Genomic DNA, 251254 nt, shown 5'->3' with positions numbered 1-251254 from the left:
TGACATTACAGAGGGCGCAATGAAAACCACGCGGCGTCGTTTTAATGTCACTTTCAGATTCCATTACGGCATAAAAACGCGTTTAAAAAAAACTAAAGAAACCCTAAATTAAAAAAAAAAAACACTTTCCTCCATGTGCATCTCAAATTTCCCTCCAACGTCAAACAAATGTTGCTTCCGGGTCCGCTTGAAAATGCTTCTGGGTGATAACAGTTACGATTTAGAGGTTCCGTTTGATAAATAAACGGCTTTGGAAGATATTTTTAAAACTATTCTATTTTTATCGTTAAAACCAAGTTTATTAAAATAATTCCTCAACTATGTTTTGTACAAAATTCCTCGATATTTCACATCAACTTCTAGAACAACCTTGAACCTTATTTCGGCAGGTCAATGAATGAGTGGATAACATGATTGCGGGTCGCTACAGTTCCGCTTTAAAGGTTCTGTTGAGTTTTAATATAGAACGTGGATTTTTAAATTACGGTACTTTACTTATTGTACCATGTTAAAATAATCATGGAATTAATATTCAAGGTAAAGACCTCCACTTTATAATGACACCTGAACGAAAACAAGGTAAGTCATACAATCTTAAATTAGCAGCCTGTTAAAAAAAAAAAAAAAAAAAAAAAAAACAAGAGACCCAAAATTCAACAATTCAAAAAGGTTTATTTTTTTACCCAAACCAGGTTTAGAACAATGCTAGCTTTAAGACAAATCATACAAAACGCCCTGTTGTAAAAATGATATTTTTGTTTATTAAAAAAAAAAAAAAAAGACCAGACAGTGCTTATTTTCATAAACATAGAGTAAAAGTGTTCATCAGACAATTAAAACAATTACGAACGAAATATGAACGTGGGAATAAAAATCAATGGTTCTCTACAGAAATGTTCAATTTTTAGCTGATCTTCCTCTTCTGGTTTTGGGCCGAGTCTCCTCAGCATCTTCAGCAACTTTGGAGCTAACCTTGCCTGTGGACTCCGCTTCCTTGTCCATTTTCGTCCCTCGCCTGGTTCTCTTAGCGAGCTGAGGTTCTGATGTTTTTTCTGAGAAGTTCACCTCAGTTTCATGTGCATTTTTTGACAGGTTTTGTTCGAGGGTCTCCATGTGATCACTGGGCTTGGATCTCTTGCAACGGACAGTTCTAATGGCGCTCTCCTGGATCTCGTGGACTTGTACCTCTGGATCCCACTTCACCATTCTTTGGGGGTTTTTGGATTTGGGGTCAGTGGTATTCTGATGATTTTTGCTCAATTCAGACAAATCTTTGGAGGATTTAACGAGTGGCGGTCTTCCCCTTCGCTTTTTCACTGGCTCTGCTAAAACTGAGACTGGTTCTGAATCTTGAAGTTCTTGGACCTCCTCACAGGCAGAGTCTGGCTGGTGTCGCGCTTTCTTGGCTGGGAGATTTAGTTGTATGTCCTCTTTCAAACTACTTTTCATGCCTTTTCCTGTTGTTCGCTTCTTATCAAGGTCTAATTTTTCCTCAGTGGTAATGACATCTTTTGACTGTTTTAACCTACTGCTTCGCTTGGGTTTTGTTTGTGACTCAACCAGGCTTTCACAGCTCTCAGAGGAGACTGCTGTTTGCTTGGTTTTCCGTCCCATTTTTGGAACCCCGGAAGACAGTTCTCGTTCAGAAACCTGCGTGAGTTCTTCTACATCAACATTTTTCCTAAGACGCGTAGATTTTTTGATTGGCTCCAGGAGTTCGGACTGAGATACAATGGCAGTCTTGTTTTGTCTTCTGTTAAGAACCTTTGATGGATATGTTGGCTCATTAGAAAGGACCTGGTCTCCCTCAGGTTTCTTCTGATCTTTGTCAGGTTCCTCATTATCAACTGGCTCACAGATAGCTCTTCTGCCTTTTCTTTTGGGCTCCTGGAATTCGGACTGAGCTACGACCGAAGTCTTATTTTGTCTTCTGTTTAAAGCCTTGGATTGATAGCTTGTCTTATCAGAAGTGACCTGGTCTCTCTCAGGTTCCTCGAGAGCCTTCTCATGTTCCTCTTCGTCAACCGGCTCACGGATAGCTCTTCTACCTTTTCTTTTGGGCTCCTGGAGTTCAGTTTGAGCAACGAGTGAAGTCTTGGTTTGTCTCTTGTTAAGAGCCTTGGATGGATATCTTGTTTTATTAGAAAGGGGCACATGTTCCTCCTCAACTGTTTCAGGTTCCTTTTGATCTTTCCCAGGTTCCTCGAGATCCAGTTCCTCTTGCTCAACTGCGTCACAGACAACATTTTTACCTTTACCCTTTTTATCGTTGGTTGCCGGTAATTGAGGTGTTTCCACATCAAGCATTCTTTCCGGCTCAGGTATCTCAACAGGGATGCAGCACTTGGTTTTGCTGATGACTGGGTCCTTTTGGTTGGTTTCTGGAATGGTTTTCCTGCTTTTTGTGGCCAGTCTGCCTTCAAGTTGTGTACATGTTTCAGTTTTATTTCTTCTGGTGGTCCTGACTGGAGAAGAGACCACGTCTTCAGCTTCCTTGGTCAATTGTCCTCTTCTCCCTCGAGTTGGCTTGCCTGTAACGATGGGGACTTCTTCCACACTTTCAGTGGATTCATTTTCTGGCACCAGCTCCATCTCGACACCTAAAATAAGAAAATTTAGATGAAATATCGAAGGATAACAAAGGTGAAGACAAATTTCAATACCTTGAGACATATCAGAAGCTTCTTGTTTGGCTTTTCTTCCTCGCTTTGGCTTTACGGCCGCCACATCCAACGATGGGACACTGTGAGGTTTGGTCTCAGGCAGTATTTCAGCAGAAAAAACAGATACCTTTTGTGTTTCTTGTGAGGAGCTTTTGGCAAATCTGCCTCGTTTGGGCTTCACTGACGCTTCTTCTGATGTTACGAGATCAGGGTTATTTTCAATTGAAGCTTCTGGGACCGTTGCAGTTGGCTCCAAAGCTTTTGGTGTGCACCGTCCTCTTTTAGGCTTCACAGGCTCGTTTTGTGAAGTTGCAGGCTTAACTGGGAGACTTTCAACAAAAACGTCTCTGATCTTCTCAATTTCTTCGAAGTTCTTTTTAGCATACCGCCCCCTTTTGGTGGTCGCTTTTACCAAAGGAGCAATGGTTTCTGGGGGACTCTGCCTAACCTCAGGCTCTGGTTCTTGAACTGGATTTTTTTGGGCATATCTTCCCCTTCTAGGCATTACACCTTTAATATCTTCTGCAGACGCCGGTTCTGCTGCTTTGTCTCTTCTGCCCTGTGCTGGTTCCTTGGTACTGGCGTTAAGTATTTTTGTCACATTTGATTCATCAGTTGGAACCTGGAGCAAAACTTCAGTTGGCTCTGTGAAAAAAAAATGTCATCAGTTTGATAAAACAATCGACTCATCGACTACGCTTAAAAACAGGCAATAGTCGGATTAGACAGACCAGTATTGAAATGATGTAAATACGCACAATAATCCAATAAAGGTCTTAGTCTGCAAATATTTTAATTGCTAGTCCTTTAACTTTCTGATTGCGCAATTCAAATAATCTGATTACTCATGAATCCTTCATCTGGAATATTTTGATGCCGCAAAGCACTGTAGGACTTTTAGGAGAGACAAATGATCCATGCAAACTCGCTGAAAAAACGCTCATGTGTATTATTTGATTGTTCCGGGAAAATTCTGTTTTGTTTCCTGCCCTCACGGCAAAAATGCCAGTTAAATCCACCCATATATAGTGCAATTCCATGCTTTTGGCAAGCAACGCGCGATTCCAATTTGTAAACAGACGAGACGCAGCAATTGAGTTCACTTTTGGAGCAGATAAGCACAATACTTGGGTGAATTTGTTGAGTGAAATGAAAGAATCCTTTGAAACACAAAGAACTCCATTTCTGGCATGACGTCTATCCTGCATCGCCCCTTGGAATCGGATTACTTGCAAATACCATTTATACGTTTTTTTTTCTTAGTTTATCAGCATTACAACAATTCTTTCGGATAGCTCCAGACATACAATAATCCCTTTACGATTGGATTATTGCCTGCATGTAAACATAGTCACTGTTCTGTCCAACAGAAAAGAATTTGCTGTTAACATGGTAACACAGCTCAGCCAGTAGAAGGAAAAGTACATCAAAAGTAGTAGCATACCTTCGGCCAATTTACTTCTTGGAGGTTGCTCACAAAACTGTAGGAGATTCATAAAATGGAGGTTAGCATGGGGCAAGGAATGAAAATGAAGAGCAACTTGAGTTTCTGGCATCCTCACCTCAGCCGGCTCCTCCAGGAGCTCTTGAAGACCATCAAAGTCCTCAACAGGAGCACATCCCCTCAGTCTAGGTGACTTCATGAGCTTCTTGATTCCAAAGTTGTCCTCCACTGGTTTGCTTTTCTCTTTAGGTGTCCTTCCCTTCCGGACTCTCGTGACCTCTTGAGGAGACTTCACAGTTACTGAGTTAGACTGTTCTGGAATGTATCCAGTTCCCTCAACTTGAGGATCTTTCTTTGAAGTCCGCAGATGGTCTCCAGCAACGGCAAAGGATTCATCTGCAACTTCCTCCGTCGGTTCACTCCTTATTGGAGTGCTAAAAATTCTCTTGATCCCACTTAGGCATTCCTTTTGCTCAGACCTCTGATTAGGAGTTTTAAAAATATTACCTCTGAGGTCCTCAATGGGTTCCGTCTTCTCCTTGGGGGTCTTCATGATCCTCTTGACTCCAGTGAGGCATTCTTGTAGCTCAAGTTTCTGTTTGGGGGTTTTCAGAAGTTTCCCTCTGAGGTCCTCGAGTGGTTCCATCTTCTCTCTGGGGGACTTCATGATCCTCTTGACTCCAGTGAGGCATTCTTTTTGCTCGGACTTGTGCTTAGGAGTTTTAAGAACTTTCGTTCTGAGATCCTCAAGATGTTCCGGATTCTGTTTTGGGGTTGGTGAGAGTTTCTTCTGCTTTTTCTTTATTTCCGTGTTTTGCTGTTCCACACAATGGCTCAAATCTTCCACAGTGGAGGAATCCTTGATATAATAATCTTCCTGATCGCTGTTAAGGAGCCGTTTGACAGCTTCTTTGTTGTATTGGCCAGTTTTCACCGCAGACGCGAGAGTGAGGGGCGATATGACCATTTCACCTGGAAAGGAGTAGACTCCAGATTTTATTCGGGTGGATCACTTTAAATTCAGTGGGGGCGTAGATCTTACCTGGCTCCTCTGGGGTGTTCAACACGGAAGAAGACGCATCGTTAGCTAACTTCGGCGTCTTTGTAGCACTATGCTTGATTATTGATCGTCTCGTTTCTTTTTTGGAAGGCGTTTTAAACATTTCAGAAATTCCTGCAAAAAAAATTATGTAAATCAAACTTGCATTGGCCGCTTTCATTAGCTGCTAGCAATCATGATGCTAGCAATCACGTCAATTCTGAGGTGGGGATAGCAGCCTTAATTTAACATACAGTAGGGAATACAAACCTATGCTAATTAGCGCTAGAAATTACAAAATAGCCTATTGTATATACTATATACATTTCAAGGGAAAATCATTTTTTTTCCCATCTTGGGTGTGGTGTAGGGCTGCACGATTAACCGAAATATAATCATATCGCGATGTGACGTCGTGCGATGGTGTAATCGCAAAACACTGCGTTCTTTTCAAGGATCCATTGTTCCAGTTTGTTATTTGAGTAATGATTGTTTAGCCAACAAGAATTGTCACAATTTGTGGTTTCACACCGCCGACCATTCAGAAGCAGGTTCGAATGGCACCAACTAATAAAGGCGAGACAAAGTTTGGGAGACGTGTGTGCCAACTTTGACAGGCTGGTGTAAGCTGCCACTCAGTCAAGCAGCTGGACGCACAACTGGGCACCAAAACAAACGCCACACAGTTCGTAGCTTTTGTGGCTCGTTACATGGGAAATAAATGTATTATTTAAATCTAACTCTGAGGAAAGCCAAAAAACGCAAAAAAAGCTTATCACCAGCATATACTGCCTGGATTTTTATCGCCTCTGGGAATTGACTGAGGAGGCAACGGAAGGGAGAGTTAACTGCTAGGCTAACAACTCTTAAGCCCCCACAGTGAAAGGTCTAGCCTTCTTTCTGATTGTGTTGTACTTTTGTATGACAAAAATTAGCAAGACTTACCAGACAAATCCTCATCCATGTTCATATTTTTCTTGGAAATTGCCACATTGAAGATGACTTTGGGCACGGCGGCAACCGGCTGAGTCACTGTGCGCTTAAAAGCTCGGCCAACAACGATGGTGGCGGGCGACTCTGCGTGCCCGGTGCTGGTGTGGCCCGGATGCTTTCTAAGAGGAGTCTGAAAAGTTATCGAAAGCTCAGTCCCATTTTCATCGATTCCTAGCAGTTTTGAGAGGTTTGACTGGGAACTGACCTGTGCTTTAGACGCAGTCTTTTTAGGAACCTTCTTCATCATTGTGGGCTTCGTTATTTTTTTAACCGGGAAAGGCGCTTGGATTTTAGCACGCCCGAACTTGACGGTGTCGGCCCAAGAACCCATCGCTGAAATGAGGCAAATAAAAGTTGTAACAAGGCTGGAAAAATCTCAACTGTGAGTGACAATACCTTTCATGGATGTTCGAGAAAAGCCACTTCTTCTGATGATTTCGATCGCGCTTTTCGACAAAGGAGTCTTGCGTGAGGCACTCTTCATGCTTTTTCTTTTCAAAGGGATTTTGGGCGTCACAGGGACTGCCGCAATCGGGGACGGGGTTTCGATGAGAGACACGGAAAAACGTCCCCGGACGGACGCGTTCTCTGCCGTAGTGGTTCCTGGTATGTTGCTGGATGACAAAGTCTTTCTCTTTGGTGATTTTGTTGAGGGGGTGTGGAGTTTGGGCGACACCGGTGTCGATTTTGGTGACACAGCCGAAGACACTAAGGGCGATGGTCTCGATTTTCCTGACAATGATACATCGGGAGATGGTGTCTTGGGTTTTGGAGACACAGGTAAAAATGTCTTCTCAGATGCTGGAGAACAAGACTTCCGTTTGGGCGATTTCTCTTTTAACATTGCAGTCTCCGCTGACGGACTCTTGGATTTTGGCGTCTTCTTTCCTGGAGACGGGGAGCTTCCCTTTAGAGATATCTTGAGGGATGCTTTTGGTGACTCTGGGCTCTTCTTTGAGTGACTTTTAGCCTCCTGCACAAAAGCAAACCCGAGTTGTCAAACAGAAAAAATTGAATAAAAGAAATAATGGTGAACTCACAAATTCGTTCCTATCCATATGAAAAGTCCTTTTCATCGTACTCCAGAATGATTACAAAAAACTTAGTTTTGTTTATGCACTTTATTAACGGCTCTGTCAATTCTCACTTGAGCCGTGCGTATACATCTTCTCAACTCTCCTAGACACCAACTATGCAAAAGTGGAAAAATACCAGTGTTCTCGTTTGCCCGTGTCCCTGCGTCCTAGACGCATCATTTTTGCTGGGGACGCATAGTCTCAAATCAACGTCCGTCCCCGGGACGCAACTTTTTTGACACAAAATTGTCATTATTACCCAATTACATTTTTTTTTTAAACAAAGATTTACCGCACTCCAAACTTTTCGTCAGGCAGATCCGGCAGATGTTTTGGTGCCGCGGTTCGAGTTTTCGTCTGCACGCCGACCTCGAGTTGTGTGGTGAAAAGTCCATCTCTTTTTAGAGAACCGGCTTTCTTGGGTCAACTCATTCAAGAGAGCCGGCTCTCAAACGGCTCACTTGCTTTGATGCATTATATTACGAATTATTATGCTGTATAAAGAAGTTGAGAAAAAAAGGAAGTATAAAAGGAAAAAAAGAAAAAAAAAAGAAAGGTTTGTGGTTATCCCAAAAACGATATATTACCAACAATAATTTGATGCAGAAAATGAATTAATAATTTGATGATTAAAACTGAATGAATATAGATTTTTATTATATATTTGTCACCGATTTACAATTTCAACCTCGATAACACTAAATTTTGGGGACCCATAGATCTCTGTTATGACCCATAGATTTTTGAGAATGCGAGTCCCTAGGACTCATCACTTTTCAGAGGTAAAATGAACACTGCAATACCTACAAAAGTTCTCAGCATGTTTCATTCTGCTCTCTGTCGTATTGCAGAATGATTAAAATATTCTTGTCTAGTTTAGGCATTTTATTAACAGCTGTGTCAGTTCTTACTCTGGCCTTGTGTGTGCACGTGTTAGAAAGCTAAGCACCACTATATCATCGAATTAAGTGTTTCTTGAAGGGGAGGGACTAGAAAAAGACTTACCTTAGGTAGGCCAATGACAGACGCTCGTCTTAATAGCGACTTTTTGGGCTTGGCGAGACACAGGCTTCGCCTTGGGTTCTCGCCTTTGCGAAGGGGAGAATCGGGCGGCAGTTTTTTGTCGAACAACTCTGGAACCAGGAAGCCTCCAAAAGAAACTCGTTTACTCTTCGTCTGAGGTTCTGGAGTATCCAGGACCTCAGCACTTTTGCGTTTCTTTGGCATGTCTAGATGAATGTTGAAAAGTTTGATTACAAATCAGAAATACACTTGAACCTTGGGATATGGCTACTGCGCCGTAAGATATTTTCACTTTCCGGTGTGAAATTTCATGTTTTTTCCCACCATACAGCAATTTATTTTGCATGCCCCAAAACAAGACAAAATATCCAAACTTTGCATTATTTTTGCATACAAGTTACATCTCCAAGATGCCTGCATGCTATTCTCTAAAACCACATAAAATACTGGTCTGCTGATATAATATTGGATGAACTACCGCTCACAATTCCTTTTCAACATATGGAGGCATCTCTACATTAATATAATCTCTGCTGAGCAACGCATGATATCTAGCCAATAGTCTGTCTCTAAAAACTTACAGAACCGGCTGTTTGCACGTCCTCGTCTGGTGCTGAGATTTTAATTCATGCGTTTGTTGCCTTCAGTCCTGATAATGTAATGTAGTACTCTTTCGTCTCCCTAAGTCTAGCATCAAGAACCAGCAGTTAGTACAAAATGCTGCATCAAGGCTTTTAACTAACACAAGAAAGTTTGGTCACATCACCCCAATTTTAGCTTACCTGCACTGGCTCCCTGTCATGTTAAGATATCAATTTATGGTTGTTATTATACCAAGTTATGCATGGACTTGCCCTATCTTATCCTTCAGATTTAATTTCCCCCCATTTTCCTAATTAATTAATATTTATTTCACTGCGAGGCGGCACAGTGGTTGGGTGGTTAGCGCGCAGGCTCACTGTGCAAAGGTCCAGGGTTCAATTCCAACTACCGCAGCCTCCCGTGCCTAGCTTGCATGTTCTCTCCGTGCCTGCGTGAATTTCCCCCCACATTCCAAAAAACATGCATGTCAGATTATTTGGCCGTTTCAAATTGTCCCTGGGTGTGGATGAGCGAGAGAGTTGTCCGTCTGTGTGCCCTGCGACCGACTGGCAACCAGCTCAGGGTATCCCCTGCCTACTTCTTAAAGATACCTGGGATGGGCTCAAGGACCCCCGCGACCCTAGTGAGGATAAACGGCACGGAAAATGGATGGATAATTTCACTGTTCCTAAAAATGGACAAAACATGTATTTATGTCTCTAATGACTGAGCAGTGCCTAATCGGTTTTGGATATTGTACATTTTTACTTAATATTAGTGCTAATTTTCAATGTCAGGCTTCAGGTGTATAGAAAGATCTTGTACAAATCCACAATAAGAAATGTATTTGTCATTGGGTATTAATATCACTTGCAACAAAATAAATCAACTTTGTGGTACATTTCTTTTTACAAAAGTAATTATTGTTTTTTTTCGAGTAATTATTTCAATAGTCGGTGAATAGTTGAGTGTTAAAAAAATCGTTAGTTGCAGCTCTACTAAGAATGGGATTCATGTTTTATTAGGGGGCTCGACTGTATGACATTTACCTTTACGGGTGGATCTTGGAGAGCCGGTATTTTGTGGAGTGGGCAAGGATTTATCTGGCGTGGCGTTTTTGCTCCTGCGACTCAAAGGCGACTTGAGTTTCGGCTCGACGGGGTCGCTCGTCTTTTGCGGAGTGACACGCAGCCTTGTTTGCGATGAGCGCCCTTCCTGCTTTGCGTCAGAATTAAGAACCTGAAGCGAGGACGTTGGAGTGGCATGGCTTGGAACGGTCTTTTCTTGGTCATTAGCGGAAGGCAATTTTTCCTCGGGCGTCTGGACGTTGGCGACGAAAGACTTCCGAGGCGTCTTGTCATCCAGGGACTTTCGTATCATTTGATAGAGATCGCTAAAAGGCGACTTTTCGCTATCAGCCTTGGACGTCTCCAGTGGGCGCTGGATGTTGCGGTTGGTTCCATCTTTCAGATGAGGGTTGGGAGTTCCCGGTTTGCTTTCTTTGGCGGACCTCTTCGGTGTGGGTGTCGGCGGGTACTCAAACCTGAAATGAAAGCGAAGAATATGTTAGGTTTGCCCTAAAAATTTCGTTAAAGATGAAACGTTCAAATACAATTCAATTTTACAAATTAAGTTAGATCACAAACTTGTTGTGTAAAAAGCAATTTAGAGATGATAAAATACCTGTTTTTTTTTTGCGTAAATATCTATTGGGATACTAGATTCATCTATATATTTATAAAGCTATGGCCATTTATGTAGTTTTCAGAGTCGGTATTGCTAAGCGACATTTTTGATCCGTTTCACCCATAAAAATTTCCCCCTCGCTAAAGTTCAATATGGTCACGTGACAAGGCTGCTACGTTCGATTGATTAAACATGGTAGTCTGGCTGAGTTCTGCCTCAAAATAAATGCGCCTTAGCAGAGACAGACAGATACTTGCGTGGAGGGGATTTATTAAGTAACGACTTCAATGCCTAATTTATATACAATGCAAATTTACTCACGTATAGGGATTAAAAAAAATACTCCTAGAAGTACAAAATTTCCCAAAACTTACTCAAGTAAATGTAACTAAGTAAATGTACTTTTTCATCATCTCTAAATGGCTTTTTGATCAAACTTCAAAAGGTCACGTGATCATTCAGATCCTTTGTAATTCGATTCAAATTTACACCGTTACTAACCAACTCTGCATCAGGCTACTTAACTAGATCAGTGTTTTTCAACCTTTGAGCCACGGCATGTTTTTTTTTTTACATCGGAAAATTTTCGCGGCACACCACTAACCAAAAATGTTATGAAATGACACTGAACAGTATGTTTGATTACAATATAAAGTATAATACCCATAGTTTTACAGCACAGACACTTAACAATGACATTATATTTGCAGGAAATTATTCATAAATGTTTTATAAAATTTCTAATTTTAAAAAGTGACATTGAATAATTTGTCACAGCACACCTGACGATCTCTCACGGCACACTAGTGAGTCGCAGCACAGCCGTTGAAAATCACTGAAATAAATAGAAATATAAAGCTAGGTATTTATTTAGACTACCAATTACATAGCCACCTGTATCTCATAAATACAGACACATATACTATATGCATATATACTCCCCCCCCACACACACAGAGAAAGACAGCATATGAGACAGAGAGACAGTGAGAAAATAGATAGCTAGGAGTATACATGGGTACCTAGCGAGCTCAGAACTCACCTGAAAGAACGATCGACAATGGTTATGACATCTCCATGTTTCAAATGCTCAGATTGTTGTAGCGCCTCGCCGTTGACACGGGTTGGGTTGATTGAGCTCAGATTTGTTAAAATAACCTGCAAGAAACAATTGAATGAATTTAGAAATGAAACATAAATATAAAATGCATTGAATCAACTTGTATTACCTCTTTGTTTTCATTCAAGTCAATTCTGCAGTGCTCCTTGGAGACTTGAGGAAGCTGGATACGAATGTCGCAGTCGGGCTTCCTGAGAAAAATAAAATGGATTTTTATGGAAAATCTTACAGATCACATACAGTTTATGCTCCTACTTTTTTAATCCAGGGATGTCATATGTAGAGACTAAATAATTGTGCATCTGAAGATATAAACTGTTACTGTTGGCCATTCATAACCAAAATTTGAATCGAATTTGGGCTTATATCAGTTTGGATGAGATTTGCATATATGAGAAAGGCTTTGAATGGCCTTTTTAAGCAGCCACCATATGAGAGTACAAGCAACAATTGAAGAATCTTTTTGTCGTTCAACATAAAAACCATTTTGTTTGAAAATTATTTAACAAATAAAGTTTCATTTGATTCATTATTAATTTAGTTTGTAAGCGTTGTGTACATCTTGCTGATAAAAAAACATTACTCAACAAGCATAAACCCCACTGCGCTCAAATGGTTGTAGGCAACATTTTTGTTCTTTTTGTGAACTCACAATAGTCAGGTTTATTTGTATAGCCCTTATTTACAAAGAGTCTCAGAGGGCTGCACAGACCACAGATTATTGCAAACCACAGACTATTATTACACCATTCCCTGATCTAAAACCTACATGAGGGCAAGGAAAAACTCAAAAACCTCAACATGAGGAAAATGAAGAAACCTTGAGAAGAGACCATACATGCTGAACGTCAGCTTGCACTGCCCCAACGGAGCTTTATCGTCGACGGCGACTTTAATCGGGCATGTTTATTGACTGTACTCCCAAATCCCTTCAATTGTGGACTCCCAAATCTACTAATTGTGGACTGAGCGATTCGGAGGAACGCTGGACTGTGTAATGTAAGATCAAACATTCGGGAACTCTGTTTGACCCTCACAACAACACACCCCCCTTTGTTTCTTTGTTTCCTTATCCTCACTGTAAATGTGGGACTGGAGTCGTCCAATTTCGTTGTCACAGCATATCCCATGTTGTAACAATGACAATAAAGGCATATTCTATTCTATTCTATACATGAGGTAATCCAGGATGACCAGGCTGCAATGGATGTTGCAATAACACACAGATATTGTCGACATAAAATAGAAGTTATACATATGCTTTAGAATAGAAGTGTGTTTTAAGCCTAGATTTAAACATTTCCACTGAGGTTGCAGATCGTGTCTCAGGGGGAAGAGCATTCCACAGCACAGGGGCCCAAGTGGGAAACGCTCTCGAACCTGCGAATACTCCTCTCCCGAACAAATTCATTTTGATATGATAAAAAAGTATTATTGCGTTTGAGCGTTCTATAAGTTCTCCCGATTAAAAACCCAGAAGTAACAGACAAAAACCCCACTCCTTTCAATAGTTGTAAGTTGTTTAAATATATTTAAAAGGTTTTACTTAACGAAAAAATGTGATTTGATAAATTATCGAGTTTTCGAGCATTTTACTGATTAAAACACAGAGTGAACCCTGATATCAAATTATTGTAAACCAAGTTTTTTTGTTTTTTCCTAATATGCTTCAGTCTTACTGTAAACAAATGCATTCAATTTGTTTAATGATTGAGTTTGTGAGTAAAGTATTCCGTGGGTTTTGCTGATTGGGGAAAAAAAAGATAATACCCACTCAAACCAGTCTATTCTTTTTTTAGTTGCTCTCCTTACAGTAGATAAATGAAAACTGAACGTGAGCGCAGGTAGTTAAAACTAAAATATGCGCTCACCTTCCAAACAAACACGACGCGGTGAGAGGAAATTCGGTCCCGTCTCCTCCGGTCCGTTTAACCACGACGATCTTTCCGTGCAGTGGCATCTTCTTTTCTAGAAATCTTACCTTGATGAAATCACGTTGTAAACAAGAGACAAAGTTATTATTATGATGTAACCGCGGTGTACGTGTCCCACCGAAGATCCACATTCACAATTTACCAAAAACTATACACATATTTCAGCAGGAATTTCAATAAAACAAAAGTTATTATTACACCCGTTACAATGAGACAGAAAAAAGGTTAGGTTTTAGAAAAATTCGCGAATTAACACCTGATCTTTTACACCGCAGTAGAAAACGTCAGTCGTTTACTTAAATCGATTTTATATGTCTCCATTTATATAAGCTATAAATAAATCCAAAATAATGTTGTTGTTTTTTAATCAAAACCAACGATAAGGTCAGTCGACAGAATTTGATTTAAATTGCTTACCTGTATTTTTAAAAACACGCCAATCGTGGGAAATCCATACACCTACGCGAATTAATAAAAATAATAATGCAGGAAATTTTAAAACAATACGAAAAGCTTCATTAAATAGCTCAAGATCGAACACGCGTAGTAGAAGTTAACCTGCCTCACTACGCAATAGCAACCGACGTACCGCTTCCCGATTAACCAGGCAATATTCCTCCGCCTATCGGTTCTTTCAAATCACATCCCCTGATCTAAAACCTACACGAGGATAAGGCTTTCCACATACATATGACACATTAAAGTAAATTGACTACAATTTAAGAATTTGGTATTTTAAAATATATATTTAGAATATATTAAAGTCGTCTAACTTAAATCATATCGTGACAAGAACTATTTTGTTGAAGGCGTTCGCGGAGTGATAACCCTTTTCAGTTTGAAAAAAGTTTGAAATCCCGCGCCAAGAACCTTGATTGGTCGAGATGCCGTAGCAACAGACAAGAAGGCGGGGCGAGTCAAACGAATAAACTGGTGACGTTTTTTGAATATTAACCCTCCACTGACGTTAACGTTCAAGAAGAGGTGGGGAGAGAAGCAAAATATTTGGACTTTTTTTAAGTAAAAGTACTTTGGAATAATACGACTCAACGAGAAGTAAAGTAGTCTTCTAATAATTACTTGCGTAAAAGTAAAAAAAAAAACTACTCAAGTACTGAGTAACTCTAGAGACGTCTTATTTATTTTATTTCCGTTTTGGTAAACATCCATTCAATCATCAAAGTCCACCCAATTACCGGTAACTATAAATTATACATATGTAACCGCGGTGTAACTGTCCCACCAAAGATCCACATTCACGCTGGACTGGATGATGAGGTTTTTATTACAGTTTCTGCAGATGAAATGAGTCACAACATTACCTTTTCTGCTGGCTTTGATCTCGTTAGCAGCTCTCTCTGTAGACCGCCCAACAAAGTATATCAAAGAGCTTTCTTTTCAATTTACATAAAATACATTTTAGAATGGCAGCACGTGTGCGGCACAGTTCTAAGGTCTTGGGGACCTCCTGTGTGGGTTCAAATCCAGCTACCAGACTTCCTGTGCGGAGTTTGTATGTTCTCCCCGTGCTTGCGTGGGTTTCCTCCGGGCACTCCAGTTCCCTCCCACATTCCAAAGACATGCATATCAGGTGGATTGGCCGGTCCAAATTGTCCCTAGGTGTGAATGAGCGAGCGAGTTGTCTGTCCCTGTGTGCCCTGCGATTGGCTGGCAACCAGTTCAGGGTGTCCCCTGCCCACTGCCCGATGATTGCTGGGAGGGGCTCCAGCACCCCGGAGACCCTACTGAGTAAAGCGGTGCAGCTAATGAGATGAGATGAGACATTTTAGAATATCACGATCCATTTTTACATCCATTTTAACAAGATACTTTTAACAAGAGATCGTATAGTGGATTTTTAACGTTTACAATGAATTCAACATATTTTTCTTTAGTCTGAATTTTAACCAACATCATCCTTTTTAATATCTCATCTCATTAGCTGCACCGCTTATCCTCAGTAGGGTCGCGGGGGTGCTGGAGCCCATCCCAGCAATCATCGGGCAGTGGGCAGGGGACACCCTGAACTAGTTGCCAGCCAATCGCAGGGCACACGGGGACAGACAACTCACTCGCTCATTCACACCTAGGGACAATTTGGACCGGCCAATTCACCTGAAATGCATGTTTTTGGAATGTGGGAGGAAACCGGAGTGCCCGGAGGAAACCCACGCAAGCACGGGGAGAACATACAAACTCCGCACAGGAAGTCTGGAGCTGGATTTGAACCCACGCAGGAGGTTCCCAAGACATGAACTGTGCCGCACATGCGCTAACCACTGCGTCGCCGTGCTGCCCCCTTTTTAATATATATGAGAAAATAGAAATAAGAACAATAAGGAGTATAAAAACAGATACAATTTACCTGCAGATGAAATGAGTCACAACATTAGCTTTTCTGCTGGCTTTAATCTCTTTGATCTCTACAAGGGGAATTAACATTGTAGTAAAACAGAAACAAAACAAAAATAAATCCAAACAGCTTGACAACATCAATCACATTACTGTGCATGTTGAGAGATTTATCAGCTGTGGTTATAATGTTTAAAATGAACTTCTTTTGTGAAGCACCAAAAGATGTGTCTTACCGTTAGCAGCTCTCTCTGTAGACTGCCAACAAACCCCGCCTCCCGATCACATGTCAGAAGCCAAAACCAAACCCCACCCCATACCAGCAGGTGGCACTGTTGGACTCATCATTGCAGGACACTTACCAAAAACTATACACATATTTCAGCAGAAATTTCAATGAAACAAAAGTTATTATTACACCCGTTACACATACTTAACTGTAAATCAGTGTATTCCGACAGTTTGGGTGAATCCTCTGTGGATTAAAAAAATATATAAAGTTGCAGCTGCTTTTAAGTCCGCTGTTATTAAACCTACACTGAAACGACCCAACCTGGATCCCAAAAGCTTATGTAATTATATGCAACGGGTGTAATAATAACTTTTGTTGTATTGAAATTCCTGCTGAAATGTGTTGTATAGTTTCTGTATAAGTGTCCTGCAATGATGAGTCCAACAGTGTCACCTGCTGGTATGTGGTAAGGTTTGGTTTGGCTTTAGACTTTGCGACAGGGAGGGGAGGGTTTTTGGCAGTCTACAAAGAGCTGCCAACGGTAAGACACGATCTTTTGGTGCTCCGCAAAAAGTTAAATTTAAACATTAAAACCACAGCTGACAAATCTCTAAACATGCACAGTAATGTGATTGATGTTGTCAAGCTGTTTGGATTTATTTTCGTTTTGTTTCTGTCGCCTTTTATGTTAGTTTTGCCGGACGTTACATATTGTGCTAAAATGTTAATTCCCCTTATAGAGATCAAAGCCAGCAGAGAAGCTTACCACGTGTTGTGTTGTGACTCATTAATTTGCAGGTAAATTGTACCCGTTCATATACTCATTATTGTTATTATTTCTATTTTCTCATATATATAAAATGGATAATGTTGGTTAAAATTCTGACCAAAGAAAAATATGTTGAATTCATTGTAAACCTTAAAAAGCCACTAAACGATCTCTTGTTAAAAGTATCTTGTTAAAATGGATGTAAAAATGTATTGTGATGGTTGATATTCTAAAATGTATTTTATGTAAATTGTAAAGAAAGCTCTTTGATATGTTGTTGGGCAGTCTACAAAGAGCTGCCAACGAGATCAAATCCAGCAGAGAAGCTTACCACGTGTCGTGTTGTGATTAATTTGCAGCAACTGGAATAAAAACCTCATCATCCAGTCCAGCGTGAATGTGATTCTTTAGTGGGACAAGTAGACCGCGGTTACATATAGACCTGTGCCAAACCCACCGTGTCTTTCTAAAGTACTTGAAAAAATTGTGGCACAGCAGCTGAATGATTTTAAATCCGATAACAATCTTTTTGAATCTATGCAATCAGGATTCAGGACTAACCACTCTACTGACACAGCCCTGATTAAGGTAACCAATGATCTTCTACTGGCAATGGACTCCGGCGCATCATCACTCTTGCTGCTGCTGGACCTTAGTGCTGCCTTTGACACTGTTGACCATAATATCTTACTAGAACGGTTGGAAAAATGGATTGGTCTCTCAGGAACCGTCCTCTTATGGTCCAGATCCTACCTCTCCGATAGGACGCACGGTGTAAAACATGGTGAAATGACAGCTGAGCCCTATAGTTTTACCTGTGGTGTTCCGCAGGGTTCAGTACTTGCCCCCCTTCTTTTCAGCATTTACATGCTTCCATTAAGTGATATTATTCGCAAGTATAATATCAGTTTCCATTGCTACGCCGATGACACTCAACTATATCTTCCGATGGAGGAATCTGCCACACTAAATTGTGCAAATTTGGAGGCCTGCCTTACTGAGATAAAAGAATGAATGTCAATATTTTTCTTGAGCCATAACTCTGAAAAGACCGAAATGTTAGTTATTGGTCAATCTAAATGCCGTGACTTGTTCTCAAAACTGCTCTGAACATTGACAAATGTAATATCACCCAGAAATTTAGGTGTCATATTTGACCCCAATCTGTCCTTTCAAACACACGTGAAGAATATTCCTAGAATAGCTTTCTTCCATCTTCGCAACATTGCTAAAATGTGCGTAATGCTTCCCAGTCCGATGCAGAGATTATAATTCACACGTTTGTTACATCTCGTCTCGATTACTGTAATGCACTACTCTCCGGTCTCCCGAAGTACAAAATCAAGAGTCCTCAGCTGGTATAAAATGCCGCAGCGAGGCTTTTAACTAAGACAAGAAAGTTTGATCACATTACCCCGATGTTAGCTAACCTGCATTGGCTCCTTGTTAGCTTAAGATGTGATTTTAAGGCTTTGTTCCTATTATACAAAATCATGCATGGTCTTGCTCCCTAATATATCTTTCAGATTCAATTTCCCCCTATGTTCCGGTCCGGAGCCTTCGCTCTGAAAATGCTGGTCTACTAATCATCCCAAGAGCCATGTTCGAGAGCGTTCTCCTTCCGGGCCCCGGTGCTGTGGAATGCTCTTCCCCCTGAGATTCCATCTACAACCTCAGTGGAAATGTTTAAATCTAAGCTTAAAAAGCACTTCTATTCTATGGTATATGAATAACCTATATTTTATGTTGACAATATCTGTTTATTATTTGCCGTCATGTAGGTTTTAGATCAGGGGATGGTGTCATAATAGTCTGTGGTTTGTAATAATCTATGGTCTGTGCAGCCCTTTGAGACTCTTTGTGATTAAGGGCGTCACAAATAAACATGACTCGACTTGACTATGTGTGAGGCGACAGCTATCAACCCTGTGCACGTGACGTCACGTTGCCTTGCCCAGCAGAATGACATCCATGCTGGACGGTAGAAACACCTTTGCGGTCAGCACTTGAGTTAGAATTTGAGTTTAAACAAATATGAATAACGAAGACGGAAGATTATAAACACACCTTTTTATGATGGTGTTTAGTTCAGTTCAGAGAATGTACAGTATTGTCATTGTCAAGAACTTCGAAACTTGGTTTGGAACATCCAGGCATCCATTAACAGTTAAAAGAAAATGCAAAGATCCACCGAATATATATTCAAACTAAATATAGATAAAAACCCAATACCCATAGATAACCCAATATATGAATTAAAAGTAAAAGTGCAGACATGGTACCATAAAAAGTCTATAGCAGCATAATTAAATCAGTTAATGTTCAAGTGCAATTGTGTCTGACAGTCCGACAAGTATCCTTGTTGATGAAGGCAGAAAACGGCGATGTTCATTTGCAAATAGACCAAAGGGACTTGTGCAGAATAATGAAATAGCTAGTGCTAACTAGCTACGTTAGGGTCTTACCTTGGCTATTTCCTTCTACGTAAATGGGTTGCTTTTATTGGGATTAGCCAGGTATTCAAAACAGTTATCTTCCAAATATCCAGAAAGCCTATAATGCCGAAATGAACCGCCAAACTATCAACGGATAAAATATGAGACGAACGTTCAGAAGAAGATGTCATTCGCCAAAATAAATATTTTCTACATACTCAAAAGTGATTCCTACACAAGGTGCAAATGCCCCCAAAATTTAGACAAAGTTGTTTTAGTAACGTTGTCGTCAGGGGAACGCCGGGGTTGCATTTGTCGGCAAAACGAAGCACAGTAATGCGTACAAAGAACTGGTAGGCATCCAGACTTTGATAAGCTTTTAGATCAGCACTGGTGTATGGGGATACTCTATTTACAAAACAGTGGTACAGATGGTGTGCAGTGAAGTCAGGCAGAGCGGACAATTTGTTAGATGTGTGAATATGTCAGGGGGAAGACCGTATGGCTCGCTAGCTAGCATTGCTAATGGTATCCTCCGTTTCTTCAAACAGCCATTTTTGGGCATTCTTACAAGGAGACTTACCTCATCTGACAGCTGCACGATATTCGTTTGACTAGTCATTGACAATTGTGTTGAAAAATAATGTTTTGTTGTTTTCGTTTAGGGCAGCAAGGCGGCTGAGTGGTTAGCGCGTGTGCGGCACAGTTCTGAGGTCATGAGATCGAACCTTCCTGTGCGGAGTCTGCATGTTCTCCCCGTGCTTGTGCGGGTTTCCTCCAGGCACAGGCTAATTGGCCCGTCCAAATTGTCCCTAGGTGTGAATTAGTGGGTTATCTGTCTCTGTGTGACCCTGCGACTGGCTGGCAACTAGTTCAAGGTGTCCCCTGCCCGCTGCCCACTTAGTATGGGCTCCAGCACCCCCGCGACCGTATTGAAGATAGGCGGTGCAGATAATGGATGGATGTCTTCATTTACTGTTCACTGCCCTCATCCCCTGTTTACAACGGGCTACTACTATCCATCATGGTGTCGTCAAATTGTTAGGTCACGTGTGTGCTAAGGGTCAACATACACTGTGCATACAGCGGGTTGTTTGGTAAGATTCCCTAACCACACGGGTCGTAGGGGCACCATTTTCCTGTGGTGTGTCTTGCTTAAGTACAGCCTGGTGGCCCCCATCCCTTTCCAGGTCAACTACTATATAAATATTCTGACAAAATATTAAAACAGAAATATAAAAAATACTACAACATAAACTCTATGACAGATATACTTAAAACTACAACTACAGTGATACCACACAAATACTTGACACATACTACAAAAATGATAGTATGAAAATACTTCAAACATACTACAGTCACTCTACAAAATACTAAATTAAACACTACTGAAAAAAATACTGCAGAAACACAACTACAATATATATTCTGTGGATCTTTGCATTTTCTGTATTTACAAAAATAAAACTAAAGTAATACTACAAAAATACTGCAAAAATTCTACAAAACCTTCACTGCAGAAATACTTCATAAATACCAAATTACAATACAAAATAACCTCCAAATCAATATTAATTTTCGTGCTTAAAACAGGGAACTAATATATAATTTTGCTTTGATCCTGAAGAGAAAAATAATTATGACATAGATACTACAAAAATACTACTACAGCAATACTATAAAATAAATTGTACTATAGAAATACGGCAAGGGCAGCACGGCGGCTTGGTGGTTAGCGCGGTGCGGATGTTCAGGGTTCAAGTCCAGCTACCATACCTGTCAACCTCCACGGCTCCATGCCCTTACAAACTGCCGTATTTTCTTTTACAAAATACAAAATAATCTTACACCATTTTTTTTTCAAACGTGTTTATTTATGTACTTTAACATGTTATATTGTACATGTGTTTCGTTATATCATATATATTGGTAATTAACATTTTGTTGCTCGACATGAATGAGGTTTATTATTAAAAAAAAGTTCAAATATTAAGTAGCTTGGACGTTCACTGTAGAAGGAAAAAAATACATGCAAATATAATTAGGTAGAATTTTCTTATTCAAATTATTAATTCATTTTCTGCATTAAATTATTGTTGGTAATATACTGATTAAAGGGATAACCACAAGCCTGTCTTTTTTCATTTTCTCCTTTTATACTTCCTTTTTTTCTTCTTTATACAGCATAATAATTCGTAATATAATGCATCAAAGCAAGTGAGCCATTTGAGAGCCGGCTCTCTTTAATGAGTTGAGCCGAAAAAGCCGGTTCTCTAAAAAGAGATGGACTTCCTTTCACTACACAACTACCACGGATTGATGCATGATGGGAAATCCCCAGGCAGCAGACGCATGCGCACAGTAGCATCAAACAGCTCGCTTAGTTTGCAACGAAAAAATCAATACCGAGATAGAGGCTAATGCGGCGAACTTGTTCGACCTGTTTGATTTGTTGTTTCATGATAGTCGGTGTATACGGGATGGTACCCATAATATACAGATTTTCATTTTTTCGTACAGATTTTCTCGTACGTCGTACACGTCTTAAAATGCATGATAAAGTACTCTGTGCGGCAAAAACGTACAGGTTGACAGGTATTAGCTACCGCAGCCTCCCCGTGTGGAGATTGCATGTTCTCCACGCGTGCCTGCGTGGGTTTCCTCCGGGAACTCCGGTTTCCTCCCACATTCCCAAAAACATGCATGTCGGGTTAAATGGCCTATCTAAAATTGTGTAAATTGTGATTTGTCTGTCTCTTGTGTGCCCGGCGACTGGCTGGCAACCAGTTCAGGATGTCCCCTGCCCACTGCCTGAGGATGGCTGGGATGGGCTAAGCAGTGCAGATGATGGATGGATAGATGGAAAAACGGCCAAAATATTACTACACGTACAGAAATACAAATTCTTGAGGCACCCGTTCCCTTCGCCCACCGTGTGGTTTGACAATTGAATTTCTTAGCCCCTCAAGAAATATTCTCAGCTTGCTTTGTTTTTTTGGGTTGAAGTCCACCCCTGATATATGTGGATCGACAAAACAAATGCATTATATGCAGACACATCAAACAGTCTTCTCCTGGTCATACACAGGCAAGTGTAAGTGGCAGTCAGCTTTTCCACTAATCCTTTTTTCTGTTATAGTCGATGTGGACTGTCCTTAATCTGCGACATTTCAGCAGATTGTTCATATTTATTCTTCCTTACTGTTCACACTATGGTATCCCCCTCAAAAGTTCTTATCCAAGGTCATAGCAGGTGAAATGTAAGTCATAAGTGATATTGTAAGTCTAGTAATCTTTCCAAGGAACACTCCTTTGCCCTGTTTTTTTCTTATTGTTTTTATTTGCAGCTTTACCCGTGTAAATTTGTAAATTTCAGATAAAAGCTGTTTTGGAATCACATGCAACCCAGATTTTGATGCCATACTTCCTTGGCTTACTTGATATGTATTGGCCAAAGGGACAAATAAAAAGAACAAAGCTTTCCAGCAGCTCCGTGTTATTTCACACTTTGTGATTTATTGTTTTAAGTGTCTGCTTCTATCTTCGGTGTTTTTCGTCCCGTTTGACAACTACACTTTGGATTACTTTCTATCCTGTCGTTATTGGTTTTAACGCACAAAAATGCGTTTATTCGAGGAATCAACTCCTTGCCCTGAAGAATTCTCGCGCCGGCGTGATGAGGGGGCCCTATCGTGGATGGAGAGCCGGAGCTAGCTAAGCGGCTTCGGTACCGTCCATAAACATGGTAAATGTGAACTCTCTACTAAATAAGACCGACGAACTGGCTGTGCTGGTGAAAAACATCAAAGCGCACAGGGAGTGCAGTTTGCTGTGATTTACAGAAACGTGGCTCACGTCTATCATCCCGGACGCTAACGTAGAGCCACCCGGAGCTATCTGGAGCTACTCGGCTTGATTGCTTTTAGACAGGGACACGAAAGCCTGCGGGAAGCGGAGAGGAGGTGGACTCGCTAACACGAGGTGGTGTATTCCTGGGCACAAAGATTTCCATCTTCCGCAGGGACGAAGAACTTTTGGACTAGCGTGTGACGTCATCCACTCCGCTGTGGCTAAACTACAACAAAGCACCCCGAGGGCATCCTGTTAATCTGTCAATAAACAACAAAAGAGACTGCTGGAAGTGTGAATTTCCCTACGGGGATGAATAAAGTATCTATCTGTCTATCTATCATTAAAAGTAACAAAATTACATCAACTGTCACCTGGGTTGAACAGCAGTGAAAGGTCCCCCACCCCTTTTCCCAGACATACAGGTTGGGGGCAAGCTTGTCAGTCCTGGCTTTGTTGTCTATTTTGTTAAATCTGAAGACTCTTGAGATCATCTGAAAGGTCTGAAGTGACATTGATGCCTGGAAAATACTCGACAAATTACTCTCTAGTGTTGCAGTAGTGCAGTGGGTAGCACATTCGCACAACAAGTGAAAGGTCCCTAGTTCGAGACCGGGTGGAAACATGTGTTGGCCTGGAGAGGAATGGGTGCCACCAGGCTGTACTTGCTCAATACTTGCCCCTACCACCCTAGTGATTAAGGGATCAAACCAACTAACCATATTGAATTTACTTCACATGTCTGCACAATACTTTATTTTATTTTCAGGCAGGTGTACTGAAAAAAACTGCAAAATGAGAATCCCCTAAAGCTAACACGCATCCACTAGGGAGTTGCTACATAATACACCAGGGGTCTCCAACCTTTTTCAAGCTGTGATCTACTTTTTGTTACTAATTAGCGCGAAGGGCACCCAGTTTGATAGGCATTTCTAAAACTTTTTATCATGTTATTACTTTGGTGTTATCATGCAATTATCAGGTTAATTAATGGAAGTAGGGTTAAATAGACTCAGTCAACCACTAAAAAAATAATTTTACTAGAAAATCTCAATGACTTAGCACTGGTGGGCATTTTTCAGAACAGGTTCTCGGCTACCTGAGCTGTTTTTATGGGGGCACCATATTGAACACCCCACTAATTTACATTGTTACTTTAAAAAAGGAACCACACAAACGACAACTTATTAATAAATGTCGTTTTATTTTATTTTAATTTTTTTTAATAGATTTTCTGTTTTCTTTCTTATCCCCCCAAAGTTACTTGATCATTTTGAGAAAAACATCTGCAACATATTTCATATTTCTCAAGAATCCACATGAGCCGAGAGGGAGACAGTCAACTTGTGCGTCTTTTTTTTTTTTTTTTTTTGCAGCTCGGACTTTCCGGATGTTTCCAGGCCTCTTTTGAGTTCAAGTTGGGGCTTGTGATGGAAGGAAAACGGCGGGGCTCAGTAGCAGAATGTTTTTTTTGTTTATGTGATGTCGAGAACATAGAAAATGACATATGATTCCTTCCTGAGACGTTGGCGTGCGCATGTGCAGTAACAAAAGTCGGATGACGACGGAAGCAAAGGCGTCTTGGCGTAAAGTGATCACAGGTTGTTGAGAAAAAAAGAAAATCTCAAAAAAGGTCTCACCACTGCACTTTTTTTCCAACTGCTATGAAAAATAATGGAGTGCTACTGTAGTTGTTCATGGAAAAACAATCACTAGATGAGGGGGCAGGGTGAGATTGTGGACATTGAGTGACAGTGAGTTACATTGGGGGCAGTCAGTGCCAAGGAGGGGGCGGTGCTTCATTGTGGTTGGTCGGTAACGACGACGGGGCGGGCCTATTTTGAAGATAGTGGGTTACGATGAGGGGGAGGGGCTACATTGTGGACTGATTGATAAAGAGGGGGCGGGACTTTATTATGGAGAGTTGGTGATGACGGGGCGAAGCTATATTGCGGTTAGTCGGTGACAATGAAGGGGCGGGGCTATATCGAGAATAGATAGTGACGACAGAGGGCGGGGCTAAATTGTGGTTAGTCAGTGATGACAAAGGCGGGCCTAATTTAAGGATAGTCGATTAGGACGAGGTGGAGGGGCTACATTGTGGACAGTGAGTGATGGAAAGGGGCGAGACTTCATTATGGAGAGTCGGTGATGACAGGGGAACGGGGCTACATTGTGGTTAGTCGGTGACGATGACGGGGTGGGGCTTTACTGAGGATAACCGGTTATCACGGGCTACATCGTGGACAGTCAGTGATGAGAAGGGGGGTGGCTTTATTGTGGTTGGTCGGTTACGATGATGGGGCGGGGCTAGATCGAAACCAGTCGGTTACTATAGGGGGGGGCTACATCATGGACAACCGATGTGAGGACGGGGCGTGGCTTCTCTGGGGTTAGTCGGTGAGGACGAAGGGGCAGGGCTTTATGGAGTATAGACAGTGGCTACATAGTGGACAGACGGTGATGAGGAGGGAGCCAGGCCTTATTGTGGTCAGTCGGCGAAAACGAAGGGGCGGGGCTATTTCGAGACCAGTCGGTTTTTATTTGGGGGAGGCTACATCATGGACAGCGATGATGAGGAAGGGGCGTCGCTTCATTGCAGTTAGTCAGGGACGACGAAGGGGCGGGGCTACATCGAGGATAGTTAGTGATGGCAGGGGTTGGGGCTACATTGTGGACAGTCGGTGACCATGAGGAGACGGGACTTAGTCGGACCCGTGAGGTGAACTTTTCCTTCAGTAAAGTGTGCTCAAAAATGAATTTTTTTTCCTTGAATCGCAAACAAAAACAAAAGCAAATCATGTGAAGGCTAAAACTCTTCATATTTTTTTAAAAGAAATGAATACAGCTTATATACACAAAGTCAAAAATTGAAAATGACTCTTCATCAATTCTGGAAAGGACCTTATCATACAAGCAAGTTCATACAATCATTTGTTTCCAAGGAAACCAAAAAATAAACCTGGAAGGGGAGCAACATTTTTCTTTTTGAGTGTCATCGAGGACTGGAAGGATTTTTTTTTTTTTGCACATGATGTACACGTGATCAAAATACTTTTTTGTCCTCGTGATGGGCAAAAACAGTGACAACAATCTCAGAAATAGTTCCTTAACTTTTCTATATATTTATATATATCTTTGTGTACGAAATCTGTTTTTTTCTTCCCGAAAGGAGTCTGAGGAGGAAAAGGAGGCGGGGCTTGAGCGTCATCGAGGAGTGGGGGATAAAATCAAAGTGTCTGGTGTTTGTCAATCTGCTACTTCTCCTCTGCATAGAGCGGAGTGAGGAAGAGGATAAGGGGGTGAGTCATCAGCAGTGTTTACGGTGTGGTCATCAGGGCATTTCCCCCCGGCCGTGGCCCCCCCCTCAGGACCGGCAAATCGGGGGGGACAAAAAAATCAAATACAATAAACAAAAAGGTGTGGCCGATACTACGGCGATTGCGTGGCGGGACTGCTTTGGGCGGAGCTCGGCGACAAGCTGGGGCTGCAGCTTCCGGTGGGGGTTGTGCAAGGGCGCCCCCCCGAGGCGGCCCCGCTTTCCAGACCCTCCGAGTTCTCCAGCATCTCCTGGATCAGCGGCGGCATTGAACCCGGGATCTCCATTTTCAGGGTGATCACACGTTCCGCCCCTGGGGCGAGAAAAACACACGAAAAATCCCGTCAGAAGAAGGAAAACATCAGAATTAGCTAGCTGGCTAGCAGCGAGTTTATTCGGCTACAATTTGAAATGAAGTAATATAGTTGATTATCAGTATTATAAAAAATCATTACTATATAACACACATTTTTCCCCTAGAAAAGAACAAAAAGTTTGCATTATATTATATGGTAGTATATTACCGTATATGTGCAATGATTGATCAGTCAAAAAAATCGCTGACCATAAGTAGAAAACATTGGATACAACTAAAATCTAACCCGGGTGAGGTCAGTGAGCGTGCTGAATCCTTACCACTAAACCAAGAGGGATATAGATGAGATAAGAAAAGGCATTATATTTTATCACATTATTCACAGTACATAATCAGCTAGCTAGATAGCTAATTCATTGGGCTAAAACTTGAATAGTTGATTGTTAGTTATAGAAAAAGCCACCTGATCTCATATATATATATTAGATTTATTCAAGAGAAATAAATACCTAGCTAACTTGCTAAATTGCTAATACAGTAGTTAAATGGCTACTTAGCTTTTTAGCTAGTTACTTAGATGGTGGACGTATGGTTGTGTCACTCTCCATAAACAGATAGCTATATAAAAAGCTAGCATTATATATTACCCAATAAATTGCTAGGTAGCTATATAAAAAGCAAAACTGATATATAAACAGATAGCAATACCAAAACATAACTAACTACCGGGTAGCTATATACATAGAAATTGTACGTTGAATGTTTTCATACAGCATTTGGTTGGTAGCTAGCTCTATCAAAAGCAAAGTGTTGTATTAATAGTCAGCCAAAATACTTATACCCGTATCTAAGTGTATAAAAAGCAAAGCTTATTTATAAATAACCAGCAAGAAGTATATATTGATAAAAAAACAGGTAGCTAACCAAATAAAAAAGGAAAACTGATATATAAATTGTTGGCAAGATATCAATGCCGAAAAATAAAGAGGAAGCTAGTTAGCTGTTTGAATGTCAATGGTCTACACTTATATAGAGTTTTTCAAGTCACCGAAGACCTCCCAAAGCGCTTTACAATGTGCTTCACACTTACGCATTCACAAACACTTACACCCCGATAGCAGGGTCAGCCATGCAAGGCAACTACATGCCTATTGGGGGCTTTAGATATTCCATGTCTTGCCCAAGGACACTTTGACAAATAAAACGAGATCGAACTTGTGATCACTTGATCTCAAGATGAGCACTCTACCTCCTGAGCTTCAGTACTGCCTAATTTTGCTCCATGTGTGTTGCTAGCCCATTAACATGCTAAAGTTTTCCCTCTCTATAGCAGTATTTGTACATTTATTTTCATTTATCATTGCTCCAAATTGGACAGCTATGATGATGCTACTTGATAGGAGGTTCTCTCTTTTTCTGGGCCAAGCCATGCGTGACATTCAGTATTGTATTTCATGTTTCTAGATGTTTGGTGGGGAGAAAGAAGGGATTTTATTTTCTTATTGTACATTAGATGTTTTTATACTGCATTTGGCTGTCTATGAAGTGCTATACAAATATATTTGCAGTGTTTGACGTCTGTTGCTTTTATTTTGAAGTCTCTGTAAGGCACCTTTAGCACTGATGCTCCTCAAGTCGGTGATTTTCATCAGCATCTTGGGGAACATGTGTGGTTTGTGGGGTCTCCTCTTCCTCACATAGATCTTTAGCGCCTCCAAAAGGGGTTCCTGAAGGACGTCCACCTTTTCCGCCTGCTCCAAGTCCTGACGATCTGTCCGCAAAATCAAACCCGTCACTTTTCAGAGCAGAAATTTCACGGATTTTAAGATTTCTGTGTGTGGCTTACCTCCGCACAACAGGCAGATGGCGCTGAGGAGTCCTGTCTCGGCGTCGTCCATCTCCAAGGGAATGAGCTGGTTGGCGAAGGCGAAGACCAAGTCGGTTAGGGGCCCAAAGCCGGCGTTGTGCATCTGGGTCCGATTCAAGGTCAGCCCGTCCGAGAAGGTCATAGTGTCCTGCTCGGGGGTGTAGCGCGTGCAGATCCGCAAAATCTTTGGACCAAAATTGAAAAAGATAATTCTGTCAGAACCTGAAAGTGCCCTTCAACATCAAAATCTCCCTATTTATTTACAGTACTGTATATTTATGTAGCTAGGTATTCACATATTGACGTAACAATCTTGCTAACTGTTGATATTTCTATAGCTTGCTATCTATTTACATCTTGACATCTCCGTCTTGCTAGCTATTTATAGACTGTATATTTATACACCTAGCTAGCTATGTCTCGACATAGATATCTCGCTAGGTATTCATAGAACAGAATATTTAAATAAATATCTCACTAGCTAATTATAAAACTGTATATCTATATAGCTAGCAAGCTATTCACATATCAACAAAGCTATCTCGGTAGGTATTTATTAAACTTCATATTTATACAGCTGGTGATTCACAGATAAACATATCCATCTTGCTAGCTATTTATAGAAGTGTATATTTATATAGATAGATAGCTATTTACATCTTAACTTGCCTGTGTCTCTAGCTGTTTATAGAACTCTATATTTCTATAGATAGATAGCAGTTTATGTCTCAACACAACAACCTCTTTCAATTTTTCCTACAAATTTGACTGTTTGCTACACTACTGTCCCACCCCTTTGATGGTTTCAAATCATCAACCTTGTCGTTTTCACTTTGACCACGTAGACTGTCAACCTTGAGCGTGTACTGGACTTATCACTTGGACAGGGAAGCTTGGGAAAGGTTGGATTTGAAATTGTAAAAGGGGAGAATATTGTGGAAAAAACAGTTTTACAGGACAAATCTGGAAACAATGTTGTGTTGCATAACTGATCTGAGGAACCTGTGTAACCAATCGAGGTCTTGATGCCTGGAGTGTCCATGTAGCATGTTATAGATATAAATTATGTTGTCCCTATGTAACTATGTTATTAATATTTTATTACTATGACCACTGACCAGGATGTCCAGGCAGGCAGCTTTTAGCAGCGTGATCTGGTCAGCGATGGTGAGCGTGGTGAATCCGGGCAGCTGCTTGGCGAATTCCACCGTCTTGATGATGCATTTGGTGGACAACTCGCTGAACTTGTCCCACAGGTCCACATCCAAGGACACGCGGTGCTCCGAGCTGTTATTCTAAAAGACAAAAGCGATTTTAGAAACGGGATTTTGACGATGAGAGGACGGGGCCTGGACCGGAACCCACCGTAGTATATTTTCCCAGCTGGCATAGCGAGGGGAAGGTCTCCTTGTGGGCCTTGCGGACCCGGTCGATCATCTGCTCCGTGTCAGGACTTAGGACGTAGCTCTCCGTGCACTCCACTTTCTTTTCGTCCTTCTTCTTCTTGTTACGGTCGTTCCGTACGGCTAGAGGACACAAAAATAAAATCCAGATTTCAAGACATTTGGTTCCATTGGGGGATAAAGATATCATCCTGGGTTTTCCATTGGCAGAAAATCACTTCATAGACATGCAACGATTCATCAAAAATGATCGATTATCACATCACCCTTTACTTATTTCTCATTATTTTTATACTTTCACAAAGGTAAATTATTTTCTCAAGTTTTAAGTTCACAGAAGTCCCAAAATGATGTATTTTTTAAAACAATTGTTTTACATTGAAAAATACTGAACACAACTTAATTTATTTTTAAAGTAAGACTAAAAAAATAACTATCATTGTTTTTCATTAAAAAGAGTAATGGAAATGATCACATGTAAAAAATTCCGAAAATATTTACTTTAAAAGTACGGTAAAATAATAGTGAAATGAAAAAATATATATTTTGAAATGAGAAAAGAATGCTCTTCTGGCTGAACGTTTTTTTTTCAAGTATTTTTTTTCCTTATTTAACTGAAAATATTAAAAGATATTTAATTTAATAACATAGTAAAATATTTATTTATACATTTGAGTGAAAGATATGGTAAAAAAGGAAATAACATTTTGTGTGTTCCTCTGGAAGATTATATTTTTTGTAAAGTTATATTTCCCAATTGTACTGAACAGTTTATGAAAAGAAATTTAAGTTGAAAATATGATCAAATGTACCTTAAAAAAAAATATATATGTATGTATTCCTTTCATTTAGAATTGTCATCGAAGCAAATGTGTTTTTGTAAATATGATCACAGCCCAAATGAGCAAAGGCGAGGGGTTTCTGTTTAGCATTGGAATCCCATTACATCACCCCCCCTCCTCAAAATGAGCCTTTGTTGATGAATAGTGGCGAGGGGAGGGCTGACGAATCACCCCAAACTTTCATTAAAGGGTTGTCGCCCAATATAATAACACGATATGACGAATCTCCCGCCGCTAACGCGAAAACCTTCCGGCTTCTTCCCGTCGTCATGGTAACCCCGTTTCTTATATTCTTCCTAAATGGCCTTACATCATTTGCGCTAATCTTTTTCCCGCTTTTCTCTCTTCTAAATTCCCCCAAGCGGTGAGCGCTGATCCCATTTGCTGCTTCTAATCCTAACCTTGACCGTTAAGGGCTGGCCTGGGGGGTTGCGAGGGAAGTACCCTCATTTTTCAGCCTCCCGCCCCAAGCACGTGGAATACGAAGGCAGGGGGTTTCATTGGGGGATCGACATGAAAAATGTTGACACGAGTTTTAACAAGCAGCACCAGGAACTGAAATAATCATCAATTGAATATTTTGTCATCATAAAGTAACCAACTATGACCGAAAGATGGCAGCAGTGAGTCACTCTCTTTGGATATGGGACTAGAAAATGTGTAAAGCTTTAACAGTACAGTGGTATCTCCTCATAGGAGTCCTTTTTCACACGAGAATTTTGATACACTTTTCCTTAACATAAATCTACCTCGATTTACCAAAGAAAATCCAGCAGTCCCAGAGGTTACCACTAGAGACCGCTCACTGTCTGCAACAGCTTGGTCCATTTTGCGCCTCCCGCCATCAGGCACCTGATTCCGCACTCTTGGTTATACCTGCTGCTTTCAAGTTTGCTTTGATCGCATCGCTTTGAATTATTCATGCCAGATGTTTTCCTCAAATGGGAAGTTTGAGTGCTAGCCATTTTTTGCCATTTCGACTCATTTTTGAAGGCCTACGGAAAATGTTCTTCTCTAGCTATATAGGCATATCAAAAGAAAGCTTCAACCCTCGTCTTTCATCCGAAATACGTAGGTTTTCTAGCTTCTACAGTCGTTTAGTAAACAACGGTAGAACGTTGTGTCCAAGGAAAACTGCTTTTTAAGAAAGGTTGCATTTCAAGCAGAACTTTCACTTTTTTGTTTGCATTTGGGATACCTCCAATATCTAAACAGTGGTTTCCATAAATACAAAGGCACTTTGCCTGCAAAATAACATTTTTATTGCAAGAACAAAAAATGTGGGGATAAACTTTGCAAGAACTTTTCAGCGCCCGATGTTTCCAGTGACGTAATCACATGATTTTGGTCACCACGGCGATCAGGTCCCTGCGGACGTACACGAAGCGTCGTCCATCTCTACTCTGAGTCACGAACCAGGACAGGAAACAGGAATGAGAACCCTATCACGTAACATTACTCACAGTTTCTCCGGGGGTCGATGGTCGCTGAAGTAGATTGAGATTAGGACTAAGGAGTGGTCAAAATCAAACAGATCGGGCCGAAAATAAAACAGGATCAAAACACAGGCAAAAACGGAGATTCACAGGACTTGGCAAATCACACAGTCTAGCAGGAGTTTCTCAGACACTCTGACACCAGGCGACTCACAAGTCAGCGTTTAAGTAATCCGGCAGCAATCTGCGTTTCAACTGGGTTTCAATGGGCGGGGCCAATTGGGCGCCGTGGCAACCATGACACTCTGATGATGACGAGGGGACTTAGTCATCTTTTTTTTCAGAAAGAAAAAAGGTCTGTTGAAGAGTTAACTGTCTGTGCACACCACAGGAAATGGGGCCCATACGACCCTAGTGTTTAAGGGATCCAACCAACCAACCAACCAACCAACCAACCAACCAACCCATAACTTTGTTTTTCTAACCACACTGCTTCACTACTACTACTACTCACCATATGAGGTCCTCTACACATTTCAATCGTTGGATACAGGAAGCAACACTAAGAGGGGGCGGGCTCCCCCGATGTGTGGACACAAATCTGAAGAAAACCAATCCTGCCATCTAAAGGTGATTTTTCATCCTGAAATCATCCCTAAAGGCTTGATATTTACTGACGAGCTGTGCCAAACCCTTTATAATAGTTCCAAAAAACGAAAGCGTCTTGAAAATGTTTTGGCATTCTGGGACACTGCTTTTGAAAACATATTTATACATTATGGCATGAAATAAGTTGATTGCATTTAATGGCATCTCCATTTTGTGAGTTTTTTTTTTTACCTTACCCATGAGTTCCGAATAGGGAAACGGTAAGGTGTCAGAGAGAAAACAAGTAGAATCAATCCAGACAAGAAATGATAGAAAAACACGAGCATGTACGTGTGACGTTTAAGTGTTGGATCTCCAACCCGAGTCCGACATAATTTTGGATGAGACTGTTTCCCTCAGAAAATTCATGGGGTTAGAGTGAGATGAGGGGGACATCAACAAAATTGTGCCAGGGGATGGGGTCTCCAACACGAGGAGACATCCCATTGGCCCGTGCTGACAAATGGCGGCCCATCGTAATGCAATTTAACGAAGTCATTAAAGAGCGATTAGTGAGGACGGGCCATCCGTCACGCCCAATTGCCGCCTGCAATCATCTCATGGGGCGGGGGCGCAAATCAAAGAAATTTGGCTATTTTTTTGTATTATTTGAGGTTGGGGGGCATATTAGCCGACGAGTGAACACTGCTTGTTCTGATTTTTTCTCCCTGTTTCTATATTATACTTTTTAGGATTTGCCTCATCAAACAATTTATGAGCAAAAAAGTATATTTTCCTTTATTTTTTAGATCCCCCCTCCTTCTTTCATTGTTTTCCCCCCTCTTACTGTCTATAATATTACAACAACCCCCCCCCCCCTTTTTTTAGGAAACTCCAAACTTCTCATCTCATTAGCTACACCGCTTATCCTCAGTAGGGTCGCGGGGGTGCTGGAGCCCATTCCAGCAATCATCGGGCAGTGGGCAGGGGACACCCTGAACTGGTTGCCAGCCAATCGCAGGGCACACGGGGACAGACAACTCACTTGCTCATTCACACCTAGAGACAATTTGGACCTGCCAATTCACCTGAAATGCATGTTTTTGGAATGTGGGAGGAAACCGGAGTGCCCGGGGGAAACCCACGCAAGCACGGGGAGAACATACAAACTCCACACAGGAAGTCTGGAGCTGGATTTGAACCCACGTAGGAGGTTCCCAAGACATGAACTGTGCCGCACATGGGCGAACCACTGCGCCGCCGTGCTGCCCAACTCCAAACTTAATAAAATTATAAGTTTTATCAAAAATTTATTTAAAATCTTTATCCACTCTTTGCTTCTGTTTTTTTTAAAATGAGTTTAAATAAAGGGACAGTGTGGAATAAAATACACGAACTATCATAAGAATGTTGATTTTCATTCAAAAAAAAAACACAAGTCGAGATTTGTATTTGTATTTCCCTACCTAGAAGTTGCTGCAATGTTTCTCTGTGCTCTTGGCACTGCTTTCCGTTCTCATTATACAATACAGCAGTGTTTTTTTAACCTTTTTTGAGCCAGGGCAGGTTTTTTTTTTACATTGGAAAAATTTCGCAGCACACCACTAACCAAAAATGTTGTAAAATGACATTGAACAGTATGTTTAATTACAATATAATTTATAATACCCACAGTTTTTAGAGCACAGACACTTGACAATGACATATTTGCAGAAAACGATTCATAAATGTTATACTAAATTTTAAATTTTAAAAAGTGACATTGGATAATTTCTCACTTCACACCTGACGATCTCTCACGGCACACTAGTGTGCCGCGGCACGGTGGTTGAAAATCACTGAAATACAGTGCCATCTAGTGGTCAAGTATTACACAATGGGGCTTTAAGACAAAAGTAAGGCTTTATCGCCATTTTGAGACAAAGTTGCGTTTTACTGGTTAAAAGGGGGAAATATTTGATGTATGTAGTCCTATTTGGCAGTTAATAGAGCTATATTTAGAAAATAAATAAATAATAATTCCTGTCCCCTTGTCCTTTTTGGCAGGGCCACCTGGCCCCAACCGGCCCCCCAACTGACGCTGTCGTCCTTCGGACACGGTCACCCCTGAACGTCATGGGGGGTGTCTGATGCCCTTTGATGCTCTATCTTTATTCATAGGAAGCTTTTTGATTTACAAAGTACGTGACAGAAAAAAAATAAAAAAGAGAGAGAGAGAGAGAGACCCCCCCTTGGGCCAGATGGTACGACCCCCCCCTTTTTTTTTTTTCATTTGCCAAAGTCACCGCTGAGTGCACAGGGAAAGCAATCTGCACAAAAATGACCCTGACACAAGACATAAATGAATAAATAAAATAAATGATTTTAAAAATAATAGAATACATACTTATATATATACTAATAATTAAACGAATAAACTAGGGATGGGAAACTATTTGAAATGGCAGGAGACATATCCAATATTTTCATTTATGAATAAATATACATGCAGACATTTACCGGTACATGTTATATTTCTTCATATTTGTTTTTAAATAGATTAGTTTCATCATTGAAATGCTCGCAATTAAAGAAAAGTAATTATATATATATCATGTCTCTGTTTCTAGCACTAAATTGATATTTAGATATATTGTAATTTTATTGTGGGAATAAATTTGGAATGTTTCTGCAGTAGTATTTTTGCAATTTTTCTATAGTAGTTTTTCTGTAGTATTATGTAGTATTTTTATAGTCAATATTCTTAGTATTTTTGGACTGTTGGATTATTTTTGTAGTACTAATTTTGTAATATACTGTTATAGTATTGCTGTAGTAAAATATATGCAGTATAGTAATAGTATTACTGTAGTGGTATTTTTGTAATATTCTTAGTTTTAGGGACTTCCATAGTATTACTTTTGGAGTACTTCTGTCGTATTTAAATATTGGTACGTTTGTAGTATCCCTTTAGAATTGTTGTTATGTTATTATAGTCACATTTCTAAAATATTTCTGCTGTAGTATTTCTGTGGTAGTACTTTAGTATTATATTATAAATGTAGTGGTATTTTTTGAAGTATTTCTATAGTATTTTCTTCTTTTACGAACGAACGCAAAATAATCATAAAATGCGATATTTTTGTGCAATTGTGTTGATCTTTAGTTTTGTAATAATTTTGTAGAATTTTTGTAGTATTTCTTTAGTGGTATTTTTTGTTGTGCACACAAAAAGGGACAACGGGGACAAAGTTGACACCCATTTTTTTATAACACGGTCATCGTTTGACCACGTTCAATTGGCAACCTGGATGTTTAAAATTGACCCACGACCCGTAGTTTGGCCACCTTTAGATTAAATAAATAAATGAAAAAACAATTTAAAAGCATGATAGGTTCGAGAAATAATCAAAGTGCAATGCGCCATCTCTACCACTAGATGACAGTGTGACTCCGCTGGCAAGCCGCTCAATGAGCCTCCCCCAACTATGATTTATGGTCCCCCTTCAAAGCTAAGGGAAAATCCTTTTGACTGTCCCTCAGTGGCGGGAAACCCGTAAAAGAGAAAAAGACCATTGATGTGTGTTAAAGCGCAGAAAAATAAAGAAATCAGGCGCTCTCTGTTGGATCAGACCTGTGGCAATTGTTTTATCATGTCGTGCTCACTGGCGAAAACGTGTAAGAGCAGTAGTTCTTTGAGGGAATATTGTCAAAATACTGCAAAAAAATGTACATTATATATAATAAACTATCAGGTGTTCTCTGGTGAATCACACCTGAGGCAACTGTTTGACACTAGAAGTCCAAGGAATTTTCTTATCCCTCCAGAATGACCAGCGGACAGCCAAGAGGCTGTGTTATTTAACACTAACAATTTAACGGCCCATTGTTATCAAAACGCCGCAAGGTAGGGATGTTTAAATGAAATGTAGTGTTTATATATATGCATAAAGAGCTTATGCACAGGACCCTTGTTTAAAAACGTAGGTGGGTTTGGACATGAACCTGGCTGAAGTCCACTCTTGTGACTCCAGGGGAGAAGATAGAACACGGACAGGAATACTATAAAAGTACAACTACAAAAAAGTCAGATGGAAATACTACAAAGACAATGTTAGGAATACTACAAGATAAAACTTTAGTAATACTATAAAAGACTACAAAATTCAACAAAAATCAGATGGCAGAAACACTACAAACACCACCAAAATACATCTATCTATCTATCTATCTATCTATCTATCTATCTATCTATCTATCTATCTATCTATCTATCTATCTATCTATCTATCTATCTATCCATCTATCCATCTATCTATATATCTATCTACCTTGGTCATATCCCTCAAGAGGGGTGACCGACAGCAAGACAAACACATACAATAACAAAGAAAATAAAAAGGGAAATAAAAATAGCAAAAACACACACAAATATTTTTGGACCATGGCCAACCCAAATGCCCGAATACCCTAACAAGTTAGGCACCTTGGCACCTACGTTGGTCATGCTTTCATCCCTCCAGATGAAACGGGACACAAGAAAGCGGCCATGTCACACTCTTTTGTCCAACGGCAGGGCCCGACAGCTTTCACTGGTTTACCCCTGCCGCATCATACAGGTGCCCTGCCCATCCCTTAGAACGCGTCCAAACATCCCACTATCCTTTAACAACACCTCTCCACTCATTCATATTGTTGGTAAAATACAACTAGTGTACAAAAATACAGGCTGGTTACGCCCCCACCTTTTCTTCACATTAAGAGTCATTACTGAGTTGTGTTGTTTATACCACAGTTTGCCTCAATTGCAGATCAATGGTGAAACTAATCCAGTCAATCGTCTGTCCTTTGGGCATTCTACAGGGAGTGCAGAATTATTAGGCAAGTTGTATTTTTGAGGATTAATTTTATTATTGAACAACAACCATGTTCTTAATGAACCCAAAAGTCTCATTAATATCAAAGCTGAATATTTTAAGTTGGAGTGGGGCTTTTTTAGTTTTAGCTATTTTAGGAGGATATCTGTGTGTGCAGGTGACTATTACTGTGCATAATTATTAGGCAACTTAACAAAAAACAAATGTATACCCATTTCAATTATTTATTTTCATCAGGGAAACCAATATAACAGCTCAACATTCACAAATATACATTTCTGACATTCAAAAACAAAACAAAAACAAATCAGTGACCAATATAGCCACCTTTCTTTGCAAGGACACTCAAAAGCCTGCCATCCATGGATTCTGTCAGTGCTTTGATCTGTTCACGATCAACATTGCGTGCAGCAGCAACCACAGCCTCCCAGACACTGTTCAGAGAGGTGTACTGTTTTCCCTCCTTGTAAATCTCACATTTGATGAGGGACCACAGGTTCTCTATGGGGTTCAGATCAGGTGAACAAGGAGGCCATGTCATTAGTTTTTCTTCTTTTAGACCCTTTCTTGCCAGCCACGCTGTGGAGTACTTGGATGCGTGTGATGGAGCGTTGTCCTGCATGAAAATCATGTTTTTCTTGAAGGATGCGGACTTCTTCCTGTACCACTGCTTGAAGAAGGTGTCTTCCAGAAACTGGCAGTAGGACTGGGAGTTGAGCTTGAGTCCATCCTCAACCCGAAAAGGCCCCACAAGCTCATCTTTGATGATACCAGCCCATACCAGTACCCCACCTCCACCTTGCTGGCGTCTGAGGCGGACTGGAGCTCTCTGCCCTTTACCGATCCAGCCACGGGCCCATCCATCTGGCCCATCAAGACTCACTCTCATTTCATCAGTCCATAAAACCTTAGAAAAATCCGTCTTGAGATTTTTCTTGGCCCAGTCTTGACGTTTCAGCTTGTGTGTCTTGTTCAGTGGTGGTCGTTTTTCAGCCTTTCTTACCTTGGCCATGTCTCTGAGTATTGCACACCTTGTGCTTTTGGGCACTCCAGTGATGTTGCAGCTCTGAAATATGGCAAAACTGGTGGCAAGTTGCATCTTGGCAGTTGTACGCTTGACTTTTCTCAGTTCACGGGCAGTTGTTTTGCGACTTGGTTTTTCTACACGCTTCTTGCGACCCTGTTGACTATTTTGAATGTAACGCTTGATTGTTCGATGATCACGCTTCAGAAGCTTGGCAATTTTAAGAGTGCTGCATCCCTCTGCAAGATATCTCACTATTTTTGACTTTTCAGAGCCTGTCAAGTCCCTCTTCTGACCCATTTTGCCAAAGGAAAGGAAGTTGCCTAATAATTATGCACACCTGATATAGGGTGTTGATGTCATTAGACCACACCCCTTCTCATTACAGAGATGCACATCACCTGATATCCTTAATTGGTAGTAGGCTTTCGAGCCTATACAGCTTGGAGTAAGACAACATGCATAAAGAGGATGATGTGGTCAAAATACTCATTTGCCTAATAATTGTGCACTCCCTGTATGTAGGAAAGACAAATAGCTTGGTTGTGGTACTTCTAGCGTTAATCAGGTCGGGCTCACTGGAAAATGTGACAGTGTTTTTTTCGTAAAAAAAGTACAGGAAAAAAAATGACAGAATCTGTGGTGCATCACAGCTGATGCAATTGTTTAGCAGGTGGAGCTCACCGGCGAAGGTGAGAGAGAGCAGCAGTTCCCCAGAGGAATAGTCTAAAAAATATACTGGAAAAAGGGTTTAATAAACAAAAAATACAGGATCAGGCACTCTTTGGTGGATCACACCGGAGGCAATTGTTTCATCAGGTCAAGCATGCCAGCAAATTTGAGAGATAGTGTGAGAGAAGCAGTTCCTAGGCGGAAAATTGAAAAAAAAAACAATGGGGAAAAAAATAGGGGTTCTGTGGGGATCACACCTGAGGCAATTTGATGTTGTAATAGTGATCTGTGCAGTAGTTTGAGATTTGTTGGGATTAAGGGCTATGCGAATAAACTTTGTTTATTAGGTGGAGTTCAACAGCAAATGTGTGAGGGAAAGTGTGAGAGAGCAACAGTTTAAGGGAGAATATTGGAAAACAATACTGGGGGAAAAGGTAAAATAAAATAAAAAATCAGGTGCTCTCTGGTGGATCACACCTGAGGCAATTGTTTATCAGGTTTAGTTCACCCCCAAATGTGTGAGAGAAAGTGTGAGAGAGCAACAGTTCGCTGGGAGAATATCGTAAAAAAATACTGGGGAAAAAAGTGAAATTAAAAATGATCAGGTGCTCTCTGATGGATCACACCTGAGGCAATTGTTTATCAGGTTTAGTTCACCCCGGAATGTGTGAGAAAAAGTGTGAGAGAGCAACAGTTTCCTGGGAGAGTATTGTAAAAAAATACTGGGGAAAAAAGTAAAATAATAAAGGATCAGGTACTCTCTGGTAGATCCCATCTGAGGCAATTGTTCATCAGGTCGAGCTTGCCAGCGGGTTTTTGGGAATTTGTGTGAGAGCAGCAGTTTTTCCTGGGAGGGGAATTAGAAAATATACTGGGAAAAAAGATAAATAAACAAAAAGGATCAGGCGCTTTATGGTGGATGTCACCTGAGGCAAATGTTATTTAGGTTAAGCTTGACATCAAAAATGTGAGAATTTGTGTGAGAACAGCAGATCCCTGGGAAATATTCAAAAAAAAGGAGAAAAAAACAGGATCTCAGGTAAATAACACCTGAGGCAATTGTTTAAAGGTTCGTTTGTCACTGAATGTGTAAGAGAAAGCGTGAGAGTTCCCCAAAGGATTATTGTAAAAAAATTCTAGGAAAAAAAAACACTGAATTGGGCGCTCTCTAAAAGATCACACATGATAATGTTTATCAGGTTGAGCTTGACATCAAATTTGTGTGAGAACAGCAGATCCCTGGGAAATATTTTTTAAAAAAGGAGAAAAAAAACAAGATCTCAGGTAAATCACACCTGGGGCGATTGTTTATCAGGTTCGTCTGTCACTGAATGTGTGAGAAAAAAGGTGAGAGTTCCCCAAAGGAATATTGTAAAAGAAATACTGGAAAAAAACACAGGATCAGGTGCTCTCTGGTAGATCTCACCTGAGGCAAATATTTTCTCAGGTCACGCTTGTCAGAGAATGTGCAAATAAATATTTGGAAAAAAAAACTTGAATATTAAAAGAAAAATAATCTGAAAATAATGACAGTTCAGTGATTTGTACAAAAAAATATTCTCATTAAAACTGATTATTTTGAAAGTAATATTTTTCAAGTTGTCAATGAATCCATTACACTAGGGGTTGGGAACCTGCAGCTCGTGAGCCATATATGGCTTTATGCATGAGTACGTAAGGCTCGGAGATAAAATAGCACTTGTGCTATCATGTATTGTAGAGATACACACATATCCAATAAAGGACACAATCATAACTTCAGTTCACACTCAAGGTGTCACACCAACAGCCATCGTTTTGGCTGTAAATCCAGAAATCATCCTGTATATGGAAGCTCACCACGCATTCCCTGGTTATTTTTTTTGACACTTTATAATGAAAAGCCACACAACAAACCTTAAACGCCCAGAAGCTCTGGCAAAGCACCTAGAGCAATTTGATTGGGTGAGAGATAGGACACGGCAAAGATATATACAGGGCAGGGCGCACACTATTTCTCACCCAGCGCCGCCTGCATTGAAGGTGATTACATTGGTATTGTCTTTTGCAGTATTTTGTGACATTTTTTCAAAAGAGCTTTGCTCGCACCTTGTTTTGAAACCATTATTTAGAACAAAAATGAGCCTCGACTCTCTTAAGTAACTGCAGGAGGGGGACACATTTTGAGTGATTTTTTTTAAATTCATATGAGACACAAGCTCTGATATTATTATTATTTTATAGATTTTATTAAATCATCAAATATCATCAGTGAAATAAAACAGACTGAAGATTTAGCCTTTGTTTGGCGGTTTTGTTGAATTTTGTCTTCAAATATATGGCTCTCTCTATTTTTTTGTTAAAAATATTTTTTGCTTTTATGTCTCTTCCCGGACCCTGCACTACAAGTTAAGGCATGCATTGATCGATTGCAAAATCATGCACTTTTGGGAATTCTGTGTTGTTGAATTTAAATTTGTTGAGCATGAAAAAAGGTTAAAATTATTTCATCTTTTTTCGTAGATATATTAAATATTTTAATTATATTTACTGTGACGCCGCTACTGGTGTGTGAGTGTTAACCGGTAAGTGTAAAGCACATTGTAAAGGGCTCTGGGAGGCATCCCGGGACATGAAAAACGCTATATAAATGCTGACCATTGACCATGTATTTCATATCAGAGAGGACAGTAAAAAATCGGCAAATATTCACAGTTAGGAAAAAAACATTTGGAAGATTTTGTGAATTTTTCATCGTGGAGAAAACCTAAAAAATTGCAGGAGAATCAGAAAGTCGATTTCGCAGACAGCCGATGTTAAAACCAAATAATATCGGTCACGAATCGATAAATTAAAAAAAAAAAACCAACAGATTGACAGATAAGTGACACATTTGGAGCCTAAATGTTCTATTTTGATCGGACCCAAAAATAACGTAAGGGTAAAAATGGATGAACGTTTACTCACACTCCTTGGACATTCCGACTTCCAGGCACTTCTGAAGCCGACAATACTGGCAGCGATTGCGCGTAACTTTGTTGATGATGCAGTTTTTCTCGCGGTGGCACGTGTACACCATGTTCTTTTGGATACTTCTCCGGAAGAAGCCCTGACAAAAGATAGAAATCAGCAAAGTTAGCTACACATTTCTCTCATTATCCCTGTTAGCATCAAGCTAGCTGAGTTGTGCAAAGTGATATGATTTTGGTCCCCAAGTAAGTAAGAAGCTTCTATGACTTACTATTAGCCTTTGTAGTGTGTGTTACTTTGTCAGCATTAAGCTAGCACAATTACGACATGATACCTTTCGGTTAAAAGTGTTTGTCTCTTATGAATAGCATAAATTCCGGACTATAAGCCGCTACTTTTTTCCCAAATTTTCAACCCTGCGGCTTATTCAGTGATGCGGCCAATTTATGTACCGTATTTTCCGCACTATAAGGCGCACCTAAAAGTCTTAATTTTTTTCAAAAGCTGACCATGCGCCTTATAATACAGTGCGCCTTATATATGGATCAATATTAAGTCGCAAAGTCTTGCAACTAATGCAAGCAGCCGCCGACTAGATTTCCCCCCGAACGCGAAGTAGTCCGCAGTGTATGCTGGGATTTATGTACCGGCGTTTCATTGGCTAACCAATGTGTCAATCATCATTTGAATCGATCACTATTGGCTAAAGTTATTCAGAGGTAAAGGGGGTGGATCCTTTTTATCATTTACAGGCTCGCATAGGCTAAAGGGGCAAAACAAACCCTGCAATTGGCCAAAAAAGATGTGTCAATCATCAGTTGAATCGATCACTATTGGCTAAAGTTATTCGGAGGTAAAGGGGGCGGATCCTTTTTATCATTTACAGGATTGCATAGGCTAAAGGGACAAAACAAAGCCTGCAATTGGCCGAAAAAGATGAATGTGAATAGCAAGTTTGGTTGTCTACGGCATAGAGGAAACATGTTTTACCATTCTGTATTTGTAAATATTTTACTCTCCTGGATTTATTACACTCACGGATATAAGAGGACCATGGTTGCACATTATTATTGAACGCAACGACTTCGGTGAGCTACTCCGGCTATATATTTTCCCAGTATCTTGTTTCAGAGTGATCTAGATGTTTCTGTGATGGGTCTTTTTCTAAATTAAACTCAATCCCAAGTGTTTATTGTCATAAGCACAGTAAAGTTCCGAGCGAAAAAGAAAATAGAAACTAAGGAATGGTTGGCATTTCTTGAATCACAAGACTTCAACCTTCCGAATGATATTTGGAACGATGCATTTGAGTGACATCGTACGGACACCGCATCCGCACGTGTCTACGACAAGTATTTGCTTCTTTGCAAGCTTTCGGAATGTTAAGGTTGGACTGAACTATCTGACTGTTTTGTCGACGTTCCCATTGTAGCGCCTTATAATCCGGTGCGCCTTATGTATGGAAGATATAGGACCAAAAACTATTTTTTTGGGGGTGCGCCCTATAACCCCGGTGCGCCCTATAGTGCGGAAAATACGGTAATTTTTTTCAAGGCAGCCAGCGGCGCTCGAGTATATAAGGTAAGATTTAGACCAGTGGAATGTATGCGCCGAGAAGACTGCAACTTCTAAAAAAGAGAAACTGGAAGAAAAAGAGATAAAAGAAAAATAGGAAAAAGGCATAAACAGCAGACCAAAAAAAAAAAAAAGAAAAAAAAATAAGTGAGTAGAGAAAAAGAAATAAAATGAAAAAAAGAGAATGAAATTACAAAAAATAAGTGAAAAAAATAAGAAAAAAGAAAAAGAAGACAAAAATAGTTAAAAAGGGCATAAAAAGAGAAAAAGGAAAAAAGAGGAAAAAAAGAAAGAAAAAGGGGAACTAGGAATAAGGAGAGAAAAAAGAGAAACAAGTAAAATGAGAAATTAAAGAGAAGAAGAGGGAAAAAAATGAAAATAATGCTGTCAAAAAAGAAAAACAATGAAGTAAAAAAGGAATTAAAAAAAAATTAAAAAGGGATGAGAGAAAAAGAAAAAGGTAAAAAAAATGAAAAAGGGGAGAAAATGAAGAAAAAAACAGGCAAAATAATGAAAAAAAGGAAAAGAGGGAAAAAAAGTCAAAGAGAGATAAAAACAAAAAAGGAGAAACAAATGCAAGTAAGAAAGGGACAAGAAAAGACAAAAAGAAGAAAAAAGGAAATATTTTTGTATTTTGAGGGTACCCATAGCAGCATGATGCTTTCAGCTCCTTGAGGCTAATGTTATGTCAAATGAATAAGAATTTCTCCATTAACGAGTATTCATACATACATACATTATATATATATATATATATATATATATATATATATATAGTTCAACCTATTCTCTTACTTTAATCAATATTGTTGAGACCCATGATTTAGAGATGTTTGATACCAATGTTCTGATACCAGACCGATACCGATGACCAAAAAGAAATAGCGAGCGTATCATGTCCTGTTTGATCCGCCAGTCACCCGACCCTGACCTCCGAGGGATTGACCTAGTGACCTACCGACACCGGGCCAGGTGAACTCTGACCCCGCCCTTCCAGCCAATCCTGAGCCGGTTAATTGGACCAGCCCTCGTCTTTTTCTTTCAGGAGTCATTGCTTCCCGTGTCCCATAATCCTCTTTTTGTATCCCCGCCTAATCCGCCCGGCGACATGAGACCTCAGAGGAGATGAGCGCCGACAGGAAAAAACGGGGTGGAGCAGGGGGGGTAGGGCTAAATCACCCACCCTCTCCCCAAAAATAATTCATTTTATAATGAATTTAATTCAATTTATGATGCAGACAAGTCCTCAAATAAATTTCAAAAAGACTCTTCGTGACAACCCTGGCCAAAGTTTGAAGCTGTTACAGCAGGGGTCGGCAATGTGAGGCTCGCGGGCCAGATATGACTCTTTTAATGAGTCCACCTGGCTCCGACATAAAACGAGGACCATTGTGATCTTCTCTGACACTTTCCAGACATGACCTATGCAAAGCCGAGACAACACAAGAGACTGTCCAAAATACTATCTATAAGTTCATATAAAATAAAATAAGATTCATCTGGAGCAGCACGGCGACGCAGTGGTTAGCGCGTGTGCGGCACAGTTCTAAGGTCTTGGGAACCTCCTGTGTGGGATCAAATCCAGCTACCGGACTTCCTGTGCGGAGTTTGTATGTTCTCCCCGTGCTTGCGTGGGTTTCCTCCGGGCACTTCGGTTTCCTCCCACATTCCAAAGACATGCATTTCAGGTGGATTGTCCAGTCCAAATTGTCCCTAGGTGTAAATGAGCGAGCGAGTTGTCTGTCCCTGTGTGCCCTGCGATTGGCTGGCAACCAGTTCTGGGTGTCCCCTGCCCACTGCCGATGATTGCTGGGATGGGCTCCAGCACCCCCGCGACCCTACTGGGGATAAGCGGTGCAGCTAATGAGATGTGATAAGATTCATCTGCAGTTTACACCAGGGTGTTACACCAACAGACCCATTTTTTTTTTTTTTTGTACGTCTGTAAGGAATCCTGTAGATGAAGGCTTATTACACAATATATGTTCACTGCTAAGACCCCTTAATAATGAAAACCCGCAGAACATACTTTAAACACCCGAAAGCGCCTGCCAAGCACCCAAAGCAATTTGATTAGGTGAGCGGATCGCTGCACACATAGCAACTAAAATTAGGATACAAAAAAATTGTCCCTTTTTGTTCATCAGCTAGCAATAGCATAAGAGAAATGGCATCCTTTGCCAGTCAGTTAGCATTATCATAAAAAAAGAACGGCCCTTTTACTTGGCAGCTATCGTTAGCATATTAAAAAAAAAACAGCCTCCTTTGCCACTCAGCTAGCATTAACATAGAAGAAGCTGCCTTTTTGAATAGCCAGCTAGCTTACGATAAAAGAAACTGCTTACTTTTCCAGCCATCTAGCATAGGCATGGAAAAAAATGCATTTTTTGATAACCAGCTAGCATCAGTGTAGAAAAAAATGCCCTTTTAAAATCACCAGCTAGCTTAGCATAGTAGAAACTGCTTACTTTTACAGTCAGCTAGCATAATCATAGAAGAAAGAGCATCCCTTTCTAGCCAGCTAATATTAGCATAGAAGAAACAACATCCTCACTTAGCATATTAAAAGAGTTTCTTTGGCTAGCATTACAATAGAATAATTAGCATCCTTTGATAGCATTCAAGCATTAGCAAAGAAAAATGGTCTCCTATGCCGGCCAGCTAGCATTAGCAGAGAAGATTCTGCCTCCTTTACTTGTAAGCTAGTATTACTATAGAATAAACAGCCTCCTTTGCCAGTCAGCTAGCATTAGCATTGAAAAAAAGCAACCAGCCAATCCTGAGCCGAGTTAGGATTACTAAAAAAACGGCCTCCTTTGCAGGTCAGATAGCATTAGCATAGAAAAAACAGCCCTTTTGGCTTGCTAGCTAGCATTACCATAAAAAATAAAAAAAAACCATTGTTTCGAGTCAGCTAGAGTTAACAGAGAAAAAAACAAATCCTTTGGTATCCAGCTAGCATGTGCATAGTAAAACGGGCTCCATTTCTAGCCGTAGTCCTCAATGTTGTTTTATTTCATATACTTGTGATTAATATTATGCTAACGCTAGCAAAGGCTAAAAAACAGCCTCCTATGCATCCTTTGCAATCCATTTAGTTTAGAATAGAAGACAACTGACTTTTGTCATACCCAGAAGAAACTGCTTTTTTTCCAGCCAACTAGATTAGCATAGAAAAAAACAACTTTATTTGCTAGCTAGCTTCCCGATAGGAGTTCTCATTTTCAACAACAAAGGGATTGGGAAAAAACATCCCTTAGCCTTAAGAAATGACTGTGTTGATGTCGATTTCATAATGAGAAAGGCTTTGATGGCAAATGGGGGAGTGGGCTACGGGCTTGCGTCTAATTAAGAGAATCAATTCCGTTGCCCCGCTCGCGTTTTGTTATGTTTATTTGATTGACGAAGTTATTGAAAGTTCATTGTCGAGATACAGAGACCCCTCGCAGTTTCACGCTTCCATTCTCGCTGGTTGACTTCTTCCCAGGTTTTGAACTGATTTGTCTTTATTGTCATTGATATCAACGTATTGTGCATTGTGTTTCTAATAAGACAGCAGACAGCGGGGACAGATTAGGGAGGGCGCTCGGTGTTGAGTGGGTGTGACTGTCTGTATGCGCTACCTTCAAAAACAAACTGGGAACCATAGCGACATCTAGTTTTTAGTGGCCTCGTATATTGAAAAGAAATTAATCAATTAAATCTGACTCTGAAGACAGTCAGAAGAGCGCAGTGAAATGCTGATCAGCAGCGGGTGCTCTGTGGATTGTTATCAGGCTCAAGTAGTTATCACTACTCATTCAGCCCATGACTTTATGGTCTTCTTTAATAAGAAAATTCAACGCATACTGGAAGAGATTTCTAAAGACCATGTAAATACTTAACATACTAAAGGTCTGAAAATTATAGATGCGCGACATGGTGGCTGTCCAGGGATTTTCTCCCGTTTTAGTGATCTGTCACTTGATAATCCTAAACAGGTGGTAAATTTGGCCAAACCCATTACTTGCCTGTTTGACCCGCTTCCGGGTTCGCTGATTTAAGATCTTTTTGGGGTCCTTGGACCTTCAGTTCTAAATTTAAGAATCACTCTCCTCAGGTGCAGTTCCAGCGGCTTTTAAGTCTGCTGTTTTTAAACCTACACTTAAACGACCCAACCTTGATCTAGAAAGCTTATGTAATTATAAACCTGTGTCAAACCTACCGTTTCTTTCTAAAGTACTTGAAAAAGTTGTGGCAGAGCAGTTGAATGATTTTATATACGAGAACAATCTTTTTGAATCTATGCAATCAGGATTCAGGGCTAACCACTCTACTGAGACAGCCCTGATTAAGGTAACCAATGATCTTCTACTGGCAATGGACTCCGGCGCTTCATCACTCTTTCTGCTGCTGGATCTTAGTGCTGCTTTTGACACAGTGCGCCACAATTTCCTACTAGAACGGTTGGAAAAATGGATTGGTCTCTCAGGAACCGTCCTCTCGTGGTTCAGATCCTACCTCTCAGATAGGACGCACTGTGGTAAATATGGTGACATGACATCTGAGCCCTTTAGTGTTACCTGTGCTGTTCCACAGGGTTCAGTACTTGGCCCCTTTTCAGCATTTACATGCTTCCATTAGGTGAAATTATTCGCAAGTATAATGTTTCCATTGCTATGCAGATGACACTCAACTATATCTTCCGATGGAGGAATCTGCCACACTAAACTGTGGAAATTTGGAGGCCTGCCTCACTGAGATAAAAGAATGGATGTCACTCAACTTCTTGCGCCTTAACTCTAAAAAGACCGAAATGTTAGTTATTGGTCAATCTAAATGCCGTGACTTGTTCTCAAAAACTGCTCCGAACATTGACAAATGTAATATCAGCCAGAAATTTAGGTGTCAAGTTTGACCCCCGATCCGTCCTTTCAAACACACGTTAAGAATATTACTAGAACAGCTTTTTTTCCTATTTCGCAACATTGCTAAAATTCGTACTATGCTGTCCCAATCTGATCCGGAGATTATAATTCATGCGTTTGTTACCTCCCGTCTCGATTACTGTAATGCACTACTCTCCGGTCTCTCCAAGTCCAAAATCAAAAGCCTTCAGCTGGTATAAAATGCTCCAGCGAGGCTTTTAACTAAGACAAGAAAGTTTGATCACATCACCCCGATTTTAGCTCACCTGCATTGGCTCCCTAATAGTTTAAGTTGAGATTTTAAAGTTTTGTTGGTACCATACAAAATCATGCATGGACTTGCTCCCTCATATCTTTCAGATTTAAATTCCCCCTATGTTTCTGTCCGGAGCCTTCGCCCTGAAAATGCTGGTCTACTAGTGATCCCAAGAGCCAAGAAGAGATCTGCAGGTTGGCGCGCGGTCTCCATCCGGACCCCGGTGCTGTGGAATGCTCTTCCCCCTGAGATTCGATCTGCAACCTCAGTGGAACTATTTAAATCTAGGCTTAAAACACACTTCTATTCAATAGCATATGAATAACCTATATTTCATGTTGAAAATATCTGTTTATTATTTGTTATTGCAACGTCCATTGCGGCCTGGTCATCCTGTAAGGGGGATTACCTCATGTGCGGTCTCTTCTCAAGGTTTCTTCATTTTCCTCATGTTGAGGTTTTTCCTTGCCCTCATGTAGGTTTTAGATCGGAGGATGGTTTCATAATAGTCTGCGGTTTACAATAATCTGTGGTCTGTGCAGCCCTTTGAGACTCTTTGTGATTAAGGGCTATCCAAATAAACACGATTTAAACTTTAATAACTCTGTAAAACCTTTACAATAAATAAAAATGACAATACAACCATCATGACTTAAATTAACTTAAAACAAAAAGAGCATTGAAATTTCAACAGAGCTCATGTTTTAGAGCAAGATTGACAAACTCATGTTATGGTAAAATCTAATCAATCACCCTTTCACTGTAGTGTGCTTTTATGTTCTCTCTCAATCACAAACACACATGCTTGAATTGACAAACTAATGTTATGATAGAATAGAATAGAATTGACTTTTATTGTCATTCTTTGTAACCATGCACACAGAACGAAATGTCGATACACCTGATCCGGACAGTTAAACTGTAGCGAGCCGATGCAGCCGCAGCCAACAGGGCGCCGCCATTTTAGACCCAACTGCTTTGTTGTGAGTCATTAGGTGACCAAACCCCCCAATTCCAACCCTTAATGCCGAGCGCCAAGCAGGGAGGCAATGATTACCAATGTTGTAAATCTTAGGTATGACTCGGCCGAGGCTTGAATCAGCGACCTCCCAGTCTCAGAGCGGGCGCCCTACCATCTAGGCTACAGAGCTGGTCTAAGAGCTAACATATCAGTCTCGACTTGAACGTGCCTCTCTAAAAAAAATTAACACTATCCCCTTGATCACAAACACACTTTGTATCACTGACACAGGCACGTCGCTCTAATGTTATTGATCCTACTTCAGTGGCTCCGCCCCCTGGTCTCTTATCTGATCAGAAGGTGCTGGGTGGGTACCGAGGAAAGACGAGGAGGAGAGGAGTAGAAGCTAAAGAGAGAGTGTCTCAGCTGCATGAGAATTAATAAACACCTCGTCGAATTAATAAAAATGCCGATACCGATAATCTGTGCGGATAATCTGCCCACCTGATAGTAGGTCGACCTCTCCTTCAAAGGTCATTGGGATTGCCCTCCTCCACATCTGATTTGCGATCCATAAAACCTTTTATTTTATTTTATTTCTGCAAGCTGCAGTCAAAACTAGCCACCCCCCACCCTCAACAGTCCATTTTGTGCAAGTTGACACATTAGCTTTTCCTTTTTCCGAGAGCGCGTTTTTTCATGTGGGGTTTAGTTATAGACTTCCCGAAAAGCGAGCACCTGGAAGGTCCATCACCCATCACTTTTTATGAGCTTGAAAAATGGAGACGGTCACAAATTTCCTCCTAACGTTGGCACGCTAGCTTCAGTCTTGTTTCGCTAGAGTAGAGTAACAACGACGTTTTGCTGAAAATGTTGCGCAACAGTCCATAAACTTCAAAACTTGTAATTAAAATCAGTTTTCTTACTTAACATTTCACATTTTAAGACTCGAATTTTAACACGGTCATAAAAAAGAAAAGAAAAAAATAACAGGGCAAAATATGATAAAACAACAAAAATTTAAAAAAAATGCAAGAAAATACTGTATAAGCATTATTTAGAATAAAATGAGTGAGATGGATGGACTCTCGCCCTGCAGTAAAAATAAATAAATAAATACATCTATAAATAAATCTATAAACATTACACACACACACACACACACACACACACACACACACACACACACACACACACACACACACACACACACACACACACACACACACACACACACACACACACATATATATATATATACCGTATTTTCCGCACTATATGGCGCACCATGTTATAAGGCGCACCTTCAATGAATGATATATTTTAAAACTTATGCCATACATAAGACGCACCCCATTATAAGGCGCTATAAGTGCATGCTGGTTTAAGATCAGGTAATTGTGCAATTTTGTAATTGTAATCCTGTGCAGTCCTTCGAGACATTTTTGGGATTAAGGGCTATTTACGGTAAATAAATGTGACGACTTGACTACAGTAGAGAATGTAGTTACTTTATGCAACCTCTAGATGTTGCCACGCTCAAGGGAATGTCAACAAAATATTCAAAAAGGTCAAACTTTATTAACAAACAAGCTTTCCACAACTCCATTCACTCCCAAAATAAATAAACAGCCGTTTTATTATTTTCTCTGAGGTAAAGCATTTTCGTGACACATCTTTGACATCTTTGAACAACATCGACATATCATTTTATTTTTTGTCCATTTAGTCAACACGCAAAGAAAAAAACGTCTGATACTGTTATTTTAAATGAAACGTTAGTGCAATCGCAATAAAGTGACACTCGTAATGTGCAAAAACAACGAGTGCAAAGCAATAACATAATAACTGTAAAATGTAAAACGTAAACACACAAAAGAAAAACAAAGATCACTCTATAAGCTCCTCATCGACGAATCCCTCGAATTCTTCTTCTGCTGTGTTCGAATTGACCATATCTCAGTGAATGGGCCATCCAACACGTCCGGTGTTTTTGTGCCAGCGCTGTTGCCTTCATACGTATAGTTATCGTACTGACACTTCTGCTTGCCGCTCTTTGTTGAACAACCCACTGTTCAAGTGTCTCCTCTAACTCTGGCCATCTTGCTTTATTGCCACGGAAACTTTGTTGAGTTTTCCTTACTTGGCGGAGCTTATCTTCATCCTTTCTCCACTTCCGTACCATCGATTCATTTAAGTTTAACTCTCTCGCTGCCGCTCTATTGCCGTGTTGTGCTGCGTGACTGATCGCTTTGAGTTTAAACTCGGCGTTGTACGCGTGTCTCTTAACAGGAGCCATTTTTTATACAAATGCACGTATGAAAGAGAATCTCGCTCTCTCTCTCTCTCTCGCTCTCTCTCTCTCTCAAACGTGACATTCTGAATAATTCTGCGTTTGTTTAAGGTAAATTGTGCTTTACATCTTCACCAGTCATAACCCTGGATTCAGACAAATACTGTATTTGTTGAATATGAATTAAGCAGTTTAATGGGGTAGCCATTTTGCCACTTAGTAAACAAATACAACACGAGCCCCGGCAACTACCAATCGTTTAATATTTCCCAGTATGCACAGCGCGAAAAATGGAGTCGGCGGCTGTTTCTCGTAGTTGCGAGACCTTGCGAATTTAATATTGAGCCATATATAAGGCGCACTGTGTTATAAGGCGCATGGTCAGCTTTTGAAAAAAACAAGACTTTTAGGTGCGCCTTATAGTGCGGAAAATACGGTATATATATATATATATATATATATATATATATATACACAAATTAAAAAAACAAACAAACAATAAAATAGCTTTAGAAACAGCAAATATAAAACCTTTTTGAGAATAATTAAAATTAGCTCATTTAAATAACTCATAAAAAGAAGATAATGAAAACAAAAAACAACAAAATATACAAAATATGGAAGAAAATGGAGGAGACTCATCGTATAAAAGAAAAAAGGATAATTACATTTATAAAATACAAAAAATATATCTAAAAAATATGGAGGAAAACTGGCAGATGTTGTAATTTTTGTAATGTCTCTTATTATATTTCTTCTGGATCAGATATGTTTAATGCTTACAGCTATAAAAAATAAAAAATAAACAAAGATAGTAATAATAAATAAACACATTGGAAAAATTTGATAAAATAATTTGAAAAATACAATTAATATATTTAAAATACTGTTATGAAATAAAACGTTTGGAAAAATACCATAAAATCTAATAATATAAAAGATTACGATGAAATAATTAAAAAAATGCAATCAAATAAAACAATATATATATATTTTTTTGTTGAAAAAAATCTTTTTTTAAAAATAATACAATTAAAAAAAATTCAATAAAATATTTGTAAAAAAAACGATAATCATTGAAAAAAATCTTCTAATTTAAAAAATATATATTAAAATAGTGGCAAAATCTAATCAAATAAAATATGAACTAAATACGATATAATAATTGGAAAAAAAAGTTTTTAAAAGTGCAATAAAATAAAACGATTCTAACAATACAAAATAATTCGTCTGACCTTGCATCCTTCGCAGGCGCTGACCCCGTAGTGGTACCCCGAGGATTTGTCCTGGCACACGAAGCAGGGCTTGTAGACGCGAGGAGGGGGAGGCGGCGAAGGAGGACTTGGCACGATTTCCTCCGAGCTGGTGCTCTGCGTCTCGATCGCTGCCCAAGGAAAAACACAGTAGAACTAGCTTAGCTCTCTGATAAACGTTGCATCAAAAGAAGAAAGGAAAATAACATGATGCCCGCCCCTTTCTCTTTTTTTTTTTTTTGAAAGTGATGTGTTGTTGCCGGCAGGGTTCAAAGAAAGTGCGCTTCCCTGGGAAAAAAAACCTGGCCTGCAGTTTCTCTTTTGATAATCACGCCTGCGAGCGGCGTTCCTTGAACGAGGAAGAAGCAGGAAAATGCAAGCGCAGCTAATTGCATCCCCCTTAGTATGCTCCCCCAGCCCCTTACAAAAAGCAGGTCAGATCCAGCGAGTGTAAAAAAAATGATCAGGTGTGTTTGCAAAAATGATGATTTCACGTTCGAGCAAATTAATTTATCCATCAATTAATTAATTGGCTCAACTTAAACTGGAATTTTGGTAGAAAGAAAATATAACACAAATAGTCTGTCTGCATTTATATAGCGCTTTTCAAGTCACTGAAGTCCTCCCAAAGCGCTTTACAATGTGCTTAACACTTCCCCATTCACACACACCGATAGCAAGTGTCAGCCATGCTAGGCACCTTCGTACCTGCTCATCAGGGCCATTAAGGGTTCATTGTCTTGCCATCGAAATTCAACCCGGAGGAGCCAGAAATAGAGCCTGGGACCTCTCGGTCCTAAGACGAGCGCTCTACCTCCTGAGCTACTGCCGTTGATTAAAAAATGTACAGACGCTCCCCTACTTACTAACATTCGACTTACGCAAAACGGTAGGTACGAGCATTTTATTCGGGATGTTGAAAAATATCTGGACATTGCTGTCAGTAAGATTTTGTTTTGTGTGCACCTTTTCTGAGTACAGAACATTACTGTGCTTCTTTCCGCTGCTATTGGCGTGTGGCACTGTGAGAGCTCACCCAGCATCCACTCCGAAGAAGAAATCCGGCTTCTACTTCCTGGTTTGTGTGTATACACACTGCAGTGTATCTCTAGCACGCCAAAAAGTTTGACGTTTTCATTGTTTAATATCTCGTGCATCCATTCAATATGGTTGGTGTAAAGTGTAAAGAAGAGGCGAGCCGTTTCATTTGAAATAAGAAAGCTTGATGCGGTTGAGAAATAGGTTGGATTGCTTTTTTTTCGTCCTCTTTTTACAACGGAGATGGAAGTCGCCTAACTCTTCCAAAAGTAAATTAACTTAACTTTATTTATCTTCATAGTCAAGTCATGTTAATTTGTCACAAGAAGTCTCAAAGGGATTCACAGACCACAGAATGTCAATGCCTAATTGGTTGCTTTGTTTTTCAGTACTATGCTTTATCATTTGGCCTGCTTTGTAACGTTATAGAGCATATTATTTTATTAAATGTTTATTTTTCAGTTTCAAAACAATACAGGTTACTAATACAAGCCTTAAACAGACTTATATACAACTTTTTTTTTTATATACCACAGCCATATCCCCCAAGTGGGAGGTGGCTAGAGTCATTTCTGACTCTTTTTGGGAGATTGATTCAGAGGAGGGGATTCCCAGCCCCCTCGCTCAGTCATTAGGTGACCCCTAATGACCCCCAATTCCAATCCCTAATGCTGAATGCCAAGCAGGGAGGCAACAGGTATCAATGTTTAAGTCTTAGGTATGACTCGGTTGAGGCTTGAACCACAACCTCCCAGTACCGGGGCGGGCGCCATACCTCCAAGGCCACCGAGCTGAGAATATACAACTTAAACATACAAAATATAGCACTGAAGCAACTTACGAACAAATTCAATTAACGAACGATTGTCCGGAACCTATCCCGTTCGTAAGTAGGGCAGCGTCTGTAAAATTAAGTTCCTGCTAAACAGTTTAATTTGACATTTGTTGTTTTATGAACGTTTGCTTTTTGAGCATTTATTTAAGCAAAATATTTTTGGGGGGGTGAAATTTATAGAGCAATCAAAATTAACTAAGATCAGAAAAAAATCCACGAAACAGTGAGTGCACGTTCCGGCATGATCGGCTCAATGGAGGAAAGGATTTCTTTGAGGGCGTAAGCGGACGGAGGTGGCGTGACTGCGGCACCGGGCGCTGCCTTCGTGCGGGCGCGGCAGATGGCGCACGGGCCGGAGATTACAGAAATAAACACGATGTGTGCGAGGCCTTCCTAGAAGCAGGAAATCGGGCTCGCTCAGCAATTTTTTGTGCAGCGAATTAACGCCCACATTTTTTTCAAGCGGGCTACGAAAACAAGACTTTGGTTTTAAACAAATACACGTGACCTACTTTGCTTTTGCCCCGAAGGAAAACAGCAAAAAGACGTCTGAAATATGCTAACAGCGCTAACAACGATCACAAGACGTCATGGGATCTAATATATATATATATATATATATATATATATATATATATATATATATCTCATCTCATCTCATCAGCCGTACCGCTTATCCTTATTAGGGTCGCGGGGGGGGGCTGGAGCCCATCCCAGCCATCTCCGGGCAGTGGGCAGGGGACACCCTGAACTGGGTTCCAGCCACTCACAGGAACTTTTTAAGGATTTTCAACCCCAATTTTTCAATTACTCCAATACCATTAAAAGAAAAACAAAATGTGGTGTAGAACAGCAATGATATCTGCCACTTATATATTTGATTTTTTATCTTGTGTGTGCGTTTGTAGAGACATAATTTTTAAATCTTGAGTAAATGGTGAATATATATTTTTTAGACAAATCTCTAATGACGCTAATATGCAGCTGAAATTTTTAGTTGCAGGAAGTTCCCATTTCAAATTAGCCGTGGGAAACGTGACCTTAATTTTTTGCATGGCCCATAATAAATGTCCATAATTGATACGTAATCTTAGCACTAATACACATTTCATAGTGCCCTGTTTAAGTGTCGCACGCACTTGTCCTATTAGCAGCAATGGCGCTTTGTTGGACGATGCCATACACACTAATACCAGCACCCGTAATCACGAGGGAAGAAAAAATGCAAAGGCAAAGCAAAGCCACCAGAGAGCAGTGTCAGTGTCATTTTATAACAGACTAGTTAAGAAACATGGCAACAATTTCAAGCACTTACAAGCACTTCACCCAAAATTCAATCACTTTTCAGTCCTTCAAATCTCAAAATTCAAATTCCCACTTTTTCAAGAATTTCAAGCACCCGTACAAACCCTGTGTGTATATTTATGTATTTACCATCTGCAAATAACTTTTTACTTGACTGCCAGGATGATAATTTCACATTTTTCTCAATTTTAACTGATTTTTTGGGGGGAGAGACAAAAATAAAGCAAGAAATAGTAAGAAAATAATGTATTATATAACAATGTGTCGCAATACAGTATGTAAATAATATATTCTTTGTGAAGACTGTAACTTCACAAACTTGCATGACTGTAAGAAGATAGAAGAAAATAGTTTTTTTTTTCTTTGTTCTAACTTGACTGTATATTATATAAAAATATACCTCATCTCATCTCATTAGCGGCACCGCTTATCCTCAGTAGGGTCGCGGGGGTGCTGGAGCCCATCCCAGCAATCATCGGGCAGTGGGCAGGGGACAAAAATATACATTTTACAAAAAATGTCATTTGACTTTTTGTACTGTGGAACAGGTTCTTTTTTGTTGAAGAGCGAGGCATAAATAGATCTTTGGGCAGTGGGCAGTGGACACCCTGAAGTGGTTGCCAGCCAGTCGCAGGGCACACAGACAACTCACTCGCTCATTCACACCTACGGACAATTTTGGACCGGCCAATCAACCTGACATGCATATTTTAAGAATGCGGGAGGAAACCAGAGTGCCAGGAGGAAACCCACACTGGCACGGGGAGAACATGCAAACTCAGCACAGGAGGATTCGATCCCATGACCTCAGAACTGTGCCGCGGACATGCTAACCACTCAGCCGCTGAGGATATATATCCATCCATCCATTATCTGCACCGCTTGTCCTCAGTAGGGTCGCCGGGTCCTGGAGCCCATCCCAGCTATCTTCGGGCAGTGAGCAGGGGACACCCTGAACTGGTTGCCAGGAAATCGCAGGGCACACACGGACAGACAACTCGCTCGCTCATTCACACCTAGGGACACTAGGAACCGGCCAATCCACCTGAAATGCATGTCTTTGGAATGTGGGAGGAAACCGGAGTGCCCGGAAGAAACCTTCGCAAGCACGGGGAGAACATGCAAACTCCACAAAGGAGGTTCGATCTCATTACCTCAGAACTGTGCTGCACACGCGTTAACCACTGCGCCACCGTGCTGCCGAGGATATATATATATATATATATATATATATATATATATATATATATATATATATATATATATATATGTAAAGAGAGGCTTACATCTCTAAGACTAATGATTCATCCATTAAAAATCCTGCTTTCTGCATTTCTTAAAATATGTTTTTTTGCATATTTTTGTTGCTCTTAATTTATTGTACAAAAAAACAACAACATTTTTTTCTATTCTACAAAAAAACTAAACTGAGAAATATAGAAAAATTATATTTTCCATTACTTGTTTAAATGAGAAAACACTAACAAAAATTACTCTTCTATTGACAAATATTCTTATTCTAAATAATACAAAACGTATTCTAAATGAGACAAATATCATTTAAACAGTGTAAAAAATATTATTTTATTGCTAGACAAGTGTAAAAAATATTATTTTATTGCTAGACAGTTTAGTATTTTTTAAAACCTGTTTTTTTTTAAAGATTTCTTCTTAGACAAATAAAAAAATATATTCAAGAAAAAACATAGTAAAATAAAATAAGCAATAAATTTTCCCCTCATTTTATAAATTTTGAACAAAATGATGCAGGAAAATTATGAAAAAACAACAAATAATTCCATAGCTTATGTGGTAGATAATTCCGAAGTTTAAGTATCATTTCTACTGTTTAATGTAATAATAAAATAAGATTCTGTAAGGCTTGAAAAAAATATTTTAATAACAATTTTCTTATTTTCCCATGTTATCCCTTTATTTGTTTTACTTGACATTCTGCAGTGATTTAGATGATACAGGATGGTAACCCCTCACCCACCCAAAAAAATTATGGAATAATAATATTATGATCATGTTATAAACAGGTAATAATATCAGCAAACAATCCTGATGAGAATAACATTTTTCCCTAAAAGGGAAGTTTCCATTCTTTGTGATTGATTGCGTTTTTGCAGGTCCCTTGGAGGGGCCCATCAGGCCTTCGGGCCCCTGTCCAACAAATTCAACCTTGCCAACGTTACATAACGTGGCAAATTCTCTCATTAGTGGGCGGATATTTGCCATTTTAAGATGTGGACTAATTACAGAGAGACGTTATTAAATGAAAAATTGTTTAGCCTTGAGTAGACAAACATACATTGCAACCCCCCCAGCATTAAAATGACATTTTTATCTCTGCACGCAATAGGATTTTCTTGATCTTCCCACATGAGCACGGCGACTTTTAATGAGAGCGCCCGTGGAAATCTGGGACACCAGGATGAGAGTCTGCGGGGGAGGGGGGCCCTGGGGGGGCGCTACTGTAATTAAATACAATGTCCGGCTTCTGGAGGCCCCATTGGGCCCCAGACGGGGGCCCGACAATGGCGGCCCTGTCCAGCTCCGAGATGATCCCGCACTGTCCTGGCTCCACCTCAAAGATGGCTAATACCGTCCTTGGCCAATGGAGGAAGTGACTCATTCGGTCTGGGGAGAGGGCCGGGGGGTCGATAGGGTTCAATTGAGTCTACTGGGAAAAAATGTCAACGTTGAAAAACAACAATCATATCCTTGCATCGTATTATGTGCATTCTATTTGAATTTTTCAGCTAGCTCGCTGCTATTATTTAGGGACCATCAGTAGCCTGTAGTTTCTATTTAAGCAAAAGTGGGCTTAAGTGACTTAAGTGTGTAATATTTACTCCCTTCTATAGATACAAAAAAACTTTCATTCAGTAAAAAAAAAAACTAGGCAAAATACATGGACTGTCATCCTAATATTAATTTTCATTTTAACAATCATAGGTCGAGAAATCTATTACTTTTACATAGTGGAATCTCTAACTAGAAGTTGCCGCCATGTTTGTCTGGCATCTTGCCCTTACGCTGTGCTTATGGCACTGGTTTTCATTTGCATTAGACAATACATTGCCATATAGTGGACAAATATTACACACAGGGGCTTTAACCACAAACAAAACTTTCTTAATGGAGAGGTATCGTACAGTGGAAAAAAATCCATGATTACGAGTGTATGATATAATATCTATCCACTACTTTGACATGTGTGGTTTGTCCACCTTTTTGTGGCCCAATTCAAGCACTTTATAAAGACTTTCAAAGCTAATTTTCCAATTCCTCCAGCACCCATAAAATAAGAAATCCTATGTAAATCAATCCATAGCCCTGTTGTTTAAGGTCACTGAGGGCTTCCAATAGGAAAAAAGAACCAGAAAATTGGGATAAATCCTAAGCCAAATGTTAAACCAGCAGCTATCACTCAAAGAAAATGAAACTGAGTTTCTGTGCCCCATTTCATTAGTGTTTGCTGCAGTCTCTGTTCAGTTTATTTTGTTGTATTTTGGACTTTTCTCACCTGAGCAAAAATTTGACAAATTCCCTATGTTTATTGTTGATTGTGACTACATTTGTTGGATTGTTACCCGAAGCAACACTATTGCAGCCTGGTCATCCTGATAGGGGTATTACCTCTTGTGTGGCCCCTTTTTAATGTTTCTTATTTTCCTTATGCTCAGGTTGTTGAGTTTTTCCTCACCCGGATATCTGTTTCAGATCGGGGGAAGGTGTCATTGTGTCTATACAAATAAATGTTACTTGACTTGTATCATATTTTCTTGTTATTTTTCTTACTGACAGCACTTGATGACGTTAAACTGTAGAAAAAGGAATGTTTAACTTATGTGTGAACTAAGGCGTGTCGGCATCATTCTTAAGCAGACTTATTTCATTAGTCTTCATTGAATGCATGGGCTATTGAGTCAGACTGCCGAAAAACATAGCAACAATGTCAAGCATTTACAAGTACTTTAACCAAAATCTAAGCACTCTTAAACCTTGAAAACACAACATTAAAATTCAAGTATTTTAAGTACTTGTACAAACCCTGGACATACATGTGCTATATTATGGTTGCTAAAAAATTAAAGCAAGTATATTTTAGAACATGAAAAAACAAAGCAAATTGAAAAATAAACCAAAAAAAACCCTAACCTTTTTTACATATTTGTTTTTATTTTAAAATTGGTCAAAAGAGAAAGACTATTATTATTATCTGATGAACAAATTAAAATGTTCTCACTTTTTAAATAAGAAGTATTTTAAGTAATATATTAAAATGAAAATTATATATATATATATATATATATATATATATATATATATATATCTCATCTCATCTCATTACCTGTACCGCTTATCTTCATTAGGGTCGCGGGGGGCTGCGGCCCATCCCAGCCATCTCCGGGCAGTGGGCAGGGGACACCCTGAACTGGTTGCCAGCCAATCGCAGGGCACACAGGGAAAGACAACTCATTCGCTCATTCACACCTAGGGACAATTTGGACCAGCCAATTCACCTGAAATGCATGTTTTTGGAACGTGGGAGGAAACCCACGCAAGCACGGGGAGAACATGCAAACTCCGCACAGGAAGTCTGGAGCTGGATTTGAACCCACGACAGGTTCCCATGACATGAACTGTGCCGCACAAGCGCTAACCACTGCGCTGCCGTGCTGCTTATATATATATATATATATATATATATATATATATATATATATATATATATATATATATATATATATATATATATATATATATATATATATATATATATATATATATGTATACTTATATATATATATATATATATATATATATGTATACTTATATATATATATATATATATATATATATATATATGTATACTTATATATATATATGTATACTTATATATATATATATATATATATATATATATATGTATACTTATATATATATATATATATATATACTTATATATATATATATATATATATATATACTTATATATATATATGATGCGGCAGGGTTAAACCAGTGAAAGCTGTCAGGCCCTGCTGTTGAACATAAGTGTGCGGCACAGTTTTTTTCCTTTTTTTTTTAATTCATATTTTAAAGTAGTCAGGAGAGTAAAATATTCTATTATTTAATTCTTACACTGGTCAAAAATGTTTAGATTTTCTTTATATTTTAGTAAAAAGTATTTGGGAAATGACCTTAATTTTTTCCCTTACAATTTTAGAAAGTAATATATCTTAATATTAAGAAAAAACTAACTATCATTAGCCATGTCAGATACATTTTGTCAATAAAGGTGCAAAGGACCACACTAGTCCTTGTATATGTTTCCTTTTCTACCTAATCTTTTCTTTACATTCCATTTTATAAACAAATATCAAATGAAATGTTATTTGATAATGTTCCATTCTGTATATGGGGTTTAAAGTGGTTAGTATGTGAAGATTCGAGTGATTGTTGTATGTATGGGAATCTTGTATAGACTTTTGGTGTTTGAATTTTGTCCTTTGAGTGTCACCGTAGCTCCACAAGAGGGAGACCTGCACAGGTGTTGCTAGATAGGAAATTGCTTTGTTTGAGCCCAAGGCTTCAATTTACCTCCTAGCTTCATTTTCTTCATAACAAAGGATTTTAACGCTCATTTTAATAAAAGAAAAGGAGATTACTCAACATTTAAGCATCATTGGTGAGCGCTGTGAGGTATGTTTGTTTCTTTTCTTGAAACATTTCATCATTGTGAATTAGTATCAGTGTGAGTGAAATCCCAAGATTGAAAGAATGCTTGTTTATGGTTAAAGTTTGATGCGCAAAACATAAAGATTGCAATGTAAAAACCTCATAGTGACTTGTTTGTGTACTCTCACACACAGTTTTTGCTATGGTGAAAAAGAGGATTCTACTGCAACTAAAATAAGGCACCTTATGCATCAGTCGAGACTTTCTTTGATCATCCAAGGGTAAGGATTGGTTTTCTTATTTCACTAAGGTAAAAAGGGTGAATTTGTAAAAATAAGAAAAATATATACATATATTTTTAAATACCAACATCTTATAATCCTTTGTATAATTAACAGAAAACACTTAAAGTAAGCAACTTTTTCTCATATTGTTGATCACTTGACTTAGTGTTTGAAAAAAAATAAAAAAAATTTTTTTTTAAACAAGACCAAATACTTAGATATTATTTTCCTATATCACGCAAAATAAGACATTCTTATCATTTTGTTTTACAAATCTAGTGAGAAATGAGATATTAAACCCCATGTAAAAAGACTGCTTCTTCTCTAGGGCCATCACACCACCCTAAACGAGAGCACAAAACTGTGGAAACTCTTATGATTCATTTTTATTTTCCTGCTAAATTTTATTGCGAGTGTGTATATGTATTTGCCATGTGACTTTTTTTGTGGATTTTGTTCATGTTAAATGTTATTGCATTATTTGTAATTGCACTATTATGATGCACTATTTTTAATTTACAAACGTTGCAATATTATTATGTTAGGAGTGACAAGATTGGATAGTTTGAGAAATGAAATTGTGAGAGACCGAACTGGAGTAGTAGTGGAACTGAGCAAGCATGTAGATAAGAGTACTCTGTTGGTTTGGACAGATGGAGAGGATGGATGAGGAGCGAATGTTGAAGAGGATCTACAGAGCACAAATAAAATGGAAGGAGACCAAGAGGAAGGCTGCGATTGACGTGGATGGATGGTGTTATGAGTGCACTGCAGGAAAGAGGTCTAAATCTAGTGGAAGCTAGAGCTCTTGTTGGTGATAGGAACAAGTGGAGAGGTGTTGTGAAAGGATAATGGGATGTTTGATCGCGTTCTAAGGGATTGGCAGGGCACCTCTATGATGCGGCAGGGTTAAACCAGTGAAAGCTGTCAGGCCCTGCTGTTGAACATAAGACTGTGTCGTGTCACCCTGACCCGAATGACATGGCCGCTTTCTTGTGTCCCGTTTCAGCTGGAGGGACGAAAGCATGACCAACTTGTTTGGGTGTTTGGGCATTTGGGTTGGCCATGTTCCAAAAGAATTTGGGTGTGTTTTTTGCTACCTTTTCCCTTTTTTATTTTAGCACGACATGCTAACTAACAGCCCCTACCCATTATTTTTACAGGAAAAACTCAGCATAAAATGAAAGGTACAACAACCCTATTTAAAAAAAAAAAAGAAAAGAAAATCAACAACTCTCAAACAGCCAGTTAGCAAGCTAGCTCAATGGAATGTGATGATTTAATCATGCTCACGTGTGAGCGGTTTTGTAATGACGCTTCACTCCACTAGCCACAAGTGCACTTAAGGTGGGGGAGGCACAAAAAGGGGGGCGGGGGGCATTGCACTCAGCCACGTCCTACTAAAACAATTAGCAACATACTATCTAGCGCCGCATGCGCTAGCGCCGACGCGCATGCAGCATATTTTCTCATGGGTCAGTCAAATAATCTTGAATTTTCAACTGGCACAGAAAGACAAATTTCCTTAAAATGAAAAATCGTGAACATAAAACGAAAGAAGCGCTAATGCTAGTTGCTAATATTGTAATAATCATTGTGCTTGTGGACCCTTAAAGGAATGTCATCTAATAAAAATACTAAAAATAAATATACGCTCACTACTTAAAATAAGATTTTTACAAATATTATTTTTGCAGTGTATTGTGTGCATTCTTATTCAATTTTCTAGCCAGCTAGCTACTATTAGTCAGGCATCAGTCATCTAAAGTTTCTATTTGAGCAAGGGTGGGCTAAACTGATTTCCCAAAATAGACATATTTAATAGCACTCTCTCCTGAAATGTTTTTAAAACATACAATTGGAATGAAATAATACAATGTCGTACTAATATCTATTTACGATGGTTGTAGCAACAAATCAATAAAAACGATGATTAAAAACCTTGGCAACGTATTGATTTGTTGTTGCGTAATTTATTCACTTTGATTGAGTCCAAATGAGTTCATTGAATTTCCTCTTGAGTCGACAACGAACTTGTAGTCGCACTTTGGACCTGCAAGAGGCGCTTCAAAACTGTATTTTGATGCACGAGGTCAATTTATAAAGCACTTTTCAGACAGCAAACTCAAAGTACTTTATATAAACATTTAAAGTACAACTAAGTAACCAGCGTTCTCTTACGATGTTTTTTTTTTTTTTTTTGCACTTGATAAAAAAAGTATCTTACATACTTGCAGGTGTATAGCATCTATTTGTAAAGTGGTTTTCCTTATTAAGATATTTGACAAACACTTGGAATTGTTATTTTATATTATAGAATATTCGGTTTTGTGCACTAACACGCTACAGTGGGCATTTGCACGTCACACTGGGTATTTGTATATTGTATTCTTTTGGCTTTATTATTGTACTGTTCTCAGCTCAGGGATGCTGCTGGAAATGTGAATTTCCCTTCGGGGATGAATAAAGTATCTATCTATCTATCTATCTATCTATTTTTCCATCGGTCCAAAACTTTAGAAATTGAAGAGGCGGGAAATGAAAGGAGATGGTTTTTTTTTTAAATCCATTCAATAGAATAATTGAAAAAAATAATAAATTCTTCAAATTATTAAAAAAAAAGGGAGTTTCAGCCCTACTATTAGCAACAAAAACCTTCTCCATGGGGAGGTTTTATTCACGGTTCATGAATCCCTTAAACAACAGGCTTGTCAAGATACCACTACCGGGGGTGTGTCTTGGACAAATACAGCCTGGCGGGGCCAATCCCTTTCCATCCATTTTTTTGAGGGTAGGAATTTGCTCCCACACACGAAACGAATGGGACTGGTTTCCATGGTTAGCAATAGCAGAAAAACCTTCCTAATCTGAGTCAGATACAACACATTCATCACCTGGTCACTGTTGTTTGTGTAAAGCATCCTCCCACTCTTTGTCTACTGCAGTCCATCGCAGCGCGCTTTGCCCACAAAACCTTCGTGTGTGTGTGTGTGTGTGTCTCACTCACTCACTCACTCACTCACTCACTCACTCACTCAATCTCGACACGAGATTTTAAATCGCTGGGGGAAAACCTTTTTTGTTTTTGTTATCGAATTACGAATGGGGAAAAAAAGCCCGATTTTTTTTTTTTTTTTTTCTGGACTTGTAGTAGGACTGTTTTTTAACATTGCATCACATGCGGCTTTCATATTTCTGTTGAAGAACAAACTATAGCTACAATGTTGCGTTGTTTTCAAAAAATTTGTTCAAATGAGCATAATTACCTGGCCAAATTTTCGATCACATAGTTTTATACAGAAAAAACAGAAATGTATAATTTCTGGGCATTATGCCTAATTTGAGAAAATTACTTAAAATCAGAGTTACAAAAAATGTAAATCCCTGGTTTTAAATCTAATCAGAGAAACATTTTATTTTATTTTACTTTACGATGAAGTTTCTACATTGAAGAATCTCATTTGAATTGAGATAATAAAGCGTTTACATCGTACAGTGAAAAAAAATATACACAATTCTTGGTGTATGATATTATATCCAGATCATCTCGGGGCCCGAAAAAATGAGCAGCATGACTATGACGAAGCGGCGCTCTCGCTAGTTCCGACGTGCAGCGGGCCTGGAAAGCGTTAGCGCACTTGAAGGAATCGGCGACCGGTCCATAAGGTTCAGTGCTGGGTTAGCCGCCGCACAGATTCGATTAACTTGATTCCAGCTGCCGAATATTAACCACATATGACCACACTAACCGCATTAGAGGACCAGACTCGGCTACTGGACTCTAGACTTGAGACTTCTCGGCAGAAAAGAACATAAAGAGCGCCGTTTGTCTGCTAATTCAAGAGATGCTACGCTTAAACGTCAAAAGCTCTTCAATCCGCTCCAAATGATAAAGCGGGACAGCCAATAAAGGAGTCTCAATGGAAGCAAACATTATTGCATCGAGATGAAAGAAGGAAAACCTTTCCCATCAGTAGACAATTTTCTTTTATTGCTAGTTTTTTTTTAATTCTACGACTAAATAATCATTTAATATAGTGTATTAGAATTTTCCTTTTCTCAGTTTCAAAGGAATCTGTGTAGTATTTGACCACTAGCAATTGCTGTATTGTGTAGTGCTACAAAGCACAAGGAATAATACAAACTAAACAGACTCAAGTTGACAAAACTGGGACATGGTCTAATTTTTTTCGCTTAGCCTTGTTATTTTTTGGGGGTAACTGTAGCAGCAAGATGGCAGACAATCATGTCAGATCCCTCTAGGTGAGCCTAATGTAAAATGCAAATTTCCTGAAACAAGTATTTAAAATAATGCACTTTTATGATAGATGGTGTATTTTTGGCTTATTAAAATAGTTTTTTTCAATTGATCAATTTCCTACCACTAGAAATAACATATGAACAATGTCCCTGTAAAAATCTTGTCACATCAGGCATTTTTGCTGGATTTTCAACAATTTCTCCAGTTAAATATATTTTTAAAAATCAAGATAATTCATTTTTTTGGTAAATAAGAATACATCATCTTATTGGCCGAAAAAAATACTTGAAGTAATGTATTCCTTTTTTTTTTGCTATATTTTTGGGGTTATTGTCTCCAGGAAAGTACAAAAAATTAGTCAAAATAATCTTGTCCCATTGGTAGGAACGGTTTATTCATATTAAGTATTCCATATTTTTGCTACATTTATAATATATAATTATATAATTATATAATTTCCTTGTATTGTCATTCTGTGTAACAATGTACACAGAACGAAATGTCGATTGCACCTGACCCGTTGTAGCGAGCCGATGCAGCCGCAGCCAACAGAGGGCGCCGCCGACCACTTTTTAAGTCTTAGGAATGACTCGGCCGGGGCGCGAACCACCGACCTCCCAGTTTCAAAGCGGGCGCCTTACCATCTAGGCTACTGAGTATCCAAGGGAAATAATATTAATACTTTATTAAGTTAAAAAATATCACTGTCCCATTGGAAGGAAATGTTTAAGTTTTCCTTATTTTGCTTGATTTCGTATTGTTTCACCAGCAAAATAGTTGAAAATATTCAAAATATATTAATATTTGAAAATATTTAATAAATTTTAAATAAAAGATTTGCATATTCTAGTATTAATAATATTAATTCAAAAATGGAACAAAAAATTCAAACTATTATTACTATTTTTTTATATCTAGTGAAAATAAAAGTGAGAAATTAATTTTTCTTTCTGCAACATAGGGAATCTCAAAACATTTAAACATAGATAACATTTTATCATATTTAAGCAGTAAAATGAAAAAGATGATATATTTTTTTAATAATTTAACCTATATAACTATAGCAAAGTAGTCTTTTTCTGTAAATTTGATATTTTTCTTCTTGCTAACACACACATATATAATATATATAATACACAGATATTTTTGGGCAAAATGTTCAGACATTTGTGTATATTCATGTAGACTAACATATCTATCTTCTACAAAAACAACTTGGCACTGCATGTGAGTGGGGAGCTGTGTCCATCACAATTGTAGCATCATTTTTAATATAATATATATACAACAAAATGGGTTGTTATTGATTTATGGTGGTGAGAAATGATTCACAGGTCTTAATTTATTTTCAGTGTGTTTTCTGATACAGAAGAGATTAAACTCAATTATGTGTTTGGTATATAAATAGAATGATCCGTTTAAAAAAACAAAACAAACAAGGTGCTCGGCCACCTTTATTTGCCGTTTCTCCAGTGTTTAAATAGTCCAACATTTATAATGGTCCAACAAAAGAAAAGCCGCCCAGTTGGCAAACAGCGGATGACGGGCAGGGTTTCGTCTTGCCATACTCAAAGACAAAAAAAAACCGTTTGTTCCATTGATAATGTGACGTCCGGGATTAAGGTAATCCCATACTTTATTGCGGTATACTGTCTGCGGTTTCGCTACTTTGCGGACTTTCATTGTGTTCTGCATTCTTTATTGGCGAATCATTCGCCACTGCCTCTTTCCTGCCTGTGTCTGCCTGTGCGTCAATAATGTTGCAGTCCAAGTTGTACACAAATATAAAACTGCTTGACGAACCTACGTGCAAATATATTAGTTTTCCTGAAATCCATGTCTACAACACTTTGGACCCACAAAAGCTGAGAAAGATGCTTGTTAGCGCCCAGAAAGTTGGACTTCTCCACATGCTAAAGCAAGGTAAAATCATTTTTACACCACATTTGTTTTCCTAAAAACATCCTCATGATAGTGACAAAATATCATCTGAAATAGTTTATAGTTTTGAATCTTTAAGAATTAATCTTAATCGAATCAATCTTTTTAATACAGCCTCCCAAACAAAACTGTCAAGAACACAATAATATATTATCACACTAATAACATAAGTGCATAATTCACTTTTATGGGCCATATTGAGATTTTTACCTAGACCAGTTTCCCATAGAAAGCTGCTTTGGGCACAGATAAGTCGGTCAACGAGTCATATTTCGTAGAACCAATCAATGGTGCAATATAGTAGCATTATTACTTTTGAAATTATAATTTTGACGGCGCATATATTATTTTTTTAAAAAACGTTCATAGTACAGTACTTGTATTGTGTGTAATGTTCTTTTTACGCCACATTTTTTTCCATCCACATTATCATCTGAAGTAAAGTGGATCGTGTCCTGAATCTATTTGGTATGGCAACAAGATTATTTTTTTTTTAACTTCTATACTGTTTAAAAAATTTTTTCCAAAAAAATAACAAGTTCATAGTACAGTACTTGTATTGTTCTTTTTATGCCGCATTTTCGCCATCCACATGATCATCTGAAGTGGATCGTGTCCTGAATCTGTATAGTATAGCAACTATATATATATTTTTTTTATTTTTATTTTTTTTATTTTTTTTTATTTAACAGTAGTTATTTGTATTAAAGAAAAAAAAATTAAATACAATACTTTGAGTTGTTAAAGGGATTCAAAAGACCTTTTTTTTCCAATTTGTAACACAACGTGCAGGGTTCCTGTTTTTTTGTTTTTTTCTCCCAGCTGGGTTCGTGTTTGTCCCTGGTAGTTTTTACGTCGTTGTTCGCGGTCATCCTGGATGCTTACAGCATGTTTTCGGTCAGCCAGCCTCCCGTTTTTCCACTGATTGGTCCGGGTTGGCCATTTTTAGCAGCTGGCTAGCTTGCCTGTGTTGTTTTTTTTGCCAGTTAAGGTGCCATCCTGGCTGCCCGCCATTTGTTGTACCATTGCTGCACCCACCAGTGACACACCAACTACGTATTCTTCCCTACTAAAACTTTGCTTAAAACATTCAAAACCATTTTTAACTTGCTAGGGTGCTGGTGTGCTTCAGAGCTTAAGCCGAGAAACTGTCTTGCATTCTCAGAAAATAATTGGAACATACCAATGACATATATATATATTTATATCTATATAGATAGAGAGAGAGATATTATGCAAAAAACATGTACTATTTTCTGAAATTCTAGAATTTGAGTATCCTTTACACAGATGAACGAGGAATTACGGTATATTGCGTAAATAGGATTGTAGAAATGGATAGTTCTTCAAAAAAGATTTTCCAAAAATAATGCTACCGATTTTTGGCCCAAGAATACAATCATATTTGCACGTTTGTGTTTATATGAAGGCGAGTTAGGAGGATTACAAGCATGTGGCCCCGCCTCCGCTCTCTGCCACACATCATCTAAGCCCCTACTTGTTTAGCTTGCAGTCTAGCGTCTCTCGGTTTAGCATTCAAGACCTCAATGGTGATTCCAGTGCAAAAAAAATGCAATGAATAAAGAATACCATGCTTTTTTCCATCTATGATACTCATTTACTTAAAAAAGGTGTTACTTTTTTCCCCTAAAGCTAACATTTTTTCCCCATATATATCAAAACAAAACTGAAGCCTCCAAAACCCAGGATGGTTTTCTTTATCTTAGTCGGGGGTCAGTAACTTACCATTTTATCTGTAATTTTAAAAATTCTCGATACAAAAATCAAATCCCAAACAAACTTCAAACAGATTAAAAAGCAGTTCATTATCATATGTGGACATATAAAAGCAGTATATTCGTTGTGGTGCATTGCACTACAGATACAGATGTTACTTCTTAAGATACATATTTTTGAAGATAACAAAATATATTGAATGCTTCCAAAAACCAAAATGTAATTTAGTTCAATACTGAAAAAAAGGTGTCATTTTCCCCTAGGAATGTACCATTTAAACAATTTTTACAATAAATTTAAAAGAACATTTTTTATGTAAGCGAAGCTTCCAAGAAACCAGAATGTGATTTTCGTCGATGTTCTGGTGTTCATTTATAATAATGTATTGAAAACAAGACTTGATAACTTTATTATGTTATTAATCTTGGAAACCTGCAAAGGAGCTTTCAAAGGATGCAAGTTTATTTTGACTGTTATTGCACACTGTTATTTAGGGTATTACATAATTTTTGCTATCAACAAATCATGTTGCTGTTTTTAGATTCCCACACCTTTTAGGGTAGATCTGCTTTTGTAACTTAGATGTAATAAAAAAAAGGTCTCTGGGGAGGGCCTTTGGAACGGGTTGGACTTTTCATGTAAAGGATTCTCTCCCTGTCCTAGCAAGATTAAATCCATTGATGTATTCTCTCCTTATTTTGAGTACTAACGTTTAAACATCCATCCATTATCCGTACCACTTATCCTAAGTAGGGTCGCGGGGACGCTGGAGCCCATCCCTGCTATCTCCGGGCAGGGGACACCCTGAATTGGTTGCCAGCCAGTCGTGGCGGCTGCGTGGTTGGAGCGCAGCCCCACGGTGCAGAGGTTCAGGGTTTAAGTCCAGCTACTGCAAACTCCCCGTGTGGGTTTCCTCCAGGCACTCGGGTTTCCTCCCACATTTCAAAAACATGCCTGTCAGGTTAATTGGCCGGTTCAAATTGCCCCTAGGTGTGAATGAGCAAGTGAATGGTTGTCTGTCTCTGTGTACCCTGCAACTGGCTGGCAACCAGTTCAGGGTGTCCCCTGCCCACTGCCTGAAGATAGCTGGAATGGGCTACAGCACCTCCGCGCCCCTACTGAGGATAAGCGGCGCAGAGAATGGATGAACCTTTAAACATATCAGTACCAATATTTTCAACAATGATAGAACAATTGTTATTTTCTTAAATTTCTCAAAATAAATTTTAATCAAACTGAAACCTCCAAGAAACCAAAATGTGATTTTAGCCTAAGTAAATTGGCGCAAGGGTAGTAGAGGAGCACACAGACGGTAAAGGTGAGTTTAGGGGGGGTTCTATGTTGTGAGGCAATCGTGTAAACCGCTTTAGCTCTTTTGCTGATAAATTTTTTAACACTATAAAATACGGGCACATGCTATGAAATAATGATAAACAGCAGCCGGGAAAAAAAAAAAACAGCAGCCGATTTGCGAGAACCGAAACGCGGCGAGCTGCCTGGCAACAATCGAGTTATTCGTTGTAACTGGAGGCGCCAGCTGTCTGAGGGCACCGAGTGACGGAACGGCCGCGTCATTTGGCGACCCGCGGTGGGCACTGGACCACTTTTAGTAGAGTAAAACTCAATACAGCTCTCATTGGTGTAAAGCAGGGGTCTAAAAATCACAGCCCGGGGGCCAATTGTGGACCACAGGATGATGATATGTGGCCGCCGCCCCTTATATGAAAGTAAAAGGGACAGGTTTTTTTTTCCCCCACAAGATGTTGCTGTATTCTGTCATTCCACCGAAAATGAGTGCTAAAAGCACAATGAAGACAAAATACGGAGACTATGCGACCAAAACACCCCTTATTGCTTTTGAAAAGAAAAATTACAAATAACAAAAAGTAAAAAGTCAAGTTAAAAAAAAAAAAAATAAACCAATGAAAAGAAGGGAGAATGGCATTTTTTTCCTTTTTCGTTAATGTCCTTTCTTTTTTCCATTTTTATTTTATGCTTTCTTTTCCCTCTTTTATTGTAATTGCCAGTTTTATTATTTTCCCCTTTGTCGTTCTTTGAGAAAGGCTGGAAGAAAAAGGGTGCTTTTCAGTCTCCTTACTTTGAAGTCTTCTTCGGACTTATTTTTGGTTGTACGACACATTACAGCAACATCTAGTGAAAAAATATAAAACACTGTCCCTTTAAGAACAGCGGAATGTTTTCATCAGCGCTCTTTTTGTGGAAAACCACATTTGGCCCAACCTCACCAGCTCCTAGCTTTAGAGGCCCCCAGCTCAATTGAGTTTGAGACCTCTGGTGTAAAGTAAGTTCTATTGAATACATAAGTGGTCTGCAACGACGGGGCTACAGACCCATATTGGGCCACGGGTCCTTAAGTACTGGACCGCACACAAAAAAAAGTTGCCTCATTCTTTTTTGCGTATACGATATTTGTCCATGTGTAACACACATTTTTTTTAATCCAAAAAGAGAATTCAAAGATTGAACGTGCGTTATATAAAAGTATTGAACAATGATTGATCAGCTGAAAACACATTTGCACAAAATTGGATTGAACCCAGATTGCGTCGGTGAGAACATTGGATATTAACCACTAGAGTACTGTTCTAGGGATGTAGATGACATGGGAAAAGGCTTTGATATTTATTTTATCATCGGTTGTTGTTGAATTTGTGGAGCCATGATTAAAATCTTTTATGGACAATTTAAACTATGAACACAATGTACGGATGTAGCAATTCCATTAGTGTCAAGGGTTTTTAGGGGCACCATTTCCTGTGGTGTGTCTTGGGCAAGTACAGCCTGGTGGTGCTGATCCCTCTTCAGGCCAACAAATGTTTTGTACCTGGTGTCGAACAAGGGACCTTTAATGTGTTAGGGGAATGTGCTAACCACTGAAATACAGAAACGCATCAATACCAACATAAAATTCACAATGTATTTACTGTCCTATTTAAAGTCTAATTCACCAGCTACACCAAAGAGATTTTCCCCTTTTTGCGCTTTTATATCTTTCAGGGTGGTACTGTGACTAAAAATAGTGTAATAAGATAAAACCTAATGCTGTTTCATATGTCATCTACATTTAAAGACTGAATGTTTACCTTTGTTGGCTTGCTTTGTGGTTAAAAAAAGACAAAAACACCTCTTGGTTACGGTTAGACATCAAAAATGGATTCAGATCCAGCTGATGGTGGCAATGCAAAAACAAATTCAATTTTAGCAAATGAAGCCATTGTTTTATTTTGATAAAGTGGCACCACTAGACACGTTGAGATCTTACGAATATTGCGTAACATAGCTCGAAATTATACAATATTGGCAACAGCAGTACAGATTGTTTGAGACACTTCACTTGCTTTAGGTGTCGATTGCACCTGAGAAAATACCTGCGTCATTCTGGAATTCCAAACATGTCAAAACTACTGGAACAACAAAAAACGGGCGCCAAAACTGTGCAGAAAGGAAACTAAGTTTGATTGACAGCAATCTAAAGGTCAACAGGGTGGAAAATTTGCTAAATTTTGCATCTTTAGCATCACAAATGTGCCAATCTCATCAGCCCTTCGTAGCTCGCTAGTTTGGTTGTATCACTTGTAGTCCCATTTCATAAAAATACCAGTGTAAATGCCATTCCCCCCACCCCCCAAGTTTTATGGTCTGTATTGTTGCTCGAGAGTAATGTGGAGGAAAACGATGGGAGTTTTGGCAACAACTCCACTGGGTCTCACCGGGTCCTGCTAGTAAGGTTGTATCAAATATTGTCATGTAAAATGCCCGGATTTCCCAGCTTTTATGAAGTGTATTGTTAGAGAGCAAGAGGGCTGATGGGGGAAAAAACAGTGGGGGCTCGGAATAGGGTCTTGTTGGGCATTCGTGAGTCGCTCGTTCAGTAGTAGCACTTTGGATCACTTTTCAGGAATGTTTGTGTAAACATCCAAATTTTCTTCCCAGGTTTTATGGACTGTATCGTTGCTAGAGGGTAATAAAGGGACGCTGGGGAAAAAACAAGGGAGTTTTGGGTAAGACTCTCACCGAACCCTTGTGGCTTGCTAGTTTGGTGATATCACTTCTGATCCCATATCATGCATTGTTTGAAAATAACGTTTTTTTACCCGTGCCTTATGGAATGTATTGTTGCTAGAGAGTAAGGAGAGGGATGAATTTGAAAAAAAAAACATTGGAGGGGTGCCTTCCAGGGCCAAGCACTTGCTGATTCTCGTCAGGCCCTTGTGGCGTGTTAGTTCGGTTGTTTTATGTCCAGTTTGTTGAAAAAATAAAGCCTAGTTTTATGAACTGTTGTTCCTAGAGAGTGAGGAGGACAGGGGGCGGCAGACGAATAGCTGAGTCGCAGACCCAATCGAACACTCAATCTCGAGGGTTTGCTTGCCACTTCAAGGGGTCATCAGCACATCGATACTCACTAATCCGATGCGACCGGCGGCATTGAGATCCTTCCTGCCGATTACTAAGCGCATATTCAGCAGGCGGGGGTGGGGGTCATAAATATGAGGAGGTTTTACACCAAAGGCCAGGATCTGAAAAATCATCAGAGACTGGCAGAGATCACCAAGGACAGCCTTTGTAATGTTAAAGGACTCTGTTCTCCCTCTACCGACCCCCCGGATAACACAATAGTGCATCGCAAGAGGAATAGATGACCATGGTTTGATCTTCTCCACTTCAGAGCGGAGGCATGACAGTGGAAACCAGGGAAAGGTCGGGGGGGCAGCGGTTGCGTGACTCCCGACGGCCAACCTTAATCATCCCGGGGGTGCGGGGGGTGTTTGGGGTTGCCACCAACCGCTTGTCAGCGGGCCCCAACAGGCCTGACGCATTCTTTCAAAGATTTGCCGATAACCTTCGTCTTCATAAATTAGCTCCAAAGTGGCGAGTGTCAAGTTGAACGCGGACGACGCAGGCTAACGTGCTATTATCTTGTCAGAGTGCCATGAGACGCCGGAGGGAATCGCACGCCGTTAAGAACAGGGCGTTCGGTATGTCGACGCGCACGTGCCGGATAAAATAAACTCATTTTATTGCATACAATTAAAAAATGGTCTTGAGGACGGCTTCAAAACGAGCACTTTGTAGATTACACAAAAAACTGTCACAGAATGCATATTCATAGGAATAGATAAATTATCATGCTAATGACAGACTGGCGAACAAAAGCAAGGATACACGAGTGGCGCGCGATTAGCAGACGCTTTCGGTTCTTCAAAGTATAAAAGATTAAAAAAACACTTAGCTCTGTAATCATGCTACAACTAACTGACAAGAACACAAAGGCAAGCATACAGTAGTGCCAAACTATTAACAATCACTTATTTTGGTAATTAAATAAAAAATGAATTTTAGTACTACAAACCATGCTAATGACAGACTATTAAACTAAAGAAAACAGGTGGGGAAAATAGCCATCATTTCTTTCAGTGCCTCAAAGATTCAAGGATTGAAAAATACCATTTAGCTTTGTAATCATGCTGCAAACCTGCTAACATTGGCTGGTTTACGGAGCTAATGCTAACTTACCATTACTGTGATCACAACTATGCTCTTGTGGAGCAAACCAATCAGATTAATCATAAAAAAGGACAATTGTAAAAGAACCAATCAATAGTAGAAAATTTTGTTTCTTGTATTTGGGCCAGACATCCACAAGTATTAGCCATGCTAACAATCGACTAGCAAACAAGCCAGGATAGAAGAGTAGCGCACAATTGGCAACCGATTTCGCATTTCTTTTAGTACTTATAAACAGGCAACTCTAAAGAATTTGAATACCATTCAGATATGTCATCATGCTACAAACCTATCAGCCAACATGTTCTTGTCTATGCCGCTAATGCTAGCTTAGCTTCAATGTGACCACCTCATCCCATATTTCATTCTTGTTGGGACGGATATCAGCAAGTATGTTATTTCTGATAATTAATTCTTAGAGAAGTAGGCAAAAAGTTACAGAAGCATGACAGCATTGAGGTGCCACTTGAAGGCGTGGTGCTGTACTACAAATTTTTACATAGTGTCCCAGGTAATACATTTTCCCCCCATTTAATTCTTGTGGTTTTTGTTGAGTCTCTTCATCAACCAACAGGCTCTAAAACATATCTCAAATGGTATCCAGATCTGCTCGATACCTACGCCGGCGGCTAGCTAACCACACTAACGATGACCGATGTGGCTCTGTTGACTTTGTCGTCTGACTTGCGGCGTCTGGGGCCTCCTTAGTGGGAAATTTGGCCATAGCTCGAAAAGAAAAACCAGACACATTTGTCCAAACAGTCACCGCTAATTCAGGCAATGGGACTTAGCATCCGAGTTAGCCCGGAACGCTATCGCTCGGGGGTCGTGCCGGTTTAACGGAGTCATCAAGAGAGCACTGTGGGATGTTCGGCAATTTAATGAAGGAGAAGTTAAGCCGTCCTTGCGTGTGTTGTCTGTGGTTGTGCAGACGGTAATTTCCGCTGTGGATCCCTGACCTTTCTGTGGCGCCTGCAGAGAGACATTTGATCATTTGAGACGTTAGCGCTGATACGCTAGCCACCGGGTTTTCTCTGCGGCCTCCGCGGGAAGTCGACCGGTCGCATTTGCCGGGCTAAGTGTGATTTAAAGTCGCGGTTGCAGCTCGTGAGAAGATATATGGTCAGTCGTAAACGAGGCAGCTTTACTGACCGACTCCTCCTTACTTCTCCTTCATAACTCACATCGGTGAATTATTTTGAAGTTAGATTTAGCACACAGAAGCTAAGCTATGCTATCATATCATTTTAAAGCCTTCAGGTTTCTAGTCAGGCACCAAATTTTATGTCTACTTTTTCAGCTCAAAGTTTTATTCATCAAATCAGAACTATGGAAAAGCTAAGATAACCACACTGTGGTTTGCTTTTGCTAAGTATTAAAGCCTCTTTGTCTAGTCTCTGTATTTTAATCTTCAAATGTGGATTTGAATCTAGGACATGACCAACCAAAGATTTTTCTGCTTAGTAGAAACAGATGAAATCTGAGTACCTCAAGCTATGTCAGTTTAGAGCAAATTCCTGACGATAAGACGGGCATATTTTCTAGAATATTTCATTAAACAGTGATAAAAATTAAAGTATGGTGCCATGTAAACCAAAACACATACAGAGCTGCCAAACAATAGAAATAATTGTTCAGAAGGGATGCAAATAATTTTCAGATTTTGCTTTTAGTGTCCAGAAGATTGACTAATGCACAATACATAACCAAGGAAGAATCGACCTTTCCAATACTAAAATGAGCGTTCCAAAACGATCTTTGAAAACAGGTTTTGTAATTTGCTATAAACTGGCATAGTAAAGGACAGGAGATTCGTAGTATTTGGTAGCACTGCATATATAATTAACATTGCCCTTCTGTTATTTTTGAATCACAGATATACAGTGCTGACTAAAATACAAACTACGATCTTTGCATTTCGACAATCCTGTTCCTTCATCTTCTATTAATAACCTGCAAAGGTCTTTTTTTTTGTCATAGCCATTAATGGTTTCAATGTTTGCAGAGACATTCTACATTTTCACTTGAGCTCTCAGTTCGCTGGGTACAATTAAGCTTCAGTCTAAGTAGACATTTTTCTTCAAAAGGATGCAAATGGCACTTTTTGAAAAACTCATAAAGACTCTATTTGAAAATATTCATTAAATTAGAACCCGGTTTTCACGTTAGCCATGTTTGGATTCTTCGAAGTCTCCCTCCCTTAAGGGACCAATTAACCCTTAATGGCCTCTGTAGACCGTCCTAGAGTCCCAGGTGTCAAACTTCAAAATGCTGAACTGGTGAGCCGTGCTTGGATCCTCCCTCATCCCCAGCTCTCAAAAGTACAGTTGACCCCTGGTGGCCTCTGTGGACTGTCCTTTAAACCTGGGCCATATTCGTCAAAAAAATTAACTCTGTACTTGGGTGAGCCCTGCATAGATTCTCCTTGGTTTCCCTCCCTCAAGGGTCCAGTTAACCTCTGCTGGCCTCTGTGGACTGTCCCACCTCCCGTCCAGGCCTCATTTCAATCTTGAGAGAAGCGGGGTTTATTGTGACCCACTTCGCCAGCCAACCTCTTTCCCAGTTAACTCCGTCCATTAAGCTAAGTGAGGCCCATCATTTATTCAGAGGTTGGCACTATATAATTCAGGGGACAAAGAGGACTGTCATGAATAGGGACACACGCAGGTGAGGTCAGACCTTGGGCGGTATTTGCTACATCTGCAAACACTCGCTGCTCATGACTATGCAAGAGAATGCGCCTTTAACTGCGAGCAGAAGAGTGAGGGAGTCCATTTGAAGTGCTCCCCCCCACCTTCGTATCCTATCCCCACTCCAAGCACCAGTCCTCAGGGAGCCACTGATGTTAATACACTTATTAAGCCTCTCTACTGAAGCAGACTCCGTCAAGAGCCTCTCTCACTGCCTGCCAAGTAGCTCACCGGCTTCCGCAACCAGATCAAATAGTCCGGGTCGACCCGAGTCTGTGATGGCGATTCCCACTGAAAGAGCACCGGAGCAAGTCGCCTGGGATGCATCAAGCCTTGGGTGCGTCCCGGCAGGCTTTAGGCTGGGAGTTACTTTGTCTTTCCACCCTTTAAAGTCGGCTCAGAGAGATTTCTAACACGTCTTGCCCTGATTACGGTTGTAGAAGGCTGCCGAAAGATTTTAAGGGCATAAATAAAAAATAAGGTGGCATACCGTTGCATGTGCTTGTTTATAACTGCCATGTTATGCATCCCAGCAGGGTTTAAACCAGGAGTTTCTCTGTCCATCCACTATTTAATATTGGCCCATAGAGATTCCCTTACTGGTATTTGAGTCCTAGAAGATTTCACAGGCAGAAATGACCAGGGGTAGCCCAGTAAAGTTGGCATACTCTACCCATCGCAGCAGGTTGTACGCCAAGAGTTTCTCCATCATTTCACCCTTTAAAGTCGAGCCACAGAGGTTCCCATGCCAGGATTAAAGCTGTAGGTTTAAGGCAAGGGGGTGGCCTGATAAAGGCGGCCTACCGTGGCATGTACTCAGAGCTTATAACAGCCACGTTTTGCCCGATTTATAATTCACACGAGAGGAGTGAGTTGGCTGCCGAAGCCAGACGGAGCGCATTTGGGCCGCCATGCGCACGGCACGCATAGTACGTGATATAAATGACTGCCCTCTTTAACCAGCCGCGTGGCCTCATTTCCAGAAGGCGAAAGGGGATGAGGGGTTTCCCAGGAAAATGGAGCTACGAATAAATCTTCAAAATACAGGAGCGATCACAGGGATTTGGGGCCTATTCTTGATATTATAGAAAATAAATATGGGTAAGATGGAGGGATATACCACATATTCTGGACTGTAAGATGCTAACATTGGAGTCATGCGACTTAAATAACGATGTGGCCAACTTATGGATCTGGTGAGCGGTATAAAATATATCCAGCATTGCGAACAAACTTGAATAGTTTACCATACAAACTACCTGCCAAAACAAAAATATAATTTTGCTAAAAAATGGAACACCAACTCTAACCTGAACAACTGATAGGTGGCCCAGGACATGCCCGATCAAATGGAATGCCAGGATGATGAGGGGTTTCCAGTTAAAGATGCGCAACAACAGAATCCCAGAAATACAGCAGTGATCATGGGGGATTTTTGTCTAATCTGTTATTTAAAAAAAATATAAGACTGGTAACATATTTTCCAGATTACAAGATGCCACGTTTTTAGGTTTATAAAACAATGCAGCCAATTTGTGGACTCATAGAACATATAAAGTGTAAAGAACAAAAATGAAAGGTTTATCAGGCAAATACCTGCTAAAACAAAGTACCGTACTTTCCGCACAATAGGGCGCACCGGGTTATAGGGCGCACCCCCCAAAAATAGTTTTTGGTCCTATATCTACCATAGATAAGGCGCACCGGATTATAAGGCGCTACAATGGGAACGTCGACAAAACAGTCAGATGATTCAGTCAAACTGATTACCCTCTTAACATTCCCAAAGCTTGCAAAGAAGCAAATACGTGTCGTAGACACGTGCGGATGCGGTGTCCGTACGATGTCACTTAAATGCGTCATTTCAAATATCATTCGGAAGGTTAAAGTCTTGGAATTCAAGAAATGCCAACCATTCCTTAGTTTCTATTTTATTTTTCGCTCGCAACTTTAATGTGCATATGACAATAAACACTTGGAATTGAGTTTAATTCACTCAACTCATCACAGCAACATCAAGATCGTTCTAAAACAAGATACCAGGAAAATATAAAGCCGCATAACTCACCTAAGTTCTCACGTTCAATAATGATAAGCAATCATGGTCTTCTTACAACCGTGAGTGTAGTAAATCCAGGAGAGTAAAATATTTACAAATACAGACTAATGAAACATGTTTCTTTATGGCGGAGTTTAGCAAGCTTGCTATTCAGTCATCTTTTTCGGCCAATTGCAGGGTTTGTTTTGGCCCTCTAGCGTATCCAAGGCTCCGAATAACTTCAGCCAATAGTGATCGATTCAAATGATGATTGACACATTGGTTAGCCAATGAAACGCCGGTATATAAATCCCAGCATACACCGCGGACTACTCCACGTTTGTGGGAAAATCGAGTCGGCGTAAGTTGCGAGACCTTGTGAATTTAATATTGAGCCATATATAAGGCGCACTGTATTATAAGGCGCATGGTCAGCTTTTGAAAAAAAATTAAGACTTTTAGGTGCGCCTTATAGTGCGGAAAATACGGTAATATAATTTGCTAGGGTTATCTGACAGTGTCCTAAAAAACTCAAACCCTAATGATTGACAGGTGGTTAAAAAAACGCCTGTTACAAATAGAACGTTTCGAATAGTCTTGGGCTTAATTTTCAAAAGACAAAAGGTGATGAAAGGTTTCCTGTGAAAACTGGGCCACAAATGTTGGAAATACTGCAGCAATCACAAGTGTTTTTAGTGTAATGGAAAGATAGCATCTTTTGGAAAATACATTCTAAGTTCCGAACCATGTGACTTTTACGATGAGATGGACAATTTATTTATCTGGTACGGTGTACAGCGTCTCATAAGCTGTAGCAAGCCAAACTAGACTGATTAGATATGATTTGCAATGTCTAATAATACCTGAAAAAGGCACATACTTGTTAAAACATTGACTCAATCATGTCTTAAGCAACATTTCTAGGTGGTCCAAAACCTGCCTGTTACAGATGGAACTCCATGAAAAGCCACGGGTCTAATTTCCGGAAAACTAGGTCATGATTGTTGACAAATATGGCAGCAATCACACAGGACTTTTGGTCTAATCTTGAAATTATAAAAAAAAAAAGACTGAGGAATATAAGATATTTTCTAAATTATACAAAGCTAATTCCTAAACCAAGCTGTTGTGCAAATATGCGGCCAATCTATGGATCCAGTGCAGCATATAAAGGATAAAGAACTAAAACGGAAAAGATTATTATATACATACTTGCTAAAACAAAGGGATAATTTGCTTGGGGAAATCGACGTGGGTTTACAGGTCTCACAAACATTTAGAGGTGGCCCAGAGAGGCACTTTACAAACAGAACCTCATGAACCACGCTCTACTTTTTACTCACAGCCCCCTGCTAAAAATACGTGTCGATATTATCGTTTGAAAATGCCAGGCCTCCCACGGCTTAAGTGGACCCCCTCAACTCCCGCTGCCAGAGCGCTTTCGTGTTTTCTCTGGACAGAAAGGCGCTGACAGCCCAGACACAATAATCCAGCTCTATCGCAAGACTACAGGCTTCCCAGAAACTAAATGGAGACATTAGAGTCCATTGCAAAGATTCAATTTAGACTTGATGACCAGAGACGGGAATTAAAACTGTTGTGACGGACTTTCCGGCAGCCGCGACGTTTACAAGCAGGCAATACAGTGAACATTCGCTCTAACTCACTTCTCACATTCACGCTAGTTGCCTGATTAGCCAATCAGAATGTAGAAAACTATACCATAAAGTCTCTGCTCATTGTCAATACGTTGCTGTGTAATATGCACACTTACATGAAACAGGTACGCGCCATTTCACTAAGGGCCATCAGGTCTACGAAAGCATTTCACTGTGTGGTAGCTGTCAAAAAAAAGAAAATTAAGGTTTCTACTTGACGGATTTTTTGCCCATTCACGACTTTTCGTCAGAATGTAAACCGTCCCCCTGAACCAGGCTTCTTTGTAAAATAAAGATGACTGAGCGCGATTGACCAGAAAAATGAACCTGTTTATGAAAACACAACTAGTTGGTACAAGCTCCGGTTTTGTAAGAGTACCAAAATTGCTTATCAATATCATTGAAATGTAAAAGATTCACAAGTCCAGAACTTTCAATTTAAGGCTGGTTATACAGTGAACCTTCGCTACAAGGCGGTTGGTTGACTTTACACAGTTTTGCTACTAGACTGATCTGCATAGTACCGTATTTTCCGCACTATAAGGCGCACCTAAAAGTCTTAATTTTTTTCAAAAGCTGACCATGCGCCTTATAACACAGTGCGTCTTATATATGGCTCAATATTGAATTCGCAAGGTCTCGCAACTTACTCAACGGCCGCCGACTTGATTTTACCCCGAACGTGGAGTAGTCCGCGGTGTATGCTGGGATTTATATACCGGCGTTTCATTGGCTAACCAATGTGTCAATCATCATTTGAATCGATCACTATTGGCTGAAGTTATTCGGAGCCTCGGATTGGCTAGATGCCCAAAACAAACCCTTCAATCGGCCGAGTTTAGCAAATGGCGTAGCAAGTCCGCGGTGTATGCTGGGATTTATATACCGGCGTTTCATTGGCTAACCAATGTGTCAATCATCATTTGAATCGATCACTATTGGCTGAAGTTATTCGGAGCCTCGGATTGGCTAGATGCCCAAAACAAACCCTTCAATCGGCCGAGTTTAGCAAGGGCATAGCAAGCTTGCTACAGTACGCCATAAAGAAACATGTTTCATTAGTCTGTATTTGTAAATATTCTACTCTCCTTGATTTACTTAACTCACGGTTGTAAGAAGACCATGATTGCGTATCATTATTGAACGTGAGAACTTAGGTGAGTTATGCGGCTTTATATTTTCCCGGTATCTTGTTTTAGAACGATCTTGATGTTGCTGTGATGAGTTGAGTGAATTAAACTCAATTCCAAGTGTTTATTGTCATATGCGCAGTAAAGTTGTGAGCGAAAAAGAAAATGGAAAAACAGAAATGTTTGGCATTTCTTTAATCCCAAGACTTCAACCTTCCGAATGATATTTGAAATGACGCATTTAAGTGACATCGTACGGACACCGCATCCGCACGTGTCTACGACACGTATTTGCTTCTTTGCAAGCTTTGGGAATGTTAAGGGGGTAATCAGTTTGACTGAATCATCTGACTGTTTTGTCGACGTTCCCATTGTAGCGCCTTATAATCCGGTGCGCCTTATCTATGGAAGATATAGGACCAAAAACTATTTTTTGGGGGTGCGCCCTATAACCCGGTACGCCCTATAGTGCGGAAAATACGGTACATTAATTTCTATATCCTGACGCGCGGTGAGGTTGGTGCCTGGTAAGGCAAAGTCAGTTTTGTAAACTTACATTTTGATTGGCAGAGCAAAAAAACAATATATAAACTGTAGCATAGAAAAAAAACTGTCTTACCCTAACTAAATGAAGTTTATCGTATACTATTTGTTTTGAATAAAGGCATCTATAAATAGCTTCCCTATGATGGAATAAAAATGACTGAATGGCATGACTTACTTTTAGCTTGATAATAGCATCACTAATTCTATATTTTGTGGCTCAGGTGTGTGCTAACTCACAATTCTGGTCACAATGTCGCTCACTGCCATGAGGGGGGAGAATTACATAATTTACTCTGCATCTGCTCAGCACAGCAACAAGTTGAATACTAATCCTATTCATGACATCCTGTGGAAATTTAGCCATTTTGTGAAGGAAATCACAAAAATTGTGTTGTGAAATGAGAACTTCAGCACTGAATTAATATAACAATTTAATACATTTGTCATGCTATATTTCCACGAGGCACAGGCTTACCTCCCTCCCCTGACTGCACGTCAATGACACGTACGAAAAACGGCTAAACACAATCCTCGCCGATAACCCAGGACTCACTCTACATACTTTGTATCTACATTTGTTTGGCCCTGGCATACTAGATTGACCCGAACCCAGTTCACTCAATCAGACGAGATTGAAAAGGGGCAAAGGGAGCAGGGCGACCAATCATTTCATATTCATCACTTGGGCGTCTGGAAAACTCGTCGCCCCCACTCCGACATTCGACTCCTAAAAACCCACCTGGGACCCAAATGAAATGGGCTGCCAAAACGCAGGAGAGACTAGCGTGATGGATTTGAAGCTCTAAAGTCCACGATCAGGTTTCCGGCCACATACGAGTATTGTGTAAACCGAGAGGTCGCCTGGAGCTCCACAGCTTGTAACACGTGTAGCTTAAGACGGGACACCGGAGACTCGGGGAGGGGGGGGTAGTCAGTTTATGATACTAAGCTATCTTTTCGTGTTTAGCCCAAAAGATAAACGCTGGATACTAGAGAGGACACTTCGAGTGCAGTACGTGTCTGCATTATTTATTGGCTCAGCTTTCTTTTTGTTGTCATAGATCCTCTCTGCATGCTTGAATTCTTAATGCAGTACTTTGTTTTCATGCCTGTACACTAGAATGACCCCAGGTAAGAGTCCAACCCCCAGGAAGTGTGGCAAGGCTGAAATTGAGCGATTGTAACCAAAATGAGAGTGTGCTGTTTTATGTGCGTGTTTACATGGTTTAACAAAGCAGAATACAGTGAACCCTGGTTTATGTTCCAAAAACTACCTGTGAAGTAGAAACCATGTTCCTGTGACTATCATATAATGAAATGTTTTGGGATTTAAAGAAACTTCAAATTACAAGAGAATTTGCCCATATGCAACATCAGTTTGGCAAGCTGTTACACATGAGTACATGTTGAGCGGCAACGTTATTTATGCACAGGTAGAGCAGAAGCAGGACTGATTTGTCAATCAGAATGCAGAACACAATAAAAGTAGCGAAACAGTGAAGAAGGAACTGCAATATAGCAAGGGTTCATTCTACAGTAGAGCCATGGTATACGGCGTCCCTGTCTTACGTTTACAGAGTGGAATAGAATGTTTTTGGGCCCTTCTTTATAGCATTTGAAAACTCCACCATACAATGTTAACAAAAAATTATTTCAGGTGCCCAAAAAATGTATGGTCGTGTGTACGAGTCAGCTATTGGCTAAAACCAAAAGCTTGACTGCTTGACTGCTATTGGTTTTTGTCATAGCATCATAAAAATGCTGTTACACTATTGGCTGAACCCGCCTCCCACGATCTCTTTGTTCCGTTTGCAATCTTGCAAGCTAGTTTAGTGAGTAGGCGATGCCATACTGTATTTTCTGTACTGTATTTATTCGCTATAGGTCCCGCAACATGCAAATGATGCCGCAGGGAGGAGCAAAAACAACAATGTAAACCAAGCTTATGATGATCAAAATGTTTAAAAAAGAACCACCAATAAGTTGCATTGCTTTGACTAATCGAAGATTATGATTAATGAATTGATTCCTACGATTAAAGCAAAATGTTATAAATTCTGCTCAATTTTTCCTCGTATCTGGTCTTTGAAACCCTGTCTAAATTTATGCACTGCGTGGATTGAATGGTAGTCTTTTTTTGTACTTGTGATCCAACATGGTGATCGCTTAAAAAATAACACGACCCTAGGAAACCTCCATTCTGTGCTGTATTTTTTTGCTATAGGTCCAAAGTTCTCTGCAACCCTAGTGAGGATGAGCGGCACAGAAAACTGAAGGAGGGTCCTAAGCTTGCTGTGATGATAAAAGGAGAAGAAAAAAAACACGATAACCAGTGAAACTAAGCTTTGCAATGATCAAGAAATGTAAAGAAGGAATAGAAATGGCTACCCTCGCCAAGTTGCATGGCTGTAACCAATTGACTGTTAGGATATGATTTATATTCTGTTATTTCAATGCTTTTCTCTGGGGTACCTGGAGCTCATTAGGATATGTTTCTACCCCCAAGTTATATGGCAATTTCACTTTGTGATCAGAATCGATTCATGTCATTAAGCCAGGTTTTACGTCATATCTATGGTCCTGACATTTTGGAGGTCTTCGTCTCCCTCTAGGAAGAAATTCAGACGAGGAATGACGATAATGAACCAAAATCACGTCGATGATATTATTAAACAGAATGTTATCTTGTCTACCTTGGAAGTGGGTATGCTCGCTAATCAAAGTTTTGCCTTGTTGCACAAATCAAGATTAAGGTTAAAGTAATCCCATGTGCTCTTTCAAAAGTGTTGGCTAGCCAGCTCATCCATTTTCTACCCAAACAGCAATATAAGTGGCAGGGCTTTCGTATTTCTAGCGCGCTAAGCTCGGACTGTTTTCAAACAGGATGCTAACCCATTGTCGTGGACATAGTTGTCACTGTCGTACACAGTGGGCAGGAAATGGCACAAATTTCTTGACTTAATATTTTCTTCACAAATACACAAGAAAAACCTGTACTTGTGGTAATATGAAAATTGGTACACATACAAAACTACGCTTGACAGAATTCTCCACCTGATAAAAGTTGTATTTTTTTTCGACATAGTAATACATGAGAGAACTCACTATTCGACACAACATTGGAATCGGTACACGGGCATGATTACAACACTTTTCGATTTAACAAAGGTGAATACATATTTTTGCACACTTTTTTCATGGAAAATTAGGAAAAGTACTACAAACCTTGCAAAAATCGTTAAATACGAACCCGGTATAACCACCACAATTAAATATATACAAGGAAAAACACCTGCAAAAATAAAATACCTGTTAATGTGTAATTTAACCAAATTTGAAGGGACAATATAAGTTGAAGGGTGATTTTTTTTTTCCCCACAAGGAATAATCTGTTTTTTTGTTTTTTTTAAGAAAAATGCTACAACATTTTTCAGCACACAAATAAAATATGTAGGGCCACTTTTATTTTGTAGTGCCTGTAGAGTTACTATTATATTGTAGTTACTGTAAGTTACGATGTGGTTCAAAGTGATTAATTCATATATACATGCTAATTCCCTGAAGATAATTAATTTGTCTGGTCCTTTGTATTTTGTAGTTGATATACAGTTACCATGTGCATGATAATAGTCAACATGTATCCTTCAAACCGTTATTATTCGCTGTTTGTCTGATCCCTCTTATTCCGTAGTTGCAATGCAGTTACTATGCAGATGATGCTGTTATATGCTATTGTTGTTGTCCATTGTAATGATGATGTATAGGCCACCCTTAGTAGATCTGGTCACTTTAATTTTGTAATTTATATGCAGTTACAATCTACATGGTTATATTAGTTGCTATCCAGCTCCCATTTCCCTCAAAATATAATTTGGCATTCTTAGTTTGTCTAGCCACTCTTCTTTTATGCAGCACTTTAAAACAATGAAATAAAGTTGCTATGCAGATGTTATGTAGCTTCATTGTTGCTCTTGGTAGGTTAGGTCACTTTTATTATGTAGTCGCTATGCAGTTACTATGAACCTAAAAGAGGCAGTGTATTATTTAGCACCTTCTTGTGGTAAAAACAATCATTCACGAATCATTCATGGATTATAATGAAAGCGTTTTTTAAAAATAGGCCGGGAAATTTGTATTTATTTTACATAACATGAGGCTCACCTAGAGGGTTCAGACATGACTGTCCACCATCTTGCTGCTACAGGTACCCTCAAAATTGAAAATCTTTTGAAAGGCTGGGAATAAACATAAGACAAATGCGTTTCGGTCACTTTGACGCTCTGTAGTTTGGGTTCATCCTTGTGCTTTGTATCATTCATTTTCAATTGCACTACATGAACTGCGAGATTTAGTGTCAAATAATACACACTGTCCCTTGATGAGAATGACGGTTTATTGGTTTATATCATATTTGTAGTTATGATGCATTTGCTAAGACCTAGTTGACAAAATGTTTTATCTTTTCTATTTTTTGGGGCTTAGGTGTGAGACAAATCCCAATCGTTGGTCTAATGATCACCATATTTTTGGTCATATAGAATTACTAAGGCCCTAGCTCCCTACTTTGGTTATCACTGGTTCTCTGCTCTGCGGATTTTGAATTGAATTGCATTTTCTTGTCATTGATATCATCGTATTGTGTAAAGGGTTTTGAGCAGATGGCACACAGCAGAGGCTGACTGTGTGTCTGTTGGGTGTGTGTGTGTTGGGTGGGTGTGTCGAACGGCACAGCATGGCAACAGCTAGTAGCTTTAGCGGCTCGTTACATTAAAAAGTGGTCCCCAGTAACTGTGATAAATGTATTATTTTTTTTGGGGGTCGTTTTGAGTTTGACCTCAAACCCGCTCAGGCTTCTCGCTTGAGCCCCGATGTGTAATATTTGACCACTAGATGGCACTGTTGTCTTGTACAAGCGAGGGCCAGTGATACATGACACAGCAGGATGCTGCACGAACATGGGTCCGACCTCAGTGGGGATTTCACATTTCTTGACCTATTTAAAAAAAATAAATAAAATAAATTATAACATTGATCTGTACTAGGCACAATTACATGAACTTTCATACCAATGTTTTCTTTAACTGGATGATTTTTTTTTTGTACTACTAGGAAGCACAAAATATTACACACTGTCCTTTTAATTGCTTCCGAGCTCTCTTCTCTATTGCTTGTATTTTTGTAAAGGCTCGTTTTTTTTCAACATTGTGAGAATTGTAGCATTTTGTTTTTAGTTTCGACATTTTTGACAAATGTTGGCTTCACTTTAAATTTTCCTTGATAAGTGAGCGAGGCAATTTCTGTAGAAAAACTGAAATGTTAGCACAGGTGTGCATTTAAGGATTAATAGCAAAGCTGAGCGCTTAGCTGGGGGCTGCCATGTTGCAAATTTTGCAGCTGGGGGGGCTTGCAAGATGAAGTGAGCTGCAGAACGGAGACACTTTGGGAATGAAAAGGCCTCGCAGATGAATCCCGCCGTGATGAATGTCCTGCCTTCCATAGCCAGATGAATTTATATGTCTTACATTATGGAGGTGGCTATGAAACATGGAGATAGCAAGGAGGGGGCCCGATAAAGCCCTCCCTGCTCGGGTGAAGAGCTAGCCATGCGCGGTGCGTTGCAGAGATAAGTAAAGAAGTGATTACAATGAGGTCGGCTCCGTTTCTGACAGTTGTCGCTTCGCTGCGCTCACACCGACAATTGATTTCAATGAAGGAGCTATGAATATTTTAAAGACCACCCCCAGCTTTCTATCCCACGCTCACTCCTCCATGTTGGCATAACTTGGACGAGTCGTTTTTTCCATTTTGTGCTACTCGAGGGATAAAGACTACATGTTGTCGTGTTGTCTGTCTACGTGTGGTGCTCCACTGTTTGTGGGAATATAACTTTTACTTGAAAAATTGGGAATTGCTATTGGTTAGCACGCCTAAGGCATTGAACATGCACTGTTAGCATTAAGCTATCTAACATGTTAGCACCAATACACTCTAATTGAAATATTTCCATTGGTAAATAATTAGGCTATTTTAACGCTCCAAAGTGAAATATTTGACCACTAGATGTAACTGTGTTGTCTGGATTGAGCAAGGGCAACTGATACACAGCAGAGTTTGGCGGCAAGATGCCGAAAGAACATGGCGCCATTTAAAGAAGGGATTCCAAGGTGAAAATTGCGGCGGGGGTCACTCCCGGGCCGCGCGACGGAGCAAGTTCGGCGGACGCGGCGCGACGCGAGAAAAGGCGGCGGGCGTGATCACGCTACCCCCGTAACTGGGGTAGCCTGCTCGTTCGACGACCCCAGTAGCGCAGCGCGACGACAGGCAGCCGTCCGCGCGCGGCGGGCGTGTGCGGCGGACGTGCGCGGGACCCCTGTAACTGTGTCGGTGTCGTGCGTATCGCGCCCGAAGGTGCCCGCGCTGCGGGTTAGGGGCTCGTTCGCGGGAGCGACCGAACGGCACCCGTGGTAAAAACCCTGTCGTGAATTTGTCTCCGATCGTCCCGGGCGGACGTAAAATCGCCCAGCTGTACGGCTCTTAGCGGTGGATCACTCGGCTCGTGCGTCGATGAAGTAATGTGATTTGCAGCTGCGATTGTCTGGCAACCAGTTCAAAAATACATATTTTCATAACATTTAGAAAAAAATGAATGTGCTAACTGGTTTATTATAACAGTTGAATAAATTGAGTTCTACACCTGAACCAAATCATCACACTGTACAAACTCAACATTGCCCTCTAGCAGCTGGAGAGAGCATGTGGTCTGCATTTATTTAATGCTCCTTCATGCTTTGGTGATTGCTGGTTCACTGCTTTGCGGATTTGGAATTTAATTGTCATTATTGTTATTGATATCAACGCATTGTGCATTGTATTCTGAGCAGACGGCACACAGCAGGTTAGGGAGGGCCTTGGTGTTGGGTGACCGTAACTGAATGAGCGTGCAATGTGATAGGCTGATGCATGCTGTCCGTCAAACAGACGGGATGGGCGGGCACACAAGTCATTGTGTCCACCTCCCAAAACAAAGTGTGGAGCACGGCTATAGCTGAGCAAATATTTCAGCAAGTTGTTACATTGAAAATTCATTAGTTAAATTTTCCTCTGAGGGAAGTCAAAAGAGAGCAAATCAATTCTGATCATCAGCAAGTGCTTTGTGGATTATTATCAGGTTAAAGTGGCTGCGGCGACGTCAGGAGTTTAGGCATCAAGAGGCTGTAGCTCCTGCCTACTGCTACAGCTAGGCTAACAACTCTCTTATACCAACCCTGCTGAGCTTGTATTTCATCAATGCCAGATCTGTTGCCCATGGGACAAATGACCTGGAATTACAACTTGTGGGTAACCACTGCATTCGGGACAGTTGTATTTTTATCATTGTGGAGACTTTCCTAAATTCGAAAATACCTGATGCTAGCGTACAGCTAGCCAGCATTCCTCGACTGCTTTCTTATACTGAAAGAAGCGTTCCAATCTTGATAAACTTTATTATAATGCCGATAAAGACCATTCTTTCAGCTCCAATTCTGTGTTTTGTTTTTTTTCCCTAGATCTATAGTTATTTTTTGGGCAAAAATTCTCAGTCGGTAAGAATGTCACCTAGAGGTTAGTGTGAACCTTGAGACTTTTATAAAGGTAAGACTTCACAGATTTTCACTTTACGCAGTGAGGTTTTGGTCTCCATTAATTATGGCGGGCTGGGTTAAATCATCTAATGGGCTGAATCTAGTCCGCGGGCTGTATGTTTGACGAGGCAGTTTCAAGTCAGAGGTGGGCCCTCTGGTTCTCGAGGGTCATATGTCCTGCATAATTTTTGAGGTTTCTATACTCCAATACAGGTGCTAACAATGTTTGTGACTGGAAACTAGCTTCTGCCAGCTTGCCAGCAAGTTTATAATTTGTATCACTTGAGTTGAAGAGGAGAAACCGGAGTGTCCATCTCCAATTTAAATCGTGGATTAATAGTGGACCCCAAAGGACGTTTTAGCCTGGATGTTTTGGAGGTAACAAACGGCAAGAGCTCTTTCATCGGCCAATTCGGCGATAGGTTTCTTTGCGTGCACGACGCTAATCCGCTAGCAGAGTCAAAACAAGACTCCGCCCCCTTTGAATCCGACGACACAGAAAAAAATGTCCAACTGACCTCTTGTGTCTTTAAATAGCGCGTGAGTGGGATTAAGCCCTCATGGCTATACCCCCGGCCCCCTCCTCCCCCCGGCTACATTCAAACAAGCTAGCCAGGTTGGCACCCCTAACTTCACACGACAAGTGCCCCCCTCCCCCGAATGCTCTCCATGAAAAATCCTTGTCAAGAGCTTTTGTTTTCATGAGATAAAAATAAAAAGGTGTAGGCGGGGGCATGTGGGCGTGGCTTTGCAAGCTGCCGTGCAATGGCTAGCTCGGCTAGCTAACCCCCACAATCGTTGGCGAGCGTGACAGTCATGTGAACGCGGCCACGCGCATTCTTTCATGCGTGAGTCCGTAATTGCCGCCGGGCTTTTTGACGGCCGTTTAATCGGTGCTCTAGCTAGCTAGTGCTGTTAAAGACAACTTTTCCAATTGAAAAGTAATTAAATGGACTTCAATATTTGCTACTTTTCAAAGAGTCCTTAAAGCTTCAGAGTAGTACACAATTTTGAATGAGTTTCAGATAAAAAAAAAAACTATGAGGATCATTTCCAGTCATGGACCACCAACCCCAAAGAAAAAAAACAATCCTTTACAGGAAGGATGGGGATTAATTTACATTGTATAAAGTATTTTTTAACAGTGCATCTGGGTGAACATTGTAACTTTCAGAAATTTCCCCCAGTAATTTAGGATCTATTATCAATTATTGTCACACGCCCCCGCCAGTCAATCCCGAGGTCTGGCTCATCTCTGAAGAGCCGTACACTGAAATACAACAAAGACCAGATGATGAAAGTGCTGTATCAGTCAGATCAGGAGGCTTCTCCTGCTACTGTTTAGCATGGAAACCAGTAAGATATGTTTCATGAGGGACCGAAAACCCTACCAAAAAAAAAAGGCCTGAGAGGGATGGGCACCGCCCAGCTGTACTTTCCCAAGACGCACCACATGAAATGGTGCCCTGGTGGTCAAGGGATCCGTGAAACCGTGTAATCGCTTTTATGAATTGCTGGGCTGCAACCAAACCACCATTTCAAGGAATTTAACTTTTCTCCTCATTTTCTTAAAAATGTCATCTAAAAAGTTAATTATGGACTTTTCCAGTAATCAATTAAATGATGAATATTATTTTATTTAATGATAAATTTTCAGGAAAAAAAACAAACGTTCAATCAATATGGACTAATTAAGTAATTGATTAAGCAATGAATTAAATTCATTTTTTTTTAGATAACATTTCAGTAAAAGGAGCAGAAAAGGTTCATTCATCGTAGACTATTCCAGTAATCAGTTAAATCTTGAATATTTAATTTTTTTGGATGCCCAATTTCAGGAAAATTATCAAAGTAGAGTTAAATCATTGTGGACTGTTTATGTAATTGATAAATCGATGAATCAAACGGATTTAAGATTACATTTCAGTAAAATGAGAACATTCAACCATTCCAGTAAACGTAAATATTTTTACTTATTTGAAGGCTTGGAGAAATTTAGTAAAATAAATAACTGGACTACTTCACTAATTGATTAATACAATTAATTTGTGATATTGCATTACAGGAAATGGAGATACAAAAAAAAACATTGAGGACTGTTCCAGAATATACAGTCTGTTATTTGAAGGTTTTATTGAGAAAATGAGCAAAAAAAACCCACCTTTGATTAATCATCAATTTTCAAAATTACATCTCACAAAAAAGCAACAACAAAAAATGCAATTGTTTTGCACTATTTCAGTAATCAATTATTTTTTAAGGCTCAATTTCAGGAAAATTGGCCCAAAAAATAATGACAAGACTTCAGTAATCAGTTCATTGATTTGTCTTATTTTAAAGCCTTATTTTTAGAGAAATGGGATCTTTCAATTATCAATTGATGTATCATATGTTTATAGTCTAATTCAGAAGAACGTTGAATGTTAAATAAGTGTTTTTTTTTTCAAAATGAAAGCAACACTTGGTTTTAGATTTCTATGAATTAGACAGATATTTTGTATTTTATTTTTTAGTCTATCATTGAAATTTACTACAGAAAAGACCAATTTTCTCACAATTACAACAGCTTTTAATTTAAAAGAAAATGTAATTTTTCAAATACCAATTATTGGATCACTAGTTGTCGATTTATTATTTTATGATGATTTTTTTTTTACCACCAATTGAAAGAGGTATCGATGGCACTTAGTGGTTTCAAATCCAACATCAACCTTAGTTTAAGGAATCGATACTTGTGAAAGCGATACATACTAGTACCAGCTGACCTTATAGTTGTTCCTTTTCATTCGGGTTTATATTATATTATAATTTTAGCAGTATATATTATCAGTATTTCATATCTGTACTAAATAGTAATCAGTGTCAGTATTTCATGTAAATTCAAGCAAACATGTTGGGATTTATGAGTGAGAATTAAGGTTGGAAATATTTGGTATTGGTACTAAGAGTTGAAGAAGTAAAAATTACTTTGTCATGAATTTTGTAAAATTTCAAGCAAACATGTTCAGATTTATGGAACGTAATGATATTAGGAATATTTGATATATTTTTTGTATCCGTTATCAATGACTAAGAGTTGATTGTCGTCTGTAGTGTTCTGAAGAAATGTGGTTAGAAATAAACAATTGGTGAGGAAATTATGAGGGATTTTCTTTATTTTTTTTAAATTCCAAAACAAAATCTGAATATTGCTTTGATGGATTTGCAGATTGAAAAAAAAAATCATCTAAAAAGAATTATTGTAAGAGCTTTAAATTAATTTAAAAAAAAAAAAAAAAACTTTAGGATTCTTTAGAAGTTTTTTTTCCTTAATTTTCCTTTAAATTAAAACAATTCAATTCCGTTTTTGGTTTCGAAGCTAGTGGACTGTTTTAAAAAAAAATTGAATATTTTGCATTCAAACCCCCCCCCCATTTTTTTTTTTTTTTTTAGAAATCTGTAGTATCATTATTTGGTATTGGTTCCAATGACTAATTAGTTTTGGAAAATAGTTATTAAATTGTTTACAAAATAATCAGGGAAAATTACCTTTTTAAATAATAAAATAAATATAAATACATGCAAATATTGCATGATTATTGCATAGTTGGAGGAATGAATGATTTTCTCCTCATAGTTGTAATTCAAACATAAAACACAGAGGTTTTACGACACATTTTTTCCAATAATTATCCTTTAAAAATATAAATATTTAGAAGGTTGTGGACAATTTTTGAGATATTAAAAGCAAACACAAGGGCCAACTAAATAGATTCCCGAGCAAGGGTTATCATACAAGATGTTTGGCGCGACGAGCACAAAAAAAACACACGCAAACAAAAGCCAGCTGACGTCTTCGGGAAACCCTCTTGAACCCGGACACAAGCAGGCTGTGTTTGGTTTGACCCACAAATTTTTTACGAGGCCCGGGGCCCGGCGAATGCTCAACAATGCAGGATCAGAGGTCTTTTCCTGGGCTTGACCCCCCTTGGCCCCCTCCTTGTATATATACACACACACACACACTCACATGCTTCCAATCACTAAAGCTTCTTTAGTGGGCCTATTCTAGAATTGCTAGCAGGCCCGTTGAAGGTTTTTCTCACTATTTTGCAAGATACGTCGAGGGGGGCTTTTATTACATGGAAACGCCCCTAAAAAAACACCCCCTGCCAAAAAAATATCCCTTTGTCTAGTGCTTTTAAAATCGGGGAGGAAATTGGCCCTTAAGAGCTTGTGGTCATTCCTGCCTTTTGACACTCTTTCTGCTGTGAAAGGTGTGCAGCCCCCCTCCCTCCAGAAAAAAGACTTTGTTGTTGCCATAAAACCGGGATGTCAAACTCAGTTTGGCTCAGGGCTTGGATCCAGACTTTTTCTCGGCCAGGCTGGATCAGTAAAAGAGTATCAACTTCAAATTTTTAGCTTAATTTAGTTTTTCAGTTTATACTGTATGTGTTCATTCAGCCTACCCTACATATGACAAGGGATCTTCTCTAAGCACAACCCAATTATTCACAAAAATGAAAAAATAAAACATGATTTTCATGTTTGGCATAGAATGTGTTAACTGGTTTGATTTAACATTTGAGTGAATGCAGTTTTACACCTGAACCAACTCCCCATGCTTGACAAACTCAAACGGGAACTATAAAAGCAATACATATAATTTGTAAACAATTTTTCATGGCCAAATTTAAGGCACTTTTGAAGCCAATTTTCCAAATTCTCTAGTATACGTGTTCTTGGTCACTTCACCTTTCCTCTTGGGCGCGACATGTAGGAAGTGATGACACTTCACATGACAATGACAATCAAACTAATACCAGCTGTCGTTAGTCATGAGGGAAGAAATGCTATGGCAACAGAAAGCCACCTGAGCGGGTAGACGTGTCGGCGTCGTTTTAAAGCAGACTTTATTTATTTCCATTTATTCCGTGCTCTGTCGTGTTCGACGGCCGGGAAACATGGCTGCAATTTCAAGGATTTACAAGCATGTCACCCAAAACTCGAGCATTTTTCAAATCTTGAAAACACAACATTGAAGCACCCATACTCAGAAATGTATGGGAGACCGGATTGAATCATGCAACCGCCGTATGTTTGACATGCCTGCCATGAAACTTCAAAGGAGAACATAAACATGCAAAAAAGTGGGTCAAGTACCTAAAGAGAGATGCGTTTGTTTCAGAATTCCATCACGTAAAAGGCATTCCGTGCAGGAAAGAAAAAAATGGGTGGGGGAGTTTAGGGGTACCTACAGTGATTGGAACCGTTCCAGTGCTGGTTACGGACGGACGAGCTGTAAGGGTGGGGGGGTCCTTTCTCCGGGAGGAGACAGCCCCGGCTCTGGTTGTAGTAATCCATCATCAGAAAGGGGTTCGGGCTGGGGGTCAGTCCCACCACGTCCACGCTTTCGTACATCATACGAAAACGAAAGAGGGGGGGGGGCAAGGGGGATCAAATCCCACCACGCGCCCCCGCACACAAAAGAGAGGAAAAAACTATGTAGGAGCGGTTTAAAGCCCGATTGGAGCGGTTCGGTTCGGAACTCGCATGCTGCTGCAGAGGGGGCAGTGGGACCAAGGGGGGCGCGTGCACACACAAAAAAAGAATAAAATCCCAAACAGGAAGAAACAGAGGGAATCCCGTCCGTTTACAGCTTTTTTTTCCACCTCCAAAATAGTCCTCGTTTGTCTTGCCTCCTCCGTTATACGGTCCACTCCGGTGTGTGGGGGGGATTCCCTCCGGGGAAACTCGAATCGGAACCGAAATGGATCGGATAGAGAGCGTGCGTCGGTGCGTGCGCCCGCGTTCGCCTTCTGCAGCAATGTGACAAGACGCAGCAGCTGAGGGCTTTGGCTCCGCCCCCTCGCTCGTCCCTCCCCCTCTCTTTAACCCCTTGAGTGCGTCATCGCGCTTCTTCCGCGGACCCGTCCCGCGAGAGGGACAGGCACCGTCGAAACAGGTCTTTTTCAAGTTGTGTGGGGGGAAGCCGTGATAGTTTGTGATTTTTTTTATTTTATTCCTTCAGGGGTGTCCTTTGACCCAACCCCCTGCGTTTTTCTCCCAGGACTGCCATTTTTTTCTTCCCCCTCATTTGCCTAATGCTATGCGGCTGAACTTTTGCTGAACCCCGCCCGGCCCGGCAAGGAGGCAGCCTCACCTCCCGGTGACCCGCCGGATGACTTGGAGTCACTTCGACGACTTTATCCGACCATTATTCGACGTTTGACACCTCCGACGACGTAACACCTTTTTCTTTTTTTTCTTTTTTTTTTTAACCCTTTTCGAGGTGGTCGAACTATGCTTTGAGTCAACGTGACCGCTATTTAAAAATATTATTATGATTAATAATAATATTAAATGTTTTTTTTTTAACACAACCAATACAGCACTTTGGCGCACGTCCCCCGTTCAAAGTTTAACACTCACGGACTAATTTTCTCTGTTAAGAGGACTTTTTTCGCAACCAGGGCCAGTTACCGTTTATGTAATGACTTAACATAAAACCTTAAATCATTTTACTCTTTTACGTCGGTATTGACGTCACTAGTATGTCCCCTCGACTGGCACTGAGCACACTTTATAATGACGTCACTTCATATCCGCAAATGGCATCCCACAGACAACCAGCTGTAAGTGTTTGTTTCTATTTCATTACTTTATTCTTACATATAATTTAGTACTCCATTCAGTTATGAACGTTTTTCTAACATTTTGGATTCACAGCAGTTGTTTAGTAGGTCTCAAAAATCGAACTATTTCATACGTCAGCATTCGTTAGCCTATGAGCAAGCGCACTTTGTGTTGCTAACGAAGCTAATAATGCTAGCATAAATGTTGTTTGACTCCAAAATGAGATTTTTTGTAAGTTACTGGTGTTCATCAAAGATAATATAAATATTAATAAAGGAACAATAAATTGACAAAAAAGCTTTTTCACATGAAAAAAGTAGTGATGACGTAAGAACTCTACGTAATTTTGAACTTTTTCCTGGCTGCCACCATCTCCTGGCTTGTGTCATAATCGCAGCCTGTGTCAATTTCCTCATGTTGAGCGTATAAGTACATACATGGCATTTGGACTGTACTTAAAACAAGCGTCCTCCATTTTCATGCTACACTTCCAATAGGAAGAAAACGCAAGGACAACCATGACTTCACTACACCGCTTCCCCATTCCTCCGAACCTAATGTGTTCCGCCCGCACAACTTTGCTAAAGGTAAGATAAAAGCAGAAAGGCACTGTAAAAAATAAAAGGGCTCTTGAAACTCAGTTTGGCATTGTTTACACAAACTGAGAATATTCTACTTTCAACTTTTTAAGGACACCTCAAACGGCGCACTCAACCGTTAAGTCATACAGTTTTTAATATGCCTATATAGCTCATACTTTGTACATCTGTTACATCTGTAACCGCAAAAATACTCCCTCCCCCTATATATATATATATATATATATATATATATATATATATAAACAGTGTTCTCGTTTGCCCGCATCCCTGCGTCCTAGACGCATCATTTTTGATGGGGACGCATTGTGTCAAATCAACGTGCGTCCCCAGGACGCAACTTTTTTGACACCAAATTGTCATTAATACCCAATTATATATATTTTTTTAAATAAAGATTTACCGCACTCCAAACTTTTCGTCAGGCAAATCCGCCATTGTTGTTTTGGTCTCGCGCCGATCTCGGCAAACGAGATCTCGTTGCTTTGAGATGATGTCATTATTTTGGTGATTGTCGAGTGAAAGAGAAGTATGCCTCCGTAAAAACAGTTGGTATTAGGTGCAGGTCAACAAAAAATCGGTCATTTCTTCAGTGTCGGTAATAAGTCGAAACATAATACAGAAAGTGGTAACAACGGCAATAATTCCGGCACGAAAAAACGGCAAAGAAATTCTTCAGAAGACCGCGAAGGCAAGAAAAACACGTGTTTTGAATCGAACGATTCGACGAAAAATAAACAAAAGAATACTCCTAAAAAGAAAAGGACTTCTCTGCCAAAATGGACTCTATTATATTCCCGGTGACCAAAAACTGGATTGCATAAATCATTTCGCAATACGAACTTTCAGAAAAGCACATTGGATCGGCACAATGAAAACCACAAATTAGCTATTGAAATTCAGTTGCTGCAATTGGACCTTGAGAAGGCATTACAATTGTGGCGGGACAGCAAACCATGAAGACTATATGAACTGAAAAATCTGAAGTGATTAAAACTGCATGAATATATAGACTAATATTTCAGCAATATTATTTTGTATAATGTACAGTATTTTTGTGAACTGAAAAATGTGACGTGATAACTGCTTTGTATTACCAATTAAGTGTGATGATTAAAACTGAATGAATATATAGATTTATTCATATATTTGTCGCCGATTTACAATTTCAACCTCGATAACACTAAATTCTGGGGACCCATAGATCTCTGTTGGGACCCATAGATTTTTGAGCATGCGAGTCCCCGGGACCCATCACTTTTCAGAGGTAAAATGAACACTGATATATATATAGTATAATTTTATATGTATCATGTTATGACAAGCATTAAGCGCGGCAATATAGTGTAGTTTGTCATTGATAAAATGGAGCATTTCTAAAAAAAAAAAAAAAAAAAAAAAAAAAGGTAGCTTTGTCTTTTAATCGGGTTTTTAAAGTCTTAAAAAAAAATCTACCTATTTAGAATGAACTAAACATATTCAAAGTCATTTCATTGTAATACTAAAGGACCTCCAAAGCTCAGAAGGTCTTTTGAGCACAAATCTTGGGAAAAATTGTTAGTCTGCTGAGACCAAAGTAAATCGGAGTAATGTGGTACCTCTTGATACAAACACCTAAACAAGAGAATTTCGGTAGATGAGTTTGTTTACAAAAATATTACTCGCTATACAAAGGAAAGTCATCGCTTGTGACTGCTTACTGCCTGCATCAGCTTGTCCAGCTTGCGCATGCAAACTCCTGCAGGCGAAAAAAATATTTTAAAAATGTGTCTGTGTCCATTTTAAATTTACCGTAACTTGAAATTGAAGGGTGAAGTAAGGGTTTACGAATCGACAGTCTCTCAATCTTATACATGTCAACCTCCGCCAATTGCTACCCTCAATGATCGCAAATCCTCCTTATTAAGCAATAAAAAACCTTACAAACACAATGATGTAGTTAACTCACTGAAAGACTGACTATGTAGGATACTGCGACAATATTGGCAATCTACTATGATGTAGTAGTCTGTTACAGGTGACATACGATCTGGATTAAAGCATACAGGATTTTTTCCTTTATAAAAATTGTTATAAGGTGTACACAACATGAAAAGATTATAAAAAAAGAAAAGAAAAAAACATTTTAGGAACACGTATCAGTTGACGGGTTATCAAATGAATTTTCTCCAAAAATTTGACTTTTTTTCCTCCTTAATTATACATTTATTTGGCTGGTGCGACTTGTACTTCGGAAAACATGGTCGTTTTTCATTTGAATTGTTTTATATAGGGACAATTTACTTGTTTCACGATCAATTCCAGCTATGAGCACAATGCTGGAACAAAATAAGCTTGTTAGAGGTATCACCATAGAGTATATTCCACACAAAACGTCCTCATGGTGCCTATTTCTGTAAGATGTTTTTCTTTAAAGACACAGCGACTTGTATGCTGGAAACGGAGCTTTATCAGTCCGAATGGATCACCCTATCCCATTACCAACCCCCGCCCCCTACTCTAACCACAGCTGGCTCTCACCAGCAGCACTTTGGAGTGGGATTATCAGCTCGCTGGCTGTGTTTGAGCTCTGCCCCCCACTCTCTGTGACACTTCATTCAATGCAGGCCCGGCCTGTGTTTACCCAATGTGATAAGAACACAGTGTGCAGGCCCGAGGCTGCGGTGATAACATTAACCCCCTCCTCCAGATCCTCCCATCACCTTGCTGATAGCCATGCATTCCTTGACAGCATTAACAGTCAGGGTAATGCCTGTCAGAAGATGCTAATTTTTTTCATGCTGTAGGGAGAGGGTTACTCCTACCCACCGCCTGAAAATGGACCAGAGCAAGCTAAGGGAAAACAGATTTGAGCCTCTTGGCAAAGGGGGATGGGAACACTGAGGATTAAACCTATAGAAATGTTTTGCTGGGACCAATGAGAGTTGAAAAACAAAGGCCGCTGTAATACAGAACATTGCTTGGGTGGGCAAAATAGGAGCATAACAATTTTAAAAAAAGAACGTTTTTGATTTGATCAAGATTCTTTAATAAAGAAAAAAATGCAACTAATTACCATATTTCTTACCATTTTCCTTTCAGGTTAATTAAACATTTTTGCAACCAATTAGCACAATTCTCCTTATATATTTGACTAAAATAATCCAACGCATTTTCACATTTCTAACATTTTTTATTAATTGTTTTGAATCACTTTTTTTTTGTCTACCACAATCATTTCTAGCACAATTCTGACACGTTCCTTTTTCACGTTTTCCCTCCCAGAATTCTTTTGCGACTAATTATCACATTTTTGACCATTTTCTTTTCATGCATTACGAAAAACAACTGTTGCAGCTAACTAGCACAGTATCAGACCAATTTTCTTTTGTATTTTACTGATATAAAATGAAATGTATTAGTCTCATGGATTAACATGAACATAGTTGCCAAGACTTTAGCAACTAAAGGGCATGTCCACAATGCTGACATTTACATTAGTAGTAAAGGACAGTGAAACAGGCATTAGCTACCTAATTATTTAGCAATAAGTTCTGCAGTGATACTAACGGATAACGCAATGTTAACCATGAAAGAGCTGCTATTCGTAATACGGCTGGTTCCGCATTAGTGAAAATATGCACTAAATCCAGGCAGGAGACAGATGAGCTTTCAATTTTTGGAGATCATAATCTTGTTTAAGTACTTCACAATCTAGCATCATCATATCGCCAACCATGAAACGGCAAAAACGGGGAATGGGACGCAAAAATTGTTTTTCAGCTGCATTCTTAAGAAATCTTCACCGATCCGAAAATCATTTCATTTTTGAAAAAAAATCCATAACTAGTCCTGGACTTTGCTTGTTCAAGACCTTTGAGATTTTCAGATCATCAAGGCAGGCTCATATTTCAGAAACCAGCGTTAAACAAAAAAAAGTAGTATTACAATGTAAGATTCTGTAAAGTGGTAAACACTATCTAACACCTAAATCCTATAAAAAAGAGGCTTAATAGATGTGGAATATCATCTATGTGGAAAGGAATAGCAGGAAGTTGGATCAACGGTGTGAAGTTTCACAGGCAAGACTGACATATCCCGCTACATACCAGGGAAAACATTACCGCAGTTCTTGGCACAGACAGAAAGTTGATTTAATTTCGTCGAGTTGTTAAAAGTTGTCCAAAGTTCTGTCTGTAAGATGAAGCCTACTGAAACAAACGATAGTCTTTGCACAAAAAGGTAACCAGTCCAGAAAATGAGGGGTGTTTGACTTTAATGGGACATGGTTAAAGATGTACCTCCATTAAGGTGGTGTCCAGAAAGTCGAATCTTTATTCGTAATTGCTAATTCCACAAGTGAGGGTCACAAGAGGTTTGACTGGTGTTATCACAGTCCTACAAGTAGCGAACTGGTCTTGAATCAGCCCTCCATAAGTATCATGCCTAAGAAGTCCGGCAGGGTATTTGGGCTTAAATCAAAGTCTGATAGCGTGAGATTAAAGTCTTGATCTGCTGGCTTGATATCAGGAGGAAAGTTCAAGTGGCACAGTGGGCTCGATGAAAGCATCAATTCCTCGCACGTGGGAACCCCGCAGCCATCGGCGGTTATGCAAGCCAGCGTTCGGTAGAGAGTGAGGGAGCAGAGAGGCGGGGGGTGCTGGGATTTTCAGAAGAGGATTCAAAGAGTTTTATGGGCGAGGGTGGAGGGGAGATTGCCGGCTGGACCTTGAGGGTGTCGAAGTATTTTTACTGCTTTCTCTCGTCGCTTTTTCTCTGGGCCAATCAGGGGTGTGAGGGAGCACTAAAGCATTCCTCCGGCGAGGAGATGACCCGTCAGAGTAAAACAAACAATAGGTCGTTATGTCATTTGGATTATTGTGCGCGATAAAAACAGCCGAGGGAGACCCACTTGGCTGGAGCCGGTTGTGACTGAGCTGTCACATTCTATCAACATTAGTAATCAAGTCTATGTCTATACGTTCCTTCTTTTGATTGGCGGTTTAAATGTAAGTAAACAAAACCAGACGGGATGTCATCAGCTGAGCTGTCAGACACAAAACAAGGTGAAAGCAGACCAGGTCTGTCCGATTGCTTAACACTTGATAAGACCAAACAGGATGAAGACTAATTTGGGACTTCCTGACTGATTTTGTGGCAGAGACATGGGATCCTTGCACCACACATCCACCCTTAGCTCTCTTGCACACGTGTCTGCAGATGGCTAATGCCCAGATACTGAAGACCTGGAAAAGCCTTCCACCGTCCCTAAATCTTCACAGCGACCTAATAAAGCGGCTCAGAAGGGGATCGTGGAAAGAGAGCCAAAGGAAGTCTTTCACAAGCTTTATTGGCGAATGTTAAAGTGAAAGTAACAGTCGAGTATTTGGCGTACTTGACAGTTTAACATGAACACAAGGTGGATTTCCATCTCTCGTCTAAGCACGAATGCTAAAAACACAGTGGTCCACCAGTGATGTTTTGCTTTTAACTTAACGGCGCATGCCAACGGTGTTTACTTAACATGCACAGGCATGTCCTTCATTTTCCAGCCGACGCTGTCGGTAAAGATGGAATTGATAACATTTGAATGTTGTTTTAGGTTGTAGCGTGTCAACAGTTAGCACCTAGTGTTAGCATTTGCCAGCATCTGCCATACTGAGCGTGCAATTGTATTGATTTACTTGGCAGTCTACCTGGGACTTTGTCGAGGTGTGCTGCTTTCCGTGCGGGCGCCGTCAGTGTTTGTTTACACAGCTGATTTTCAACACCGGCCAAACCTGACCGCAGTGACGACATGTACAGCCTGAGAACAATGGCAATATTTCATTTTGAGTCCTTTGGAGAAAGACTCTCAGTGACACTAGGAATCTTTAGAGGGCTCCTCCTGTAGTTATCCCTTTAATGTCCCTCCAATGGCAGATTCCGGCATTTATGGTACAGGCCAATATCTACCCATAAAGCCTTTTTATTGTTTAGCCCTGCTCCATGGAGACCGTAACTTGGTTTTGCTTTTTTTTTTTTAATGGGGACCTCTACAACATCACAAGGGAGGAGGACAATGCTGCCAGCCATCAGTGTTTACCAAAGTATGGCTCGCTCATAAATCCATCTGGGCCTTCAGCATTCTGGAAATACCTCAGCAGAGGCGGGGCAGTAGTGGAGGTGGTGCATATAGCTCATTGTATAGCTCGTCATTTTCGACTCTGTGGCCTTGAGTACATCTCAGGGATGATCATTAAGGCCCAGACCATCACTCAGAGTATCAAAGAGAAAATTGCTATGGATGTTACCCTTGAGGAAGGATAATCTCTGGTCATTCAGGACCAGGAACAGGCCAGGCCCATTTTCGCTGCAAGTTGACATATGAACACATGCGGCAATATCCATTATAACGTATTATAACTAGCAAAGATTCTTAAACGTATAAAACGCAGGAAGGAAGGATGGAATAGATGAAATCTGAAATTCAATCCAACCTTTGCAGAGTAATAAAACACTCGTGCACAGTTTAGTGTGGAAGCGTCCTCTGATGTATTTCGACTTTCCATTCTCACACTTGACAAAGTTCCTGCCCAAGTCTCTTCAGGGTATCTAGTCATTCAGGGAAGCGATACAAGTGGAAGAAAGTTTGGAGCAGAAATGGATTGTATTTTTTTTCTCTATACGGACCAGAATGCTAATTTTAGTTGTTGAAAGCTTCATCGAACACAACCCTCCACTGGGTAAATATAAAGGAATAAAATACAGTAACTTCTTTGTTTTCTAACATCTCTGAGCACTGCCAAAAGCCCATTTCCTGTTGCGCAATCAGACATGCAATGTGCCGGGTGTCACCATGGTGGGCCGTGGCAAGAGTTGTGGCCACTATGTGGTTCGCTTTAAGTAGATTGCCCCTCTGTCAAGTTCTGCTCAGACCAAAAGCGGTGTAACACCTCAGTGCCTGACCTCTACTTAAGCGCTGCCCCCTTGGAGCGGTGCTGACGAAGGCGCCATTGTTGCAAACACTTGAAATATATAAACGGGGGCCGGTTCAAATGTTGACCAAATTTAAAAGCCCTTTTGCTTAGTTAGCAAGTAGCGGACAACAAAGGCCCTTGGTTGGGGGTAAGTGACAGATCGCCATGGCTGGGACCTTGACAAATGCCCTTGCTAGCACAGTGGCCCCAGTGCCCCTGCATCTCCCAGGGTTCATTAGAACCTGAAGGGGGTACCATGACGGGAATGAATGAAATGGATGACTCTGCCAATTTAAAAGCTAGCAGAGTGATGACGGTGAGGGAGGAGGAGCACTGATCAGAATTTCAAAAGCGAGTGGAGATAAAGCGCTAGCTTTGTTTCTCTACCTAACTGTTGTTTGTTGCATATAAAAGACTTCACCCTCACAATGTGGGGTTTTTAAGGGTTATTGTTCTATCTCCGTTATTCATTATCCGTTATCGGTCGGTTCATAATACGCTACAAAGCCTAGGAGCCGGGACACTTACTCTCAGCCAAAAGGCCAAGTTAAGGTCCTAGACCTAAAGCCTTGCTGCGATCATTGCGAATGCACCGTTCCCGGAGGTACTGCAATACCGGGCCGATGCGTGGAGTGGACAGAGCAAGCTCTTATTCCATCTCCGAATTGCAAAAATCAAACACCACACTTACTTAAAATCAGTTCGATGTCGTCATATTTCTCAGAATTACTGCAGCCTTGGGTTCAGCACCAGGCCCGAAATGAAGAGAAACAACCCTCACAATGTGGCTATGATATTTAAAAAACAATAAAGACAATGCTAGCTTTTGATGCTAAGGAAGACTGCAATTTTGAGGCTACAAGACCACGCAAGCTTTGGGTGCAGAAATAAACTTCATTTAACGGCACAGAAGTCAACGCTAACTTTTACCAATTGAAGGTGACACTGTCTTTCGTTGTAGAAAAAGTTGACTAGTTTTCGGAATAGATGACGACCACACTAAATTGTAGTGTTCTCTGATACAATGTATACTGCAAAAAAGTTCAAACAAAGAATTCAGAGTAAAATTTTATTATTGTGTTTGTAGATTTTTGTTGTTGTTTTAAACCCCTTATAACGTTCCTTTAAAATTCGCCCCAAATCCCAGACGTATCCAAAGTAAATTAAATGGCGTTATTGAAACATTTGGAGAAATAGACATTCTGGTCTCTTTTGAAAGGAAATACCGCAAATTCTGGATTATAGAGCTCACCTGAATATAAGCCGCACCCACCACTTTTTAGGTGATTTGCCACTTTTGTACTTTCACAAGCCGCACCCTTGTATAAGTCGCGTGCGCCCGCAATAATATATGTGACACAATCACAAGTTTAACCCAGACCAGGCTGTAAGTTCCACAATTATAACTGGGGGTTTTGGGGTTTTTTAAGGGTTATTGTTCTATCTTCGTTATTCATTATCCATTATCCGTTATCGGTCAGTTCATAATACGCTACAAAGCCTAGGAGCCGGGACACTTACTCTCAGCCAAAAGGCCAAGCTAAGGTCCTAGCCCTAAAGCCTTGCTGCGATCATTGCGAATGCACCGTTCCCGGAGGTACTGCAATACCAGTCCGATGCGTGGAGTGGACAGAGCAAGCTTATTCCATCTCCGGATTGCAAAAATCAAAGATCATGCAGCCATGTGGTGCGGCCGTATATTAATGATGCGCCTAACTTCATAGACAGTATACAAATCCAGATCTACAATTGACACTAACAACGGTTCAAGCTGCTTCATCCCTGGCGATCTTGGAACCACAATCGGCATCATGAACAATGAATGATACCCGTAATTAACGTATGATGCAGACTTGTAAAGTCCGGGTCCCGTTGAAAGTAATCCAGGGAAACCAAATATATATTTCCAAAGTTAAGGGTGGGAAAAATATATATCCACTATTGTCCGCTGCGACAACAGACAGATCTACCGGTAACTCAGCTTTACCCCAATTCCCATCAGCCCGCATTTGCTCCGCCCCTTATTTTTGATTCGTCCCTAGAACACATAACAGAATAAATCTCTAAAATAATTACATTACAAAAATATACAGTTGCAAATACATATTATACATGGTTACACATATTTACGAAGAAAGACGGTACACAGAGAGAGTTTTCAAAGCTTTAATAATAATATAACTTTCATCCCAAACCGTGCCTTTGAAAGGTAGCATCACACTCGCAATGTATTAAACTTGCCTGTTAAAAAAAAGCATCCCGTTATTGTGAAATTCACGGAATATCGTCCTCAACTTCCTCCTCATAACTATCACCATTAAGGGCGTCCTCCTCATTATCGGAACGTACCTTATCTTTACAGACAATGTATGCTTAAATTTAGAGATTGCAGCCTTTCTTGGCGCACACATTCTACTGGTCTTAACCTTACCTTTTAAACTCCATCGCCGCACGCACTACATTTTTTGGGCATTATTGGTTTTGTCCTTAAACAAGCCGCACCTGTATATAGGCTGCATGCGCCCACATTGAAACATGTAGCAAAGTCAAAAGCTTATCCCAAATTTGACTAGGTGCCGCGATTGTAACTATAAATATAGTATACAATCCAAACACCACAATCGGCAACATGAACGGAAAATGATACCTGTAATTAGAATTTAATGCAGACCTTTAAAGTCCGGGTCCCGTTGAAAGTAATCCAATGAAAAAAAATGTATTTTTCCAAAGTTAAGGGTGGGGAAAATATATACCGGTATCCACTATTGTCCGCTGCAACAACAAAGAGATTTAACTCAGCTTTACCCCACTTCCCGTCAGCCCGCGTTTGCTCCGCCCCTTCTTTTTGATTCGCTTGTAGAAAACATATCACAATAAGTCTCTAAAATAAATACATTACAAAAATATACAGTTGCAAATACATATTATACATGGTTACACATATTTACAAAGAAAGACTGTACACCGAGAGAGTTTTCAAAGCTTTAATAAGAATATAATTTTCATCCCAAACCGTGCCTGTGAAAGGTACCAACGCGCTACTAATAACACGCTCGCAATGCATCATGCGTATCTGTTAAAAAAAAGCCATACCGCAAATGCGAAATTCACGGTTAACAGTTCTCATCTTTCTCCTTATAACTGCCGCCATCAAGGGCGACTTCCTCATTATCGGAAAGAACCTTTGTCAGACTGACAATTCGTACGTAAACTAAGAGGATGCCGTCTATCTCAGCGCACTTATTCCACCGGTCTAAATCTTACCTTTTGTACTCGAGTGCCGCTGGTGGCAGTTAGAAAAATTCCATAAATTGGCCGCTTCACTGAATAAGCCGCAGGGCTGAACATTTGGGGAAAAAAGTAGCGGCTTATAGTCCGGAATTTACGGTACTTTGAAGTTTTGTCCCATTCATTGCAAGTGCTACTAACATTGATATTTATTTCAACCAACTAAATGCCTGCAGATGAGTGTTGCTGGAAAACCGGTGACATTAATGGCTTGAAGCCTTCAATGGTACCTTGTCAAATTTGATCACAATCTGAAGAACATTATATTTTAGGGTAGGATAAGGCCTTTCCGAAAGTGGCCATTTGGAGACTACCAGTTTTCAGCACTAAAACATTTGTAAATGTGTAATTTACTTTGGCCATTTTTTAAACATTGTAATAGAGAAATCAAAAGTTAACAACTCTATCTGCATTTCTATCACTATTGTGCACATGGTGCGTGAAAATAAATCTCTACAGACGCTGCCCTACTTACAAACTGGACGATCATTCGGAAGTTGAATTTTTTTCGTAAGTTTCTTCAGTACTATATTTTGTATGTTTAAGGTTTATTTAAGGATGTTTAAGGCTTCTATAAGTAACCTGTATTGTTTTGCACTAAAAATAAACATTTCATAGAATATGCTCTATAAGGATAAAGTCAAGTGTAACTTACTTTTGGAAGATATGCTTCAAGAGGTCCTCTTCCGTGGCAGTAAAAGTTTAATAAAAGAAACTGCTCGCCTCTTTACACTTTACACCAATAATATTGAATGGATGCACGAGATAATAAACAATAAAAATGTCAAAGTTCTTTGCACACTGGAGATGGTGTAGAATATAAGGTGCGCATGAACGAATGTCGCAAGAGTCGGTGCGAGAGTGTAGGGGAGCGTGAGAGCTTAGTGTTGGAGAGAGTTCGGTGTGTTTAAAATAAATGTATGCTGATAGTTGTCGCCCCCCCAAAGTGACCGTAAGTGTTTGCTCCTCGTTTATGAAAAAATATTCAATCTATTACCCACGCAAAACGTTTGGATTACGAGCAGGTGAAGGAGAGATGTTTACACACGAACTAGGAAGAGGAAACTGATCTTTTTGCTTCTCACAGTGCCACCACACGCCTGTAGTGGCGGAAAGAAGCACTAAAGTACTGTCCTGTACTCAGAAAAAGGTGCCCACAATACAAAATCTAACTTACAGCAATTTTCGGATATTTTTCGACATCCTGAAGAAAATTTATCTACCGTTTTACGTAATTCAAATGGTAGTAAGTAGGGGAGCTTCTGTACTAACATTACACACTTAATTAGGGTCTTATTTGAATACAATAAGGAAAACTTTATATTGATTTATTCAGAATTCTGTTAACTAACTGATGTGCCACTACTAGCTAGAGTTATTCGGAGGTAAATGAAGAGTTGTCTTTTTTAGTAATACAGGCTAATACGGGCTGTCGACCATAAAACAAAGCCTGCAATTGGCCGAATAAGATTTCAATCAGAAGTTTGAAGGCTAACGGCCTATAGAAAATAATTTTAACAGTCTATTTTGTATTTGTAAACGAGAATTATGGGGCAGACAGCTAGCAACAAGCATTGTCCCTTGATGCAGAAATGCTTTTTAGGCAGATTTTTTTCTAATCAGTCATCATTAACGTGTGTTTAGGAGTCAATATTTCTCATGGTTGGATTCACTGTGTGAATATCTCGAGAATCATGTCATCAGCTGACCATCAGAGCACATTATTGGTGGGCTATACCGTCTTTATATTTTTCAGGTATCTTGTTTCAGACTGATCGTGATGTTTTTTTGATTAGTATTAAATGGTCAGCATATCTTGAATCCCAAGAGTTTTAACTTTCCAATGATATGTGGCATGCAGTAATGACTGGTGACATCGTAAAGACAGCGTGTCTGTATGTGTCCAAAACACGCATTTGCTTCTCAAAACCACGTGGGCTCGCTTGCCGGCAGGCTGGCTGCTCGTTGAGCGTTATGAAATATATTCTTTTCATTCAATCACTCTGTGTTTCTGTAGTACAGTGGTTGGCACATTTTCCTAACATGTGCAAGATCCCCGGTTCGAGACCAGGTGGAAACATTTGTTGGCCTGGAGAGGGATGGGTGCCATCAGGCTTGCCCAAGTATCACCACAGGAAATGGCGCCCCTAGGACTCAGTGGTTAAGAAATCCAACTACATACCCACCCCCATTACTCTGCACGTAAAGTTGAGTATAATACAAGGTTTCTGCACAGAGTTTTTAAAAAAGTGGACGGACTCTCTTCAAGCGATATCCACTTCTAGATGATGTGAGTCTTAATAGTTTTAGTTTGACTACAATGTAGCGCAATCTCTACCCTTGTAGGAACGGTGCTTCATACAGGAACTAATCCAAAGACAAAATAAGGAAGTACAAAGCATGTCGCACCGTATTATCTGACATTATTTGCACGCAGCGTCTGCCTTCCTAAATACGAAGCTCCTTTAAAGCTACCAATTACAACCAAGCTGAAACCTTCCAGTGAAGAAAATATCTTGCGGGTTTGCGTTGTTTGTTTGTCTGTCCGGTTTACGTCGTAAGAGCTTATAATCGAGCTGCCACTTTTAATTACGATTCTACGACGGCATGCGCCACTTTTCCCCGCCACGCTATCATTAGCATTGCTTGCCTCCATACAGTATGGACAAGGAAATCTCGTGTTTACAGATTGAGACATGCCAACAAAAAAGGGTTAGCTTGCTAGGCTTGTTTAGACGGAAACAGGTAGAGTACAGAAAAAAAGGCTTATTTAAATAAAAATTAGAAAAGTGATAATAAATGCTAACGCCGATATTGTATGATTTGTTCTAATAAGCCGAAAAAGGGACATTGGGAAAATATAGGAAGCAAACCTACTTGTTAGATAAAAAAAAAAAAATTGTTTCAAACTTTCTGGTAGAAATCAGAAACAGAAACCATTTTAAGAAAGAACAATCAACTAAACTAAATTGTTTGAGAGACTTTCTGTTTAGGACAAAATATGATATTCTTTGGTTATAACCAAACATATTCACATTCCCCACATCCCCCCTGCCAACCAGAAAAATATCCATTTCGGTGTTACATTCAATGACCACATCTTGAAATCATTTTTGGTGCCACGACATCTACGCGGAGTAAAACAGAACAAAATGGTGGAAAGTGGGCAAATGTTTTCTTTGCCAAACTTCCTATAGCACAAATTGTAAAGAAACACGAGGGCCGAGCAAAATAAAAGCTGTGCAGTCACTATGGCGACCCCAACCATCTGTGTGGTGAACTCGTGGAGAGGGGAGACATAGGGGGAGGGGGAGGGGTGTCAATAGTAAGTAAATAGGCTAATGCGAAAAGTGAATGGGCTGAGAAGGGCAGATCATTAGCAGGCCGCATCTCCGCCATTCTTTGCGGGAGGGAGGCCCCACACCAGAAAGAGCTCTGATAATATTTAACCAGTGCGGATCTATCATCAATCTGAAACCCTGCCTAGAAACCATCAGTCCTCACCCCACCACCAACTCTATTGTCATTCACACCCCGACTCCCTTTCACTCTTTATTCAATATTTTGGAGCCATTGTTGGAGGGTACATGGCAAACCCCCCAAACTACATTACTTCTCCCACTCAGATGTGAAAGGAAAGGAGGTCAGAAATAATAATAAAAAAAAAAAACATATGTCAGAGAAAACAAAAGCGTGGAAAGTGCAGCTTTTCTCGCACTTTGGAATACAAGAAAATGCCCTGAAGTATTTTACGAAAACATAAAACTGCTTCATTTACAGTACATGTGTCATCAAAGACTTCTGATCGGCATGTTCAGTCCAAGAACATTTTGTCCATGTTCTGAACAATCTGAATAGTAAAAATTTTCAAAAGAAAATTGGTGCTGGAGGCCCGGCATGTCTTGGCCAATCGCTTTTTCCCACAAATTGATTTTTTTTTTTTTTTAAATCAGCTCATCCTGAATGAAGACTGTTCAATAAAAGTTTTCCAAAGGAGTCGAGAGAGTCATTGCTTTGCCTTTTGAAATATTAAAAGATTCAAAACTGGCATCCTATCTGTTAAAATTGTTATTGAACTTATATTATTGTTTTAATTGTAGTAAGGAAAAAATAGACAAAATATTTCATGAGTAAAGAGTGATTGATTACCTTGTAATTACCAAGTAAATGTTCACGATCCTCATTTTATTTTTAATTTATTTTTAATTTTTAATTTGTTTTAATTATATGTCCAATCTGGGCGGCACAGTGGCTGACTGGTTAGCGTGTCTGCGGCACAGTTCTGAGGTCATGGGGTCAAATCCAGCTACCAGCCTTCCTGTGCGGAGTTTGCATGTTCTCCATGTGCTTGCGTGGGTTTCCTCTGGGCACTCCAGTTTCCTCCCACATTCCAGAAACATGCATGTCAAGTTAATTGGCCGGTCCAAATTGTCCCTAGGTGTGAACAAGCAAATAGATTGTCTGCCTTTGTGTACCCTGCATCTGGGTGCCCTGCCCACTGCCCGAGAATAGCTGAGATGGGCTCCAGCGCCTTGAAGTTTTTTTTTTCATTATTGTATTGACTACTCAACAAAATAACCGATTATGAGAATATTCAATCTTCACAGCCTTAATTTAAAAAAACGCAAAACCACTGGGAGTTGGAATATTTTTTGCAGCTACAGTTAGGCGCTCTAAAGCCAACAGATTAGCCGAAAGCTAAGGTTCACAAGCATGTTCCCAATTAAAATGGGGAAAAAAGAACAGAAAGATCTATTGTCTTTTTAGCATTTTTTTGCACTTAGAGGCAACAGAGACACTCCATACAACAAAAAGTAGCAATTTCACTGTCATCATAAAGATCCTTAGAACTAACCAAGCTGAGATTTTGTATGCAGAATACACCAAAAAATATGAACTGTAAAACTATCTCTTTTGCAGATAAGCTTATATTTCGCTGAAAACACTCTTTGCTTGTAATAACGCGCCCGTAAACAATGACAAAGGTCACGTCCAGTAAACATTGGAAAGGGAAGATACTGAAGGCGAATGATTGAATGCACGTGTTTCGAAAGAACTCTGACACAATACGGACAAAGACGTCAACAAAAAAGTTGTAACGAGTCGGGGCCTGTTTTCACTTCTTCTTTGCTCTAACCACAACTTTGCTAATTTTACGAAACGCTCGGAAGTGGACTGGCCAAAGACTCTAAAGCATACCGAGCATCATCCGATGGTACGTTAGAATCATAAAGCTAAAAATTGCAAAATATATACATGTTTTTATAATTAAAATTGTCTTTGTCATTCATAACAACGTAGTAAACACTGTTTACAACAAGATTAGACGTGGCAGGTCAAGATAAACATGTCATAAAAGACGTAAATAAAAAAAAACAAGATAAAAGTAATATTTACAATGCCGTGCTTGTAGTCTGACCTGAGTTGTAAGTGCATCATCAAAATAGTGCAATAAAAAATAGTTCAATGACATATTCCGGAAATAAAATATGAATATAGTGTACATTTTTTCATACATAGGCAAGATATTATTTTAGGGTATTGTGTGTTTGTTTAGGGCGATGATGTCTGTTAGTCTGTTAATTATCTTATAAGTGATATGCAGTCATCACCCCAAAAAATGTTGCGTGCGTGAAATGTCTTCATATTTAAGGCGCACAGGACTATAGGATGCACAAAATTAGAACAGTTTTTAAGAGCTAGAGTTGGATACAATAAAGGTAAAGAACATGGTAAAATCATTTTAAAGGTGAAGTCAAATTTAACCAATAGTTACAGCATGTGCCGTCTTTTTTGGATTATAAATTGCAGTTTTTTTCCTAGTTTAACCGGGGTGTGATTTATAATCTTGTGAGGCTTATGTGTGAAATTATAAACGCATTATTACCAGGTACATAATTTCACACTGTGACTGGCCCGCAACAAGTCCAGAGTGTCTCCTGCTCACTATCTGTAGACGCCTGGGATAGGGTCCGAAACCCTCGCAACCTTAGTGGGGATAAGTGGCGAGGAAACTGTATGGATGGATAATTTCATTTGTTCTTTTTATACTAAACTGCAAGAGGGCGCTCTTGGCCTCAGTTGATAAATTTAACTTTTTTTGTGAAATGCCACCCCCTGGCATACGTCACTGGCACAAGCGTCACTAAAAATGCTTAGTATCTAATTTTGGGTGGAATATAATAGAACAGTTAAGCACAGAGGATTTGCACCCTGGATAGAAATCTCTTTTGAGCAAGTTGAAAAAATATTTACTTTGGCGGAATAACACCACCTTTTCTTAACAATCAATGGAAATGTGAACAAGTTTTTTTTATTTTTTTTAGATTAACTAGCGATTCAAAACGGTAATCTTCTGAATATCATATATATTGAAAACGTATGTGCACTACCATAAAGCTTATTACGTTAAAACAATTTGTCAAGTTATTAAGATAAAACGGATGTTAAGAAGATAAGTCAGCCTTTTGCCAAAGTAAATATTTTTAACTTAAAAGGTTTTTCTATACAAGGTGCAAATGCTCTGTGTTTTACTGTTCTGATACATTCTCCAAAATCGAGATACAAAGCCGTAAGGTTCGCACAAGTGACGTAAGCTAGGGGAGGCATTTCAGGCTTGAGAATTGTTTTTCATTTTTATTTTAAATAGCCTTTCAAGATGACATGCATGTTTTGTGGCTGGATTATTAGCCCAGGAGTGAGAGTGCTCGTCTTGGGATCAAGAGATCGCAGTTCGAATCCCGGCTCCCCCGTGTTACATGTCGAAGTGTCCTTGGGTAAGACACTGAACCTCTAATACCCCCAATAAGTAGGTTAGTGCCTTACATGGCTCCACGGCCGCTATTGGGAAATGTGAAGCACACTGTAAAGCGCTTTGGGTTCATGACTTGAAAAAGGCTATATAAATGCAGATCATTTAATTTCATTTTTTTAAATTGAATTTCCTTCAAAAATGCGACTTATACTCTGCTACTAATCGAAAAATACAGTCCTAGCCTTTGTTTATAATTATGCTTTCCCAATATTACTTGCTGCATATTATTGCATATAATGTTCCCTGGATCATAGGGCGCACTTTCAAATTACTGTTAAAATGTTTTTTTCTGTGTGCCTTATAGGCTGGAAAAATGCTCCATCACAAAATAGACTCAATGTGTCATGATTAAAAGTCACAAATTTGCAATTCAGCAAAGACAATGCTGTATGTGTAGACTGGCAACTTCCTATTCGGGTTTCTCAAAAATCGTTGTCATCCTTTAAGTTTCCCAATTTCTAATTCGGGATAGGGTCAATATCCCGTCAGCTAATCAGTTTGGACCCAGTGTAAACTCGCCGAGGACGTGTTTCCTTATCTCTTAGCCGTAATCGCCGCCACGTGAGCAACGGGCTAACAATCAATGATGATATCGAGCCACAAGTGAGCTTTTCAAAGTATGGCTGCTCAGGCCTTAGTCAGGTGCCATTGTTTGCAAAATGCTACGGTCAGCACAACGCAGGTGCCCGACCATTCCAGCCCAGGAGGCGACAATGGCAGCAGCCAAGGCAAACAATGGCGGAGCGCATGTCAATATTGCGACATTAAATGTCTTTGAGCTAGCTGGTTTGGTGCCCGCCCGTGCCTGCCTTATCACAGGGCGGGCACAACTCTTTATAATTAACTTAAGCGCTTTGCCGTATGGCGCCATGCTGAGCTGCCATGAGGTTTACCGGTCACACGGCCTAATCTGGAGCGCTCGCGCCAGACCGTCCGGCAAGCAAAGTGTCGCATGTTTTTCTGCGTGCTCCGAAACTGCCTCTTGTCTTGCACAGACGCTAGATTTAACCTGGCGTTGCTTTCCAAAAAGAAACTAAGTTAAATGGTATCCTGTTTTAGTTTGGAAGGTTTGCAAGTCTGTCAATCAAGTCGTGCTAGCAATCTTATCTGAAGCTAGTTTAGTGTTTTAATACTAAACATTAAATGCCAAAACAATTAGCCTAAATGCTATTTATACAGCAAAATACATATTATTTTCTTGAATAAAACAGCAAGCCGTCCGGCAAGAAAACAGATCCCAACCGCTTCTTTCAACACGCTCATGACACAAATTAATGCTCATTTGCATGATATGCTGATGAATTAACGGTTTCTAGGCCCCAAAATAACTGGTGCAACGTTTGTTCTCGCATGCAGTGCACTCGATTAGTTTCTAATAATGTCAGGATGTTTGGGACGGAAAAAAAGGAAACAAACTAGTAAACAAGAACGGAAAAAGGCCTGAAGGAATAAAAAAAACAAAAAAAACAATTACAGAGTAGAATGTGGAAGTTGCACTGTTAAATTGGCTAATGGGGAAGTGTCCCATAGCTGCAGTTAACCAGAAGGAAATTGTGGAAATTTTTGCTTGGCCAGCACGCGATACACAATACAAAAAGTAAATTATAGAATTACTCCCGATACTCAAGTGTAACATTTGTGTGTGCACGAGCATTAACAAATTGTATACATCCTTTAGCTGCATTTGCAAATAAAAAAAAACAATTTATTTTTTCTGTCTTTTTAAACACAAGCTAGCATTTAAGCTACCATTGCAGTAGCAAGACTAGTATCAACACATCTTCGACTTAAATTTGATTAAGATTCACAAGAGATTGGATTGGTTTCAGATCTTTATTTACTGATTTAATTTGATCAATTTTAATGTAATCCGATAATGATGAAAAAAATACTGTGGAGCATCTTATAACAAAGTTTTTAAAAGTCCAAATAAATTATACAGGGTAAGAAATTGTTTAAAATATTTTAAAATGTGTTTCAATGATTTTTCTATGTATTTTATTTAAAGTGCAAAAATTACTTAGAATTTCCGTTTAATATTCCAAATGGAAAATCTCATTATCACATTTCTGGAGGGTAAAAAAAATTCAAATAATCGATTAATTGATTTAGAATGTTCTTCTTAACACTATTTGCTCCGACGGCCATGCTTCAATCAGGAACTAAAAATTAGAAGTAAAAGTAATTTTAAACAAATATTTTTTTATTAACAGTCCTTTTAGGTTCCTTATAGGATTTCTAAGCATTAGTGGTATTGGTGTTTACTATCAGTATAAATGACAACTCAAGTTGAGGATCTGTGTCGGTATTGAGAAAAAGTGTAATCAACGGAGATTGGATATTTAATACTATAGTTAGCATTAGCTAGTGAGCTAGCAGTGTGCTTTCCAAATGGCTGTCTCGTTTCTGCCCAAAACTTTATTGGTGGTGTGTCGTTTTCTTTTGTCTTGTCTGCATTCTCGGTAAAATAGCTTAGTCTCTCCCACCCGCTCTGGCTTTGAGGGTGAGGGGAGATCAGTGCCAGTCAGGGGTTTTATTTGCGTAATTTACACCGCCCCCGCAATGGCCTTCTGTGCCCCCCTCCCTTTCCTCCCTCGACAAACCCTTGGCTTTTACAGCAGCCAGACCTCCCTCATAAAGCGGTGGCCAGGAGAAAGCCGGTTGTAAAACAACAAGCAGGCCAGGCTAGGTATCGCTGCGCTTCCCGTTGCGTGCCGAGCGGCTCCGATACCATCGGCGAGGTTGAAGGGCGAGTTACTCGACCGAACGGGCTTCAGTAGATCCGTAGATCAGGAATTAATCCTGCAGCCGTCATGTGCTGGCTCTGTACTGGACAAAGGTCAAACGCTAATCCCGTTAGCAGGTGATACTAGCGCACCTGGAGAACCGACGATTTGAATCAGAATAAAAGTGGTAAAAGGTGTTATGAAGAATCGTGTAAAATGTGCAAGCTTGGGAGTTAAAGCTTTAAATCTGACTGGACTCTTAAATTTACACCAGAGTTAATCGAATTATTTATTTATTTTGGAGTAACAATGTTTCATGCAATCAAAATTAGAACTCAAACTTGTAAGTTAAAGCTTTAAAGACATTTATAAATTAACTTAAATTAAATTAAAACATTTATTTGATTGGTGGTAAAAATTATAAGACCCATCAAAATTAAAGCTCAATCTTAGTTAAGTAAGTTAAAGTTTTAAAGCCGCTGTAACTTATAGTAATTCAACCCCAGAATTAAAGCAACTTAGAAGCTTTTTCATGAGGTATTAAAGCTTTAAAGCAGCTTTAACTCTTCAATCAACACCAGAGTTTAAAGAATTACTTGTTTTGAGGTAACATTCGTCGGCTGTAACTTCTAATCAACAACCCCAAAGTTAAAGCAACATCAACATTTTTACTGGTGGAGTTAAAGCTTTAAAGCCCCTTTAATTCAGAAATCAACACCAGAGTTAAATAAATGATTTTTGAGGTAACACTTATGAATACTATCAAAAATAAAGCTCAAACTTGTGAGTTAAAGCTTTAAAGCTGCTGTAAGCCTTCACTTACAGGCGCTTGAACGTCTAAATTTACAGCAGAGTTAAAGAAACTATGTATTTATGTTGGATTAACAATTGGTGCTATAAAAATGAAAGCTGAGTTGTTGAACTTAAAAATTAACTCCAGCGTTAAAGCAGCATGGAAGCTGTCACTCAAGATAGTTTTGATTTTATATCTCATCTCATCTCATCTCATTAGCCGTACCGCTTATCCTCATTAGGGTCGCGGGGGGCTGGAGCCCATCCCAGCCATCTCCAGGCAGTGGGCAGGGGACACCCTGAACTGGTTGCCAGCCAATCGCAGGGCACACAGGGACAGACAACTCACTCGCTCGCTCATTCACACCTAGGGACAATTTAGACCGGCCAATTCACCTGAAATGCATGTTTTTGGAATGTGGGAGGAAACCGGAGTGCCCGGAGGAAACCCACGCAAGCACGGGGAGAACATACAAACTCCGCACAGGAAGTCTGGAGCTGGATTTGAACCCACGACAGGTTCCCATGACATGAACTGTGCCGCACAAGCGCTAACCACTGCGCTGCCGTGCTGCCCGATTTTATATATATATATATATATATATATATATATATAAACAGACTATATGATTAAAAAAATTATAATTCCTAACATGCTTATTCTGAAAGTAATATCCTATGTTGCATGGTTACTTTCCCTAATGTCCAACATGTGACACAACTGTCACCTAATGTTAAAAAATTGACCTATTATGATCAAATCAGTGGTCGAAAAGCTTTTTGGCCCAAAGAGCCATAAAATAAAAAATATTTCGCTTTTTTTTTTTTTTTTTTTTTGAGAGCGCCACACCAAATATTTAGGCAAAATTCAAAAACACTGCCAAACCCGCTCTCCAGACCTAATTCTTCAGCGCATTTTATTTCACTGTGACGTTAGATTATTCTTATCAAATAACAATTATGCCAGAGCCTATGTCCCACAACAATATTAATAGACCACTTAAAATCAGTCTCCCTTCAGCAGTTACCGGTACTTAAGAGTGTTGAGGCTCACTTTCACACTTCTTTTTGTCCCAAATAAACAAGCAAATTTATTTTGTAAAAATGTCACTAAATACTGCAAACGAGGATACTTAATATTTACCTTCAGTGCAGAAGGCGCAAAGGAAAGAGTATAGCTGCACCCATTCCTAGCGTTCACCCAATCAAATTGGTCGAGGTCCTTTGCTATAGCTTCTGCGAAAAACATTGTTTTGGGTTATTTTGTTCTGTCCCTTTTCATAATAACATGCCTCAGCAACATAGATTGTTTAAAGAACGTCCATATACAGTATCATTATTTAGCAATTTACTGGAGAGACAAATTGACTGTAACCTTTCGTTAAAATTGTGTCCTATATATACTGGACCGAACTCATTTTGCATTACCTTTGTCTCTGTTTCACTTATGCGATAATTAGTTTTGCATAAGGCAACATATTAAAAATGTGTATAAGTTCAATTTGATCTATGAGACATACTGTATGTACTAATGAGAAGAGCCATACCCCTGATCTAAAGGGTAAAATAATTTGTTATCTCGAAGCAACTTGCGTTGAATAGAAACAAAAGTGGGATACATTCCTCAATATCAAATAGTATACTGTATCAAAAGTTAATTTTAGCTTAGGTTGATAGCAGTACAAGTTCAAAGGATCATGTTTTCTCTCTGCTGAGTATCGATTTAAAAAGGTACGCCAATAAACTACAGAGGTTGTTGTATTTTCATGGCACGTTCTATTTTTAAGGTTTATATCATAAGTTTGAAACGATATGAAAGTATTTTTGGAGGTAAGGTTAGCATTTTAAATATTAACGAAGACCTGTCTGTTTTGGGGTTTTTCTTTCCCATTAATAGTCAAGGTTTTCATATTAGGAGCGAAGTTCCTTAAAAAAACATCAAAAGACGCTGACATCAATCCGATGTCGAAAAAATAAGAACCGCGCTAACAAGTGCAAAGATGTTGCCAGAGAAAAGTGGGACCAAATCCAAATATTAACAAGGCAGACAGATATCAACGAGGAACAAAACAGAGTGACCTTGAGGTAAACCCCAAAATATGCAAATAAGGGCAGCCACATTATCAAAAAGTCATGACCCAACCTTTCACAGTGTTGCTTAACAAGGGGGTAAAATACAAACTGGGAGAAACTATGACTTCCAGTGGCAGCGGATGGTCTTTTGTCGACCAGAAAAATAATAAAAAATTATTAGCGACATTTAGCCCCTCTAAAAGCAGTAATAAAGAAGCCATATACGCGAGCCCAGCCTCCTGCTGCAGGAGCAGACGTTTCAAAAGCAAGTGCGGCTAATTAAGCGCCAAATGCATCCTCCTTTCATTTTTTTAACATCAAGAAAATTGTAGTTTTAACTTGTTTTTGGAGGGGGCATTTTGGGGAGTTGAAAAAAATAATTTTACATGTACAGTTATGTTTATTTGTATAGCCCTTAATCACAAGAAGTCTGAAAGGGCTGTTCAGACTACAGACGGTTTTTACACCAGCTTTCACTTTATACAAATGGCATTGATAAAAAGAATAATTTAATTCAGAGAAACTTAATTTCATCCAATTTTACAGGGAAACAAATGGTAATGAGAAAGTTTTAATATTTATCATTGACGTCATGTGGAAAAATACTTGTCCCCAGATTTACTTTTTGTTCATGATCCAAGTCACCCCTCAATGGATTATTGAAATGTTATTTTAAGAATAATGAATATATTTTAATTTATAAATTTTAAATTGATCATTTTATATCATAAAATTTGTTTTAATTTTGGATGAAATGTTTTTGTTCCCATAATCATATATTTATATAAATATATAAATATATTAGTTGCCATGACTGGAACAAAACCATTTGATCAGTACAGGTACCCAGAAAAATAAATATATTTGTATTCTTAATTGAAAAAAAAAACATTTTACTTACTGAATTGTAATCACCAAAGAGGAAAACAACATGTATTTTTACTAAAAGCAAATTTGTAGTAATTCGCACCAATATCTTTTTTGCACCTTTATTTTTTAATGAAGATCCCTCTGTATTCGCGGTTAATGGAAACCAGAACAACTCGCGAAAAATGAAAATCTGCCAAGTAGCATCGCACCTTCATAAGAGCCACAAGGTCAAACTTACCTCAAAATGACATCTTTACCGACAGAGTATACGACTGTAACAAAACATTAATTATAGATCTACAATTACAAACACAGAACTGCAGTTGAATGGATTCTCTTTAGTGTCGTTATACAAAAATACACTGATATTGGATAGCTTCTTTCAGTGTAAGACAGCGATTTGAAAAGCGACTGGCTAGCTGCACGCTAGCATCGTACATCTTCAAGTTGAGCCAGATCTCTGCAATTATTAAAATACAAGAGACCCAAATGTAGCGGTTTCAAGTTGTAGCTCCAGGTCATCTCATAAATAATGGATTTGACGTTGGTGCGATACAGGCTCTGTAGGGGTAGCTTGTGAAGGTTGTTAGCTAGCTTAGCTATAGCAGTAGGCCAGACCTGTAGCCTCACTATTGCCTTCTCCAGTATTGGCAACAACGCAGTTATAAATAACCGTTATGTAACAGCGCTATTTTCTTCAGTAAAGGATAATGTAATTAGTTTTTCTTCCGTTAAAACACCGTTACGGTTTGACGGTCAAAAGCAATGCGTTATTTTGGCTGCAGAATGACAATGGCGGCGTGCCCCTAGAAACCTGACGCCGTTTTAACAGCGCGGTTTCCTGCTCTCCGCCCAGTTATTTACGTCATGTCTTTACGGACCATGTCACGATTCAAAATGGCGACTACCATATAGTTGCTTCACGAATATAGTATTTACACTGGCGTTCTCTCTTGAGGCAGCCTCAGTCCCTTCCTGGACCCAATAACGATCAATGGAGCACCTGCTGATGATCATTATTTCTTTGCTCTCTTCTGACTTTCCTTAGAGGCCGATTAATGGATTAATTATGTTTTGTTGTAATGAGAAATTAAAGGCTAGCTGTCTCTATGCTCCGCATTTTGTTTTGGGTGGCGGACACGTTGAATCCAATTCCTGCCCCACTGTTTGACAGCATACACATCACAATCTCCCACGCACAGTCACATCCACGCAACACACAACCACTCCCTAACCTGCCCCTGTGATAGCATTTTTGTGTGCTTTCTGCTCAAAACACAATGCACGATACGTTTATCAATGACAATAAAAACAATTCAAAATCCGCCAAGCAGTGAACCAGCCATAACAAAAGCACCAAGAAATAAGAGATTACTGTGTTTTCTAAGTATAAAAAATGGTCCAAAATTCACAGCTCATTTTCCTGCAACTAATCTGTCATTTGCTTGTACGCGCTGATGACGTTCGACGCTTCGCAAAACGTCATGGTGGCCAACATACAAACTTAATTACAGCTAATCCAAAAATGGCAGTTAAAATCCCATCTGAACCATGCAGGATCCGCTCTTTTATTTCGCGTGTCCTGCTGCTATCAATTATTCATCAGGCAGGTGAATTGGGACGCCCACAGGTAGAAAAAGCAAGAAGAAACCAAGTTGAGGAAACAGGACACGCCTGTCCTAGTTTCATCATCTGAATGTTGTGAAACGAGCTACAATACATCAAGACGCTGTGCGTCTGCGCGTTTTAGCTAATGCTAAGCAGCTTTTCTGGCTCAGACAGAAGGCGAAAGAGAGCGCCCCCGCTGGCATTCTCAGCGGTGAGACACACAAAGCGCGTTGGTCGGCGCATTAAATCTTAATGCGTGGCACTGCCGGCCAGGAATCCAGCCAATGAGAAGATGAGATGGGAGAAAGTTGGAGAGAGTACGGCTGATTGGTGAAATCATGAGAAGAAAAATGTATAGACATTCTGAACTACCTTAAAAAAGTAATTGGGAAACATTTTTAAGTATAGGGGCACATAAAAACAAAAAAAAACTTTCATTGAAAATAGACTAACACTATGAAATCTGGTTTAACTACTGAAATCAATTGATTCACAAACGGTTATCATATGTTGTAACATTTCACTGTAACATTTTCCACTCCATAAAACACACTGGGTCATAAGGCGCACCCTCTCAAAATAGTCTTTTGTTATATATTTTTATAAGCCGCCCTGGAAACGCATGGAATCAAAACTACAGTAAGTGCTGGGGTTGCATAAAAAACACAAATTATTTGATGTTCTATGAAATATTTACTTTACCAGAATGACATTTAATTTGACCACTTTAATTAATTCATTCATATATGGTCATTGTGCGTTTCTCTCTCCGAAGTATCTCCTTTTCCGAGATCCAGTGTACATCCCAAATAAGCACACCTTTTCTTTAGTTGCTGTTTATTCAGACAATGGCCCAAACCATTACCTCTTAAAAGGTTGCGGTCTAGTGGTTAAGAGTCCACACTCTCACCGCTGTGATTCAGATTCGATTCCCGTTGCAAACAATGCTTTGGGATTATGGTCAGCAATGTTTGATTGTTCAATCATTGCAAAAATACTGTAATTTTTTTGTGGTAACACACATGTATGAACACTGTATGCATTTCCTATCATATCCACTATATTTTGCAGTATATAAGGTGCACCAAGTTACGAGGCGTACATTCAAATATCTGGCCAGTTAGAGGTTTTATAGGTGGTCCTTAAAGTCCAGAAAATAGGGTACATTAGTTTTTATAAAATTACATGTGGAATTTTTTTTTTTTGGGGCAAATAAATATGTATGTTTTTTGAAGTAGAGAAAAAGAATTGTACATGGAAAACACTTTGTTTTTTAAGGGGAAAAAAGTAATGTTAAAGATTTTTGCATTCTAGCAAAACATAAATTTGTAATAAGTTGCACTGATCGATACATTTATAGCACTATTTTTTTAAGTTTTTTTTCTTCAGTTTACTTTTATTTATCCATTATCTGCACCACTTATCCTCAGTAGGGTTGCGGGGTTGCTGGAGCCCATCCCAGCTGTCTTCGGGCAGTGGGCAGGGGACACCCTGAGCTGGTTGCCAGCCAGTCGCAGGGCACACAGGGACAGACAATTCGCTCGCTCGCTCATTCACACCAGGGACAATTTGGACCGGCCAATTCACCTGACATGCATGTTTTTGGATTGTGGGAGGAAACTGGAGTGCCCGGACGAAACCCACGCAAGCACGGGAAGAACATGCAAACTCCACACAGGAAGGTTCGATCTCATGACCTCAGAACCGCCGCACGGGCTAACCACTGCGCCGCCGTGGATGGACATTTATTTTCAAAAATATTTTTAAATACCGTTTTTTTTTTTTTTTCAAAGGTACAAATGTTTATATCTATGCATTCAATGTTTGGACTTAGTTTACTTTTAGAACTTCTGTTAAAAAATGAAGACAGTATTTTACAAGTAAAAAATATTGTATGGATTAAAATTGACTGATTTTAAAATGCATTCATTTATTTTACAAGCTTTGATTTTTTTTTATTTTTTTTTTCATTTTTAAAAAACATTTTTACAGGTACAAATTATTGCTTCTACTTATTGAAATTGATTGAATTTTGAAAAGTATTCATTTATTTTTTACGAGCTTTGATTATTTGCGTCAAATTTTAAAAACTTTGATACAATATTTCACAGGTACAAATTCTATGAATACCAAATGATTGATTTTGTTTATTTTGTTAATTGTGGCAGCATTATTAAGTTTGATGTTTACAAGTAACTTTTGCAAGTAATTGCCCTCCATAGTTACCTGGTTAGCTAATAGTTCTTATATTCTTACTGGTGATTCAATAAAGCCACAAAAAATGTCCCGGTGGCTATTCCTACTTTTAATGCACGGCCGTTGGTTTATTGCATTAGCTAACGTTGTTAGCTAGCATCAGCAGTTGACGTTGTTTATCTTCCCCGTTAGGAGTAAAACGATCCAAAATGACATTCTCCGTTCTTTACGTTTCAACTAATTCCGAACCACGTGGAAACACTATTCCGAGTAAAATCCAAGCCAAATCTTGTGGCTTAGCTTTCCTCTTTTCTAATTGAATTATTCAATTCGTCGTTGGAAAAATTAGAATAGAGTGCATATCGAGGAGTGTGTTGTCGCTTTCTACTCAATTGAATCCTATTTTTGAATCCAGTGTTTTACGAAGAGATTGTCTTTCTTTATGCAAATGAGCCGCCAAGCCCCTAACATCCCCCTAACCAATTGAGTGCTAAACGCTGTCTCCTGGCCATAAATCCAGCGGGAGTCCCGACAGGCGTCCCAATAAAGCGCTCTATTTTCTGCAAGTTTGTGGCGGGCCCAGAGGAAGCCAGATAACGTTAACGGGACCTCAAGAGTGAGCGAAATTTCACCAGAGGGGGAGGAGGCGCACAAAGGTAATGACGAAAAAAAAAAGGAAATTACTGCATAAAGTTGAAGACTCTACGGTTCTGTTTTGAAAATAGCTGTATTTTCTGAACAGTGAGGCGCACCCAATTATAAGGCACACCTTACATATTTCATATATAAGGTGCTATGGACTAAAAGGTGCATTAAATTATAACTACAAAGGTATCATAGAAAGTCATAAAACATACAATAAATGTGAAAAAATAAGGTTAAAATGAATTGATTCCGATTTTATTGATAGTGTTTATAGTCAGTTTCCAGGCGCAAACATTTCAAATTTTCCGTTTTTACCTGCTCCTTATGGTACAGAAAATATGGTTATTTATTGACATTCATTCATATTTGATTGACAAGTGATAATTCATTTACCTACTTGTACTGCAAAAGATGAATAAAGGTTTAATATTTTTATTGCCGTGATCTTTTTTTAATGAGGTAAAATAATTTAACTGATCAATTCATTTTACGATTTAATTAGAAGTTTGTTCCCTATATTTCTAAATGTCCTTATATAATAGGACTTGAAATTATTTTTTTTTGTTATAGCAAAATGGAAGTCATAAAACAATGAATTGAATACATTCATGATTTGTTGTGCGCTATCTTGGCAATAGTTAAAAATGTTACGATGTTATTGGCCTGTACAGTATAGGTTACAGTTTGTATGTTCCATTTTCTTAAAGTAGTGTTTCCTAATTATTTTCTGTCACGACCGCCTCGGAAGAAATCTTTTCACGGACCCCCAAGTCTCTTCCAGGTTAATTATTTTTTCATGGGGTGACTTGAAGGGTGTGCTCCCATTTGTATCGACACTTCATGCTCAATGATTATACTCTGTGCTAAATGCACGATGTGCTTTGGCACTCATTTTCAGTTGCACTACATAATACAGTGGCAGCTAGTAGTCAAATACACACCGTCCCTTTAAAGGCGAAAAAAGTCGTCAATTGCCAACAACCCCAATGTCTTTCTGGTTGATTATCAAAGACAAAACTAAGATTCCAGCAATCCACGTCAAGGTATGTGATCTTCTGGCAGCGGTTCCAAAATGGCCAAGGGAAAATCTTTGTAATTTCTCCCGAAAAGCGTTTAAAAAAAAAAAAAAAATTACTTTGCACCCAAACGCATTTGCGGGTGTGACCGTTTGGCGGTAAAGCAGTCGTGGTCATCGCCGGAGCGACACTGAGCAAAGCATGTGTTTGCACTTAGGAATTCCATCTTAAGCGTCTGAGATATAAAAGCTCTGAGGATTTCATTCCCGGCCCAAAGAGGATACCCACCTGGTTGCAATCTAACCTCAGCCCGGTGAAGCGGAGGAAAAATAAGAAAAACGCCTGTGGGGAAAGTGGTTTCGTTTTTCAATCAAATAAATCACGACCTTGCAGAAAAATCATTTTTGTCTTTTAATGGCCTGGCTCCGTTTGAAGTCCGTCCGGGGACAGCTCGGCTTTGAAGTCCAAAAGAGGGAGGCGCAACGTTCCCACTGAGAGTGCGGCGATGTGAGAGTGAGCAACCGTGCTGCCTCTACATCCTTTAAACGCAAATATATAGAGTTACTCACGAACAAAACAGAAGGATTCCATTTCTAATCTTTCCATTTGATCTACTGTAAAAACATTCCTTTGTGGCCTTGGTGGAGGTAGCATGGCCGGAATCGGTCCTGACCAGCCCCTCCGAGCCACAAACCTCACCGCCCGTTCGTATTTTTGTAGCTTACAATTTTAGCAAAGACAAACTGATTGGTCGCCATGACAACATATCTAGCCACGTGTGCCCTATATGCCGGCCCGGCTTTTGAATTCTCCGCCGGCGTCGTCACCTCCTGAGCCGCGTTAATAGACGGGGGGGGCCCATAACAGCGACTGGGCCCGAGCGTAAGCCGCTAAGCTCTTGCACTCGAAAGTTGCCAGGCAATGCCCAAAAGGTGAATAGTCAAGGAGGAAATTAAGAGATCATTGTGGTAGAAAATGACTACCAAACTTTGGCCACATGACATGAATGTCTCCATCCATGTTGAAGGATTAAATTCTACAAGTAAATTTCCAAAAGTGTTTATACGATGTATCCACAATGATATCTTGGAATCCTACAGATGTACAGTTTATGTACTTATTTTTTTTAAAGAACTGGTTGGCACATAGTCTCAATGCATTTTATTATGTTTTTGCAGTTTTCACCATTCAGAGAAGAGACTTTAAGCTTCAGTAACATGTCCCCCAGCTCAGTGTCATATCAATGACACTACAGCTAAAAACACATATAAGTGGTAAATATCTCATCAAATGTATTAAACTTTCTGCCAGTTTAACAAATGTGCCACAAACAAGTTTTAAAACAATGTTTTAAAATCCCCCTAATTGTATATCACACCACGATCAATAAAGCGCTAACTTGTCTTTTCTAATGAGGACCTGACAACCCCAAAAAAATTCCGGAGGCCAAATTGACTCTGTCAAATTCTTATACCCCTCATTCCAATGTACAGTCCTCATAGGATTCGTGAAACATTTTTTTCGAGTTTTAAATAAAAATTAATAATTTAAGCTGCACGGCGGAGCAGTGGTTAGCGCTTGTGCGGCACAGTTCATGTCATGGGAACCTGTCGTGGGTTCAAATCCAGCTCCAGACTTTCTGTGCGGAGTTTGTATGTTCTCCCCGTGCTTGCGTGGGTTTCCTCCGTGCACTCCGGTTTCCTCCCACGTTCCAAAAACATGCATTTCAGGTGAATTGGCCGGTCCAAATTGTCCCTAGGTGTGAATGAGCGAATGCATTGTCTGTCCCTGTGTGCCCTGCGATTGGCTGGCAACCAGTTCAGGGTGTCCCCTGCCCACTGCCCGGAGATGGCTGGGATGGGCTCCAGCCCCCCCCGCAAACCTAATGAGGATAAGCGGTACGGCTGATGAGATGAATTTTATCATACAAAACCATAGCTTATTTACCTGCATATTCATCGGAAGTTACAAGCTATATCTCGGCAGGACTATCTAAACTTTGTGCTAATCTCATTAGAAAAAAACACAAACTTGTCCAATTGATCTGCTTTGTACACAAAGGCCCTAACTTCTTCAAAGCACATCTGCCCTCGCTTGTCTGCGTTGCAGGACCAATGCCATGGGCTGTAAAAGTAGCCCCAAAGCGGTCTAGCAAAATAAAATTAGCAAAACCCAACAAGGTTGTTTAGAACAGTGTTTCTCAGCTAGTTGCTCGCAGCCCAAAAGTAGGTATGTTGTGGATTTTTACCTTGGCAAAAAATAATGCGAAGATAAAAAAATTCAATAACTGAGGGTCAATTACAATTTCTTCCCAATGGCTGCGACCACCCAAAACAAGCATGCAAGACAGTGAAATGTGTCTTGCCAGTTGAGTATTCTTATTATATATATCGACTTATTCTGGAATTTGGTCGTTGCTAAATGTTATTGGACTATTATTCATTGCATTACTGTTATGATGCACTTTAAACTCAGGCCAGCCTCTAAGCCCTACCTCGTATATACTTTTACCTATTTATCCTTACTGTTCACGTGATGGAGTGGGCATGGCGTTAGAAATAAGGTTGCATGGACAGGTGCTGGAAGAAGTTGAAAGCTTTAGGTACTTGGGTTGTGATGTGGCTGCAGTTGGTGGAATGGAGTGCGAGGTATTGCACAGAGTGAATCAAGGAAGCAAGGTTTTGGGTGCTCTGAGGAGAGTGATGAGCAACAAGAGCATGAGAATGGATGTTAGGAGGGGACTGTATGAGAGTGTGATTGTGCCGACTGTGTTGTATAGTGCAGAGACTTGGAGCCTGAACGCAGATTTGAGAAGGAAATTAAATGTTTTTGAGATGAAGTGTTTGAGGAGTATGTTAGGATTGGATAGATTGAGAAATGAAATTGTGAGGGACAGAACTGGAGTAGTAGTGGAACTGAGCAAGCGTGTGGATAAGAGAGTACTCAGATGGTTTGGACACACGGAGAAGATGGATGAGGAGCGAATGTTAAAGAGTATCTACAGAGAAGAAGTAAATGGAAGGAGACCAAGAGGAAGGCCGCGATTGACGCGGATAGTGTTATGAGTGCTCTGCAGGAAAGAGGTCAAAATATAATGGAAGCTAGAGCTCTTGTTGATGATAGGAAGGAGTGGAGAGGTGTTGTGAAAGGATAATGGGATTGTGGACGCGTTCTAAAGGATGGGCTGGGCACTCGTATGATGCGGCAGGGGTAAACCAGTGAAAGCTGTCGGGCCCTGCTGTTGAACAGAAGAGTGTGTTGTGTCACCCTGAACCGAGTGACATGGCTGCTTTTTTGTGTCCCGTTTCATCTTGAGGGACGGAAGCATGACCAACTTAGGTGCTGAGGTGCCTAACTTGTTTGGGTATTCGGGCTGGCCATGGTCCAAAAATGTTTGTATGTGGGTTTTTTTTTTGGCTTTTTTTTTTCCCTTTCATTTTCTTTGTTTTGTATGTTTGTCTTGCTGTCGGTCACCCCTTTTGAGGGATATGACCAAGGTAGATAGATGGATTTATCCTTACCACCTTTTTCTCTTTTAAGTCCTTATTACATGTTTATCATCGAGTGCAATGTATAACCTTGTTGTAAACAATGTTACCTATGTTATCAATGACAAGACTATTCTAATTTGCGGGCTCTATCACCCAAAACTTGAAATGGTCGTTTAGAATGTCCCATTATTGCAGATGAAAAGAAAGGACTTTGAGGAGGCCAAAGTCAGGTGCTTAGAGAAAATATCCGTATTTGAAAGGTAAATATTGAATCAGCAAGTCGTGGACTGTTTGTCTGTGTCAACTGCAAACAGAGGCTTTCGCCCTCGAAACACCTCGACAATGTTTAGAGATTAGCACTCGCTCGTCTTCGGGGCGCGCCTTACTTTCCTCTTTTGTCAAGGCCCGCTGTCTCGTGCAAAGAAATGAGCCATTAGCCCAGTTTCTGGGTCATGGACTAAGGTTTGACACTCGCTGATGTTCTGCTATGGTTCTCTTTTCAATGATCAGACACAATTGCCCATCCCACTTTGACAGTCTTCATTACTTACAGTGCTGTTCAAAATAATACCAGGGCAATTTGACTAACCAAAATATCCCTGCTTTTTAGGATATTTTTTTATTGTACATGCCAGACAAGTTACCAGTAGGTGCAGTAGATTCTCAGAAAACAAGACCGAGCATGTATAATAGACACAAACCGAATGCTGTGCAATTGGGCAAATTGTTCAAAGGGGTGTGTTAAAAAAAATAGCAGTGTTGCAACCAATCTCCGAGTTCATCAATTTTGGGGAAGAAAAAAAAAACAAAGCGGGTGTGAATCGTGTGACGCCTATTTTAAGATGATAAAGCCAGTACAGGTTGAACATACTTTTGAGGAAAATGGGTCGTTTAAGACACTGACCCGAATTACAGCGTTCTTTGATTAAAAAGTCGATTGGAGAGAGAACCTATAAAGAGGTGCATAAGATTGGTGGTGGTTGAGCTAAAATAATCTCCAATGGCCTAAAATACGTAGAGAAAAAACAGATTTGTGAAAGAAAATTGAAGACAACTATTAAATTGGACTGGAGAATAACCAGAATGGCAAAGGAACAGCCAGTGATCAGCTCCAGGACGATTAAAGACAGTCTGCAGTTACCTGTAAGTGCAGTGACAGAAGACCTCTGTGTAAAGCAAATTTTCAAGAATCCCACGCAAACTAAAAATTAGGATTGCTAAATCCTACCTTTTTTGGGAAATGCAAAATAGTTTTGAGTTTGTACAACAACATTAGACGCTGCTATCTTTTTGAACACACCCCTTTGAACTAGTTGCCCAATTGCGCAGCCTTCAGAGCGCACTTAAGAATGGTGGGTCTTGTTTGTTTTCTGAGATTCTACTGCAACTTGTTTGGCATGTACCGTATTTTCCGCACTATAAGGCGCACCTAAAAGCCTTTATTTTTTTCAAAAGCTGACCATGCGCCTTATAATACATTGCGCCTTATTTATGGATCAATATTAAGTCGCAAAGTCTTCCAACTAACTTGCAGCCGCCGACTAGATTTTCCCCCGAACGCCAAGTAGTCCGCGGTGTATGCTGGGAATTATTTACCGGCGTTTCATTGGCTAACCAATGTGTCAATCATCATTTGAATCGATCACTATTGGCTAAAGTTATTTGGAGGTCAAGGGGCGGATCCTTTTTATCATTTACAGGCTGACATAGGCTTAAGCGGCAAAACAAAGCCTGCAATTGGCAGAAAAAGATGAATGTGAATAGCACGTGGTTGACGGGATAGAGAAAGCATTTTTTACTATTCTGTATTTGTAAAAATTTTATCCTCCTGGATTCACTACACTCACGGATATAAGAGGACCATGGCTGCACAATATTATGAACACAACGACTTCGGTGAGCTACCCTGACTATATATTTTCCCAGTATCTTGTTTCAGACTGAACTTGATGTTTCTGTGATAAGCGGTGCAGATAATGGATGGAATGGAGTGTCTATTTTTAAATCAAACTCAATTCCAAGTGCTTATTGTCATATATACAGTAAAGTTGCGAGCGAAAAAGAAAATAGAAACTAAGGAATGGTTGGCATTTCTTGAATCCCAAGACTTTAACCTTCCGAATGATGGAACGATGCATTTGAGTGACATCGTACGGACACCGCATCCGCACTTGTTCTTGACACGTATTTGCGTCTTTGCAAGCTTTGGGAATGTTAAGGGGGTAATAAGTTTGACTGAACTATCTGACTGTTTTGTCGACGTTCCCATTGTAGCGCCTTATAATCCGGTGCGTCTTATGTATGTCAAATATAGGACCAAAAGCTATTTTTTCGGGGTGCGCCCTATAACCCGGTGCGCCTTATAGTGCGGAAAATACGGTAACAATAATAAATATACTAAAACCTGAGATATTATGGTTAGTCACATTGCACTGCTATTATTTTGAACAGCACTGTATGCTACGAACTTTAAGGAGCCTGTCACAGCTTTGACGAAATAAAAAACAGTTCGCAAACCGTGTCACTTTTGCATCAAAGGTAAAGAACTTATCTTTAAGTGTCAACCCAAATTATAACCTATGAAATCCAAGAAAATCGTCTGATACGAACAACAGAAGTAGCTAAAAAGGTTTGCTCAGACCGGACACAAAAAATTCTTGAGTTGTTAAAATGTCAATCAAGATAGCGTCAGCTTGAGTTTATACAGCACAACATCCGTGTCACCAGGTCGTTTTAAGGGCTCGACCAAATTACCCACAAATGCGATAAAAAAGACATATTCAAATCCAAATGGATGTCTCTAAGACTGTTAAAATGTCAACCAAGATAGCGTTTAGCTTAGCACCACAACCACAAGTCATTAAATCATTTGTACTGCAAGACTTGATGCCAGGACCAATTTACTTGCAACGGGACAAAAAGATCACGAGATCATTGAAGTCTTTGGGGCAGTGTCAATGTCAACCATGATATAATTTAGCATTGGCTAAAAATATAATGACTCGGAGTCACCAGATCTATTGCAGGGCGTCCCAGTGTGAACAATTCACCCATAAATGTGACTAAATGTATCCAGTGAACGATTGTATTAAGTCCAGATCAAAAATACTCAAATGCGCCACTTGAAAGTTGGTGTTAGCCTGGAGCAACTGCATTTTCTTGTTGCTTTTTTTGCAATTTTTTATTTTGCAAAGCTGTCCACACTAGCTTAGCTGTTGGCATCATTTTATCTTTTATTGCTTTGTGTCTCCATTGTTGTGTATCTTGTTTGCTAATAACTATTAATTTATAGGAGCTGATCCATGCATGGACAGATCCAGGGATGGTAGCGCATTTTTTTTGCCTTGTTGAACACCATAGACCATATTTCTGATGTAGTGCGTTAGCAGCACATCTAAAAATAGATGGCGCAGACTGGGATTGAAGTTCACTCATTCATAATTTAAATACCAAACATTCAATTTTAGCCTTGCATGAATAAAACATAGTCATGTTTGCTATGTGTCGCTAACAGGTTGTACACCATGTCTGTGTACTCAAAGTGCTTCATATAAAAATGTTCACGTTTCAAAGTCGACCAGGATCGGACTTTCAGTCAGAGTGTCTGGAATTTTTGTTTTTTTTCCCCTGTGTGTGTGCTAGCGGTTATCAGTGGAGATTTTATCTCGACAGCGGCGGATCAGTCAACGTTGCGGCGGCCGAATTCCTCCGTCTCGCGTCTGTCGGCGGTTCGGGTGCAAAAACAACAATGGCGTTGCCGGACTTCTTTGCTGACGATGGTGAGTCATTTCCCAGCCCCGCCCCATTAAAAAAGAGGTAAAAACGAATTAAAAAAAAATGAACTGCAAAATTATTGGAACCAAAGGAAAAAGGAAAAATTTTAGCATAAGTATGATGCTGCTAACATTAACTAGCGTTGCCAAGGTAAGTATTTTTAGGCGATATTAAGATCATGTGGTGAGCAGACTTCCAAACAAGGAATCAAAATTGATTGCAAAAACAAAGTGTTAAAGGAACGAAAAAATTCAAATGTTTTTTTTTTTACTATTTTATCTTCAAATTTATTTTATCCCACAAACCTTTCTTTATTTTGTTGTTCAGGTTCCAGCTTCCACTAGGTTTCTCAATTTCATGTTAGCTTAACCAAAATATTGTTGCTGGTTATTGTGTACAAAGATTTGATTATTTAGGTTCTAGCAGTTTGAATTTTACTTTATTTTAAGAATTGTTGCAACAAGAAGCTGGTTGCTAGCTAGCTTGCTAACGTACCGTATAAGAGGACTTGATCAACTATTGCAAATTGTGTCCTTTTTTGGTCAGCTTAACCAGAAGCTCGTTGTTATCTAGCCAGCTAGCTAATTTACTGCATAAGAACACTTGATCAACCAGGCGCTAGCTTGGTCAATTTTCTGTTAGCTTAACCAAAAGCTCATTGCTAGCTAGCTAGCTAATGTACTTAATAAGAACCCAAATAGTTAATCAACTATTTGCTTGCGCTTGTTTCTAGCTAGCCAACGTACCGTAAACGAAGACTTGATCAATTAGGTGATGTGTCAATTTCAGGTTAGCTTAAAATTGTTGCTATCAGAAGCTTGATGCAAGCTAGCTAGCTTGCTAGCTTACTTAGCGTATGTGAAAACCAGCTCTAGCTGTGTCAATTTTAGGTTAGTGTAATTTTCGCTACCAGAAACTCATTGCTCGATCGCTAACCTGTGTAAAGTGCAAGGGGTAATGTTAACCCAACAAAGCTTTTTGGGATGTTTTGCTTGTCCATTCTCAACATTGATATGTGTATTATCATTTTAATGCAAATTAATTAGGCTTAGATTAAAATGAATAAAAACTATTCATTATTTTCCAGGATTTATGTATCTTTGGACATGTGCTAGTATTTGGCTGCCATATGTATTTTATTTTTGCTTTATTTTTCATAGTCTTTATGCTAATCACAGGTAATATATTTAAAATATTTTTTGTTGAGTATCTCATTTATATTCCGTAAAATACGTAAACTACTTATCCGAAAGTTGAGTGCTCCAGTATCGGTCGAACATCTTGAGTTCTCAGGGCTCAGAATCGACTCAAACCGTCCTACTCGCTCTTTGAACCTGAGCTGATGAAGATGGGAAAAGAAACTTCTCGGGAATCACATGAGAATTATTGCGCTCTCACTTGAACGCAAAGTAAAACGAGCTCTACGGATGCATTAAAGCTCATACGAGGAGACAAAAAAGTTCTAACAACTGTTTACGATCAATGGCAGAGCCCCCTCCCAACTCATTCACTGCCAATAACGGGCATAAACATAAATCAGTTTCAATTGAATGCCTACGACTGCTTTCCACGTCATTTTCTATCCAAGGAGGCAAGCAATGATTAACTGAGCTGGATGCAAACAAGTAAAGTGAGCACTACCGATACATTACAGCACATTTGAGGATTACTAACACCCGGTAATTAGTGAGAGCAAGGCCCCTCTCCACTCATCCACTGCCAAAGACAGCTATATACGTCAAAAGATCCATTTCAATTATCAATGACTGCTTTCCACTTCATTTTCCGTCCAAGTAGGGTGGCAACGAGTTATCTAAGCAGCCAGCAAATGAGTTAAGAGTAAAATGAACGATACTGACTCATTACGGCACATTTGAGGAGACTAGAGAGCGCCAACGCCTACTTACACGAGTGACCGCAGGCCCCCCCCCCCTCAGCTCATCTACTGCCAGTGACGGCCATAGACGTCAAAAATGTTTTGATTGAGCGCCTATAACTGCCTTCCATGTGATTTTCTATCCAAGTAGGCCGGTAACGAGTTTAGAGTAAAATAAGTGCTACTGATGCATGACAGTACATTTGAGGATACCGAAGAGAGCTAACGCCCGCTTAGGAGCAACTGTAGCCACCCCCAAACTCGCAGCTGATGACAGCCGTAAATTTCAAAAAATTTGTTTCAATCGCTTGCCAATGACCGCTTTCCACGTCATTTCCAATCCAAGTAGGCTGGCAACGAGTTAAAAGATGCTGCCAATATGAAGCCCCATAAGCCGCGTCCCTCTGATCATTTGTTTTCACAAAACATAAACTGCCATTGTGCTGAAAAAAAGCGCATTAACTCCGAGTAATAAGGGCTTTCCCTCTCGGACAAGCAGCAAAACCTCACTTGATAATTCAATCACTTCCTGTGAATTCATCCCCATTTTTTCCCCCATCTCCTCCATTAGGTAAGCGCCCTCTATTTTGACGGATGCCGCCATTTTGGGCGCTTATCAAAGGACAATAGAGGGCCGCCGCCTAAGAGAGCGTCGTTGACATTTGAAATGTACGCGCTGCCGCTGAATTATGACACAGCGCTTGCAGCTAGCGATACGATATTTGTATGCAGACGGGAGATAAAAGGAAGGAGAAGGAGGTCAGCCCGAGAGTGGGTTGAGCGAAAGGATACGCGCCCAAGAAAGAGTGAGAAAAAAAAAATCGGAGTTCTTATCGCGTTACCCTTGTCTTGACTTCCTTACAGGGCCTTTGAAGAGAAGAGAGAGAATAAAAAAAAGAAGAGGATACGAACGCTGGCACATCAGAAAGATTTCCATGACGTTAGCCAGTGTTTACGAGCTGCCGGCGCTCGGCGGCTTAGCACGTATGGATTTTCTTGCGAATGTTCGTTGTAGATAGCGCCGCGTCCGTGTCTTCCTATTGGCGCTGCCTGCTGGATTACGGATGGACGCCTAAGGGGATGAGGGGGTGGGACCAGAAATAGTATTAGTCCAACATTGAGACGTTTTCTTTGTTATTCGTCCGTTCAAATAACTCGTGACAAGTGCGAAAATTATCATCGTCAGAGTTGAATTTACCAGCCCAACTGTTCTTTAATTCTCTCCTGGTTATAGATTGTCTGTTTCCCTCACATTATTTAATTGACTTCCGAGAGAGTAACGTCCAAAATAAGCATTTTTTTGGGTCGAAAAGTGAAAGTTGAGAAAATGTCTTTTTGAAGATGTTCAAAACACTTTTAAAAGAAGTGACTGCAAATGTCCCAAAAAAGTTGAAACGTGACAGTTGAGAAAAGGCTCAAGACGTCTTAAAGGCCAGAGTTCTTACTTTTCCAGTTTTTAAAGACCCCACGGAAACCCTGAAGAAAAAGACGCAAATGAACTGTCCAAAAAAGTAGGTATTGATTAATTTGCAAAGTGAAAGTTGAATAAACATCTTTCTTTAATAATTATCATAGTATTATTATTATTATGTCTGAAACAGACTAGACCACATTAAGCCAAAAAGTTCGACATCCAAAGGATGTCTTTATGTTGTTGAAAAGTGAATTTTAAGAAAACTTTTTTTCAAACAGATATTTTGAGCTCTATTTGGTCCACTTAGCTTAAGACAACTCAATTTTAGATGGCAATTTTGGAGCCGAATTATACCTAAAACCAAATAGACCGCATCTAGCTAAATCTGACATCTAGAACACATATTTGTTAAAAAAGGGAAAGTTGTGAAAATACATTTTTAAAATGATCTTTTTGCACCCTAATGGGTCCATGTAGGAAAACAGATTAGATCAAAAGAAGTTGATATTTGAACACGATAAGTTGGTTATGAAATTGGAGAAGATTATTTTAGTGAGTCTCTGACGTTCAACAGGTTCATTTTGTGACGTGTGCTCACCGATTATAACACCAAATTTGTTGTTTCCAATCTTGTCTCCTTGAATAACGGCGCTAATCTAATAGCACAGAAGAAGCGGGGATCAATAACCGGCTCGTGTTTCAAGCTTTTTAATTAGAAACGCTGCGCAACGACACATTTGATCATATTTGTTGCCGTTAAGAGATAATGCAATAAAGGCCACGAGTGTCGGATAATACCGAGACGGGAACGCTGAGAAATAGCATCGAGTGGGCGAGGAAGGGGGGCAAAGCCTCTATTAACCCTTCTGCTCTGCTTGTGGCGAATAATGTCTCCATTGTACCGACAGAGAAAGGAAAAGAAAAGCGACCGCGACGGCATGAAAGATGACAAATGTGAGGACGCCAAATAAACAAAGCACGCAAAACAGGAGGTAAGAAGTCTTCCGTTAGTGTTTTCTTCAATATATCTTGGGTCACACTTTTGCCGATATACTATATGGTCAAGTTAAGACATTTGAAGCTTAATAATCAAAAAAAAAATACTTGGTGTTAATTCAAAATTGATAGAACGAATAAAAGTATCAGTTAGTAATATATCATCCAATTTCTCATAATAAATACATTGTTTGAATGACAAATTCTTAAATTTTAGCTTTTCAACAGAAAATATTTTTTTTTAGTCCCATATTTTTTTGTCAAATCGGAATCAATTTGCCAACTCTGGAATCGAACTTCAGAGGTCACAATTTTGTACTTTGAAAAAACCCCTCAATGTTAGTGTTATTTTTTTACAATCACTTACAAAATAGACATTTTTGTGATTTAATAAAAATAAAAAATAAAAAAAAGTTTTGCCTTTTTCTGACATATGGGCCAAAGGGAACAAAATGATAATGATTTCTACCATGAGGGAATGAACTCTTATTTTGTAATACTTTAAATACAACAGACATGTTAAACAGTTGACAATAAAATAAAATAATATCAGGTTTAACTGAAAATAATGATTACAAATATTGGTATGTACCCCACAAGAACAAAACAGAATTATTTTTTCTACTAGGGAATAATTTAAACCCTTTTGTTTTTTTTTCCAGAAAATAATTATACACTATTATTTTTTCTACTAGGAAATAATTTGAACTATTTTTCCTTTAGAAAACCAGTGTTATATACACAATTTTTTATATAATGACACAAAATTGAAAAAATGACACAAGATTTTTGTATTACTATTTTTTTCCTTCTATGGGTGAATTTAAACTAATTTTTTGTCATGCATTAAGTGAAATAAAATGTAAAAAAATAGTTTAGTATTACCGTATTTTCCGCACTATAAGGCGCACCTAAAAGTCTTAATTTTTTTCAAAAGCTGACCGTGCGCCTTATAATACAGTGCGCCTTATTTATGTATCAATATTAAATCGCAAAGTCTTCAAACTAACTTGCAGCCGCCGACTAGATTTTCCCCCGAACGCCAAGTAGTCCGCAGTGTATGCTGGGAATTATTTACCGGCGTTTCATTGGCTAACCAATGTGTCAATCATCATTTGAATCGATCACTATTGGCTAAAGTTATTCGGAGGTCATGGGGCGGATCCTTCTTATCATTTACAGGCTGGCATTGGCTGAAGCGGCAAAACAAAGCCTGCAATTGGCCGAAAAAGATGAATGCGTATAGCACGTGGTTTGACGGCATAAAGAAAGCATTATTTACTATTCTGTATTTGTAAGTATTTTATTCTCCTGGATTTACTAAACTAACGGATATAAGAGGACCACGGCTGCACATTATTATGAACACAACGACTTCGGTGAGCTACCCTGACTATATATTTTCCCAGTATCTTGTTTCAGACTGAACTCGATGTTTCTGTGATAAGCGGTGCAGATAATGGATGGAATGGAGTGTCTTTTTTTTAAATTAAACTCAATTCCAAGTGTTTATTGTCATATATACAGTAAAGTTGCGAGCGAAAAAGAAAATAGAAACTAAGGAATGGTTGGCATTTCTTGAATCCCAAGACTTTAACCTTCCGAATGATATTTGAAACGATGCATTTGAGTGACATCGTACGGACACCGCATCCGCACGTGTCTACGATTTGGGAATGTCAAGGGGGTAAAAAGTTTGACTGAATCATCTGACTGTTTTGTCGACGTTCCCATTGTAGCGCCTTATAATCCGGTGCGCCTTATCTATCTATAGGACCAAAAACTATTTTTGGGGGGTGCGCCCTATAACCCGGTGCGCCCTATAGTGCGGAAAATACGGTAAGTTGAAGTGAAAGTAATAATTAAAAGTTTGGTTTGGGCCAAACCAAGAACAAAATTATACTTTTTTTCTATTGTGGGGGAATTTAAATATTTTTATGTAGAGAAATTTAAATAAAAAGGTTTAATTGAAAAAATATAAATGTGTGCCTATTTTCTCACATGGTGTGGTCTAAACCATGAACAAAATGATGCGTTTAATTTTTTCAACTGAGAGAATGTGAAGTATTTATTTTTCAATACAGGAATTTAACTAAAAATATTTTGGGAAATGGTATTTCTGGAAAATGTGGGGTTTTAATGTGCGCCTTACAGCACAGAAGATACGGTACACAATTTGCCTAGTTTATGGCACGGGATGGGCCAAACCAAGACGAAAATGATGCTTTTTTATATTATGAAGGAAGTTTGAATGTTTAATACATGAGTTAAAATAAAATATATATTTAAACTAGGCTTTTAATCATATTTAATGTGCGAAGGCTGCGGTGCGTTCACAGACAGGAAATGTTTGTGGGAAAACAGCAGGGAAGTGGCGTGTTGCGCACACACAAGTTGTCAGCAAAAAGGGCAAATAGGACGGAAGCGCCAGCCTTTGTGAGAGAGGCGTGCCGCTCGCTAGCTCACTAGCTAGGAAGTGGGAGCGGGGCCCGCATTCCAGCAAAAGTCGGACATTTCCCAAGTTCGAAGGGTTCAAAGAAACACTTCCATTTTTTTGTATTACGGCAGTGCTTCAGGCTTAGTAAAACCTTTCTGCTCAACAGCCAATCACAGCACACAAATTCTTGTTGTCGGCCAGAAAAGTCACTTCAAGAAATAGTTTTCTGAACCACTTGCAGTAAAAAACCGTACCCAATAAGTGATTGCGAGCCATGCACACTCCCTTCTATCGTCCTTGACACTAAAAATAAGCTCACACGTTCAGTGGTAGCAATGGATGTAAAAAATGCTATTTAACTCATTTGATACCAGACGTTTCTTTCAGATAGGAAGAGCTGGTGCCAAACAGTTTCCATTTTGACAAAATTTTGTCCTGTAGCTGCAGTGGTTAGCATGTATGCCTAACACGGGAAAAGTCCCCAGTTCGAGACCGGGTGGAAGCATATGTCGGCCTGGAAAAGGATGGACGCAACCAGGCTATACTTCCCCAAGACACACCACAGGAAAAGGTGCCCCTACAACCACAGTGGTTACATTACTAAACCAGCTATTTAGGCACAGGATGTTTCAAAAGAGAGCTCCAACCCTTGAACCAAAGTATAGCTTTTACCGTTGTTTGTTAAACAACAGTTTAACATGACTAAGTTTCTTGAAAATCCGTGCTTTCCATTAACACAAGGGCACTTTGCTTGCAAAATAACATTTGAATGCGGGAATTTTTCAGCGCTCGATGTATCCTGTAACTTGATCACACGATTTCAGTCGCCATGGCAACAGTGTTCCTGCGGATGTGTACAAAACGTCATACCCGACGATGGGGCTTAGTCATTTTTTTGAAAGGAATATACTCTGTTGGGGAATTAACTGCCCATTACAAAGTGTTCATATCTCATGACTCACCAAAGTGCTTCACTATCCCTACTCACCATATGGGGCTACAAACACACTCTCATTAACACTCAGTAACAATAAGAAGTGTGGGCTTCCTCAATGTGTGGACAAATATCCGATTAAAGCCACTCCTGCCATATAATTGGCAATTATATTACTGAAATATTTCACAGAGGCTTAATACTTACTGATGAGCAGCGCTAAACCCTTTATATAATAGTTTTTTTTTTAAATATTACAAGAAAAGCTTTTTGCGTTTTGGCACTTAGGGACCAATGCTACTGAAACCATATTTATACTTAATGGCATTGAATTATTTAATGAGAGGTTGGGCATACAACTATTAACATTTTTTTATGAAGTAATTTGGGACAGAGTTTTGTGCCAATGACGGCTATAGATGTAATAGTCATTTTGATGAGTAGGAGACTTAACCGTTTTTGATTTGAAGGAATTTAATAATAAAGAGGGCTTACTAGTATTAAGTTTTTTTGTTTTTCTTCAGCTATTCGGGACACTCAAATTTTAGTGCTAATGACTGTTATATACGTACACGTCAAAAGAGACAATTGATAATAAAGGGGTGCGGTTTACCACTCAACAGTTTAGTTTTGAAGCAGTACGGGACACTCAAATTGAGATGAGTGCCAATGACGGCAATAAATGTCAGAAATCCATTTGAACTGTTGAGGAATAAATCATGTGGGAAAGAAAAGGATTTTTTGTTTATTTTTTGTTTTTTAAAACAGCCAACTTGCGCTCAATGGCAATTTTAAAATCTCGCCTTATTGCTTTTTGTTTTGATCGTTACAACAGTTTTGGGAACTCGTGGGAAAAAGACAGTTCTTTGTGTGAGTCAGTGCACCGCGAGAAAAATACAAAAAAACTTTCTCACCTACTGAGAAAATAAACTTCTGATTGATAGCAAAAAACGCCAATCGTGGCATGTGAAATGTTTATTCCGGCTTGCCAATTGCGAGTCTTTTGGATTTGAGCGTTTGTTTACGAGTCCAAACACTCGTAAATAAAGGACAGCGCTAGATAGTGTGGGCGTCTGTGAGGCTGTCCCTGAAAGAAGAGATGTGGGGAAAAGCACTTACTCGCTGGCGATGGCGTGCTGTAGCCGCTTAGAGGAAGTCCCGGCATCGCTGGCGGGGACAAACTCCCCAACATGTGCGGAAAAAAATAGGAGTAGGCCGGCACGGGGAAGCCGTTGAGGTGCCGGTGGCCCTTCCCGGCCATGGCGGCAGGAGACCCAAAGCGAGGGGAGGGGGAAGCGGCGTCCTGTCGCGCTCGATTTTAATCCCCCATGCGGGCGCTCGATTACAGCATCGTCCCTCGAAGTGGCCGGCGAGAGGTCACCAACTGATCGCCGGACGATTCCGTTCTAAGGGATTCCGATCCCCTTACATGATTTGGCCATCTTCTTTTCCTGTAAAAAAAACAAATAAAACATTCTAGTGGTGCCACAACCAATCTGACTATAATCCAAACTAGAACTGAAAATTCTCCCCCCCAAAAAATCTCTTGAAGTTCTGCTTCAGCTGTAAAATCCAGGTACTAAAATGTAAACACTTGTGTCTTATCGGATGAATCATTTAAGCCAACCATTTTGCACATTAATAATCCAAATTAGAACATGAAAAACAGAGAAACTTTGAAATGAGATTGTTTTAGGATTCCGGGATCAAAATAAAAAAATTGTATCTGGCTAAATGGATTGATTCGCCATAAAAAAGACCATTTTGCAAATTTTCTGATAATTTATAATCCGAACAAGAACGGAAACACAAAAAATAATAATAATTTGAAATAAGATTTAGTTTTTGATCCAAGCACAGAAATGAAAACATTTGTGTTTCTCAGTGAATTAATTGCAAAAAAAAAACCCAACATTTTGTAATTTTTGTGACAACTTATAATCACAACTAAAGTTGAAAAAAACTCAACCTTTATAAATGATTTTGTTTTCGAACACAGGGACAACGATGAAAACTTCTGTAGCTTACTCAAGGAATAAATGATTAGTTAATACCAACATTTTGCAGTTTTCCTGAAATTCTTAAAATAAAAAGGGAAACAAATTGAAATCTTATTTGTGTTGTACGATCCAGAGACAAAAATATTAACTGTCAAAAAAATCGACAGATGCATCAGATTTTTCAATAATAATTTGTTGCAGGCCTAGCAAAATGAAAACATTTAGTTCACACAATTAACTGATCAATCCATAGAATAATCAACCTATAAACCAGTTGTTGAAATAAGTTGGTTGCCAAGCAACATAAATACACTTGTTACTCAACCAATTCACCTATTAATCAATAATAATGCACAGGTTAATTGGATATCAAAATTGTTGATTGGTGTAGTCCCAACATTTTGTAGTTTAGTTGATTCACGGATTTATTCATAGACTAATCGAAGAATTAATTGGATATAAAAAAAATGATTTGTTGCCTAGCTAATAAACACAGCTTTTTTTTTAATCGATAATAAATTCTGATTAATCGGATATCAAAGTTTTTGTCGCAGCCCTAGTAAAAAGGAAACATCTGTAGCTTACCCAACTCTGAAATGAATCGATAAAACAACTGCAGGATGTATCAGGGTGCAAAATAAGCATTCGTCGCATCCCTAGCATCATTTTTCTGCACAGCCCTTGCTAAAGAGTGCTTTTGTTTTGACGCTAATTATCTGTAATACCCACTCTGAATCCTTAGCAAAACAACCCATCTGCCTTCATTAGCTAATGGGCTGTTAAGAGTGCTAGCCAGCAGAGGCGGCGGGCGTGCCAGCCTCGTCTGCTCGCCGCTCATTAACGCTGACGTGCCGAGACAAAAAAAAAAACCCAAAACGCCGACACAAAAAACAAAGAAAGTCTGCTAATTAAGCAGGAGCAAAGAGGTGAACCCCAAGGCACCGATTTAGGCCCACTTGAGATTTGCCTATTCAGAGTTGCAAAACAAAGACTGTGAGCAGGGAGAACAAAATGGCCGTCAAGAGCGACGCTGACACTTATCCAAAATACTAGTGTAGTTTATTGGCTGCCATAATGAAACGTTTACAAGTCAACTGACGGGAAAAGAAAGCTGTGATGCTGGACATTACGGTGCGAGAATCGGTGAGGTAGGGTATGCAGTGAGAGAGCGGGTGGGGCTATGGTAGCTTGTTGCCAAGCGTGTGCAGCCGGCAATACGTCACAGATACCAATACCAGGTCATAACAACACTGTAAAAAAAAAAATCAATTTCACCTGGCATTTTTGCTTACTCAGTTTTATCCAAACATAATTTTATGACGTTTTCTGGGAGTCTATTCAAATCAAAACCAAAAATGAACGTGCGTAAATATAACCTGGGATCCATTAATACACACGATCATCACACACAAGTGTGCATTTTCATTGATTGACTTCTGGAAAGAGAAACGGCTACTTTTGGAAAGGCCCAAATCTCCCCTTAGTTTTTCAGACTATGATGAAATTTGACCATGTAAGGCTTCAAACTATTGTCTCACCTGTTTTCTAGCTAAGATGGCCATGCTACACTCAGCGGCAGGCATTTGATTGAAAAAAAAATGAAGGCCTTAACAAAAACCTATTTAAGTGTGTTCTAACTCTGAAAACCACATGTTATAAAAGCATTTGTAGTGATTATTTCTGTTTGGGAAAAAATTCAGTCTTACCTATCAAAAGAGACAAAAAAAGCGTCCATATTCTCGAAGCACTTAAAGAATGGCATTCAATTTACTTCGGTTATGTCTTGGATTTTAGGCGAATTTTCCAGGGACGTTAAGGGGTTAATAAAGGAAGTTTGGGTTTTTTCGCCCAGAGGTGCTAGATAATACACACTGTCCCTTTAATATGTGGCGGGCTTTATTAAGGAGCCTGACAGGCTGTATGTGGCCCTTGCGCCATAGTTTGCCCACCCTGTTCTTGACTGATTGTAAACAGCTTACAACAAAGGATTTTATTTTTGCAACGTCTGACGGAGAAAATATGATCAAATATTAAGTAGGTGTCAGCCTATATTTTCCCCGTCTTTGATCTCTCGGCGGATTACGCGTTTCCCGTCAAGGGGAAAAAGACGATCGACGACAGAAAAGAGCAACTACATCATCGAAAAAGCATCCGGTTTTTTATACAAAGCACTTTTTTGATCCGATGTCGTCCGCCTCTAGCGCTCCGGGTCAGGGTTTTGTACCGAAGCGCTGCCGGTGCCGACCAAAATAAAGACGGTCACCACGCATGCTAGCTAGTGTCGCCCCAGGCTGCTTTTAATGCAAAGATTTTCTAGCGTTGCTATCTTTAGCGGCCCATATGCCGTCTTCAGTTCAACATATGTAGCTGCTAGCTAGATCGCTCCCCCGCTCGTGGGGAGGGGGCAAAGTGATGGCTAACAGTAGCGTGAATATAAACAAACAATGTGGGTCAGTCGCTCTTTACAGCGGTGCTGGGGTGGAACGGGGGGAGGGTTCAGAGGTCGCGTCGGAGCTTCATGGCTTGTGACAGGCCGTCTTTTCATCCTTTGGCCCCACCCGGGCGGGAAAATGGGGGGCAGGGGCCGGGGGAGGTGTTATACAATGTACATGATGCTCAAATGCACTTTAACCCTCTTGCATGTTTGAAATGTTTACGTGCTATGCGTGTCAACTCTAAAAGAATTATATCATCTATATCAGGGGTTGGCAACCTATGACACGCGCACCAGTGGCACGCGAGGGGTTAACCAGTGGCACGCAAACGCACGGCAAAATAATGATTATATTTCAAAAAAACACATTTATTGTTTTTAATAATAACCAAAAATATGTGAACTATCACAGTGGTCAGCAACCTTATCTGTATCACGGACTGGTTTAATGCCCGACTATATTCTCGCAGCCTAATATTACTAAAAATAAAAAATAAGATTACATTTAGCCCAAATGATCACTGGATCATTAGAACAATAATTCTCAATTATTTTCTGTCAGGCCTCCCTCGGAAGAAGAGAACCTACTGCTTTCTCCTTACCCAGTCACTCTTTTTCGTCTCCTCATCCAAGTTACCGTAAATTCCGGACTATAAGCCGCTACTTTTTTCCCAAATGTTCAGCCCTACGGCTTATTCAGTGAAGCAGCCAATTTATGTAATTTTTCTAACTGCCACCAGCGGCACTCGAGTACAAAAGGTAAGATTTAGACCGGTGGAATAAGTGCGCCGAGATAGACGGCATCCTCTTAGTTTACGTACGAATTGTCAGTCTGACAAAGGTTCTTTCCGATAATGAGGAAGTCGCCCTTAATGGCGGCAGTTATAAGGAGAAAGATGAGAACTGTTAACGGTGAATTTCGCATTTGCGGTATGGCTTTTTTTAACAGATACGCATGATGCGTTGCGAGCGTGTTATTAGTAGCGCGTTGGTACCTTCACAGGCACGGTTTGGGATGAAAATTATATTCTTATTAAAGCTTTGAAAACTCTCTCGGTGTACAGTCTTTCTTTGTAAATATGTGTAACCATGTATAATATGTATTTGCAACTGTATATTTTTGTAATGTATTTATTTTAGAGACTTATTGTGATATGTTTTCTACAAGCGAATCAAAGAGAAGGGGCGGAGCAAACGCGGGCTGACGGACAATAGTGGATACCGGTATATATTTTTCCCACCCTTAACTTTGGAAAAAATACATTTTTTTTCATTGGATTACTTTCAACGGGACCCGGACTTTAAAGGTCTGCATTAAATTCTAATTACAGGTATCATTTTCCATTCATGTTGCCGATTGTGGTGTTTGGATTGTATACTATATTTATAGTTACAATCGCGGCACCTAGTCAAATTTGGGATAAGCTTTTGACTTTGCTACATGTTTCAATGTGGGCGCATGCAGCCTATATACAGGTGCGGCTTGTGTAAGGACAAAACCAATAATGCCCGTAAAATGTAGTGCGTGCGGCTTATAATCAGGTGCGCTCTATAGTCCGGATTTTACGGTAAATATGTTTCATGGGGTAACTTGAGGGGCTGCGACACTTCGTAGCTAGACTTCATACTCGATGCTATATGAACGAATTCGAGCCATAATGTAAATAAAACACTCTGCCGCTGAGAGCCACTGCTGCCTAGTGTAGTGGAGGTGCAATTGCACTTGATTCTTAAGAACGTTAAAAAAAAAAATTCTTAGGTCAAACGCGCCCGCCTTGACGGAGCCACTCAACCCCCCTCTACAGTAAGGGTATAGTTGACATATTAAAAGGCAGTACATATTTTAATCGCAGTAATTTCACTCGATGTACCACTTTGTATAACATTGTTTTGCTGAACTATTTCCCATAGTGCTCCGTTACAACGTTTAATGTGGCAGCGTGAGTAAGAATATTGTGATGGGACAAATGTAATACCTTTTACTTTGTCATCCATAATTCTTGTAGCATTGTGGTTCAGATTCAGCACACTAACCGCTACATCCAAATGTTGAGCAAACGAGCTCAGTGACGTTTCTTGATTGGTCAATCATTGCTAAATTTCTTTGATATACTGCTGTAGAATCTTGGTCTAATGCGCACTCTTTCAAAAACCTGTGAATTCACGAATTTATATGGTATAAGCAAAAAAAAAAAACACAAAAAACGTTTTTTTTTTCCCCTGTGTAGCTCAGTACCAAATGACCCACGGTCCAATACCAGTCTTGGGCCCTGTGGTTGCAGTCCACTGAACTATCATATAAACATGCTGTTATAAAAATAATTATAAAGCTTTCAACCGTGCGGCTTATGCAACGATGTGGCTTTTTTCTAACGGCCACATGGGGCACCAGAGCAGTAAACGTAGGAGTGAGAGACGTGGAATATACATGACGAGGAAGATGCAATTTAATGTAACTTTGCTTTCGCTTTTTGCATAACTAAAACTGGCATAAACAGACCCTCATCATGGAAAAGGTGTCGTTCGAAAGAGCAGGGATAACCACCTTACTGGAAATAATTTCACGGGTCTGTTTATTTGTACACGGAAATAATGTGCGAAACGAACATAGGACAAGAAGCAATGTCCGACTAAGCAAGAATGTTTATGGCGGATTCCTGTTTATGGCATTATCGTGTGATTTGCAGTAAATATTTTACATGGTTGGATTATATGTTTAAGCTTTCCAATGATATGTGACATATTTGTCTATCAAAAGTCTGGCGGCCCATCGGCGGGCTGTCAGAACGGCAAGGGGTTAAAGTACCGTATGTTATTAAAACTCTTTCCGTGTACCATCTTTCTTTGTAAATATCTCATGTTCCAATGTGGGCACATGCGGCTTGTGTGCAAAAAAAGTTTTTCTTTTATAAATATACTGGTTGCGCCTTATAGTCCAAATTCTACGGTAAAACAAATTTCTAATTCATAATTTAGTTAAATATAAAAATGCATCTTTCAATCAAGCCAAAAAATCATGTATTGCCATCAGGGTTGGGTAGGGTTACTTTAACTTGATTACTTTCAATTATTTTTGGATTACTCCAATACCAAATATGCTAATAAAAGACAAAATAAACTAAATATGAATAAAATTACAAAATTTTGTGCAGGCTTGGGGAGTAACGGAATACATGGAACGGCAAAAATAATGTTGGCAAGCTGTTTGGATTTATTTTAATTTTGTTTTTGTCGCATTTTATGTTAGTTTTGCCGGAAATCAAAGCCAGGAGAGAAAGCCTACCACGTGTTGTGAGTCATAATTTTATTCATATATATATTTTTTTGTCTTTCATTAGCATATTTGGTATTGGAGTCATCTAAAAGTGATTGAAAGTAATCAAGTTAAAGTAACCCTACCCAACCCTGATTGCCATATGATGCAGAGGGGGTAAACCATTGAATGCTGTCATGCCTCTCTGCTGATGAAGAGTTGCATGGCACAACTCACTCTTGTGCTGTGGGCTTAATATTCAGTGTTATGTTGGGAAGAGTGAAGTGGAATGAATGTTTGGTGAATGCGAGTGTGTTCCTGACTCTAGGCACCTCCCACTGCAGGGTATGTGATTTCTGTTTATAGATAGTATTCCCTATGGGGTAATAAAAAAAACAGATTTAAAAATAGTTATATATATATATATATATATATATATATATATACATATATACCACAGCCATATCCCCCTAGTGGGAGGTGGCTAGAGTCATTTCTGACTCTTTTTGAGAGATTGATTCAGAGGAGGGGATTCCCAGCCCCCTCGCTCAACCCAACTGAGGTGTTGGGAGTCATTAGGTGACCAAACCCCCCAATTCCAACCCCTAATGCTGAACGCCAAGCAGGGAGGCAACGGGTACCAATGTTGAAGTCTTAGGTATGACTCGGCCGAGGCTTGAACCACAACCTCCCAGTCTTGGGGCGGGCGCCATACCCCCAAGGCCACCGAGTTAAATATAAATTAAAAAAATATTAAAGAATAAGCATAATCAAATGCCAGTGGGTAGATTTTTTCTCAGTTCACAACTTTAATTCAAAAAGAAAATAATACTACCTAATATTTTATGTGAACGCCTTGTTACCTGTCCATAAGTACTGCTTCACCATTGTTGTATTTAAGTTGCAACAGTTTGAAGAAATTGTTAGCAACAGAACTCTATTCTGACCCTGATGATGGCGGAATCCGGGAAAAACGTCTTCAGCTCTCCTGGGGGACGCCGGATGACTTTGATTTTCACTTTGAAGCTGGCGTGTAAAACCCTCGGGAAGAGCGAAGGCCGGGAATTTTTCCCGTACGGGGACAGTGCTTTGCGCATGATGTCGGGTCAAATACGAGCACAACGAGAGAACTCGGGTATGCGTGTCGCTAAATGTCCCGAATCACCTTGGCACGCTCTATCAAACGCTACTTTCCATGTCATTTGCATAAAAAGCAGAGCACTGGGAAGCAGAGCCCGGTGACGGGTATCTCGGCTAATGTCCTTTGAATTATTCAGGCCCAAACCACCAAACTAGTGGACTGTCCTCTATAGACTCCGAACATTCAAACACCATACATATCCCTCCCTGGTTTACTTCTTCACGGGACAAAAAATAAAAAAGATGAGACAAAAACAAAGGCTGCTTCCCGCACCACAAATTTTCAGCCAGCAAAAATTCAAACCAATTGGCCATTTAATTTTATGAAAACAAAAGCAAAAAAAACAAATGCTCCCCGCACCAGCGAAAAACTTTTGGACAGCCAAGATTCACACTTATTGGCCAGCACCTCTTGACTTGAGATCTCTGATGACAATTCATATCATAGCGTCTTTCATACTACACTGCGACCAGACACCTGCTTTGCATTCCCCTACATCTCGCTGAGAAGAGTTTCAAGGTGCACCCCAAAAAAACTAACACAGACTAATTTAAAACACGTATTGGGTTTCATTTTGTTCTCTCTCTCTCTCGGCCAGTTAGCAGGGCTTTGGTCAAATTACGCACCCCGCCCCCAAAAAACAACTAAGTTTAAACAGTACAGTTTTAATTTGTTTTCTCACCCTCTCTCCCTCTCTCTGTGTCAGTAAGTTGAAGATGCGCCCCAACAAACTGATTGGGGCGCATCTGAAAAAAAAAATTGGTCTTTTGTATTTTGAAAAAGAAATGGATGAATGTGTGATTATTTATGGGTGGTGGGAAGAAGTGTGAGGTCAACAAGCTCAAGTGCGTTAAGTGCACTAGGAAACCAGCGACAAGCGTCAGCTCTTTTGCTGTATCGTGATGGGCGCCGCCCCTCTCCAAATGTCCGATACATTTGTCAGCAAAGGGGGGGCGATGACATTTAAGGTACACCTCAAAAGGTCACACGCTAATCATTCCAAAAGGCCAGCAAGCGGTGCACAACCACCTGCTGAAAAACAAACGGGGAAAACAAACCACATATCAATTGTATCGAAGCAGAGTATCGGACACTACCGATGGATTCAGGAAATATTGCAAAACCTGTAGCTTGAATAAATCGGATTCCACCTTAAAGGTTCCCTACAGGCCATCCTTTTTTATCACACATACACCGTGCAGTTTGATGTATTCATTAGGTTTGAGGTGCCAACGCTCTCATCAAAATCCTCATTTGTTACTGCTTCGAGAAATCATTGTACGGAATATGATGTTATTACTTGAAAAGATTATTGTATACGGTAACGTTTAGTTTAAAATTACGTTTGAATTGTTGTTATACTGTATGTGGATACTAACTAATTATTTTTGTACTTTGTTTTTAGTTTTACTGGGACCTTATAAGTGTAATGGTCGAGGCCATTGTCCGAAAAAGCAGCAATTAAACAAAAATATTCGGGATGTCGTTCACTGACAAGCTAGCCAAAAAGGGGATACTTCAGAATAGGACAGAATAGTAACCATTTATCAAAATGAAGTATATATTAGTGCAATGATTGAGCAGCACGGCGGCGCGGTTCTGAGGTCATAAGATCAAACCTCTTGTGTGTAGTTTGCATGTTCTCCCCATGCGTGAGTTGATTTCCTCCCACATTCCAAAAACATGCATGTCAGGTTAATTGGCCGGTCCAAATTGTCCCTAGGTGTGAATAAGCTAGTGAGCAGTCTGTCTCTGTGTGCCCTGCGACTGGCTGGCAACGAGTTCAGGGCGTCCCCTGCCCACTGCCCGAAGATAGCCGGGATGGGCTCCAGCACCCCCGCGACCCTACTGAGGATAAGCGGTGCAGATAATGGACGGATGAGCAGTCGAAAAATGTTTCTGAACAAATTTGTAACATGAATTGAGATTCGAATTGGGTCGTGGCGGTGAGTGCCGAAACCTAACCCCTAGAACACAACTGATAGAGATGACAAACTAAAAGGAATTTGGTATGAATAAATGCAATGGCAAAGGGTAATTTTTAAGCAGACTTGTAGAGAAATGTGTCAAATTCAAGCATTTCACCCAAAATTCAAGCACAACATTAAATTCAAACATTTTAAAGGATTTCAAGCACCTGTATGGACCATGAGAGCATTGGGTTATAAGGCGCACTTTCAAATTTCAGGCCAATTTGGGGTTTTAAGCGTGCCTCATAGCAAGATAAATACATTACTTATTTTTCCTGCAATCCTAGCTCTTACTGTAGTTTTAATTTCATCCCCTTATAGTTCAGTGCACCTTATGTATGAAATGATGTATCACAAGGGACTCCCTTGGTGGTGCGGCCTCAAAATTCGTTCCACCTTATAGAGAAGAAAAACGGTAGTTACCATATTTTCCAGCCTACAAGGCGCACAAGATTATAACGCTCACTTTTGGATTTCTAGCTAATTTTGGGTGCACCTAATAGTCAAGAAAAGGGGACAGAGGGTCCATTTAACGTCAATTTCCATGCACACAAACTCCTAACGTCTTTTTTTTTTTATACTGTTCTCCCTTCAGGACATTTTTTTTCAGCTCTGTGAAAATACGGAGGTAGGGCCGGGCCGATTGTTGACACAGCTGGCCGGCTTCGTATGAAATATGACGATAGCGGAGAAGGTGAGACCCTGGGAGGAAAATGGCCGCCCGAGCCAAGAGGGTTGGGCGGGGCCTCGGTCGCCACGACAACCATGGAATCGGCGCATGCCAAAATAATGATGAGGTTCCCCTAGTGGAGCGGGGGCCCCGTTTTGTCTTCATTCTGCCGTTGCATCATTGCGTTCGCACCCACAACACACACAAAAAAATGGCGTGACGGAGCCTGACCCGATTCCGACGCGTTGGAAATCCGCCTCGGTTTCGTGTGACCTACATTCCCGTCCGCGGGAATTAGATTGGGCTCACTGAGGAAGAGAGGGATGAAAAAAATATGGAAAGGGGTAATTTGCGTAACCTTTTCTGCTTTAGAGACGACAAGTGACGCCAGCTGATGGGTGTCCGATATGCTGTGACCTTCTGTCAGTCAAATGTTGCTTGTTTTGCGCCGTGGGGGGCAAATCGTGGGCCAGCCTCAACAGGAAATGGCTTGCATCCATTGAAAAATCACTTTCCACAACTAAAAAGACTGATATGTTGGTGCATTTGATTTTATCAAAATGACAAAAAATATCAACAAAATGATCCACTAGCAAAACAAAAACCTTTCACTTGTTCTCGATTTATTAGTATATATAAATGGCCTTTTGTGGAGCTGCCATCCATTAAAGGAAGACAGTAAAAGATTGTTTTAATTAGGCACAATACGTGGTCAAGTAGTCTCTGTGGCAGTTTTTGTAGAATTCCTGTAACTTTTGTAGTATCCGTCGTAATTTCATTTCTGTCTTAATATTTCTACAGTATTTGTGTAGTTTTATTATAATATTACTAATATTCGTTAGTTTTTTAGTATCTTTGTCTTAATATTTCTGTAGTAGTATGTTTGTATTAGTCATACTGTAGTCACATTTTGTATTATAGTATTACTGTAAGGGTGTATATATATATATATATATATATATATATATATATATATATATATATATATAAAATAGTTATTTTCAGAAGGAAAGCAAAATATCATTCTATGTCTTTGTTTTTAAGCCCTAAATATGAAAGATTTATAAATAGATAGATAGATAGATACTTTATTCATCCCCGAAGGGAAATTCACATTTCCAGCAGCATCCCTGAGCTGAGAACAATACAATGATGTAGATAAATGTAAATAAATGTGCATTTATATAGCGCTTTTCAAGTCAATGAAGACCGTTACAATGTGCTTCGCACTTTTCTCCTTTACACACTAACTAACCGATAGCAGCGTCAGCCATGCAAGGCAATTCGGGGGAATTAGAGATTTAGTGTCTTGCCCAAGGACACTTCGACATAACACTAAGGAACCGGGAATTGAACGTGCAACCTCTTAATCCAAAACGAGCGCTCTACCTCCTGAGCTATAGCCGCCCTATATAGTATCTTTATCATAGTATTTCAGTTGTGAAAAAACAAAGTAACAGGAGACAAAGTTGGAATCCAAAATATTTTTTACAACCAGTACTTTATTTGCGATTACATGATCTATTAATATATTGGCATTATAGTTTGACCATTTTCGTTTGGCAGGCAGGATGAAAAAGCCTGGCGGGACGAGGTTTACCCACCCCTGCACTAATCTGTTTCACTACTTCTGCGATTTTCATCGAGCATTGTGTTCTGCATTCTAATTGACTGAACAGTTGCCCCTCCCTCCCTTTTTCTGCTTTCTCGTAGTGTGGATCATGTCCATAATCCATACAGTTGAGCAATAAAACGGCAAACGCGTCAAAGGAAAATGTGAACAAACTAAGGCCAGCTGCAATCAATCACAAGGTAAGAAGAAATACAATGGCAAATCAGAGCCACCATAGAGCAGTGTCAGCGTCATTTTTAAGGAAACTTGTTAAGAAATATGGCAACAATTTCCTGCATTTACAAGCACTTCACCCAAACATCAAGCACTTTTCAATCCTTAAAAACATTAAAAATCAAACATTTCCAAGGATTTCAAGCACCTGTAAAAACCCTGAGATAACACACGTGATGGCCGTGTTAGCACTAGTAAGGCGTCACCAGCGCCAACCTTGTTCCAGTTAGCAGGAGAGGCCCTAACAAATCAAGAGCACATTTGGGACAACCCCTTAAGACGTAGACGTTGCACCTTCACCTCAAATATGGACGTCATTCCCTCGTCTCGAAGGGGAACCCCAGCCCTAGAGGATGTTTGGCTTTTTCCCCCCCTCGCAAAACGGCCAATCAGGATACATCCGCGCTAGCTCACCTTTTTAATGTAGCCGTGCAGGATGTCAAGCTAACAATGTTTGCAGAAACATATTTCAACAGGCCAGATCCGATGACACCATGACGCACTTGAAGGCAGGGCCTCTTCCTGTTTATGCCCGCCGACGCTCGCTCGCTCGCAAAGGCATCAGAAAAAAAAAAGGAGAAAATACCTGCGCTTGTGCCCTCTAAACTGCTTCGTTACTGTTGACAACTATTCATTTCAAATTATTGGGAATTGGGAAAAAAAAAATCATCTTAATTACATTTTAATTGAGTTCTATTGCCTGATACTTTAGATTACTTTTATCCTTATTTGTTACTTGATATAGTGCATTTTTAAAAATATTTTTTATTTTATAATTTTATTTTTAAATATCTTAGGAGAAAGTGTTTAACATAGAGTTAAATGATTTAAAACATAACTAAGTGGAAAAATATTTACAATATGTGTGCGAAAATGTTATTCTTGCAAAAATTAAACAAGATAGGAGAAATGTCTTTTAAATATTTGATATGATTTAAAATCAACTGGAAGATAAAACGAATATAAATATCAAAAATATTAAATATTGTTGAGTGATACAATGTGTGATTATTTTTCGTTTAAAAAACTTAAAAATATTTTATAAAATAATTTGAAATCAATGTATATGATTTAAAGAACGAAAAGTCAACCATTATAATGGAATATAAAAAATTAAATACCAGTACATGAAATGGGAAAGTACCTTTTTAATTGTTTTTAATCGAACTATTTAAAATTTACGATGGGATGAAAATACCCCAAATACAAATTACAGGTATGTGATATTTATACTACTTTTAATATTTGCTTATTATATTTCCAACTTTTGAAAAAAAACATGAAATCATAAAAATAAGAAAAAAAACATTTAAAAAAATGTTATAAAATACCGATAATTCCGGACTATAAGCCGCTAGTTTTTTCCCAAACGTTCAACCCTGCGGCTTATTCAGTGATGCGGCCAATTTATGTAATTTTTCTAACAGCCACCAGCGGCGCTCGAGTACAAAAGGTAAGATTTAGACCGGTGGAATATATGCGCCGAGGAAGACTGCAACTTCTTAGCTTGTGCACAATTTAAATTAGCGTACACATATCCTCACCATGTAAATTGCAATAAGAAAGGCACATGACGCAGCTTTCAAGCTAAAAGCAATCGAGCAGTCCGATAAAGAAGGAAACTGAGCTACTGCACGTAAACTTTACTTTGCGTGTGTGTTGCTAGCGTGTTTTTGAATAAGGGAGCGTGGGACGACGTCTATATGACAAAGTCTCTTTCCCATACTGGGGAAGACGACTTTGATGACGTCAGTGATAAGGAGGAAGATGAGGACTGTTTACCGCGATTTCTACAAGTACCGTATATTTGTTGAGTTGCGAGCGTGTTCCTAGTAGCGTTTTGCTACCCTTCACGGGCACGGTTTGGGATTAAAGTTATGTTATTATTAATGCTTTGAAAACTCTCGGTGTACCGTCTTTGTAAATATGTGTAACCATGTATAATATGTATGTATTTGCAACTGTATATTTTTGTAATGTATTTATTTTAGAGACTTATTCTGATGTTTTCCACGGGCGAATCAAAAAGAAGGGGCGAAAACAACAGGGGCTGATGGGAAGTGGAGTAAAAGTGAGACGTATTTGTGGACGCAGCGGACAATAGTGGATGTATATTTTTCCCACCCTTACCTTTGGAAATATACTTTTTTTTTTCTTGGATTATTTTCACCGGGACCCGGACTCTGCAGGTCTGCATCAAACCTTAACTACGGTATCATTTTCCGTTCATTTTGCCGGCTGTGTTCTTTGGACTGTGTACTTTATATTCACTTACAATCATGGGACTCAAAGTCGGGTTTGGGTTAATTTTGTGATTGTGTTACATGTTTTAATGTGGGAGCATGCAGCTTATGTACAGGTGCGGCTTGTGTAAGTACAAAAGCGGTGATCTTCTTAAAATGTGGTGGGTGTGGCTTATAATCAGGTGCGCTCTATAGGCCGGAATTTACGGTAGATTTAAATACAAGATTTTTTAAATAAAAAGTACCAAAATTTTAATAAGAAAAACATGAAATATACTTTTTTTTTAAATATATATTTTTAATCTAAAGTAGAATAATTTATAAAGACATTTTATATATATATTCGTATTGTTATGTGATTTGTAGCTGGAAAGTATGTGTGTGTGTTTATATATATATATATATGCGCAAATTGAGTTTAAAAAATATAAAAAATATTCATAAATGAAGAAAAAACATTTTAAAGATTTTTGAAAAACTGGTGTCTTTTGTTTGCACTGCTTATCCCTAGTAGGATCGCGGGGTGCTGGAGCCCATCCCAGCTATCTTCAGCCAGTCGCAGGGCACACAGAGGCAGACAGCCTACTTGCTCATTTACACTTGGGGAAAATTTGGACTGGCCAATGAACCTAGCATGCATTTTTGGGGAATGTGGGGGGAAAACTGAGTCCCCAGAGGAAACCCACGCAAGCACGGGGAGAACATGCAAACTCCACACAGGAGGGTTTGATCCCATGAGCTCAGACCTGTGCAGCGGACATGCTAACCACTCAGCCACTGAGCATATATTTTATATATATTTAAAAAGTTGTCCAAAATAAAATTGTATATAAAAAATGTAAAAGGGTTAAGCAAATGAAATACAAAATATAATAAGATATTAAAACTCAAAACCAGATGCAAAAATGGTCACAAATAAATTAGCAGTAATTGAAATGAATGTCGTTTAGATACCGTAGCCACGGGCGAAGGGACGGCGCCAATTTTTTCCCGCTCGGTTGCGATTTGGCTAACTTGCCGCCGAAACGCGTTGACGCGTGAACGTAAAAGTGTGGAAGTGTCGGGGTGTGAAGAACAAACGCACCCGTGAAAATGTCAGCGTTAGCATGGCCAGGGGGTGGGGCTTGTTAACCTCCACATACGTTCATGTAGCGTTGCGCTTAGACACCTTTGCATATTTGCCATTTGCAAGAAACTCCAACATCAAATCTACTTATCTCAAGAAGAACTAGGTGTGTTGAGATTTTGCTTTCTAAGAATGGAACATCAAATACCAAAAAGGCAATAAACACTATCCTAAAAATAATACCTAGCAATCTCTTAATCCATTAATAAAAGATTGCATTTCCCCTTAGATACTTTATTCATCCCCGAAGGGAAATTCACACTTATAATAATAAATAATAAAGTAAAAGGAATAGAATACATAAATACTCAATGTAACGCGTTGATATTGAGTATTTAGAGAGTGCTAAATAAAACACACACTGTAATAAAAATACAGTAATATGCAATGTAGGGGTATGGTTTAATGTGAGCTTTTACTCCCCCGGGTGGAGTGAAAGAGCCTCATGGCATGAGAAAGAAATGATCTCAGTCTGTCTGTGGAGCAAGACTGACAGCAGTCTGTCGCTGAAGCTGCTCTTCCGTGTGGAGATGATGCTGTGCAGTGGATGTGATGAATTGTCCATGATTGACTGCAGTTTTTCCAGTGCCCGTCTCTCAGCTACTGTTGTCAGGCTGTCCAGCTCTGTGCCCACAACAGAGCTCGCTTTCCTCACCAGTTTATTGAGACGAGAGGCATCCTTCTTCTTGGCGCTGCCTCCCCAAAACGCTGCCGCATAGAAGAGGGCGCTTGCCACAACAGTCTCATTGAACATTTGTAGGAGATTTTTGCAGATGTTGAAGTAAGTAAGAGTAAGTAAATAAGAGATGATAAACCTTACAACCACAACATGGCCCCTATTTACTCAAAGCAAGAAAGACTATCTCGAATACCACTAGCAATCCACGATGATGTTATGGTCTCCTACCAGTGACCGAGATTGATCTAACAAAAATCAAGAAATTACTTTTTCCCATACAAAAATTGTTTTACATCGAACACTATTTGAATTGATCCCAAAACCAATTAAAATATGGGAAAAACGTAGAAGTTGACAGGTATGAAAAAGACGCTAAGCTAATTGCTTGATTCTTGAGGTTTCTTAATTTTCCTCAGGTTGGGGTTTTTTAGTTTTTCCTTGACCTAATATAGGTTTTAGATCAGGGGATGGTGTCATAATAGCCTGTGGTTTGCAATATTCTGTGGTCTGTGCAGCCCTTTGAGACTCCTTGTGATTAAGGGCGTCACAAATAAACATGACTTGACTACTTTGAGCATTTACTGCTTGGTGGACAAAAATTCTAAAGAATTACATAGATGTATACATACACAAATAACGTTGAAAAAAACAAAACGAAAATGAAGTGTTAATTCTCAAATGAAATATAAATGTAAATAATAAAATATTTTTAAGGAAAGAACTATTACTTTTGGATAAAGAACCAAAATTTACACAAATGGATATTTAAATATGTATGGACAAAAAATATTGAATCTCAAAATAAAAATAAAAGAAAATACAAATACTAAGAGTTCATTTTAAAATTACATAAAAAACAGGAAAAAAATAAAGTTTGAATGAATATTTAAATAATAATATGGATATAAATATAAACAAGTAGAGAAAAAGAATACATATTTAAATACATGGGGATAGGAACAAAATTTGAAATTGTTTTAATTTATTTAAATTCAAATTCCTAAATGAATTTAAAGAAAATTTATTCAGAAAATTGAAAATATATACATATTTGAATACGGATAAAAAATATTTATTACAGAAAGTCTCAATTTATATTTATTTAAATTTAAAGTTAAAAATTTAATAAATGCAATTAAATATAAATTAGTAAAACCAACATTTTTTTAAAAAATTTTTTATTCATTCGTTGTCATTATTTCAATGTATATGTATTTCATTTCAGAATTCATTTGTGTTCTATTTAATGTATTTATAATTTTTTTTCAGCTTTGTTCCTTCATAGCAGTTAGCAAAGATGGCATAATCGCACGGTATTTCCGAGAATGAACCCCCGATCCCCTGGGTGTCCTTAGGCGCTCAGCAGATGATTATTGATCCATTGATCGCTTAATTGATCGATCCGCCGACAAGCAGTCGACGACGTCATCACTCTTGCGCTGACAAAACAATTTCAACGTCATCCAGACAGGGGCTAGTTAGGTAACGCCGCTTCGCATTTGAAGAAAAAAGAGGGTCACCATTTGAGTGTCCGCTCTTTTTTTCACGCATCCAAATATCCACCGGCTTAAAATCATTGAATTAAAAACAAAATGAGTTTATAATAAACGAGTGATAGTTATTCAATGTCGGCCACGTTTCGATTACACGCCTTGAAGGTATTCACAATTTCCTAAACATGCAATATGTGAGTGCATAAAATCATATTTGATTGGTACACACCAAGCTAATGCATTTTGAAGACTGCATGTCTCGTGTTTGTTACCCTGTACTGTGACATCATTGGAGGAACACCAGCACACTAGCAAGCCAGTCAGCATATTGTCATACATGATAATTAGTCGAAGATGGTACAAGTTTTTCAAGCCAAGTTTTGGTAGTTTTTGCAGAGAATGCCTAGGAGTTGTCGCTTGTGGATGCAGTAATGGTACAACAAAAAGCAGGCATACAAAAAGCTCCCAACGGAGGGTTAACTGGGACTGATCAACAAAAGACAGCCTCAGTGGAAAAACGTCAGGTTAGCCGACCAGAAACAAGCAGTAAGCAGCGAGGCTAACCGAGAACCAATAACGAAAAGTGGCAATGTGAAACTGGCAGGGAATAAACCGAGGGACATGGCAAAGTCTGCGGTAACGCCAGGCTAGCCGATCAAGAAACACATGATAAGCAGCCAGTCTAACTGCCAACCATCGACGAAAAGCAGTAATGTCTTCGCCAATAAACGTGAAGACGGCTGGGAATAAACCAGACATGGGGACTTGAGACTTAGTGACTTGGACTCGAGTCGACTCGAGTCGCTGTTTTTATGACTTGTGACTTGACTTGGACTTGGCAATCTAAGACTCGGGACTTGACTTGTGACTTGACTTGCCCAAGAAAAAAATACTTGGGACTTACTTGGGACTTGAAGGTGAAGACTTGAGACTTACTTGAGACTTGCACATGTGTGACTTGGTCCCATGTCTGGAATAAACCAAAGGACATGGCAAAACCAGTGCTAACGTCAAGCTAGCCAGCCAAACAACATACAATGGAAAGACAACAAATACTAACTAGGAGCAACAACAAAAAAGCCCCCAAACGCCCTAAATGTTAACAGAAAGCTTGTTGGACAAATTTATACGAATTGCAACAAACGGAGTGAAAACACAAAGGAAAAGCAACAATTGCCTACCTAAAAGGAGGCAAAGAAGAACAGCGCAATGCATGGAAAATTACCTTATTCAGCGTTTGTAGGTGGAAGCACGCATTTCGGACAAAACGGTCACGAGGTCCCCAAGTGACAGGGTAAGCAAGGTTTTAATTTCTCCAAACAATAATGAGCTGTATTCAATGGCTGTTCACTACAATTGCTTTGGAGCTGACTCACGTGTTGTGATAATGGGATTTGTCATTTTAAAAGTGTTCCTTTGATGACATTGCAGCTCTAGAGACATACAGATACACTTTGAGAGCAATTTTCTCAAGACCCCGGCGTGTGAAATATTTTACAACATGTGTGCACAACTGTGGGGAGGAACACAACACGTTCTGTGTCTAATTGAAAAAAAGTGTTTTGGGAATACCTTTGACAACGAAGCGAATGTCAGCGGACGACGGGGCACTCACAAAAGGTGTGCGCGACCCCAGGGAGAGGACCTGTCACATCTTTATGCGCCGACGGGGGCGGGGACGCTTCCCCAAGGCCGCCGTCACCATCGCATTAACCTTGAGAGCCGGCGGAGGATTGCGTTAGCCTCCCTGACCTTTGGCGTCCCTGTTGTGACTGAAAGGTGGCGTATCAAAGAGCTTTTGTGTCTTATGGACGCCATCAGCGGGATTAAATCCGTCCATCAAAGGCCGTCTAGGCCTGAGTCTTGGCTTTTAGTCCCCCCTGGGGTGAAGGTCCATGAAGACCCGAAATGGAAAATCGCAAAGCTCATTTGGTGGACGCAGGTGTGCCCCCACAGGCCAGAAAATGACAGTGAAATCTAAATAAAAAATGGAATTGTCCATCCAATATCCAATCTGGAAAAGAAGCCAAATTCATTTGAGCTGTAATTTTTTTATCCGCATTACTTATCTTGACTTTTCGATCAACATATTAAAAATATATTTTAGAAAGCTGAAAATAACTATTGGTGCAATATTGATCCCGACGGATCGGCCAACAAAACAACCTAGTATTAAAGGTGCTCTCGGAAATTTGAAAATGTTCTACTTGCTGACACCATCTTCTGGTTTGAATGATTATTATAGCCTCTGTCAAGGTACTTGTGTGATGGATACGAGTACGTGCATTTTTTAGACGCACTCGGATAAACTCTTCTTATTTCATCTTTTTGGTGCTTGGCTTGGCGTTTGGACACTATTGGAAACGGTCCTTTTTGTTTACCATTTTTATGCATTACCTAATAGAAAACTGCGAGCACAGGCATGAAATCACTCTCCGACCCATCTCCCCACGTTCCCGCTTCCAAATGTGTTGCAAGTCCCAAACAACTCTGATAAAAGAAAACCAGATAGGCACGGTGGACAAAAAAACTCAGTTGGACATTGTTAAAGCATACTTATTAGAGAAAATACTATACTTTTTAAGAACAACAAAAAATTACACATATTCCAAAAATAAACTAATACCAAACACAACAAAATCTAAGGCAGTCATATTGGACTTTAGAAGAGCAAGCACAAACCTGGCCCCACTAATCATAAATGGAGACTGTGTGGAGATAGTCCACTCCTTTAAAATCCTGAGCATGCACATCTCTGCTGGTCTACCAAAACCAATGCTGGGCTGGGGAAGGTCCAACACCAACTCCTGTTCAAGGTTGTTCCTCCTGAGAACCCCCAGGAACTGAAGTTGTTAGTGTCCTTCTACAAAACCACACTGGAAAGCATTCTGGCATCCAACATCACCGTGTGGTATACTGGGAGCACGTCAGCGAACAGCAAAAACATTCAGAGAGTAATCAGGACAGCCCAAAAGATCATCAGCTGCTCTTTACCCAGTTGAGAAGACAGTTGGCTTGCGATACTGTAGCAGAGTCATTGACCTTACAAAAGACGATTTCCACCCCGGCCACCACCTCCTTATCATTTTTGGGACATGCTAAGGGTATCAACGTTTGGTTTCTATACTTGCCTTTGAACAAAAATAACCCAAAACCTATGTATGGCAGATCATTTATGAAAAAATCCAAGGACAGCGACCTTGACCGTCCTTGCCTGACAATCGCCCGACCCGAGAGGGCGCAAAAAGCTTTTTGAGTGTCCAAAACACCAACGACGACGTTCCACCACACGCACGGATTACTGAGGTATATTTAGAAAGTCGCCGACAATACGATGGGAGAGGTGCTAAAAGCCTGCAAACGGGGAAAAGCCTTTTAAGAAGAACCAAGTCGACGTTGAGAAGAATGGCTTCCCGAGGGCTCGCTTTTCCAAAACAAAGGAGGGCGATATTCCCGGTCGGACCGATGATAGATGAAAGGCCCCACTTTAATCAGAAGGAGCCCCCGAGCGAGCGTTTTTGGGGGGCGGGGGAGGTAAACAGATTACGGGCCGAGCCCACCTTTCATCTAAGACGCCCGTCAAACTAAAAAAAGGAGTTGCTCTTTTTTCATGGATTATGGACTGGATGACGCGAGAGTGATGATGGATAGGAACGGATTCTTTTCTGAGGTGGGCCAGAAAACGGAGGAAAAAAGACCAAGTGTTAAAAAATAATTGAAGTTATTGCCATTGTTTTTTGTGTGTGGGTATACTAGATATTTTATTGAATTTTTAAATTTATATGATTGTCTTATTATATTTATATTACCAGTTTTGCTTACTTATTGTTGTCATATTTTATTAATAAAAGCTTAATTTTGTTTTTTATTTTTGCTCATCTGGAGTATTTTTTGTTTGTTCTTATTTCCTTTATTGAATCATTTTATTATTAGGTTTTTTGGTTTTGAAAAGTGTCATTTATGTACTAGTTATATCATTTCTTTCCTATTTAAAAGATTTATAACTTAATATTGTGGTTTTTAAAAAGCTATTTTTTTTAACTTTGATCATTTTACTCATGAGTATTTTTTGATCTATAAATTAATTTTAATATATAATTTTAAATAACCTCTCAACTTTGTAAATATTTCTCAAGGTTAGCAAAATTTAATAAAATAAATTAAATACATTTATTGTGGGCGGCACAACGGCTGGGTGGTTAGCGCGCAGCCCCACGGTGCAGAGGTTCAGAGTTCAAGTACAGCTATCGCAGCCTCCCCGTGTGGAGTTTGTATGTGCTCCCCATGCTTGCGTGGGTTTCTTCCGGGCACTCCGGTTTCCTCCCACATCCCAAAAACATGCATGGCAGGTTAATTGGCCGGTCCAATTTGTCACCTTGTCAAGTGTAAATGAGCCCCTCAACCAGTTCAGGGTGTCCCCTGCCCACTGCCCGAAGACAGCTGGGATGGGCTCCAGCACCCCCGCGACCCTATTGAGGATAAGCGGCGCAGATGATGGATGGATAGATTTAATGTAATTTGTTTTATAATATATATTTTTTTTTTTAAAAAAAGCTTGCTCGATTTCCTATTTTTGGTGCTCCTGTAAGGTCCAGAAAAGGAAATAATATTAACATTTGACAAAAATATTTCTTTGCCCCCAACATTTTACTAAATTTCTACTTTTTTACCCCCCTCACCATTTGCATTTTTAATCTCTCATCTCATCTCATTAGCTACAACGCTTATCCTCAGTAGGGTCGCGGGGGTGCAGGAGCCCATCCCAGCAATCATCGGGCAGTGGGCAGGGGACACCCTGAACTGGTTGCCAGCCAATCGCAGCATTTTTAATCTAAAAAAAATATTTAATTCCCATATAAGGGAAGAAATATAGTAATTAACAGAGTCCTTTTTTATGGCCAAACTTCAAGGACTTTCAAAGCCAATTTTCTCCAGTAAAAAAAAAAGTGTGAATTTCTTATTTTGCAAAGCAATAAATATATTTGTGATTTACATATACAATTTTTTTTTATCTTGCTTGTGCATTTCTCCAAACATAGGGTTTGTAGATCTTGAGTTAATTGCAAATATATTGTAGAACGGAACAGTTTGTGTGTAAATATTTTTGAGACAATTCTCTCCACAAGTAGGTGTTGGATACACATGACAGTAATATGTAACAATATGTACATTTTCAGTTGCAGGAAGGTCTTCCCATTACAATTAGTTTACCACTGCCCCAATTTTTTACAAGCTCCATAAGAAATGTCCACAATTGATATGTTATCCTTACATTAGTACAAATTTTATAGTGCCCAATTTAGATTTAGAATGCACCTGTCTCCTTGGGCACTACCTATTGGGGGTGATGACGTTTCATGGGACAACGCCATACAAACTAATGTTAGCAGCTGTTAATCAAAGAGGGAAGAATAAATGCAATGGCAAAGAAAAGCCACGACAGAGCAGTTTGGAGTCATATTCAAGCAGACTTGTTGTGAAACATGGCAACAGTTTCAAGCATTTCACCCAAAATTCAAACATGTTTCAATCCTTAAACACATTAAAATTCAAGCATTTACAAGGATCTCAAGCACCTGTATGAAACGTGATATAAATAAAAAATTATAAAGGAAAAAAATTCAGTCTCGATGTAGAACTCCAATGCACAATAATGAAAATGTAATGATATTTTCTCGCAAAATGAACAAAGTGAAGCAAGTTGAGGAGCTCCTTGCTCATTTGAGAGCTGTCGAAAGGCCTCGTTCCTCCCGCGTTATCATTTTGTCTGTGAATTGTTTCCTTGTGTAACGAGACGAAAGCAACCCATGAAAATGCAAATGGCGCTGTAAATGATGGTGCAGTGACACCCCAAGAAGACATCACTGGAGAAAAAAAGCAACCAGTGGGAGTTAAGAAAAGACCTGGTGGATAAAAAAAAGCTGTATTAGGAAATTTAATAGAAAGTTAAGATGATAATGCACTTGTCCATTTAAACGTACACATCATAAAAGGGGAGGAACGAGGCCATTACCTCCGTTCTCGGGGGATCTTCCCCCAAAAGGGCTGCTTCTCCCGCACATTAATTGTTTTTTTATGATCTGGGCCGGGAAAAAGCCGTGTTGATTTCCCGCCGCCGATAAATCGGCGACCATCCCTCAATTTAACGCCGCTTTCTTATCGCTAATGCAAGGGAGGCGAGGGCCCGTCTACGTGTATTTATTTAAGACGGCGTACTGGTTTCTTCTCTCACAGAAAAACTGGAAAAGGAAATCCAGGCCATGGAGATGCGATGCTATAGAAAACTTCTTCGCCCATGTGACAAACGAAACGGTGCGCAACATCATCAGAGGGCCCATCGGACCCTACGAAAAACTGTTGTCAACCGCACAAATAAAAACTTCAGTGGTATGGTCACGTCACAAGATCTTAAGTACTGGCCAGGATTCTCCTTCAGGGCACAGTGTAGGGGGGCAGGAGGAGAGGGAAGAATGGAATCGAATTGCAATGACAACTTTAAGGAATGGACTGGTGCCAACTTTGCCACGACCCAAAAACAGGCCAGGAACCATCAACGGTGGAGAAAGCTGTCCAGAGTTGCATCCTCATTGGTGCCATAATGACCCAGGCGGTTAAGGGAACCGTGAACGAGTCAGGAACAATGGCCGAGAATCTCACAGGAATCGGCTACGAACCACAAAAACAATCATGAAAATGAAAGAGTTGTGCATTGGAATGCAGCCAAACTTACAGAGAATCAAAGCGGCTCCTCTCGTTTTCACCATAAACATTGCAGTTGAAGCACGCAAAAGAGACAAATACATAACCCAAAAATTGGCTCACTTGCAAATGTATATATTTTTGGGGGGGAACAAAAACAGCACTGGAGTATAAGACACATATTTTCAAGCAGCTCGATTTAGAGCTACAAAAAATGCAATGCTAGTTTTCAGCAAACAAAGAGATGACACTTGTTAAGACTAAATAATAAGAACGCTAGTTTTGCAACACTCTCGTAAATAATAAATACGGTTTGTACATAGTTATATATTTAAGATATGTTTAAGATGCTTTTCATACATCCGGCAATTTTTTTTTTTCCACCCAATTAGGCCTTCGAGTGAAAAAGTTAGCCCACCTCTGTTCTAGAAGCTAACTCAGCAACACTAGCGACTACCATTCACTATATTTGAGCACCCTGGAGTGCCATGACTCACCTTAATGCATACAATGTTTCACAACATTGATATCAATGACAATAAAAATAATTCTAATTCTAACTGGGCTGATTTCTGATGCTTAGTTGATAAATTGATTTTGTTTTGAAGTAGACACATGCAATGGATGTTTTATAGGATGCTAGTTCCTCATTTGGACTTACTTTTTGTTTTTTGACTGTTGTTGCTGTTGTTCAATCATGTTGCTGTTCTTTGATTTTTAAGGGCTGATCTGCAATGTTCCCTCTAAGCTGCGTGTGTGCGCAATTGCGCACTACCCAGAGCTTTTCCGCGCACAAGAAAATCTAGCCAGCTCACAAAAATCAGGGATCGAAATTGCTAATTAAGAAGCGGATTAAGTCAAAGTTACAGTGCATGAAGGTAAAAATACACGGGTTTCCCTAACGCTGTGTTCTAAATGCGGTATTTTGATGTCTATGTCGAAGTAGAACGAAGTTGAGTAAAGTCAGTAAAGTTTTGCAAGAACCGGCTTCTTCGGCTCGGGTCCCAAACGGCTCTTCAGGTTGTTTTTGCTTCTTTAATCTCTACACGACCTAATATTATGTAAAATTGTGCACAAAATGACAAAGGAGGGGGGGGATGGAACAAAAAAGAAAAATACCAAAATGAAAAAGTAGTGAAAAGCTGAGAAAAAAAAGAAACGAAAGGAAGAGAAAAAAGAAGGAAAAATCCAGAAAAAATCCAGAAAGAAAGAAAAAAGAAAAGTAAATGGAGAACAAATGGAAAAAAGTAACAGCTAGTAAAAAAGAAACACAATGAGATTTTTTTTGAAGGAATTAAAAAAAAAATTGAAAAGGAAAAACAAGAAAAAGTTTGTCTCTCATCTCATCTCATTAGCTACACCGCTTATCCTCAGTAGGGTCGCGGGGGTGCTGGAGCCCATCCCAGCAATCATCGTGCAGTGGGCAGGGGACACCCTGAACTGGTTGCCAGCCAATCGCAGGGCACACGGGGACAGACAACTCACTCGCTCATTCACACCTAGGGACAATTTGGACCGGCCAATTCACCTGAAATGCATGTTTTTGGAATGTGGGAGGAAACCGGAGTGCCCGGAGGTAAACCACGCAAGCACGGGGAGAACATACAAACTCCGCACAGGAAGTCTGGAGCTGGATTTGAACCCACGCAGGAGGTTCCCAAGACATGAACTGTGCCGCACGTGTGTTGCATTCAAATAATTTCCAATTATACCAAGTGAATCTTGTTGCCAACATTGTACTCCCACTAAAAAATGTGATTAAATACAGTTCTGTGTTGTGCAACAGACTAAATAAGCCCCCCAAAATGTTAGTATTATGTGACAAAAGATACCAGGAAAAAAAATGGAAATCTTGTGAAAGAAGTGTTGTAAAAACAAATGACGTTTGTAGGCCGTACAACCTTTGCAATAATACATTAGTCAATTCATTCAAAAGTGAAAAAAACGTTTGCATTGCCAGAAACTCAGCAAAATGTAACTTGATGTCAAGTTTTGGACATGTTTGATAATGGATTAGTTGCCACACTTGGGATTGCTGTTGCTCACTGTTGTTTCAAGCGTTGCTCACCGACTTTGTGTGAACGCTCAGACCCGTGGAAAATTAGAGGGAACATTGCTGATCTGTTTATTGTAACCTTGAAGATATAGATAATAAGGGCATCAAAGGAGGGATTTAGGACAGGTTGGAATTCTCTTCTCATTCTTCTTGGAAATTCAAATTCCATTGATGTCTTCTCCCCTTGTTTTTTGTGGTTAGTAAAGTTTAAACTTAAGACCTTTTCAGGGGCCGTAAAAATCCTTTCTGGTGTCCAAATTTGGCCTCTTGACTTATGAGTTTGAAGCGTATATCGTTTTGATTTGCCAACGCAGTCGTCTCTTTTTGAGTAAAGCTTCATCCGATAAAGTTGGTGAGAAAATTGAAGGAGGACAGCGGGAAAACGAAGGAGGATCGCGGGAAGGCACTCAAGTGTCGCTGAGAACGGAAGGATGGCGAGCTCTTAAGAAAGGAGGAAATGAACAACTGCAAATCGATAGCCGAGAGAAAAGGAGAGCGACGGCAAACGAGTCGGGCATCGATTCCCGTAACGAGCGTCGACCGTGACGGCGAAAGCCGACATGAAAACAAAAGAGGAGGCGGGAGCGTAACAAAGAGACGAGAGGGAAGGTGTCTCGTTTTCTCATTTTGCTCCGTCTCAATTTGCACAAAACTTTCATTACTAGCAATTTGGAGCGGGGGCCCCATTAGGCGCCCCCCACCCCCCTCACTATCCGTCAGCGTAATCGCCCTCCCGGGCCGCTGAATTACACCACCCGCTTGCTTATTAAAATTTGTCGCCCGTCTCCCGGCATCTCAACACACACACCTCTCAGACAAATGGGACAATCAGAAGGAAGGATACGACGGTAGAAGGTTAAAAAAAAGAAAGAAAAATGGGCTTTTGGAGACGGATCGGGGAGAGGGGGGCGATTATGGAGTTTGATTTATACACTCAAGAAGATAGGATGCGAGGTCTCGCGCACACACACAAATTTCCGCTTCCCTTTCTCGTCACACACTCAATCCAGATAAGACACTTGACGAATGGCGTCATTGAAAGGGGGCGGTGGTGGCTTTGAGTAAATGATTAGCCCCCGGGATTTATTGTTATTGCAGGTATTATTAGGAAATACTGACAGCGCCCGCCTCGCATTTCGTTTGCCGCTAATGGACGGATCTCGAGGCTGGCCTCGTAAGTCCAAGAAATCGGCCAGGGATCGAAAAATCTAAAGAATCGTAGAATTAAAAAAGGGACTTGACGAAATAATGACCCAACTGAAGGCTTGCCTGCTATTGACTCATTCGATGCCATTACTTATAAATACATTTAGAGAAGCATTGTCTATGAGTGCAAAATCATAAAAAACTATCACAAAGGGTTTGGTGCGGCTCGTCAGTATGTATCAAACCTCTGGAAATGAATTCAGTATGATAATCATCATTATATTGCAGGAGTGGGTTTGATCAGATATTTGTCCACACATCTAGGAAGGCCCTATTTGCTAGTGCTGCTTCCTTTTTACAGTGAAGGAGTGTGTGTATAGCCCCGCGTAGCAACAAGCTGTACTAAATCAAGTGTGGTGAGAATAGCAAATATATGGATGATATATGATGATCTGGCCCGCGGGCTGCCTGTTTGACACCTGTGATCTAGAGCAAGGGTCTCCAATGTGGTGTCTGTGGGCACCAGGATGCCCCCTGAGGATAGCTGAAAAGCCCACAGACCTGTTCTGAAAATAGCTCACCAGCGCTAGGTAATTGTGATTTTCAAGTAAATTTTTGTTTTTAGTGGTTGACTGAGTCTATTTAGCCCTACTTCCAATAACTAACCTGATAATAACATTAACAACATAGTAACAACACTGATTTTAGAAATGCATATCCAAATAGGTGTCCTTTGTGCTAATTAGTAACAAAAAGTATCTCTTACCCTGAAAAAGACTGAAGACCCCTGATCAAGAGAGGATGTTGACAACAGATTTCAGAATTGAAGCAAAGAAATTGGTTCAAATTTTATCATGGAGCAAGATGATGCATGCTTTTTGTACGAAATACAACTATGCTGGTTTTTCAGCATAAAAGATGCTAGTTATTGGCATTTTGACAAGACAACACCAGTTTTCCACAAAAAAGAAAATAAGGCTAGATTTCAGCATAGAATACAGACGCTCCTCTACTTACGACCATTCGACAGAGCTGTAAGTTAGATTTTGTATCGTGTGCACCTTTTTCCGAGTAGAGGACAGTACTGTAGTGCTTCTTTCAGCCACTACTGAAAAAAAAAATACGCTTCCTCTTCCTAGTTCGTGTGTTAACATTATATACTCTATCTCCAGCACGCTAAGAACTTTGACATTTGTTCAATATCATCCATTCAATATGGTTGGTGTAAAGTGTGTAGAAGAGGCGAGCCGTTTCTTTTGAAACCAAAGTAGAATAAGAAACCTTGATAAGGTTGAGAAAATGGTCGGAACACTTTTTTTCAGCCACTTTTTAACACGGAGGAGAAAGTCGCCTAACTCTTGAAGCTCATCTTTCAAAAGTAAGTTAACTTTCTCTTTATAGAGTATATTATTTTATGGATTTTTCATTTTTTTAGTACAAAACAATACAGGTTACTTATACAAGCCTTAACCATACAAAATACAGCACTGAAGCAACTTACAAACAAATTCAACTTACTCGTTTGTAAGTAGGGCAGCGTCTGTATAACGATGCTTGGTTGGAAAGTAAGAGAAATTTAGCTTCGTTTTAAGGACAGGAAGTAAATCGTTACATTGAAGACTTTCTGAGGACCAATAAAAAGGAAATTTCAGGGGCAAAGTGACGGACTGAAATCCTCACTCTTGGTCCATCCCCTGACTGTGCCGTCCATTATCCCGCAGTGATTTAGCTTGCTCTACTTGTCAACGCACTTAATGGATCTTGATTTGTTGCATATGAGATGCTCTCAATTAGCCACACCTTGACCTTCAAAAAATACCATATTTTCTGGACTATAAGGCAAAATATTCTTTTGTGAATTATTTTATTACAATATAAGGTGCATTGTATTAAAAAAAAAGTATTGCATTTAAAAAAAAACTCAGAAAATAAACTTATTTCGTCGAACAAAATATTAGAAAATTTGATTTTTAAATCAAATCATATGTATTTGTATAGCCCTTTATAACAAAAAGTCTCAAAGGGCTCTACAGAGCACAACAACAACAAAATAACTAGTGAAATATAACATCTTTTTGTAGGAATGGGAATATGTTAAGCAAAATATGGGAAAAAGTAAATATGTAACTTGGTTTACATAGAATCCAAATGCCAAATATGATTATATATATATGATCATAATATACTCTAGGGAGCTAGCTAGCTAGCTAGCTAAAAGAGTAAAAGCCATCTAAATAGCCAGACCCAAGACTAGATGGCTAGCTAGAAAGGAGGCCAAATTTAGCTTGATAACTAGCAAAATAAGGATAACATGTTAGCTCAATAGCATGCAAAAAAATGTAAAAAGCAAGGTAGATAGCTTGCGAAATAGCTAAAGATGTAGGAAGATAGCTAGCTACAAAGCTAACTAAGTAGCTAGCTAAATGGTAAATGGTCTGCATTTATATAGCGCTTTTCAAGTCACTGAAGACTTTCCAAAGCGCTTTACAATGTGCTTCACATCTATGCATTCACACACACACTCGCACACAGATAGTGGCGTCAGCCATGCAAGGCCTTGAATCGCCTCCTTTTTTAACAATGGTCTCGATAGAGGGTTTGTCACGGCCACGCAACTTAGCAACAATTGTAATGCAAGTGTCATTTTATGTATTTCTTAATAATCACTAGCTTCATTTCTATGGTTATCACCTTTTTGCTTCTACCTTTAGCATCACTGCAGATTTAGGGACCCGTGGTTGATTAAAACAGCACAAAAACGACAGTATTGTAAGGGACAGAAATGAAGCACAGTTGGAAGTAGCTCTGCCAATAGCATATCTGCTTTTTCATGATGAGGGCAGGGAAATCTCAAAAAACTCAGACTAGCAAGAACTAACACAATTCCTTACACATCACATTCCATCAACAACCTAAATATAACATTTTTTTGCTCATTCGCTTTAAAAACCCAAATACTGGATAAAAGGTTTTTTTGCACCACTAGGAGGCACTAAATACCACACACGGTCCCTTTAAGAGAAACATGGCAAGAATTTCAAGCATTTACAAGCACTTCCCCCAAAATTCAAGCACCTTTCAATCCTTGAAAATACAACATAAAATGTAAGAATTTTCAAGGATTTCAAGCTTACAACTCATATGAACTGATTCCGTCATAAATGATAACTTTATGTAGAGGCATTCAATTGTAATAATGCATTTCTAATTTTTATTACTGTATTTCTGGTCGATAAAGCCCACTTTTGAATTCATGGAAAAAGTGCGTTTTTTATGTGCGCCTGATAGTCCAGAAGATACAGTAAAGTCTCACACAATTTCGTAATCTGGGCAAATTTGGGGTTTTAGTTGAGTCTTATAGACTAGAAAATATGGTTGATCAGCCACAATTGGGATATTCTGGAAAATTTGGGGTTTTTATGTAACATCCGACACCCTTTAATTTTCCAGAAAGTTATGTTATAATCCTGAATATATCATTTTACCTACTTTTAGATATTTGTCAAATCCAAAGTTTTTAGCTGCGCGTTGTAGTCCAGAAAACACAGTAAAATCGGATGTACTTTTGAATGTATTTCAAATTTCGAGTAATTAGGTGTGTGTTATAGTCCAGAAATTACGGTAAAATCTGGGTTTTGTAGGTGCGCCTTGTTGTAATCCAGAAAACACAGTAAAATAAGACGCCCTTTTGAATATTGTCAAGTTTGGGGGGTTTTGGGTGTGCCTTACAGTCAGGAAAATACAGAAAATTCCGATGCCTTTTTGATATTCCTGAAAATTTGGGGTTAAAAGGTGCAACTTATAGTCAGGGAAATGCAAATTTAAAATTCACGACAGGTTCTAGTTTTTTATGTGTGCTTCATTGGCCAGAAAGTACAGACGATGCCCCACTTCCGGACGATCGTTCGTAAATTGAATTATTTTGTAAGTTGCTTCACTGCTATATTTTGTATGTTTAAGGTTTATATGACTATGTTTAAGGCTTGTATAAGCAACCGTTTTTGGTTTGTACTAAAAAATAAACATTTCGTGAAATATAATGCTCTATAAAGATAAATAAAGTTGAATTTAACTTACCTTTGGAAGATGCGGTTCAAGAGGTCCTCCTCTATGGTAAAAAGAGGCCGAAAAAAAGCGTTCCAACCATTTTCTCAACCGCATCAAACTTTCTTATTTCACTTTTGTTTTGTTTCTTTACACTTTACACCAACAATATTAAATGGATGCACGAGATATTAAAAGATGAAAACGCACTAGAGATACAGTACACACGAACTTGGAAGTAAAAGCCGGATTTCTTCTTCGGGGTGGATGCTGGGTTACCTCACAGCGCCACACGCCAGTAGTGGCGGAACGAAGCACTACAGTACGGTCTTCTACTCGGAAAAAGGTGCACACAGTACAAAATCTAACTTACAGCAATGTCCGGATATTCTTCGTCATCCCGAAAAACATGATCGAATCTACAGTTTTTTGAATGGTCGTAAGTAGGGGAGCGTCTGTATGGTAAAATATGACACTGTGCTGAATTTGGATTTTTTTGGGGGTTCGTTTTATAGCCTGAAAAACACTGTCAAATCGGTTGCAATTTCAAATTTTCGACAAATCCGAGGTATTTAGGTTTACCTAAAAGTCTGGAAAATACGATATTTGCAGAAAGGTCAGTATGATGTCTCGAGTGGCTCTTTAAAATCTTAACAGGGCTTGCAAGCAGCTAACGCAAAACAAAAACACATTTTTTGCACAAGTGTCTGTGGTTGCAGCCAGCGTGTTTGCTTTCAACACGTGCAGTAAACACACCTTCAAAAAAAAAAAACAAGAAACCGAAAAGCACATTTGCCGCGCCGATCCCGACCTCAGACGGAATCTGGAAATAGAAGAAGCGGCTCAGCTCTCGTCTGGAGGTTTCATTAGCGCCGAGCTAAAAGAGCGAGCTGCCAGACACGCAAAATAAACTCCAATATAATTAGTTGGCTTTGATGCGCTTTTATTGTTGCGGCGAGGAAAGATGTTTGTTGTTGCTCTGCTTCCTTCGAGACGCGTGCGTCAAAAACATCTGCGGAAAGCATCGGAAAATAGAGAAATGCGCTCCTTATTTCGCAGTCATTTCCTTTTTTTCTTAACACTCTTCAAAAATAATACAAAGTAAATATACTAAACTGCTGATAAACTGGAAATAATCCAAGTTAAAAAATGTTGTCAACAATCATGGTTTCTGGTATTTAATTTTTTTATCCATTTTCAGAACTCTTCTCATTAGTTTAATTTTTTCTAAAATAAATCACCGATACATTTGTAGGAGCACTAACCATAGTAGATTTATCTTCTAAATGTAATGTGTAATTTATGCAAGCTTTTTGTGGCACTTTTTGTGCGTATATGTATAATTAATACTGATTCATGTGCTATAGTTGATTGAGATCGACAGCTGCAGACGAGCGTTTTCATTGCGTCATATTGTGTTACTTTTCCTAGACATTTCCCCGCTGATTCTGCCAAGATAACAATATTCCTCCATAAGGACAGTGGGAATCTCTGAGGGACTTTATTGTTGTAATTGCAGTTTTTTGTTAATCTAGCAAGAAAATGGTGAATGTAAGAAGAGGACTGTTTCAAATACAGTCTAAATGCCAACCAAAACCCCCAAAAAGATGAAAAAAGAAGACTTTTTTTCAAATGCGCGTACTCATGAATGATCTGACTGAGACTTTAGGCCAAAAGATGGTAGAGAGTGTCAGAACCCAAACAGACGGTGGACCCAGACGCGTAACGTTTTCACACAAGTTTCATTTTACGGAAACGGGGCAGTCATGCAAGTGAACACAAACACCAGCGATTCGGCGATCGCTGGGTAGAAGAAATGAGACAGAGAAGTCAGGCGCGGCAACACAGGGAGCCAGGAGCAGACAAGATCGAAACCGGACATGACAGATGAGATTGATACCAGATACAGGATACACGAGCAGATACCGGACAGGACAGACGGGATCGACACCTAATACAGGATGCATGAGCAAGATACCAGACAGGACAGGACAGACGAGATCGATACCGGATGATGAATACACGAGCAGGATACCGGTCAGACGGAATCAATACCGGATACACAAGCAAGAAACCAGACAGGACGGGACAGACAGGATCGATACCGGATATTGGATACAACAGCAAGATGCCGAAAAGGATGGGACAGGCTGTATTGATAGCGGATACTGGATACACGAGCAAGATACCGGACAGGACAGGACAGACGGGATCGATATCGGACATTGGATACAACAGCAAGATGCCGAACAGGATGGGACAGGCTGTATTGATACCGGATACTGGATACACGAGCAAGATACCGGACAGGACAGGGCAGACGGGTTCGATACCGGATACTGGAGCAAGATACCGGACAGGACGGGACAGATGGGATTGATACCGAAAACTGGATACACGAGCAGGATACCGGACAGAGTCAAAATGCAAGTCTTGCAAGTGCAGAGGTTCAAATAGTGAATGAGAGCACTGAGATTAAATAGGAGGGGAGCCAATCAGGCAACGAGCAGCAGCTGGCGCCAAACGAGCAGGCCCAGGTGAGGGCAATGGGCAATCGTGAGTAAGAAATCTTCAGATTCCTGATGGCACCTTTAAAACCGCAGTATTCAAAATGTCCGAAAAAAGTAGCGGCATCTAGTGCGGTAATCATGTCCCCGGCAGCCGTTTTTGTAAACTACAAAAACGTGGGGAAAGGACACAATTGCAATCGAAACACAAAAACTCAATTTAGCGGCGCGGCAGGCGGCGCCCTTGATGGAAGAAATGGCCGCCGTACGCAATCGGCGGCCGACTTGTGCCGCGCCGCAGACCGATTAATCGGCGCCGCTAGGACCGATTCCAAGAGAGGAGCCACATTAGCTTCAATGAGAGTTTATTAGCTGCATCAGTCAGGTAAGGAGGAGGAATGGGCGGGGCTAGCTGGCTCTTTTAATCTAGTTCCCTCTTTTCTGGCAAGTGTGGGAGGGGCTAACCTTGTTTACAACCAGTAGATAGCTCCGCTCACTTGGGGCGGGTCTTTGAGGATGCTTTTACTCAAAGCTTCTTTGAACAAGAAGTGTGTATATGAGTCCATCATCTTGATAGTGCTAGAAAAAGAGGAAAGGGGGGGATAACCTGTGTGGTGGTGCCCCCCCACCCTTGACTATCATCCCCCGCAAGGCGACCCCCCCCTCCACCCGATCTGACCCAGCTGGGTAATGAGATCTATTTTGATTTACGTGCCAACAGAACAAAGACTTGCTTGGGTTGTGTACATTTTTTACAAACACATTGCTCCAGGGGGGTCTACACGAGAGAAAGGGGGAAATAAATGATGACGTCTAGAGTTGCGAAAGGTGCTGAACAGAATTGGTGAAATTAAAATATACTGTATTCATGTAGAACACTCATTTTTTTTAAACCTGAAAATAACCGCTTGGGTGCACGCTATACACAAAAGGGTTTGTAGAATGAGTCTAAAAAAAATCGCTGACCATTATTAAAAACATTGGATGCGACAGGAATCGAACCTGAGTCGCGGTGGTGAGAGCACTAAATCCCAAACACGAGATCAGTTAAGCTCGTGGGGCTGCAATGGAAAAAAAACACTCTCATGGGAGCCGGACTAGAGAGAGAGAGAGAGAGAGAGAGAAAGAGAAAGAGAAAGAGAAAGAGAAAGAGAAAGAGAGACAGAGAAAGAGAGAGAAAGAGAGAGAGAAAGAAAGAAAGAAAGAAAGAAAGAAAGAAAGAAAGAAAGAGAAAGAGAGAAAGAAAGAAAGAGAGAAAGAAAGTGAGAAAGAAAGAAAGAAAGAAAGGAGGGAAAATACAAGAGGGGAAGAAAGAAAGAGGGAGAGAGGTAGAGAAAGAAAATGAGAAATAGAGCAGAGAAAAAGACAAAATGCAAGAAATAAAAAGTGAGAGGGAGAAATAGTTGGTGTGAGAACAACAGAGAAAGAAAAAGAGAAGAAAACCGAGAGAAAGAAAGTAGAAAGAAATAAAGTGGAAAGGAAGTGAGAAAGAAAGAGAAGAAAAAGAAAAAAGAAGAAAACAGAAGAGAGTTGAAAAGAGAGAGAAAGAAGAGAGAAAAGGAGAAATAGAGAAACTGAACCAAAAGAAGCAGAGAGTGGAAGACAAAAAGTGAGAGATAAAGAAAGAGACAAAGAGACAAAAATAGGGCGGGACAGAAGAAAAAGACAGAGTGAGACAGAGAAACAAGCGCGAGATGAAGAAAGAGACAAAGAGAAAAAAAGAAATAGAACAGAAGAAAGAAAGAAAAAAATACAGCTACAGTTGTCTTGGGAGTGGCGCCTGGCTGTGCGAAATCAAGTGGACATATTTCAAACTGAAGCTCAATTTTCCTCGTGTGTTTCTCTCAGTGTTGTCTCACTGGGCGGATTCAAACCCCCGGCAGGCCTTATCCGGCCCGCGGGCGGAATGTTTGAAAGCCCTGCACTAGACCACCAATGATAAAGATGATACAAAAAAAGTCATTTGATTTTATCTCATCATCACACTTTTTTTTTTCATGGTACCAGAGACGAATGTTAGAGAATGCAATAAAAGCAGAACAACAAGGGGAACAACTCTTTGGTGTATCTGATGTTGAATCTGACTTTTATTTATATCTTTCAGAACGGAAATTTCCGTTTTCCCCCGTCACAGTTTGTCTTGTGAAATAGAATGGGTTATTTTATTTTATTTAAATATTGGTTGAATTTGGGTCCTCTCACAGCTGCGACCCAGGTATCATTCCAATTGCATACTAAGTAACGATAGTGGTCCGTCGATTTAACGCATGTATAAATACTGCATGTATTTCCTACCAGGTTATAAGGTGCCCTTTAAATTTCTGGCCTATTTTGGGGTTTTCCGGGGGCCTTAAGTCCACAAAATGCGGTTTACAGAAATTCAGATGATGAAACAAACACAAAGGACAAAAGAGCCTATTTTATCAATTCCCGTGCTCAGAAAAACATCAAAACAGAGAACAATGGCAGGATTCTTGTCGCTTCCTCCGTATTTCAATTAGAAGAAGCCATGAAAAGATGTTATTTAACATCAATCATTGCAATTTCTTTCTATACTTTTACTCCAAGTCATGTTTATTTGTGACGCCCTTAATCACAAAGAGTCTCAAAGGGCTGCACAGACAGACAGCAGATTATTGCAAACCACAGACTATTATGACACCATTCGCTGATCTAAAACCTACATGAGGGCAAGGAAAAACTCAAAAACCTCAACATGAGGAAAATGAAGAAACCTCGAGAAGGGACCGCACATGAGGTAATCCCCCATCCAGGATGACCAGGCTGCGATGGATCTTGGAATAACAATTAATACACAGATATTGTCAACGTGAAGTATAGGTCATTCATAAACTATAGAATCAAAGTATGTTCTAAGCCTAGTTTTAAAACAGTTCCACCGAGGTTGCAGATCGAATCTCAGGGGGAAGAGAATTCCAAAGCACCCAGAATGGAATGGAGAACACTCTCAAGACTGCAGATGTCTTCTTGGCTCTTGGGATCACTAGTAGAACATGACCTCATTTATAGACAATTCTATATACCCAATTTCTTACCTCGTATTTTGCTTTTTAATCTAATTTATATTTTGTTTGTTGAATCATTTAAAAACTATTATTTTTAGCAGTGTCAGTTTTTGGTGTTGTTTTTTTTTTTAATATGTTTGTATTGTTTTTGGTTCAATAGATGAATCAATCAAAAAATTGTGAAACTTGTATCAAGTTTGAGATCGTTTTTTGAAGTATCGGCCCGAGTAATAGTATTATTGAATACCCAAAACGTGTTAAAACTCAGTTTCAAGATATATGTTTTTTTAAGTCTATACCTAGCACTAGTATTTGTTCTTGGTATAAGTACGGCTGAATAGTCAAGGAGGAGAAAACTTGTGTTTTTGATTATATAAAATCCTCGTCTTAGCTTTTGGTATCGTATTCGTGAGTATTGAAAAAAATTTTGAAAAATAGTACTAGTATCAGTTTCAAGATCCATTTTTTTAAAAATGTGTATTTATATTAGTCTTAGCTCTTGGTATTGCTATTAGTGACAAGTCAAAAATTAAGAAAAACATTTAGTGGTATAAGTATCAAGATCCCTGTTTTATTCATGTATACAAAGTACTATTCTTTATTCCATGAATCAGTTTTAGTGAATGGTTACAAATTGAGTAAGCTAGTACTGGTATCAGTATCATGATACGTATTTTGTTTTTGTTTTTATTACGTATGCAATTAACTAGTCTTAGCTATTGATACCAGTATTGGTGACCATTTAAGAATTAAAAACCATCGTAGTGGTATCACGTTCAGGATCCATTTTAATATATACAAAGTATTAGTCTTAGCGCTTAGTATCAGTATCAGTGACTAGTCAAGAGTTGAGAACTGTAGTAATAGTCAAGATTCTGTAATAGTCAAGATTCTGCTGGAACTAAAATACCAATCAAATCGAAAGATTTCTAGTCGTTTTTGCAAGACACTGGATATGATTTAGTACCGGTTTTTGGTATCGGGTCTTCCGATGTACTATATAAAAAAGGGAACTTTGTACATTTTCTCAAGACCCAATGTAAGAAGAAAAACAAAAAAAGCCACACACATAAATTAAACAAAGCAATCATTTTTCACGATTTCTGATTCGGTGAAGCGCGCCGATCCCGGCGTTATGACACATCACCGACGCTCGATATTGAACTTTTCCACCTGGGAGCGCGAAGGACGGGGGGCACGGGGGTTGACAACAAGGTAGACGAGAAGGAGCTGACAAGGCCGTTACGGGAAAAGGTCACGCAGATTCAATCAACGTCAAAGTCGATGGAGAAAAAAAAGGAGCGTGCTAATTGCCGTTAATTGAATTTGAGCTTTATTGCAGCTTGGCATTTACCCTCCATGGGAACAGACCACGATTAGACAAATTGGTCGCATCTAAGAATGTGATACACATTTATGGACAACGGCAGAAGTCATCGAATTGCTATTTCTGATTGGAAATATTTAAACCGTTTATTTTCAGAAAATCCAAGAGTTCTTCAAAATAATATGAAAATGGGTGTATTAATGTTTTTTAATTAGTCTTTTCCTATTGGTAGGGTTATTGATCTTTTTCTTAGGCTCCCGGAGAAGTTTCAAACCCCCGTTCGCACCAATCACAACTTAAAGACGTACAGACGCCCCCTACTTACTAACATTTGACTTACACATAAAGGTAGATACGATCATTTTTTTCGGGATGTCGAAAAATCTCCGGACATTGCTGTAGGTTAGATTTTGTATTGTGTGAACCTTTTTCCAAGTAGAGGACAGTACTGTAGTGCTTCTTTCCGTCGCGTGGCGCTGTGAGAGGTCACCCAGCATCCACCCCGAAGAAAGAAGAAACCCGGCTTCTACTTCCTGGTTCGTGAGTAATCATAAGAACGTGTACTGTATCGCTAGCGCGCTAAGAACTTTGACGTTTTTATTGTTCAATGTCTCGTGCATCCATTCAATACGGTTGGTGTAAAGTAAAAAAGAAGAGGTGAGCTGTTTCATTTGAAATAACAGTGGAATAAGAAAGTTTGATGTGGTTAAGAAAATTGTTGGATCGCTTTTTATCTGCCACTTTCTACCACGGAGGAGGAGATCGCTTAAGTCTTGAAGCTCATCTTCCAAAAGTAAGTTAACTTTATTTATCTTTATAGAGCATATTATTAAAATGCTTATTTTTAGTGCAAAACAATACAGGTTACTTATACAAGCCCTAGACATAGTTATACAAACCATAAACATACAAAATATAGCACTAAAGAAACTTACGAACAAATTCAACTTACAAACGATCGTCCGTAAACCAACTCGTTCGTAGGTCGGGCAGCGTCTGTAGCTGTGACCAATTTACTCGCATGTTCTGCATTTCAAGTCACTGAAGACCTCCCAAAGCGCTTTACAATGTGCTTCACACTTACCCATTCACGCACACTCACACAGCAATAGCAGGGTCAGCCATGCAAGGCAACTACCTGCTTATCGGGGGCATTAGGGATTCAGTGTCTTGCCCAAGGACACTTTGACATACAACACGGAGGAGCCGGGAATCAAACCTGTGTCCTCTTGATCTAAAGACGATCTAAATCCTGCACTGCGCAAAAAAGTTGATGGCACTAGTGTCTTTGGTTGCCCCAAAAGTCTAAGCACTAACATAACTAAACAGCACTTGCTGGGACAGGAAATGCATCCATATTTCTCCAGCTATACAGCCCCTCACCCAAAAAGAGGAATTGTTGGCCCTCACTCTAATGACTTCTTGGGACGCCAGCTGCTTCGGCTTGATGGAGGCCCGACTTTGGACGCAGGAAATTGGCGTCTCGCCATGCGTTTATTGCTCATGGTCGTACCCTCTTTTTTTCCGCTTCCAAACCGCTTTTTCTTAATAGGCGTGGCCATTAAGTGCCGAATTAGACGCCGAACAAGTGCAACAGAATTCATCAAATTTCGCCGCTAATGAAGAGGACGAAAGTGAAAAGTGTTAATCAAAATCTGCAAAGAAGAGACCTCAAAGTGCCTCCTGAGGGGGGACATTTATCTGCGGCGCTATTATCTTGCTAAATGAAGAGCAGCTCTGGAAAGAGAACTGTCATTTAAGCAAAAATGAAATAAAACAAGCAGAAATGGGGCCTGGCTTTATTAATTGCTTGGCAACCTCCTTGGTGTTGGGGTTTGGGGGGGTTGATTGCACAATCACCGATATGACGCCCCGCACCCCCCTGGATGCCTTCGAATCCCACCCGAGCTGGTCCATTTCGGAATAGCGGCGCTAACGAGAAGCGTCTGATTAGATTTGAATGTCAAGAGAGATAGGACAATACGGTTATCTTGGGAATGATGGCCCATTAAAGGGCGGGGGGCGTTTCTCCCCTCTTTCCCTCCCAACGCTAACTCATCACCAAGCCCGTATATCATCCTTCATATTGGATTTTTTTTTTTCATTTCTGTGTCCGATCGTGGCGGCATCGCCATTTGTTCATGTTAAACAAACTAAGTAGCTTTAGCACCCTCTGTTGGTCACTTTATTGAATGGGTTCAACAGGAGAGGCCCGGAAAGGTAAAACATGACTTAAGTGGCCCAAAAATGGCTTTTTGTGGAGTAACTGGAATATGGCAGCCAAAAGGCGAGGCTGCAAGAAAAAGGTGGAGCCAAAAAGTGTCATTTCTCTTTCTTGTCAGCCCCCCCTCCATCATAGCCCCCCTCCCCCGTGAGATGCAGCCGCTTGGGGGGGACAATTACGGCGGGCCGTTTCATCACGGTTCGGGCGACAGCTCCAAACAAATGACGGCGAGGTCGAGGTTGCGGGACGGCCTCCGAGCCAGGCCCAATGGCATCGATCAGCAGGCAGCGGGGGAGGGGGGGGGGCGCTCGCACCCCACCCGCCTCCGCCGCATGACACATTTAAATGTAATCACGCCACAGGGTTAAAAAAAAAGCCCACTAGGCGAAATAGCGATCCGTCAGCACCGCATCAAACGCAAGAATCAATTAGCCGTGGTTGGCGTCACCTTAACGCACCTTGTGAGTTTTAACACATAAACTTGTGAAAAATCTGGAGGAGTATTCACTACTGTTCAAATATTTGGGGTAGAAATAGCCTTATTTTTGGAAGGAAAACATTGTTAACTAATTCAATGCCAGACATTTCTCTCGAAATGGGAAGAGCAGGTACCAGCCAATTTTTTCCATTTTGACTCATTTTTAAGGTCTACTAAAAATTTAGTTTTAAGTCATATAGGCATAGGATATGTCAAGAAAACGCTTCAACTCTCATCTTTCACTAGAAAAAAGTAAATGTATGTTTCTAGCTTTTACCAGTGTTTAGTAAACAACAGTGGAACATTGCTAAGTTTATGAAAATACTCGTTTCCGCAAAAAACTTCTCAGAAAAACGGCTTTAGCCCGGTCATCCTGCGACCCTTCTCAGGGTTTTTTCATTTCCTCAAGCTGAAATTTTGAGTTGTTCCTTGCCCTCCTGTAGGTTTCAGATCAGGGGATGGTGTAATGGTGGTCTGTGCAGCCCTTCAAAACGACTTGTGATTAACGTCCATACAAAAAAACATGACTTTTTGTGAAAGGATGCATTTCAAGCAAAACTTTAACTTCGGTGCTTTTTTTTTATACTTTTGTGATACCTCCAATATCGAAACATTGCTCTCGGTAAACACAAGGGCACTTTGCTTGAAAAATAACATTTAATTGCAAGAACACTGAACTTATGCATGATTGATGCATGACCTTTGCAAGAACATCACAGCGCCCAATGTTTCCGGTGACGTGATCACACTATTTTGGTCACCATGTCGATTGCGGAGGTGCACAAAACGTCACCATTCTCCGTCCTGACGATGACAAAGGCGCTTAGTCATCATTTTTAGAAAGAAAAAGCTTTGAAGCGTTAAAACTGAACAAATATCTTCGCTTTTCTCACCACACTGCTTCACTGTTTATACTTGTCATATGGGCCGGTTACACATTTTGATTCGCTGATGTGTGGACAAAGATCTGATCAAAGCCACTCTTGCTATCAAGTGGTGATTTTTTTTCATACTGAAATCATTGTTTTTCATTTTATTTTTATTTTTTTATTTTCAAAAAATATTAAATTTAAAAGTAACAATAATGAAAAAATATATATATATATATATATATATATAAAAATAAATTTAAAAAAGATTAAAAAGAAAGTAAATAATGCATACATTAAAAAAAATGTTAAAAAAAAAGAAATTAAAAAAATATATATAATAATAATTATAATAAAATAACAAATAAAAAAAAATAATAATAAAAAAATATGTGTGTTTTTGCTACTTTTTCCCTTTTTTATTTTCCTTGTTTTTGTGTATGTGTTTGTCTTGCTGCCCGTCACCCCTCTCGAGGGATATGACCAGGGTAGATAGAAAAGAAGTTATTGACAGCCCTTGATGAGCCGTGCCAAAGCCTTTACAATAGTGCAAACAAATATGTTTTGGCACTCAGGGACAATGCTTCTGAAAATGCATTTATACTGCATAGCACTAAATGAAGTAACACAATAAATTACCATTCTAGCTGCAAATTTCTTGGTTTTAGTGCAATATCTACATAGGTGTATGGAGGCCAATTTACGGCAACCAGCACTCCAGTTTTCTTATAGTACTTCATGTTTAATAATTGTGTTATAAGGCTGATTAGAAAACCCTTGTGCAATTATGTTACCACAACTGGAAACAGTTTAGCTGGTTAAATAAGCTATAAAACTGACCTTCCTTTGAGCTAGTCAAGTATCCGGAGCATCACATTTGCCAGAAAGAGACCTTTCATGTGGCCCAAAAATTATATTTGTTGAGAAATTAATGCTATTCCACGGAAGAATCTGCCAAGAAACTCAAGCTCTCTTACAACAGAGTGCACTACTCCATTCGGAAAACAGCACAAACAGGCTCTAACAAAGTACTAAGAGAAGTTGGAGACACAACCAAGCAAGAGGACAAGTACATTTGAGTCTTTCTTGCTTGAGAAATGGACACCTTACGGGTCCTAAACTAGGAGCTTGGTTAAATAGCACCCGCAACACACCAGTGTCAACATCTACAGTGAAGACGTGACTCAGAGGTGCTGGCTTACAAGGCAGTGTTAAAGAAAAAGCTCTAGTTAAGACTGGTCCACAAAAGACGAATATTCATATGGGTAAAACACATACATTCGAAAAATCATTTGATACATAAATGTGTGACTTTTTCATTAAAAAAATACAAAACTATCTGGGTGGACCCAAACTTTTGTACAGTAGTGTATTTCACAGATTTGTTAACTTGGCAACCACATTTTCTTCGAAAATAACTGCTACTCTTATTACGTTTAGTACTATTCTGTTAGTACTATATTATTAAAACATATTATTAGTTCCTTATTAGGAGTAAAGCTACTAGGCTTGGTCAACCACAAAGACATTACTGTTTGAATAAATGTAAAGTGATTGGGCTCATTCTAAAAATCAACATTTGATCATGCATGTAAAGATATCAATCATGATTATTCTTTAGCAATTTTTATGTCTTCAAAATCCATTCAGCAATGTTGAATCCATTTATTTTCAATAATGAGTATTCCAGTATGGAATAAAAAGAATTAATCAAACCCATTTACTGTTTTTTTTCCGGTAAATTTGAGGATATGTAATTTTTTTTAATGTATCTTGTAATTTCCTTGAAATGTTGAAATTAATTTTTTGATCTAGTAAAAAAGTTTGCCGTATTTCAATGATCATAAGGCACACATAAGTCTTTTCTTCAAATTGTGCGGTACACCCAGTCTGTGATGTAAAGTGGCGGTGGTAAACCAGCGAGACTGGGAGGCACAGGTTCAAGCCTTGGCTGAGTCATAGGCTTACAACATTTTTGGATGAAATCCAATGTTTTTATAAGATCGTTCATGTTTCCAATTAAATGAGAGATGTAGGCGATCTCCTGTGACTTCTATATATCGTCTGTGTCCCGCTTGTGCAAAAGAGGACACGTGACATCACACGCTATTTGCGAACCTACTCATGCATGCTAACGCCGTGGCATATTGTTATCGTCTCAGCACTTTCGTTTCATGAAACTGTCATTTTTCGATCCGGACCATGACTACGGTGGCTCAGTAACTTCCAGCGGCTCATAATGAAAAGAATGGATTGTCGGAGCGTGTCTGGCGGGACTGTTGCTTGCAAAACCCGCCATCATTTTCGAGGAGCTGCACGGCACAGAAAATGACTCTGAAAGTGAAAAAATTAACCTTTTAATGGAGATCTAGCAAGGACGAGGATTTCAACGGTTTTGTTTGATATGGATTACTGGTAAAAAAAACGAGTCTTGCACCAGCTCTTTACATAAAATTGTGTTTTACTTTGTAATAAATACTTAAATAAACCGCAGTTGAACTCAGTTTTGCGCGCCCTATGATGTGGTGCGCCTTGTGGAGTGTTAAACGCAGAAATAGAACCAGCTAGGGAGACGGCGCCTTTTAACACAGTGCGCCCTATGGTCGTAAAGATACAGTAGTTATTTGCAAGAGTGGTGAAACTCTTCTTTCAATGTATGTGTGAATGTGTGTTACACTGCCCCGTGTGGCCATTGGCCTATTATTTCTACTATATTCTGTTTTCACAAGAAGCTTTTTTTTTAACAACTTATGAACACACAGACATCTGGTAGCGTACTCATTGCCTGACATGCATCCTCTATTAGAAGAAAAACAAACACATTGTTGACTTGTTTACGCTGTCCCCATGAATAATTGCCAACATGTCGTCTTTTTAACGACCTGGCACGCGACCCCGCCTGCTGGGATATTGACAAAAAGATGGAGTGTGTTCTCAAGGGTCCTCCCTCCAACATAACGCACGACTCTTGTTTTTCCCTCCTCCCACCTTTATTTATCTTCCATGTCTGAGTGTTCGACACACAAACACATTTATCAATGGGGGAGCGGCCGTCGTGAAACATGGACGGTGCAAAAGAACGTGCTAATAAAAACAGAAGAAATGGTGAAATCATGAGAAAAGACGAATGGAAGTGCCAATGGGGAAGTGGGGGGGCGTCACAAATAAGAGCTTTAGTGGCTCACTTGGATATTACAAGACAAAAGCCACGGCCATCCACAATCTTTCTTTTTTTTTTCTCTAAATTTGTCGAACGCATACAATTTGTTTTGTTGTAGTAGTTTTACTTTTGCATCATCTACTTATAGTTGTATTTTCTCTGAAGTTTATACCCAAAGATACTCTTTGGATGAATAGTTAAGTAGTAGTTACTAAACACGGCTGGTTATCAATAGATCGGTCATTCTTTTTGAGGACTACAAATAAAACACAACTTAATTATAAACAAAATATTGACGTCTTTACCGGTTCGTCAAAGAAGCATTCAGTTTCATTGTTCAAAAAAACCTGGGTACTTCAGCGCCCTCTGTTGGTCAATTTATTAATGCAGTTAATTTGGCGGATTTAAAAATATGTCATTTTTATTTCATATTTAAATTTTGTGTTAAAATCATGACTTTTTAATACTTGTACTCACAACATGCAACTGGATGATTTTTTTTGACAGCACATCGACAATTTGGCTGCACATGGGAGTATATTGGTCGCAATTCTGTTTTGAATTCACTAGCTGAGAAGAGAGACCAGACTGAAAATATACAGTGCCACAGACTGTTATTGACTTACTGGAAGTGCCCAAACATGAGAGGAACAGGAAGGTAAAATGCAACTAAAGTGTCCCAGAAATTGCATTTTATGTGACAAACTGGACATGACAGGAAGCCAGGAGCGAAAAAAGAAGACAAAACTAAAAACATTCAGTACCACTGATGGTTGTAGATATCAAAAGCTCCATTTTTTTAATCACCGTAAGTGCTTGAACAAGGAACAGGTTTTGTACACCTTTTCGAAGGCCAGATTCAAGCACTTTTTAAAGACTTTCAAAGGCAATTTTCCACTAGCGGAAGATATCCGGTGTGAGTCATGTATTTTGCAAAAGCACAAATAAATTGACTTATGCAATTTTTTAATCCTGCATGTGTATTTATCAAGACATATCATTTTAAGCTCTTGAGTATATCGCAAATACAGTTGTGGATCCCAACAAAACAATATTGTTGGAAATATTGTTGGGACAAATCTCCCCGTTTGGGTGTTAAAAGTGACAGTAATATGTGGCTTAGATTTTCCAGTTAAAGAAAGTTATTCCCATTACAATTTACCACTGGGAAACGTTAAGCTTTATTTTTTGCATGGCCTATAGTTAATGTCCATAATTGATACGTAATCCTTGCACTAATACACACTTCATGCCCTCTTTAGTTGCAGAATGCATCTGTCCTCTAGGGCGCGACCCGTAGAGGGTGATGACTCTTTACAGTGCCATACGAACTCATGTCAACTGCCGTTAATTACCAGGGAAGAAAAAATGCAATGGTAAAGCGAAGCCACGAGTGAGCAGTGTCTGCGTCGTTTTTAAGCAGACTTGTTGAGAAACATGGCAACAATTTGCAGCATTTACAAGCACTTCACCCTAAATACAAGCACCTTTCAATCCTTTATTAAAATTTAAGGATTTCTAGCACCCGTATGAAGCCTGAAAAAATTTACAAGAAGGTGAAATGCAACTAAAGTGGCATATTTTAACTTCCCCAAATTGCTTTTAATGGTGCAACAGCAAAAAAGAAGCCCAGAACGGAGACAGGACCCACTTGCAATGCGTTTCTCACAAGTTTTTATTGGAAGAAAGAGAAAGGGTTGCGCCCACGAACCGGTGTTGGCTGAACGCGGGAAGCAGGTTGCTCTGATACTTGGATTGTGCTCTGGAAGTGGATCTTCCGTGGCGAGCGATGGCGGTGTCGGGGACGGAAAAAGCGGGTCGGTAGCCGGGACAGGAGAGCAAAAACGTGGTCGGGGTCGTAAGCGAGTCGCAAGCCAGAATAGGAGAGAAGATGTAGTCGGGGACAAAAAGAGGTCGAAAGCCGGGATGGTAGAGCAGAAGTGGTCAGGATAAAAAAAAACGGGTCGAAGCCGGGGACAGACGGGAGCAAAAACGGGACAGGTGGGAGTCAGGGTCGAAAGAGGCTTGCCTAGTGTTTACTGAGGTTAGCAGACGGACTGACAAAAGGGGACAGACAGGACTGGGTACAAATACTGATCGGGGGCCAATCAGAAACCGCGGCAGTTGGCACCAAAGGAGCGGGCACAGCTGAGTCACATCAGTAATCATGACATCCAGAATGAAAATGTTCAGTGCCATGGAAAGTTATAGAATTGCTTTAACAGGAGAGGCTTGGGCCCAGAAATTGCATTTTATGTGGCATACTGGACATAACAGGAAGCCAGCAGCGAAAAAGACAAAACTGCAAGCGTTCAATACAACTGACGGTTATCGACATCGAAGATGAATTTGTTCGAAAATCTACTCACAACAAAACGTTTTCATAGCTTCTCTGGAGCAAAGACCTCCGGTTGTTGTTTTTTAAAGGGCAACAGGTGAGAGTTGGCCAACCGACATCCATCAACGCCAGGCGGCCCACCGAGAAAGTCAAAGAGCTGCGGCGGGGGTTTCCGTCTACAATTCATGCGGTCGCTCGCTTGACCCGCCGGGGTCAGCAAGCGCCGGTTCCGTGGAAGCGGACACTAGCAAAACAGCAATGCACGTGCATCGCTAGAAAGGAAGACGGAGGAGCGTCCGTCCCTCGGGTTGGTCCACATAGGTGGCCTGACAGGCTGCAAAGACAAATGTCCTCGGTATGTGGGGTCAGCGGGAGTGACAGTTTCGCGGAGAAATATTCGTATTCGATATTCATTTACCGTAATCCAGAGGTTGCCAACCATTTTTAACTTGAGAGCTACGTTTTTGTTACTGATAACCGCAAAGGTTCCCGATGCATTTCTAAAACGGCAACTTATGCTTTTACTGTGTGATTCAATGTTATTGTTATGTCATTGCAGCGGTTTGATTCCCGGCTCCTCCGAGTTATATGTCGAAGTGTCCTTGGGCAAGACACTGATTCCCTAATGCCCCTGATGAGCAGATAGTTGCCTTGCATGGCTGACGCTATTATCGTTTGTTAGTTTGTGTAAAAAAGGAAGTGTGAAGCACATTGTAAAGCGCTTTGGGAGGTCTTCATTGACTTGAAAAGCGCTATATAAATGCAGAACATTTAGAAGTAGGGTTAAAGTAAGCACTACCGCTAAAACATTGTTTTTTTAAAACGCCGATCATGTTGAAGATCTTTAATGCCAGTTAGAAATTAAATTTCCTAGAAGATCAGGATAACCTATGATTAGTGATCTATTTTCAGAACCAGTCTACTCAGGTGATCATAGTGGGATTTCATTTATAATATATTTTTCATGTACTGTATTATTTTTCATTGTTTTTATCTGACCTATTTTTCATTGTTTTCATTTATATTTTTTTTGGTTTATTTACTTTTGTTATTTTTAGCAATGTGTTTGTTTTATTTTACCTATTTATTGAATTTATTTACTTTTTAAGAACATCTTATTTTCATAACTTATACATTTTTCATTTCTTTATTTTATATTGTTTCTTAAATTTGTTTTAATTGATTTTCTTTTGTTTGGATCCCTTAACCACTAAGGTCGTAAAGGCACCATTTTTCTGTGGTGTGTCTTGGGCAAGATGGGTGCCACCAGGCTGTACTTGCCAAAGACATACCACAGGAAAATGGTGCCCATTAGACTCTAGTGGTTAATTTTTCTTTTTCTTTTTTATTATTTACCTCGTTGATATATTTTATTTATTTATTTATATATGTTTTTTAATTATTTTCATTTATTCTGTTTACACATTTTCTATTATTTATGTAAATCACAGACGCATTCACACTTTTTGCAACTGTTTACTTTAATTATTTTTTATTTTGATAATTATTTAATTTTACCAACTTTTTCAATAACCTTATTTTGTACATTTATTTCTTTTTTAAAAATTATTTTTACATGTTTTTTTATTTGACCTAATTTTATTTATTTTTATTTACATTTTAATTATTTTTTTTATTACTTTGTTTTATTCTACATGTTTTCTATTACTTTTTAAAAAAATATTCGTTCATTCACTTACGTTTATTTTAATTTTTTTAAGATGTTTTACCTGCTTTTATTTAATGCTTAGATACAAATATTCTCATTTTACATATTTAATTCAGATATGTTTCTGAATTATTATTTTAACCTTTTTTCCATATTTATTCAATGTATTCATTAAAAATGAAAAACTTTTCTGTCTAAAGCGTGCTACTACTGGAGGCGACTAAAAACTCCACTCCGCATTAATGATAGAGTAAAATAAGTTCGTTTGAAGAAAAGGGATAAATCCACTTGAGACGTTAGCCCTTCTTCTGTTAAACTGCATAATCGAATAAATGACGATCACAGCTTCCGGGCAGATACAGTCTCGTAAAAAGAGAAAAAAGTACAAGCAATCCCGTAAATTATAAAGTGAAGAGGCGCCCCCCCCCCAGGGATGGCAGATAAAGACCCTCACCGTACAGAGGGTTTAGGGTGGTGGGGGGCTGACGAAGCTAAGAAGGTGGAACTCAATACAGAACCAAAGAACTCGACTCTTTTTGTTGGGAATTTTCCAAATCACATTTTCTCTGACTGTTCCTTTCAATTTAGAGACCAAAGCTGCTTAGAGCGCCTCATAGTCTGTCACAAGTGCTCACATATTCCAGTCAGAAAAAAATAGAAACCAAATCAAACATACTGATTGTGAAATGAACCTAACCGGATCAACGATAAGAACTTTGTGATCGGGTTCCTCAGCGGCTTGCTACCTGATTCTGGCATAGTCGTTAGCAAGCCGCAATTGTAATTTGCGTGCAGCCACAAGGAGGCCCAGATATCATTCAAAAGGGGCAAAAAACACCGGCGACGGAATTTTCACAGGTTCCGAAGCTCGGATGTTGCTGTTGGACTGCAACCTGGCTGACCAGCTGCACAGCGTCTCGAATCGGAACCACGTTGCCTCCCTGCTTACATTGGAAGCGGTGCTGAAACTTGGGTGGGTGGAGGCTTTATTTGTGTAGCTCTGAGGTTTGGAGGGAGACGTATCTTTTTACATCTAATTGGGAGGACTAGTCAGAAGTTCTTTTCAGGTTCTTTTCCCGGACATTAGGAGATTAGGAGAACCGGGTTTAGAAAACGTTATATTCGTGTTGTGCTGAGATTTAGACTGGCCACGTCTACTTCTAGATTCAATATTCAGAAGTCCTTTTCAGGTTCTTTTACCTGACATAGGTTTGATTAGGAGAACCGAGCCCATAAAATGTTCTATTAATGTAGTGTTGAGGTTTAGACTTCCAGTTGATTTCAGGTTCTTTAACTGGACATTGCTATGATTAGAAGAACTGGACTCATGAAATGCTCAATTGGTCTAGCATGGAATATGTTTTATTCGTGTAGTATAGAGAGAAGGTTTAGACAGGGATGTAACCTTCTAGTTCCAAAATTTTGAAGTTATTTTCAATTTCTTATAACAGAAGTTTGTTTGATTAGAAGAACCAGACTTATAAGGTACTCCATTGGTCTGGCGTTGAGATTTCTGCAGGGATGTGTCCCTCTATATCCAAGGAGGAGGGTCAATTAGAAGTGTTTTCAGGTTCTTTAACTGGACATTTATATGAATAGAAGAACTGGGCTCCTAACATGCTCAATTGGTGTAGACTTGAGTTTTAGACAGGGACGTGTCCTTTTACAGCCAATAATTAGAAGTTATTTTGTGGTTTTCTAACTGGAATTTGGTATGATTAGGCTAGCTGAACTTATTTAATGGTTGATTTGTATAGCATTGAGGTTTAAACAAAAATAAGTTCTACAAGTTCAGAAGTTATTTCCAGATTCTTTAACTGGACCTCGGTATGATTACAAATACCAAGTTCCTAAAATATTCTATTCATATTGTAATCAGGTTTGGACAGGGAAGTGTCATTCTACATCACATTAGAAGTTATTATCAGGTTCTTTAACCTAATGTTGGTTTTATTAAGAGAAACAACCTCATAAAATGCGCAATTCGTATCGTTGAGGTTTAGACAGGGGCATGTCCTTCTACATCCAATATTTAGAAGTTCTTTCCAGGTTCTTTAACTGGATGATGGCATGATAAGAAGAACCTGACTCATAAAAGTTAATTTACGATGGTCCGTCCTCATCCTATGGAGATTTGTTCATCTTGTTTGCATTTGAGACATGGACAAGGAAGCGCAATTCATCAAGGACCGGACAGCGGCGACTCCCGTAGTTAATGTCCGTCCTGTGGCCGGCCGTCTCCTCGGGGATTCCCGGGGTTGTCCGGAGCACATGTGTTTTGCTTTAGCAAGAACGGGGCCTGATCTTCTTTGTCAGTGGCCCCATTAATCAAGTGTCCTTTTAGAAAAAACAGATGAGAGACAAAAGGGAAGAGCTGAAATCTAGTTGAGAAGGAAGGGGGAATGACGCTTGACCCACATCCAGGTCTTCAATAAATCAAGCGCTAACAATAATAAGCAAAGTTTTCACGTGGGTCCAGCGATTCATCTGGGAAGTCTTTTGTTTTCTGGCTTACAGCGATTGTGAAAAAGCTCCGGAGAATAGTTGCGAAAAAGGATCTCTGCGCTTTTTTAGATTCATTAGGGAAGGAGTCTCCGAACGCTAACAGAAATGGCCGACTTAATTTCCAGACATCAAGGATAAGCCCCAGTTTTTCGCTAACTGTGGTTGAGATTCGGAGAAGCAGAGTTTAGGACCCCAAACTTATGTTTAACAATTTTCATTTGTCAGGACCGTTTTGGAATCCTAATAGGAAAATGTCAGCGATGACCAGAAGAATGGTTAAAACAGCAAATAAAATTGAGAAATTAACATATAATAGTAAGATATTACTCAGAAATAAGGAAATGAGAATTACTAATGTCGAAAAAATCTTTGGTCAAAAATAACCCAAATTGGGTCAGAAATAGGCCAGGCTCTCATTGGATCAGTTGGATCTAACATTCCCATTAAACGACCCAAATTTATAGCTCATTCTCGAAATTATATAAATACATTTCTATGTTTCTTTGGGTTGTACAATATGATTCAATCTTCTAGGGTATCAACAGAAACTGACAATTTCTTAGGTTAGAAAAATGAACAGATGTTGTATAAAATTTGTTTTAAAAAACAGTACATGTTTCTTTGGGTTGTTGAAAGGTTGTTGTTTTTAATCAAACTTATTTTGTTAGCAATTGTTCCGCTAATTAGTAAGTCCGAAAACAAGTGCCATACTGATTGTTTTTCAGAGGCGGGTAGAGTAGCCAAAAAATTAACTCAAGTAAAGTGACTACTACTTCAGAATCAAATGACTCAATTAGCAGTAAAAAAAAGTCGTCCAAATAATAACTTTGGTAAAAGTAAAAAAGAAGTACTTGGAGAAAAAAACTACTCAAGTCCTGAGTAACTGTAGCAACATCTTATTTATTGATTAGGTCAAGTCATGTATAGTTGTATAGCCCTTAATCACAAGGAGTCTCAAAGGGCTGTGCAGACTATTGCAAACTACAGACTATTATTACACCATCCCCTGATCTAAAACCTATGAGGCAAAGAAAAACTCAAAAACCCGAGCATGAGGAAAATGAAGAAACCTTGAAAAGAAGGGACCGCACATGAGATAATCCACAAGAATAAACTTTGTTTTTAGTGTTCATAGTCTGTACTCACTCCCGCTTTACACATTAGACACGCTTTCCTTGAAAATGCCTACGAATTTCATAACAAAATCTACCACTTTTTCCATTTTCAACAACGACAAAAAATAGTCACACGGGACTAATATTTTAGTATTAAGTGTGTGAATGAACCACTCCAACAATCACATTAGAGTTCTGTTTTGGTACAAGTTTCCCTCTTCCTTTATTAAACAGGCACATATTGTTCTTTTTTAATCTGGAGACGGATTATGTTTTCCATTTTTTATGTCTAAAGTTTGGCATGTATAATAAAAAAACATTCACTCAGATCATAAAGTCCATTAATCAACAATAATTTGCAAGACAGTAATTGTAAGTCTGTGTACTCAAGTTTGTTTGGGTGAACACTTTCCGTCTATTAAAGTTGGGTTGACGGTCCGTTTTTCTTTGTAAATTGTCTTTGCTAATGTTTGCGGTTAGCAGATAGGATCAGCATTAGGTCAGATTTATAATGCTAAGCATTAGCCGCGCACATTTGCATCGAGCACAAAACTCACACCACGCAAAACGGTCGACATACCTACAAAGACCAATGGTCCACAAAGAAAATCTAAGCGTTAGAGTAGCATTGGCATAGTGTTAGCCGCAAACTTGAGCTATAGAAAACATTTGATTTATCTACTAAATAAATCGGTGACTAGGAAAACAAAATTGCTGGTTAAGGATCAAGGATACCGTTCTCATAATAATTTGTTTCTTTGTAATGCTAAGCTAATGTTAAGCTAATATTAAGGTTTTCTTGGAAGACATTCATCTGCGTTAGTATGGAGAACATTCATGTGGTGTTAGTTTTGTATGTTTAATGTACGCTAAGGTTCACAGCTAATGCTACGTCTACGCTAGTTCCATGAATAGAAATCAGCCATAAAGGTGAGCTACAGGACGCGAAAGAGCCCTCGGAGACTCTTAGATTGACGAGAGAGGACAAGGAGGCTACATGATCGATAATGGGGCGAGTGCATTATCGAGATGGGACCCGAAGGAGAAAACGCACTCGCTGCCGTCTTCTCGACCTCATTGGCTTTTACTTGATGTGAGCTAGCGCTTAACGTGCAGAGCGCTAACAAAGCCGCTACAGAACATGGAAGCTAATGGTGTCCCCAGAGAGCTGCCTTTTATCTGCCATATCTGTTTTAACTCCCTCAAAAACGGATTTATAATTGTGTTTTGGGGCTACGATTCACAGCAGGTTGCTTATGAAAAAAATATAATCTCGACTCTATGCTACCATCTTGTTTTATATAGGATGTCAAACGAAGCAGGAATTAAATAGTGGTGACATAACCGACCCACTTCCTGTGCCACAGAAGACACAAAGAGAGACAACTCAATTTGTTGAACCGTTGTAAAGATCTATTCCGATTCGAGCCTTGTCCTTAAATCTCGCGGAACATTCCAAGTTTTGATTTGTACTCAGTCTACTTAGTAATGACAATAACATCAAAGCTCGGACTGCGGTAGCGCCTTTGGAATCGAACAATGAACTGTTACTGGCACAAGCCACTGGAATTTTTGGCCAAGACCTAGAGACGGGACCGCCAGGACCACTCAAAAAGTATATAAGCTGATACCCTACGTTTACTAAGCAGTTTTCGTAAAAAAAAAAAAAAAAAAAAAAAACAGGAAGTTAGAAACCATGGACATCTTCTCTAAAGACTAGCTCAATGTATACCAATGCAGATAAATATATTTTTAAGAATAGGTATGATTTAGCTATTTGGATTGGGTTAGCGTGGTTATCTGTAAAATAAAAGCTATGAAAAAAACAACAGAAACGTACTAAAAAAATGTTTACAAAAATTGACTACTTAATGGTGCGTTATTACAATAAAGGGTAGTTGCTATGGCTTCACAATTAACCAAAATCTTAACGATATTGTAAATGTAGATGGTCTGCATTTATATAGCAAGTCAATGAAGACCTCCCAAAGCGCTTTACAATGTTCTTCACACTTTCCTTTTTTTTTACACAAACTACCTAATAGTGCAACTCTGTAATTACAAGACACTGTGTTTTTTTATTAAGGATTCATATTTCCATGTTTTCCCCACCTTGGTATTTGAGTGGTTATTTGAGTGTTTTGCCAACAGAAATTGTCCCAGTGTGGGTTTAGACAGTGCCAGCCAATCAGAAGAAAGTTTTAATGCCACTAGCCAATTAAGGCAAAGCAAAGTTTGCAGGAAAAGATTGCAAGCAGTGTGACTGACTGACAGCTCACACCAGCCTAACAGCGAGGCGAGCGCACAAGTTAATGGGTCCAGTCAGAACAAACGGCGCCAGCTCACTTTAAGCAGCTTGTTACATTGAAAATAAATTAAATCGCACTTGAGGTGAGTCAAAAGAGCGCTAAAAATGCTGATCACTGGCGGGTGCTCCGTGGATTATTAGCAGGTTGGGAAAGTGCTTAAGGCGGTGTCGGGAGAGAAAGCATAATCGGGGCTCCAGGTCTGGCACTGCTACTGCTCGGCTAAAAACTCTCTTAAGACACGCCTGCTGAGCTATATCAACAACGCATATACATTGCCTATGAAAATAGATGACCTGGAGGTACAACTTGTGGGAAACGGCGACATTCATGACTCTTGTATTCTAATCATCACAGAGACCTGGCTCAACCGGCAATCTCAGATGCTAGTGTGCAGCAAGCCAGCCGCTTTCTAAATCGCTTCCTTTTACTGAAAGAAAAAAACCCTCCAATTTTGTTGTACTATTGTATAATGACAAAGATCATTCATTCAACTTCAATTCTGTCTTTTCATTTGTAGATCTATAGTTGGTATGTTGTTCCAGTTGTATACCATCAGTCGTTAAGGACGTCATCTTGAAGTAAGTTTGACCCCTGGGGGCTTTTATGAAGGTGCAACGCTATTTCACAGATTTCCATTTTTAACAGGGGGTTACGGTCCCCATGACTTGCGATAACAGAGGGTTTACTGTATACATATTGAGGTAAATTTGGATTTTTTTTTTATTTTCATGTTTTTCTCATGTTCTAGACTAGACTCTCTATGAAATCAATTAATAAATAAATCATTTTTTCCCCTCATAGTATAACCCTCTCTGCTGATTCTTTTTAACCAATGTCGTCGCGACTCAAATAATTTGCCTACTGCTGCATTACATCCCCCCGTTTTTCTTTTTTGGAAAAGGCTCGAAAGAGTCCCGACTGAGTGGCCGGTTTGTCTCGGTTTTAGCAATCTGGCTTCTCTTCGGCGTTGGCGGCGCACCAAGCCAGTGAAGGCTGCACAATGCCCCCACTGTGTTGCAAAGAGCAAAGTGCACCCCCTCCCCCATACATATGTCAGGACCCACGTGCTCTCTATTTTTGTTTTGACGCCATTCCGAGAAGGCGTCTTATGACCGGGAGGCCTCCGCCACGAGTTACGTCACAATCGCAGAGGCTTTTACTGCATTTGGATTTTTGGACCCTCAGGAGCATCCAGAAACCCCCCACCAAGAAAGCAAGAATCAGGTTCTACATGGTGGCTGACGAATAAAAACGGAAATCTGAGAGCGTCCCTTGAAAATAAATGTACGGTCCAAGCGCCAAATTTGAAATATGGACGTCATATACACAAACGTTTTCCAGTTGTTGCTACAGAAAGTAATAATGCGTGACAAATATATCCAACTGGACTATGTTTCATGTTCTTTATTATCTTTTATTGTCATGTTAGGATTTATTCATATGACTAATCAGGGGGAAATGTAGATGAAATGAAAGTGACATTTGAATCAAGTACATCAAAAAATCACTGCCCAAAGATTCTTGCATCATTGTACAAATTATAATTATAAAGAAGATATTTATATATTTTGTTCTGCTCTAACTGCATAGTCCAGCCTGCTCGCTTGCCCACAGGGAGTTTGTTTTCCTTTATGGTTGCCAAGTTCCTGTCAGGAGGCAAGAGGGCAGGCAAGGCTGGAGGCGGACACCCTCTTTGTCTCTCTTTTTCTCTCTACCACTCCATCTCTCTCCCACTCTATCTATCTCTGTCTATCTCTCTCTTTCTCGCACTCCATAAATCTCTCTTTCACTCCAACCCTCTCTCTTTCACTCACTTTCATTTCCTCTCTTGTTCAGTTTCCATCTCTGTCTTTTGTCTCCCCATCTCTCTTTTTTCCTTCTTTCTTCTGCCACCCACCCACTCTCTTTTAATTCTCTTTTTCTTTTTCTGTCCATCTCCGTCCCTCTTTATGTTTCTATCTCCTTTTCCCACTCACTGTCTCTTTCTATTCTTCTCCTGCTGTGTTTCCATCTCTATATTTCCAGCTTTTTCTTTCTTTATCCCTTTCTTGCCTTTTCTCTCCTCCCTCCTTTCTATGAATCTCTCATTCTTTATTTCTCATTCTCTGTCTTCACCCTTGCAATCTTCATATCTGGCCTCCTCTCTTACTGTCTTTGTCCATCTCCCTGTCTTACACCCTCTCTGTTTTTCTATCCCTCTCTCTGTCTGCCTTTCACTCTCTCGGTCTTCCACTCTGTTTCCATCTCTCTCTTTTGTGTCTTTTTCTTTTGTCTGTCCTTTCACAGTCTCTCTCTTGCAATCTATGTCCTTCTCTTTTTGTCTTATCCCCTCTCCCTATGTTTCTATATCTCTCTCTTTCTGTCTTCTTTCGTTTTCCCTTTCTGTCTAACTTACTGTATCTCTCTTGCCATCTCTTTCTTCCTGACTCTTTCTCTATGACTTCTTTCCTCTCTTTCTTTGTTCCTCTGCCTCTCTTTTGCTGCCCTTGTCCCTCTACCTGTCCTTACCCCTCTCTCTCAGTCAGTTGTTTTCTTTCTCCCATTCTCTCTCGCTCTCTCAGTCTATCTGTTTCTCTCGCTCCTCTTTTAGCTTATCTCTCCCTCTCTCTCTCCTTCTCTCTATTGCTGTCTTTCTCTCCTCTCCTCCCTTTCCTACACCCTCTCCCTTGTTAGTGTCCAATGGGACACTCGTTCTATAACTGTCGTCACCCGTTCCAGATCACCCATCTTTATTTTCACGCTTTGATTTTAGAGTAACTACAAAGTGCGTTTACTGCCTGCAAACAGACAAACTCTAGTTGAAATCGTTAAAAAAATCATTGTAAAAGTGAGCACAGAAAATAAAGATACACAAGATGTTATGACTATTATAAGAACATATTTAGCAAAGCGCTCATGGAGATGATGATTGAATTATTCACAGGATCGCGGGAACTAGGCCAGCCATTGTGAACAAGTTCATTTTCAGTGCGGCGGGAAATTTCCCTTAACCACTCCTACATTTAGTTTTTATCGACTTCAGATAAGTCTTGTGGACAAAAATACCAAGATGGAACGGGGCAAAAATAATTCAGATTTTACATTTGATCAATTCATAAAATCATGTGTATTCCTGCTTTAATTTTGTAAAGTATTTTCTGTGAGAGCATGGAGGAATCAAAAATGCAACTTTATTCTTATAACTTCAAATATTTTTTTTCTATAGCCGTTTTAGTTAAAGCTTTCATTCGAGTTAACTTTTGAGTTGAAGCTTTAACTTTGACAGCACTCATTTCCCTATAAGGGGAGTGTTTTCATTAGTAATGTTCAACATTACAATTCTGTGGGGAAAAAAAATATTTAAACTGTAAAAATCTTTCCCTCCATTTAAACAATCAAATATTTTGTGTATTTTTAGGCTTTGTAATGAAACAAATTCTATGCTTTGGTCTAAATCCTTTCAAACAAACAAATAGATTGGATAAATGACCTAATTAATAGTTTCACATCCCCCCTTAAATTTCTTTACGTAAAAAATAAAATCATTTGTTCCTAAAATTAAACCTTTATTTTGTATTTTTCCCTACCTCATACGACTAAGAACCTTCTTGGTGTAGTAAAAGCTCCTATTATGACATAAATATTGGATGATAATAATTTTGAAAATTACATTTTATTTGATATTTTTCTCATAGTTGATTGTTATCGCATTTGAATTTATTGTTTTTTTAATCTGGCTTGACAACAAACGCTTCAAATCCATCCAGGTTTGGAATTAAAATGTCGAGCCAGATAACAAATAGAAAAGCGCGGGAATTCCACGCTCAGCCGCGAGAACGACAGCCGTGACCTGCGTGAATCATCGGAAGCATGTGTTACACATCCAACCACTTAGGAGTTGGGCTCCAAATCATGACGGAAAGATACAAATCAAATCCATGCCAGCCAACAGAGACATCAAAGGACGGCGGATTCCCAAGAGAAAACCAACTTGTGAAATAATTGCAAGATTTCAAAAAACTTTCCGATTTGATTTCATCATCACTGCCACGGCGAGAAGTCCGTCACTCTGTTACCAATTTATAGGACAACCGCCACCCCCGCTCCCCATCCCTGCCCTGGTGTGGTCAGGAAGAAGAACAGGATGGCAAGTACAGGAAATGAAAAGACAAGCCAGTGAAAGCTCTGTGGAAGCCTGGGGGGGAAAACAATGCAAAAATCGATTCTTTAGTTTTTCCTCATCAGTCTTGATGTTGACAAAATAGGAAATGACATCAATCTAGCCTCACAATAAAGACCAATCAATCAGCCTGGACATAATGTAGCTACAATTTAAGGATTTTAGTGACTTGTATGTTTGGAACAGAATCATAAATTATTAACATGACGTTCATGTTTTAATTGGCAACCAGAAAGTCTGGAAAGTAATCCCTTCAATTATTGTAAATTTGCCCTATGGTTTATCTTTGGACTTCCAGCCTCCTCACATTGGAACGTGATAAATGCAACATATAGTACATAGGTAGCTACCTGTAGCTGGATAGTTAAAACAAGATAAAGACTGTCTTGTGACAATGTACATCTTATAATAACAATAAAATAGATTCTGGACCATAAAGGAGTATCAAAAGTTGATAATCCTGGTACAAAACAAAAGGTATTCAATGTAACTAAATCAGTTTAGCAAAACTAAGCAATCAATATATTGTTGACAATAGAAATGTATTCTGAGTTTAGTATTGGAATAGTTAGCATAGAATTTAGATTTTTACACCAGAGCTTCTTAAAAAATGCTAAACACTAAGCCAAAGTCCTGTAGCTGGATAGCTGACATCAAGGTAACAATGCACTTCTGCTAAAAACAGAGAATGAAATAGAATTCAGACAATAAAAGATGGGTAAAAGTTGCTAATCCCGCTCCAAAAAGACAGACTGTATACTAACTGCTAAGCTAGGTTAGCTAAACAACAGAATCGACTAATTGAAAGTTGTTCTAATCGTGGCAAATTTCGGACATTAAAAGAGGGTTAAAAGTTGCTAATCCTGCAACAGAGAAGCAACACTAACCGCTATGCTAGTTTAGCAAAGCAACCAAATCAATGAACTGGTGATGAGGGGAATGTGTTGCAATAGCTAATAAACAGAATCCATCATATTAAATTTGATCTGATCGTTAATGCAATCTACTAGTTTTTCAATGAATACCAAAATTGTGAATTCGAGCAACAATGAACAGTTTTGTAGCTCGTCACATAACAACAATAAAACGCTTTGTTTCCGAAGTACAATACCAAATAAAAGTGTAGAGCTATCCAATTATGCAGGAGCGACAAATTCGGGCTTACCCCCAAAACGTCAATCTCCGTCTATTCAGACCAAGAAATCGATAGCAGCGCTAAGCTCAGAGATGTGAAGAAAAATAGCGGCAAAGGGGAGGGGGTGGCAAAGAGCTTTGCGCTTCCTTAGCCACATGTTCCAGTTTTAGCGTAAAGACAAAAAAAAAAATCCCTCTGCTTCGGTCATGTGAAAATGTGAGTGAAACGGACCTTTTGTAGCTCCACGGCCACATTAGCGCTTATGGCCACAACTCGATTACTGCAATAGGAATCAGGTGGCGCCAGAGAAATCCCCCTGCCTCCGCACAAAATAACAAACACACTAGCGCCTTTATGAAAAGACGTCGCCGCCAAACATTTTCAGACAACAATTTATTCTTTAACTAATGTAAAGATAGGATGACTATCCGGAAATGCCAACCAAGATGATGGATTTTATTGTCGTAGTAGAGAAAGGTGAAATTGTTGAAAGATCGGTCTATTTTATTGGACGATCACAGACAAAATGGAAGAAATCGTCGAAGATAAATTGACTGATTGATAAACCTGTGCACCACTACAAAAAAGATCAATTGTCAAGTAAAACTGGTAATAAAACCACGTTAAGGCCAATAGGAGTCAACACGCAGGTCAGTCTGCTCCAGATAAAAAGATACGATTAAAAATTGTTTTTAAATATGGGATTGGCCTATTACAGACAAAATGGAGGAAATCGGTGGCGCTTAATTGACTGATTGACAAATCTCTGCATCACTTCAAAAAAGAAAGCAATCGTCAGATAAAATTGGAGAAAGAAAAACGACAGGAGCAGTAATGTAATTCATATGATTAGTAAGATCTGTTGATTGTCGATCTTTAAAAATCATCACATCTTGATTTGCTGAATTTTGTGTTTCACCGAAAACATTGATGCAAAATTGTTAATTGGTTCGACCTTCTGAGATGAATAAAACCTAAATGAGTATGTTGAAAGATTGTCTTGTTTTACTACAAAGTTAAGGAAATCGGTGAAGCCAAATGGGCAGGGTTGACGTCCCTCTACAAACAACGCAGAAACTGCAATGATAAATGTGTTCTTGTAATCAGTAGCAAACGATGTGTCCATATTTGATCGAAATCCAGGTTACATACACAAGGACAAAACAAGTTCGTTCACATGACCCGATTTTTAAAATCTACTTAATTAGGAGTCGTACCGCTGCCCATTTAACCAGCCAGCCTGGCCTGAATTCATTTGCAACTCCTGCCAAATTGAGAAATTAAACCAAGTCCCGACGACTTAAGCTAACAACGACAACTTTCCGATTGCCCGGTCGGAAAACAAAAATCACATTCGGGAAGAAATAGGACGTTCCCCGTTCCCAGGTCGATTCAAACAAGATCGCTCCAATTTGTATTGTGGAAAATGGAACAATTGTCACGCTTAAATGGGACGAGGACGTCAGCCAATCAAGCAGCTTCGTTTTGCAGCCCTGCTGGAGTCCTGATCTCATTTCCTTCCTTCCTTCATTTGCTTCCTGTTTGTAGACCTTAAGTGTCTCTTTTACTCAAAGACTCTCTAAAAATGAAGTAGACACCATGATGGGTGTGGACAAATCACGTCATCATCTTTGACAATCAGTAAAAGGGACGCAGCGTTTATAGAAAATGCTTTTCAAATGGGACGCTATTGACCACATGTGAAGGTCGGGATTGCGGCGGGATGCTGACCGCAATGGGAGAACGGCGGCGGCGTCTCGTGATACTCAACGACATGGTGTCATTTGCGTTACCGGAGATCGACTGCTTGAACGGGTTTGGATGGCCGCCATTTCACACACCAACAAATCCGTTTTCAGCTGAGGCATTTGCCGTAGCTCATCATGACGGCGATAACCAAATGTCAAGCTATCAGGTCTAGCCAAAGACAAAGGTGAACTAGAGCAGACAACAAAGCTAGGCTAAACAACTCTATGAGTTACCGGAAAACCAACATACAGTCTGCTTACATGCAAGAAAGAGTCACATTGAAATAAGAATATTGCAATATTCTTTGGTAGTAAAAGAGTAACTTACATATTTACAGGTGTATAGTAAACATTTGTTTGTATTTTTGTTTAATAAATTCTTATGATTTTTTTTTTCCACTATAGAATATAGTGTTGTTTTGAGCACTATTTTCTTATCGGTCCAAAACATATGTGTATTAAAAAAATCGATTCATCAGGAAAAAAATGATTGATTCATCGATTTTTGAAATAGTAGTTGCCGCCCTAATCCGTTAGTCCTTTCGAATTCAGGTTACTCATTCACGTTCCCAAACGAGAATCCCATTTATGCAATCAATGTCTGATGCACAATTTACACGGTGTATTTTTTGGCTGAAACGACATTCTCTCGCATAATTTTGTACGGGTTATTTGTGTTACGTCATCAGATTATTGGAGGAATCTGAGAAAAATCTGACTATTCCTTGCATGACATACCTATAGCAACCCAGTAAAATAAAAAGGTGCCACCTTGTGGCCTGGTGCCCCACTACAGATACAGTTACAATATATTAGCATTAAGGACTTCAAGCTAGTTTGCGGCTTTCATTGTTGAGGAGCTCAAGTGTTTTTTTTTCATCATAATCACCAACAATCAAGATCAACCCGACTTTGCGGTGACGTTAATCACTTATTAGCGCCAAGCCATGCTAATTATAAAAGCATCTCAGTCGGCATTATTCACCCGCCACAAAAACGCTAGCCGCTAAAAGTTGAGGGGTGATGTGGAAAGGGCAGCGCCCCCGTAAATGGTTTTTCATATGCAAACGAGCTTGAGTTTACAGGCTAGCTTGGAAATGATTTAGGGCGTCATCGATGCTGGGGGCCTTTGTGGGGAAGGTCATAAATCTCCGTGATGGTTCATCAATTAGCGTCTGCTAGCCACCTGTCGGACGCTACCCAGTACAAAACATTCCAAGAGCAGTTGCTATACGACGGTCGTCGCCGGCGACCGAAAACACACGAATGGATTACGTAACTAGCCCCCGGTAAAAATCGTGCCCCTTATTGGGATCGTTTTTATCCTTACTTGGGTTTTTTTTTTAGCAGAAGTTGACAATCGGAAAAGGAGAAATGATGTTTAAAGAGGAATTGATGACTTAAGAATTAATCGTTTACAAACAATTGTGCATTTGTATCCAAATTATAACACTATGTATGCATTTGAAAAAATATACATTAACATTGAGCGTTAGCATTAAGCTACTAGTCGTTTATTGCAGGGGTGTCAAACTCATTTTAGCTCGGAGGCCACATGGTACAAAAAAAAAACACTCACGGGAGCCTGGAATATTAGATTAAAAAGACAGAAAAAGAGGGATGAAAAGAAACAGAGAGTGGAAGACAGAGAGAGACAAAAGAAAGGAGATCAAAAGAGAAGGAGAGAGAAAGAGAAATAAAGAGAGAAAAATGAAAGAAATAGAGAAGGAAGACAAATAGAGGAAGAGAAAAAACAGATAGAGAGAGAGAAAAAAATGGGAAAAGGAAAAGGTAGAAAAAGAGCGAAAAGAAAGAAAAAGAAAAAAAGTAGTGAGAAAGAAGGCGAAATACATAGCAAAAGAAAAACAAATGGCGAAAGAGAGAAAAAGAGACTTTAGCAACATCGAATGGACATATTTAAAACAGCAGTTTGTTTTTCTCTTGCGCTTCTCTCACTGTTGTCTCGTGGGCCGGATTCAAATCATTGGCAGGCCTGATTCGGCTCGCATGTATGAAACCACTGCTTTATAAGGAAGGTGAAGATATGTTTTATCATTGTGGGTCAGTATTTTGCTAGCAGGGCTTTATTAGAAAGTTGAATGTATTCTATTAAGCTGAAAAGGCATGATAGGGAAGTTGAAGGCACTTCATGATCTGTTGCTTGTTGCTAGCTTAGCGAGCTCATGCTTGTCACTCAAAATGATTTATATTGACAAATAATAATTATCAAATTGATTGGCTGAGCAAAAACTCCCCAAAGAATTAGATTTCAACCTCAGTTATTCATTGATTTGTTACAAGAAAATTGATATCATTTTGTCAAATCAAAATTAACACCATAAAGATTCACTTAATAAAATCAATAAAAATCAAAATCTGCTTTCATTTTTTACCATTTTAGTAAAGAAAATGGTACTAATTGAAAAAGTGATAATTATACAACTTTTGAATCAATAATTGATGGTGTTAATCAATTTAAACCTTAAAATTGTCAAGTATCTTATCAAAAATTATTATTTAGTTGATTATGATTATATCGATTCTAAAACCAAAAACTGTAAGGCAAGTCCTATATTTTATCAAAATGTTTTGTTTTTGGCGCATAACTTTTGGTGTTATAAATCCGAAACATATTTCAAAACAAAGACGTACATGCCTTAAATTATTTTTATTGTCTATAATTGATGTAATAATTGATTTAATCAATTTTTTAAAAATTCTACACAAAAAATTGCCATGCTCGTCCTCGATTTTTTGAATAATCCTTGTACAGGGAAGCACCGCCCCTTTTCCAATGTTATGGAAAAAGACCCGATATCAAGTACGTGAAATGTAAGTAAAAGATGAGTGGGAAAAAACAATGTTGACATTCCAGCCGCTTTGTGATGTGAGCGCCAAGATTCTCCCGTGACGCTTTGAGAAAAGAGCAAAGGCCAATCAGACGCTTCTCAATGACTTGAGGAATTTCCCAGGAATCGCTTGTGCCCAATTTTTTTTAGATTTCTCTGGATGCTAGGTGAACATTTGTTTCAATTTCTCAAAACTCGTTGACATATTTTATTCTTTTATTTTGAAAACCAAAAAAATGAACTTAAAAAATAGGTGTGGGAAGTAGATGCACAATTTAAAGGTATGATATTGAAAGGGTATTCGAAGCAAGGATCCCCACCCCACTAAAGATTTAAACACATATTTTTGCTAACTGTATTTGTAAGCAAACACCAGGATCAATTTTATTTCTGCTTGAGTTCATGCTAGCACACGAACATTTGTGTCCAAATCCCACATTTCCTTTTGATTTTTTTTGTTTGTCAAGTTCACGATTATTTGAGAACCAATCTTAAACCTTCTGAAACTTTTACAACAAAAAACTATTTTTTAGTTTTTATTTCATTGTTTTGTTTTGTTTTTTAATTTGTACCCGCCGAGTGAGATCGTACTTGCCTTTGACAGCGTGTCCATAACTTTCATTTCAATTAAAACTGGGCAGTATCGCCTCCCTGAGATCACACACATTTGGACAAAGCTTTCTCTGGTTGATCAATGGTAACTGGCGTTTTAGCAAATACAGTCAAGTCGGCTGTTACGTAAACGCCTCCACAGGGTTTGTATTTTGGCGCGACGCGACTAGGATATAATGTCACTTTTGTCTCATTTGCATTTCAGCTGCAGCCACAAAATTGGCCTATATTTAGGCCCAATCCAATTTCTCCCCCTCCCTTTTACCCCTCCATTTTAGCAATGCGTGATAACAAGGAGACAAAGACTGTGCCATTCCTATGTTAAGCTTGGAGGAAAGGGGAAGGGATACCGTGCTTTAAACAATGACAAAAAAAGAATATTATTTTCTATATTTCAATTAACGAAATGTGAACATTCATGAAGATCAGTCTGTTTGTGTTGGGATCACCATGCAACGAAAAATCAAATTCCCACCGCCTCAATTAATAAATAAACTATTTTTGGCTCTGTTTAGCAGGATTTTTCCACAATTCGAGCGACGCTCTCCACTTAAGGGCTCAATCAATTTTGATGACTCCTAAAAGGACGCTCAGAATTATGCCTGCTCCATCTTTCAAGCGAGTTGCAGTTCAAACTAGACAGATTATCGGGCAGGACGATAATCAGCACTCGGTATTTAGGAATTTGACTGATATCGTATCAACATTTTTTTTTTTTTAATTTGACGAGCCGATCATCAAGTCTCAATCAGACGAGACTCTCTCTTTGCTCCTACTCCTCCACTCCCCTCCTCCTCTATCCTGCTACCCACCCGCGACTTCTCACTGGATAGGCAACCAGGGGCAGAGCCACTAAAGCAGGAGAGAGCGGCAGCTCAGACAAGTTGCCCTGAGATGCCTGTGTCAGAGATAAAAAGGCGTGTTCGTGATTAAGAGATAAAAAGTGTACCGGTAGTCAATATGTTCTGGGCAGGTACGTTCAGGTGGAGACTGATGAATTGGCTCTTATCATAACATTAGTATGCCAATGAAGCATCTGTGATTGTAAGCATGAAAAGCATGCAAGTGGAAATGAGGAGCTCTTACCATAACATTAGTTAATCAATCTGGCTCTAGAACAGGAGTGCCCCCACTTTTCAATTTGCGAGCTTTGTTGAAATTCCGTTGCACCTTTTGTTTTCAGTTGGTTGTATTGTATTTTATTTATTTAGGCAATTGTACAAACTTTCTGGGAGTTTTTTTTTAAGTTTTTATGTATCTTTATACAAGTTGCTGCTGAGCCTCATTTCATTTCCTGCACTTTTAGTTTTTGGTTTAAGTGAAAGATTAGTCATGTTAGTTGTGTTGAAATACAAATTGATGTACTGTAAACGGTTTCAGAAAGATAGTAAGGTTTTATTTGGTTTTATAAAAAATATTCTTTCTTTATTTTTGCATTAGAGAAGATTTCTTACACCAATTTTTAAGCTTTTATGTCGGCTTCATATATCGGTTATCAACCTCTTTTAATTTTAATAATTGGTATCAGCCCAGTCATCAAAAATTGTTAATAAGTCTAAAAAATAAAGAATACTTACTTTCTAAGACTCCGAATAAATGAATGACAATGTAATGAAAAAAAAAATAAAAATTATATGCCTGAAAGGAGTTTGATTCATACTTTGTTTTAGAATTACGAGCAAAAAGCCGCCGATTGTGCGCTCGTCTGGGCTGGATTTTCCAAAGCAGTCAAAGTTTTGACACACAGATGACAGACTGACGGGATACGGTTTTGATCGGAAAAACGAGCGGACGCCAAAACAAACGTTCGACCGGTGGTGTCAAACTGTTCCAAAATGAATAATATATCGGCACCATTTGAGTAAATAGAATATTAATAACACAATAATGTGTCCTAAAACTATAATTGGAAGTGTGTGTTTTTGAATTAATACATTCTTGAGAAAATATCCTTGCTATTCTTTTGTTACTTTTCAAAGTCACTTTGAGTATTAATAAACAATTAAAAAAACGGCATATCTGAATTACATTTAAAATGTATGAATTAAAATTGTAAACATCGTACAAAAATAAGGTACAACATTGAGGAATAAACATTGCTAAAAAAAAATAATAAGTAATTTCCATGAATCCATATGATTTCTTTTCGTAATTCGAATAAAAATAGATACAAATCCAATTGCATATTCACTCATTTTTGATTGGACTAAATCGGTGGGGAAAATGGAATTGATTCGGGAATTTAGTATGATTGGGAGTTTCTTTTATGTGTCACATGCATTTTTGGGAAATGAGTTAGCAGGCAACAGAATTGCTTTATTTTCTGCTATTGTTATCAAATAAAATAATCTGAAACATAGCATTGATGAAAAACAATGTTTCCTGTGTACATTTTTCCTGAAAATCGTATTTCTGATCCACTTACCGGCAAATTCACTGACAATCTCTTTCTACCAAAACAGGTCTTTACTGTGGCTTCAAGGACTTTCAAGCCCCGCCATCGGAAAACTGGAAAATAAATAAAGTGTAAAGTGCCTTGACACCTCCTTGCCACCTGCTGAGTCAATTCATGTGCAGAGTGCTGAAAAAATGTGAATGTGGGTCGCTACATTTCAGCAAGTCTAAACCGCGTTTATAAAATGAAACCCCATGCATCAAAAACGTGCCGACAAAAACAATCGTTGTGATTAAAATAATTGACGGTTATAGACGTCATGGGTTTTCATTCAATCAATGCCCTTTGTTAAACATATGGCAACAAAAAGAACAAACAACAAGATGCTCCAAAAATTACTGGGATGTGGCTAGTGAGTTACTAGCCGATTGCTAACCAGAGATCATAACGTGCTGTTGTTTCTAACGCAAATAAGGCCTGGACTTGTCTTGTGATTGACTAGCTTGTGGCTCATGTGTTACTAAGCATGCACTAACTGGAGTTTAGAATCTGCTTTTGTTGCTTGTTTCCCTTCGGGGATGAACAAAGTATCTATCTATCTATCTATCTATCTATCCCAAAAAAGGCCAGGGGCTGACGTGTAAATGACGGCTAGTGAGTTACTAGGTAGGTGCTAAAATTGTTTGTAATTTGTTGATTTTATTTTTTAACGCAAAAAAGGACGGGACCTAAATTGTATAGCCAAACAAATCTAACCGTCACGATTGCCCATTGCCCCCACCTGTGCCCGCTCATTGCCTGATTGGCTCCCCTCCTATTTAAACTCAGTGCTCTCATTCACTCCTAGTCAATCCGTCAACGAACTTCTGCACTTGCAAGGCAAGCATTTTGACTTTGTCCGGTATCTTGCTTGTGCATCCTGTATCAATCCCGTCTGTCTCGTCCTGTCCGGTATCTTGCTCATGCATCCTGTATCCCGTATCGATCCGGTCTGTCCCGTCCTATCTGGTATCTTGCTCATGCATCCTGTATCCGGTATCGATCCAGTCTGTCCCATCCTGTCTGGTATCTGCTCGTGCTTCCGTAAGATAAAGCTTGGTGTGAAAACGTTACGCGTTTGGGTCCACTGTCTGTTCGGGTTCTGACACTCACAGGTATTGGGGTACCAGTCCGGAGGAAGGCAAGCTCAGATGAACAAAAATGTTTGATCTTTAGAAGTATAACCACAAAAAATAAGTCGCTAACCTTCTCAAATATTTAGAGCCAAGAGAGATTGATGAATCTTTCTTACATGATGATCATAATCATTGATGTCAAAAGGAGCTTTTTCAGAAATATGTACAGTATCTGAAGTGAAAAAAAAGACAAGCTAAGGAAAAACATTTGCATTCTTGTGTAGCATAGTTATTCCCAGAAGTAGATGCCAATCTTTAAAAATTTAAAAAAAAAAGATGATAATTTTTGTTCTGAGCAGACAGCACACAGCAAATGCTTTCACGGTGGCATGTTAGGAAGGCCTTTGTGTGATGGATGGGCGTGACTGTCTATGTGCGCGACTGTGATAGGCTGGTGTATGCTGTCAGTCAAACAGCAGGGCGGGCGCACTCGTCAATTGGTCCATCCAAAACAAACACGACAGCTAAAGTCACATTGAAAAGAAATTCATCAATTAAATCGGACTGAGGAAAGTCAGCAGAGCGCGAAGAAATGCTTGTCACCAGCGGGTGCTTCCTGGATTCATATCATCGGGTTTGGGAAGCCACTGAGACGGCAGCGGGAGAGAAGGCAATAGAGAAGCTGCAGTGACGGCTAGGCTAACAACACTCTGAAGTCACCCCTGCTGAACCTGTATCTCACCAATGCCAGATCCATTAAAAAGATGGATCCCCAGGAGCTACAACTTGTGGAAAACCACTACATTTGGATGGTTGCATTTTAATCATCACAGAGAAATGGCTCAACCCTATAACCTATGCTAGCGTGCAGCTAATCAGTCATTCTCTAAAGCTGCTTTCTTCAACTGAAAGGAAAAGCCCTCCAATTTTGTTGTACTTTTGTAAGATGTCAATAGAGACCTTTTTTTCATCTGCAATTCGGTGTTCTGTGATTTTTTTGTAGGTCTATAGTCAGTCAGTAAGGACTTCATCTCGAGGTAGGGTTGACCCTTGGGGGCTTTTATGAAGCTGCAACGCTACTTAGCAGATTTCCACTTTTTGTGTGAGGTTCTAGTCCCCATTAACCGTGATAACGGAGGGGTTACTGTATATATCAATAAATTCATAGTTCATTAGATTGCATATGAATTACTAATTGGGTCCAAAACACAAAATTCTATCATATATCAAAGTAGCATTGGAAGCTACATGTAAGGTCTGGCAGCAACACCCCCCCCTCCTCCTCCTCTCCTTCATTTGGACCTCAACGTGAGGGAATTAAAGCATTTTGACCCCCACCTGGTGAGCTCCCGTAATGCGGCGGCTCAATGGACTGTGGCTCTATTCAATGGCACAGCTATAAATAATGTAGGGAGGCTAGCGCGCGAACACCAAGGGCTAATCACCGTAGCGCTGTCAGCCGGCCGACAGGAGTGCTTGTTTAATTCACCGCAACACATCTGTCTCCGTTCTGCCTTATTCGATTCCCCCGATTCCAATGAACGACTTCTCAGGCGAGTGATCGATACTCTTCCCACTGTGAATCGAGGAAAGCGAGATCTTCATACATCTTAGACCGAGCCGGCAAGCGTACGTACTAAATGCTGAAGGAAACTAACCTTGAACGCGACACAAAAGGCAATCCAAATTCAATAAGTGTACTTTATGACATGAGCATGCCATTAGCGTGGCAGCATTTGGATAGCGCCACCACCTGGTGATGATCGAGAATGGCGGCAACGTGCCGTGCGATATGCCTCGTTACCAAAACGCTTACCCCAAAACAAAAAGAGGAACTGCAAAAAGGAAAAATGGATGGTAAATAAAGTTGCAACGACAAATTCAATAATTGGCAACTCATCCACGATTGACTGATTTCCATTGATAGTTGGATTGAGATCGCATTATTGCAGACATTGGAGATTTGAAAAACATGCAAAGAAATATGCATATTCAGACTAAGTGGTTTTGCTTACTCCTTTCATTATCAGAATCTAATATTTTTTGATCTTGCTAAAGGATTATTCTGATTTGTCCAAAAATTCAAATTCAAATCTCAATCCAATTATTACATGCATGTAAATGTTACTTACCACTTGAGTTTTCGTTGTTTTTTTCTGCTATATTTTCTCATTATTATTATTATTTTCTATATTTGGGGCGGCAGTGGCTCAGGAGGTAGAGCGCTCGTCTTGGGATCAAGGGATCCCAGTTCGAATCCCGCCTCATCCGTGTTACATGTCGAAGTGTCCTTGGGTAAGACACTGAACCCCTAATACCCCCAATAAGCAGGTTAGCGCCTTACATGGCTGCAAGGCCGCTATTGGGAAATGTGGAGCACATTGTAAAGCGCTTTGGGAAGTCATTGACTTGAAAAGCGCTATATAAATGCAGATCATTTCATTTTCATTTCATTTCTCAAGAAATATAAGTTTAATAACTATTGTGTATATGTGTTACTGACTGACTATAGACCTACTATTTTAATCATTTTAAAAACTGTTCTCAGGGTTTAATATAAAAACATTTTAGTTCATCCAATTCAAAGATCAGGTTAAAAAACAATCCTTTTTTAAGATCTCCACTTCTTGTAAAAAATATTTACAAAGTCTGTGAAAATTCTAAAAAAAATAAAAATAAAAAAATAAAATAAAAGCAGTAGCGATGGGCTCTATAAAGATATTAATTCGTGAATGACTCAAACAAGATTGTGTTTTTAAATATTGAACGGTAATTAGATTGTCTATTCTGTTCCGGCAGTCTATGGCTTGGATTAAGTGCATTATTTTCACTTACACAGTTGTTAGCCACATTGAAAAAAATTGCATAACTTAGCAGTTAATGGTAAATACTTTAAAGTTTTACGGACCTTAAATACTTATGCTAGCATGTTGGAAACAGCCGCTAGCCACATTAGATAATGACATTGCTTTAGTGGCCAACTACGGTTTGGCGGTTAGCATAGCTTTAGCTGTCAATGCTAAATAATTTAGCAGCTCATGCCAATTTCACCGGCCTTAACTAATGATGTGGACACAGGCGCCAGTAGCCACTAATGCTAGTGTATTTGCATGAATGCCTGATGTTTAATCAAGCAAATTGAGTTTTGAAATGAAACCCTGCCCTAAAAAGAAGGAGTATTACCTTATGCTTACAACGGAGAGTCAGTTAAGCTTTAAGAAAAAAAATTAATGAATAAAACACGAAACTAACTGAAGAGTTCTCAAGCCCCGTCTGACATTGATGATGCCCGACAGCCCGTCACCAAGTCGGACTGCAGCGTGCCGACAGCCGGCACGGTCAAAATAAGTGGCCGACTAGCTTTGCGATCTTGACGATCAGCAGCTTAGGCAGTGTCCGCTGAAGACGCGGTAACTGCAGAAGCTAGCACGCCATCTTCTCTGTCGGCGTTGATAAATGCAACAGCTGAGTTAGCGCTTACTCCCACAAGAGGATTAGTTTCGCCTAAATCGTGTGTCATGTTGTTGTTGTCGTTATATTATCATCTTTACAATAGGTGATGCCATCCACTGTAACAATATTTTCCCCAAATCTTAAACAATTGTTCCTAATCCATGGGACGGTTACCCATCATGCACTGCATAAAATCCAGTGCCATATCCTTTTGTTCATTTATCATTTTATTGATTTATCATTTGCTATTATTTTTCTATTTAACAATTTTACTATTTTCTATTCTTAAAGAGACACTGCATAATATTTGACAACTAGATGTCACAGCTTTGTATAGTGCGAACTAAAACGAGACTTAACAAGCACAATGAGGAAAGAAAACTACGGAGACTCAGATTTTTATTTTTTCCAAGCCCTTTTGAAGTTTTTGGGTACCCTTTAAAGCTCCAACGTTTGTTTTTTTAATTTCAGGGGTACCCGTAGCTGCAAGATGGCAGACATACGTGTCAGCTCCTTTCAGGTAAGGCTCATGTTATGTAAAATAAACACAAATTCCTCGACCTATAATTATCTTAAGAAGTGTACGTTTATATGATAGTTCATGTTTTTTTCCTCATTATTCAAACCAATATTGTATTTCTTTACCAATAGGAGGCGCTAAGTAATACAAACTGTCCCTTTAAAAAAATATATTTTTAAAAAAAGGTCAAACGTTTTAGAAAAATAATTTTTACTTTTTTCAACATTTTTCACCACCTTTTTAATTAAAAAAAAGACTATAAATCACTTGCTATATTAGATAATTCCCCCCCAAAATTTAAAAGTATATAGTCAAAAATAAAATAATACTACAAATTAAGTACAGGCATGAAAATCTTTGAGGCCTTAAATAGGTGAGAACGGTGTGGAAGAAAATACTGTATTCATTTGTGTATAAAATTAGTATGATATTTTGTTTGACTTTTTAAAACTAAGAATTCTAAACAACAAAATTGATCTGCAACCTCAGTGGAAATGTTTAAATCTAAGCTTAAAACTCACTTCTACTCTATAGCATATGATTAACCTACTCTTCTCGTCGGCTCCAGAGCAGGGGAATGTATAATAATAATCTGAAAAATAGGCTGTGTAATATAGTGTAATAACCTGTGAAGCCCTTTGAGACTCTTTGTGATTTAGGGCTATACAAAAATAAAATGACTTGACTTGACTACATGCAGCCATGATTCAAGTAAAAATTATTGACAAATATAGACACAATACCAACATAAAATTTACGATATTGCATGTCCTTCAAAGTACGAATCTTCATCAGATACACCAAAGATTTATTTCCCGCGTTCATATCTTCCAGGACGACTTTGTTTTCTCTATTCTCTAACATTCAATCATCTCTGGTACCCCAAAGAAAAATACAGTTAACAACAAGATCAAATCTAATCCACATTACACAAAAATGCAGTACTCCTGCCTGTGCAAATTTGACCAATTTTAATTCAAACGCATCAGCTCAAATGCCCGGTTCACTCTGGAAAATCTGACAATAGCCCCTCCTCCCCTCAAAGCATTTTCTCCTCAGATATGTACAATTCACGTAGGTCACCCTTTTTGACTTCAAAATGGTGAATTTGTCCAAATGCAAGAGATTTTCACACCAGTATTATTGATATTATGATTACATAAATATTGTTAATCATTATTGTTATCTAGGTAAAAAAAAAAAAAAAAAAAGATTTCAAGGTCAACGGAGGAAAATTATGCGGCAATCGATTGAAAATAAATAAATAAAGTCTTGATCTCAACCTCATTACAAAAAAAAACCCTGAAACGTGTCCCAACTCCAGAGGAATATAAAGATGGCGGCTGAAGAGAAAAGATCTGTTGTGGGACAGCAGATTGGAGACGGAAGCGATACTAAAGAGGAGCTTTTCCTTTTTTATGGGGATGTTGGGAATATGGAAATCACATGGAAGTTTTAAAACATTCCCTGCAGCTGTAAAAGGATTTTTCAGATTTTTTTCCATTGACAAAAATTATGTCGTCATAACCTTATGGATTCTCATGATAATTTTCTCCTTGCATAATACACAAACATTGAAATAAGAATAACAAATATTCAGTGAGCCTGCCACGACATATTTTGGGGAGGATTTTCTTAACACGTCCATTGCCACTGAGATATGTTAGTTCATACAAGGCTCTAATATATTGATACATTTTCAGAAGCATTGTCCCCGAGTACCAAAAAGTAAATATACGCTTTTATTATTTTATTTTGATAAACTATTATGAAGTGTTTGGCGCTGCTCATCGTTAAGTATCAAGCTTTTGGGAAGGAATTCAGTAGAATAGATCACCCGTAGATGGCATGAGTGGGTTTGATCCAATCTTTGTCCACACATCGAGGAAGCCCCCACATTCTTGCGTTGCCTCCAGTATCCAGCGAATGAGAGTGTGTAGGCGGTCCATATGGTGAATACGCGCAGTGAGGCAGTGTGGTGAAAAAGTGCAGATATAAGTACAGACAGTGAATGCAAAGCTTTTTTTCTTTCTAAAAAAGGTGTCTAAGTCCCCTTCATCATTGTTGGAGCAGAGAGGGGTGGCATTTTGTGCATGTCCACAATTGCCATGGTGAGAGAAATCGTGTGATCCAGTCACCGGAAAAATGGGGATTTGAAAAGTTCTAAGTTCAAGTCATGTCAAGTAATTTTTATTTGTATAGCCCTTAATCACAAAGAGTCTCAAAGGGCTTCACAGGTTATTACACAGACTATTTTTCAGACTTTTATTACACCATCACCTGATCTGGAACCAACATGAGGGCAAGGAAAAACTCAAAAACCTCAACATGAGGAAAATGAAGAAACCTTGAGAAGGGACCGCACAATGTGGACTCCCCCTTTCAGGATTATCAGAGAGCAAAGGATGTTGCAATCACAAGATATTGTCCACGAAAAGTATAGGTTATTCGTATGCTAAAGAGTAGAAGTGTGTTTTAAGCTTGGATTTAAACATTTCCACTGAGGTTGCAGATCGGATTTCAGGGGGAAGAGCATTCCACAGCACCGGTGCCCGGATGGAGAACACTCTCGAACCAGCGAAACACTTCCTGGCAGTGTTCTTGTAATAAAATGTAATTTTGCAAGCAAAGTTGCCTAGTGTTTAGGGGAAGTATTTTTTAGACAGTGGATGGAGGCATTACAAATGCATAAAAAAAGAACTGAAGTGAAAGTTTTGCTTAAAAAATGTAATAATTTCAAAATAATAGTTAATAATTTTACTGGAAGGATTCGAAGAAGAGAAATGTTAGTCGAATGACAATATAACATTCAAAAACTATTATTCACAAAATGTATAGTAATAGATAATATGTTTAAAATATTCTAAAAAAAAAAAAAAAACCAACAAAAACAAATATGGCCTTTCTTGGAGCACTTTTGGCAAGGTTTTTTTTCCCACTGGCCTGACTCAATTGCACTCTCACTCTACTGACACCGAATGCACTCTGACCTCGAAAGATTTTTCATCGCATCAAACAGAAAGACCGTTAAAGGGGGGAGTCAAAACTCTCACGCGCTTGGCCTCTCATGCAAAAATAAAATCATTTCAAAATAGGGGAGGGAGGGGGAGTCAGTATGCAAAAGCGGGCCTGCCCAAGCGCCGCCGGCCATCGCTGGTGTAGCTCTCACATCTTCACATCAAAAAAAATAAAAATTCCCCACTCGGCTGCGGCTCCCTGCACCCCCCCCCCCCTCTCGCTTTTCCCACACTCCCCCCTCTCTCCTGGTCCCCGAGGCCCTCCCGACGTCATCAGACACCGCAGCCAAACCTCTGCAATTCAACTATTTAATTCCACCAAGTTGCTGCCTTATTAGCTCAGGCTACGCTAACACTCAACTAACTTTTTTTTATAGGTTATTGTTCAACAAAATCGTAGAAAAATGAGTATGTTTACATCAAGGCAATAATCCCATCGGAAATGGAATATTGCTGGTATTCTCATGAAGTAAACATGCAAGCCTATGAAAGTCTTAGTCCAACTGCAATGGTTGGGTTACATTGTAACGACTAATGTGTTCCTGGAACACAATCATTTCTTTCAGTAAAGCGTTGCAGTACGCGTTACTAGTAAAATAATGCAACTCAAATGCCGTGACAATATGGTGCCATACTCTGCTACCTGGAAAGGGCAGATCATTAGTAACAAATAGGGCTGCACGGTTAACCCAATTCTAATCGATATTGCGATAGGACGTAGTGGGATTGTGTAATCTGAAGACACTGTCTTTTTTAAGGATTAATAGTTCCATGTTTTCCCACCTTTGTTATTTGACAGGTGGATTGTTTGGCCAACCAGAATTGTCACAGTTTGGGTTTTAATGACGCCGGACAAACAGAGGCAAGTTTTAACAGCAGTAGCCAATAAAGGTGAGTCAAAGTTTGCAAGTCGTGTGTGCGCAAATGAAATAGGCTGGTATATGTTGTCAGTCCAACAGACGGGGTGGGTAGGCTCAAAACTGGCCACCGAATCAAACGACAGCGACGATGGAAATGTTCCTAAAGCATAGGTCCAACGTCTGAAAAACATCTAAATGCAAAAAAGTAGAGTGTGCGCTCTGTAGAGATAGACTTATAGTAACCAAATTTAGAAGTATAAAATACAGAAATAAGGGTGTCATTTACTGTATATGAGCATAAACAAAATGAATACCCAATGGCTTCACCCATCGCCCAATATCTCCTTACGTTCAGTTAATCGATGCAGTCCCGATTGTGTTTGTGAGAGACCTATTTGGTGAATTTTATTGCCTTTTTTGGGCCTATGAAGGCTAGTGATAAGGAGAGGTTGCAAACGATGACAACAATGATCGAGTTGAAGGAAATAATTGCCAAACACGTAAATAGTGTTTGAGTATTTACCATCCAACTGATGTTGCAGTAAATGTTTTGAACTACTCTTAGTTTTATCTTTATCATCTACACATTTAAATAATCATAGTTGGTTACATGTTTTATTAATATTTTGGGTATGTATTTATTTTATTATGTGGCTAGTTTAGGTTTTCAACTTATATGCGATGAAGGCTTATATGTGAGTATGTACGGTAAATACAGTTTTTGGTTATAGTTCACGATTAATTACAACGATAGGAGTGATATTGTTATATATTATACAAAATTTTACATGAAAACAAAACATAGCACGACCAGGACGGAATGTATGCGATAAATAAACATTCCCTAGTATTGTTGCACTTAGATATATGATTTCACATCAAACTATTAATAAATCATCAGCAGTCCTGTTTAGAAAATCATTTTTATATTTTTTTACATCTACAGTATATGTCACAGAAATAGCCAACTTATAATAAAAGGGGATTTATTATCCATAAAATATGCTCACTGTGATCTTTTCAAACAGATAATGCAATTTGGATATATTTAAATGAGAAATGTAAGTAAACTCAAGTGTCATTTTCAAACCTGGGCAACGTCTGTGGCAGGCAAGACAAAGAACACCCAAAATAGTCCATTTTGACAGTGCGGGGGAAGCGGCAAGGGGGAGGCTGAGGGAGTTTACCAGCAAACAACCTCATGGTGACATCCCTTGTCTCACCTGTCAATGCTCCGCGAGTTTGAAGCGTCAAAAGAGGACGTGGCCGCCACTGCCGGCCAAATTAGAGCCCAGCACCTGTCACCGGGACAGAAAAATAAAAGAGGGGCGGGGGGGGGGCTTTTCCACTCAAACTGTGCTGACTCCCTGTCAGAGAGAACAAAGTGGATTTATATCAGGAATAAAGTTGCAGCAACTGCAGAGCGTCTTTGGAAGCCAGTTGCGAACTCATAGGAACAAATCATTAAATATTTGGGAAAAGCACTTGAGCTTGATGATCGGATAAACCCAAAAAGTCTTCCAAACATTTTGCAACTCTAAAGCCAAACTCAAGCTAGAGTGTTCCCAAAAATAAGTAATGTAAACACAGGATTGTTACTAATATTTTCTTTGTTAATACGATTTGAAACAACACAAAATGCACCGTTTTCATCAGCGGATGCAGGCATTTTGAAGACGGCATCACAAACGTTCAGGCTTCAGATAGCGACCAATCACAGGTCACCTGATTTTTGAAGACGAGCCCTGATTGGTCGTTTGGCTTGAACAACTGTTACACCATTATCCTCAAATGTCAGCTATAATGGGCACAACATTTTCAAAAACGGGGAAAATTGTTTAATATTACTATTTTTTACACAGCCCAGATTTTTTTCTTATTCAAATGATCAAAAACCAATCTGAGGATACGATTGAATTTTATATATTTTTGCCAAAAAATAGTAGCTTGAAACCGTTACATAGTACAAAATAATTGAAAGTTCGATATTTCAATAAAGTATGCCTTAACAGTAACTTAAAAGAGCCCTCATTTTGTATTTTCCACCACGCCCAAATGTTTTTTTTCTTACTTCTAGCAAAGCTGTTCGGGGCAGAACACATTAAGTAGGAGGAATAGATGGAAAGGGGAGTGTTGGAGAGTTATGTCATGCTTGTCAACGCAGGTTTTTTCTTGTTTCTATTTGTTGGTGTAACATGAAAATGGTGAAAGCAAAAAGAGCCCTACATCAAATACTGTCCAAACTCCAACCCAAACCCCAGGAAAGATGAAAAAAGGAGAGTTTATCTGAGCCCATCTAAGAAATGCATGGACAGGTACACTTCTTATTAACAAGCTGACTGAGGCTGCAATGATGACACAAGCCAGGAAATGGTAGATAGATAGAGAAAGATAGATAGATACTTTATTCATCCCCTAAGGGAAATTCACATTTCCAGCAGCTTCCCTGAGCTGAGAACAGTACAATAATAAAGCCAAAAGAATACAATATATAAATACCCAGTGTGACGTGCAAATGCCCACTGTAGCGTGTTATATAGAGTAACTAAATAGTGCTACACAGAATACATATTGCAGTAAGATTCGGTAATATCCAATGTAGGTGGTGTGGTTTAATGTGGGCCTTTACTCTGCCGGGTGGAGTTAAAGAGCCTCATGGCATGAGGAAGAAAAGATCTCTTCAGTCTGTCCGTAGTACAAGACAGTGACAGCAGTCTGTCGCTGAAACTGCTCTTCTGTCTGGAGATAATGCTGTGTAGTGGATGCGATGGATTGTCCATGATTGACCTCAGCTTTTTCAGTGCTCGTCTCTCAGCTACTGTTGTTAGGCTGTCCAGCTCTTTGCCCACAACTGAGCTCGCTTTCCTAGCCAGTTTATTGAGACGAGAGGCATCCTTCTTCTTGACGCTGCCTCCCCAACACGCTGCCGCATAGAAGAGGGCGCTTGCCACTAAATCGATCTAGCCCATTTTATGCTAACGGGCACTGAAGTAGGCCTCACAAACTCTAAAAGCAGAACTCAATTCAAAGAATTCCATGGTCCCTCACTAATCGAAAAACTACATTTTTATTGAAATGATCTTTGTAAAATACAAGTTAAAGGAGTCGTGTCCGAAGTCCAACCGGGGGCCGGTTACAGCCCACCCTATTTACGACTCTAAATTAAAAAGAAAAGTTGGTTGTGAGGGCTGCCGGTTCCAGGACAAGTAGAGTATTTTTCCACCAATATTTGCAAAGAGTCTGCAGCTGTTTTTAAAGAAAAAAATATCAAGAGGCAGTGCCAGACAAAACATGCTGACTACAAAAAGCAAACTGTAAACAAACGCTGTGAAAAGGTGAAGCATCTGGAAGCTGTATTAATGGCACAGAGGCGCTTTTTCACGAGACCCAGCAAGTTAAATGAAACCAGGTCGCGATGCTGATTGCCAAGCACTGCAAACCTTACACGGAGGGTGAATTTATTGAAGACTGTTCAAAGAATGCCAAGCTGAATAGTCAGCCTTCACACAATTTAAGTTTACCAAATCTGTTTTTCAAGTTTGAACACCCCCCGAGTTAAAACATTAAAAACATACACATTTTTTGTCGATTTTGAAAATGCTGTGGAAATCATCATCATTCGACACAACTCTCAAAATAGCCACTAGGGGTTTAAAAAAATGGTGGTTATCACTTATTGATTCATATTACTATTTATTACCTACTTTCTTTCACAAATATCATTATTAGTTATCCTAGTTTAGTGATCATAAATCAAAACGAAGACATTGTTGAGTTGTTTATTTGAGTCAAGGAGTGGCTTGAAATGTTTACTAATTGACACCATAGTAGAACAAACTCATAAAAGCGTAACTCAACCCAGATAATTCCCTAAAATAAAATCACACTCTATTTAGATGAATAATATATTTGTGGACTATAATTTAAATCAACAAAAACAGATTTTTTTGGCGATTTGCAGGGGCGGCCATTTTGAAAATGCTTAGCCAATATGTGACGTCATCATCCGTCGACACAATTTCAAAATGGCCGCCAGGTATTAAAAATGGTTGATATTGTGCTGTTATTGACATCATTAGTGGTGACCTGTTTAAAACAAAATCTCAACTTTGTTGTCAATAATGAGTATTTTTTTAAACCTCAAAACTGTCAAAGTTCTATACTGAGCGCATGAATACTGTACGTATGGTAACATTTAAAAAATAAAAATATAAAATGTTCTCCCTTTGTTTTCATAACAAATTGAAATTTCAAGACATTTTATTCCATTTTTTTGAAAATATATTTTGGATAGTGAATCCAAAACAACCAGATTTTGTATTCTCTGAAGTTTGGCCAAATCACCGCGGACGTAGTTCTCTGAACTGTCAGAACCGAAGCTCGGTCCTACCTGGGACCTGTTGGCTCCTCCTTCCGGTTCCGTCCAGTCACGCCGCTTTGACCCCGCACCTTCAAACTTTTACCCCCCGAGCTGCAGCTTGTATCCTTCCAATTGACTCGGTCCAGTCACGCGAAACCGGTGTTCTGCTCGCCGCGCGTTTGGGGGAACTCACGTTCGGAAAGCGGACGAGTTGGGAGTTGGAGTTCGGCTAGCTGAGTGGCTGCGAGGTTTTTTGCAGGCAACCATCGGAGGCTTTCGCGGTAGCTCGGAAAAAGGAACGCCGGTGTTGAGCCCGCCCACTTTCCTCTTGTTGGCAACTGTACCGGAACCGAGCCAGTCTTTTTTTTTCCTGCTCTTCTCCAGATGCACAGTGCAAAATCATAATAGAAATTCGTTTTCTATTATCTCGTTTAAGGACACATTATCATTTTTATAACTCTTAAAAAGTCTCAAAATCTTCAGAAAATGTTTGTGATATAAGTTTTCCCTTTGAATTAAAAGTGTATTTTGAATAAAACGGATTTTTTAATATCAATCAAGCAGCATTTTTTACCAAAAGCTAGCAAGTAAAAAGAACTTTACAAAACAGTCAAGCTGCGTTTATGAGAGATAGGAAATGCGACACTTCCGACCTCATGCTAGAAACCCCACTCAAACTGTAGTTTTTATTTTCTCTTTTTCTGTTTTCTCTCTTTTTTAGAGAAAAAAATCAGCCTTTTTGATTTCTTTCTTTTTTGTTTGAAATGAGATATAGATTTTCCCCTTTCCACAAATTACAGAATTTCCCAGCCGATGACATAATATAGCAGATATCTCATCTCATCTCATCAGCTGCACCGCTTATCCTCAGTAGGGTCGCGGGGATGCTGGAGCCCATCCCAGAAATCATCGGGCAGTGGGCAGGGGACACCCTGAACTGGTTGCCAGCCAATCGCAGGGCACAAGGGGACAGACAACTCACTCGCTCAGTCACACCTAGGGACAATTTGGACCGGCCAATTCACCTGAAATGCATGTCTTTGGGATGTGGGAGGAAACCGAAGTGCCCGGAGGAAACCCACGCAAGCACAGGGAGAACATACAAACGCCGCACAGTAAGGCCGATAGCTGGATTTGAACCCACGCAGGAGGTTCCCACGACCTCAGAACTGTGCCGCACCCGCGCTAACCACTGCTCCGCCGTGCTGCCCTAATATAGCAGATATTTTTCTCTTTTTTTCTAATTGTATTATTTGAGGCATATGACCAAGGTAGATAGATAGATATTATTTTCTATTATTTTCTATTTCACCACCATTTTCAAATGTTATCTTACATTATTTAAAGGGTGAAATTTAGCAAAAGGAATATGGCAGATGATCGTTTCCAAAAGATACTGTATGTATCTCATTTTTATTTAAGTCAAGTCATTTTTATTTGTATAGCCCTTAACCACAAAGAGTCTCAAAGGGCTGCACAGGTTATTGCACAGACTATTATTTCAGACAATTATTACACCATCCCCTGATCTGAAACCAACATGAGGGCAAGGAAAAACTCAAAAACCTCAACATGAGGAAAATGAAGAAACCTTGAGATGGGACCGTACATGTGGTAATCCCCCTTCCAGGATGACCAGGCTGCAATGGATGTTGCAAGTACAAAAAGTACAGAGATATTGTCAACAAAAATATAGGTTATTCATATGCTATAAAATAGAAGTGTGTTTTAAGCTTAGATTTAAACATGTCCACTGAGGTTGCAGATCGGATCTCAGGGGGAAGAGCATTCCACAGCACCGGTGCCCGGATGGAGAACGCTCTCGAACCTGCGGAACACTTCTTGGCTCTTAGGATCATCAGTAGACCAGCGCTTTCAGAACGAAGGCTTCAGACCGGAACATAGGGGGAAATCAAATCTGAAAGATATGAGGGAGCAAGTCCATGTATGATTTTGTATAGTACCAAGAGAACCTTGAAATCACATCTTAGGCTAACAGGGAGCCAATGCAGGTTAGCCAAAATCGGCGTAATGTGATCGGACTTTCTTGTCCTAGTTAAAAGCCTCGCCACAGCATTTTGTACCAGCTGAAGACTCTTGATTCTGGACTTCGGGAGACCGGAGAATAGTGCATTACAGTAATCGAGACGGGAGGTAACAAACGCGTGAATTATAATCTCCGCATCCGACTGAGACAGCATAGGACGAAATTTAGCAATGTTGCGAAGATGGAAGAAAGCGGTTCTAGTAATTTTCTTCACGTGTGTTTGAAAGGACAGATCGGGGTCAAATATGACACGTAAATTTTTAACTGAGTCACTCTGTGTGATGTGACATTTGTACCAATTGAGTCCCTCAGGAAGTTAGTTTGGGGCACCATCCTTTATATGAAAGTTAAAGAGGAGTGTTTATGATTTGACCACTAGATGTCACTGTATTCTGTCGTGCAACCAAAACCGAATCACAAGAGAAGATAATGCCTTTTTTAGGCCCAGGCTTTCGCCAGCTTTTTCAGGTACCCGTAGCAGCAAGATGGCAGACAATTATCTCATTTACTGCTAGGTGAGGCTCATGTTATGCAATAAAAATAAATAATAAAAAACAATGGAGATATCAACCAACTAGTATTTAAAGAAATGCACATTTATATATTTAGTTATTTTTTGCTAATTACTGAAATTAATAATATATTTTTTCAATGAATTACTTTTTTACAGCTAGGTGGTACTGAATAATACACACAGTCTCTTTATGTGCAGCCCCTGAGGTTTATGTGTTAAATTAGAAATGATTTATTGTCATATTAATGCTTAATGGTGCTTTAAGCAATAAATATATATATATATATATATATATGTATATATAGTTTATCAGAACTTTTTTGTGGGAAACCCAATTCGGCCCAACCTCACCCTATCTGGCGGCCCCCAAATGAATTGAGTTTGAGACCCAAACAGATGACTTTTATTGATTTGCCTGTGGTTTTATTTCATCCTTGTATGCACTCCAGGGACTCCATTATTTATAAACAAAAAGTTTGTCTCCTTTCCAAAAATCCAATCAAGTTTGGAGTCGGGTGTAAACACTTCCAAATGGGAAAAAAAGTGATGAGATTATAAAATGGAGAAAATAACTCACTGTGTGTTCTGCCTAAACAATAAATGCCAAATATTTATCCGGTATGCTTTGCATGATGGGAACTTGTCTTTTTTTATGTCTATGTCTTATCCACTGAGGTGGAGATGAAACATCTGCTTGTAAATACTGAACAGGGAAGAAAGTATCGTTAAGTATCGGGCAATAAAAGCAAAGGACAGGGTTCGTGCACCATTTTCATTTCCAAATTCAAGCAGGTTTAAAGAACTTTCAAAGCCAATTTTCCAATTTTTACAGTAACATTCAAAGAAAAAATCCGGTGTAAATCATGTATTTTGCAGAGCCACAAATATATCTGAGATTGACATATGTGATTGTTGTTCTTATCAAGACATGTTATTTTCAGATCTTGAGTAAATCAAAAATATTGTGGTTTGTTTAAATATCTCCGTTTTGGGTAAAATTGACAAAAATATGTGGCTTACATTTTAAGTTGCAGGAAATTCTTCCCGTTACAATTTTTCACTGGGAAAAACGTCCTTAATTTTTTCATGGCCCATAATAAATTGTGTCCATAATTGATAAGTAATCCTTACACCTGTCCTTTTGGGTTCGACCCAGAATACAGAATTGCACTTGAATAAATGGTCTTTATTGTCATCATATAAGAGCACAATGAAATTGGGAGGCTTGTTCTTTCAGAGAAAGGGATCAGTTCAGAGAGCGGCTGGCTAGCTGCACGCTAGCATCGGGTAACCGCGACTTATGCAAGGTATCCATGATGATAAAAATACTGTACCGAATTTAGCGGCTTTCCAGAATTGTAGCTCCAGGTCATCCGTTTCATGGGGTAATGGATCTGGTGTTGTTGAGATACAGGCCAGGGGTGGCTTAAGAGCATTGTTAGGCTAGCCATAGCAGTATGCCGGAGTTGCAACCTCACTTCATACCTGCCGGGATCCATTTTCATTGGCTCGTGGGTCTTTGCCCTGATCTGCACTTTTCTGACTTTCCTCAGAGTCTGATTTAATTGATTAATTTATTTTCAAGGTAACAAGCTGCTGAGGCTACTAGTTGTTGCGTTTGTTTTGGTGGCAGCCATCCCAAATGACAGCTTTATGCCCACCCGACACACACTGGCCTCTGATTGGCCAGCGTCATTAAAACCTGAACTGCGACCATTCTGGTTGGCCAAACACTCTATCACTCAAATCTGAAAGAAACCCGCAGTGTCTTGCAATCACACAATCGCATGACGCCACATCGCAATATCGATTAGATTTCGGTTAATCGTGCAGCCCAACAAGCACTTCACCCAAAATTCAAGCACTTTGCAATCCTTCAAAACACAACATTAAAATTCAAGCATTTTCAAGAATTTAAAAAACCCGTACAGACCCTAAAAGGAGTTGTCATGATAAGCCGTCCCACATGTTTTTTTTTCAAGAAAGGATAACCATGCAGCTCTGCGGCGCTTCTGAAAGATGTTGGATATGTTGGGTATTAAATTTTCAAGGCCTCTCCCTCCCTCGCGTGACTGTGCCCCTGAGTCCTGCTGAGTGCTGTTTAAGTCCAAAATATCCTCCATGGGCAGATTGTGCAGTTTTGACACTGCGGGCCCTTTTCCCACATTTTCTTTTCCATATTATGACCGATGGACATAGCAGCTGTTCTTTTTTATTAGTTGCAAAATGTGTTCAAAGACTGTACCGAGGAAAGTAACTGCACACATAGCATATCACAATCAAATTTCATCAAATCAGAGCGATCATATCTAATACTTTTCTCACCATACACAATCAAAGTCATAACTACTATATTAGCATCTGGGAAAAAAATGGAAAAAAAACTCTTGAATCTTTTTTTACTCTTAAGATTTTTTTTTTGTTTACCCATAATTACACTTATATCTTTTTCCTACAAAAATGAATACTACTTCCTAACACAAACAAAATGTTGTTGATGGTCGTTTATATCTACAGCATTTATATTGTTTTTTTTTTTACGAGCAAAGGATTATATTCATTATTTCATTTTCACTTTACTACTACGATTCAGGAGGCACAGCGGCTGAGTGGTTAGAGCATCCGCGGCACAGTTTTGAGGTCATGGGTTTGCATGTTCTCCCCCTGCCTGTGTGGGTTTCCTCTGGGCACTCCGGTTTTCTCCCAAATTTCGAATTCTCCACAAATTGTCCCGAGGTATGAGCGTATGAATGGTTGTCTGTCTCCGTGCCCTGCGACTGGCCGTCAACCAGTTCAGGGTGTCTCCTGCCTACTGCCTGAAATATGTGAGGATAAACAAATTAAGTCAAGTCATGTTTATTTGTATAGCTCTTAATCACAAGGAGTCTCAAAGGACTGCACAGACCACAGATTATTGCAAACCACAGACTATTATTACACCATCCCCTGATCTAAAACCTACATGAGGGCAAGGAAAAACTAAAAAACCTCAACACGAGGAAAATAAAATAACCTTGAGAAGTGACCGCACTTGATGTAATCCCCCTTTCGGGATGACCAGGCTGCAATGGATGTTGCAATAACCAATAATACACAGATCTTGTCAACAGGAAATATCTGTCATTCATATGCTATTGAATAGAAGTGTGTTTTAAGCTTAGATTTAAACATTTCCACTGAGGTTGCAGATCGAATCTCAGGGGGCAGAGCATTCAACAACACCGGGACCCGAATGGAGAACGCTCTCGAACCTGCGGTTCTCTTCTTGGCTCTTGGGATCACTAGCAAACTAGCATTTTCAGATGGAAGGCTACGAACCGGAACATAGGGGGAAATTAATCTGAAAGATACGAGGGAGCAAGTCCCTGCATGATTTTGTATAATACGAACAGAACCTTAAAATCATATCTTAAGCTATTAGGGAGCCAATGTAGTTTAGGTAAAATCCTGGTAATGTGATCAAACATTCTTGTCTTAGTTAAAAGCCTTGCTCCAGCATTTTGTACCAGATGCAGGCTCTTGATTTTGGACTTCGGGAGACCGGAGACTAGTACTTTACAGCAATCGAGAGTAGTTATCACATTACAGTGATCGAGACAGGAGGTAACAAACCCATGAATTCTAACTGGGACAGCATAGGGCGATTTTTAGCAATGTTGCGAAGCTGTTCTAGTAATATTCTTAACGTGTGTTTGGAAGGACAGATTGGGGTCAAATGTGACACCTAAATTTTTGACGGAGTCACTCTGGGTGATATTACATTTGTCAATGTTCAGAGCCGTTTTTGAGAACAAGTAACGACATTTGAATGGACCAATAATTAACGGTCTTTTCAGAGTTGAGGTGCAAGATGTTGAGTGACATCCATTTTTTATCTCAGTGAGGCAAGCCTCCAAATTTCCACAGGATAGTTAGGCAGATTCCTCCATCGGAAGATATAGTTGATGCAGAACACCACAGGTAACAGTAAAGGGCTCAGCTGTCATTTCACCATATTTAACACAATGCGTCCTATCTGAGAGGTTGGATCTGAACCATAAGAGGACGGTTCCGGAAAGACCAATCCATTTTTCCAGACGTTTTAGTAAGATATTATGGTCCACAGTGTCAAAGGCAGCATTAAGGTCCAGCAGCAGCAAGAGTGATGAAGCGCTGGAGTCCATTGCCAGTAGAAGATCATTGGTTACCTTAATCAGGGCTGTCTCAGTAGAGTGGTTAGCTCTGAATCCTGATTGCATGGATTCAAAAAGATTGTTCTCGGATATAAAAATCATTCAACTTCTGTGCCACAACTTTTTCAAGTACTTTAGAAAGAACACAGGTCTATAATTACAAAAGCTTTCTGCATCAAGGTTGGGTCGTTTCGGTGTAGGTTTAATAACAGCGGACTTAAAAGCCACTGGAATTACACTCGAGGAGAGTGATATTTTTATAATATTTAGAACTGAAGGTCTAAGGACCCCAAAAGGACCTTTAATCAGCAATCCCAGAAGTAGGTCAAACAAGCAAAACAGTGCAGATAATGGATGGATAGATGGATAATAGGATTATAAAACATTATTTCCCTATTATTACTTTTTCTGTAGTTGAAAAGGAATGAGGAATATTTCTTAATAAGAAATTGAATGGGCATTTTGATTTGTATTTTTTTTTCACGAGCAAAGGATTTTTATCCAATATTTTATCTGCACTTAACTATTATGATTAATTTAAATATTTTTCCCATATCATTACTTGGATTTTTTTCTTAATTTTCCAAAATAAATGAAAAATATTCCTTAATATGTGTTAAAAGCTAGATATTATTTTGTTTCTAGTCCAACTCTGTGGGTATTTCTGTAGTGCAGTGGTAAGCACATTCGCCTAATATTTGTTGGCCTCGAGAGGGACGGGCGCCACCAGGCTATACTAGCCCAAGACACACCACGGGAAATGGTGCCCCTAGTTTAAAAAGATCCACCCACCAACCATACTGTACTGGTAAAACAGTTTTGAAATAAAAACAATTTAAACCATTTACTGTAGCAGCGGTTTAATGGCAAACACTCGTACACCAGGGCGGAGGCCAAACTGACCTAGATCGCCTGGGGACAATGACAACCAACAAGACCAAAAGCCAAAGCCTCGTCTCCCCAGCCAGGAAACATGACAATACCAAGCGATGGCTCTCCATTTCCCTATTCCTCGGCTGAAAGATGCGTCAAAGGGGATTGAGAGACTTGGGTTTTTTTTTCGTCATGCTCCAGGTCCCGTTTTCTAAGACTACCAGGGCTAGTGTCAACAATGTCCTTTGTGTTCTCTCGTTTGATCCAATTTTCCTTGTCGTAGGAATAAACGTAGTTTGTAAGTATCAAACACATGCGTTTATTATTTGTCTGTCTCTACTATTTTCCTTCTGGATTGATCAATCATTGTACATATCAATGAACTGAAAAATCGATAATTTAAAGCTAAAATTGATATATGTTTAAAGTATTGCTTCCTTAATGATGAATGCTAGAACCAATACGAGGTCATGTTGAATTAATTTGGGTGGGAAACCGTGAGCACTACCTGTTGGCCGAATCAGTCACCACCGAATTTGACTCGGAATTAAATCAAGATAATATAAAGCAATTACTCTACAACCATCTCAAATGAAAGCAATGAAAATTCTTCACCTGCCAGAGCCAAAATTGGACTTTCTCATTTTTTCCTCCTTGCAAAAAGGGTGCGTTAAACATTATTATTATTACTTTTTCTTTTTTTAAGAAATGATGATTTTTCAAAGGTTTGACAGGCTGGTTTTTGGCAGAATGATGTGCAAACATGCGCTAAGCCTGCTGGAATGCTTCAAATGAATCCCAGATGTGTCTGGCCGACCAATTTAACCTCTTCCCGTCCATCCGATTGGAGGGCAGCGAGGACGAACAAGCGCAAAGGAAAACATATTTAAAATACTTTCGCCTCTTTATCTCCAATTCCGTCGAGATGTGCCCGTTTAACCTAGCTGCGAATGTCTTCTGGATTAACAGTCTAAGGGAAAGTCTGTTTTTTTATTTTAATTTCCAGATGACTCAGCAATCGCAGAGTTCCGGTAAAAATCTACAAATCAATTTTATAACCGACAAAGTGACACTTTCTTACTCTATTGCTTTTTTCCTTCCTTCCAGTAAAATCTCACGTCATAAGATACGCTTATGTTCTGTGCAGATGGATTGTCCCCCCCTTCCCTAGAAATGACAGAAGCAGTCTTTCTCAATTCCAATTGGAATCTCAGCAATCAAAAGGGACCAGTATTCTTGCTTCGGGATCACCATCAGAAGCTTCTGCAGCTCGGATGTTATGGAGGCAACAAGAAGCACCTGTTTCGATACATTTGGACACGATAGCGTCCTCTTCTACTCACAAAATTTTATGTTATAGCCATTGATGCTTGTGTTGTTTTGTTCGGTTGTAAGACATTTTTGCATGTTTAGGGATAACTTTGACTTTATTTTTATTTCTGGTTCATTTGTTTTTGTAATCATATCATTCAGCTATCGTGTTTTTTAACATATTCAAACTTTTTTTAATAATCGACCTGACTTATTTCATTTTTTTAAATGTTTTTTTCACCTTTTTAACTAGTTTTTCTTGTCAATTATGTTATGCACATTTCTTTTCAACATTTTACAACATTTTAAACTATTTATTTCTTATTCATGTATGCATTTTTCTTTTTTTTCTTGATACGTTTTTTATTTCACTATATGTTAAACTTTTTTTAGGTAAAGAGGTCAAATTGTTCATTTTCAAGTACATTTTTTTCTCATTTTCATTGTATTTTACTGTTTTCTTAGTAAACGTATGATTTCACTCTTTTTTAATTATTTTTTTCTCCACTCGTATAATTTTCCCAATTAAAGTATGTTTTTCCTATCCATACAATTATAACTAAAGTAAGAAAAAAATATCATTTTTATTTATCATTGCTCTGTATAAAATTTTGCTCTTTTTGTATTATTTTTCTCATCGTTATATTTCAAAAAGATTTGAAGGAATTTGATTAATTATTTTGCACATTTTTATTATTTTTAGTTTTATCTAGTCTGATATATTTCATTTACCGTATTTTCCGCACTATAAGGCGCACCGAAAAGCCTTTTTTTTTTTTCAAAAACTGACCATGCGCCTTATAATACAGTGCGCCTTATATATGGATCAATATTAAGTCGCAAGGTCTCGCAACAAAGGCAAGCAGCCGCCGACTAGATTTTTCCTCGTAGGCGATGTGGTCCGCGGTGTATGCTGGAATACATATGCCGGCGTTTCATTTCCCAGCCAATGTGTCCATCATCATTTGAATCGATCACTACTGGCTAAAGTTATTCGGAGGTAAAGGAGGCGGATCCTTTTTATCATTTACAGGCTCGCATAGGCTAAAGGGGCAAAACAAAGCCTGCAATTGGCCGAAAAGGATGAATGTGAATAGCTTGTTTGGTTGTCTACGGCATAGAAAAAACATGTTTTACCATTCTGTATTTGTAAATATTCTACTCTCCTGGATTCACTACACTCACGGATATAAGAGGACCATGGTTGCACATTATAATTGAACGCAACGACTTCGGTGAGCTACTCCGGCTATATATTTTCCCAGTATCTTGTTTCAGAGTTATCTCGATGTTTCTGTGATGTTTTTTTTTTTTAATTAATCTCAATTCCAAGTGTTTATTGTCATATGCACAGTAAAGTTGCGAGCGAAAAAGAAAATAGAAACTAAGGAATGGTTGGCATTTCTTGAATCCCAAGACTTTAACCTTCCGAATGATATTTGGAACGATGCATTTGAGTGACATCGTACAGACACCGCATCCACATGTGTCTACGACACGTATTTGCTTGTTTGCAAGCTTTCGGAATGTTAAGGGGGTAATAAGTTTGACTGAACTATCTGACTGTTTTGTCGACGTTCCCATTGTAGCGCCTTATAATCTGGTGCGCCTTATGTATGGAAGATATAGGACCAAAAACTATTTTTTGGGGGTGCGCCCTATAACCCGGTGCGCCCTATAGTGCGGAAAATACGGTAAATGTTATTTACCTATTTACAAGCTTTTTAATTGTTACCCTTGTTTTTGTTGTTACTATTACACCATTAAAATATTTTTCTTGATATAATGTTGATCTTTTTATATTATTTTATTTCCAATATAACTGAATCATTTTTCTCATTTTAAATAGTTTTACTATATATTTTATTTGAAATCTCTATTTAGATTATTTTGATCATTTATACACCTTTTACACATAAACATTGAAAAAAGAAAAAAACAAACTTGTATTTATTTCCTAACCCTTATTTGAATTATGTTTTCTAGATATATTTTTGTAATTTGTCTTATTTTTCCTATTGTTATATTTTAAAATGTTTGGGGTCGAGGTAAGTAAATGTTTTTTCCTATTTTAAGTATTATTTTTCTTTTTCTTTTACCTTTGGCTAATCAATAGAAGCACTTGCTTACAAGCTCGCCGCGAGAGGAAGGGAGGCCGTTGGGGGAAACCGCAAGCCATGCGAGGCCACAGATAGCTTGTTACCGCATTGAGTTTCTCCGTGTAAATTCACCCCAGCTCCATACAGATTTTAGAATCCCTGAGGGGTGAAAAAAAGAAAGAAAAGCCGTCCGTGTCTTAAAAGAAGCGCAAACAGCTGCCAACTGTTTTTTCTCCTTTTGTGAAGGAAGACCGAGACGGACGAACTGCTCTCAAACCGAAAATGGGGCAGGACACATCAATTAGATTGAAACGTGCACACACGATGAGAACTGATATTAGTACTTAAATTCTAAAAAAACCCAAAAAAGACAGTGGGACAACAAAGACTCCCCGTTACTTTGCGCTTGGTTTATCGTTGGTTCACTGCTTTGAGGATTTTAAATTTAATTGGCTTTATTGATCGTATCGTGCATTGTGTACAGAGCAGACAGCACACAGTAACTGCTATCAGAGGGGCAGGTGAGGGGAGGCTTAGTGTGTATGGTGTGCAAAACCCTTATAGGTTGAAGTATGGTGTCAGTCAACCAGTGGGGGGGGCGCCCAAGTCAATGTGTTCACCCAAAACAAACTGGGAAGCATGGCGACAGCTGATAGCTTGAGCTGCTTGTTACATTAATAATCTCATCTCATCTCATTAGCCGTACCGCTTGTCCTCAGTAGGGTTGCGGGGGCTGGAGCCCATCCCAGCAATCATCGGGCAGTGGGCAGGGGACACCCTGAACTGGTTGCCAGCCAATCGCAGGGCACACAGGGACAGACAACTCATTTGCTCATTCACACCTAGGGACAATTTGGACCGGCCAATTCACCTGAAATGCATGTCTTTGGAATGTGGGAGGAAACCGGAGTGCCCGGAGGAAACCCACGCAAGCACGGGGAGAACATACAAACTCCGCACAGAAAGTCTGGATCTGGATTTGAACCCACGACAGGTTCCCATGACATGAACTGTGCCGCACAAGCGCTAACCACTGCGCTGCCGAGCTGCCTACATTAATAATAAATTGATCAATTAAATTGGACTTTGAGAAAAGTCAGAAGAGCGTAAAGGAATGGTGATCACCAGCGGGTATCCGTGGATTGTTATAGGGTCCGGGAAGCGACTGAGGTGGCGTTGGGAGAGGCAATAGCGAGGTTCTATTTAGAGATCCTATAGTTGGCATTTTGTAACAGTCGTACACTCTCAGTCGATAAGGACGTCATCTCGAGGTCGATTTAACTCTGGTGGGCTTTAATGAATGTGCGATGCTACTATGCAGAGTTTTACTTTTCGTGAGGGGCTCTGGTCCTCATTAACCGCGATAACTGAGGGATTACTGTATTTCGTATAAGAAATCCTTTAATGCTATAGAATGTCATTTCACTTCATTGCAACAGTAAAGAGGTTCACTTATTCTACACGGGAAGATATTACGAGAACCAAAAAATAATTATTTAGGTCTTCACCTATTCTACCAACACATCAGCATCAACCACTTAAGTCTTAAACAGTAACTGATACCAAGATTGAAAAAAAAGGTAGATAGGTGATTTTCTGATGTAAGATTTCACTAAATACTTTTTGACTTGTGTTTGACAAATGTATACTTAAAATGATCTCAACTATCTAATTCAGCAGAAAGTAGGAAATAATGCTCGGTTGAGGTATTATTTTTCACGTTTTAGTCATAAACATTTCTTAAAAAGGGGAAAAATCTGCCAGATATCATATGAGATAATTTTCTTCATATTAAAATTCATTTATAACAATCATACAGTGAAAAAAACGGGACTTTAAATTAGATTTTTCCTCCTAATTCCACAGGCAAAAATCTGTAAGGGGAGTAAATGAATCAAGGCGTAGGTTTTATCCTGGCAGTGGTGGGGACATAGAGCACTTTTGGGGACCAAACAACGATTTCTCGATATTTGTGTGGACGTGACCCCTCCATGCAAAACAATTAACAATAAAAAAACTAATACTAGAACTTTTTGAATGTTTGGTTTCCAATAGCTGTGGTAAGTTACCCCCAAAATAAAAGTGGATTTGTAACAAGCAGACCACTTTATTTCTGCACGATGAATTTCCCCGTCTTTGCTATCAGACAATAAACTCCATGTAGCGCCACATGTTTCTCGTGTTCAACATCTGGATTGAAACTTGTTTTTTTTTGTATGTAGATGTCGCCGTGTGTACAAGAGCAGGTGGGTGTTGTTTTCTTTTCATTTCTTTTTTCCCCTGGGGGCGTTTATGTTCAATTGAAACCAAATGACTGTAAACGTTCTGCAGTCTTCTTGGCACAAATCTGATTGCTTCCACATTTGCTTCTGCTAAAGCTGGCAGAGATAAGCAGAAAACTGCAATAAATGAACAAGACGCGTCGTCAATCCCCCCCCTCTTTTTTTTTCCGTCTTTCGGGCATCAATCCCAAACAAGCATGTTATACGATAATGTCTCGCCATAAAACATGACGAGACGTCGGTGACCTCGAATCACACAAACCGACATGGGTTGCCTGCGTCCCATTTGGGTTCCCAGATGCCAACACTGTCTCCCCTCCTGGCGTCTCATCCCAGGAAACCCGTGGAGTACGTCCCTTTAATTAGGCCGCCCGTTGAAAATAACGGAGCCTTAATGACTTTTCTAGGGGGGCGTCAATGAGTTGGAACGACACCGAGAAGACAAAATCACAAATCTATTCCAACAAATGTAATTAAGGTTTGATTATCCCCCTGGGTGCTGAGGAGATCGGCAGCGTTGAGTGAAGGGACAAAAGACACGTGAGAGGGACATTTGGGGGACCGGCGCAGCATCCCGTCGGAAAATGATTGAAATGTTGGCTTCCGAATGCTACATTCGCACTTTATAATTCTCAGTTAAAAATCAGAGCAGCTCGGTAACTTTGAAGTGTTGTAAAAGAACGGAAGGGACTAGAGGGAGAAACAAAAAAAATTGGGGTGGGGGGTGGGGGGCAGTTTGGGTTGGCTGTGATGCCAAAACCACAAGAGAGGACTTGGCCCGCCTCGCTGGATGCCGGATCACACAAACGCCGACTCCCACGCTAATAAGTGAGCTTCATAAACTGCAATTAAAACCCCGGGCACTAATTTGGTGGAAATGGAAGTTGGTTATATAAAAAAAAGAAAGAAAAAAAGTATGTCAGGGAAACAAGGCAAAGAATAAGAATGGAATGGAAATTCCTTTGCCGTTTCTTTTTACATTTACCCAAAATTGTAACTGTCTGAAATTCATATTTTTCTTAGGGCAGTCTCTAAGCACTAGATTGTAAATATTGTGCCGATTTATCTTGACAGTATTTTCTCTTTTTTCTCTTTGTATTAGATGTTTACTCTGGAGTCCCAGGTCTAATCTTGTTAAATACAATGCCAATTCAATTCAAGTCAATATTCAGAAAGCACTGATGTTTGATTTGTTATTTTTGAGTCGAATGTATAGATATATCCATCAATCCATCCATTATCTCCCCCTTACCTGAGATCGGGTCGCGGTGGCAGCAGCCTTAACAGGGAAGCCCAGACCTTTCTATCCCCAGCCACTGCTTCTAGCTCATCCGAAAGGATCCTGAAGCGTTCCCAGGCCAGCCTAGAGACATAGTCTCTCCAGCGTGTACTGGGTCGTCCCCGGGGACTTCTGGCGGTGGGACATGCCCAAAGCAGTTCCTGAGGGAGGCGTCCAGGAGGCATCCTTGTCAGATGCCCGGGCCACCTCAACTGGCTCCTCACAATTGCGGCGGAACAGTGGCTCTACACAGAATCCCTCCCGGATGACTGAGCGTCTCACCTTATCTCTAAGGGAGAACCCAGCCCCCCTGCAGAGGAAACTCATTTCAGCCACTTGTATCTGGGGTCGTGTTCTTTCGGTCATAACCCACGGTTCATGACCATAGGTGAGGGTAGGAATGTGGATCGACCAGTAAATCGAGAGCTTTTCCTTTCGGCTCAGCTCCCTCTTCACCACGACGGACCGGTACAGGGTCCGCATGACGGCAGACGCTGCACCGACCCTTCTATCTATCCCACCCTCACTCATGAACAAGACTCCAGAATACTTGAACTCCTCCACTCGGGGCAAGATCTCATTGCCACCCTTATCCGACTGAGTACCATGGTCTCGGACTTAGAGGTACTGATCCTCATCTCGGCCACTTCATCCTCGGCTGCAAATAGCTCCAGTGAGAGCTGAAGATCACGGCCTGAGGAAGCCAACAGCACCGCATCATCTGCAAAAAGCAGAGATGCAAAGCTGAGGCCCCCAAACCGGACCCCTCCCCCACCAAAGCTGCGCCTAGAAATTCTGTCCATGAAGTCAACTTCCCCTGGAAAATAATCTGACTTACTGACGGCAATGCGGACAAGACTCTGGCACCGGGCATACATACATAGAGATATGAGAGCCCACCTCAGAGTCCCCTAGTTCTGCTTCCTCAGAGGAAGACGTGTCGGTGGGTCTGAGGATGTCTTTGAAGTACTCTTATTCACAAAGTCCCGGGTCGAGGTCAGCAGTGCCCCATCGCCAATCCTACACCAACTCGGGTTCCTTCCCCGCCAGAGAGGTAACATTCCATGTCCCAAAAGCCAGTTTCTGTAGCCGGGGATCGGCGCGCCAAGGACTCCTTCTTTGGTTGCGACCCAGCTCTTTACGCACTCAACCCCTTTGGCCCCTCCCACGTGTGGTGAGCCCATGGTAAGAGGGACCCACGTCATCCCTTCGCTCTGTGCCCAGCCGAACCCCGTGAGCAAAGGCACCAGGCGCTCGCCAGTGGACCCCACCTCTAGGCCTGCCTCCAGAAGGGGGCCCTGGTAACCCGCGTCCGGGCGAGGGAAAATCGTGGACCAAAGTTTTATGTCGTCATAAGGGGTCTTTTGAACTGCGTTTTGTCTGGCCCCTCACCTAGAGCCTGTTTGTCATGGGTGACCCTACCAGGGGCTTAAACCCCCGACAACATAGCTCCTAGGATCATTAGGACACACAAACTCCTCCAACACGATAAGGTAGCAGACAATGGAGAAGATATCATACATATATACGTATATACATATATACGTATACAGTCAACATATATACATATATACGTATATATACATATATACGTATATATATATATATATATATATATATATATATATATATACATATATATATATATATATATACATATATATACATATATATACATATATACTGTATACATATACATACACATATATATGTGTATATATATATATATATATATATATATATATATATATATATATATATATCTCATCTCATCAGCTGAACCGCTTATCCTCAGTAGGGTCGCGGGGATGCTGGAGCCCATCCCAGCGATCATCGTGCAGTGGACACCCTGGAAAGGTTGCCAGCCAATCGCAGGGCACACGGGGACAGACAACTCACTTGCTCAGTCACACCTAGGGACAATTTGGACCGGCCAATTCACCTGAAATGCATGTTTTTGGAATGTGGGAGGAAACCGGAGTGCCCGGAAGAAACCCACGCAAGCACGGGGAGAACATACAAACTCCGCACAGTAAGGCCGGGAGCTGGATTTGAACCCACTCAGGAGGTTCCCACGACCTCAGAACTGTGCCGCACACGCGCGAACCACTGCGCCGCCGTGCTGCCCTATATATATATATACATATATGTATATATATATATATATATATATATATATATATATATATATATATATATATATATATATATATATATATATATATATATATATATATATATATATATATATATATATATATATACATATATGTCACGGACCAGGGCAGGAAACAGAATTTAGAGCCCACTCGCGTAGCGTACTCATAATTTATTAGGGGGAGGAGGAATGCACGCACACTCGATCCAGGGATCGATGGTCGCAGAAGTGGATTGAAATCCAAACAAAAGCGTGATAAAAATCAAACAAATCAGGCCAAAAAACAAAACAGGATCAAACGCAGGCAATTTCACAGACTAGGCATTTCACAGAGTTTAACATGAGTCTTGCAGAAGTTTCACAGAAGTATCACAGACCCTCAGACAACTAACGGCTTAGTTCTAAGATCTTGGGAACCTCCTGTGTGTTCAAATCCAGCTACCGGACTTACTGTGTGGAGTTTGTATGTTCTCCCCGTGCTTGCGTGGGTTTCCTCCGGGCACTCCGGTTTCCTCCCACATTCCAAAAACATGCATGTCAGGTTAATTTGCCGGTTTACATTGTCCCTAGGTGTTAATGAGCGAGCGAGTGAGTTGTGTCTGTGTCCCCTGCGACTGGCTTGCAACCAGTTCAGGGTGTCCCCTGCCTACTGCCCGAAGATAGTTGGGCTGGGCTCCAGCACCCCCGCAACCCTACTGAGGATAAGCGGTGCAACTGTGATGTTTGTGACTTAATAATGTGTAATATATTTAGAGTTGGCAGCACGGCGGCGCAGTGGTTAGCGCGTGTGCGGCCCCCTAGCAGTACAAAAAACCTTGTTCAATAAACAAAAACATCAATAATTGAAAATTTAGATTAGGGGATGGTCTAATAATAGTCTGTAGTCTGTAATAGTATGTTGTCTGTGCAGCCCTTTGAGACTCTTTGTGATTAGGGGCTATACAAATAAACATGACTTGACATTGCAGAATCAATACGTAGTAGTCGCCGCCATGTTTGTCTGGCATCTTGCTGCTACACTGTGTTGTTTGGGTACTGTTTTTTGTTTGCATTAGACAATACAGAACCATATAGTAGTCAAATACGCATTAAACAATGTACCTTTAAAGGGAAAGTGTGTAATAGTAAGTGCCTTCTGGTGGTCCCAAAAAAACGCTCATTGAGTTAAAAAAAAACATATTGATTTTCATACTAGGCAAAAATACACAAACTATTATACCAATATTATTTTTTATACTAAAATAATGGATCCAGAAATCTGTATTTCTTTTACATAGTGAAATCCCTGCCTAATGTCACCACCATGTTTGTCTGGCAATTTGCTTCTGTGCTGTGCTGTGTGGCACTGGTTTTCATTCACATTGGACAATGCAGTGGCATAGAGTTCTAAAATTACACACTGGGGCTTTTTTTCAAACCTTTCAGGAGAAACATCACATGATCAACTTAATGGAAATTGTCAGGTTGGGAGGAATGTTTTAGTTCCTAACGGTATTAAATCATGCCATTACATATAGTGAAATACATAAACCAACCCCCCACCAGCCAAGCCCATCCCGCCCAGGAAAATCTAGAAATGAGGCTGGAACAGATTAACGCCATTTGCGTTCATTTCAATTGAAGAAGACGATTTAGGACACAAGGTCAGTCAGAGTATAAATCGAACTCCGATCTCAGGGTGCCACAGCATATATTTCAATTATCGAGAGCTAAAATAAAATATGGTTGTTTTAGAACAACTATGCAGGAACTCCAGAGGGAATGTTTGGTCCACACAGGAGGGGCACTTCCGACACGTCTTCCTGGTGAAAGTATCGTCTAACCAGCTCGTCTTCCCAGTTAAAAAAACACTATAACCCACTGGGCTTTTTTTAATCTCCGTTCTTCACGCTACTCGTTCGTAGAACTTTCTCAAATGTCGTGTGTAAAATTGCAAATCTTTCAAACGAGTCATTAAACAAGATCCAGTGTCACTAGCTGAGAGTTTTTTTTTTTTCAAATGTGTATTTCAGAGCTGGAATGAGTCACTTAAACAGTAGAGTACATATATGTACTCCGCTCCAGGTTGCTGGTTGATTATAGTGCTTGATTGCGGCAGCAAATGATAAAAATTGCTGATCATACCTGGCCTGCTGTGAACTTGTAATTATATTATCCCTGTGACAACATGATAATAACATAGTAATAACACAGTAATAAAATTATATATGTTGGTATCTAAGAAATGCAAATCAAATTAGTATATTGTTTTAAGTGGTATATTTTTCAGACTGTAAACCACCCAAAAACCCCTATTGGGCCAGAAATTTCAACGTGTGTCTGATAATCCAGTGTGCCTTATATGCAGACAAAATTAGAAATTCAATAACATATTTGTGCATTTATTGATCACTCGATGAATTATCACTGACCACACTTTACAATGGCGGCAAAGGTGATTGAACAGGATGGCATTGGTAAGATCTCTGAATCCGAACCAGGGATCACAATTGCGTAATATCGAATGAAGCTGGAATCAAACCCAGGTTGGGGTTTGGGGTTTTTAAGGGTTATTGATCTATCTTCGTTATTCATTATCCGTTATCGGTCAGTTCATAATACGCTACAAAGCCTAGGAGCCGGGACACTTACTCTCAGCCAAAAGGCCAAGCTAAGGTCCTAGCCCTAAAGCCTTGCTGCGATCATTGCGAATGCACCGTTCCCGGAGGTACTGCAATACCGGGCCGATGCGTGGAGTGGACAGAACAAGCTCTTATTCCATCTTGTGGCAAGTGAAGCACCGAATCCACGAGGGATACAGATGATACATGAAAAGGCATTAGGTTTTATCTTATTATCGCACTATTCTTAATCATGGTACAATGTGACATTCAAAATTTCAGAACAAAAGTTTTTCCAAAGTGATTTAGGTCCGTCTCATCTCTGAACATCAGGACAACGCTTTAAACTTAAAAATGACAGTGACCAGAGGATGAAAGTGCTGTATGTGAGCCTGATCAGGAGTCTTCTCTTGCTACAGTTAGCCATGGAAACCAGAACTATCTGTTTCATGAGGAGAAAGAAACCCTTGCCCCCCCAAAAAAGGCTGGAGAGGGACAGGCACCACCAGGCTGTAGTTGCCCAAAACGCACCACAGGAAGTGGACAACTCTGATCGGTAAAAGATCCGTGAACCAGATATGTTGGAGACAGGATAACAGAAAGTGCTTATAAATCGGTATACATTTTTTTTCACTTTTTCTCAGCTCCACCTAAGCATTGTAAGTTACAATTTGAATACAAGCAGCCATGTGTTTATTTATATCTTTCAGGACAACCAAATTACTTCCCACAATGCCTTTTTCTTCATTCAGTTCAGAACGACCAGAATACTCACCAGAATGCCTTTCTTTTCATTCAGTTCACTTTGTGAGTTAGCAATACATCACTGTATTTACAAAAGTCAATTCCATTGAAGTTGGGAAAAAGTTTAAAATGTCAGTAAAATTAGAATAGAATGACTTGCAAACCTTTTCTAACCCATATTTAAATGAATACACCACAAAGACAAGATTATCCATGTTCAAACTCATAAACTTTATTTCCATAAGCAAATAATGATAAACTTAGAATTTTATAATTGCAACAAGTGCCAAAGTAGTTGGGAAAGGGGCTTCTTCACCATTGTGTTACATCACCTTTCCTTTTAATAACACTCAATAAACGTTTAGGAAGTGAGGAGACTAGTTGTTGAATCGTTGATAGTGGAATCCTTTCCCATTCTTGCTTTATGTACAGCTTCAGCTGTTCAACAGTCCGGGGTCTCCTTTGTCTTATTCTGCGCTTTATAATGCGCCACACATTTTCAATGGGAGACAGGTCAGGACTGCAGGCAGGCCAGTCAAGCACCCGCACCCTCTTACTACGAAGCCACGCTGTCGTGAGACGTGCAGTGTGTGGCTTGGCATTATCCTGCTGGAAGAAGCAAGGGCGCCCATGGTAAAGATTCTGTTTGGATGGCAACATACTTTGTTCCAAAACCTGAATGTACTTTTCTGCATTAATGGTGCCTTCACAGATGTGCAGGTTACCCATTCCTTGGCCACTCATGCACCCCCATACCATCACAGATGCTGGCTTTTGCACTTTGCGTGCATAACAGTCTGGGTGGTTCTGTTCTTCTTTGGACCGGAGGACACGACGTCCACAATTTCCAAACACAATTTGGAAAACTGACTCATCAGACCACAGAACACTTTTCCACTTTGTATCAGTCCATTTTAGATGGGCTCGGGCCCAGAGAACCCTGCGGCGTTTCTGGATGTTGTTGATGAATGGCTTACGCTTTGCAACATAAAGTTTTAACCCACACTTACGGATATAGCGTCGAACTGTATTGACTGACAGTGGTTTTCCAAAGTGTTCCTGAGCCCATGTGGTGATGTCCTTTACACATTGATGTCGGTTCTTAATGCAGTACCGCTTGAGGGCTCGGAGGTCACGGGCATTCAATAATGGTTTACGGCCATGCCGTTTACGCACAGTGATTTCTCCAGATTCCCTGAACCTTTTCACAATATTATGGACTGTAGATGATGATATCCCTAAATTCCTTGCAATTGTACTTTGAGGAATGTTGTTTTTAAACTGTTCAACAATTTGCTCACGCAGTTGTTCACAAAGAGGTGAACCTCGCCCCATCCTTGCATGTGAATGACTTAGCTTGTTCGGGTCTCCCTTTTTTATACCCAGTAACAACTCTCACCTGTTGCTAATTCATCTGTTCACCTGCAAATAGTTGGTTGATTTCCATTCATCCACTTTCTGAGTAGTTATTGACACCTGTCCCAACTATTTTGGCACGTGTTGCTGTCATCAAATTACAGAGTTGATGATTTTCTCCCAAAACAATAAAGTTTATGAGTGAAGACAATAAATATGTTGTCTTTGCTGTGCATTCATTTAAATATGGGTTGAAAAGAATTTGCAATTTACTTGGATCAATTTTTATTTGCAATTAACACACTTTCCCAACTTCATTGGAATTGAGTTTTGTAATTGGTCCCGAACTTTTTCTGTACAATGGACCCGTTTAATGTCTGACAATATTTTTGCGGCCAGGCCCAACAATAATGATAAATCCTAATCCCTTTTCATGTGTTGTCTGCATCTCTAGTTGTCTTGTTGATTGGATTTGAATTTGATTCCCGTTGCATTTGATGTTAATGCACTTGTGATCAGTGATCTACTCTTACAAATATAGTACTTTATTATTTAGGTGCAACTCTAGCCCTTATTATAATCAGAATTCTATGCGCCTTACAGTCTGGTGCGCCTTATATAGAAATACAAATATCCCAAATGACTATTATTTGGGGGTGCACCTCATAATCTGGTACACCTCATATTCCAGGAAAAACTGTACAATTATCACCTGCATACTAAAAAGCCAAATCAGCATTGAAAGGCGCCGGAAACGGGCATGACGGGCTCAGAGATTAAGGTCACAATCTCTTATTTGGATTGGAGCCAGTTGTCACATGATGCTAATGGCGAGGCGAGCGAAGCGTAGATAGGCTGGCAGATGTCGGCGTCCCCGTCGCCAGACACTTCTTCTCGGTCCAAACAGATGGAGAATGAAATACGGAGAGCTGGCCAGAGCTTTGAAGTGTCCTCGAATATTCCAAGCACTCTTCCTTTACTATTACATACCACACTCTATAGATTATGTTTCCTCATATGGGACCTGGAGGAATAGAATGTTAAAGGGACACATCAACTGGAAAACATGAGAAACGCAATATAAATAGTAGAAAGTGTGTTTCTAAAGAGAGCAAAAAATAATATTTACTACACAGTAGACCTTTTTTATTCATTAGATCCTTTTTGTAATCGTGTATCAATTACAAAATGCATCCGGGCACGGGTGCTGTGGAATGCTCTTCCCCCTGAGATGCGTTCTGCAACCTCAGTGGAAATGTTTAAATCTAAGCTCAAAACACACTTCTACTCTATAGCATATGAATAACATATTCTTTTCTTTGACAATATCTCTGTATTATTTGTGATTGCAACATCCTTTGCTGTCTGGTAATCCTGAAAGGGGGATGCCACATGTGCGGTCCCTTCTCAAGGTTTCTTAATTTTCCTCATGTTGAGGTTTTTGAGTTTTTCCTTGCCCTCATGTTGGTTCCAGATCAGGGGATGGTGTAATAATAGTCTGAAAAAAAATAGTCTGTGTTATAACCTGTGAAGCCTTTTGAGACTCTTTGTGATTAAGGGCTATACAAATAAAAATGACAATTTAGAGCTGGGACGGCTAGTTGCGCGCTGGCATTGTGTGTCCTCGAATAGAGACAGATCTTTACGATGGTTAAAATAAGACCGTCCCGGATGTAGTGGGTTCTCACGAGTTGTGGCTCCAAAGTCATCCATTTCATGTCGAATGGACCTGGCGTTGGCAAATACAAGGTCTGCAGCCGTTAGCAGTAGGCCTGACCAGAAATACTGCTCTTGCCTTTCACCCAGACGTCCTCTAAGTTGCTTCTGGAACCCCATAATAAACCCGCGAAGCACCCGCTGGTGATCAGCATTTCTTCGAGTTTCCTTAGAGTCCGACCTAATTGATGAATTTGTTTTTCAATGTAACGAACCGCCCCTTCCCGGCTCCTGTCGACCGCGCATAACCACCCCCGGCTGTCACAGTCGCATATGCAAACAGTCACACCCATCCAGAACACTCACACACAATCTGCCCCGTGCAGCACTTACTCTGTGCTCTCTCTGACCACGATATACGATACGTAGGAATAAATACAATAAAGACAATTCCGTTAGAAGTGAACCAGCGATAACCAAAACGCGAAGTAGCGAGGGGTGTCTCTTTTGAGACGAAAAATGCAATCTGAGGAATCGCTTCCAGCAGTTGTGTAACTCTTCTATGACGATGTCCTCATGACTGGTATTTATGCCCCCCAGGTGGCCAAGTAGGCAAACCAGGAACTACAACATATTAGAATATAGTGATTTATATTTATTTAGACTCTACAAGCATAACAGCCCAGCATTGCCAGGCATGGCGTTGCCTGCCTGGGCGTAGTCGGACAATTTATTTGAGCAGGGTTGTTGGGCCGTAGTTTGTTGAATAAGCGCAAGGGAGCCAGTCGGGAGTGCCAAAGAGCAGCATGACCGCATGCAGCTTCAGAGCGGCTTGTACATGAAAGCAGATGTTTATCAATTTTGTTATTATTTATTGGGGGTGCCTTGACATGAAAACTAGCTAAAGACACTCCCAGAGGTCTAAAGTACAACTTTGTGAATCTTAACGAAAATTGGTTCAGCCGTTTCAGAGTTTATAGGCCACATATGAACACACACACGCAATTCAGGATTTTTTTAAATAGTCTAGAATTGATACATTTATGTAAGTATAATATTAGTATTTTTAGTTATAGATTTTAATATTCTAATTTTTGAATTTGACTATTCGGTTCATCTATTGATTTTGCAAAAAATAGGAAATGCATGTTTTTTTTTCCCAAATATATATATATTTCTAAATCATTTTTGAGTATTTGAAAACATTTTGATCCAAAGGTACCTAAATGGTTGGTTGGATCCCTTGAGCACTATGTCAGGAGGACCAGAACAGAGCAGGAGACCCCAGAGCGTTCGTTACAAGTCTTTTATTTGGGGAAGCGTACAGGGTTAGCAGGAAACGTGATGACCGTCGAACGTCAGCAGCAACGCCGTGAAGACAACTTCGGAACACGTAGCCAATCGTAGCGTGGGACGGAAGCAGGTCGAGTTTACCGGGACTGGAGAGAAGATCGTAGCGTGGGACGGAAGCAGGTCGAGTTTACCGAGACTGGAGAGAAGATCGTAGCGTGGGACGGAAGCAGGTCGGATCGGAGGCAGGCAGGCAGAATCAGGTAAACAAGAAGGCACAGGTAATCGGGAGAGTCATACGGGGTACAGAAGTAATCCTCCGACAAAGAGGTCTCCGCGTAGCGTGCTTAAAAAGGGAACATAACCCAATCAGGAAGCGCATTCCAGCGCGCCAGATGATTACCCCAGGTGGCTCCACTTGGGTAATCATGACACACTAGGGTCGTAGGGGCACCATTTCCTGTGGTGTGTCTTGGCAGAGTAGAGCCTGGTGGCACCCATTCCTCATATTGGGAGAATTGTATGATATTCATTATTTAACAATTCATCAATTAGTTATTATAGCACTTTTTAACTTTAAATGCGTAAAAAAAGCTTTTTTTTTACAACATCTCGAATCAGGGCCGAGTCTTAAATTGAGCCGCTCCAAAAACGAAAAATGAGAACTCCAAATCTTTCCGTCTTTTCCGGCGCTCGTTTTGAAGGACGAGAGAAGAGCGGCTTTAAAAATTTTGTGCAAGCGTCGAAGGCGCCAGGAGAGTTTTTTGGGATCCAGCTCAGGCGAAGAGAAGCGCTCGCTCAACCAAAAAACTTGGCGGAGGTTAGACGAGGACGCCGATACTCAGAACATGTACTCGTGTTGTAAAAGTAAAGAGCGGGGAAGAGGAAGGAGGGGACAACAGGTTGCTGGGTTTGTTTATGCCCTAAAAGCTCTCGTTCCTTCTGAACTGCTCTCCCCCCTGCCCAAATGAAGATTTCCTCAGAGATGCTAACGAGTGCGTTCCCTTCGTTTTTGGGGAGGGCGTCAAAGCGCTCGTTTTTGCGATTAGCCACTCAGCCGAAAACTCTGCCGTGGGGGGCTGCGAAGAACTCAAGGTCACCTTTACGAGACGAGCCATGTTTTGCAAAATTTGACGCACTTCTTTGACAATCCAATTAGCGATACAAAACATTAAAGGTGGGGTCTGCAACTTACAAATATT

General features: G+C 39.6%; 3 protein-coding genes, 2 long non-coding RNA genes and 1 pseudogene across 9 annotated transcripts in view; 2 read left to right on the top strand and 4 right to left on the bottom strand.

The window, feature by feature from the left end:
• The window catches only part of tut1 (terminal uridylyl transferase 1, U6 snRNA-specific), a 26471-nt gene extending 26290 nt beyond the window's left edge, over nucleotides 1–181 (bottom strand). For 2 of the 3 annotated variants that reach the window (XM_088323692.1, XM_088323690.1), the window contains exon 1: nucleotides 1–181. This exon is cut by the window's left edge and continues 12 nt beyond it. In XM_088323692.1, the coding sequence (XP_088179818.1) occupies nucleotides 1–64 (64 nt within the window). In that variant the 5' untranslated portion in view covers nucleotides 65–181. The other variant, XM_088323693.1, reaches the window with a different exon arrangement.
• A 471-nt stretch (nucleotides 182–652) lies between these two features.
• On the bottom strand, nucleotides 653–14137 carry mki67 (marker of proliferation Ki-67). Its single transcript, XM_088323970.1, has 14 exons — nucleotides 13978–14137; nucleotides 13498–13607; nucleotides 11736–11817; nucleotides 11549–11664; nucleotides 9870–10363; nucleotides 8221–8444; nucleotides 6536–7112; nucleotides 6345–6472; nucleotides 6092–6269; nucleotides 5150–5281; nucleotides 4226–5079; nucleotides 4108–4144; nucleotides 2664–3308; nucleotides 653–2600 (listed from the first exon to the last, which is right to left on the bottom strand). Exons 2-14 carry the CDS (start codon nucleotides 13584–13586, stop codon nucleotides 898–900), a joined length of 5259 nt encoding a protein of 1752 aa, XP_088180096.1. The 5' UTR covers nucleotides 13587–13607; nucleotides 13978–14137; the 3' UTR covers nucleotides 653–897.
• An 11866-nt stretch (nucleotides 14138–26003) lies between these two features.
• Nucleotides 26004–225960, bottom strand: LOC148347172 (retinoic acid receptor alpha). 2 transcript variants are annotated; one of them, XM_088324375.1, is made up of 9 exons: nucleotides 225702–225960; nucleotides 144241–144572; nucleotides 53700–53848; nucleotides 42470–42611; nucleotides 30068–30228; nucleotides 29821–29997; nucleotides 28682–28886; nucleotides 28448–28606; nucleotides 26004–26832 (listed from the first exon to the last, which is right to left on the bottom strand). In XM_088324375.1, the coding sequence occupies exons 2-9, from the start codon at nucleotides 144380–144382 to the stop codon at nucleotides 26633–26635; spliced, it is 1335 nt and encodes a 444-aa protein (XP_088180501.1). In that variant the 5' UTR covers nucleotides 144383–144572; nucleotides 225702–225960; the 3' UTR covers nucleotides 26004–26632. The 2 variants fall into 2 exon arrangements, with proteins under 2 accessions (XP_088180501.1, XP_088180500.1); XM_088324374.1 differs by lacking the exons at nucleotides 144241–144572; nucleotides 225702–225960 and adding an exon at nucleotides 97257–97811.
• On the top strand, nucleotides 62464–169126 carry LOC148347173 (uncharacterized). 2 transcript variants are annotated; one of them, XR_015848184.1, is made up of 6 exons: nucleotides 62464–62610; nucleotides 62781–62867; nucleotides 135333–135469; nucleotides 139663–139746; nucleotides 156303–156401; nucleotides 168211–169126. It is a non-coding gene; the product is annotated as an uncharacterized LOC148347173 (long non-coding RNA). The 2 variants fall into 2 exon arrangements; XR_015848183.1 differs by lacking the exons at nucleotides 135333–135469; nucleotides 139663–139746; nucleotides 156303–156401; nucleotides 168211–169126 and adding an exon at nucleotides 86622–87539.
• LOC148347174 (uncharacterized) lies at nucleotides 97937–112732 on the top strand. The gene is made up of 4 exons (XR_015848185.1): nucleotides 97937–98633; nucleotides 99132–99221; nucleotides 111104–111186; nucleotides 111477–112732. It is a non-coding gene; the product is annotated as an uncharacterized LOC148347174 (long non-coding RNA).
• On the bottom strand, nucleotides 106761–106850 carry LOC148347175 (U2 spliceosomal RNA; annotated as a pseudogene).
• Nucleotides 225961–251254: the final 25294 nt, after the last annotated feature.

Source organism: Urocampus carinirostris, chromosome 19, assembly GCF_059441175.1.
Source record: "Urocampus carinirostris isolate Australia breed hairy pipefish chromosome 19, RoL_Ucar_1.0, whole genome shotgun sequence".
NCBI lineage: Eukaryota > Metazoa > Chordata > Actinopteri > Syngnathiformes > Syngnathidae > Urocampus > Urocampus carinirostris.
Note: the sequence above shows the minus strand (reverse complement) of the source record. Positions and strands in the feature narration are given on the sequence as shown.

Bases quoted from the DNA above. Each gene is read 5' to 3' on its own strand.
- LOC148347172 (XM_088324374.1), bottom strand. From the start codon at position 97,422: ATGATGTACGAAAGCGTGGACGTGGTGGGACTGACCCCCAGCCCGAAC. The intron at 42,612-53,699 runs GTCAGACGAATT...ATCTTTTGTCAG, and splicing joins GCGCCTGCGAAGGATGCAAG to GGCTTCTTCCGGAGAAGTAT. The intron at 28,887-29,820 runs GTCAGTGGTCAT...TTTGGTCCAAAG, and splicing joins CTGCCTGCCTGGACATCCTG to ATTTTGCGGATCTGCACGCG.
- mki67 (XM_088323970.1), bottom strand. From the start codon at position 13,586: ATGCCACTGCACGGAAAGATCGTCGTGGTTAAACGGACCGGAGGAGAC. The intron at 4,145-4,225 runs GTGAGGATGCCA...AATCTCCTACAG, and splicing joins TCCTGGAGGAGCCGGCTGAG to TTTTGTGAGCAACCTCCAAG. The intron at 3,309-4,107 runs GTATGCTACTAC...TTTTTTTCACAG, and splicing joins AAGAAGTAAATTGGCCGAAG to AGCCAACTGAAGTTTTGCTC.